At 43.3% G+C, this 208,711-nt stretch overlaps 4 protein-coding genes and 1 long non-coding RNA gene across 11 annotated transcripts in view; 2 read left to right on the forward strand and 3 right to left on the reverse strand.

Annotated features, from left to right (window-relative positions):
• Positions 1–421: 421 nt before the first annotated feature.
• PFDN1 (prefoldin subunit 1) lies at positions 422–74,341 on the forward strand. The gene is made up of 4 exons (XM_027546290.1): positions 422–527; positions 3,081–3,247; positions 41,404–41,488; positions 73,944–74,341. The coding sequence occupies exons 1-4, from the start codon at positions 495–497 to the stop codon at positions 74,025–74,027; spliced, it is 369 nt and encodes a 122-aa protein (XP_027402091.1). The 5' UTR covers positions 422–494; the 3' UTR covers positions 74,028–74,341.
• A 1,250-nt stretch (positions 74,342–75,591) lies between these two features.
• On the reverse strand, positions 75,592–146,271 carry CYSTM1 (cysteine rich transmembrane module containing 1). Of its 4 annotated transcripts, none has more exons than XM_027546287.1 (3): positions 146,122–146,271; positions 120,492–120,715; positions 75,592–76,070 (listed from the first exon to the last, which is right to left on the reverse strand). In XM_027546287.1, the coding sequence occupies exons 2-3, from the start codon at positions 120,694–120,696 to the stop codon at positions 75,964–75,966; spliced, it is 312 nt and encodes a 103-aa protein (XP_027402088.1). In that variant the 5' UTR covers positions 120,697–120,715; positions 146,122–146,271; the 3' UTR covers positions 75,592–75,963. The 4 variants fall into 4 exon arrangements, with proteins under 4 accessions (XP_027402088.1, XP_027402087.1, XP_027402090.1 ...); XM_027546286.1 differs by lacking the exon at positions 146,122–146,271 and adding an exon at positions 145,606–145,676; XM_027546289.1 differs by lacking the exons at positions 75,592–76,070; positions 146,122–146,271 and adding exons at positions 82,933–82,970; positions 145,606–145,698.
• Positions 78,745–83,761, forward strand: LOC113895286. Its single transcript, XR_003511807.1, has 2 exons — positions 78,745–79,207; positions 83,550–83,761. It is a non-coding gene; the product is annotated as an uncharacterized LOC113895286 (long non-coding RNA).
• Positions 146,272–196,139: 49,868 nt separating the features above from the next.
• On the reverse strand, positions 196,140–202,722 carry IGIP (IgA inducing protein). Its single transcript, XM_027548499.1, has 2 exons — positions 202,638–202,722; positions 196,140–196,351 (listed from the first exon to the last, which is right to left on the reverse strand). Exons 1-2 carry the CDS (start codon positions 202,720–202,722, stop codon positions 196,140–196,142), a joined length of 297 nt encoding a protein of 98 aa, XP_027404300.1.
• Positions 202,723–205,695: 2,973 nt separating this feature from the next.
• The window catches only part of PURA (purine rich element binding protein A), a 12,183-nt gene continuing 9,167 nt past the window's right edge, over positions 205,696–208,711 (reverse strand). For all 4 annotated transcript variants that reach the window (XM_027546283.1, XM_027546284.1, XM_027546281.1 and 1 more), the window contains exon 2: positions 205,696–208,711. This exon is cut by the window's right edge and continues 2,392 nt beyond it. The gene's annotated coding sequence lies outside the window, so the exon portion shown is untranslated.

The raw sequence follows: 208,711 nt of genomic DNA on the forward strand, positions 1-208,711 counted from the left end.
AAGGTCTTCTGAGAGCATTCAATAGAAATAAGTTCTTTGGGAAAACACTTCAACTACGCCTTCTGGTCTTCTCCATGCTGCCACGCCTGAAACTCAGGCTGATTTTTTCTCATCCCTCCCTGACAGCACCGGACCCACTGAAGGCATGAATGACTTTAGAGGTTTTAGCCTGATCCACACACATTTTAATTTAGCGACACAAACTAAACTATTTGTCGAAGTGCTTAAAACCACACACGAAATCTGTGCATTGTGCTGTGTTTGGAAGGACGTGGAGAATCAAGGCAGGCCTATAGGTAACGTGGGGAAGACGTACTCTGAATCGGAATCCCGGTTATTTTAGGCGTTAATAACGACGGGGAAGGTAGGAAAACCAAGCAGCCCCCTCATGCGCAGGCGCAGAAGGAAGAGGCGCTATCAACCCTTCAGGGCGCGCCCTTCCCCCACGCTCTTTCCGGGCTTCTCCCACTGCGCAGGCGCAGTAGTGAAGCAAGATGGCGGCCCCCGTGGATCTGGAGTTGAAGAAGGTAAAAAAGGGTCTTGAGCAGGCGGAAGCTTTTGTTTGGAAGCTAAGGGGACTGTGGACAAGAATATCGAATGAGTCTCTAGTGCTGCAGAAGGAAAGAGGCCCCAGGGAAATGGGGAGTGGTTTCTCAGAGTTCAAAGGCGGGACCGGGCCTCCTTAGGCTGGAGTCGAGGGCGAGCGGCTCTTTGCCGGGTAAGAGCCGGTTGGGCTGGGCCTGGTTAAGTTTGGCGAGCCTATAGCGGTTTTGTTCCCTTGTTCCGAGTTCCAGAGTCCTTTCGTTGCTCTTGGTGCCTTCAGTTCCATAGTGAGGCCTGAAGTGAGCGCTTCCAGTTGGAGCCTTTTTAGCCTGCTTGCCCAATCTGTAGCATCTGTAATTCTGTATCCTAATTTGCTTTGAAAAACTTCAAGTCCAGTCTGTTTTTAGGTCAGTTCTTTAATCCCATATCTTGTAAGGTCGCTTCATACAGTTCAGTCATGTATCCTCATAGCAATGTTCATCTTACGGCTTTGCCAACAACCCTCCCCCCCCCCCCCCCCCCCCCCCGTTTTTAAAGACTTGTCAAAGAAGAAGCAAGTCAGAGTTTTCCAGATAAAATTGGTATCAGAAGGAATTGAGTTTCTCTCTTCAAACAATTGCCTAGAAATGTGTTACACAGAAACGTTTTCACCACCTAAGAGTTGTCAGGATTCTAACACCACTACCGGCTCAAAAGCATATCCTTTTTTTTGGCGAAGGGAGGGAGAATGGGGATTGGAAAGGAGCCTAGACTTCATCTACTTTAAACCAATACTTTTCTAGAAAAGGAAACAATTTAACAGAAGATTCAGCCCAAGCTTGGTTCTAGAATACTGCATTCTCTGCCTCACTTCACACCTTTTGACCACTACTTGAGGTTAGAAGAGCAAATTTTGTTTAAGACTGTCTTGTGATCAACCTTTGCATGAGAAATAAGACAGTTGAAGTAGCTCTTCCACGTAATAGATGAAGCGGTGTATTATTGCTCTGAGGATTTGCGTGTGTGTGTATTGCGTTTTGTTTGGAACTTGTACCTTTACTCCTTACGGTGCTCTCTAGTGCTGTATTATCTCAGCTTTAACAATATACTAGCTTCCTTAGCAAACTGTGTCTTAAAGTGTTTTAAAAGTTTACCTTTTTTTTCTGTTAGAAGTTCAAATTTAAGTTAGGGTTTAGTGAGAGCTAACAATAGAATACAGCTGTGAATGGACTTACCCCTCAATATTATTTGAATCTGTTGCTGGGAAACCTATGGACAGTGAATGCAAACTAAGAAAATAATTACAGACTTAAATTGGGTAGTTTTGGCAACCAATAAAATTACAGAAGAAACTTGTTTAAAGGTCTTTTAATATGTTTATAATTTTGGGGGGAGGGGGAGGGATGGAGACTAAACTTTGGGTACCTCCTCTCCCCTTTAGATAAATCTTTTGAAACCTTACTAGTAGGTGAGAACAAAGTCAGAATAAAAGTTTAGTAGCGTTTTGCCATGTATTGCAGCCACAGGTGTTATTATTAAGTCAGAATTTGACAGCATGTGAAAATCATTCTAGGCACTTCAGAAGTATCGAAAACCTTTTGAGTTAAGAGTACTCAGAAGTCAAATTTGGCTTATTGTGTACATATGAAGATTATGATGCAGTTCTTTTATCAATGCTTTGAATTTTTTGTGTCTTTCTCTTAAGATATTCATTTTCTGAATATTACTGTGGATAGTAGAGTAGAAAGATTCAGTAACTAGCGGTCAGAAGAAGTTAAGTACTTGGTTTTTGAGCTAGTAGTTGTTCAGCCCTGTGAAGGTCATTTATATCTCTTCAAAATGTTTAGTTAATTTGTAAACTGTGCTGATGAATCTGCCATCCTTAACTCAGGATTATTGAAAAGAGAAAATGAGACATTTATTATATGTCAGTATTCTCATATTAATTTTCACATGTTAATATTTTGAACAAGTGTGGGAAAGTGCTTTAAATAATCTTGAGTAGTACAGATGTGGTGAGTTGTTACATTTATGGTTCTTGATTTGGGTCTCTGGGTTTCTGATTTTTGCCTTTAGAGCTTTTATTACTCCTTGGGTACCTTCTACTTGGTATGGTTATTATTTACCATGCCTTTGTTCAGCTTCTTCAGATAGGTTGCATCTTCTGAGGACTGGGTAAGTTCAGTACAGTTGACTCTTGAACAGCATTGGTTTAAACTGCAGGGATCCAGTTGTACACAGATTTTTAAAATAGTAAATACTAGAGTAATACATGATATGTAGTTGGGTGAATCAACAAATGTAGAACCAGGGATACAGAGGAACTGCAATATGGAGAGTCAACTATAAATTATATTTGGATTTTCAACTGCATGGAGGGTCAGTGCTTCTAATCACTGAATTGTTCAGGGCTCAAGTTTTTAGCAGACTGGCTTTGAGATGTTTGCTGTGGTAAATTTCACAGCTTTTTCTGTTTAGCAGGCTTCATTTTAATAGATTTGATTTAAACATTTACTGTAAAATATTGCACCTACTAAATCAAGGACATTTCTTTTTAGGCTTTCACAGAGCTTCAAGCCAAAGTTATTGACACTCAACAGAAGGTGAAGCTTGCAGATGTACAGATTGAACAGCTGAACAGAACGAAAAAGCATGCACATCTTACAGATACAGAGATTATGACTTTGGTAGATGAGACTAACATGTATGAAGGTGTAGGACGAATGTAAGTAAAGTATATCCTTAAGGGGGTTATCCTGAAAGAAGTTTATCTGAATTAAGTTATAGAATTTGTTCACTTTACAACTTGGATTAAAGTATCATAGTAGCTTTAAAGAACACTAGGTCAATATCTTTTTTCTTTTAAATGAGAAACTGAATTCCAGGTAGATGTGTTTAATCTTAAACTTTGAAGTATATTTTAAAAATATTTATTCCATGTTCTCTCCATACTTAGGTACTTATGTGTGTAACTTCAATGGTAAAAATATGATTTGTTGTGAAAAGATGTTTATAGTAGTTTTGTGTGTGAAGATTTTTTTTAAGTAGTTGTAGTTTTAACCTCTTCTTCCCAACCTGATTATTAATAGTCACACAAGTCATGAATCTTAGATGTCTGATCAGGTTGTAAAACAAAAATAAATATTCAGTTGTCTATTTAAATATACTCATTCTGTCAAACATGAGAAATCTAGTAAGTCAGCTTACCGTGTTCGTTCTAATTCTTATTATATGATTAACCACCTGCACTTCACTTTTTTTTTTCTTTTAAAAACTATATTGCCATTCTGAGGGAGAATACATCTGCTTCATGTTCTCTAAGCGGTAAATGGGAATGGAAAAGCCCTTAACTGCAGGTCACATTCCATTACACTGAGCTAAAAGGAGACTGATTTTTTTTTTTTTAAGTGGAGGAGGTACAAGAGAAGGGTTTTTCTGGAATTTGGTCTTTGAATATTACTTAGTAAGTGGACCATTACTTAAGTTTGGAGCTCCTTTAGTTGGAAAGGAATTTGACCTCAGTCTAGGATGATTTGTTTTGTGATTGATTTGAAGGAAGCACGGCATGTGTAACATTTACTGATGGCTTTAGAATGACATCATGAGAAATAGACTCTGCTCATGACTGGCTAATCCATATTGGTTTGAAACAGAGGTAAATTATGATAAACTGTTCATCTGATTTGCTCTCTGAGAATAAACAGCATGGATAAGTAAACAAAATCTTATTGTTGGAGTCCATTTTTTCATTTTAGCTTGTTTTAAAAGGAAGAAAATTCCAATTTGAGAGTTTGTTACTGGGACACAAAAGAATTGGGATGAAAACAAAGTAGAACCCTTGAATATGTGTCTGTGTAGCATGAAGTGCATTGTTGGCATTCACTGCAGGATAATTTTATCTTTGTTATGAATATCCTTAGGTCTTAAAACAGTAATGGTAGCTTTTATAGCATGCTTGTTAACATGTTGTGCTTCAGTTTCACATCATTACATTAGCCTTTGCTTGCTGCTGTTAAAGAATTTCTCTCTCCTGAAAAGAAAAACTCTTTGGTCTTTTGATCTATAGTGAATTTGTTTTCTTTTTAATAATTTTTTTTTTTTTTTTTTGGCTTTGCTGAGTCTTTGTTTCTACACGCTGGCGCGCTCTAGTTTTGGGGAGCAGGGGCTACTCTGGTTGCAGCGCTCTGGCTTCTTGTGGTGGTGGCTTCTCTTGTTGCAGAGCACGGGCTCTAGGGTGCACAGTCTTCCGTAGTTGTGGTTCCCGGGCTCTAGGGTACAGGCCCAATAGTTGTGGCTCACAGGCTTAGCTGCTCCATGGCGTATGGGATCTTCTGGGACCAGGGATTGAACCTGTGTCTTCTGCACTGGCGGGCGGATTCTACCAGTGAGCCACCAGAGAAGCCCAATCTATAGTGAAGTTTTAATTTTTAATAGAATAATTTCATTTACTAAACATTCTGCAGAGATGGTAGACAAGTTGCCTTTTTTTGCTTAGTGCCCAAAGTGCTACTTATTGGTTGTATTCCACTCAAAGAATTTTAGAGTTTAAAGGCTGGGATATGAATTAGTTAATGGTAGAACAGTAGTATTTCCAAAAGATTTATTTCATGTGAATTATGTTTCTTAAAAGAAATAAGTAGCTTTAAGTGTTTAGATAATGTGGAATATCTACACGGTTTTAAACTTTGGTTTTAAATTTGTCTTTTGTACTTTGTGCATCTCACTGGAGTTTGTAGGGGCATGTAAGGTAAGTTGTATTTGTTGTTTGGCTAGAGTGTTAGTGCCCTCAGGAGGAAAAGACTTGCTGAGTATTAGTCTGGTCATGAGGATGTTCTCTTTCTTGATGCTAAGCCTGAAATAGCTATTTCTGAATTTATAGTCTTGAGTAATCTTGAGTATCATTGTGAAAGAAAAGACAAATTAAGGTAAAGACTAGAGTTAAAGAAGTGAATCACAATGATACTCTTCTTTAACTCTAGTCTTTACCCTAATTTGTCTTTTCTTTTCCTTTTTGAAAATTGTTAGGGAATTCTAATTAGAATGCTAATTTTTCTCAAACTGTTGTTTTAAAACCAAGAATTATAAAATCTAAAACATTACATTTTGGTTTTAGAACCTGCAGTTTTACCATTGCTGAAATTCAGGCCTCTTGCCTGGACTAAGAAGCAATAGCTTCTGAACTGTTCTTTCTGCCCTTATTGTGTTGGTTTAAATGCTTTCTTCACACATCTGCCAGATATGATTATGTCATTATTTTTCATAAAATCTTTTGTTCATCCTTGGTTGCCCACAGGATAAAATCTAAACTTGTTAGCCTAGCATTCATAGTCATTCATAATCTGTCCTTAATTTACCCTTCTAGCCTCAAATCCTACCACTTTCTATTCCCAGGCTGAGGATAGCACATAAATTCATCTCATGGACTTACTTCTTTTCATTGGTTTTGAGTTATCTGTTGAGTTTGAGTCTCATGTGGGCTTAAACATGCTTTAATTGATCAGTGAGGTCTGTCATGGGCTGAAGGTAGAAGGGGAGTGGCTCATGTACCCAGAATTGTTACCCACCCTCGTCACATGGGCTTCCTCGCACATGCCATGTTTTTGTGTTTTCTTGGTTTTGCTCCTTCTGTCCTTCTTGGCCTGCAGTATCCCACTTTTCCTCCTGAAATTCACATCCTTTAAGACAGAGCTTATCTTCTCTGAAGAGTTTTCCATCTTCCCTGGCAGATTTACTAACACGTTCCTGTAGCTAGTAGAGCATGTGGGTGGTGGCATGAGGGTAGCGGGCAGAACCTGACTGAGTTTGAAATGGTCTGGTCTCCCCAACTAGATTGTCAAAGACCATATACATATTTATCTTTGTTTCCTCAGTCCTCAGTATAATGTCTGGCACAAAATGCGTGTTAAATGTGTGTTGGTTTGAATTGAATATAATTCTGTTGGCTAAAATAACTGCATTTTCTTTTGGTCCTTTAGAAAGGAAATGTTTAGTAAGTGTCAGAGACTTAAGAATTGAAGTTTATTATGCTTTTTAAATATATGATTCAATAAAGTAGAAAATTTTAAAGTTAACATATTTTGAGTAAGGTCAAAGGAATTGTTTCTGACCAAAATTATGTCCTCTAATCTGACAGAATTAATTCTTTATTAAATCTTTTGAGAAGATTGACTAATTCTAAATGCCAACCGGTTGCAGAGATAGTCAGCATTGACAATATAGAAAAACCCCAAGCCTTTAGGATTACGCTGAGGGCAGTATAATCCTTGGAGAGTAAAGGCTGTTCTGTGCAGAGTAATACTGGTATAATTGTATATTTTACCTTGCTTATGCTTACATAGGATGGAAGTCATATTTTTCATTTTAGGGTGTGCATTTAGTTTACAAAGTCATTTCAAGCCCAGATGCCTTTCCCAGTCATGAGTATGGAGAAAACTGGTAGTGTTAAATATCTTTTATATATGGCTATTTTCGGGTTAAAACAAAGAAAATCAAGCTACAGGGTAAGAGATAATGAATTGCTGTATACTGTAAACTCTGCATATTCGTTGCTCAAAAGTTATCGTCCATCTAGTCTCTTGGCATGTTGCCAGCACATTTTAGTTCTCTTACTTCATATTCTTTGGAGGGGCTGTTATGTAGCCTGATACTACTACCACCAATTTCTAGTTTTGCTACTTAAGCTGTTTGTGAGCTGACCTCACCATACTGCTTTGAGAACTATGATGAAAGTTACAACTGTGGAATGATGTGTCTGAATAGTTGGACGTGTTTGTCTTTTCATCTTTCTAGCATGCAAGGAAGGAATAGACACAGATCTCAAATAAATATTACATGAATGTTTCTTGTAGTTTTTTTGTGTGTGTGTGAATAAAAACCAGCTTGTAATTATTTATGGTAGTTTTCTTCCATTTTCCTTTGCATAGTAGAAATAAGAATATTTTTCAGAGTTAGTATTACATCTGAAAGTGCATATAAATGACATTTAGTCATACTAATGTTTGAAAGGACCATCATTAGAATAAAGGTCAAATTTATTTTTATTAACAATAGGTATGATCCAGACTCTGATTTGATATTAGGTCCATTATTCTAATATCTTTGTGCTTGAGCATTACATTAATAACACTTCTTCTTTCCAAAAGAGATAAATTAAGCTTTATATTTCTTTAATGAGAGGAACTTGAGTAGATTAGCCTTTGAGAAGAATGATTAGTGCCTTTGTAAAACTTGAACCTAACTAAAAATAACTTTGTACCATATTTAAACTAATTTAGAGGTATGCCACCATTCTGTGGATATTTTTTACATTTAAGGAACTAAGAATGAACAATGGTATAAATCTACCAACTAGATAAGTGTCTAGCAATGCAGAAATTGCTGTTTGGGAGCGGTGTTGCTATTTCTACTTGTTGAAGTAATTTGATGGTTGATCTCTGGTGGTTGAAAAATCCACAAGTATAAAACTTAAGATAAATGTGGCACAGGTAGAAAATGAAAACAGTAGGTATATTTCTGATGGGTAACAAAATTTTAAAAAAATCCAAATAATTGAACAGATTTTCAACTAATTATGATGTAGAAATCTGAACTGTGACAGTTTGGTTGAACTGCCCTTTGTTTAGAATGTTATGTTAGTTTTGTTTTGATTTTAATTTTTAGCTTGAATGTTGACTTGTAATTTGGATTGTAACATTTAGAAAAGTCAAGATGAAACATTTGCAGTTGCTCTTGGTTTAGATATATTAAATATTAGTCAAAAGGGATATAACCAGGCTGTCTTAAGTTTTGCAGCCGTTTTACTTTATGTAGAGTTGATATTCCAGTCAATTTGAGGTAATTTTAAAGCTGAAGATAAGTTGCATTATATTTTATTCCTAATACATTAGGAGAGAAACCACAAATCTTGGTGAATTAGACATTGTTAAGTATTATTGATATTATAGTAATAATAGTCTCACTAGAACCAAGTTTAGATATTTTATGCTTACTGTTGGAGAGAAAAAATTCAGTCTACTTTTGGTGTGAGGGTCACATTGCAAATTCAAATTTATAAGCTCCTTTATATACTGTCTTTAAAGGTGTTAGTCTGTATTTTAGAGCAGAGAAAATGAAGCAAAGATAAAATAATTTTCAGAGGTAAGAAGAAATTTAATCATTTTTTAGGTTTTAAAAGGAAGAGGAGTTTTAATGTTGAGCTGCTTTTCCTAATAGAATATGAACCACCCTTCTTGTGTTTTTAAACAGAGCTGTATAAAGTCATGGCTTTCATTTCTCAGAGTTCTAATGGGGAAAAAACAACTCTTTCTGTTGTGCAGGGGAAAATGACTTCAGTTTTGTTGATGTTGAGTATGTATATAACCCCAGCTGGGCATAGTCTCCTCTTCCACAGATGTGATACTCTAGGGAGAGGAGATTTCTGAGTCATAGTCTTAATTTTCTTAAGCTGTCAGTGATTTAAAAACTTGGTGTTCATTATAAGTCTTCTGACTGGTGTGTAGAATGACATCACTGTTTTTATGCCAGGAGAAGTTAACAAACATTTGCGTAGGAATGACATAGCTATGTTTCTTCTGCAGAAAGAGTAGTTTTAATAATTCTCTCCCTTCTTCCCCTCCCATGTCCTCCAAGATCCAAACAATCTCATTGAAACACTGGAAATTAATTTCCAAAATGTTGTGTTAATTAGGAGTTTATTGTAAAAAAAAAAAAAAGAGAGTTTGTACACTTACCTTGGGATGTACAAACATACTGAAATAAAAATTTTATTTAATGTGTCTTTGTTGTAGGGTTGGTTCATTTATGCTAGAACTTGTTGAGAAAAGGTAAATGTAATTGATTGATTTTGTTAACCGTTACTGGGAGGAGTTTGCTTCTGCCATCTCCTGACATCAAAAAGCCTGCCTTTTTTTTCCCCATCTGCTTTTGTTGCATGAAAGTAATTAATCAGCAACATGAGAGGATTGTGGTACAGTGTATTCCAGTTGGTGATTAAGCACGAAATTAATGTAGTTAACTGAGGGAAGGGTGAAAAAAATTACCTTGTTGTTCCTATGTAAATAAAAATAAAGCTAGCAGTAATCTTGAACTTTGTTACTTTGTCCTTGGGGATTTGGGTGCTGTAACTGACTTAAATCAGGTTGAATTTCTCTGAAGTAAAAAACAATCAATTTTAAGCTGTACCAAGGATTTTCTGATTTTAGCTGTCACTTATCTCATAGTGGCAAATTTAGGAACAACTTGTTATCTAATCTGTTTGAGAGAAGACTGATATGGTCAGGTCAAGGAACATAATCTGCTTAATGAAACATCCAAAAAAGAACTAGAAAAAAAAAACTGACTTAAAAGGTAAGAGCCAGTCCATATATATGAATATATAAGTAATGACTTATTGGTGTTTTTTTAATTTATTAGTTTTGTCAGGAATTGCTGTGAATTGCAAATATCTTTTGCCCAGATAGAATAATTAGGATTGCATTGTGTTGCATGCACCATTAGTGCCTGTGGTTTTGTGAAGAATGCATGCCCACTTTATTTTTAGAATTTAGGTTTGAATGGACATTCTGGGAGAACGTTATCTCGTTGTTCTGACCAGAAACGCTCATTACCAACTCTTGTTCTAAGATCAGTTACCTTGAAATGAACCAGATTACTTGGAAAACACTACCCTTTGGCTTTGAAGGGCTACCCTTTGAGGACTTGAAATATTCTTACATCAAAATTTCACAGCAGCAGGAGCACAGTATTGAAAATGTATCTTTAAATAGGTAAGAGCATAACTGGCCTAAGCAAAGCCTTTTACATTGTTTGGCTTAGGGTAAAAAGATTTGGACCACAGTATGCATCCTATATGTGTGTAACTCTTTTGTGCTTGTACCAAATTGTGTTTATGTTTCTCTGTGACTTTCTGCTTTTGCACCAATAGTCTTCTGTTTGTGTTCTTCAGTACTCATTTTTTATTATCTGGTGATTCTAGTTTATCCAGTGTTATATTTTAACCTACGAGTGAAATAAAGATCACATCTTGGAAAAATTTATAGCATAGCTCGATGCTTATGTGTGAAAATGTTTAGGTTTTGATGAGGCCAGAGTAAAAGTGGTAAACATCAGAGGTGATTATTTACCAGAATGCTTAGAATACCAAGTAGTGACCAAAAATAAGTGTCATGTTTAAAATAGATTAGCATACTACTGTTTCTAATTTTGGAGTAATACTTTGATTTAAAAATACACAGTGGTTTTTAACTAGTACAGATTGAACCTGTCAGTATATGAGTTACTCATCTAGAACAAGGAATGTTTACATGAAATTGGGTTCCTGATGGAACCATGATTTTTAAAAATAATTCCAGTGAATTCCCAATCCTCATCTTATTTAACTTATCAGTAGCATTTAGTCCAGTTTATATTTCTTTCCTTTATGTGCTTTTTTCCCATGGCTTCTAGGATACTGCCTGTTAGTTTTCCTTCAATTTCACTGGCCATTCCTTCTCAGTCTCCTTCACTGTTTCCTTTTCTTTCCCATTTCCAAATATTATTTGGGCTCATCTCAGCCTTTGGATTTTTTTTCTCTTTTCTTATATATAGTCAGTTTCTTAGTGATCTCATCCAGGCTTATCTCTTTAAATGCTTTTTTGTATTCTGACAACTCCCAGAATTTTATCTTCCCTTCCCTGAACTCCAGACTTGGATATGTCTACCTCCTTCCTTTACATTTCTTTTTGATGGGCTAATAGGCATCTCAAAACTAACTTGACTAAAATAAAAATGTTATTATTATTTAAAATTTTGTGTATTTTTGGCTGCGCTGAGTCTTCATTGCTTTTCACGGGCTTTCTCTAGTTGCGGCGAACGGGGGCTACCCTTTGTTTTGGTGTGCAGGCTTCTGATTGCAGTGGCTTCTCTTGTTGTAGAGCACAGACACTAGAGCACAGGCTCAGTAGTTGTGGCACATAGGCTCAGTTGCTCCATGGCATGTGGAATCTTCCTGCTCCAGGGATTGAACCCTTGTCACCCGCCTTCACAGGTGGATTTCTTTCCAGTGTGCCACCAGGGAAGTCCAAAATGTTGTGGCAGTCTGAATAGGGTTGACGAGTTGGAAAAGAATTTCCAGACACAGAGTATTTCAGAAAGGAGTGAATTTATTGAGAACAAAGAGCAGAGATAGTGAGGAGCATTGCAAATGCCAACTTTGTGACACACCAGGGAGAGCCCGCTGTGAGAACAACAGGCCGGCTCAGGGAGAGCTGTCGCTTTTCATGGTTTAAGTACCCAATTTTTATAGCCTCAGGACAAAGAAGAATCCTACTGGAAGGATGGCATTAGGTAATTGGTTAGGGTGCTATAGGGTGAGTACTGGAGTGGCATTTTTGCCTAATTTGGAGTCAGGAAGCTGGCTGGTAATGATCAGGGGGGCTTTTGGCAGGCAGTGGTTACAAAGGGGCTCATTCAACTTCAGCGGTGACCTTGGTTTTGGGCTCTGCATCTATGGCCTTGGTACGAGGCCTTGCTACTGTGATCTTGGGATGGGACTCCACACAAAATTCTTATTATTTACAAATTAACCAGTTCCTTCTTCAGTCTTTCTCATTTCAGCAAATGCATTTTCTTTCCTTTTAGTTCTTCTAAATCTTGGCTCATCCTTGACTCCTCTCTTTTAGTCTTAAGTTCAGTCCGTTAGCAAAGACTGTCTAAATTTTGTCTAGAATCTGCACATTACTTGTTACCAAGTTGGTCTAAACTGTCACTGGATTGCAGTTTTCTCTTAAATGGGTTTCCTGCTTCCATCCTTACCACATTATAGCTTTTCTCAACTGTGTAGCCAGAGTGATTCTTTTTTTTTTTAATTAATTTTTAGGCTGTGCTGGGTCTTTGTTGCTGCTTTCAGGCTTTCTCTAGTTGAGGCAAGCAGGGGCTACTCTCTAGTTGCAGTCTGTGGGCTTCCCATTGTGGTGGCTTCTCTAGTTGCAGAGCACGGGCTCCAGGGCACAGGGCTTCAGTAATTGTAGCACACAGGCTCAGTAGTTGTGATGCACTGGGCTTAATTGCCCTCTGGCATGTGAAGTCTTCCCCAACCAGGGATCGAACCCATGTCCCTTGCATTGGCAGGTGGAGTCTTAAGCACTGCACCATCAAGAAAGTCCGAGAGTGATTCTTTTAAAATATAGATCTTTCTTCCAGATGTCTGTATGGCTTATAACTTCCCTTCCTTCAGTCTGTACTAAGTAGGCATTGAGACCTTTTGTGACTACCCTATTTAGTTATTTATCAATATATTAAATTTTTAAAAATTGATACATAGTTAATTACAATGTTGTGTTACTTTCTGCAGTATAGCGAAGTGAATCAGTTATACATATACGTATATCCACTCTTATGACCGCCCAGTTTAAAATTGGTAATGCATACTTCACCTCCCACCTACTTGCCTTGTGTACTCTTTTTTTTAACTTGGCTTTATTTTTCTCCTGCCACTTTAAACCATCTGACATACCATAGTACTAACTGTCTATCTTTCTTAAATCAACTTTATTGAGCTATAACTTACATATAGTAAAATGCATTCATTTTAAGAGTAGAGTTGGGTGAATTTTGACAAAGTGGTGATTACACTCCAATCATGATATAGAACATTTTCATCTCTCTAAAATGTTCTTCCTTGCTTTAGTCAACGCACTCCCCTAAATCCTGCCCTGGGCAACTGATAGTCAGATTTCTATCGCTGTAGATTAGTTTTGCCTGTTTTAGAACTTTATATAGAATATATAAGTAGAATCATTATAGTATATACTCCTTTTGTGGCTTCTTTGATTAAGCTTAATACTTCTGAGATCTGTCCATATTGTGCCTATTAGTCTTCCTCAGGGACTGTATTTTGGGCTTTAGTTCCACTTTTTAAAGTATTCTTGCCTCTGCCCTCCCCGCTGTGTTTGCCAGCTTCATCTTGAGATTGGTTGCAGGAATTCCAAGGATTTCATTCAGATGTGACAACATCCAGAGTTAGAAAGTTATCGTGTTTTTTTGTGTCACTTTTTGTGAGCAAAGAAATCTTTCCTTGAAGTCATCAAAAGGACCATCTCTCATACTTCACAACAAGAGCTGAGCTACATGCTTGGCTTAAATCTTGGGGGTTGGAACTGCCATAATTAGGAAAGACCAAGATTTACTGCAGGATTCACCTCCCGGAGTCACTCAACAGTGCAGGCTACCCAGACAAAACTGGGGCTCTGTCAACAAAGAAGAACAGATATTGGATAGCCAACCAGTAGCATCTGCTAAAATCATGAACAGTAATCATTGCAGTGTCCAACAGTTCAGGGCTAGCTACATGAGAATTATGTAAAATATTTAAGAAGAATTAGGGAGTTTAATTAGGGAATATAGGTAGGAAATTCTTGAAGTAATTCAGGAGTATAGTAATAAGGGCATAATTAAGGTGGAAGAAGTGGGATGGAGAGGAAGAGGGTGAAAGAAAGTGATGAGCCTTGGAGATAAATTGGGAATATGGGGACACAGAGAATAGCTGTAGGTTTGGGACTTAGGTGAGTGGGCAAATGGTGACATTATTGATAGAGACTGCATTTGAAATGGGGAAACCTGATTGTAGGCAGTGTTGGCCTGGGTAGATAAAATGAGTTTAATTTGGGACTTGTTGAATTTGAGGAAATGTGGAAAATATAAGTGGAAGTGACCATTAGATGATAGTGCAGGTGGTAGGGATTTGTACTATTTTGAGATTCATTAGCCAAGTTTGTGGTGGTTTAGTCGTTAAAGCCATGACCAACTCTTGTGACCCCATGGACTGTAGCCTACCAGGCTCCTCTGTCCATGGGATTTCTCAGGCAAAAGTATTGATGTGGCTTGCCATTTCCTTCTCCAGGGAATCTTCCTGACCCAGGCATTAAACCTGTGTCTACTGCATTGCAGGTGGATTCTTTACTGCTAAGACAGCCAAGTTTAAGCCTTGAAAATAAGAGAGTTCTCAGAGGGACTTTGGGTGCAAATAGCTTAGCCCAGAGCTTGCATAATACTTTTAATATGGGCACTGGAAGAGAAAAGGAAAGAAGGACTTAAAGAATATAGTAGTTGGTAAGGGGAGCATGAATAGTATAGTACTAAGATGCAGCAGTATCACTCAGTGTGTATTAATTTTTGATAATATTCTGTAGGTTTTTATCAGGGGATCTCCTGTATGCTTTTAACATGTTCTCAACCTGCTTTATTTTAATTAATAGACTTTTATTTTTTAGAGCATAACTTTTAGTTTAAAAGAAAACTGAGCAGAAAGTACCAAGAGCTCTCACATTCTTCCTCCCCAGTCTCCTCCTTTTATATCTTGAATTTGTGTAGTATATTTGTTTCAGTTGAAGGAATATTGATACATTATGATTAATAAGATCCAGTGGGCTTCCTGGTGGCTTAGTCAGGAGATGTGTGTAGTATTTTAGTTCCCCAGCCAGGGATTGATCCCATATCCTCTGCATTGAAAATGGTGAGTAGCCACTGGACTGCCAGGGAAATTCCAGCTCACTTCTTTTTTTTTTTTTTTTTTATTTATTTTTGGCTGTGCTGAGTCTTTGTTGCTGTGCAGACTTTTTCTCTAGTTGCAGTGAGCAGAGACTACTCTCCAGTTGCAGTTGCTGGCTTCTCATTGCCGTGGCTTTTCTTGTTGTGGAGCATGGGCTTTAGAGCCTAAGGGCTTCAGTAGTTGCGGCTCTCGGGCTCTAGAGCACAGACTCAGCAGTGTGGTGCCCGGGCTTAGTTGTTCTGTGGTATATGGGATCTTCCCAGATCAGGGATCCAACCCATGTCTGCTGCATTGGCAGGCAGATTCTTTATCACTGAGCCAGCAGGGAAGCCTTCATTTCTTTTTTAATTTCCTTTTTTTCTCACAGTGTTTCCGTCTGTCAGTTCTGTTGTTACATCTTTGAGTGTACTTATTTATTTGTTTAAAACATTTTATTGGAGTAGAGCTGATTTATAAGGTTGTGTTAGTTTGGGTGTACAGTAAAGTCATTCAGTTATATTCATTATTTTTCAGATTCTTTTCTCGTATTGGTTATCACAGAATATTGAGTAGTTCATAATGTATACAGTAGGTTCTTGTTGATTTATCTGTCTTATAAATAATACTGCATGTATGTTAATATCAAGCTCCTAATTATCCCTCCCCACCACATTTCCCTTTTGGTAACCATATTTGTAAAATGTTTGTATATCTGGATATCTGTTTAATCAGATAATCTGTAAGTCTGTTTCTGTTTTGTAATTAAGTTCATTTCTATCATTTTTTAAAAATTACATTCCACGTATGAATGATATCATTTGATATTTGTATTTGACTTACTTGCATTAGTATGATAATCTCTAGTTCCATTCATGTTGCTGCAGATGGCATTATTTCATTCCTTTTTATGTCTGAGTAATATTCGTGTGTGTGTGTGTGTGTGTGTGTGTGTGTGTATACACCACATTTCTTTATCCATTCTTCTGTTGATGAACATTTGGGTTGCTTCCATGTCTTATAATTGCAGATAGTACTGCAGGGAACATTGGAGTGCATGTGTGTTTTCACACCATGGTTTCCTCCATATATATTCTGAGCATATTTTCATGTGCTTCCTGTTTATGCTGTGTGTTTCCTTTGGAGAATTGTCTGTTTTAGATCTTGTGTCCAGTTTTTGATTGATTTTTGAATTGAGCTGCTGGAGCTTTCTGTATATTTTGGAGATTAATCCGTCAATGGTTGCATTATTGGAAATATTTTCTCCCATTCTATGGATTGTCTTTTCATTTTGCTTATGGTTTCCTTTGCTGTGCAAAGCTGTTGAATTTATTAGGTCCCATTTGTTTGTTTTTGTTTTTATTTTCATCACTCTAGGAGGTGACTCAAAGAAGATATCACTGCGATTTATGTCATAGAGTATTCTGCCTGTGTTTTACTCTTTAGGGTTTTATAGCGTCTGGCCTTACAGTTTTGAATTTATTTTTGTGTATGGTGTTAAAAATAGTTCTATTTCATTTTTTACATGTAGCTGTCCAGTTTTCCTAGCACCACTTATTGAAGAGACACTCTTTTCTCCATTGTATATTTTTATCTCCTTTGTCATAGATTAATTGACCATAGGTGCTTGGATTTATTTCTGGGCTTTTTGTCTTGTTCACTTGATCTGTATTTCTGTTTTTGTGCCTGTATCATACTGGTTTTTTTTTTTTTTTTTAGTTTATTTTTAATTGGAGGATAATTGCTTTACAATGTTATGTTGGTTTCTTCCATACATCAACATGAATCAGCCATAGGTATACATATGTCCTCTCCCTCTCCCTCCCATGTCCCACCCCATCCCACCCTCTAGCTTGTCATAGAGCACCCAGTTGAGCTCCCTGTGTCATACAGCAAATTCCCACTGGCTGTTTTACCAGTGGTAATGCATACGTACCACTGTTTTGATGACTATAGCTTTGTGGTATAGTGTGCAGCTAGTGAGCCTGATTCCTCTGGCTCTTTTTCTTTCTCTAGATTGCTTTGGCTATTCAAGGTCTTTTGTGTTTCAATAGAAATTAAATTTTTTGATCTAGTTCTGTGAAAAATGCCATTGGTAATTTGACAGGGATTGCATTGAATCTATAGATTGCTTTGGGTAGCATATTCATTTTAATAATATTGATTATTCCAATCCAAGAACATGATATATCTTTCCATCTGTTCTGTTATCTTCAGTTTCTTTCATCAGTGTCATAGTTTTTGCAGTACAGGCCTTTTGTCTTCTTAGGTAAGTTTATTCCTAGGTATTTTACTTTTTTTTTTCTCTTTAAAAAATTATTTTTTAATTGAAGGATAATTGCTTTACAGAATTTTGTTGTTTTCTGCCAAATATCAGCATGAATCAGCCATAGGTATATATATGTCCCCTCCCTCTTGAACTTGCCTTCCATCTCCCTCCCAATCCCACCCCTGTAGGTTGTTACAGAGCCCCTGTTTGAGTTCCCTGAATCATACAGCAAATTCCCATTGGCTGTCTGGTTTGCATGTGGTAATATAAGTTCGCATGTGGTAATATAAGTTTCCATGTTACTCTCTCCATACATCTCACCTTCTTTCTCTTCCCTGTGTCCATAAGTCTGTTTTCTATGTCTGTTTCTCCATTGTGTATGTGCTTAGTCTCTCAGTCGTGTCCGACTCTTTGAGATACCATGGACTGTAGCCCACCAGGCACCTCTGTCCATGGGGATTCTCCAGGCAAGAATACTGGAGTGGGTTGCTATGCCCTCCTCCAGGGGAATCTTCCCAACAAAGGGATCAAACCCAGGTATCCTGCATTGCAGATGAATTCTTTACTGTCTGAGCCACCAGGGAAGCACAAGAATGCTGGAGTGGGTAGCCTATCCCTTCTCCAGGGGAACTTCCCAACCCAGGAATCGAACTGGGGTCTCTTGCTTTGCAAGCGGATTCTTTACCAGCTAAGCTATCAGGGAAGCCCGTTTCAGCATTGCTGCCCTGCAAATAATTTCATCAGTACCATCTTTCTAGATTCCATACATACATGTTAGTATATTTCTCTTTCTCTTTCTGACTTCACTCTGTATTTTAGGCTCTAGGTTCATCTACCTCATTAGAATTGACTCAAATGCATTCTTTTTATGACAGAGTAAGACTATTTTTGGGGCTCCAAAATCACTGCAGATGGTGATTGCAGCCATGAAATTAAAAAGACGCTTGCTCCTTGGAAGGAAAATTATGACCAACCTAGATAGCATATTCAAAAACAGAGATATTGCTTTGCCAACAAAAGTCCGTCTAGTCAAGGTATGGTTTTTCCATACCTTGGAAACACATTCCCATTCACATTCATGTATGGATGTGAGAGTTGGACTGTGAAGAAAGCTGAGCGCCGAAGAATTGATGCTTTTGAACTGTGGTGGGTTGGAGAAGACTCTTGAGAGTCCCTTGAACTGCAAGGAGATCCAACCAGTCCATCCTAAAGGAGATTAGTCCTGGGTGTTCTTTGGAAGGACTGATGCTGAAGCTGAAACTCCAATACTTAGGCCACCTCATGTGAAGAGTTGACTCATTGGAAAAGACCCTGATGCTGGGAGGGATTGGGGGCAGGAGGAGAAGGGGACTACAGAGGATGAGATGGCTGGATGGCATCACCAACTCAATGGACATAAGTTTGAGTGAGCTTGGGAGTTGGTGATGGATATGGAGGCCTGGCGTGCTGTGATTCACCGGGTTGCAAAGAGTTGGACACGACTGAATAACTGAACCATTGTATATATATACGACAGCTTCTTTATCCATTCACTTGTCATTGGACATCTGGGTTGCTTCCATGTTCTGGCTATTTTAAATAGTGCTGCAGTGAACATTGGGGTACTGTGTCTTTTTCAGTTTTGGTCTTCTCAGGGTAAATGCATACTAGTGAGATTGCTGGGTCGTGTGGTAGTTTTATTCCTAGTTTTTTAAGAAATCTCCATAGTGGCTGTTTACATTCCCACCAGTAGTACAAGAGGGTTCCCTTTTCCATACCTCTCCAGCATTTATTGTTTGTAGACTTTTTGATGATGACCATTCTGACTGGTGTGAGGTGATACCTCATTGTAGTTTTGATTTGTATTTCTCTAATAATGAGTGATGTTGAGCATCTTTTCATGTTTGTTAGCTGTCTGTATGTCTTCTTTGGCGAAATGTCTGTTTAGATCTTTCCCCACCTTTTGATTGGGTTGTTTATTTTTCTGGTATTGAGTTGTATGAGCTGCTTGTATATTTTGGAAATTAACCCTTTGTCACTTGTTTCATTTGCTATTAATTTTCTCCAATTCTGAGGTTTGTCTTTTCACCTTGTTTATAATTTCCTTTGCTTTGCAAAAGCTTTTAAGTTTAATTAGGTCCCACTTGTTTGTTTTTATTTCCATTACTCTAGAAGGTGGGTCATAGAGGATCCTACTTTATGTCAAATGTTCTGCATATGTTTACCTCTAAGAGTTTTATAGTTTTTGGTCTTACATTTACGTTTTAATCCATTTTGAGTTTATCTTTGGGTATGGTGTTAGGAATTGTTCTAATTTCATTCTTTTACACATAGCTGTCCAGTTTTCCTAGCAGTAGTAACTGGGATTGGCTCCTTAAGATCTCTTTCTGATCTTTCATTGTTAGTGTTTAAAAATGCAGCAGATTTCTGTATATTTTGTATCATGCAGCTTTACCTAATTGATTGATGAGCTCTAGTAGCTTTTGGTAGCATCCTTAGGATTGTCAAATATAGTATCACGTCATCTGCAAACAGTGACAGTTTTACTTCTTTTCCAATTGGATTCTTTTTATTTTTCTTCTCTGATTGCCATGGCTAGGACTTCCAACACTGTTTGAATATCATTGATGGGAGTGGACATCCTTGTCTCGTTGTTCCTGATCTTAGAGAAAAATGCTTTCAGCATTTCACCATTGAGTATGATGTTAGCTGTGGGTTTGTTAGATATGGCCTTTATTATATTGAGCCATGTTCCCTTAATACCCACTTTTTGGAGATTTTTTTTATCATAAATGGGTGTTGAATTTTGTGAGAAGGTTGTTCTACATCTATTGAGATGGTCATATGATGTTTATTCTTCAGTTTGTTGATGTGATATATCCCATGATTTGAAGAATCCTTGCACCTCTGGGATAAATCCCACTTGATCATGGTAAATGATCCTTTTAGTGTATTGCTGTATAGAGTTTGCTAGTTTTTGTTGATTTTTTTTTTTTTTTGCATCTATGTTCATCAGTGATATTGGCCTGTAGTTTTTCATTTTTTGTGGTATCTTTGCCTGGCTTCGGTATCAGGGTGATGGTGGTGTCATAGAATTAGCTTGGAAATGTTCTTTCCTATGCAATTTTTTGAAAGAGTTTCAGAAGGATAGATGTTAATTCTTCTCTGAATGTTTTATAGAAATCCCCTGTGAAGCTATCTGGTCTTGGACTTTTATTTATTCAGTTCAGTTTAGTCGCTCAGTTGTGTCCAGCTCTTCACGACACCATGGACTGAGCACACCAGGCCTCCCTGTCCATCACCAGTTCCCAGAGTTTACTCAGACTCATCTCCATTGAGTCAGTGATGCCATCCAGCCATCTCATCCTCTGTTGTCCCCTTCTCCTCTTGCCTTCAATCTTTCCCAGCATCAGGGTCTTTTCAAATGAGTCAGCCCTTTGCATCAGGTGGCCAAAGTATTGGAGTTTCGGCTTCAGCATCAGTCCTTGCAATGAACACTCAGGACTGATCTCCTCTTGGATGGACTGGTTGGATCTCCTTGCAGTCCAAGGGACTCTCAAGAGTCTTCTCCAACACCACAGTTCAAAAGCATCAATTCCTCGGCACTCAGCTTTCTTTATAGTCTTAACTCTCACATCCATACATGACTACTGAAAAAACCATAGCCTTGACAAGATGGACCTTTGTTGGCAAAGTAATGTCTCTGCTTTTTAATGTGCTGTCTAGGTTGGTCATAACTTTCCTTCCAAGGAGTAAGAATCTTTTAATTTCATGGCTGCAATCACTATCTGCAGTGATTTTGAAGCCCCAGAAAATAAACTCAGCTACTGTTTCCACTGTTTCTCCATCTATTTGTCATGAAGTGATGAGACCAGATGCCACGATCTTCGTTTTCTGAATGTTGAACTTTAAGCCAACTTTTTCACTCTCCTCTTTCACTTTCATCAAGAGGCTCTTTAGTTCTTCACTTTCTGCCATAAGGGTGTTGTCATCTGCATATCTGAGGTTATTGGTATTTCTCTTGGCAGTCTTGATTCCAGCTTGTGCTTCATCCAGCCCAGCGTTTCTCATGATGTACTCTGCATATAAGTTAAATAAGCAGGGTGACAATACAAGCCTTGACATACTCCTTTTCCTATTTGGAACCAGTCTGTTGTTCCATGTCCAGTTCTAACTGTTGCTTCCTGACCCGCATGTAGGTTTCTCAAGAGACAGGTCAGATGGTTTGGTATTCCCATCTCTTTAAGAATTTTCCACAGTTTATTGTGATCCACACAAAGGCTTTGGCATAGTTAATGAAGCAGAAGGAGATGTTTTTCTGGAACTCTCTTGCTTTTTTGATGATCCAGTGGATGTTGGTAATCCTCTGCTTTTCTAAAACCAGCTTGAACATATGGAAGTTCATGGTTCACGTATAGCTGAAGCCTGGCTTAGAGAATTTTGAGCATTACTTTACTAGTGTGTGAGATGAGTGCAATTGTGCAGTAGTTTGAGCATTCTTTGGCATTGCCTTTCTTTGGGATTGGAATGAAAACTGACCTTTTCCAGTCCTGTGGCCACTGCTGAGTTTTCCAAATTTGCCGGCATATTGAGTGCAGCACTTTCACAGCATCATCTTTTCGGATTTGAAATAGCTCAACTGGAGTTCCATCACCTCCACTAGCTTTGTTTGAGGTGATGTTTCCTAAGGCCCACTTGACTTCACTTTTCAGGGTGTCTGGCTCTAGGTGAGTGATCACACCATTGTGATTATCATTTTTTTATAGTTCTTCTATGTATTCTTGCCACCTCTTCTTAATGTCCTCTGCTTCTGTAAGGTCCATACCATTTCTGTCCTTTATTGAGCCCATCTTTGCATGAAATGTTCCCTTGGTATCTTACCGGGGTCCAGCCCTGGTTGGACCCAGGGATTCCTTCGGGAGGACGGCGTTGGCGATTAGAATAGCAAAGCAGAGAGATTAGAGGCTCATTATAACTGGTTTACACGGAAAATCAATGTAACCTGTGACATCAGGTTTGCTTTAACCATGGAGGCCGCAGGTGCCTTCTAGAATCGCTGAAGGTGCCCCACCTTAGGCACCTTCTCGAGTGGTTCTTAGAAGCCCAGACAAGTAAGTGGTCCCAGAGGACCCCCGCGCTCTAATTAAATGTCCTGAAGGAAGAACAGAAAAGAAAAGGAGAGAAAAAGAAACAAGAAGGAACGACCCGGGGAGACCAAGCTTTGAGCAAGGCCCGTAGCTTTATTTTCAAAGGGAGCTTATATACCTTAAATTGTGCATAGAGGATAATAGGGGGTGTGAAATCATGCGAAGTCAGCAGTCTTTGATCCTTATCAAGACCAGGCTTTCTTTTCTGCAAACTTATCGTATACAAATGGTTTAGGTGATTTACATCATCTTCTGGCCAGAAGGCCTGTTAACATTTTATGACTCTGATAAAGGTTTGTCAACCATAAGACTTATTTTCTCTAAGAGTAATTATTTTAAAGTTTGGTGCCATCCTCCGAAGGTGTTAGATAAAGTTGCATTCCTATAGGGCAGAGGTGCAGTGGGTTTACAACAAGGAAAGAATTTATTACCTTAAGGGTCTAAAGTTGTTAGCACCAAGGCCACTACTTATTTTTTCTACATACCAACTATATTAATTAATACATGTCCAAGGATACAATACAGGGCATGTGGAAACTTGGCAGCAAGCATTGGCTCAACAATGAAATCTTCTACTAGTTCTAACAATTTCTAACTCTCCAAGAGGCTCTATACTATTTGAATATCTTAAGCTTCCCTTGCCTCTCTTGGTTGGGAGACTGTAAACAATGTATGAGTAGCTGTAGGAGTCCTGGTAAACCTGTCAGGCAAGTTAGAGAGCTGTCTGAGGGGTTTGGATTGAAACACTCCTATTATGCCCAGGAGGCTAATTAGCTAGAGCTCTAAGTTGATTTCCTTCAGAGAAAAGGTGGTTGGGGATAGCCCCCCCGCCGTGACTGTCAGAGGAGTTGGTGAAAGTCATGAAGCAGTAAAACAGACAGACTCTGGTTTTGGGGTAGACGCTCAGGCAGGCCCAGAGGGCCTTGAGTTCTGGCTCGACTTGCCCACCAGAACTCTCCCACGTGACCTTGTCATGGGTGGGGACTCCCGTGCTGGCTCCCGGCAGTATCTCTAATTTTCTTGAAGAGATCTCTGGTAGTTCCCATTCTGTTGTTTTCTTCTGTTTCTTTGCATTGATCACTGAGGAAGGCTTTCCTATCTCTCCTTGCTATTCTTTGGAATTCTGCATTCAAACATGTTATCTTTTCTTTTCTCCCTTGCTTTTTGCTTTTTTTCTTTTCACGGCTATTTGTAAGGCCTCCCCAGACAGCCATTTTGCTTTTTTGCATTTTTTTTTCTCGGGGATGGTCTTGATCCCTGTCTGATGTACAATGTCACAGGAACCTGTGTTTATAGTTCTTCAGGCACTCTATCAGATCTAGTCTCATAAATCTATTTCTCACTTCCACTATATAATCATAAGGGATTTGATTTAGGTCATACCTGAATGGTCCAGTAGTTTTCCCTACTTTCTTCAAGTCTGAATTGGGCAATAAGGAGTTCATGATCTGAGCCACAGTCAGCTCCCGGTCTTGTTTTTGCTGACTGTATAGAGCTTCTCCATCTTTGGCTACAAAGAATATAATCAGTCTGATTTTGGTGTTGACCATCTGGTGATGTCCATGTATATAGTCTTCTCTTGTGTTGTTGGAAGAGGGTGTTTGCTGTGACCAGTGTATTCTCTTGGCAAAACTCTGTTAGCCTTTGCCCTGCTTCATTCTGTACTCCAAGGCCAAATTTACCTGTTACTCCAGCTGTTTCTTGATTTCCTACTTTTGCATTCCAGTCCACTGTAATGAAAAGGACATCTTTTTTTGGGTGTTAATTCTAGAAGGTCTTGTAGGTCTCCATAGAACCGTTCAACTTCAGCTTCTTCAGCATTACTGGTCAGGGCTTAGACTTGCATTACCATGATATTGAATGGTTTGCCTTGGAAACGAACAGAGATCATTCTGTCATTTTTGAGATTGCATCCAGGTACTGCATTTAGGACTCTTTTGTTGACTATGATGTTTGTTTACTGGGAGTTTTAAAATCACAGTTTCAATTTCAGTACTTGTGATTGATCTGTTTATATTTTCTTTTTCTTCCTGGTTCAGGCTTAGAATGTTGTACATTTTAAAAATTTAGAAAATTTCTTCCAAGTTGTCAGGGTTTTTTGCATATGATTGTAGTAGTCTCTCATCTTTTATATTTCTGTGGTGTCCATTGTAACTTCTCCTTTTCCATTTCTGATTTTATTTATTTGAGCCCTCTCTCTTTTTTCTTTTTTGATAAATTTAGCTAAAGCTTTAACAAATTTGTTTATCTTTTAAAGGACCAACTTTTAGTTTGATCCTTTTATTGTTTACTTCATCTCTGTTTATTTCTACTCTGATCTTTATGATTTCTTACTTCTGCTACCTTTGGCTTTTGTTTATTCCCCTTCCCCTGTTACTTTAGGTATAAGGTTAGACTGTTTCAGACTTTTCTTGTTTCCTGAGGTAAGGTTGTATTGCTGTGGACTTCCTTCTTAGCACTGATTTTGCCATATCTCAGGTTATGGATTGTATTTTCATTGTCATTTGCCTCTAGGTATTTTTTAAAAATTTCCTCTTTGATTTCATCAGTAATCTATTGGTTGTTTAGTAGCATGTTGTTTAGCTTCCACATGCTTGTGTTTTTACAGTTTTTTTCCCTCCGTAATTGATTTCTAATCTCATAAAATTGTGGTTGGAAAAGGTGCTTTATATGATTTCAGTGTTCTGAAATTTACCAAGTCTTGTTTTGTGGCCCAAGATGTGGTCTGTTCTGGAGAATGTTCCATGTGCAGTTGAGAAGAAAGTGCATTCTGCTGCTTTTGGATGTCCTATAAATATCAGTTAAGTCTGTCTGATCTAATGTTTCATTTAAAGCCTGTGTTTTTTAAAATTGATATTCTGTCTGGATGATCTGCCCATTGGTGAGAGTGGAGTGTTAAAATCCCCCACCATTAATTGTGTTAATGTCCGTCTCTCTTTCTTTGAGTGTTAGAATTTACCTTATATATTGGGGTGTTCCTTTGTTGGGTTGTTGTTGAGTCACTGTTGTATCTTGACTCTGCGACCACATGGACTGCAGCATGCTAGGCTTCCCTGTCCTTCACTGTCCTGGAGTTTGCTTAAACTCAAGTGCATTGAGTCAGTGATGCTGTTTGACTGTTTCATCCTCTGCTGCCCTCTTCTCCTTTGCCTTCAATCTTTCCCAGCGTCAGGGTCTTTTCCAGTGAATCAGCTCTTCACATCAGGTGATCTGAGTATTGGTGCTTTAGTTTCAGCATCTGTCCTTCCTATGTTGGGTACATATGTATTTTATAATTGTTACTCTTCTTGGATTGATTCCTCGTTCATTATTTAGTGTCCTTCTTTCTCTCTCGTGACATTCTTTCTTTATTTTAGTGTCTGTTTTGTCTGCTGTGAGTATTGCTGTTCTGGCTTTCTTTTGATTTGCGTTTGCATGGAATACCTTCTATCCCCTCACTTTTAGGTCTGTATGTGTCCTTAGATCTGAAGAGCGTCTGTTACAGACAGCATATATGCGAGCCTTGTTTTTGTAGCCATTCAATCTGTGTCTTTTTGTTGGAGCACTTAATCCATTTATATTAAAGGTAATTATCAATATGTATATTTCTATTGTTTTAAATTTGTTTTTGTGGGTCTTCTTCCCTTCCTCTTTTGTCTTTTTGTGATTTGATGTCTATCTTTGTGTTTGGATTGCTTTTTCTTTTTTATGTGCATATCTATTGTAGATTTTTAGTTTGTGGTTCCCATGAGGTTTTGCTATAGTAGTCTATATATAAACAAGTTTGTTTTAGTTACTGGTCTTTTAATTTCAAATGCTTTTTTAGTATTCTGCATTTGTGCTCTCTTCGCAGTATTGCTGGTTTTGATGTCATATTTGTGTGTAGATATTTACTACTTTTGCTTTATGCTTGCCTTTTCTGGTGGTTTTTGTGATTGCAGTTTTCTTATGTCTGATAGAGGCCTTTTCTATTTAGAAAAGTTCCTTTAGCGATTGTTGTAGGTTATCTTGTGGCATTGAATTGTCTTAGCTTTTGCTTGCCTGTAAAGTTTTTCTCCATCAAATCTGAATGAAAGCCTTGCTAGGTACCGTGTTCTTGGTTGTAAGTTCTTCCTTTTCATCTCTTTAAATATATTGTGCCACTGCCTTACAGTCCACAGACTGTCTGCTGAGAAATAACTGATAATCTTGTGAAAGTTTCCTTGTGTATTATTTATTGCTCTTGCCTTGTTGCTTTTAATATTTTTTTCTTTGTCTTTTTGTCAGTTTGATTGCTGTTGTCTCTTGGTGTGTTCTTCCTTGGGTTTATCCTGCCTGGGGCTCTCTGTCCTTCATGGACTTGGGTGACTCTTCTCTTTCCCATGTTAGAGAAGTTTTCAGCCATTATCTGTTCAGGTAATTTTTTATTTTATAATAAAATTTTTATTATAAAATATTTTCTCAGGTTCTTTCCTGATCTCTCTTCTCCTTTTGCTGCTGCTGCTGCTGCTGCTGCTAAGTTGCTTCAGTTGTGTCCGACTCTGTGCGACCCCATAGATGGCAGCCCACCAGGCTCCTCTGTCCCTGGGACTCTCCAGGCAAGAATACTGGAGAGGGTTGCCATTGCCTTCTGTGTCTCCTTCTGGGACTCCTGTAATACTCATGTTGGTGTGTTTAATGCTGTCCCAGAGGTCTCTGAGACTGGCCTAATTCCTTTTTCCTTTTTTCTGTTCCATGGCAGTGATTTCCACAGTTCTGTCTTCCAGCTCACTTATCCGTTTTTCAGCCTCCATTATTCTGCAATTGATTTCTTCTATTGTACTTTTCATTTCAGGTATTGTATTGTTCATCTCTGTTCATTCTTAGTTCTTCTAGGTCTTTGTTAAACATTTCTTGTATCTTCTTGATGTACCTCCATTTTTTCTCGTGAGATTCTTAAATATCTCTACTGTTATTATTCTGAATTCTTTTTTGTCTAAATTGTCTATCTCCAGTTCACATCTTCTGAGGTTTTATCCTGTTCCTTGATATGGGACATGCTCCTTTGCTATCTCCTTTTGCCTCACTTTCTGTGATTGCAGTTTCTGTTCTGCAGGCTGCAGGATTGTAGTTCTTGATTCTGCTGTCTTCTTCCCGGTCGATGAGTCTAAGAAACTTGTGCAGGTTTCCTGCTCGGAGGTACTGGTTCTTGCCCACTGGGTGGTGGAGCTGGGTCTTGTCCGTCTGGTGGGCAGGGCTGTGTCAAGGATTGTATTTATTGGGCAGCTGTATGCTTAGGAAGAATTTAAGCACTTTTCTACTAATGCATGGGGCTGTTTTCACTGTGTTGGTTTTTTGATCCAAAGTGTACCTGCACTGGAACCTACAGGTTGTTGGGTGGGGCCAGTTCTTAGGAGAAAATGGCAGCCTTTCAGAGGGCTCATGCCAGTGAGCACTCCCCAGAACTACTGCTGCCAGTGTCTTTTTCCCTGCAGTAGGCCCCAGCTGCTCTTTGCTTCCACAGGAGACTCTCCAGTTCCAGCAGGTAGATCTGGCCCAGGCGCTTCTGAGGTCATTGCTTTTTTCCCTGGGTCCTAGTGCTTTTGAGACCTTGTGTGCCCCCTCCAGGAATGGAGTTTATGTTTCCCCCAGTCCTGTGGACTTCCTGTGTTCAAACCCTGCTGACCTTCAAAGCTAGATTCTCTGGGGTCTACTCTTGTTGCCAGATCCACAGGCTGGAGGGCCTGACAGGTGGCTTAGAACTGTTGTGCAAGAACTGTGATATAGTTATTTTCTAGTTTGTGGGTTGCCCACTCAGTGGATATAGGATTTGATTTTATCATGATTGTGCTCCTTCTGTGCTGTCTTGTGGGTTTTTCTTTATCTTTGATATCTTTTTTGGTCGGTTCCAGTGTTTTTCTGTTAATGGTTCGGCAGTTGTGATTTTGGGGTTTCCATAAAGAGGTGAGCTCATATCCTTCCACTATGCCATCTTAAGTTTATAATTTACATTTAGTTGATATTTAATTCAGTAATCTCAAAATGTTCCAAAAATAATTTAATGTACTTATCACTGTAACATTGAGAATATCTGGCATACGGTTTGAAGAGACTGGTAATAAGGAAGGGGGCTTCTATGCTGTTCCACGCACAGTGAGGCTCCTGCAACATCTTCCTAGGACTGCTCCAGATCCCCCAGCTGAACCATAACTACACATCATGTGCCCCAGGCCCCCCACGCCCCAAACTTTGGAGACAGGTGGGGTCTGCATGGTCCACATAATGCTGTCCAAAGCAGGTAGCTAGCAGGGGATCGGTGTGTAAGGGTGGATTTCTTCTGCATTAACATTTTAGTTGTATAGTTCTGTATGTTTTGAGAAACATGCTGCTGTGTAATTATCACCACAGTTAAGTTATAGAATATTTACATCCCCTCAAAACATTCCTTTATATTCATTTGTAGTTAGTTGTCTCTTTATCCTCACCCCCTAACAACTGTTAATTTGCTTTTTGTTCTTGTAGTTTTGCTTTTTTAAGAATGTTTTGTAAATAGAATCATAATGTATGCAACCTTCTGCATCTGTCTTGCTTGGCTTAACATAATGGTTTTGAGACGTCTCCATGTTGCTTAGTATGTCAGTAGTTTGTTCGTTTTCATTGCTCAATAGCATACTGTTGTATAATTGTACCACAGTTCGTCCATGCAATTCTTGGTGGACATTGAGTTTCCAGTTTTTGGCAATTCTGGATAACCCAGCCGTAAATATTTGTGTACAGTCTTTGCATGGACATATGTTTTGTTTCTCTTAGGTAAATATCTAGGAGTGGGATTACTGTGTTGAAGGGTAAATGATTGCTTACATTTATAAGAAACCGCCAAACTCTTTTCCAAAGTGGCTATACCATTTTGCATGCCCACCATCTATATGTGAGAGTTCTAGTTGCTTCCATCTTCACCAACGCTTGGTATTGCCTTTTTTTGTTGTTAATTCTAGCTATTCTAATAACTGTAACAGTATCTCTTTGTGGGCTTAATTTTTATGTCTCTAAAAACTAATGATGTTGAGCATTTATTTGTCATTCTTACCTCTTCCTTGATGAAATGTCAGTTTAAGTATTTTGGCTTTTTTTTTTTTAAGGTTTTGCTTATTTATTTGACTGTGCTAGGTCTTATTTGCAGTATGTAGAATCTTTTAGTTGTGTCATGAGGGATCTTTAATCATGGCTTGCAAACTCTTAGTTGTGGCATGGAAACTCTTAGTTGCAGCATGGTGGGATCTGGTTCCCCAAACAGGAATTGAACCCAGGCCCCCTGCATTGGGAACACGAAGTCTTAGCCACCTGACCACCAAGAAAGTCCATTCTTGGCTATATTTTATTTTTTAAATATTAAAAAAAATTTACTTGGCTGCACTAGGTCTTAGTTGTGGTACACGGGATCTTCGATCTTTGTTGTGGTACTCAGCATCTTTAGTTGTGGTGTGTGAACTCTTTTGTTGTGGCGCGTGGGATTGAGTTCCCTGACCAGGATCAAACCCGGGCCCTCTGCATTGGGAGCATGGAATCTTAGCCACTGGACCAGCACGGAAGTCCCTTGGTTATTTTTTTAAAGATAAAATTAATTATAACAAAATTCACTCTTAATAGTTTTTAAGTATACAATTTAGTGTTTTTTTCAATATTTATGAAATTTTTAAAGATTTTTATATATTTTTGGCTACACTGGGTCTTTGTTGCTGTGCACAGACTTTCTCTACTTGTGGTGAGCGGGGGCTACATGAGTGGGCTTCTCAATGCAGTGACTTCTCTTAGTGTGGAGCACAGGTTCTAGGGTGTGCAGGCTTCAGTAGTTGTGGCTCAAGGTGTTTGTTGCCCCATGACACATGGGATCATCCTGGAGCAGGGTTTGAACCTGTGTCCCCTGCATTGACAGGTGGATTCTTAACCACTGGACTACTAGGGAAGTCCCCAGAAAAATATAGCCACAAAAAGTATTCTTAAACCTATTATCAGTTATTCCATAATACCCCTTTCCTCTGGCTGTGTGTGTGCGCACGCACATGCTTAGTTGTGTCTGACTCTCTGCATCCCTATAGACTGTAGCTTGCCAGACTCCTCTGTCCACGGAATTTTCCAGGCCAGAATACTGGAGTGGCTTGCCATTTCCTTCTTTAAGGGATCTCTCCAACCCAGAAATCGAACCCATGTCTCTTGTGTCTCCTGCATTGGCAGGTGGATTCTTTACCCCTGCACCACCTGGGAAGCCCTTCCCCTCGCCCTTTGCAATCACTAATCATTCTGTCTGTATAGACTTGCCCATTTTGGATATTTCACATAAATATAACCTTACAGTCATATAGCGTATGATCGTGTCTCTCTTGTCAGCATTATGTGGTAAAGGTTAATCCATGTTATAGCATGTGTCAGTACTTTGTTCCTTTTTATTGCCAAATAATATTCCTTTGTATAACTGTGCCACATTTTATTTATCCATTTATCATTTGATGCACATTTTAATTGTACTTTTTGGTTATTGTGAATAATCTACTTTGAACGCTTATAGTCAAGTTTTTGTGCATGTGTGTTTGTGTGTATTTGTTCTTTTCTCTTAGTATATTTCTAGAAGTAGAATTTGCTGAAGTGTAACTCTAACATTTTAAGGAACTGTCAGAATGTTCCACGGCAGGTATACCATTTCATGTATCCATCAGCAAAGTATGAAGGTTCCAACTTCTCCATATGCTCTTAAAAATTGTTATTATCTGTCTTTTTTGATTATTTCCATCCTTGAGGGTGTGATGGTTGTGCTTTTACTTGGAACATATCTGTGTCTTTTTATTGAAAAGGGATTTCTTGTGATTGTATGTAGTTGGGTCATGCTTTTAGATTAAATCTGGCAATCTTTGCCTTTTAATTGGGGTCTTTAGATCATTTACATTTCCAGTAATTAATGCTGTAATTGGATTTAAATCTACCACCTTGCTGCTTGCTTTGTCTTTTCCTCATCTGTTCTATATTCCTTTTTTTCTTTTTCTGCCTTCTTTTAGATTAATTGAGTATGTTTTATGATCCTGTGTTATCTTCATTTTGGCTTATTAGTCTTTAGTAAAATTTTTTTTATTTAGCTATTACCTTATTTTTATGCAATATGTCTTTAGTTTATTGTAACCTGTTGTTAAATAATATCACTTCATCTTGTTATATTTCAAATTTCTGCACTTTTTTTATTGTTATACATTTTAAGATATGTATTGAAATCCATGGTATATTGTTACTATTTTGCTTTAGATCATGGGTTAACAAGCTTTTTATTTTTTAATTGAAGAATAATTGCTTTATAGAATTTGACAAGCTTGCTTTTTAATGGGATATAAATAGTTTTGCTGACTGTATAATTCCTGTCTCAGCTCTCTTACCTGCCATTGTTGGGAGAACACAACCATAGACATTCTGTAAACAAATGAGTGTGACCAATTCAGCCTGCAAGCAGTAGTTTGTCAACCCATGTTTTAGACAGTGAACTATTTTTAAAATCATTAACAATGAGAAAAACATGTGTTTTATATTTACATCTTTTTTGTTGTTTTAATTCTAAACTTTAAACTTTTTATTTTGTCTTGGGGTATAGTTGATTTTAACAGTGTTGTGGTAGTTTCAGGTGAACAGCAAAGGGACTCAGTTATACATATACACATATCCATTCTCTCCTAAACCCCATTCCCATCCAGGCTGGCACATAACATGGAGCAGTAAATTTATCTTAATTTGTAATATTTTTAGTGCTTTTCATTTCTTTGTAAGTTGACATATGTTATCATACTCCTGCTGGAACAACTACTTATGAAATTTCTTGTTTATGTTTGCTAGAATAAGTTCTCTGAGTGTGTTAGTTTGAATTTCCCCTTCATTTTTGAAAGATATGTTCAATGTGTGTGTAATGCTGATTAATAGCTTTTGTCTTTTAGTACATTGAAAATGTCATTCCATTGTCTTCTTCCTTGCATAATTTGTGGCAAGAAATTTGATGTAACTCTTACCATTGTTTCTTTTAATGCAATGTGTCATTTTCTACCTTCAAAGTTTTCTTTCTAGTTCTCAATAGTTTGATTATGTTACATGTAATTTTGTTCTGTTGTATTTATTTTTGTCTGGCTTTCTCTGAGTGTCTTGGAACTGTGATTTGGCTTCTTTTTTTTCATTTGTTTTAGAAAATTTTTGTCCATTATTTCTTCAAATATTTCTCTAATTTTCTTCTTCTATTTTTGGGTCTCTAATTACACATATGTTGTGTGTTAGTTGCTCAGTCGTGTCCAACTCTTTGCGACTCTATGGACTGTAGCCTGCCAGGCTCCTCTGTCCGTGGGATCCTGGCAAGAATACTGGAGTGGGTTGCCATTTCCTTCTCCAACACATATGTTAGGCAGCTTAATTATTATCTCTTGCTCGCTATATCCTGTTTTTGCTTTATTGGTTTTCATGCCATTTTTTCCTCTTTGTGTTTCAGTTTGATTAATTTTTCTTAACCCATCTTCACGTTTACTAGACCTTTGCGATTTATGTGAGTAGGAACACTGTAAATTAAATTCTGTGAGTGAAATTTTCTGGACCGTATATAGTAGGTTTTTTTGTTTGTTTGTTTTAATTATTTTCGTGTTTTATTTTCGGCCACCCTGCACAGCTTATGGAATCTTAGTTCCTTGACCAGAGATTGAACCTGCATGCTTGGTAGTGAAAGTGTGGAGTCTTAACCACCGACTTCCAGGTAATTCCCTGATAGGTTGGATTTGGACCACAGCCCATGAGGAAATGAGCTTGAATTTGGACCACAACCCATGAGGAAGTCAGCTTAGGGTTACAGATTCTTAGGGGACCTTTTTTTTTTTCCATTTTACTCAATACCATGGTATGGATAGACGAGTTTCTTTTATTTTACATACTGAGAGACAAGTTTTTTTTCCCCCCTCCCTAGACTGAGGGTGGAATCCTTTAATTCAGGATTATCTTAATAACTCCTTACTTTGGATGGTGCCTAGATTTTATCTTCTGTTTTAAATCCTGTTTCTTTGACAGTTTGGATGCTCAAGGTGAAAACCAGTTTATTGCTTTCTTCTTGAGTTGTTCAGTTGCAAAGTTGTGTTCAACTCTTTGTGACCCCATGGATTGCAGCACACCAGGCTTCCCTGTCCTTCACTATCTCCTGGAGTTGGCTCAAATTCATGTCCACATTTCACTTCATTTTGGCCCTCTGTATTTCTTTTTTTATTCTGTTTTAATGAGATGTAATTGACAAAAAAGCATTGTGTATGTTTAAGGTGTACAGCTTAATGATTTGGCTTACATACATTATGAAATGTTTGTCACCTAAGTTTAGTGAACATTTATCTCATAGATACAATTAAAGAATAGAGAAAAATATTTTTTCTTTGTGATGAGAACTCTTAGGACTTACTCTACAACTTGATATATAACATACAGTAATGTTAATTATATTTACTATGTTAAACACTGCATCTCTAGTACTTACTTGTCTTAGAGGGAGTTTGTACCTTTTGACTGCCTTTATCCAATTCCCCTTCCCTCACTCCCTGCTTCTCATAACTACAAATCTGATTTCTTTTTCTATGAGTTAGTGTGTTTTTAAAGTATAATTGACCTAAAATGTTATGTTAGTTCCTGTTATACATCATAGTGATTTGATATTTCTGTACATTTCAAAATGATCACCATGGCAAATCTAGTTGTGATATGTCACCACAGAAAGATGTTGTTGAGTGTGACCCCCATGCTGTACATTTTATACCTTTGACTCATTTATTTTGCACCTGGAATTTTGTTCCTCATTATTTCCCTCACCTGTTTCTTCCCCTTGCCCCTCCTCTCTGGTGGTTGCCTGTTAGTTCTCTGTATCTATATCAGTGTTTCTTTTTTGCTAAGTTTGTTTATTTGTTTTTTAGATTCCACGTATAAGTGAAATCATAGGGTATTTGTCTTCCTTTGACTAATTTCACATATGGGAAGATTTTATTCTTCTTATGGCTGAGTAATATTTCATCATATATTTATGTATGTATATATATGTATATATCTTATGTCTTTTATCCATTCATCTATTGATGGACACTTAGGTTCCTTCCATATCCTATTACAAATAATGATGCAATGAATATATGGGTGAATATATCTTTTCTAATTTGTGTTTCCATTTTCTTCCTATAAATATTCAGGAGTGGAATTGCTGGATCATAGGATAGTTCTATATTTAATTTTTTGAGGTATCTCTATATTGTTTTCTGTAGTGACTGCACCAATTTACATCCCCACCAACAGTGCACGAGGGTTCCCTTTTCTCCACATTGTGGAATATTTGTGGTTGCTCAGCAAAATGTTAAAAAAATTTTTTTTTCTTTGTCCTGGATGTCTGCTCTACAAGATGCCAATAATAGAAGTCTTACTCAGGCTTTTACAATGTGGAGAGTTGTGAAAGGCTGAGTAATTTAATTGCATTTTTACTAAGGGATTTAGGTTGTTGTTTGTTTTTGTTTTGCTAAAAAACTATGAAATAAAAAAAATTTGCATGTAGGCCTTTGTGCACACAGGCAAAGTTATTTCATCATCATGGAATGAGACAAAGGAATAAGATACGATCATTCTTATTTAGCTTTTTCTATGCTATATAATTTGTGGATTCCTTAAATACCACTAAAATATGTTTTTATATTCTAAAAATTTCCCACCCAGACAAAATACATTATCATAAGCATATCGTTGTTTCTGAATAGTGTGTGTCCAGGTTACCATACTTTGCAAGTGTAGCCAAAAGACAGCATTGCCACTGATTCTAGGTTGTGTTTTGGCAGGGAATAACACTGTGGATACGTGCTGAATCATTAGAAAACGGAAGTTATGTACCAAACTGCATGGCAGTTCAGAACACAGCTTCTGATGTTTCTCAAATAAAACCAGACGTCATTGTAAAATTATGTTTTTCAGATGGCATAGTTACAAATAAATGAGGAAATGAAACAGCAGGCTACGCATCATTGGTAGATTACGTACATAGCCACATGGCATTGATTTCCAGTGTAGAGGCTTTTTTACAAAGCAGTGACAATTGTAGGTTATGTAATACTGAGGATTAATAAGTACATTTTGGATATATCATTTGTTATATGAAAATAAATTTTCATTTCATGCTCTATTTTTCCTTTGCAGCACATTCTGAGCTGTAGAACAGTATCTACCATTTGGCTTTCCATAAACCATCAGGCAAGATACCTATGAGAGTCTCTACTTTGAGAAGTAGTGTACATAATACTTATTATATACCACTCATCAGTTCAGTCGCTCAGTCGTGTCCGACTCTTTGCGATCCCATGAATTGCAGCACACCAGGCCTCCCTGTCCATCACCAACTCCCGGAGTTCACCCAAACTCATGTCCATCGAGTCGGTGATGTCTTCCAGCCATCTCATCCTTTGTCGTCCCCTTCTCCTCCTGCCCCCAATCCTCCCAGCATCAGAGTCTTTTCCAGTGAGTCAACTCTTCCCATGAGGTGGCCAAAGTATTGGAGTTTCAGCTTCAACATCGGTCCTTCCAAAGAACACCCAGGACTGATCTTAGAATGGACTGGTTGGATCTCCTTGCAGTCCAGGGGACTCTCAAGAGTCTTCTCCACCACCACAGTTCAAAAGCGTCAATTCTTCGGCGCTCAGCTTTCTTTATAGTCTTAACTCTCACATCCATACATGACCACTGGAAAAACCATAGCCTTGACTAGATGGACCTTTTTTGGCAAAATAATGTCTCTGCTTTTGAATATGCTATCTAGGTTGGTCATAACTTTCCTTCCAAGGAGTAAGCGTCTTTTAATTTCATGGCTGCAGTCACCATCTGCAGTGATTTTGGAGCCCCAAAACGTAAAGTCTGACACTGTTTCCACTGTTTCCCCATCTATTTCCCATGAAGTGATGGGACCAGATGCCATGATCTTAGTTTTCTGAATGTTGAGTTTTAAGCCGACTTTTTCACTCTCCTCTTTCACTTTCATCAAGAGGGCTTTTAGTTCCTCTTCACTTTCTGCCATAAGGGTGGTGTCATCTGCATATCTGAGGTTATTGATATTTCTCCCAGCAGTCTTGACTCCAGCTTGTGCTTCTTCCAGCCCAGCGTTTCTCATGATGTACTCTGCATATACGTTAAATAAGCAGGGTGACAATATACAGCCTTGACGTACTCCTTTTCCTATTTGGAACCAGTCTGTTGTTCCATGTCCAGTTCTAACTGTTGCTTCCTGATCTGCATATAGGTTTCTCAAGAGGCAGATCCGGTGGTCTGGTATTCCCATCTCTTGAAGAGTTTTCCACAGTTTATTGTGATCCACACAGTCAAAGGCTTTGGCATAGTCAATAAAGCAGAAATAGATGTTTTTCTGGAACTCTTTTGCTTTTTCGATGATCCAGCAGATGTTGGCAATTTGATCTCTGGTTCCTCTGCCTTTTCTAAAACCAGCTTGAACATCTGGAAGTTCATGGTTCACGTATTGCTGAAGCCTGGCTTGGAGAATTTTGAGCATTACTAGCATGTGAGATGAGTGCAATTGTGCGGTAGTTTGAGCATTCTTTGGCATTGCCTTTCTTTGGGATTGGAATGAAGACTGACCTCTTCCAGTCCTGTGGCCACTGCTGAGTTTTCCAAATTTGCTGGCATGTTGAGTGCAGCAGTTTCACAGCATCATCTTTTAGGATTTGAAATAGCTCAACTGGAATTCCCACCTCCACTAGCTTTGTTTGTAGTGATGCTTTCTAAGGCCCACTTGACTTCACATTCCGGGATGTCTGGCTCTAGGTGAGTGATCACACCATCGTGATTATCTGGGTCATGAAGATCTTTTTTTGTATAGTTCTTCTGTGTATTCTTGCCACCTCTTAATATCTTCTGCTTCTTTTAGGTCCATACCATTTCTGTCCTTTATCGAGCCCATCTTTGCATGAAATGTTTCCTTGGTATCTCTAATTTTCTTGAAGAGATCTCTAGTCTTTCCCATTCTGTTATTTTCCTCTATTTCTTTGAATAGCTATCTTCAAAGTAACATCTAATAACTCATTTTTTTTTTTCTTTTTGACACCAGATAAAGGTGTTTTCTAAAGACTTTCCCCAGAAATCCAAATGTTTCTGGGGACTCCTTCCAATCCTCAATACAATGTGTCTTTGGCATTTTAAAAATTGAGGACTATGAAAATGAGTATACTACCCAAAGCAATTTATAGATTCAATGCAATCCCTATCAAGCTACCAACAGTATTCTTCACAGAGCTAGAACAAATAATTTCACAATTTATATGGAAAAACCAAAAACCTCGAATAGCCAAAGCGATCTTGAGAAAGAAGAATGGAACTGGAGGAATCAACCTACCTGACTTCAGGCTCTACTACAAAGCCACAGTTATCAAGACAGTATGGTACTGGCACAAAGACAGAAATATTGATCAATGGAATAAAATAGAAAGCCCAGAGATAAATCCACGCACATATGGACACCTTATCTTTGACAAAGGAGGCAAGAATATACAATGGATTAAAGACAATCTCTTTAACAAGTGGTGCTGGGAAATCTGGTCAACCACTTGTAAAAGAATGAAACTAGACCACTTTCTAACACCATACACAAAAATAAACTCAAAATGGATTAAAGATCTAAACGTAAGACCAGAAACTATAAAACTCCTAGAGGAGAACATAGGCAAAACACTGTCCGAGATACATCACAGCAGGATCCTCTATGACCCACCTCCCAGAATATTGGAAATAAAAGCAAAAATAAACAAATGGGACCTAATTAACCTTAAAAGCTTCTGCACATCAAAGGAAACTATTAGCAAGGTGAAAAGACAGCCTTCAGAATGGGAGAAAATAATAGCAAATGAAACAACCGACAAACAACTAATCTCAAAAATATACAAGCAACTCCTACAGCTCAACTCCAGAAAAATAAACGACCCAATCAAAAAATGGGCCAAAGAACTAAATAGACATTTCTCCAAAGAAGACATACAGATGGCTAACAAACACATGAAAAGATGCTCAACATCACTCATTATCAGAGAAATGCAAATCAAAACCACTATGAGGTACCATTTCACACCAGTCAGAATGGCTGCGATCCAAAAGTCTGCAAACAATAAATGCTGGAGAGGGTGTGGAGAAAAGGGAACCCTCTTACACTGTTGGTGGGAATGCAAACTAGTACAGCCACTATGGAGAACAGTGTGGAGATTCCTTAAAAAACTGGAAATAGAACTGCCTTATGATCCAGCAATCCCACTGCTGGGCATACACACTGAGGAAACCAGAAGGGAAAGAGACACGTATACCCCAATGTTCATTGCAGCACTGTTTATAATAGCCAGGACATGGAAGTAACCTAGATGTCCTTCAGCAGATGAATGGATAAGAAAGCTGTGGTACATATACACAATGGAGTATTACTCAGCCATTAAAAAGAATACATTTGAATCAGTTCTAATGAGGTGGATGAAACTGGAGCCTATTATACAGAGTGAAGTAAGCCAGAAGGAAAAACATAAATACAGTATACTAACGCATATATATGGAATTTAGAAAGATGGTAACAATAACCCGGTGTACAAGACAGCAAAAGAGACACTGATGTATAGAACAGTCTTATGGACTCTGTGGGAGAGGGAGAGGGTGGGAAGATTTGGGAGAATGGCATTGAAACATGTAAAATATCATGTAAGAAACGAGTTGCTAGTCCAGGTTCGATGCACGATACTGGATGCTTGGGGCTAGTGCACTGGGACGACCCAGAGGGATGGTATGGGGAGGGAGGAGGGAGGAGGGTTCAGGATGGGGAACACATGTATACCTGTGGCGGATTCATTTTGATATTTGGCAAAACTAATACAATTATGTAAAGTTTAAAAATAAAATACAATTAGGAAAAAAAAAATTGAGGACTAAACCAAATTTTCTGTAATTTTTTTTTGAATTTTGTCTATGTAATTATTCTTTGAAGTAGACATTTGCATTTACTCCATACTCATCCCTGTTTAAAATTTTCAAGGCTAAGATGTCCTCAGGCTTGTAAGTAGATTGGTCAGCTTTGATGACATCTCTTTGGCCTTTGAAGTTGGCCCAGTTCAGTATAGATACCTCAGGGGTGTATGGTCATGGAAAAACATGTTTTTGTTGAGTGTTCTTGCTTTCTAGTAATTTTATTTTCTGCTCAAGGGATTTAGTATCTGTTCAGATACTTTATTTTTAAAGACCACATAAGTAATGACTTGACCTCTAATCTTAGCTTTGAAAATTTCCCAGACACTAATAAAGATAATGTCTAATGACCTATTATTTGAGAATACTACTCACTGGCTAGCAATCAGTGCTATTTAAAAATGTATATTTTACTCTGAAAATTATTTCCTTGGCCAAAAGCCTTTGTTAGTAAAATTGTGCGTATAATGACATAATTTGGTAACTCGGGCCTTGATTTGTAATACTTTTTATATGTTGTCACCAAGACTTACTACAGTTCAAAACAACTCTTTTCCTTGAATACTACACTAAATAATTAGTTCTGAGAAAAATATTCTGTAAACTGTAGTCTTATCAGAAATAGCACCTGTCTCTTGGACTAATAATATGAGTATTTTGGACACAAAGCATTACATGGTAATCCTTGTTTTGCATGAATGTGGGCTATCTTTGCAGTAAATATATGAATAAGATTTTTGCAAAGGGTCAAGTTAGTACTGAAGACTAGGATTATCAATTAAATTTCCTGGACTGTCTTTGTCAGGACACATGCTTAATAATTTGTGGAGTGAAAGAAAGAATCACACCATACTGTGTTATATGTGTGTCAGGGTGTATTCATGAAAAGAGGAAAAAAGTTTCCTCCTAGGTGTCTGGGCAAAGCTAGAGTTGTCCTTTTTTGTTTTTTTTGTCTGTGATAACAGACCCACTTAGTAAGAACCTACCTAGATACAGTGTTGTTTTTGTGAGATACGGTGTTGTTTTTGTGCCCTTGGTAGAGGAAACATTCTGTTGCTAACTTAATGTGCTTTCTTGTATGGGTTCTTAAGAGATGATGTTTAGTTTTTTGCTAAACTCTTAAGTTATATGCAAAGAGAAGAAACAGTCTGTGTAATTATTTTTTTTTTTTAATTTTTTATAACTGAGTTGGATAATTCTTAAAAGAGATTTGAGTAATTGAGATTTTCCCTTGCTTCCAGTGGAAGGGAAATATTTCAGTTTACTTACTTTAGGCTATAAAAATAGTTTGTTCTTCCTTTGCCTGCAGCAAGACTTATGAACATAAAGTCCCAAAACAGTTTTAGTATTAATTTTTAAAGGTTCCCCATATTTCTTCCCTCATCTTCTGTAACTAATGTGTCTGGATGTAAAATGGAAAAAGTTGAAAATTGCCACTGTGCTTTTTGAGCTTTTCAGAGGTATTATACACTCTGGATATAGTAAAAGATACTGGGGCTTATACAGTGCTTTTTGTGTGAGGAACTCATATAAACACTAATGCATTGATCCTAACACAGTAGTTGATTGTGACTTGAAAAGGTCATGAGTTACTGCTGTTACAGAGAAAATTTTTTAAAGATTGGAGGAAGAGCTGTGGTTTACAAATATTGTTTGAAAGATATCTAGATAAAATTTGATACAGAAAACTGAAAAATTAAAATTGGGGCGGATTTTTATTATTTGTTCAGTTTTCTTTTAGCCTGCAATAGATTTTTATCTCCCTTACTTTTTTTCTTGTCTGTGAATATCCTTGAAGCCTGATTCCCTTCTTGAAGGCAAAATTTACTTTTAAACTTTTATTCCTTCTCAGCCAAGAAGGCTTCAGCCTGAGGACGTTTCGTGAGGAAGTTGGTCATATTAACATAATAATGCATTTTATTTGTTCTGAGTTGGGAGATGATCCTTCTGGTTTTCTTCGTTTAGTATTTGTGGCATATGGTTATTGATAAACATAGTGGTCAAGTGGCTTAATCTTCAACCATTTGTGTTTTTAGGTTTATTCTTCAATCCAAGGAGGCGATTCATAATCAGCTGTTAGAGAAACAGAAGATAGCAGAAGAAAAAATTAAAGAATTGGAAGTAAGTAGGTTTTGAGTGAATAATGATAGCTGTAGTCAGTTTTTAGGCGAAAAGTAATGATCTCATTTTGTCACATGAAATGAAAATGTGTGCCTACCAAGGTCATGTCACATTGTTTTTATTTTTTCTGATTGTGCTAGAGCTAATGATGCAGTCTTTTTATGGCAGTGTATGACCAAAAAAAAAAAAAAAAAAAGACTAGTCTCTTAAAACTTTAGGGAGTTTTGGATACTTTAGGATAGGATATTGTTAACCTGAATGTGTTTCTTCCATTTCCTTTGAGTGAACATGTTTATTTTTAAAAAATAAAAGCACAGTGTGTATGTGAATACCACATATTGTGGCAGATGGGTGTGAGAGTGGGTAATGATAATAGTAGTTAAAGAATCTAGATATATGACTCTTACATGTTGTAATTCTACATAAGGACAGAGTGAGTAGTAAGCTGTAATTGGGCTTCCCTGGTGGCTCAGACAGTAAAGAATCTGCCTGCAATGCAGGAGACCTGGGTTCAGTCCCTGAATTGGGAGGATTCCCTGAAGGAGGGCATGGCAACCAAGCGAAAACTAATTATTTATCTGAAGGATAGTGCTCCAGTCAAGAAAACAATCTTTTTTTTCTTAAGGAAAAAGATGATAGGTAAGAAAAATAACTTTATAAGTGTTTGGAAAATAGGGAGTTTATTATTATCATCTTCTTACACATTAAAACCTTTGCTGTTGCTGTTTAGTTGTACGACTCCGTGTCTGACTCTTTGTGATCCCATGGACTGTAGCCTGCCCGGCTCCTCTCTCCAGGAACACTGGAGTGGGTTGCCATTTTTTTCTCCAGGAGATCTTCCCAACACAGGGATTGAACTGGGGTCTCCTGCATTGCAGGTGGATTCTTTACCAGATGAGCTTTCAGGGAAGGCACCTGGGAAGTCCTTAAAACCTTTAATGAAATAGTTTTCTTGGACTTTGGTGAATGGTCTATCCTCTGTGTAGTAAAAGTTGGATAGGACAAAAAATTGGTCATTATTTTTGGGGACCAAGATTTCCTGAGATGGGGGTGGATACAGTGACTTCATAGGTCACTTTATCTAATTTCTTTGAATACTATTTGAGGCAGTGGTTCAGAATCTGACTCAGCCTTTTACTGAATTGATGAGACATCCCTTATAGCCTTTTGGGGATTTCTCAAGGACACCAACTTGGCATGGCTTGGGCAAGGATGTGGTGTTTTAGGTTACTTAGGCTTATTTTTGTTTGACTACTGATAAAAATTTAAGCAGACTTGATAATGGCTTTGTAGCTTAGAAAATGTATTGTGAAACAAAACAAACAACAGAAAAAAGAAAACTTACCTTGTAGTAATCAGGTTTTTATTATTTCCTACTTTATCATTTTTGTCAGCCCAACTCTTCTAGGTTGAGTTTTCCAAACAAAAATACCTTAAAAAAAAAAAACTGAACAAAACTATTTCATGTAGAGTACCAAAAAAAAAAGAAAATGTGTTTTTGCAATTGTTGATAAATATATCTAAACATTGTCCTGATGAATAAGTGGCAAAGTAATATGTAAATAATTCTTTTTATGAAAACAAACAAAAGCCAAGATCTGTATATGAACATTGAGTATGATTGTTGTAAGTGTGTATTAAATTAACACTAGTTACCCTAAGGAAATTAGATGGGATGTGGCTGTAATTGTTTTTTTCTTATAACCTCTGTGTTGGATAAATTGTAACAAGTATATGTTAACTTTCATAGTTAAAAAGAAACATCAAGGTGTAAAATTGCCACAGATGATGATTTTAGCATACTATTTAGCTCTGGTGAATATCAGGAAATTCATTTTCCAAGTTTCCTTTCATGGAGTCTCTCAAATACTGGTAAGAGTATTCTGATATCTGTCAGATGATAGAATAGATTAGCTCGCTTTTTGGTATTTGAAATGCTTGTTAACAACTATAAAAAGAGTAATTCTGTCTGGGAACTTCCTCTTCTTCTTCCTACCAACTCTGTTAATCCTTAAGATCTTAGTTTAGGGCTACTTCTGAGAAGCATCTTCTGATTCCTCAGTATTCAATTAAGTGCTTTCCCCTTGTTCTAATTTTTCTAGTTTCATAGCACAATGTGAGGATTTGAGCCTATAAACTATTATCAGTTGAAGTCATTACAAATATTACTTCCTATTACTTGGGAAGCCTGATACAGATTCAGAGCTCTAAATAGTTTTTCCCAAGGTCTTCCAGTTATTACTCTGCCTTTCAAATATAGTCTCTTCTTTTGAGCATTAGTATTTCTTGCCAGTCCAACATAATTATCATTATTGTTAATAATTTTGAACCCTCAGATACCTTACTATTAAGTTGAGGAAGCATAATTTATACAATAACTCTGCAGACTAAGGCCAGGCTGCTTCGTTTAGCACCTATCATCCCTTATGAAGTAAGGTTTTTGGTTTGGGTCAAGAGTTCCAGTTTCTGACCTGGTTCGCTGGGTATGCCTCTGCATCCCCTACCAGTAGTCTATATAAATGACACTGTGGATCAGCCATGATGTAGCATAGGTGCTGGTCTGATCTGAGAGCCCACCTTCGTTAGTATTTTTTAGACTGCCTTTTCTCCACCTCCATTCTTAGTTTCTTTTTGCCCTCTCCATATTTTTTTCCCCTAGTCCTTAACTTATGAGTGCAAGGATTACCTGGAATTTGTTTAGCTTTTAATAACGCTAGTATGCTGTGCCGACATTGTCAACTAGCCTGGTATCTCACTTTCTGGCCCTTTTCCTCTTCTGAAGCAAAAGTGGGAATACTGTAATGTTGCACTCAAGTCCTTAGTTCCCCAACCAGGGATTAGACCCATGGCCCCTGCAGTGGAAGCCCAGAGTCTTACCCACTGGACCTCCAGGGGAGTCTCTGCTCTCATGTCCTCTTGATAGGGAGTTCTGTTACCTACTAGAAGGGTAGAAATAAGTACCATGTTAACCTTGGGAAGATAGGCTGTCTTTTTCTTTTTAAAATTCAGTATTTTACATTTTAATACCCCTATGTTGGTTTTTCAGGCTATAATCAGTTTCTTGGGTTAGGTTAGGAAGTGACTTCATAACAGACTCACAATGTGATAGTGTTGTATAGATTTTTACCTTTCCTTTATAAAGATGATTGATCAGGTTCTGGGAGCAAATGTCACAGTTTCATCCTCGTGGTGATTAGCAGACCAATGATGCTACTCCAATTGAAGAGAAAAAATAAAATGATGCCTTTAGTATGGTAGAGTAACCATGTTGTTTATGTCATTGAGGGAATTCATTATTTTTTTTTTAAATACTGATAACAAATAACTTTAAGGAAGCTGCCTGAGTATATAACACACAATACAGTATATGCTATTAGAAAGTATAAAATTGTACTTCTTAAAAATGACATACATATAATTGGGGTTTCTGATTAGGACTTCATGTGTCTCATCTGTCTGTATAAAAATAATTTTTGAAATATACAGCATTGCTACATAAAGAAAGTACAAGTTTTTATTTTTTTGAGATTTAAGAGTTTAATTAGACACCCTGTCATTAAACTCACAGACACTTTTGAGGTATCAGACACAAAATACAGTAGTAATGTAGTGTTGTTTGTTCAGCTGTGTCCGACTCTTTGTGACCCAATGGACTGTAGCCCGCCAGGCTCTTCTGTCTGTGGGATTTTCCAGGCAAGAATCCTGGAGTGGATTGCCATCCCCTTCTTGGGGAAAGTACAAGTTTTTAAAAGTTTTATTTTTTTTATGGCTGCTCTGGGTCTTTGTTGCTGCTTGCAGGCTTTTTTTGTTGCAGCTACTGTGTAGTTGCAGTGCGGGGCCTTCTCAGTGTGGTGGCTTGTTGGGGGTGTGGGCTCAGTAGTTGTGGTCCACAAGCTTAGTTGCCCCGCAGCATATGGCATCTTCCTGAACCAGGGATTGAACCTGCGTGCCCTGCACTGGCAGGCGGATTCCTAACCACAGGACCACCAGGGAAGACCTGAGTTGTTTTTTGTTTGTTTTTTTTTTAATTTCAGTTTTAGTTAAAGTGACCTAAAACCTTATTGATGGATTGAAGAGATATATATCTTCTAAAGAGTGAAAAATACATCCTATATTTTTGCTCACTTTTGGGGGGTAAAAAAAAAACAACAACAAAATTACTTGTGGACTTTTACAGTTGCAAAAACTTAGATTCAGCATTTAGATGAGCTAGAGCTGAATTTTTGACCCCTTTTGCCTTTGACTCTCAAGTATTTGGAATACTTGAGATAACTGTAAGCTTTCAGTGATGTGTTTGAATACATTTTGACCATCATTCTCCTGTGTTCTCTCTCATTGAATTACTGCTTCAGGCTCATCTGCCTAAAGTCTAAGATTCACCTTATATTTTAGGCACATGCAAATATTGGTTGACCACTTTCCTTCCTCTCTTTTTCTGACGTGGTTCCCACCCTTCCACCACCCAGGTTAGCTCAGCAATGACACAATAAAAATAAGAATAAGGAAATTAAGACATCTGCCCTGCATAATACCACTCTGACGCAGAATGTTTCAATCCCAGAGTTGTGAAATAGCTCTCCAGCCCATGCTATAAGTAAAATCTGAGAAACTGTGAAAGTCCTGACTCTTCCATAAAAATGGCTATTATGGTCAGATGATAGTTCCTGAAACAAGTTGAAAGACTAGTGGTAAGAAAAGTGGATAGGAGGTGCCTGTGACACTCTGCAGTTGGCTGAGTTCTGAGACTCTGATGAGAAAATGTTTTGGAGTAGTTCCCATGATTAAGGATATTTCACTCTGCCTAAGGAGGATCATTTTTTCCACAGCATGGGTGGTGACTGGTAGGCACTTGGATGGATGCCTAGTTTTTGCCCTAAATACTTCACTTTTGAGCTGGTACCTTTGTGTGTATGATGGGACACCCTCTTTGGAGGTGATGTCAGGTGGACACTACTGTATGTTAAGCACTGATTCTTACCTGTGTTTTCAATGAAGAGAGAGGGGCAGGTGAGAGCAAAGCCAGTGGCAGAATGTTTTACATATATTAAACAAGAATTATACCCAGTGGTTCATCTGCTTGCATACCTCAAAGTTTAGAATCCATTAAAAAATTCGTCATTTCTTTATTTTGTAGTGAAATACGGCATTTACAGAAATATGTATTAAAATTCATGTAGTTTAATCAGTAATGATAAAGCAGTCACCTGTAACAATCATCCAAGTCAGGAAATCAAACATTGACAGGACACCAGAGTGCCACCCGCTTCCATTCACCTGTTCTCCCCCTCCCCCAGGCAACTGTAAATTCTGGATATTTATTTTCTTTTATAAAAAGTTTTACTACCTCTGTAGGTACCCCTCAAAAGTTTTTGAACTTGATGTGAACAAAATCAATCTCCATATTTTTTGCTTTTCTTCTTTCCCTCAACATTGTGTCTGTAAACTATTCGATATGTTCATGTTGAGATTGTGATTTGTTCATTTTCATTGCTGTATGTAGTCCGTTATATAGTTGCACCACAATTTATCTTTCCAGACAGCTCATTTTTAAAATTTTTAATTGGAGAATGATAGCTTTACAGTGTTGTGTTGGTTTCTGCCATATATCAACATGAATCAGCCATTGGTATACATATGTCCCCTGCCTCTTGAACCTCCTTCCCCACATATATCCTATCCCACTGGTCTTGGTTGTTAGAAAGAACTTGGTTGAGTTCCCTGTGTCATACAGCAAATTCCCACTGGTTGTTTTACATATGGTAATGTATTTGATTCAGTGCTAACTCTGTCAGTTCATCCCACCCTCTCCTTCCCCATGTCCACAAGTCCGTTCTGTATGTCTGCATCTCTGTTGTGATCTCTGTTGTGACCCCCCAAATTGATTGATCAGTACGATTTTTCTAGATTCCATATATATATATATATATATATATATATATATGCATTAATATATGGTATTTGTCTTTTTCTTTTTGACTTAGTTCACTCTGCATAACAGGCTCTAGGTTCATCCTCAAATTTGTTCTTTTTTATGGCTAATACCCCTTTGAATATATGTACCACCATCATTCATTTGTCGACGGACATCTTAAGTTGCTTCCATGTCCTGGCTGTTTTAAGTAGTGCTGCAGTGAACGTTGGGGTACATGCAGACAGCTCATTTTTACCCTTAAGACAAGATGTTTTCATAAAATATTTGCATAGTTTATCGCTTAGCCTCTTGCTGAGGAGATCTGTTTTCCAGAGACATCTCCTACTCTATCCCAGGAGAGTTTGAGAGTCTAGAGAGAAGTGAAATATAAAATGTCTGTGCTCTAAAAGTTAGCTTGGTGAGTACCCACCTTCAGTAGGAACTAGATAGCTAAGCATGTCTGGTATCTTTAAAATTAAAAAAAGAAATAATTGCAAGTTTAGCAAATCATCTCTTTTCTATGTTGATTTGAATTTGGGAGTCTTGGGTGAAACTTCTCTTATTGTTCCATATGTTGGGATTTCAGATATGAATCAGTTCATTCATTCGGTTGTGTCTGACTCTTTGCGACCCCATGGACTGCAGCATGCTAGGCTTCCCTGTCCATCACCAATTCCCGGAGCTTGCTCAAACTCATGTTCATCGAGTTAGTGATGCCATCCAGCCATCTCATCCTCTGTCGTCCCCTTCTCTTCCTGCCTTCAGTCTTGCCCAGCATCAGGGTTTTTTCACATGGGTCAGTTCTTTGCATCGCGTGGCCAAAGTATTGGAGTTTCAGCTTCAACATCAGTCCTTCCAATGAATATTCAGGACTGATTTCCTTTAGGATAGACTGGGTGGATCTCCTTGCAGTCCAAGGGACTCTCAAGAGTCTTCTCCAACACCACAGTTCAAAAGCATCAATTCTTTGGCACTCAGCTTTCTTTATAGTCCAACTCTCACATCCATACATGACTACTGGAAAAACCATAGCTTTGACTAGATGGACCTTTGTCGACAAAGTAATGTCTCTGCTTTTTAATATGCTGTCTAGGTTGGTCATAGCTTTTCTTCCAAGGAGCAAGTGTCTTTGAATTTCATGGCTGCAGTCACCATCTGCAGTGATTTTGGAGCCCAAAAAAAGTCTGTCACTATTTCCATTGTTTCCCCATCTATTTGCCATGAAATGATGGGACTAGATGCCATGATCTTTATTTTTTTAATGTTGAGTTTTAAGCCAGCTTTTTCACTCTCCTCTTTCACTTTCATCAAGAGGCTCTTTAGTTCTTCGCTTTCTGCCATAAGGGTAGTGTCATCTGTGTATCTGATGAATACTTATCTCTTTGTAGAGCTCATTTGCATTCTCAGCATACATAAAAATGAATGTTTTTAAAATAGTTTTTAGTTACTTAAGACTCAAGTCTAAAAGGGCCTGATGGTTGGAAGGCTAGAGTTATAGTGAACTATATATATATATATATTACACGCACATACACACTGTCTCCATGTCCTGGTGTTTTAGGACATGTAGCTTAATGTAGCTATGTGATCCTCCTCTGTGGCTTTCAGAGGAGAGTGAATCTGAAAAAGCCCATGTATGGTCCTTTTTCTGGTTGAGTATTTATTGGTTATTATCAATATTATCAGTATCTTGGTCAATATATATGTGATATGATTCAAGTGCTAATATTTGCCCAAATGTAAACTGTCTGTGGTGTATTTCATTTCCTCAGCAGAAGTATTTCAGTTCTGGTAAGAACGTAGATGTAACCAGTCCAGATACATTTGCCCTTTATTGACCATTTCTTGTTTGTCTGTGAAAGTGCATATTACAGATATTTTACACACATACTCCTTTGATTTGATCTGTTCATTTCTGTGTCTTCATTTTGTGATTAAGATTTTAAAAAGGTTTTGCATTCCAGTTAGTCCAGAATTAAGCTTTTTGCATCTTGATTCAGTTATTCTTTTCTTCTAGGATACATTCCCAGGGTGGAACACTTGTCCGTAACCACACCAGACTCTTCCTTTGAATGCTTTAGAGGGTTGTTGACCTCAGCCTTTGCAGCTGTATGCTTTATATGGTCTGTACTTTTCTTTGTCTAACCATAAATGTTTGTCCTTAGCCTCCTCCCTCCCGTGCCTGAGAGTTCCTCCATTCATTTTCAGGCTGCCTAGTGAATTATTTCTTTTGATGAGTTAGAATTTGGATTTTGTTTTCTGTTATTTGTATGCCTCCTTGCTCTTGTAACTTGATGGTAAGGTGAAGTTGGTCAGTATACTTTCTTTGTACTAGATTTTTGGGACTTCCCAGGTGACAGTAGTGGTAAAGAACCGTCTTGCCAATACAGGAGACATGAGATGCAGGTTTGATCCCTGAGTTGAGAAGATCCCCGAGAGGAGGCCATGGCAACCCACTCCATTATTCTTGCCTGGAAAATCCCACAGACAAAGGAGTGTGGAAGGCTACAGTCCATCGGATTGCAGAGAGTCAGATGTGACTAAAGTGACTTTGCACACACAGCACATACTAAATTCTTACTATGATCAGTCTTTATATGGTAGGTCCCCTTTAATCTGAAGTAATAGATGCTGGCCAGAAGAAATGAGTTGTTCAATACTTAATGTGGACAGGCCACACCTGTGTTAATGAGCACACTGTATATGTTAACTCAAAAAAACAAGATCCAAACTAATATTTGAACCTGTATAAATAGAGATCTCCAAGTCAGCTAGACTTGTAGTAGAGCATTCGTTACTCTAAATTCCTAATTTAAATACTAAATTCTCATTTAAATGCCTTCTGTTGAGTTATGAGTTCTGGATTCTAGCCCTTGCTGTATTCTAACCCTCGGTGTCCTCATCTGTAAAAGAAGAAGGTTGGACTAGAAGATATCTAGGGTCACTTCTATTACATTTATTGTTAGAACCTTGTTCTTTTTTTGAATTGCCACTTTGGAAGCAAAAATGCCCCCTTAAAATGAAAAGATGAAGGGAGGCAGACCAGAACAAAAAAACCCAGTTTCCTTTCTATTCAGATCATTATCTTAATTTAAAAAAGTAAATTGTAATCATATTTTTGCAGGTAAATAAAATTAGTTGTCTGTCTATAGCTTTGCCAGCTAGAATGTAATACAAGGTGACAGCATCTCCTTTGATCTTTGTAGTAGTTGTTTAAGTTTCTGAAATCACAGAGATTGTGTGTGTGATGGCTTAAAGGTAGTTTACATTAGGTATCACCTGTTCTAGAGATACTTTTGGATAGAGCTGTGTAATAGCTTATTAACTCCACATTCATAAAGTAGCATTCTCAAGGAATGTTATTATTTGTAGTGTTTTATCTTTTAGTGATCATGTAAAATACATGATACTTAAAATAGTGGCAAAAATATTCAGAAAATGTTGAAAAATTATTAAATTCCTTGAGTGTATGTGGACATTTTTTATAAGTGGCAAATTTTATAAAATGTGTTTTAATGAATTTTAGTTAATCTGCTGATATAGATAGTTATGCTGCTTAGGACTTTAATATTTTTATTTTTACCATTTTATTCATTTTTCAAAGCATTTTTACTCCATTATTTCATTTAAAAGTAGTGTCTATGCTTGATGCTGTCTTGCTAATTATGATTAATTAGAGGATTTTCTCCCATCTCACTTTGTCGTTTCAAACAAATCTCTCACTTGCCACTAGGATAATAAAAATATTTGAATTCCATCACTGTTCATGAGGCTGTTCTTTTGGGTAGGTAATTATCTTGTGAGGAAATTTTTCCAAAATGGACACACATGCATTAAACTCCTAACTTTTGTATAAAACAGTGTCGTTCATTTTATTCTGCTTATGTTTTTAAGAAAACACATGAGGGTGGAACAGTACTTCATGTCAGGAAGCATTATCAGTTTCCACTGATGTTTTATACGTGCTCTGTTTTTATATGAGACTCTAAAAGCTCAAATGCTGTGTGATGCTATAAAGACATGGAAAATGATTCTTTCTTAGGGTTGGAGGAAGTGATGACTAGTGTTTTGCTGGTAGTATCTGATAATCCCCCCTCCCTTTAGCTATTCTAGGCATGTTTAGTTGTTGGGCGTTGTCGGACTAAATTGCTAAAAATAACAAATAAGGGGGAGGCTGTTATAAGACCAGCTCTTGCCACTGTCTGTAATCTGTTTAATTTAGTTCCTAAGGAGAAAGGGCAAAAGTAACATGGTGCCATTCTCATTGAATGGGTTTTTTGTTTGAAGTGCTGACAAGTACATGGAGCTCTGTCTTTCCACAAACCCCATAGGGCTCACATATGCACATCCACTTATAGTGGAGAGCTGGAGCTGGGGGACTCAAAGAGCATGTTCTAATCAGTGGTTATGCTTGAGATTAACCAAGTGATTGTGGTCTTTTGCATAACTTTAATGTGGTTTTTGACAGTGGAAATGTGCAGTTAGCCTGTGAGAGAGGGTGAGGTGGAGAAGATGGTGATTAGAAATGGATATTGTAAGAATAGACATCTATATAGTACTCTCTACTACACTAACTCAGTGTTCCCAGAGAGTCAGGTTGTTTAAAATTAACCACATATGTGACTTCAGTACATCTGCATGTATTGATAATTTTAACTCACATTGCCAGCATAAACCTTTCTGTGGATTTGGCTCTTGATCTTTCTTCACCTTAACTTCTTTCTAGTAATAGAAATAACTTTCTGTAAAGTGGAGATAGCAATCTAGTCAGTCAGTTCAGTTCAGTCACTCAGTTGTGTCTGACTCTTTGCAACCCCATGAACTGCAGCACACCAGGCCTCCCTGTCCATCACCAACTCCCGGAGTCCACCCAAACCCATGTCCATTGAGTCGGTGATGCCATCCAACCACCTCATCCTCTCTCATCCCCTTTTCCTCCTGCCCTCAATCTTTCCCAGCATCAGGGTCTTTTCAGTGAATCAGCTCTTCGCACCAGGTGGCCAAAGTATTGGAGTTTCAGCTTCAACATCAGTCCTACCAATGAACACCCAGAACTGATCTCCTTTAGGATGGACTGGTTGGATCTCCTTGCATTCCAAGGGACTCTCAAGAGTCTTCTCCAACACCACAGTTCAAAAGCATGCATTCTTTGGCGCTCAGTTTTCTTTATAGTCCAACTCTCACATCCATACATGACCACTGGAAAAACCATAACCTTGACTAGACGGACCTTTGTTGACAAAGTAATGTCTCTGCTTTTCAATATGCTCTCTAGGTGGGTCATAACTTTCCTTCCAAGGAGTAAGCATCTTTTAATTTCATGGCTGCAATCACCATCTGCAGTGATTTTGGAGCCCCGAAAAATGAAGTCAGCCACTGTTTCCCCATCTATTTGCCATGAAGTGATGGGACCGGATGCCGTGATCTTAGTTTTCTGAATGATGAGCTTTAAGCCAACTTTTTCACTCTCCTCTTACACTTTCATCAAGAGGCTCTTGAGTTTTTCTTCACTTTCTGCCATAAGGGTGATGTCATCCCCATATCTGAGGTTATTGATATTTGTCCTGGCAATCTTGATTTCAGCTTGTGTTTCCTCCAGCTCAGCGTTTCTCAAGATGTACTTTGCATATAAGTTAAATAAGCAGGGTGACAATATACAGCCTTGACGTACTCCTTTTCCTATTTGGAACCAGTCTGTTGTTCCATGTCCAGTTCTAACTGTTGATTCCTGACCTGCATATAGGTTTCTCAAGAGGCAGGTCAGGTGGTCTGGTATTCCCATCTCTTTCAGAATTTTCCACAGTTTATTGTGATCCACACAGTCAAAGGCTTTGGCATAGTCAATAAAGCAGAAATAGATGTTTTTCTGGAACTCTCTTGCTTTTTCGATGATCCAGTGGATGTTGGCAATTTGATCTCTGGTTCCTCTGCCTTTTCTAAAACCAGCTTGAACATCAGGAAGTTCACGGTTCACGTGTTGCTGAAGCCTGGCTTGAAGAAATTTTAAGCATTACTTTAGTAGCATGTGAGATGAGTGCAATTGTGCGGTAGTTTGAGCATTCTTTGGCGTTGCCTTTCTTTGGGATTGGAATGAAAGCAATCTAGTACTTGTTAGTAAAGCTATTGAAGATCACTGAAGTGAAAGTCGCTCATTTGTGTTTGAATCTTTGCGACCCCGTGGACTATACAGTCCATGGAATTTTTCAGGCCAGAATACTGGAGTGTGGGTAGCCTTCCTGTCCTCCAGGAGATCTTCCCAACCCAGGGATCAAACCCAGGTCTCCCACATTTCAGGTGGATTCTTTACCAGCTGAGCCACAAGGGAAGCCCAAGAATATTGGAGTTGGGTAGCCTATCCCTTTTGCAGGGGGTCTCCCCACCCAGGAATTGATGATGACTGAAGGAATGAGTTAAGTGTCTTTCCTGTCCCCTGTTATGCATTTACCAGCAGTAGAGTGTGTGAAAATTGGAAGCAAATTTGCAGTTATATTTCTGGTATTCCACATTCTTTGTTGACTCACCTGAGCATTTATTGATTTTTATATTCTGAAGTTGCTTATTGATTTTTGCATCTGAAGTCCTATCCAGAAATCCCTTTATGTAATAATTGTTTTGTTTTTTTCTGTGTGTGTTTTGTTTTGGTTTGAATCTGGCCACTTTACTGCCAAAGAAAGAATGGATTGCTTTTATTAGAGATTCTTGCTAAGGAGTATCTTGGGAAAGCCTGTTTTTAATGAAGATCCTGATATTTACCTAAAGCTTTGAAATCTGAGCGGTTGGACACTGCAAGCTTTGGGAATGCTTATTCCTTTTAGGCATTTCTTAAGTCACCAGCCTGCCTTACTGCCTAATTTAATGAAACACATAATCATTTTAACTGAACTAAAGGGTCTTAGAGAGATAATTTAGAGCACAGTCTTCAGCACTACCTGTGCTATATAGTTGATGATGAAGTCTTGTGATTCATGTGGAATGACATGTATGGCAGCACTTAAAACCTTTACAAGTAGCTCAAGATTGATATCATTTATGGCCAAGTTTAATCAGCTCTAGAAATTTGTAAAAAAAAAAAGTCACTTTGCACTTCTGGATTTTTGAGGTTCAAATTCAGATCCTTCATTAAGGCAGGCTTAGTGTCTTTATCTCTTTAGAGAAGGCATGAGAGGGAAATAAAAGGTAGATGGTGACGGAAAACATAAGAGGAAGAGGAGCTTCTGGTACTAGAGTTGATCCTTGAAATGGATCAAGTTTTGAAATTAATTGTAAAATGTCAGCTGCCTTAATTTTTAAGTGTTGATGCTTTCAGTATCAGGGTTTGAGTTTCCCACCTACAGTGGATGTTCCTTCCTTTGGGCTGTGTGTGCCCTCAGTCCTGTCCACCTCTTTGGACCCCATGGATTGTAGCCTGCCAGGTACCTCTGTCTGTGAGATTTTCTAGGCAAAAATGCTGGAGTGGGTTGTCATTTCTTCCTCCAGGGGATCTTCCAGACCCAGGGAGCAAACCTGTATCTCTTCTGTCTCCGGCATTGGCACAGATTCTTTACCACTAGTGCCAGCTGGGTGAACAATTCTAAGATTCATGAGCTAAGACTCTGGCCAATAATAAGTTGGCCAGAAGAAGAGTATGCATGTAAAAAAAAATGCATCATTAAATGTTTGCTGGGTGTCTTGATTATACAGTATACTTTGGTGTTTTGACTAACTGTGGAGGTTTTTTGTTCTTATTTTTATACATCAAGAAACCTACAGTCTATTGTAATACTGTGTGCCATGCACTATTATAGGCAAAGAAGACATAATTAGCAAAGACCCTGATGGCATGGAACTTATATTCTGGAGAATGGGAGTGAGGGGACAGATAATAAATAACTGATAAATGTTAGAAAGACAAACAACACAGGATAAAGAGAGAATGGTGAGAGATATATATGCTGTCTTACGTAGTGCTGACAGGGAGGGTTTCTCTGACAAGGTGATATTTGAGCAGAGAGACCTGAAGAGAGTAAGAGAGCAAGCTGTGAGTACATCTCGGAGAAGAGGGTTCCAAGCAGAGGGAACAGCGAGTATAAAAACGCTGGAGGTGAGAGCATATTTGATGAGTTGTGGGAACAGCAAGGAGGCCATGTCAGCTGGAGCTGAGTGAGCAAGAATAGTAGGAGATGAAATCAGAGAGGTATCAGGGAATAGATTATATAGGGCTTTGTAGGCCATATTAAGGATTTTGTATTATGGTCTGAAGTTGGGAGTTTTGGGAGGGTTTTGAACCAGAGGAATGATATTATCTGATTTACATTTACATTTTAAATTTCACCATTCTGGATGCTTTGGTGAGAATAGATTATGGAGAGTAAGTGTGGGAGCAAGGAGACTTGTCAGGAGGCTGTTGCATTAAGATTGATGGTGGCTTGGACCATGGTTGTGGCAGTGGAGATGATCAGAATCTGGATATATTCTAAGGTAGAGCCAAAACAAACTGAGTGTAGGGATGAAAGAGACTGAAAGTTTTGAACCTGTTACAAAAGAATCATACCTCCTTTCTCCCACATATATCACTCATCACCTGTTGTAGAGATCTGGATTGGGTTCATGAGAGAAGGAGGCATTTTAGCTGGGCCTTGAAGATCAATTAGAATTTTATTATTAATACATAGGATTGGTTCAGGGGGGTCAGCATTTCAAAGCAAAAAAATGCTATGACCAGAAGTCTGAAAGTAGAGGTAGAATGGAGAGTTAAAGTGAGAAACGAAGCTGGAAAGGCCTAAGGGAAAGAAGTGGAGGCTAAAATGAATGAAATCAGTATGGTGTATACTCATTTTAAGTTCTCCTTGTTCTGGGTGAGTAGTTGTTTCCAGTGCAATGCTGTTCATTCACTCTGGTTTCCACACAGCACTCCATGTATGATGGGCTTCACAGGGATTCCGTGTGTTTATGGGAACATACATGCTGTTGATAATTCATAGATCAGTATTTCTTAGTCAATTTTCAAGTTTCAAAAGTAATTTTAAAAGCAAATTGAAAGTTTGTTTTGGGCCTTGTTAACCTTTGAGATACTGTTAGACACCCAAGTAGAAATGTTGAATAGACAGTTGGAAATAGGAATCTGGAACTCCAGGCTAGTGAAATAAAATTGAGAATTGTCTATAAATTGTCAGTTTATAGGTGGCATGTAAAGTCATAGAACTGGATTAGATCAACTAAGGAGAAAGGTAGCTGCTTATAGGAGGTATAAAAAAGGTCATGTACTGAACCAAGGGCGCTGCAGCAGGATGCAAAAGCTCTGTACAGAGGTGTGGACTGTGTGCAGTGTGAATTCAGAGAACTGAGTGAGCACCCCCATGGGCAAGCCTCTGCTGTGAAGGGGCCAAGCTGCAGTGATGAGACCGGCTTCCTCCATGGTTAGGGGGCTGTGCGGGCCCCTGGTTTTGTGCTGCAGCAGTCACTGTCACCCCAGTTAGCCCTAAGTTTCTACGGCTTTGTGACCTTCTCTCATTAGCACTGACCTGGAGCTGGGCAGGCCTGGTCTGTTGAAGGACAATTTGCTTTCTCTGGGGAGACATTGCAGAATGTAGAGACCGACATCTAGTTAATCTCAGAGCTGACCGGGCTCTGGGGGCTGCACTGCAGGGAGTGGTGCAGCATAGCTCCTTTAAAGCACAGGAGATTATAACACTGCCTGTGTGTGTCTGGTTTCTTGGGTGAGACCTGATGGAGGAGTGTGCTTGCATGGGTGGAAGCAAGCATGCCTGCCAGTGCTGAAGGGTAAAAGTTCCCTAAAAGGATTTTATAATACAGTACTTTCACTGGTGTTTATATACACTCAGCACACATGCATATACAAACGTGCAGTTTCCTGCCCTCTTTCAGTGTGTATTAAGAAATACTTCAACCTTTAGAATATTTTTTGAGTTCCCCTTACAAATTCTTAGCAAGTAATTGGCACTGCTTTTCTTGGCTCTGATAAGCACAGCATAATGCCTTGACATAATTATTAAGAAGATGAACTCTGGAATCAGTAAATATGAATTTGAACTCTAACTCTCCCACATACTATCACCTTGGGTAAATTACTTAGTGTCTCTAAGCCTGAATATACTTTTCTATAAAATAGCAACAACAGCAGGGTTGATAGATAAGGACAGTAAATAACCCTCTTATTTCCTGTTTAAGTATGGAATCAACTGAAAGTTGGGCATATTGATATGAAAATTTAAAATATCAGATCAGTCGCTCAGTCGTGTCTGACTCTTTGCGACCCCATGAATTGCAGCACGCCAGGCCTCCCTGTCCATCACCAACTCCTGGAGTTCACCCAGACTCACGTCCATCAAGTCAATGATGCCATCCAGCCATCTCATCCTCTGTCATCCCCTTTTTCTCCTGCCCCCAATCCCTCCCAGCATCAGTCTTTTCCAATGAGTCAACTCTTCGCATGAGGTGGCCAAAGTACTGGAGTTTCAGCTTTAACATCATTCCTTCCAAAGAAATCCCAGGGCTGATCTCCTTCAGAATGGACTGGTTGGATCTCCTTGCAGTCCAAGGGACTCTCAAGAGTCTTCTCCAACACCACAGTTCAAAAGCATCAATTCTTCGGCGCTCAGCCTTCTTCACAGTCCAACTCTCACACCCATACATGACCACAGGAAAAACCATAGCCTTGACTAGACGGACCTTTGTTGGCAAAATAATGTCTCTGCTTTTGAATATGCTATCTAGGTTGGTCATAACTTTCCTTCCAAGGAGTAAGCGTCTTTTAATTTCATGGCTGCAGTCACCATCTGTTATTACTGGTGAAGATTAGGTTGAAGGATGTGTCTTAGGTGTGCAGCAGTAATAATGATTTCTAATACTGATCCAGAATTAAGTTACCCAGCAAATCTCTGGAAGTTTGGGACAAGCACAGGTCTCTCTCTGCAGAGGCAGGGAGAATATATCTGTTAAATTTATGAGGAAAATATGTACCTTCTGCAAGCAGGCAAATCCTGGCAAAGTGGCAGGAGCCAAGCCATAGTTCCTTTTCCTAAACACACCAGTCAGAAAAGCCAGTAGTCTTCCTGAGAGTAGATTGGGGAGACCAGGATGGATAGCTGGTGAAAACTGGAGGTGAAGAGAATCAGCATTTCTTCGTTCTTACAGGAAGTACCTACTTCATAACATGATACAGACAAATCAATTGGTGGCTGGCACCCATTAACTACTTGGTAAATGCAGGGTTTTGTTACCTGCATATGATGGGTGCTCAGTAACTACTGATGGAGCATTTTGCCACCACATGCTTATAAGATAAAAGTTTCCTTTTAATTGGGAAAAAAATAAAGGCACACAAATGTACAAAACTAACACAACAAACACCTGTGTACTCATCACCCAGAGCTAACAAATGTTAGCATACGGTAATGTTTATTTATTTTTGTTTTTTTACAAAAATAAAACCATACTAATGAAATTGAAGTCTGCTTTGTAACTTGCCTCCTGGCTATACATTCGTTTCATTCGCACTAACTAGGAGAAACTACTCTGAGCTATTAGGTATAACTTTCCAAGCCATGTTTCATAACATCCTATAGTCAACAAATGACATTATATTGTTCATGTCTTTAAGTAACTTGCCTTTTTTTTTCTTTTTTTTCTTTTTTTTAACTTGCCTTTTTTTGAGTTCTGTTCACACTAATATATGTAATTTATTCAGTTTGCTGTAGGGTATTCTATAAGAATATGTAACTTTCTGTATTTTATTCAAAGGATCCATTGTTGATAGCTTTAGTGTATACATGTAAATGTGGGCAAGGGACCCGATGACTCCTTTCACATGTAGCATAAATACAGACATGTTAAGGCTAGTCAGGGGGCTCAAGGATGTAAGTGCCAACAGGTTGGTGAGATCTCCTGCTCTCACTTCCTAATGGCCAGGGATTCTGTGGTGAAGCCATCTCCTAAACTAGCTGGGCGGGATTGAAGACGGGAGGAGAAGGGGATGACAAAGGATGAGATGGTTGGATGGCATCACCGATGCAATGGACATGAGTTTGAGTAGGTTCCAGGAGTTGGTGATGGACAGGGAAGCCTGGCGTGCTGCAGTCTTTGGGGGTTGCAAAAGTCAGACACGACTGAGTGACTGAACTGATTGAAACTAGCTGGCCTCTGCCAGTGTTTTAGAAATGGAGATCACATGTCCTTCACAGAGCCAGAATCAGAATTGATGAGAAAGAGAGGGCAGGCCTTAGTGGGAACGCAGGATTCCAGATTCTCATTTCCAACGACTTTTGCTGTGAAAGAAATGAGGATTCCTCTGCCATGGTTGGATACTTCTAGTAGCTGGGTCCTCTAATGTTAGTGGTCCTTTTCTTATAAAATTATAAATCCCTAAACACCAACTCTTTGAGTAAAGAGATAAAGTGGGTTCTAAGTGGCCTTGTGTCTGGAAATTGAAGGAAGGGCAAAAGAAAAACCACCCCTTGAATCATGTTTGCAAAGAGAAGTGTGCCAAGTGCTCTTTATTACTCCAGTGTCATTATAAATTTAATTGGTCTTATGTCAGCTACTTAGATCAGAGCTAATAGCATGTTCAATTCCATTCTGTTTGTACCAGTTCCATGGTAACATGGGTGGGTGTGGAGTTGGGACAAGTGGCAGCTGCGACGTCTGGTCTGTGGAGTGATTTCATCATGATACGAGCCCCTTTATCAGCCTGGATGGAGAAATGTCACTGGGCAATGTGACCTGACTTTCCAGTGCCCTCAGAGCAATGAGCCAAGGCCTTGGGCTGCTTGTCCGACCTAGAGGTTTAGCTCAGAGTTAGAGAGCAGTGATTTCTTGGTGACATGAACAGGTGTAACTATCAGTTTCCCTTTTCTCTTTCTGAGTAAAAAGAAAGCTGGGGTTTTTTGAAAGCTTTATAAAGTAACCCTTTGGTGTTAGAGTGAGTTTGTAGTTCTCTGGTTCTGCCCTCTGATGACCTGTACAAATCAGCAGAGGAGGTGCCCATGAGTCATGCATCTGTGCTTTTAGTGGCTTTGAGCTCTTACTTGTTTTCACTGTCTCCTGGTCCTTTTATGGGTTTCCGGTTGCCATATCTCTATTTTTTTAGTTGTATAAATATGTTACTCGATTGGAAAGTAATATTGTGATCACATAGAAGTTTCCTTGCCTTTGTTTGTCCATAGTCTCTCCCAGAGTACCTTATAAACTCATGAAATGTTAATGCTTCTGCTGATAACATTAATTTTCAGAAATTAATACATCAGTTTATTTTATCCTGCCTGGTTTGTGTATGTGTTACTGTCAGCCTCTGGGTGGAGTAAAGACTAATTTGCTCTGAAAATAATTCATTCGGAACTTAGATTGCTATGCCTGTTTTTAAACACAGCCTTATTACTTTCTAATTCTAGAACATGTTCATCACCCCCCAGAAGAAACCCGTTAATCATTAAGCATTTGCTTCCCATTTCCCCTTCCCCCAGCACCTGGTAATCATTCATCTATTTTCTGTCTTTGTATATTTGCCTGTTCTGGATATTTGTATAAATGGATCACACAGTATGTGGCTTTCTGAGTCTGGCTTCTTTCACTTAGCTTAGTGTTTTCAAAGTTCATCTGTGTTGTAACATGTATCAGTACTTCTTTCCTTTTATGGCTGAATAATATTCAGTTATATGGATATATACTACATTTAGTTTATCTGCTTATCAACTGATAGACATTTGGGTGGTTCCTACTTTTGGGCTATTATGAGTAATGCTACTAACAATCACAAGTTTCTGGTACTACACCTGTCTTCATTTTTCTTACTTGGATATATACCTAGGAGTGGAATTGCTGGGTCTGATGGTTATTTTGTCTTTTCAATTTCTTGAGTAGCTACTAAATTGTTTTCCATAGCAGCTGCATCATTTTACATTTCCCACCATCATATATGAGGGTTCTGATTTCTCTGTGTCTTCATTAACACTTATTTTCCATTTTTGATTGTAACCATATTAGTGGGTATAAAATAGTATCACATCGTGGTTTTGTTTGCATTTCCCCAGTGAATAATGATGTTGAACATCTTTTCATGTGCTTATCGGCCACTAATATATCTTCCTTGGAGAATGTCTACTTGAGGGTCCCTTGCTTGTTTTTTAACTGGGTTGTGTATCTTTTGTTGTTGAGTTGTAAGAAAATAGAAATTCTTAACTTGCTTGGAGCAAAGAGTAGAATCAGACTGACTTCTGGCTTTTGCCACACATATTTGCATGTTAGTCTTGCCACCACAGGTGAGTCAGTTACACCTCCACTTCTAAGAATGCAAGGTGTTGCCCTTACTTCCGCTCTGAGAAGGCACACCTTTGTTCACCTAACCCTTTACCATGCCTACAGGCCAAACTCCATAGTAAACACTGTTGATTTGATCCTCTTGCTCTTCTCGTAAGAGGGCAAACTAAAGACAAACTGAAATAGTAAAACTTGTTTTATTTGGTCATTTGGAAGACTTGGATAGTTTCGATAGTCCTGTTGATAGGTCAGGCTTTCTGACCCTGGAGAAGCAGAAGAAACTAATGCATATTAGAAAATTTCCTTTTGTAAAACTTGTTTTCATGAGACTTATTTATTATGTACTGTGTACATTTATTTTTCAAATATGATGAAACTTAGAATAATGTTCTAGTTGGGCTCTAAGGAATCAGAGACCCCAGGGTTGTGATATTGGTAGTTGTGTTTGCCCATCGTTTTTCTGATCTCTTTCCTGCAGGCCCTGAATCAAACACTTACCATGTTTAGCATACTGTTAGGAGATTTGTACAACACACAGTTCTCAGTTGTGGCATTACGTGATCTCTGAAGGATATTTTCTTTGTGTGTTTATTTCCTGAATATAGCAATTCGGCCCTTCTAATAATTTCCTTGGGTGTACTGATACTCTACAACTCTTGTTTTAGACCTATGTGAAGCCCAGTGTCTCCTTTGAAGTTAAGAGGTAAAATTAATTTGTCCTGACACTTAACGTACTCTTAGGGCTCATCTGTGACAATTAAAATACCAGGTGGTTTCCCTTCATGAAGTTTTAGGGTCAGGTCTCAAAGAGCTATAGACTTTGAATTTTTATTTTCAGTTTTTTTGGCTGTGCTGCTTGGCTTGTGGGATCTTAGTTCCTAGGCCAGGGATTGAATCCAGGCCCTCAGCAGTGAGAGTGAGGAGTCCTAACCACTGGACTGCCAGGAAATTTCCTGCTGCTAAGTCACTTCAGTCGTCTCTGGCTCTGTGCGACCCCGTAGACGGCAGCCCACCAGGCTCCCCTGTCCCTGGGATTCCCGGACGTTTTAAAGTTGGAAGATATTCCAGAGGCCACTTGATGGAACACTCCCCCCACTGCCCTCAACATTTCTGATGTGTTGTCGTGGTTCCTACTTGAACACATCCAGTGATTTCTCAGAGAAGGCAATGGCACCCCACTCCAGTACTCTTGCCTGGAGAGTCCCATGGACGGAGAAGCCTGGTGGGCTGCAGTCCATGGGGTCGCTAAAAGTTGGACATGACTGAGTGACTTCACTTTCACTTTTCACTTTCATGCATTGGAGAAAGCAATGGCAACCCACTCCAGTGTTCTTGCCTGGAGAATCCCAGGGACGCGGGAGCCTGGTGGGCTGCCATCTATGGGGTCGCACAGAGTTGGACACGACTGAAGTGACTTAGCAGCAATAGCAGCAGCAGCAGTGATTTCTAGTCATCTCATCCTTTTTTCCTGAACCACTCTTCTCTTGGTTTTTATGAAACAGTGCCCCTCCTCTTTAGATATTACTGGCTGGTGCCTCTTCTTCCTTTGATTCTTCCTAAACGTTGACTTCCTATAAGGCTAAGTCCTTGTATTCTGAGTTCTTTCTCAAAGAATTCCAATCATTCTCATGGCTTCAAGTACCTATATGTAAACTTGTATCTCTAGCCCAGACTTCTGTGAACTTCAGGGATGCAATCTAGTTTTCTTTTCACATCTCACTTAGATGTTTCACAAGTACCTTAAACTCGGCAAGTCTAAAATTAAACTTAGAATCTTTCCTTCCAAACCTGATCCCCTTGGGAGGTGTTCTTGACACCGCTCCCCCCTTCTGATTAATAATGAAGGTTATGGTGAAGTCCTCTGATAGCTTTTCTCTTAAATATTTCTTAAATATGTTCTTCTCTAGCTCCATTGCCATCACTAAGATACTGTCATCTCTTTCCAAGATTATTACAATGGCTTCCTAATAGGTTTCTCAGCATTCACACTTGTATTCTCTAACCACGTACTTCCCAACCCTTTTCACATCACAGCACCTAGAGAATAGTATTTGCATGGTTCACTGGGATAAGTGGACAGAGGGTGCTCAAGGTGGCAGCAACTGCCCAGGGGAGGTGGGGGGCCCTTTGGCTACTCCAGGGACTAAAGGGATCAATATCATGGATACATCTGTTACCCTTTCATTACTCACCGGGCTTTCTGCAGGAAGCCTTGCTCTAGCTCATTCTCTGTGTTGCAGCCAGAGTAGTTTTTGTTTCCAGTGGAAATTTGATTTTTGTCACTCTGTCTTAAGACCCAGTGGTTTTTCATCATCTTTAAGATCTTTAATATGGCTTTTGACCCTCTGTGATCTGACTCAACCTCACCAGCCTTATCCTTCTGTCTTATCTATCCCTCCCTCCCCCTTCAGTACTTCAGCCTCACTTGCTGTCATTTAGTTCCCAGACGTGTCTTGCTTCATTTGACCTTTGCACATGCTGCTCCATTTGCCTGGAATTGCTCTCTCCCCCTGCTAACCTCTCCACTTAATTTTCATTCATCCTTCATAGCTTATTCAAAAGTGCTTCTGTGATTTCCTTGATTATACCAGGTGTTTCCTGTGTTAACATGCTCAGACACTCAGTTGTGTCCGACTCTTTGCGACCCTTTGGACCGTAGTCCACCAAGCTCCTCGGTCCATGGGGTTTCCCAGACAAGAATACTGGAGTGGGTTACTAATTTCCTCCTTCAGGAGATCTTCCCAACCCAGGAATCAAACTCACATATCCTGCATTGCAGGCAGATTCTTCACTGCTGAGCCATCAGGGAAGCCCCTTCCTCTCTTAGACACTGTGGTTTCCCCTCAGAGCCCTTATTGCAATGGTGATTAAATGTCTGTGTGTCCAGCAACAGTGTGACCTCTGTGAATAAGTGTGTGACTTGTTCACTGCTCTAAGCCCAGTGCTCTTCGGGTGTAACATGCATTGAGTGCCCAATAAATATTGGTTAAATTATGTGTCACTTCTTGATACTGAGGATGAAGGATTAATCACATCAGAGAAGATCCCTACTTTTATGAAACTCATATTCAGATATAGACAGTGACAATATAAGCAAGAAGACAATGTAAGCAAGAAAACACGTAGTAAAGTGATGTTTTAGAGAGCTGTTGGGCAGGCCTCTCAGAAAAGATAAAATTTCAGCTGAGGTCTGCATGAGAGGAAACAGCCAGCCACTTAAAAGTATGCAAAGGAAGAACATTCTAGGTGGAGGGCACAGATGATACAAATGTCTTGTTAGAAAACATTTTGAATTGTTTAAGCAAGTGAGAAAAGGAAAGTGTTGTAATAAGGTTGGCGTGGTTAGTATGGACCAAATGATGCAGGGCCTTATTCCTGGGGTGAGGAGTTCAGATTTTATTTGAAGTGTAATGGGAAGACATTCAAGGGTTTTGAGCAGAAAGTAACCCTGATTTACTTGTTAAAATATCCATGACAAACATCCAGGCGAGGATGATAGAGGCTTGAGCTAGGATGGTAGCTGTGGTGCTGGATAGAAAGAAGAGGATGGTTTGGGGATATCTTTGGAAGTAAGTTAAGACTGATGGGTGGATGGAAGAGGGGATATTGGGTTCAAGGAAAAGAGAAGAAAAGAGTGGCTTCTGTATTTTTTTGTTTCTCTGGTTTTTAAATTGAGCAATTGAATGTATAAATCAATTGTGCTTATTTTAGACATGTTAATTTGGGGTTTGACAACCAGGAAGATACGTTTTATAAGCAATTTGATGTGTAAATCTGGAATTAAGGGGTCTGGGTTGGAGATACAGATTTGGGAATCATAATGATGTTTAAAGCTGAGAGTAGAGGGTTTCTAAGAGAGAGTGATGAAGAGAAGAGAAGTTAAGGACAGCTTCCCAGAAAATACCAACGTTTTGAAGTTGAGCAGAGAAGTAGTCAGCAAAAGAGAGCTTAGAAGGAGTAGCCAGTAGTAGGAGAAAGATAGGAGTGTGGTATCATGAAAGCTAAGAGAGGAAGTTATTTCAAGAATTGTGTTGAATGCTGTTGATGAGTAAGAATGAACAGGTTGAGTAAGAAGAGAACAGAGAGTAGCCACTGCTTTGGGTGACATAGAGATCATTGGTGACCTGGACTTCATTCAGTTCAGTAGAGTAGATGGGAAGCGTGATTGGAGAGGTTTTAAGAGATAATGCGAAGTGAGGAAGTGAAGGCAGCTGCTGAACAGTTAGTTCAGGAGGTTTTGCAAGACGGAGAGGAGAGAAAGGAGACAGTACTTACAGGGGAATGTGAGGTCAAGAAAAGTGTGGTTGTGTGTTGGGTGCGTGACTTGCCTTACCAATAGTTACCTTGCAGAGAAAGAGAAGTTGAAGATTAAGAAGAAAGAAAAAGGATAACTAGGAGTGAAAATTTTGAAAAGGGGATGGATTCAACCCCAAAGTGGAATTGTGTTTTTATAAAAACAGAGACACGTGTCCATTTTGGAGTGTCTCCAACATGGAGAAAGAAGGGAGTATATGTATAGGTGTAGGTCAGGTGATGGATTTGGTAGTGAAAAGAGATAATTCTCCTCAGATTGTTTCTGTTCTCTCTGAGCTGGGGATGAGAGAGGAAGAAAGAGTATAGGAAATTTGAGGAGATAGGAAAGCATGAAATAGTTATTTGGGAGAGCAGAGAAGTTAATATGTTAAGGAAATTTAATAGAGCTTCTGGACGCTGGGTGAGTGCTGAAATTCATGGTCTTGAATTTAGGTGAAACTGTGTAGCACAGTTCCGTGTTTTTCTCCAGCTACGTTCAGCTAGTCGGGTACAAACGTGGAGTAGATGGATGGTTGGATTAGCTTGGTTTGTTAGTATTTTGCCAGGGGAGTGCAACAGAGGGAGAGAGGGGGCAAAAGGGAGTTCAGAAGGGGAATAAATATAAATGATTGACTGTGGAAGCTGAGCTGGGTGGGAGGGGAGAAAGTCCTGGAAGCAGAGTGGATAATGAAGAATTTGTTGAGTGATGAGGTTGAAGAAGTGCTGGAGGGAGAGTTATCAGATCAAAATGACCTGGAAAAATATGAAGTGGTGGTGGTGAAATTGAAATTCTGGAGGAGGTACAGTTACTGGTGTCAGTATCTCTGGAGTATGACTATGGCCTGGGTGACTCAGGTGGGGTAAAGTAAAAATTGTGAGAGGGGAGAGAAGGTCATAGTATTAAATGGATCATCTCCACTCTTGTTGAAGTCACCTTGAGCGGTGTAGCTGTGGTGGAGAGGGAGACGGTGAGCCATTGATGAATGAGGGGCCGCACCCAGACTACTGGTAGATTGCGGCAGCAAGGAGGGGAGAAGAGGATGGCACACTGTGATGCCACAGACTTCAAGGAGGAAAAAAGAAAATGGTTTGGCAATAGGCTTGATGAATGAATGGAAGGCTGGATGGATGGAGATTTATGCTTTTATTAGGCAGCTTTCATTGAAAGTTAAAATCTCTGCTTGCTGGATTCAGTTCTACCTTGTTAAGGCTCCCTCGTTTTTTAAAGAAGAGAAGTTGGCAAACCTTGCTGGCTAGATCTGGCTTGCTTCTTGTTTTTGTGTTTTTAGAACACAGCTAGCCCATCTGTTTACACATTAAAAAATTTTTATTTTTGGCTGTTCTGGTGGGTTTTTGTTGCTGTGCTCAGACTTTCTTTAGTTGTGATAAGTGGCAGCTACTCTCTAGTTGCGGTGCGTGGGCTTCTCATTGTGGTGGCTTCTCTCATTGCGGAGCACCGGCTCTATAGAGTGTGTGGGCTTCTGTAGTTGGGGCGCACGGGCTTGGTTGCCCATCAGCATGTGGGATCTTCCCGGCCCAGGGATTCTTAACCACTGGGCCACTGGGAAGTCCTGTTTACACATTTTTTATGTTGCGTTTGCACTACAGTGGCAGAGTTGAGTAGGTGTGACAGAGGCAGTTCCACAAAGCCTAAAATATTTACTCTCTAGCCCTTCATGTATTGAAGAAGGAAATGGCAACCCACTCTAGTGTTCTTGTCTGGAGTATCCCAGGGATGGGGGAGCCTGGTGGGCTGCCGTCTATGGGGTCACACAGAGTCGGACACGACTGAAGCGACTTAGCAGCAGCAGCAGCAGCCCTTTATTGAAGGAGTTTGCTGAAGTCCATTTTTGAAGGAGGTTCTCAAACTTCAGTGTGCATCAGAATCACCTGGAGGGCTTGTGAAAAGAGATTGCCAGGCTCCATCTCTAGAGGTGCTGATTCAGTAGGTCTGGATTGGGACCTAAGAACGTGGATTTCTAATAAGTTCCCAGGTGTTGATGGTGCTGCTGGTCAGGGGACCACACTTCAAGAGCCGTTGTTTTAGATATTTAAGTTAGTGATTGGATTCCTTCTCTGCTTAATATTCTTTGAGCCAAGTTCCCTACCTCCATTAGCTATATATCTCTTTAACATGATCATTGTCTTATCTTACCCCCTTTAAGCTTGGTGCCTGTGAACATAATGATTCTTTGGCTAAAGCCTGATCTTTGCCACATGCATTGGAACAGGTGCCCGACCTTGCTCTTCACTTAACCTGTGAGCTTGTTTTCTTGTTTCTCACATTGTCTAATGTATGGGTCTTTCTCTGAGACTTAAATGAAACTGATGTGGTAGGGAGAGTAATAGTAGGTAGAGATCACACACTTTAGGTGGACTAAAATGCTAATAAATGTTATTATTTGGAGGAAATAAGACCCCTTTCCTCCCCCTGCCTCCACCCTGGTATATCTCTGCTCTAAGGAACTTGAGTTTGCTCTGCCTTGGGTAGATTGAGCCATGTGATCATAGGTGGGATATGGGAGTCTGGCCTCATATGGTAGCTGTGTTAGAATCTCTTTAGATGTTCTCTTTAAAAGAACATCTGGGAGAAAAAAAAGGTCATTGCTCAACTAATCCAAGTCTTTTGTCCCTGTCTTTCAGCAGAGGAACTTCTGAAAGGTGTCTTGAAAGCAGTTTCTAAACGATATGGAGACAGTAACCGCTTCTTAGGCTTCTTTTTATTCTCTTGCTCCATGCCTAAAATTGCTCTCTCGTTCTTTGAGCTCATCTCCCGGCCATGTGTAGCTCAGCAGTTACCTTGCAGCCTCATTGTTTCCTAATGGTGAAGTGGATAAACGCAGATGAGTTCACAGGTGGACGTGTGTCCTTGGATCACTTGTCTCTTATCTCCAGGTCCTGGTCAGGTTTGGCCTGCCCTTTCTGCCTCTGGTGCTCCTCACCCACGCAGACTCTCGTTGCACTTGCACTTTCAGAGCTCTGCCCATCCCTGTCTCATTTCCCTTTCTGACTTCTCTCATTGTGCCCTTGCATGGCCTTTGTTTTTCTCTCTTCCTCTTGTTTCCCTGCCCTCTTCACGTTTTACCCCATCTGCCAATACATGCCTTCTCAGCCTCAGATGCTGGCCTCTTGCTAAATTTCCCCATTATGGGCAACTGGCCCCCTCTGACCATTTTATAGTTCCACAAACTGAGAGAACAGGAGAATCATTGAATCTCTTGAGTTTTTAATTTGGTATTGTCTAAAGCCTCATTTGATAAGTTGGAAAATAAAAAGGGAGAGAGGAAAAAACTTCTATACCCCAAGGTAGGACAGACAGGAAAAGCATTACTTTCGAGAAAGAGAGGAAAACAATGTTCCTAAGAAAAGTCTATAGAGATAGTGTCACAAGATGCATTACCTCAGGAGTCTATTTGAGAGATTGTGTCATGTCAGAAAAGTTCTAGAGGACTTGAGCCTCTTTCCTCTGTGAGAGGATGAGAATGAACTCCAGGCCCTCAGTCTGACTCCGGAAAGAAGGACTTCACGCTGATGAGCAAGAAGGCCAACAATGTCATTTCCCTGGCTGTGCTGAGCCCCACAGGAAAGCTCAGAATTTTGCGTCAGGACAAGGCCCACAAGAATGTTGCTGCGCCCAGAGCCCTGTGGTTTGATGCCACTAGAGAATTTCCTACGGAAAGGGTTCTGAGGGAGTGCTCAGTAAGGCAGAAAGGTGCTGCAGTGAGGCCAGCAAATGCCTTCCTAGGACTCAGGATGGAAGGTGGGGGTTGAAAATGCCTCCTAGAGTTTCCACAGCAGTCATTATGCCCTTGTCACGCACAGCAGCCCTGACAGACATCACATGGAGCCCTTTCTCAAGGATTTCTGACTCTCGGATGCGGGAAATGGGGATGGTTTGTGTTATGGTTTCACAAGTTAACCAATTAAAGCATAAGGGCTTTGACCCGTACATAGGGCCTGTTCGCGGGAGCAAGGTTTTGATGTCCGTGTCAGTATCAGTGAGGTCTGAGTTTTAAACCTGTGTATTTCTTGAGGCAGAGGTTAGAGGGCAATGCCAGAAACTGAGAACCACCTTGAAAGAGAATGATCATTTTCTGCCTTTGCTTCCTCTGGTGGGTATTCCTTATTCATTCAGATTGGGAGGGAAACAAAAACCTAGTGTGCATATGAGGAAATCAGAAAGGCCTCGTTTCCCATGATAAGTGTATTATTCAGCTACTGAGTTCCTGTTATGAACCAGCCATTCTTCTAGACACTGGGACTCTGTCATGAGCAGAGTCTTGCCATCAAGGACCATTTCTTCTCATAGGGAAGACAGACAGACAAACACATACACGCCTTCAGGTGGACAGGTCCTAAGGAGGACAATCACAGAATGAGGAGAAGAGAGTATGGAGCTACACACGTGGTCATGAAGGCGTTTCCCATAGGTGACATTTGAGAAAGACCTGAAGGAACAAGTAGTGCGGATGTCTGGGGAAGAAGGGCCCTACACAGAGAGAACCAAAGGCAAAGGACAGGCAGGGGCATGGCTGGTGGATCGGTGGGACAGCTTGGAGGCCAGGGGGCTGGAGCCGAAGTGAGAGAAGGAGACGTGGGAGGGGAGGCCAGAGAGTCAGCTTAGAGCAGGACTGTACGTGGCTCTTTGAAAGGCCTTTGCCTCTTGAGAGAGACAGGAAGCTGTTGGAAGGTTTTAAATGTTGAAAGATGACTCTGGGCACTGTGAAGAAACTGAAGGGGGTGGTCAAGGATAGAAGAAAGGAGACCACTTAGGAAGCTCTTGATTAAGGTCAGAGTCTGGAGATATTTTGAGATAGCGCTAGCAGGATTTGTTGTTTGATTGGATGTCAGGTGTGAAAGAAAGAAAATTCAAGGATGACACTGAAGTTTTTGCCTTGAGTTGCGAAAATGGAGTTATTTACAGGAATGAGGAAGAGCCAGGTCCACACAGTTTCTGGTTTGACTAATGGTTTTAAACTGGAAATTCAAGGAAGAGAAGGTTTAACTTAATCATTGGTTCCTTAATTTTATCCATTCTCTCTGATGGTCTCATTTGTATTTGGGTCAATTCTACAGCAATTATTTCTGAGATACATACAACCCCAGCATTCTCACTTTCAGGGCTCCTTAACTAAGCCTCTGTGATGCGGTGTGGTGAAAGGTATGGTCCACAAGAGCCTTGGGGTGCACTCTGTCTCTGGGAGCACCCTTCACTTCAGGTGCTGTGTTGGTATCCTAGGGCCGCATAACAAGTTACCAGAAACTGGGTGGTTTAAAACAACAGAAATTGATTTTTTTTTTTTTTTTTTGCAATTCTGGAAGGTGAAAGTCCAGAATCCAGGTGTTGCAGGCTGTGCTCCGTGTGAAGGGTTTGGGGAAGATGCCTTCCTGCTGTCTGGCTAATGGTGGTTGTGGGCCACCCTCGGCCTTCCTCCTCTTGGAGGTGCACCTCCCACTCTCTGCACGGCGTCTCCCCCTTGTGTCCCTTAGTCTTTGTGTGGCCTTCTTACAAGGACAGGAGTCATTGGATATAGAGCCTGTCCTAACCTAGTGTGCCCGCATCTTAACCTGGTTACATCTGCAAAGACCCTGTTTCCGAATAAGGTCACATTGACACATACCGGGGGTCAGGACTGCCTCATGTCTTTTCGTGAGACACAGTTCAATCCATTTCATGTGCTTTGGGACAGGTTTGACTGTGAGGGTCTGCTGGGCTTGCGTGTTTGAGGATGAGACAACTGAAATACAGTTGGAAGGCAGGACTATGCTAGAGATGCCCCATCTGTTGGGATGAAAAAAATTCTTTATTGTCCAGTAAGTCTGTAAACTGAAGATTAAAAGATAGACAAGTTCATTTTACATTATTTTGAAACTTGAAGACTTTAGGATATGCAGTAGTAAAAATAATGAAAAAGTAATGAAATTGGAAGTGGAAGATTGAAGGAAGAGATGTGACAGTAAAGAATTTTAAAGTTGAGAGTTACAGCCTGGATTCGATTGGCCAGAGGCTGGGGCTGTAGGGAGAAAGGCTCTTGCTGGTGTTCAGTTTGATGGTTTTGCTCATTGGGGCAGCAAGTGGGTGGACATGAAATGCAGCAGACGTGGGTCCTGGCTGAACTGCAGGGCTAGAACCCCACTTGGCTCGCCTCACCTCTTCCTTGGATTCCTTACCGGGCTGGGACCCAAAAGGTGCCTGGATGGTGCATGGCACTCACATGGCACTCATGTGTCAGGAGTTACTAAGTATTTGCCTTTTTTACTCACAAGTAAATCTAATGATTGTTTATCAGAGGAAGTTTAAGTTCCCACTCTGATATCACAGTGATAGATAGGACTGTATCAGGTTTAGTGGTGCACAAAATTTTCTTGGCAGTAACACACTTGTGGCCATAGAATCACCATGGTCACTAGGAGTTTTTGTGGAAATCTTGTTCTTTTGTAAGGAATTGAGTGCAAGTTGAAGGGATGCGAGATGGGTAAAGAGACAGGGCTCTTCCTGGCCTTCAAGAAATTTGAAGTTCGGAGACAAACAGGAACCAGAAGTTCACATAAGAACTGTGATAAAGATTTGTGGGATTAGCAGATGCAGAGCGTTACACAGGATGGATGAATGGTGGGCCCTGCTGTGTAGAGCCGGGAAGTGTGCTCCATGTCCTGTGAGGGGCATGGTGGAGGGATATGAAAGAGAACATGCATGTGTGTACTGAGGTATTCTGCCATGCAGTGGAAATTGGCACAGCACTGTGAATCAACTATACTTAAAATTGTGGCTGCCTCAGCACACGGCACCTAAAGGAAACTGTACTTTCCAGTGTATCATTTAATAAATGTCTGGACAGAGAGTGGGAGAAGTTGGAGGCAGGGGTATGGAAAAGGGGTGCCAGAGAGGTTTCATGGTGAAGGCCCTGGGCAGTAGAAGCCCTCATTTCCATTTTTCTGCTTCAGAGGTTGGGGATCAGGTCTTTGCAAGGCCTGAGACCAGGCTGCTTACCTGCCCTCTGCCGCCGCCCTCCCCTGGCTTCCCTGGGTCATCTGGGCACCTCAGCAGTCAAAACCCTCAGCTGCTGGTGTGAGGGAGGGGCAGTGGCTGCCTCTGGGCTAGGGCTCTGCACCTCTGACTCTAGTGTGGCTCCATCCCATGGGCCCTGGCAGGGGGTTATTTTGAGCACTCCCCAAAAGGGAGACTTGCTGTCATGTCTGTTCAGTGGGCGGAGCCACAGTGTGCCCTCAGGGCAGGGGCCAGTGGTGAAGCCACGCTTCTGGGGTGGCCACGGGGCAAATAACGCACAGACATCATTTCCTTTGACTAATCTTTCGTAATCCTGGTCCAGATGTGGCTCCTGAAAGTGAAGTTCTTTGTCTAAGTCGAGATTTTTAATTTAGGACCCAGATGGGGTAGGAGGTACACTTCCAGAAGGTCTGTTTTACTCAGTGTGTCATTGTCCTGGATTCCTGGCAGGCAGTGGTTTCATTAGAAAAACAGATTTCATCCTGACTCATCTGCTTTGGTGAGCCGTGTGATACAGCTTCTCAGTCCGCGGGGCAGCCGGTCTCCTGTCGTGCTGGACAGAGCGGAGGGCACGCTGTCCGCTCTGCAGCAGCGACAGCTACAGGCGCCTGGCCTGGGCTTTGGAAAACCTTGAGAGACAGTCTGTTATGGGGCCAGAGCTTTGTCCTGGAATTTCCTGGCCTTTGTCTGTCTGGTGTAACTTCATGTACCACGACGCCTGTTTTTAGAGTCTGCTTCCTTCTGGGGGAAGAGTGCTGTTGCTTTCTACAGAGCACTTCTGCTTCCGGAACTGAGCGACACCCTCCCCGGTGCCCAGGCGTCAGGGTCGGGGAACGCTCTGGGGCAGGTGTGTACACCTGGCTGTCAGTAGACAGTAGGCTCCTGGAAGTCACTAGTCACAGAGAAGCCATAACCCTCGGGCATAAAAGCAGCATCTGTCAGCTTGGCACATTCACCCTGATCCTAACCCTTGTTTCCTTCTCATATTGCAGCAGAAAAAATCCTATCTGGAGCGGAGTGTGAAGGAAGCTGAGGACAATATCCGGGAGATGCTGATGGCGCGAAGGGCACAGTAGGCAGCCTCTCAGGAACCTCTTCCTTCTCACCCCTGCCATTCCTGGCGAGGGGCCTGTGTTGGGAAACTGCTCTGCCCAAGGGACATTTTATCTGGATGGTCTAGTAACCTTATGTTTTATGCATGGCCTGGAGTCCCTTTCAGATCTTATCCTTGTATGTTTTATCCTGGCTCTGCCTGCCACCCTTCTTCCCTGTGGTTGAATCATGAACTCCAGGGAAGGGAACAGGGGAGCCAGGACAGACAGGGGAGTTCTTCTGGGGCCTACTGCTGGTCACGCCAGTCAGACCAATAAAAGACATCTGTCCCACTCTGCTAAGTCTGCTTTTCTTGAGCTGATGGATGAGAACAGAGGACCAGAGAGGCAAAGAGTGTCTCCACGTCACTCCTCCCTGTTGCCTCTCCAGGGGATCCTTCTGCATTGAAGCCTTGCCCTCTTTTTTCTGTTTCTGTTCCTCTAGGTAAACCCCTCAACTTCTGAGCCTTCATGTATCAGTAGTATGCAGATGAGGAAAAAGGGAGAGCAGGCATAGCTGAATGTATGATCACAACAGTGGTACCTCAGTGGCAGTCTGCCTAGAGTCCTCGTGTCTGACTCTCTGCAACCCCCCATGGACTGCAGCACGCCAGGCACCTCTGTTCTCCACTGTCTCCTGGAGTTTGCTCAAATTCCACTGAGTCAGTTTAACAATAGCCGTTATTAAAAATTACATTTGTAAATTTACTATTATAATTATTAAGAACTTATCCTTTCTGAATTACTTTACTGAATTTGACCATTATCTATGTTTTTGAGGTTGACAGTCTGTTGTGTCTGGATGGTGGAAATACAACCTAGCGGTGTGAGCCTGCCCTTCTCTTCCCGACTCCATGTTCAAGATACCACGTTGGTAGCTTCAAATCAGCCATGGGGGTACCTACCGTTTACTCCACAGAAATCAGGTGATGATACAAAATCATGGCTTTTTGCTTTTAAAGAGAGAGATGGTAGTTACATATTTTTGTTTTTAAAGCAAGAGAGCTAATAGTTAAGTATTTGTCAGCAACTGTAGAGGAAAAGTGGGCAGGCGCAGTTATGCAGGGAGAGCTGTCAGCTGTGCCTCAGGATGGGCCGCTGAAGGAAAATGAGACTTGCTGCCATGGCGGCCCAGCGCCACCCTGCGGCCAAAGCTGAGATGGATGGCCTGATCGGCTAGTTTGTATTTAATATTGTGACAGCTCTCTCTTCTTGTGTGGCAATGGAGGGGGAGGTTCTGGGAGGGCATAGCAGGAAAAGACAGACTCGGGTCTGTCTGGCCCTGGGGGCAGCCATGGTTACCAGGACACCCTGCTCTAGGCTCAGGGAAAAAGCCAGCGTGGCTCCTTGGTGAGGCCGTCTCTCAGTGGGCCTGGGGAGAGAATGCTCGCTTGGCGAGGGCCCCGTGACCCGACTGAAGGACACCTGGCTTTGGACCACCCTGCCTTCCTAGGAGCTGCCAGGATGAACAGGTAAATCAGCTTCCTTGTATACTGGTCAGGGGCTGAGAAATCCAGGGCTTAGATTCTATCTGAAATAACCGAGACAGTTGAGGCTTAGACAAATTTATTGAAACATACAGGATGTGAGCAGAGAAATCATTCAGTGGTAAATTACATCAAACCTGAATATAATTCTAAAATTATAAATATATATTTTATAACTAAGCCTTTGGCCAAAAAAATAAAGAGAAAAGTCATTTAGGACATTTGTGAAAGGCCAATAAGAATGGATTTGAACATTAAAAAGATCAAGTCACTGAATTAAACAGCAGCAACCCCTGCTAATCTAGAATCCCACTGAGTTGAAGGTAGAAATGTCTGTGCAGAGCTAGTCGTTGATTTCAGCAATCAGAAGAGGCGGGGCAGGCACACCCGTGCACGGTGGTGGCAGAGCTGGCAGGACAGGAGAGCTGGGCTGGTCAGGTGAGCATGTCCCAGAGACAGCAGCAACAGAGGGCTGTCCAGCAGGCTGTGAGGCAGGTAGATGTGCCCAGGTCATCCCTTCTTTGGTCTTCTACCACGTACACTGCAGGGGGAAGGGGACAGAGGGTGAGAATGAACTCTAACAGTAACTTAACAGTAAACCCCAGGCCCTATAAAGCCAGCACCACCCAGATCAAGGGAGAGCTCCATACAGCAGCCAGAGCCACTGAGCAGACATCGTGCAGCCTGTCCACTGATGCAATCTCGGTGATGAATGCAGGAAGGGTAGCTTAGGACTGTCCCCCTTCCTGCTAAGGACAGTCATCCCCGCAGGAGGGCAAGCCCAGGGGAACCTCCACAGTGGCCTCACACCAGGCCAGCCTGAGTTAAGTAAGGAATGTCCATTGTGCTCTGGCCAGAGCCGGCTAACCCTACTGGGTTCATAAACCAGGGAGCACCCTGTTCCAAATCTTACAGGGGAACTGGGGGTGGGGGTGGGGTTTCCTCAGATATACCTAAGCCATCTCCCAAGAGCAAGAGGGTAACTATAATCTAAAGGGGCTTTAGGCTGTAAAAGATTAATCAAGAATCTTTTTTTCATACCTGACCAATGCAGAATGTGCTCCAGCCTCTAAACTTTTGCACAAAGCAATGGAAGGCAGGATGAAAACCTAGGCAAGTGGGAGGGTATGGCCGGAGCTTGGTACTCTTGTGTTTCCTCTGAATGGAGTAGGAACTTGGAGCCCTGTCAGGGCTAAGTGCTCTATTAGGAGAGATGAGTGCTAAACAATCCCCAGATCAAGAAGGACCCCCAGCCGCCCTTTACTCATCAACTGACTTGTGGCTGACATCAGCCTCACTTCCTGTTAGAATATCTGATGGTTGACTGTGGCCTGATCTGCAGACACTTTTAAGAAAATCTCAAAACAGCTACCATCATCAAACTCAAGTTATAAAGCAGTAAGGATCTTAAATTTTTTTTTTTTTTTGCAAGTTCATGAATACATGAGTCTTCTAAGTTAAACCAATCCTTGGGCAATCGTCTTTCAGTTCTATTTTTGCATATCTGTTTTTATACCTCCTCGCTTGGCAGCTCCTCTCTCTAGAGCCTGGTATATAGTAGCTAGAACATGCTGGGTAGTGTGAGCTTGTCCAAGTTCTGTTGTATCAGCTGCCCTCCACAGAGATAGCCCTTTCCCTTCTCTCACGGCACAGGTCTAAATCTCATTTGGCCCCACTCAGCAACACAGGAAAAGCTGTTCAGGGTCTGGGAGTCAAGACCCACCACCAGGGGAGCCTAGTCAAAAAGAAGAGAGCCTGATAAGGCACATGACCTATGTGGAACTATGTGGTGGATGTTCCCATTTCACAGGTAAGGAACTCGAGGCTCAGAGAGGTCAGGTCTCTTGTTGAAGCACAGAAACAGCCAGAGCAGGAATGTGAGCCCAGGCCCCAACTAAGATAGCAAAGGGATCAGGAGGAGCACAGGAGTGAATGGGCTCCAGGACAGTCTTCTCTCACCAGCCATCGCACACCCAACTTGGGTCACCAGAGCAGGAAAGCCCCAGGCAGGGCGACCTGCCATTTCTGCCCCAATGACCGACCCAGGTTCCCAGCCTCCCCTGATCCTGCATGGGTAGCGCTGGACAGGGGTTGGCTGTGGCTTCCCTTGCCTAATCTCTGGTTGCATTCTCCTTGACAGGGGACTGGCTCTGCTGCCCTGAGGACAGAAAGGCTCCCTCCCCTGCAAAGGCAGCCTGTTGGACCCAGGCCAGAGACCTAGCCCAGGGCTGGGCTCCTGTGTGCTGGGCCCTGCAGTCTCTCTCAAGCTGCCTTTACGAGGTGCTCACTATGTGCCCCAACCCATGCTGAGGGCCTTCACAGCCCCACAGGACACCTGTCTGCTCCCGGCTTCCCCACTCCCAGCCCTTCCTCCTGTCAGAACCACTGACCCACAGGTAGCTTCGTCAGGAAAACAAAGATGTCTCCGTCTTGCTTCCTCTTGTCACCTTCCTCCTCTAGTCCACATCTGTCCTAGCCAGGGCTTATTTCACATGACGTCCTCCACAGCCTGGTGCAGTGGAGAGACTCAGCTGATTACCCCCAGACAGTGGTTACAGAGGTTAGAAATAGTCAGTCTGGCTTAAAGAAAAAACAGAACTTCAAGCCCGAGGGCTGCGTCAGCCTTGATGGGGGTAGTTAGTGCTGTACCTACCTTAGAAACCCGGTCAGTTATTTCCTGGAGCACTGAGTCTTCCAAAGCCCTTATTATGTCTTTTTCCTTCGCATTAGCTGAGGACAGAACCTATCCCCCCAGACTGTAGAGAAGACGGGGGCGGGGGTGTGGAGGAGTCTGTTTGGTAAAGTAGGTCTGGAGGTAGGAGTGAAGTGATTTCCTTGCTTTCTTCCCATCACCAAAGCAGGGATGACGGGCACAGGAGAAAGCTCTGAGGAAGGCCTCACAGCACCCACTGTGGGGCCCGGAAACTGCGTATTTTATAACTGAATCTTCCTAGGTGCCCTGCCTACCTGCGCAGTCTGAGGTACTGCTCCTTCAGAGAGGCCTGCTGCACTGAGCAGCGGGTCTGGTCTGCCTCAGGCCCCACCCCACCTCGAGGCTTCTGCTCCTCACATCCTCTACTCTGCCACCCCTCCCCATCCCTGCCCTGCAGTGGTGAACCCCCGTTCCCCCCGAGAGCTCCCACACTGCCCTAGCTCAGCAGTCAGGATGCAGCCCTGCTGCCCGAGTCCTGGGCCAGGACAGCCTCCCTGGGTACCTTAAGTCAGGGCACTGTATATACACCACAGCTTCGCTGGCCGTACTGGTTCCCCAGAAGGAACTGGGGCGTAGAGGATTCTAACGCATGTGTTTCCACACCCAGGCCACATGAGCCTTTCTGGCAACTGGCCTGTACTGGCGAGCTGAGCATGGGGGGTGGGGGTGGCAGGACCATGGTTATGTAAGATGTTAAACATTAAGAGAGGCTGGATCAAAAGTACACAGCAACTGTACTATTTCTGACTCGTCTGTAAATCTACAATTATTCCAGAATTTAAAAAAAATTTTTTTTCTTTTAAAGGAAGGAACAATGGAGAGGGATCAAAAGTGCAGTGGGAGCAGTCAGTGCCCAGTGAGGGGCACTGGGTCTGGTGTGTGCAGGGGCTGCGCACACAGCGCTCCTACTGAGGGGTCCAGTGCCCCCTTGTGGCCAGCCTGGGCACCAGCTCCTGCTAACGCAGGTAGGCCTTTACAGATGGGCCCACGCACATAGCAGCCAAAAGGCTTACTGCCCCATTTGCTGTGTAGTATCTCAGGAGTCAAGGCCACCTTATTCAGCCTGTGCCCTGGTCCCAGGAAAGGGACTGAACAGACTCTCAATTTCCAGAAAACTGTGGTTGAGTTGGAGAGCAGGTCTAGAGGTTCCTTCACCAGCTTGTCTGCCTTGCCCCGACATGGCCCTTTTGTACCAACCTTCAGTGTCCTCAGCCCCATTCCAGGGGTGGGGCCAATACTCAGAGTTGCCACGTGAATGCAGGTGCAAAAGACGGCGTGAGTAGTGGTGGTGTAGGGGTTGGGGGATGTAGAGGGAAGGGGGTGTGAGCATGTGTGTGACTTGGAGGCCCAGCCTCGGTCAGAAAGGCCCAGGGGCGCTGAGCAGACTCTGGCAGAGGATCCTCATCCACTGTCTTGCCTCAGCTGGAAGCAGAGAAGACAGATGCAAGATGCCTGGAGGCACGCAGCCCCCTGGGCCCAGCTGCCTGCTCACCGAGCCCTGGGGTCTTCTCTGGGGCCACCAGCCACACCAACCAGCAGTCCCAAATTCTAGGACTACCGTAGTGTACACCCAGGGAACAGGTATTCACACGGGCTACTCAGAACCCTGGTTCTGGGCATGCAGTGGGCAAGCAGGCTCCAGGCCACACAGGGACCCGGGCAGGAAAGTGAGTGGAGACTCTTAGCCAAAGGCTCCAGTTCTCAGTCAGCCCCATCCTGGAATCTGAAACCTCAGCTTGCTCAGCTCAGACATTTTAAATGGTTAATCAAGGGCTTTGAAGTGGTAATTGAGCCTTAGCAGGCTGTTAGTCCTTGTGCCTGCATCTGTCTGCAGTCCCAGCCCAGGAAGCTAGTAAGGAGAAGCAAATACAACAGACCGGGGCCTTCCAGACAGTTCTGACATCTCGGGCCTTCTTGCTCCAGAAACGAAGGAAGCTGCACCTTGGCCTCTTGTGCAGGCTCAGACCAATGGTGGGCACCCCATGCTGCTCCTTTACTGCTGAGACCACCACAGCCCAGCGCCGCCCCGGGAGTGCCCCCGGTGGAGGTGACAGCTCTGCCAGAGGCAGGAGGCCTGTGGTCAGTGCTCAGCTGTCTTCACCCCATCTTCTAAACCAGCATCCAAAACAACATAAGGCCAGCCTTGCACGAGGTATCAGAGGATGCCGAACAGCCCTCCTCCTGCTCAGACCAAGAGGTAGGAAGAGGGAAAAATCTTAATGCATCTGAAGAATAAGTACAATCTCAAGACGGCCCCAGGACAGCTCCTGTGCCTTCCGAGCAGCCAGAGACAACACACTGCTGGCTGAGGATGCACTCGAGCTTTCCTTGGGTGTGCACGTGCGGTGGGACCATTTTTTACTCAGCACAAGGGGGCTGCACCCGGGACGGAAGCTGTCCTAAAGGCAGTACCCCTCTGCCACCTGCTCTGAAGGCCACGAGCACCAGGTAAATACGCTGGGGGAGGGCTGCCGTAGGGGATGAAGGGCAGCCAGGAGCATAGAGGCAGTCAAGGGAGTGTGGTTTTCACTGGAGCCTGGAGGTTAAGAGCAGGAGAGGTGAGGCGCAGTTTCCTCTCTCCATGGCAGGAGGGATGCGGGCTGGTGCACCGGCACAGCCTTGGTCCTCTCACGCTCTGTGACAGCACCGGCCCTCCCGGGCCTCACGCCTGCCCTGCTCCTTCTGCCACTTCAGCCATGTCTTCCACGACTGTGTCCCTCTTTTTGCTTCAGTGTCCCAAGACACCTACTCTAAGGCACGGCAGGCTGGGAGCTGGCCCACCAGTTCATCCGTCCACTCATGTGCCTACTGCCTGCCGCCCCACTGAGCAGCCAGCCAGTCCAGCATCACTGTCAGACATTGAGTGCCAAGTGTTGCTGTGGATTGGTCTGGAAAGGGTGGGATGTCTGCTGACTGTGGGTCCCTGTCCCGAGATGTCCAGAAGTGCAGCCACCACCATCCTCTGAGGAGGAGCTGCTGGACAAAACCCAGCAGCCATCACGGCCCAGCCTGCCTCAGCCAGAGCACCCAGAGGAGGGCTCAGTCGCAGGCCAGCTTGTACTTTCGCCCTGTCCAACACAGTCAGTCCTATGAATAGCAGACCTGATGGTAAAATTTTTTCATGAACTACAAAAAGGTTAAGTACATGTGGACATCTCACACCAGTCTGGTAAGTAAGACTGGATTGCCACCACCTCCTGTAACCCTATCCTTGGGTTAGACCTGCTGGGGCCACTGGGACAGAGGTGATTGTGGATACAGGGGCAGTTGAGCACATCCCGGATGCCAGAATTGCAAATGAAACTGCTTTGGAGATCATGTGGCAGTCATTTTTTTGGTAAGAAAAGGATCCTGAGCTCAGAAGGCAGGTGGTAGCCAAGGCTGCGTGGTGAGTTGATGGTAGGCCCTGGCCTGTCACCCAGCACTCCTGGCCCAGTGCTATCTGCACATCAAGGTTAAGCTCACTTAAGATCAGACGGCAGGCTGCCTGCAGGTGACCCGAAACCCAGATTGTGGAGAGGCGAAAGGCCTCTCCTCCACTGCCCCATTCTCCCTTGAAATCCAGGGTCTGTGTGCGAGCAAAATCTAGCCCTCACCCTCCCCACAGTGTGTCCCCAAAGAGAGCAGAATGGCCCTGGCCCAGCAGCAGCCAGACGGGAGACGAGTGAGTTCCAGGGTCCCTCCTGGCAGCTGTTCGGCCCAGAACAAGGCACTTCTTGGGGGCGTGCGGGGGAGGTGTACTTGGACTGTCCCCCTGAAGAAATCGACTTCAGACTTCCCCTGTGCCCCCACCACTTGAGTTACTTTATTCTCTGAGGGCAACAGCCGCGTACATGGGCTCTCTGCAGGGCACTGCACAAGTGACAGCTTGCCCATGCCCCAGCCTCTGGCTGGCGAAATGGGGAAGGGGCATAGTGCCTAAGAGCCTATGTTTTGTGACAAAAACATAAAATGTTTGGTCTGGGGCCTGTCACAGAGTGAAGCAGGGAGGACTCATAATAAATGGGAACCACAGTGTGACGGTATCCTACAGAAAGAAGATCACTGAAGTCTGTTTCCTTATTCTCAGTCTGTGTGCAGGGAGGGGCTCCTCCCACCAATCCATATTCAGGTTGGGATTCGTACTTGTAGCACTAAATCACGCGATGACGAAAGCAGAGGAACCGGCTGTCCACGTGAAGCACAGTTGCTCAGAAAAGGGAAGGAAGAGACAACCCAGGGAGAAGCAAGGGGCTGTGTGTGTGTGTCGCAGGGGCTAGGAAGGCTGAATACAAACAGCTTTAGCTGTTGAGGCCCCTCAAGAGAATAGAGAGAAATATTTAGCAACATCCCATTTCTCGAGATAAAGGGGTAACGTACACGGGCGAGCATCTGCCTGGATGTGATGCGTCTGTGGTTGTCCCTGAGACAATGCACACACTAAGGGCCGCAGGAGAACATAATACAAAAGAGAACAGTCAACAAAGCATGTACACGTTCAAAAATACTTCTGTCCACAGTTGTAAAATATTCAAGTCAAAGGACATCCTCCTCCCACCTCCCAGATGGAGATGCTGCAGAAGGCAAGGAGGTTGCTAAGGAGCCTGAACAGGGCATGTGACTGAGAACGCACGAGTGCTGTCCCTCTTCCTCCGATGGGACTCGACGCAGGGCTGGAAGCTGCCAGTCTGGGTGTACGCGGTGGAGATCCAGCCGTGCTCACTAGTCAGTAGGGCCAGGCTGTTTGTTCTACAAATGCAGAGACAGGAACTCATTGCACTTACACAACATACAAAAAAGCCTTCCTTCCTTCCCTGTAGCGACAGAAGAGGTTAAGACCAGGGCCTACAAAACTGAGCTGAGAGGCCCTGGCTCTGTTCTGCTGTAGCTGGGTGACTTCGGGTTAAGTCACTTAACATCTTGGAGCCCCTGCATCCTCCTCTATGTGAAGGAAAGACGGCAGGGGAAGCTGCTGCCTTAAGAGGACATGTGAAAATGTAATGTGGACAAAGGTGAACATCATTAAGATGGGTCAAAAAAAGAAGTATCAGTTTACAGCCAAGTTTCACCATGGGGTGAGATCATATCATTCGTGCTTAGTCATGTCTGACTCTTTGTGACTCCGGGGACTGCGGCCCCCCAGGCTCCTCTGTCCATGGGATTTCCCAGACAAGAACACTGGAGTGGGTTGCCATTTCCTTCTCCAGGAGAGCTTCATGACCCAGGGATCGAACCCGCGTCTCCTGCATTGGCAGGTGGATTCCTTACCACTGAACTTTCACACATTATCTTTCACAATTTGAAAAGCTAACTGTTTTATGTCCACAGAGCTGAAGACCTGAGGTGCCAGGAGTTCCAGTGCAGCCTCTGCAACCACGTGTGCTGCTCGGCAGTGTGCACCAAGCTTCGTCTTGACAACTTGGCCACAGTGAGCACCCCGGGCCCACATCTACAGAAATGCCCCAGGCTGACGCAAGGGCTGAACAACTTAGGGGACGGGTGCTCTATCCAAGCTTATAGAATGAAAAACCTAGATAAATCTTTTGTTTTTTATTTTTTCTAAAAATCTGAGAAGATAATCAAGAGCTACTACTTCTGCTGATGAGAAAAGAAAATAGGTGATCAAAAGGGAAACTCAAATGATTGGCTAAGGTGACGGCAAAAGACTTCAGTGAGTGACCTTATATACCCTGAGACCAAGAGACAGAACAGCTGGTGTTCTAGAATCCTGAATTCAGCCAAGAGACTAGGGAGGGGACTGAAGAACAGTGATGGGGGGAATACGCAGGTTGAGAACGCACACAGCGACCCCTCAGCACCAGCTATTCTGCTCCAAGTCTGTGTGTGCCATTGCCTCGGGTGAGAGGAACCATGGTGTGACCTAGGGAAGGTCAAAGGGAAGAGTATGAGAAATCCTGACGTCATGGCTGATGTTACTACAGCAGACAGGAAGACGCAATTCATTATATTGTGATGCATCATGAATATATTTCTAATGTGGGTTTTTAAGAAATAATTACGAGTGAGGCTGCTTTGCCAGGCAGAAGAAATTAAAGGAGAATCTAGAAAAAATTCAGATCATGCCCAGTACAGGACAGTTCTATGATCCTGTGGCTGCAGTTTAAAGACCCCAAGGCAGGGAGATTCCTTTAATGACCAGCAGGTCTTGCTCACAACCTACTCAGGAAGGAGGCAGAGATGAAGGTTGCGAATGATGGTGGCTGACCTGCCTCAGAGCATGACTTGGCCCACAAGCCCCTCAACATACTGGTCATCTTTTCATGACTGTTCCTACCCAGTTCGATGTAGACACACCTCTACCGCAAAGCTTCAAAAGACACCAATAAAATCAATCATAAGCTAGAATTATCACAACAGAGCAAATGAGGGAGCAGGCTGCCTGGCTTCATTAGAGGTTATGGCATATAAGAGGGAACAGTGAAGTGAAAGTTGCTCAGTGGTGTTCGACTCTTCACAACCCCATGGACTATAGAGTCCATGGAATTCTCTAGGCCAGAATACTGGAGTGGGTAGCCTTTCCCTTCTCCAGGGGATCTTCCTAACCCAGGGATTGAACCCAGGTCTCCTGCATTGCAGGCGGATTCTTTACCAGCTGAGCCACAAGGGAAGCCCAGGAAGGAACAAGTCATGCCACTAAATACCCACCAAGCCTCATAATCTATAGATTTAATGCAATTCTAATCATAATCCCAACCATTTTTTATAGATAAACTGATTCTAAAATATATGGAAAAAAGAGAACTAGAATAACAAAAAATACGGAAAAAGAATAAAGTTGGAGGACTTAATGCTACCTTATTTTAAGGTTAATATAAAGCTACAGGAGTCACGACAGTCAGTTCAGGAGGAGGGACTGCCAGATGACAGGAGCGGCACAGGACGGCAGCAGCGCCACAGGAACACGCCAACTGGCGTCTGACAAACGCGAGAGCGGCTCCATGCAGAAAGGACAGTCTTACCAAACGAACGACTGGCACACAAAACCCCAAGAACTTCAGCCATTTTAAGCCTCACATTTTATGTAAACATTAACCCCAAATGGCTCATAGATCTAAAACTATAAAAATTTAGAAGAAGACACAGATTCCTCATGACCCGGAGTTAGGCAACGAGTTCTCCAATCTAACAACAAAAGCATGATAGTTTGGATTTAATCAAAATTTAAACTTTTGCACTACGGAAGACACGGTTGAGATGAAAAGACAAGCTACAGACTGGGAGAAAATACATGGAAATAACATGCGGTACAAACCTTGTATCTAGAATGTAGAAACATTCTCAAAACTCCACAGTGAGAAGTCAACAGACATGTCACCAAACAGGATTTGAGAAGAACAAACACATGACAACATCATTAGCCATTTAAAGAACACAAATTAAAACTACACACCTATCAGAGTGGCTAAAATTAAAATCACTGACAATAAGTGCTGGCAAGGACACAGGGCGACTGGAACCCCCAGTCACTGCTGACGGGGATGCATAATGGTATAGCCACTCTGAAAAACAGCTTCTTAAAGTTAATACACAATCATTTAAGCCAGAAATCATACTTCTTAGAGAAATGAGAACTTAACGTTCACACAAAAACCTGTACATAAACTTATAATCACCTAAAAGTGGCAACAACCCAAATATCCTTCAATAGGTAAATGAATAGGTAAACAATAGGTAACTGTTACCTCCAGACAATGGAATACTACACCCAGATCTTCAGAAGATCCACCAGCAGTTACACACTGATTAATTCTGCTTACAAGGCAGTATCTCGGAAGGACATTCTAGGGCAGAGAAACCATTCAGCCCAAATCTCCCTTGGCCAAATGTGCTGGAAAATCCAGAACAACTAAGGTTCTCAGATGTATTCCTCAGGTCCCTGGGATTCTAGACAAGAGGCAGGTGACGGCCCCTCCTTGCCTCAACTGCAGTTCCACAGTATCTATTCCACATTGCAGTTACATGGGGAGTTTCTTATAAAACAGTTTATACTAGAAAAATCTATCAGACTGAAATGGTGGTTATGAAGGATCTATACTTGTTGCTGTTCAGAAGGACCTCCCCAGCACGGACAGTCACATGTTTGACAGTCTATGTGCTGGACCCTCCAACGGAGTCCATTTGGAGAGCAGGGTCTCTGTCCAGAGGCTCAAAACCTGCGTGACATTAACTGACTCCCTTGGTGTCTGACCCCTCTGGAACGTTTTTTGTATGGTTCTCTTCAATTTAGCAGTCTTTGAGCTTTCATGGCCCAGCTGGTTCTTTGCACTATGAGTTTGTCTGTTTCTCTCTCTGTCTCACACACGCACGCATGCACACTTGCCTTCCTTTGGACTGTGTTTTTGGTCCTAGCAATCTTGTCTCCTCCTCTGTTGGTGTCCTTCAGAGAATAGAAGCTGGAGGAAAGTTTGCCCACCCTCTGTGACAATAGTGTGGCCAAATCCAGTGCACACTTTTTGAGTTCATACCTGACTTCCCAGCAATATTTGATGCTACTGATGATTCCCCTAATACAAATTCTCTCTGCTTTCAGGGCATCCCATTCTCTTGGTTTTCCATCTTTGATTCTTTTGCAGGTTCATCATCTACAGGTACAAGTCAGTTTTCCTTAAAGCTCAGCCCTACATTGCCACCTTCTCTTTTTTCCCCTCCATATTTCTACCTGATGTGATCTCATTCATTCCCACAGTTCTGATTGCTACCAATATGCCAGTGCCTCTCACATTTCATCTCTGGCCCAACATCTCCTCCAAGCTCCAGGTGTATTTACACCTGCTTATCTGACATCTCTACTTGAATGTCTGATAAGCACCTTAACACCTCAATCTAACCCAACACATTCAGAGCCCAACATGATTTTCCTCCTCCTGAGCAAATACAGTTCCTTTCCTTTGTTTCCAGCCTCCATAAACGCCATCACCAGGCGGTTAGTTCCAGTCAGAATCTCAGGAGTCACCCCCATTTCCTGTTTCTTCAATCCCCATAGCCAGTCCCTCACCAAGTCTTGTTAATTTTACTTCCAAATATCTCAAGTACATTGATGTCTCTCCATCATCACCATGTGAGTTTGTGCCTCAAACCATTTTCTACATGGAAGCCAAAGGGAACTCTTAAAAATGCAAAGTTGACCATGTCATTCCTTGGCTTAAAATCCTTCCATGGCTTCCCACTGTGAGCAGGACAAAACCCCAAAATCCCTAAGTAGGGCTGTGGGCTCCTTGTCGTGTTCCTCCCTGTTTTTTTGTTTTTTAAATCTGTTCCCATCATCCCACTCTTCTGTGTCACACCAATTTCCTCTTCTAGTTTCTCAAATGACGCATGTTCTCTCCTCCCACTGGGCCTTTGTACATGCTTTTCCTACTGTTTTGCTTATTAACAGCTTTTCATCTTTCAGCACCTTCCCAGACTGTCCCATGTTTATATGTTTTCATGGCAATACATATCTCATAGTAGAGTGCCAGTAACGCCTGTGGGGTTATTAATGTCTGTCTGCCTCCCTCCCGAGTGTAAGCCCCACGGGGCAGGGATGGGGTCCCGTCTATGTGGCCCACCACCTGGCACACTGCAGACACTCAGGTGTCAGTCCTTGTAGACAGAAGGTGGTGCCCTGGGAATATCCTTGGGACAGACTGAAGAACTGCACCTCCCAGTTTAAAGTGCCCCCAAGGTGATGTTGTGACAAAACTGGATTGAAAATCCAATCTGTGACCCCAGTAGAGTGAAGAAATTATTTTCACCAAAAAAAGGAATAATATTGATATTTGGCAAAACTAATACAATTATGTAAAGTTTAAAAATAAAATTTAAAAAATTTTAATAAAAAAAAGAGTCCATATATAATAGCATTAAAACTGCAATGCACCTGAGAAGACATCCAATTTTAAAACCAACAAAGGATATAGGAAAGCTGTGTGAAGAAAATTACACAATTTTATCTAAGGACATAAAAGATGACCAGAAAAAAAAAAATATTTAAGAGGGGCTTTCCTGGTAGTATGGGGGATAAGAATCTGCAATCCCTGGTCTGGGAGGATCCTGCACGCTGCGGGGCAGCCAGGCTGGAGCACCGCAGCTGCTGAAGCCTGAGGGCCCCAAGCCTGTGCTCCGCAACAGGAGCGGCTACTGCGGCAAGGAGCCCACGCGCAGCAGCTAGGGCAGCCCCACGCGCCTCAACTAGGGAAAGCCTGCACACAGCAACGGAGGCCCAGCTCAGCCGTAAATAAAGTTTTCTAAAAATTAAGAGAAATCATGTGCCTGATAGGAAGACAGCACTCTAAATATGTCAGCTCTCCTCCATTTACTCTAAATCAAAGTCAGACATGGCAGCTTTCCATGACAGTGTGTCATTTTAGGATGACACACGCATCCTAAAGTCCTGATTAAACGAGTAAAAGGCCAAGAAAGTTCTAAAGAAGAAAAGGGTATGTGTGTACACATGTCTGGGGGGGGGGGGGGGAGGGGGGCAGCGAAGATGCTTATCACACCAGACTCCCCATTCTAGCCCATTTGTATGTGGGAATTTGGTGTATGACAAATCTCATTTTAAATCAATGGGGAAAGGGTGACCTAATTAATAAATGGTGTTGGAACTATCAAAACAGAAAAAACCAGAACCCTATCCTACACCGTGATCAAAAACCAATTTAGGTGGACTAAAGACTGTTAAAAAGTTTTAGAAGAAAATATAGACTTATCTTTCATCGAAGATTAAAACACACAAAGCATGAGGGAAAGATTGATAAACATAACATTTAGAAACTTTCATACTAGAAAACACACTATAAAAAGGTTAAGAGACAGGCAGAAGATATTTCCAAACCTATGAAAGTGACAAATATTAGTGTGTGGAATTTTTTAAGTTTCCCTACTAATCAGTAAGAGAAGACAAGTAGAAAAAAGGGGCTAAGACTCTTAACAAGCAAGTCACAGGATTTGTAAAGACAAGTCAAAAACATATTTATGTTCAAGGTCACTAGTAAGCAGGGAAGGTAAAATAGCAAGATACCATTTCACACCCATCCCAGACGCTAAAATGTTGAAGTCTGCAGATGAGGTAATTTTTAATGAAAGAAAAACTGTCAACTGTGCAGCACTAGTTGTTTATTCCAGTAACAGAAGGTAGCGGGCCTGGAGGGAGCACTCGGGGCGCCGCTGCTCAGTCCAGGCTTTCCAGGAGGCAGCAGCAGCAGAGAGCGGCCCAGCACGCGGCCAGGGCCGCCTGACACCCGGTGTCTTCCGTCTTCCTCTCCCGCTCCACCACGTACGCTGGGGGGCAGGGGAGGGGCGGGGAGAGAGAGACCCAGTCAGAGGCGACTGTGAGCCGCAGCGGCCCGTGCTGCTCAAGCACCTAGCGCATGTGAGGAGCCGGATTCCAGTCTCCCTCCCTCTCCAGACTGTCAGCTCCGGGAAGGGGAGCCCCGCCTATCTGCCCGCCCGCCCCCGGTGTCACTACCTGCACGTGTCAGGTAGCTTCCTGGATGTGGGAGTGAAGGTGGCATCTGCTTGAAAGTGAAAGTGAAGTCGCCCAGTCGTGTCCGACTCTGCGACCCCATGGACTGTAGCCTACCAGGCTCCTCTGTCCATGGGATTTTCCAGGCAAGAGTACTGGAGTGGATTGCCATTTCCTTCTCCAGGGGATCTTCCCGACCCAGGGATCGAACCCGGGTCTCCCGCATTGTAGATAGACGCTTTACCGTCTGAGCCACCAGGGAAGGATCACTGTTGCCTGCCACCTCCCCTTCCCCAAGCTGACCACCAAACACCACCCAGTACCTGCCTGGACAAAGTCAAACAGTTTGTGGTGAGGCTCGCCCTGCAGCCACATGTGGCAGGCACTGACTGAAAGCTTTACACATTGTCTCATTTAATCCTCACAACAGCTCTGTTACTATCATTTGTAACTCTCAAACACAGCTTGCAGGAGTGTGAATTAATAGAAGCCCTTTGAAAGAGAATGTGTGTGTGTGGTGGTGGGGGGGGGGGGGTAGGGTGCTGCATAGAATTTTGACCCAGAAAATCTGTATCTAGGGTTTTTCTATAGAAACAGTTGTTTCATTGTTCAAAAATGTGTGTACATTGTGATTGCTGCTGTATCAAAATAACCCCAAGCTACCAATAACCTTGATGTCCGTCACCTGGAGACTGACTAGGTAAGCTAATACATCCCATAGAATAGAATACTAAATAGCCATTAAGAAGAAGGAGATGGTTCTTCCATCCTGCCAATAAATTAAGCAAAGGATAAAAGCAAGGTATACAGCAGTGTGCTTGTTATGTTTGTACAATGAAAAGGATACACATACACACAGACATACAGACAGATATCTGAAAGAATATAAACAAAGGTCAGAATGTGGAGGGGGAGGGGCTTTTACTCTGCTTTTGCATTTTATGTTTTTCTCAAATCCAGGCTCGTCCAGTTCCAAAGTCAAGCTCAAAGCTGCTGCTCCTCCATGCCACTGCTGGGGTCCTGTGGGCAGGAGGGAGGGCTGTCCAGGTTCAGCACAGCTTAGACCCCCCCCCCCCTCGCCTCTGCCTCTGTGCTAGCTCTGGGGCTTTCTCTGGGGGCAGCTGGCATCGACTGATCTGGGTTCCCTGGTGGCACTGGCCTCAGTCCCAGATGTCTTCCCCAGTGTCACGATCACCTACAGACCACCCTCGGCCCAGCTCCCCTAACCTGTGGTCCCAGTGATGCTGCTCCCTCCACAGCCGGGCCTGGTGGCCCCTATGACCTGGAGTTTGACCCATCAGATTTGCCTTCAAGGCAATTCTGACTTCCCTCAGACCTTGCTGACTCAGCCCCAGGCACAAGCTAGGGTTTCTGCTGGGCCAACCTGGCAAGCAGCGGCTGGATCAGATCACCACTCCCCCCACAAGAAGCCTGGAGACCAGAGGGTCCTCACGCTGGTGCAATTCCTAAGGCTGAGCCCCATGAGCCAGAAAACCCGCCACCACGCCAGGTCCCCAACAGCCCCGCTTCCAGGGTTCCTTTTGCACTCTTCCCTCTCCAGTGACAGGAGTTGCTGGCATTTCCCAAACCAACCCCAGCCTCTTCTCTTCCACTCCGGGTTTGGGCAGGAGGGAGTCAGGAGCCCACCTGAGCCTGGTCTGGCACAAAGGGCGCTGAGGAGCAGGTAAAGTCCGTCTAGCCTTGCAAACCCCAGGGAGCCCGTGATCTGCCAGGGGCCGCCTTCAGGTCCCTCACCACCCCTCCTAGCTCCCCTCTCTCATTCACTGCTTTGAGTGCCAACATCAAGATCTTTCTGCTCCCACCACCTCAGCAGAGCCCCCACACAGACCCAGCCCCCCAGCACAGACCTGGCCGCCCCCTCCCCCGCCCCCCCGCCAGCACTGACCCGGCCCCCCAGCACAGACCCAGCCCCCCAGTACAGACCTGGTCCCTGCAGCACAGACCCAGCCCCCACCCCTGCCAGCACAGACCCAGCCCCCCAGCACAGACCCCTGTCCCCCCAAAGCAGCCCCAGAGGTTCCAATGTCTCTTCCTAGGAACCCAAGGTTGAACAGGAGTAGGGGTGGGGTAAGTAGGTAGTGAGTTCTCATCAGATTCCAGAGATGGGGAAGTTCAGAGAAGCGGGACATAAACTTCCCTATCAGATATGGCTGCCCCAATCCAGGTCTCAATTCCCAGACACTCTGCTCCAATGTAGTGAGAGACCACAATTAGAATTTCAGAACAGAGATTTTTAATAAGATGTATCAAATTGGATTTAAATATAGGCTTATCTACTCGTTGACCATGTAATGAACAGGTGACAACCTCTCTTAGCCTCAGCTTCCTGTGCTGTAAAATAAGAGTGACACCAGTAATCTGTACCCCACAGGGTTGCAGGGAAAATGAGGAGATTAGATGTGCACAGTGCCCAGCACATTGTCACCGTTCAATAAATGCTCATTGGTGTTATTCCATGTTAAAATGACTGACTCTCAGGACTGACTAAAGAGATGGCCTACACACAGGTAGAGAGAGGGGTTCGGGGGCTCACCTGGACTCAGAAATAAACCAGAGGCCAGGAGGCAGTTACAGGCTGTTCCGGGAGCCAAGGGCCTGCAAGGTCACCTAGTCCTTCACTGTGCAGAGGGTAACAGGTCCCACCCAAGGGAGGGTGTGCCCGAAGCCCGGAGGAGGGGAGTGGCGGAACACAGTCAGGCCCCCACCTCCGCGGCCCCACAGCAGGACGCAAGACTGCTGGAGGAGAGCTGCCCGCAATCCTAGGCCCTGCTCTCACCCCAACTTAGGCGCACGTGCGCGCACACACACACACTCTCTCTCTCTCTCTCATTCCCTGTCACTTTTCCTTCGGCCTCAACCAACCACAAGGCATCAGAGCCCAAGTTCAGGGTTGGGGAGGTGCGACTCTGGGAAGTTCAGAGACAGTCCAGGACAGGGAGCCTGGGACAGAAGAGGGACCTGGTTAGCAGGGGAATAAACAGGACAACAGCACAAGGTGTAACCCAAGGACCAGAGACAGACCTGCTTCCTGACTGCCAGACCCGCGGCCAGTGACAACCCACCCCGCCTGCTGAGACCCGGGCACCGACCCAGCGGGAGAGCCCACAGTGGGTGGCACAGGACCTCCCAGACCACCTGCCAGTCATCCACCTTCCCATCCAGCCTGTGACACCTGAGCAGAGATGCCAGCCCCCCTCCCAGGTCCGGCTGTGCACCCCGTGAACAGCTTCCTCTCCTCCTCTCTCTGCCAGAGAACTGCTCGCCTGCCCCAGGGCAGAGAAGTGCCCCTGTGCTCCACGTCAGCGCCAGGAATAGCGGCCTGATCCACTTGCAGGCTCCTCCCAGGGTCAGGCCAGAGATAGCGCTCAAGGTTGGGTTACTATGTGAAAGGCTCTCCCCTTCGACTCAACACACAGATCTTTCAGACGCTCTGAGAAGCATCTTATCTGCCGTTTGTTTGAAGGCAAACTCCTCCCTTCTTCCTCCAGCATCTAAAACCAGAGCCAAATAAGGCGACCCTCAGGAGACTAGAATGGCCGCCTGGTGCTGAGTGCATCTAAGGCCGCCTGCAGGACAGCACCCTGACCTGGGGCTCCCTGCGTCTCCCAGAAGCCTTTCCGACCTGGCCCAGCCTAACCCAGATCTTTCTGACTTTGATCTGCTGCTATCACCTATCAGTACAATCATTCAGAAACCTTGGTCTGAGAAATACCAAGCAGAGACAGAGACAGGCCCGAGGGCAGTCCTCAGATGAAAAGGGGAGGCTGCGTGCGCAGTGGTCAGTCCGCGTCTAGAACGCAGCCTGGGGCTAAGAGTGCGGCCTTTCCCTTTGTGGGCCAGCAGTGCTTTCTGTTTACCTGAAGCGCTGGAACAGATAAGAAAACAGGACTGCCTCAGAAATGGCTGGTTTATCCTCAGGGTTTCTGAGTGCCATAGCTATTAACAGACTATAAAGGTCCTCGAGTGCAGGGAGCAGGTCTTCTCCCAGTGCTCCCATGTCCACTTCCTAACTGGTCTGGCAAATACAGACGGGCACTGGCCAAAGAAGTCTCCTCTAGAGGTCGAGGGACCCATGACAGGACAGGTGAATCCGCTGAAGGCCTGTCATCCCTGGATGTGTCCACCTCACCAACACTGTGGGCCTCAGGCTGGTCTAAGCTGGTGCGGGGAAGACCACTTCCTGTGGCAACTCCAAATGCCAAGCTGTTTCAGAAAAGCATTTTATTTTCCTGGGGGAAAAATGACATATAATTCGAATAATGCTAAATGTTGTGTAAGAAAACCGGATCAAATAAAAACAGATGATGAGAACCAGTAGACCTGGGGGATAACACCATGCCTGCCCAAAGCTGCTGGGAGTGAAGACAAGTGACTTCAATATTCTCAGCTGGCAGGGGCTCAGGGTTTTGGGTCCCAAGACGGAGCCAGGGGTGGGGACAAGGCCAGAAGACCAGCTCAACTCAGGTGAGGAGGGGCGAAGTCAGCAAGAGCCTGCACCCCTGGAACAAGCCAGCTGTAAGGAAGTGCACTGCCGAGGGTCAATGCCCACCGCTGAGTGACAAGGGGCTGCCACAATCACAAGGGAGTCACCAGCTAAGTGTAGTCAACAAAAGCTAATACATAAAACTGGAATTTTAACATGTTGTGAAATCCTATCAAATATCAAAAGGAAGCCTGATGTTACGAGTGACCAGTGGTGGTTGCGTTATAGTCTAAAATTAGGCCATGAGTAAAGCCTCCTTTTGGCCCATAAGCCCAGCTCTCAGTGGAGAAGGGTGAGTCATCAGAAACTGACCTTCAAAGACATCCTGCTCCTGTGCTTTACAACTCCTACTCAAAAGAACTGAAAGCAGGCGCTTGGACAGGTATTTGCACACCTATGTCCACAGCAGCGTGTTTGCACTACCAAAAGGTGGAAGCCACCCAGGTATCCACCAGTGGACGAAAAGATAAACAAAACATGGTTTACACATACAATGGAATACTCTTCAGTCGAAGAAAGGAATTTTGACATATGACACAACATGGATTAAAGACATTTTGCTAAGTGAAGTAAGCCAGTCACATAAGGACAAATACTGTAAGACTCCTGCTACATGAGGTACTTAAAGGAATCAAATTCATAGAGACAGGAAGTGGGATGGTGGTTGCCAGGGGCTAGAGAGGGGATTTACTGTTTAGCAGGTAAGGAGTTCTAGTTTGGGATGATGAACCAAGTTTTGGAGACTGATGGTGGTGACGGCTGCACAACAATGTCAACAGGCTCACTGCCACCCAAACTGTACACTTAAGAGTGGTTAAAATGATAAAGCCTATACTCTCATCCTCTGCTTATTTGGGAGGGTTCCAAGCATATCAACACCTGGGGAAAGGGATATGGATCAGAGCTTTGCTTCCCAGCAGGCAAAGCTCTGTGGGCTGGTGCCCCAGGGCCGTTCCGCGCCAGCAGCTGTGGCCATTCTCCTGGGCTGGTGGTGTGGTGGATCCCACCACCCCGCAGAGGAGGGATGCTCTGCCAGTCAGGTGCCTGCCCACCCTCCGGCCCGAAGACCCCTCCAAAACGCTCCAGCCGGACCTCACAGACAGAGGATGTGCCAGAGGAGACAGAGACACTGCTCAGGGTCCCTCCCAGCCCATACGCTCACTTCTCATTTCCCTGACATGGCCAACTCTGCAGGGGAGTCTGGGAATAAAGGACACCAGGCCTGACTCAGGCGGCTCACAGACAGCCTGGATGGAAGAGCCCACGAGCCAGCTGAGGAAGCGCACTGGCACGCCACGCTGGGGGCACCAGTAATCACCAGAGAGCCTGGACAAGGCCTTTCGGTGAGCTGAGGAGACAGGAACGCCAGCCCATTACTGCCCTGTCCTCGCGTTCCTTCCTTCACAAGAAAACCTAGAGAAACGCGGGCTTTGAGCGGCTCACTTACAAACAGGTGGCATTGTAGGGTGGCCCAGCTGTGTTCCAGCCCCGACCTCTCCTGACTGGTAAGAGCCATCATGGCCTGAACTCCCAAGGAGGGAGTGGTGGTGATGGGGCCTGACCGCAGGATCTGTTATTTCACAGCCTGCTGAGCAGCAAGAAAGACGCTTAGAACCAGGCAATCGGGGGAACAAGTGATGAGAGAAAAGGTAAGAGGAGAACAGAAATAGACTCAGAACCCACAAACTTCCAACACTGCTGCCCCTGAATATAAGAAAACAACTGCCATGATTTTGGATGCTAAACAGAACTAGGAAAAATTTTTTTTTTGGTTTCAGGCACTGCTGCTGCTGCTGCTAAGTCGCTTCAGTCGTGTCCGACTGTGCGACCCCAGAGACTGCAGCCCACCGGGCTCCCCCGTCCCTGGGATTCTCCAGGCAAGAACACTGGAGTGGGTTGCCATTTCCTTCTCCAATGCATGAAAGTGAAAAGTGGAAGTGAAGTCGCTCAGTCGTGTCGGACTCTTAGCGACCTCATGGACTGCAGCCTACCAGGCTCCTCCGTCCATGGGATTTTCCAGGCAAGAGTACTGGAGTGGGGTGCCACTGCAGGAAAAAAAAGGTGAGCTCATCAGAGGGGAGCTGGCTTTTTGGACTCTCTTGTTGACTATGAGAGCTACTCCATTTTTTCTAAGGGATTCCTGCCCACAGTAGTCTTTAACTCAGAAGTTAAATTCACCCATTCCAGTCCATTTTAGTTCACTGATTCCTAAAATGTCGACGTTCACTCTTGCCATCTCCTGTTTGACCACTTCCAATTTACTTTGATTCATGGACCTAACATTCCAGGTTCCTATGCAATATTGCTCTTTACAGCATTGGACCTTGCTTCCATCACCAGTCACGTCCACAACTGGGCATTGTTTTTGCTTTGGCTCCGTCTCTTCATTCTTTCTGGAGTTATTTCTTCACTCTTCCCCAGAAGCATACTGGGCTCCTGCTGACCTGGGGAGTTCATCTTTCAGTGTCTTATCTTTTTGCCTTTGCATGGGGTTCTCAAGGCAAGATTACTGAAGTGGTTTGCCATTCCCTTCTCCAGTGGACCACATTCTGTCAGACCTCTCCACCGTGACCCACCCATCTTGGGTGGCCCCACACGGCACGGCTCATAGTTTCACTGAGTTAGACAAGGCTGTGGTCCATGTGACCAGTTTGGTTAGTTTTCTGTGATTGTGGTTTTCATTCTGTCTTCCCTCTGATGGATATGGAGAAGAGGCTTATGGAAGCTTCCTGATGGGAGAGACTGACTGTGGGGAAAACTGGGTCTTGTTCTGATGGGTGGGGCCATGTTCAGTAAGTCTTTAACGCAATTTTCTATTGAAGGGTGGGGCTGTGTCCCCTCCCTGTTATTTGACCTGAGACCAAACTATGGTGGAGGTGATGAAGATAATGGTGACCTCCTTCAAAAGGTCCCATGCACACACTGCTACACTCAGTGGCCCCGACCCTGCAGCAGGCCACTGCCAAGCCAGGCATCCACTGGAGACTCCTGGACACTCACAGGCAAGTCTAGGTCAGTCTCTTGTGGGGTTACTGCTCCCTTCTCCTGGGTCAGTACTTGGGTGCAATCTCAAAAATGACAGAATGACCTCTGTTTGTTTCCAAGGCAAACCATTCAATATCACAGTAATCCAAGTCTATGCCCCAACCAGTAATGCTGAAGAAGCTGAAGTTGAACAGTTCTATGAAGACCCACAAGACTTTCTAGAACTAACACCCAAAAAAGATGTCCTTTTCATCATAGGGGACTGGAATGCAAAAGTAGAAAGTCAAGAGATACCTGGAATAAAGGGCAAATTTGGCCTTGGAATACAAAATGAAACAGGTCAAAGGCTACTAGAATTCTGCCAAGAGAATGCACTGGTCATAGCAAACACGCTCTTCCAACAGCACAAAAGAAGACTCTACACTTGGCCATTGGCGGATGGTCAATACAGAAATCAGATTGATTATACTCTTTGCAGCCAAAGATGGAGAAGCTCTATACAGTCAGCAAAAATAAGACTGGGAGCTGACTGTGGCTCAGATCATGAACTCCTTATTGCCAAATTCAGACTTAAATTGAAGAAAGTAGGGAAAACCACTAGACCATTCAAGTATGACCTAAATCAAATCCCTTACGATTATACAGTAGAAGTGACATATAGATTCATGGGATTAGATCTGATAGACAGAGTGCCTGAAGAACTATGGACAGAGGTTTGTGACACTGTACAGGAGGCAATGATCAAGACCATCCCTAAGAAAAAGAAATGCAAAAAGGCAAAATGGTTGTCTGAGGTGGTCTTACAAATAGCTGAGAAATGAAGAGAAGCAAAAGGCAAAGGAGAAAAGGAAAGATTCAAGCATCTGAAAGCAGAGTTCCAAAGAATAGTAAGGAGAGATGAGAAAGCCTTCCTCAGCGATCAATGCAAAGAAATAGAGGAAAACAACAGAATGGGAAAGACTAGAGATCTCTTCAAGAAAATTAGAGATACCAAGGGAACATTTTATGCAAAGATGGGCACAATAAAGGACAGAAATGGTATGGACCTAACAAAAGCAAAATATATTAAGAAAAGGTGGCAAGAATACACAGAAGATCTATATAAAAAAGATATTCATGACCCAGATAACCATGATAGTGTGATGACTGGACTAGAGCCAGACATCCTGGAATGAGAAGGCAAGTGGGCCTTAGAAAGCATCATCATGAACAAAGCTAGTGGAAGTGATGGAATTTCAGTTGAGCTATTTCAAATCCGGAAAGATGATGCTGTGAAAGTGCTGAACTCAATATGCCAGCAAACTTGGAAAACTCAGCAGTGACCACAGGACTGGAAAAGGTCAGTTTTCATTCCAATCCCAAAGAAAGGCAATGCCAAAGAATGCTCAAACTACCACACAATTGCACTCATCTCACATGCTAGCAAAGTAATGCTCCAAATTCTCCAAGCCAGGCTTCAACAGTACGTAAACTGAGAACCTCCAGATGTTCAAGCTGGATTTAGAAAAGGCAGAGGAACCAGAGATCAAATTGCCAACATCCACTGGATCATGGAAAAAGCAAGACAAGAGAGTTCCAGAAAAACATCTACTTCTGTTTTATTGACTACGCCAAAGCTTTAGACTGTGTGGATCACAACAAACTGTGGAATATTCTTCAAGAAATGGGAATACCAGACCACCTGACCTGCCTCCTGAAAATCTGTATGCAGGTCAAGAAGCAACTGTCAGAACTGGACATGGAACAACAGACTGGTTCCAAGCCGGGAAAGGAGTATGTCAAGGCTGTATATTGTCACCCTGCTTCTTTAACTTATATGCAGAGTACATCATGAGAAATGCCAGGCTGGATGAAGTACAAGCTGGAATCAAGATTGCCAGGAGAAATATCAATAACCTCAGATATGCAGATGACACCACCCTTATGGCAGAAAGTGAAGAACTAAAGGGCCTCTTGGTGAAAGTGAAAGAGGAGAGTGAAAAAGTTGGCTTAAAACTCAACATTCAGAAAACTAAGATCATGGCATCCAGTTCCATCACTTCATGGCAAATAGACAGGGAAACAATGGAAACAGTGGCTGACTTTATTTTGGGGGGGGCTCCAAAATCACTGCAGATGGTGACTGCAGCCATGAAATTAAAAGACTCTTGCTCCTTGGAAGAAAAGCTATGACCAACCTAGATAGCATATTAAAAAGCAGAGACATTACTTTGACAACAAAGGGCCATCTAGTAAAAGCTATGGTTTTTCCATAAGTCATGTATGGATGTGAGAGTTGGACTGTAAAGAAAGCTGAATGACAAAGAGTTGTGATATTGGAGAAGACTCTTGAAAGTCCCTTGGACTGCAAGGAGATCCAACCAGTCAATCCTAAAGGAGATGAGTCCTTAGTGTTCACTGGAAGGACTGATGCTGAAGCTGAAACTCCAATACTTTGGCCACCTGATATGGAGAGCTGACTCACTGGAAAAGACCCTGATGCTGGGAAAGATTGAGGGCAGGAGAAGGGGACAACAAAGGATGAGATGGTTTGATGGCATCACTGACTCGATGGACATGAGTTTGAGCGAGCTCCAGGAGTTGGTGATGGACAGGGAAGCCTGGTGTGCTACAGTCCATGGGGTCGCAAAGAATCGAACACGACTGAGTGACTGAACTGAACTGGCTCTTTGGAACAGGCCCAGATGGACAGAGATCAGCATGGAGGTCACTGCTGGGCCCTTCCCATTAGTGTCCAGGCACAGATGGGCACAGGCCCCTCTGCTATCAGCAATGTTAGTCTGACTCACGTTGAGCACCGGCCTCGGGAGTCTCATTCAAATAGGTCTTGCTGCATTTTCTCACAAGGCAAACACCACCCTATTGTTTTTTATCGAACACCAAGTGTGTCTTTATCTTACGTATACAGACCACAACTGGCTTCTGCAGGTACCAGGTTCCTACGTTATTGATTAACAGTCCTAGCAGATATATTGATGCAAAATGCCCCAGGTTGATTTCTTCCTCCTTGGTCAAGCTTAATTTGGCGACAGTAAAAATAGCTGGGTTTTCACCTGAATGCACCCCAGTGCAGAGCCCTGGTACACAGTGACCTCTAGGGCAGGGCGGGACAGGATGACCACTCTCAGTGAGCATGCTGAGTGGTGATTTCAGCAAGGCAAACCTCACTTGTAATGACTGTCTCCTCCACAGGCCTCTACTCCCTGAAGCACACCGCCAGCCATTTCCCAGCAACAAAGGTCGTCCTTGTAGATTTGGAAAGAACTGTGAGGGGCGCCTGGGCTCTGCCGAGTAATCCCCAACAGTTCCTCCTGCTCTTTAACTGCCACAACCCAGCATCCACCCAGAAGTCAACCAGGAAGGGCCCCGAAAACCACCACCCAACCTGCTGAGATGTGCCCCTCGGCAAATGTGAGGCCAGAGACGTCCCTAGTGGAGAAAGGCGGGCAGAGGGGGAACCTGGCCCGTAGAAAAGCTTCTTTCCATGGTCAACTCTACTATTAATATTAATAGTTCTAGCCAGCTTGTCATTGAAGCTAGATCCAAAAAGTCTCCCAACATCGTGACCAATCACCTTTCCAGTGAAACAGGAAGAGACAGGCTAATCCTTGCCATGAAAGGCTGAGGTGGGAAGCTAGGTGAGGTTAGCCCTGGTGATGGAGCAGGTACAAAGGGAGCCCCATTGTGTCAAGAGTGACGGAGGCAGCTGACTGCTCCCCATCTGCTGAGCGGGGTTCAGTTGCCCAAAGTGGCGGGTTTACTCACAGCCCTGCCGGTCTGGAGAACGCAAGGCCTCTCAGCAAAGTCAGAAAGCCCAGCCCCCTCGGCCGAGGGCCCCCTCCTGTTGCCCAGCTGTCGTCCTGAGTCAGGATCACCCCGAGGTCACCACACAAACAGACCCTAGCCTCCTAACAGCTCACCAAGGAACCCTGTGCGGATGAGGAAAGACGGTTGTAGAGTCGGGTACCCCAGGGTCCACTCTAAGTGCCACTTTGAAGGGTGACCACCTCTCCCAGCTTTGGTTTTCTCACTTGTGAGATGGGAATAATAACAGCACCTTGTCCCTCACTGGGTCCTTTGGGGACTTAGTTAAGCCACACTAACCGCCTAGTATACAGTAGGCTCGAAGTTTTTGTCAGCTGCCATTACTACTCTCAAGACAGAGACCTGAAGGACAGAGGTGCCGAGACAGCTGGAAGCGGCCCTGGCATTATGTGAAGCTGCTAGGAGAGCCTACAGACAGCTTCTCCTTCTACCTGATGAACTGAGGTTTTTGAAGAACAACCAAGTGATGTGGAAATCGGGTAAAAGAGGTGTCTATTTCCGTTAAGTATTGCCTAGACCCCCTCCTTGTGGATGCCAGGCTGCTGGGCAATGACCCAGGAAGGCAGGGGGCACGGCCGCCTAATGAGGCACAACCACTAGGCATCCCCACGACCCCCCACCCCACCACAGCAGCAGCTGGAGCTGGCGACCCCCAAGAGTCCTCCTACCAGCCCCTCACTCTCCTGCCCCTTCCACTAGGCCCACAAAGTGGAAAGGTCCAGTCCAGGAGGAATTCCTTTAGATCTCCAAGATGAAGTCTGGTGACCCTTAGCTCCCGATTCTATGCTGCACACGCCAACGTTACTAACCACGCCCTGAGTCTACTCCACAGACCTGAGGTACAGGAGACATGGAATGAATGAGTGAATGAATGGAGGACTGAACAAAAGGTGTCTTGCACCTTTTACCTCAGCTGGAAAAGCTGTTTGTAGCTGGCCTTGCAGGCAAGCTCAGATACGGCCTCAGCTGGCTCCTCTCTGACGCAATGGCAGAGTGCAAGTAAGAAAAGATATGAATATCCTGTCAGTCTGAAGTTCTGAAGGAAGGTGCCACTCTCACTTTGGTCAATTTAAATCCTTCGAGAGATCTTGGCTCATCCTGAACTTCTCTGAAATGGTTGAGGGTATCAGGGCCATCACTCTATCCCAGAAGGAATCCATGTGACTAGGAGGATATCTTGGAATGAGTGAAGCCAGCACAAACAGCTCAGGATCCCAGGCCTGGCTGGGCTGGGGAGAGTGGGCCCCACAGCCCCAGGATTCACCTTCTCAAGAGGGGGGACCCTCCCGAGAGCCTTTCCTTCAGATCCGTAGGCCTAGGGCACTGCGCCCATAGCTGTGAGGAATTCATGGTTACCCACGGCTGCCCGGGGTGCTGGACAGGGACTGGGGTGGAGGGGGGAATACTGATCTTTTATAAACTACCCATGATACGCCTACTCTCAGAAGCAAAAATCCATTTTTATTCAAAAACAATCTGGTCCACTCTAAAATCCTCCAGGCTGACAAGGTATCCCAGGCTACCAAATGGACTTATTTCAGGGGTAAATGGAAAAGCTCAGAGGGAATCAAGACACTACCAAAAAGAAAATCTAATGGAATTCTTTTTTTCCCCTAAGGAAAATGCAATTGAAAGGCACTAGAATCTTCCCTGGACCATTTTGATTTACAGTCTTGAAGCAGGCATATCCCTGGGAAAAGACTCTGATGCCTGGGCTCCCAAGAACAAAGCTCTCCATGTCACCACATACACCCAGGGATAACCTCTAGAGGAAAAGTGTGTGCGTGTGCCTGCACTTGTACGTGTGTGTGGGGGGTGGGGTTGCCCTTCTCCAGCTTCAGAAAACCTCTCGAGTCTAAAAGGCTGAGAACGTGTAAGGGCAGCCGGAGGGAGTGAGTCACCTTTTCCATCGCACCACAGATCTAATGAGGAAAAAGCCACCAAGCCCAGCACTGGGACAAGGAGGCAAGCGGTACTGGCTTCTCGAAACTAAAAGGGTTGGCATCTACAGCCATACCACCCTGAACGCTCCTGATCTTCTCTACAAGGGTGGGCAGCCTTGACAGCACACAGCAGCAAGCTTCCTGGTTGCAAGCTGATGAGGCTTCCCAGAAGAGTGGATAGGAAAGTGCATTTCCTGGAGGAGGAAGCCACTCCCTCAAGAAGCCAAGGCCAAGTGTGGACAGCAGAAGGCCAGGGCGGGCTACTAATACTGCCACGATCCGCTCGCTGGCGGTTCTTGGTGGGTTTGAGACCAGCTCTCAGGGCAGGAGCTGGGCCCTCCTCATCCCTGTAGTGCCCCACCCCCGGCCCAATACAGCCGCTGCAGACCTGGCTTCACTGGCTCTGGGGCTAAGCCTGCCACAGCGGAAATAGCCCATTTCAATACAATGCACTTATTTCCCTTCACTTCTTTGTGGCTCATCTGAAAAATGGAGGCAATACCACCATCCACCTCTTGGGATTGTTATAAAGATTAGATGACTAACTTGAAAAGCAGCACAGTGCCAGGCACGAAGTAAGTGGATAATATACTATAAGTATTACTGTTACTGTAAAAAAATAAAGGGCTAGAAGGAAAGGCACTTCTGGAGACTGGGTGGAGGGCAGGCATGAAGTCAGCATAGTGAGACTCACATCTGCATGGAGACCTCACTGAGAACCACTGCTCACTGCTCACAAGACTCCCACATTGTATGGGGCCAAGATGCAGCTGAGGAGATACAGACTTAATGAATTTAAGAAGAAGGAAAAAAACCCAGAACACCCAACCACACTTTTATGCAGCATTTATATCAGCTACAAATAGATCTCCTGGACAGAGATGAACATAATAGTCAAATTTCAAAAGGGCTGCATCATGAAGAACTAAACACAGACCAAAAGATTTATATGAAAATGTTAACTATTGTCTCTGGATAGCAAAAGTATGGGTATATTACTTTTTATAAGGAAGAGCTATTTCTGTAAATTAAAAAGTTCTTTAAAAACAAAGCCATGTTTTTCTGTGTGAGAACCTGGTTGTCCCCAGGAGCAGCGGCCTGGGCTCTGGATAAGCGGCACTAAGTCAGGGTTTGGAGAAAGCCACTCTGGCCCCTGACCACACTGGGCTTGGTCCCCACACTCGTGTCAGCGTCTGCTGGGCAAAGCCCTCATCCACTAATGAGGCTGTCAGTCCTTACCATCTTCAATGCCAGCATTTTAGTTACAACCATCCCATGTTGCATCCCTCCTTTTAGAGAATCTCAACTCTGGGGAGCCACCATATAAACCAAATATAGATTTTTTCCTCGGTGGCTAACCACACTGACCACGGGGAAGCAGGTGCCCGTGGGCACAGGGCCACAGCAGCACGGGTGCAGGCAGAGCCTCAGGGCCTGTGCTCGGGCCTGGGCCGCCTCTCAACAAGGCTAGTCTTACTTCTGTTTGGAAGGGTTCATCCTAGGGAAAGACCCCACCACTCTAGTGGCCTCACACTCACAGGGCAGTCCCAACACCCTGGTGCTGGCTCCAAGCCCACCAGCGCCTCCCAGTTTCCCTGGATACCTTTCACCAAAAGCAGCCTTCCTCTCCTCACCCGCCAAACCAATTTCCTCATTGTTTATACCAACCTAACTGAAAAGGCTTATGTGAGATGTGAAGGAAAGGCGTCTGTCAAGTTTCAAGACTGGATGAGAGCAGTTGCTGCTAAGTCGTTTGTCCGACTCTGTGCGACCCCATAGACGGCAGCCCACCAGGCTCCATCGTCCCTGGGATTCTCCAGGCAAGAACACTGGAGTGGGTTGCCATTTCCTTCTCCAATGCATGAAAATGAAAAGTGAAAGTGAAGCTGCTCAGTCATGTCCGACCCTCAGCGAGTCCATGGACTGCAGCCCACCAGGCTCCTCCGTCCATAGGATTTTCCAGGCAAGAGTACTGGAGTGGGGTGCCATTGCCTTCTCCGGGATGAGAGCAGTATTAGAGCCGAAAACCCTGGCTGCATCTGGAGGGCGGGGGAGGCTGACGAAGCAGTGCAGCAGAGTTGTTTGGGGGCAGGAAGGACTTCAAACCCCCGCCACATGCCCCTGGCCAGCTGAGCAGACTGGACCCACAAAGAGCAGCCGCCTTTTATACTCCATTACCCCTGCGTGCTGGGCGGGCCAAGGCTTTTGAAAAAGCAAAAGTGTTTTGCATTAAGCACTTGAACAAAACAGACTGTGTCTCTAAATCCAAAAAGAATTAAAAGCCCAAGGCCATCTTTAGGAGCCTGTGGTTCTCCAGTGTCCTTGTGACCAGGCTGTCTTCATGTGATGCCAGGTCCCAGACCTTGGGCTGTCACTAGGGAATGGGGGACAGGGCATGGGGCTTCATTTAAGCGCAGGCCTACCGGAGCAGATCTGTCGAGTTAAAGCCTGAGGTCACAAACCTGGGGACTCAGAATCAAAACTGGTGCCAAGAGCCCACTCACTAAAGACTAGTCCCATCTGCTTTTGTGAAGAGTTGCAACTGAGGGTCCCAGAAAGAAGAGGTGAGCCTGCCTCTTCATTGCTGTTAACAATGTACGTTATTGTTATGAATATTATACATCTTATATTTAAACTATTATATATATTATTAATATTTTGAAGTATTTCAAGGGCATTTTCTAATGTAATGTAAATAAGCATGCAAATTAAGAATACAATTTGAAACCAGACAGACGTGGGTTCAATTCAAGGCTCAGGGAGTTACTCTCTGACTTTAGGGCAGTTAAATTCATCTCTCTGAACCTGTGTCTGCATCTCTGAAATAGGAAACCACCAGCACAGGACTGCTATATGGATTAAATAAGATAATATACACAAAACACCTGAACAAGATCTAATTAGAAACAGCAACATTTACTTAGTGCTTGGCACTAAATTACACAAGGCATTTAACAACTATTGGAGCAAGAGGTGAGATTCCAAGGGAAAGTGAAAGACAAAGTTAAAAAAAAAAAAAAAAAAACAGAAAAAAACTTTTATTCATTCATGGGAGGCCAAATGATACATGGAAGCATGTCAGGCCTTGGGTCAGATCCCCGGGGAACCATGGTCAAGCCATCACAGCCTAAGAGTCAGGTTCCCTGACTGTAAGGTCTGGGATAACTTACCCAGAAGGACTATAAAAAGAATCAAAGCCATGTCCATAGAGCTTCCAGCCCAGCATGGGGTACCTCACTAGGTGCTTAGTAGTCACAGAGGAGCACAGCTTTGGGGTTAAGACTGGTGGGTCTGAATCTCAGCCCTACAACCTCCTAGTTGTAGGACCATGGACAAGGTTCATGCTTTCTCTGCTTCAGTTCCTTCATCTATACCAGTGGTCCCCAGCTTTTAGGCACTGGGGACCAGTTTCATGGAAGACAATTATTTTTCATGGATGGGGCGAGGAGGATGGTTTTGGGACGATTCTCATATTCTCATAAGCAGTCCCCAACCCCGATCCCTTGCAGGTTCAGTTCACAGTAGGGCCTGAACTCTAATGCCACTGATCTGGCAGGAGGTGGAGCTCAGGGGGTAACGTGAACAGTGGGGAGCGGCTTTAAATACAGATGAAGCTTCACTCACTCACTCACTGCTCACCACCTGCCCTGGGGCCCAGTTCCTAACAGACCACAGACTGGCAGCAGTCTGGGGCCCGGGGCTTGGGGACCTCTGATCTGTATGATGGGGATGGTAAGAAACCTATTTCACAGGGTTGTTACAAGGACTAAAAGAGCTGACTCATAAAAATGCCTGATACACCATAACCACTTGATAACTATTCGTTCTTTTATTTAGCTTTTATTAATTATTCAACAATTAATAATTAATATTAAATGTTTAAAAACTTAGACCACTGGCCTCAAACTCTTCTTGTCCTGCTAGTTTTAATCTAGGAATTGCTTCCAGACACCCAGATTCTCCAGGCCCACCTGCAGAGAGGCTCAGAAACAAAGCTTGTCTATCCAGTAAGAAGTCATGAGTGAATTCTTTAAAGCTCCAGGTTCCTGGAGGCTTTTTCCTGGGCTGGCCACCAAAAAAAAGTCATGAATTTTTTAGCTGCTGATAAAGCTTTTCCTCCACTGGGCTCAAAAGCCCAACTTACAGCTTTCATATGAAAGACTCTATAGAAGTGGTTCTCAAAGGCAAGTGATCTGAGCCCCTCAGGAACATCTGGTAACGTCTGGACAACACTGCTGGTTGTCATAACTGAGTGGATACTACTGGCGCATAGTAGGCAGAGGCCAGGGATGCTGCTAACCACACAGTGCACAGGGCAGCTCTGTGTTCCCCCCGCCAAAACCATCCAACCCAAATATCAAGGCGCCAAGGGTGAGACACCCTGCCCTACAGGGAATCTGCTTATACAGGTAAGTGGGGTGGAGGACGGGACCGGACACACAGTGGACTCTACACGACAGTGGCCGCCAGGTGCAGACGACACATGCATCTAAGCAAGAACTGCTGGGCAAATGAGAACACAAAAACGATTTGAGATAATGGGGTATCTGGACTATGAGTGGAAAAAAATTTTTTTCTATGAGAGTTGTTACTATATTCAGTGACCAGACCACTCAGTGGAAGCAAAAATGACCCAAAGCTGCATCTCTCAGTTCTGATAATTCACACACCCGTGACTCTGAATATCCTGCTCAGAGCCCAGACCAACAAATGAATTACACGAGGGAGGGGAAAGTGGTGTAAATGATCCTTTCTGCAAATTCAAGTTTAAAGTTTAACAACTTAACAAAGCTTACTCCAGAAACTCACTCTGTCCTCTCTCCTGTGTATGTTCAAACTCCTCTTCATCTTTAATCACTCAAGTACTCACCGGGGAATCAAGGGGTCAGTCAATTTATTCAAGGTCTCTGCAATCAGGACACTTTTGGACAGCGGTGGGGACCTTAATTCTCTAACTAGAACCAAGGCTGTAAAATTACAAACCTACAGCGCGCTATGAAGGGCAGAGAGCTGACCCAGGCTACGCTGGGGAGCGAGGGTGAGGTACCACTCAGCGTCACCGATGCGACGCAAGAGTGAGATGGGAAGGATTAATAAGAGTTACTCGCACTGAGTCAAGAGAGGTATGATTTTGCAAGCCATACAGAGGAAACACCATTTGCAAAAGCCATATGGGAGGAGAGGCCTAGGGAGGTTGAGGAAGTGGAAACAGAATCTGCTAGCAAGGCTAGAACATGAAGGACCTCTCAAGGCCTTTGGAAATGTTGGTCTTTATTCTAATAATAGGAAGGGAAAAGAAATGTTTAAACCCTTAACTTTTATAGGTTCTACTCTGGCACACTCAAGGGTTAGGTGAGGAACAGCTCTCCCCAAAACCTCTTTATCCTCAGGTAAATCAAAACTTCTGGCCTATCACACAGAAACCCAGGCCAGCAGCAAAGCCTCAAACTAAATGGAAAACAAGAGACCATGACCAAAAGTAAGGAGGAGCAGTTTTCTCTCCAAAGTAAGGATGAGCAAGCTGAAAGCCCAGTGGGCTGGCCCCCCCTGCATCAGGGAGAGGGGAGGTCTGCAGTGCTGAGAGAAATAGCTGGTGCCACAGCCCTTGTCAAGAGCCACAGATCCCCGGAGGACCCCACAAGCAGCCCACCCCCTCCTGGTTGAGGGGTGAGCGTGTTCAGGCTGGCCCAGACCACAGGCAGCTGTCCCTTTTGCCCCATTCCTGTGCCTTTGTCTGGACAGGCCCTGGGATTGATGCTTTCTGTAGCTCTTTCTAGAAACCCTACTCACTACCAGCTACTGTGCCAGCTCTGGGCACCTTACTGTCTCCATCTCATACCCCTTCTTTGCTCATCCTCTTCTTCCTCCTCCCTTTCTAGAGACCTTCCTCCTTGTGGTCACTGGGTCTGTCTCAGGTCACACATGGTGTTAGAATGACTGCTTGCCACTTACTAGCTCTGACCTTGGGCAAACTCTTCTTTAATAAGACCCACCTCATGGAGCTGTCCCCTAATTAAAAGCTGAAGGATATATAGTGTTCAGCACCAGGTCTGACCCACAGCAAAAACTCAGAGCCACTCCCAGGATTCTATACAGAGAAGATGAGAAGGGAGAGGAACCCAAGGTAACGTCACAAGGAGGGTGCTGCAGAGACACCTGTGCAGGCAGAGGACCCGGGAGGGGACAGCCTGCCAGCCAACACACCCTTGGAATCAAGTAGAGAACATGATGTACAAAAGGCCCTGCCTTCAAGCAACCTACGTTCCAGCAGGAGGACGAAGGCAGCCAAGGAACCCGCAAGCAATGTGCTGGGAAGGGAAAAGAGGCGGGCAAAGTGGGGAGAGAGTGCAGGCTAGGGTGTTACGTTTGATGCGGTGGGGAGAGGGAAGGTGGGTGGAAGGCCTCTCTGACCAGGTGACAGCTGAGCAAGAATCAAGAGAACACAGGCCGGGTGGATTTCGGAGCAAAGAGAAAGGCAGAGGGGAAGGGAACTGCAAATACCACAAATACCAAGGAGCACTGGAGCAGTGCACAGCGGCAGCCTGCCCATGGAGGGCCTGGCTGGTCACCTAAGGACTGGTTTTTACTCTGAGTGACAAGGGAAGCATCTAGAGGGTCTGGGGGAGAAAGCAGACAGCAGGGGCAAGAGGAGGAGGAGGGAGATCAGTTATAAGGCGGATGACGTGACTCTGGAGTTGAGGGTCCCATGGCTGCCTCAGGCTGGTGGGGATTCTGGCGGGGAGATCCGGAATGACTCTCAGTAACTGGGATCCCCACCTTTCCCCTGACAGCTTCCTGTCTTCAGCAGCCCCATCCACCCACAAGCAAAAATTCAGAAAAGTGGTGTGGGCCAAGGGAGGGTGCTGAGTCCTCCCTGCCTGTACACTGGACAGTATATGACTTTATGTTTTGCCTCAGTCCCGCGATCACAGTATGACAGATAAGGAAGCAGAAGCTCAGGGAACTGGAGAGACTCCACCTAGATTCCTGAGCCAGCGTGGCTTTTGGTGGCTCCACACAGAGTCCTTGCTGGGACATTGTGTCATCCGACACCTGGTGAAGAAGGTACTGTGCTGGGCTTTACCCTGGAAAGGCTTCCCGGGGCAATGAAAAATGCCTCATCAGAGTTTCTGATTAAAAAAAAAAAAAAGCATAAATGGCTCAAACAAGCCAGCTGTAATTTCTTAGCAGAGATTCTGGATCATTCAATTCTTTCCTTGTTTACCCCTGCGCTGAGTGAGAGAGCAGCGTCAGACATGAAGGCGGTGCGCAGGCAAAGCAGGCTGCGCCGCCAGCCTGCACCGACTGCGGACTGGGGACAGGCCGGCTGGTTGGCCAGTGATCCGGGTAGGGCTCTCCTCCTGCAAGCACTCACCTTTGCATCTTCAAATTACAAAGAGCAAAAACAGGCACATTTTACAGGCTCAGAAACCCCGTGCAAAGGCCAATCAGCCTTCTGAACTCCATGGAGACATCCTAGGGACTCTGCTGAAGCAGAATTTTTCATTTTACATCCATACATTGCCAAATGTCAGTCCTAACCCAGAAGAACATGAATAAAACCCCAGTATCTGGACCTACAACAGTTAAATAGCAAGGGAAGAGTCTCAAAGGGAAAGGGGACCAGAAATGGAACATGAATTCACAAACATCTTTCGAACTGATGTTATTTCCATCCATTCAGCAGACATTTACTGAGCATATACCACGAGTCAGCACTGTTCTAGGTTCTGTGGAAACAGAGGCTGAGAGAAAAAGATCACCTTCCTGAAGCTTACAAGGGGAAGCAGGCACACTCAAAAATCAGAGAGGTTAAGCCATCTACCCAGGTCCTAGCACTAAGGGGATTTGAATTTAGCTTTTATTACACTTGCCACCTGTCTACTAGGAAAGTGGTTATCCCTGTTATAACTACCAGCTTTCTGTGTTTCTTTCTGTGGCTAGGGGGTGAGGGGGAGGGAGGAAACAGGTGGGGAGACAGGGGAAGAAATAGGCTGAGAAGAAGGTACTTTCCTCGGATGGGTGTCTGAGGGCTGCTGTGGAATCAGTGCTGGATTGCAGCAGCATGCAGTAAAGAGGAAATGCATTTAGCTTGGATTCAGGACTTAGGTCCTTGTCAAAACACAAGCATCCCAGCAAGTCACTAAACCTCTCTGTATTTCAGTATCTCTAAGAAAGAGGGCCTAGAGCCAGACATCCTGGAATGTGAAGGCAAGTGGGCCTTAGGAAGCTTCACTACAAACAAAGCTAGTGGAGGTGATGGAATTCCAGTTGAGCTATTTCAAATCCTAAAAGATGCTGTGGAAGTGCTGCACTCAATACGTCAGCAAAGTTGGAAAACTTAGCAGTGGCCACAGGCCTGGAAAAGGTCTGTTTTCATTTCAATCCCAAAGGCAACCCCAAAGAATGTTCAAGCTACCGCACAATTGCACTCATCTCACATGCTAGTAAAGTAATGCTCAAAATTCTCCAAGCCAGGCTTCAGCAATACATGAACCGTGAACTTCCAGATGTTCAAGCTGGTTTTGGAAAAGGCAGAGGAACCAGAGATCAAATTGCCAACATCTGTTGGATCATTGAAAAAGCAAGAGAGTTCCAGAAAAACATCTATTTCTGTTTTACTGACTATGCCAAAGCCTTTGACTGTGTGGACCACCACAAACTGGAAAATTCTTCAAGAGATGGGAATACCACACCACCTGACCTGCCTCTTGAGAAACCTGTATCCAGGTCAGGAAGCAACAGTTAGAACTGGACATAGAACAACAGACTGGTTCCAAAAAGGAAAAGGAGTATGTCAAGGCTGTATTCCTGCTTCTTTAACTTATATGCAGAGTACATCATGCGAAATGCCAGGCTGGATGAAGCACAAGCTGGAATCAAGATTGCTGGGAGAAATACCAATAACCTCAGATATGCAGATGATACCACCCTTATGGCAGAAAGTGAAGAAGAACTAAAGAGCCTCTTGAAAGTGAAAGAGGAGAATAAGAAAGTTGGCTTAAAGCTCAACATTCAGAAAACTAAGATCATGGCATCCAGTCCCATCACTGCATGGCAAACAGACGGGGAAAGAATGGAAACAGTGGCTGACTTTATTTTGGAAGGCTCCAAAATCACTGCAGATGGTGACTGCAGCCATGAAATTAAAAGATGCTTACTCCTTGGAAGGAAAGTTATGACCAACCTAGACAGTATTAAAAAGCAGAGACATTACTTTGCCAACAAAGGCCTGTCTCGTCAAGGCTACAGTTTTTCCAGTAGTCATGTATGGGTATGAGAGTTGGACTATAAAGAAAGCTGAGCGCCAAATAACTGATGCTTTTGAACGGTTGGAGAAGACTCTTGAGAGTCCCTTGGACTGCAAAGAGATCCAACCAGTCCCTCCTAAAGGAGATCAGTCCTGGGTGTTTATTGGAGGGACTGATGTTGAAGCTGAAACTCCAATACTTTGGCCACCTGATGCGAAGAGCTGACTCATTTGAAAAGACCCTGATGCTGGGAAAGATTGAGGGCAGGAGAAGAAGGGGATGACAGAGGATGAGATGGTTGGATGGCATCACCGACTCAATGTACATGAGTTTGGGTAAACTCCGGGAGTTGGTGATAGACAGTTCTTCTGAACTGAAGAAAGAGGGCACAAGGAATGGTAAATGGCCGCATCCTACCTAACAAACAATTTAAGCCTTGTTCATAGCTGCTGCCTAGGACCCTTTGGTAAGGAGACTTCTGAAGCCACATTTGGGCTGAGCAGATAGAGCTGGAATTGGTGAGTGACGTCTCCCATGAGCTTGGGAGAGTGATCAGCTGGGCAACCCAACATTTTCGATGATTTGAGGTATCCGAGTGGGAGCCATTTCAATTTTGGTGACAGAATTTAAAAACCTCTGACTTCCTGACTTTCTAACCAATTCACAGAGTTTTCCTTAAAAAGACAGATGGCCTATTTTCTGACATAAGACTGGAGATGCTGCTGTGTTTAACTGCCACCTTAAATAGTTTTGTTACTATCGCATATGCCCAAGAACCTAGAAAGACTTTTATTATTTAGAATGCTTCACTGAACATGAGCTCACCCAGCACCAGGACTTGGGGGTGCAGTTTCCTAAGATCTTCCCACTCATTTTGTATGTGGCTTTGCCACCCACCCATCAAGAGTAAAGTCTACCCACTCCTCCCACCACCACACACACACACACACACTGAAGTTTTGCTGCATAGGCCTGTGCCTTCTCTGACTGAGAGAGTGTGATGGAAGTGACATGCTGAGACTTGTGAGTCCGGGCAGTGAAAAAGCCAGGCTGATCATTACTCTAAAGTTATATAAAGTTTGGGGAAATCTGGGTGAAAGGTACACAGAACTGCTTGTACTATTTCTGCAAAGCTTTTATAAAGTCTGGAATTTTTTCAAAATTAGAAGTTAAATGAAAAGTTTTTTGTTTCTTTTCTTTTTTTTTTAAGGGAGGCCTGGGAGTTGCTACTTTTGCACTCTGATGCCAGAGGAGCCCAGACCTCTTGAGGCTGTCACACTGTGCGGCCCCAGTCAGCCTCACTGAGAGGCCATGTGGAGGCAGCTGGAGGTGGAAAGGACACCAGATGCATTTGGGGTTTTTTGTTTGTTTCGTTTTTGCATTTGAAAGAACAATTTCTTGTTATAATGAAGCAGAAGTATAAGATTTCACTGAAACTGAAACAACTGACAGAATGCTACAAAACTTAAACTTTCATGGGAAACAAAAGGGTCAGATCAAGCCAGTAGCAGTGGAAAAGCCCAAGCCTGGACTGCATACAGATGGAGAGAGTAACTTCTCAGCCTGTGCATCACCTGACCCCTCCCAGCAGTGAGACAGCCACAGTCATGCTCCTATCCCCCTCTCCCTTCCAAAGAATCTGCCAAACCAAATAGCTTCTTCCTCTGTGATACAGGTGTAAGCCAAACCAAGAATATCCCTTTAGACAGCTATAAATATGAAAGCCAAGAAGGAAAGTGTGTAAATCCCATTCAAGGGTAGAAAGCACACAGACTCAGCCCAGCCCCCTCTAGGTCATCCTCTATGCTCCAGCCCCAGTGAGCAGAGACACATCTTTCTGGCCAAGTTCTGCCAAATTATAGAATCTTTAATGGCAAGATTTAGGGTAATTTACTACATAAAGATCTGTTTAGTCAAGGCTATGGTTTTTCCAGTGGTCATGTATGGATGTGAGAGTTGGACTGTGAAGAAAGCTGAGTGCCGAAGAATTGATGCTTTTGAACTGTGGTGTTGGAGAAGACTCTTGAGAGTCCCTTGGACTGCAAGGAGATCCAACCAGTCCACTCTAAAGGAGATCAGCCCTGGGTGTTCTTTGGAAGGAATGATACTAAAGCTGAAACTCCAGTTTCAGCTCATGCTGAAGAACTGACTCTTCATGCCACCTCATGCGAAGAGTTGACTCATTGGAAAATACCCTGATGCTGGGAGGGATTGGGGGCAGGAGGAAAAGGGGACAACAGAGGATGAGATGGCTGGATGGCATCACCGACTCGATGGATGTGAGTTTGAGTGAACTCTGGGAGATGGACAGGGAGGCCTGGCGTGCTGCGATTCATGGGGTCGCAAAGAGTCGCACACGACTGAGCGACTGAACTGAACTGAACTGAACTGAATGTGTATTACTGCAGGGAGATCCAACCAGTCCATCTTAAAGGAAATCAGTCCTGAATATCCATTGGAAGGACTGATGCTGAAGCTGAAACTCCAATACTTTGGCCACCTGGTGCGAAGAGCTGACTCACTGGAAAAGACCCTGATGCTGGGAAAGATTGAAGGCAGGAGGATAAGGGGACGACAGAGGATGAGACGGTTGGATGGCATCACTGACTCAATGGACATGAGTTTGAGTACGCTCCAGGAGTTGGTAATGGACAGGGAAGCCTGGTGTGCTGCAGTCCGTGGGGTCGCAAAGAGTCGGACGAGACTGAGCGACTAAAGTGACTGACTACATAGTAACAGACACCCAAAACATACGTCAAACTTCCACCTGAGGGAAAAAGCCTTAAATTCTGGTTTGGTAAGACCTGGCTTTCCAAATGGGTCTTTGAACCCAATCCTTGGGCTGATATAGCTCCTTGCCCAAGTGCTTTTGTTTCCTGAGTTGCTTTTTATAGAGCATCCCTACTCTTATTTCAATAAGAAATCTCCTTGCATATCTAAGAATACTATAAGATTCCTCTCCTCCCTTTCTTTTTCTAGCAAGGTTTTTGCTCCCTGTGTTGCCTCTGTTCCCTCAGTGACCCTTTTTCCTGTCTTATCATTTGGGGCCTTTACTCAGGTCTCTGAAGATCCTCTGTTGTTTGTTAATATTTAAGGCTGAGATTCTATTACTTGCAGTCTTATGAGTCTTGACTAACACAAATGGTGAAGTCTAAACTAAAACAGTAAGGGCAAGGTTGACTGCAGTCAGTCATTTAAGAGGTTCTTTACGGAATATGAAACCTAACTGAATTTGCTGAGAGGAAGTGCTTTGAAAGAAGTCTGTATGGAGTGCAGCTGAAGCACCTAGGAGTGGTAAGTCTACGGAAGGTGTGGGATTCAGGAGGGAAAGTTTCATGGAGATACTGATATTCTGTTTGATCTCTCTGTAGGGTTGGGCAGAATGAGAATGAGGAGCAGGGACTGAAGGGAGCAACATGGCTGGTTACAGGCCATCCTCAGTGGTGACAGCCTTAACTCCAAGCCAGGGTAGTTAATGGATGAGACATCTGATAGTCTAATAAGGGGGTGGGTATATTTTTCACATGGGAGGGATGTGAACTGTTAAAAGCCAAGACCGGAGCGTGGTGGACCAATTGCCAAGACAGCCACAGCTCCGCTCACCCTGGATTCCCATGCTGTTTCTCCTAGTGTGTGCCTGCTCAGTCGCATTCAAATCTGCAATCCTATGGACAGTAGCCCGCCAGGTTCCTCTGTCCATGGGATTCTCCAGGCAAGAATACTGGAGTGGGTTGCCATTTCCTCCTCCAGGGGATCTTCCTGACCCAGGGATTGAACCCCTGTCTCCTGCATCTCCCACACTGCAGATTCCTTATCACACTGAGCCACCTAGGAAGCCCCTGTTCCTCCTAGTGAGATGAAGTCTGTTTTACACCAATATTTGTAACAGCCAATTATTTATTATTCATAAGATTTCAAAAGCAAATATCCATCAACTAATGAAAGGATGAATAAAATATGGTATATCCATACAATATTATCTGGCAAAGGAATGGAGCACTGATATTTGCTACAACGTGGATGAACCTTGAAAACATTACACTCAGTAAAAGAAGCCAGTCATAAAAGACTACATATTACATGATTCAAAGTTCAGCACAGACAAATCTACAGAGACAGAAAATAAATTAACGGAGGAGGAGATTTAAGGCTATGGGGAGTAACTGCCAAAGGGTCTCTTTTCAGGGTGATGAAAATGTTCTGGAATTAGTGGTGATGGTCACACAACTCTGTGACTACACCAAAACCCACTGGACTGTACACTTGAAGTAGGATAGCTATATGCTATGCGAATTGTATCTAAACCAAACTGTTACCAAAAAAGCAGAAGTGGGAGAGACAGCATCTATTTCCCCTCCTGCTGAACCTGGCCAGCCTTTGTGCAACAGGATACAGGCCTCACTATTAAAAGCCTGGCAGCTGCTACTTTCAGACTCTTGAAGGACAGGGAGATGTGCAGAGAGAGGCCTCATGGAGGTAAACGAGGTCTTAGTCATGTGAGTGAGGTCGTCTTGGACATTTCAGCTCCAGCCAGGCTGACAGCTGAATTAAGTCATGCAAGTGACCCCAGGAGAGATCTCCTAAAGCCAACACACTGGACCATGAGAAATAATAAGTCACTGTTGTTTTAAGCCACTTAGTGTCAGAGTGATATGTTATACAATAGTAACTGAGCCTCATATTCCACCACAACATGGGACTAATGCCAGAGGGTCACTGTGACAATCATGTGAAGCTAATGCCAATGCAAGAGATATTAACTATTATTATTAAAAATCATCCCCAGAGATCCTTGACATATTGAGGGTGTGCTCCCCAGGGAAGCCTCATTCTCACAAACACCTGCTCCTTCCAATCACATGGTTCCCAAAAAGCTGGTTTGCTGAGGAAAACAAAGGCTTAAAAAAATATTATATCTGAGAAAATGAAATCTGAACTATAAACAGAGTACCAAAGAAGGGTCTGCTTAGATCAGCCATCTACCCACCTTCTTGTACATTCAACACATCTTTATTAAATCCTTACTAATTACTAAACATCAATTAAGAATAGCTAAGACCCCCTCCAGCTCAGCTGGTAAAGAATCTGCCTGCAATGCGGGAGATCTGGGTTCAATCCCTGGGTTGGGAAGATCCCCTGGAGAAGGGAAAGGCTACCCACCCCAATATTCTGGCCTGGAGAATCCCATGGACTATATAGTCCATGGGATCGCAAAGAGTTAGACACGACTGAGCGACTTTCACTTTCACTAAGACCTTAGAATAATTTCCACCTAGGTGGCTGTTAACAGAATGGACTACACACTAGAACTCCAGCCGAGAGATGGCATAGGCAGCAGTAGATACATCTAAAATCATCCTGCTAGAGGGAAAAAAACCCTTTAAATTTCTGCAGAGCGCTCAAATTCTCGTGCTTAGAATACAGGCCCCAAGAATGATTCTGACTGAGAATCCCAGAAGCAACAGAGAGAAATAAATAAAACGGGTTCCCTAAAGGTGCATCTCTTAGTGAGGGGGGTCAGGGGGTCCCATTCACAGAATCTGGATCCCCCAGAACCCAGGCTGAGAGAAGGACTTCACCATCTGGCATCGCCTGCCAAGTCTGGTGCAGAATGGGTGTAGGCAATTAACAATACCCAGGCTGATGTCAGTGAGAAATCCTGTAGAGAAGGATGCTCAACAGCTTTCAACTGCATTTATGAAATCATGACAAATTGATAACACTGAACTAAAAGAACCTTTTAATCCTAAGAACAATTAAGATCCTATTTTTTCCTCAAAAATGCTGACATAATATTAACACTTAAATGACACCAAAGTTAAGAAAGAGGGCCAAACCCATGAATATTTTCTGCATGAGGGGACAAGGTCCACCGAGCCCAGGAAGCACTTATTCTAGACAAGCTCTGGAACATTCCAACCCACTGAATGCTACTTATAATCAGTACAAACAATACAGGCCCGGAAATGTTTGCAAGGCCTGTACTGCCTGTATTATTTAGGCCAGAAGGGCTCTGGGTGAAAGACACAACCTAGGGAGGCGCTGGACTGAGTCTATTGTTTAATACAAATGCTGGGCTGACTTTTTTTTTATTGACATATATACTAAAGTGCACAGATATAAAGTTTGAGGCTTGTAAAATGTTTATACCCAGATTAAGATAAAAGCATACTCCTAATACCCAGAAGGTTCCCTGTGCCCTTCCCAGTCAATAACAAACCCCACCCTAGCCCCCCACTCCACTATTTTGATCTCCAGAACCACAGGTTAGTTTGGCTTAGTCTTGAACTGCACATAAACAGAATCATACATTGTGTGGTCTTTTCAGACTGCCTTCTTTCATTCATCACAGGGTTACCTTATTTTGAAACAGAAACCTAAAAACTGAGCTTTATTTTCAGGAAATCCCCCTCTGATGTCACAAACCTGGATGCCAACTATTCTGATTATACTGGTTGTACTTCCTGAACTCCTCCAAGCACATGCTGTAACACTTTAAAGCAGAAACAGAGCCTTGGATTATAAAAGTTTTTCTTCAAAATAAACTAAATCTTTTAAAGGTGTTCAAATCTATTCAACCTTAATATAGCCTCTGACTTAATACCATAAAAGTGTAATCTTTCCCATACTGAGCCCACAACTCCTCTTAAATCTATTTTTCTTCCTTGGTATCCACCCATTCTAAAGAACCCTCAAATTCTGAAATAGAAAGAACCTTCAATTCTGTTACTACTTTCGATTAGTGAGGAGTTAAACTATAAAATTGAACCTTAGGGGTTAAACTATTAAACCTTAGGGGTTAAACTATAAATTAACCTCAGAAAATCTCTGAGGCAGCTTAAGGTTCTAAAATTCAGATGAATGTGGCAGTTCAGAAAAGAGAGGAGAGGGACAACAGCAACAAGATACAGGTACAGAGTCCACAGTTAACCTGTCAGGATTCAGATCTGGGCTCTGCCATTTCTACATGGGGGGCCTTGTGCAAGTCATTACTCCACTCTGTGCCTCAATCACTTCCCTGGAAAATGGGAATAACCTTGTAAGACTGTTGCAAGGATTAAATGTGAATGTATATAAAGCTCTTAGGAAAGCACCCAGCACATAATAAGCACTCGGTAAGAATGAGCTATATTCAAAAGCTGGAAGCTCTAAGAGAGCAACTATTCTGCACAAGGTTATAGAACAGTCACAGCAGTCACCCGGACATACACAGTGCTTCTCAAGGTGTTTCCTTCCTAACCCTTCACAGACTGCTACTTTTTGTAAAATGCAGGATTACAGGCTTCAATGTCATAGCAATGTCAAACTATTTTCAAAGTTTTTAGATGTTTACTCTAAAAATGTTTGCACTTCCTGTATTTACCTCATGGCAGCCTGATAGCTGCTCACGGACTGGCCCTTGTCTCTGGAGTAAACTTTGAGAAGCACTGTTCTCGCACACAATAAGGACCACAAGCCTGCTGACAACTCAGCCAGCAGGTTACACAGAATTATGAAAACACATCAGCAAAGAAAACCAACCTCAACAGCAGGGGCAAGAGGATGACTTGAGGGTCAACAAGCTGAGAGATAAAATAATCCCAACAGGCTAAACTTGGAAAACAAAACTGGCTGCCAGAGCAAGAATCCAACTGCTAATTTGCCCCTATTCGCTGCTTGAGGAGGTGTCCTCAGAAAACATGCCGGCCAGGAAGTGATGTGAAGGAAGGAAGGGGTCAAGAGATGTGAAGAAGGAAGCAGAACTGAGTCAACGCTCCTGAGTTAGAAGCCAATCTATGCAGTCAGCAAGCTTTGGGAATGTCAACCACAGCACACAAAGGCCAGAGTTTCTCCTCTGCTAAAGAAAACATGCAAAGCAAACATCTCCCTTGGTGACGTGGGACTGCACACATTGCACCCAGGTACACACAGTCGTCCCTCAGTGTCTGTGGGGACTTACTTGTTCTAGGACCCACATGACACCAACACCTGTGGTGCCTCGAGTGCCTTATATAGAAATATTTATATGAAAGGTATTTGCATATAACCTACACATGTCCTTCTGTATGCTTTAAATCACTTATAAATTATTTATAACACCCAACACAATGTAAACGTTGTTTAAATAGTTGTAAATACAACAGGAATGTTATGGAAGTAGTTTCTAGAGTGCAGCAAACTCAAGTTCTGCTTTTTGGAAATTTCCAGCATTTCTTTCCCCAGACATTTTCAATCTGGTGGTTGGTGAACTCGTGGGTACGGAACCCACAGACACGGAGGGCCGACTGTACACCCACCCCATTCCCATCACAGTACCTGTGGTTTTAGGAGGCTCCTGAGGTCCGCCCTGCCAGCCGTACTGTGGGTATCCTTGGTAGGGGTACCCACCCTGAGGAGGTGGGTAGGGTCCCCCTGGAGGTCCTGGAGGGTAGAACCCAGGCCCCATCGGTTGCGATGGATAAGGGGGATACGGGGCCGTCGGACCGGGGCCCGGATACGGCGGAGGGTTCCCTTGGTTCATCAGGGACTGCAGAGTACACCTAGGAGACAAATGGTGAAAGTTATTTGTTTTTAACCTGACGAAATCATTAGGAAAAAACTGTAATCACGAGACACTTTACAAATTGCCTTAGAGATTTCCTAAACCTCTTGCACACTTTGAGCTCTGCCCATTTTGTTTTCTTCTCACTACTGGCATATATCTTAAGTATCTGATTGCTTTCTGTCTGCCTGCCTCACTAGACGACAGGCCGTGACAGCAGGAATCAGGCCAGGTGGCCACGCCAGCAGTGAGTGACCAGGGACGGGGTAAGGGCTGCTCCGCCCTGGGCGCTGGGTGGCCTGGTCACTCGCCCCAGACCCAGCTCTGAGCAGCTGAGCAGTGTGCTCGGTGGCACCGCGCAAAGGGTAGAGCTATTTACAGAGGATGCCAAGCGTCTTCTCTGACCATCCAGGCTCCCAGGACTCTGGAGGGCTCACCAGGAACCCCCACTGTCTTGTAGTTCCTGTTCTGGGTGCTTTCTTCTGTGAGGGAGGCCACTTCCTCCCAGCACCCAGAGCCTTTTATCCATTTTCTTGATTAGGCCTGAAGTCTGGAAGGGGTCAGCATCTCCTTTCTATCATCTCTGTAACCCCCGAAGTGCCTGATCAAGGACTTCCTGAGTAAAAGCATTACTGCAGAATGCAAAGTCCACACACGCTGGATGAATCGGATACTGCCCTCTTGCTGCCTGGTACTGTTACCCCTCTCCTGTGCTGATATGTAACGTTTTACCTAAGTTAATAAAGGAAAGAGTCTCTTGCTCAAAATTTAATAATTTCACCATTAATTCTTTATAACATGCAATCAACAAATTCATAAATGTCTCTATAAAAAGAAGAGAACAACTTCTTATAAAGTAATAAATTACTTTTCTTACTTATAAATAAAGTAAGCCTCCCTAAAAAATATGGATTAAAATAGTGGACTTTGCTGGCTGCCCACACAACAACCATATCCCCCTTCATAAGAAGTCAGATTTCCAGTTACGGATCCATTCTTTCCTCCTGCAGTTCGTGTGCTTCATAGGAAGCTCATTCCTTACCAGCTCCAGGGTAAACCCAGTCTAACCTAGCCAATCCAGGTGACCCTTTCCTCTTTTCCATCAAGACTGATTCAAGGAATTTAGGACTAAGCCAATCACAAATGGCAACCCTTGGCCACTCGGATTATTTCTAAAGTGGTTTGATCAGTTAAAATCTTAGGGCTCTTCAAACACGCTCCCAAACGTCCTTTTGCCTTAACATAGGCAAACACATAGTCCACCAAGGACATGGGCTACAAATTGCTGACAGCCAATCTTCAGCCCTGAGGGGGTCACTGGCCTTAAGATGAAGTAGGTACTTTAGAAAGGTACAGCAGGAAGAAGGAAAGAAATGGAATTCCAGATGACTTTATCAGTTCAGTCGCTCAGTCGTGTCTGACTCTTTGTGACCTCATGAATTGCAGCACGCCAGGCCTCCCTGTCCATCAACAACTCCAGGAGTTCACTCAAACTGATGTCCATCGAGTCGGTGATGCCATCCAGCCATCTCATCCTCTGTTGTCCCCTTTTCCTCTGGTCCCTAATCCCTCCCAGCATTAGGGTATTTTCCAATGAGTCAACTCTTTGCATGAGGTGGCTAAAGTACTGGAGTTTCAGTTTTAGCATCATTTCTTCCAAAGAACACCTAGGACTGATCTCCTTTAGATGGACTGGTTGGATCTCCTTGCAGTCCAAGGGACTCTCAAGAATCTTCTCCAACACCACAGTTCAAAAGCATCAATTCCTCGGCGCTTGCTTTCTTCACAGTCCAACTCTCACATCCATACATGACTACTGGAAAAACCATAGCCTTGACTAGACGGACCTTTGTTGGCAAAATAATGTCTCTGCTTTTGAATATGCTATCTAGGTTGGTCATAATCCTGAAAGATGATGCTGTGAAAGTGCTGCACTCAATATGCCAGCAAATTTGGAAAACTCAGCAGTGGCCACAGGACTGGAAAAGGTCAGTTTTCATTCCAATCTCAAAGAATGCTCAAACTACCACACAATTGCACTCATCTCACACGCTAGTAATGTTATGTTCAAAATTCTCCAAGCCAGGCTTCAGCAATACGTGAACCATGAACTTCCAGATGTTCAAGCTGGTTTTAGAAAAGGCAGAGGAACCAGAGATCAAATTGCCAACATCTGCTGGATCATCAAAAAAGCAAGAGAGTTCCAGAAAAACATCTATTTCTGCTTTATTGACTATGCCAAAGCCTTTGACTGTGTGGATCACAATAAACTGTGGAAAATTCTTCAAGAGATGGGAATACCAGACCACCTGACCAGCCTCTTGAGAAACCTATATGCAGTCAGGAAGCAACAGTTAGAACTGGACATGGAACAACAGACTGGTTCCAAATAGGAAAAGGAGTACGTCAAGGTAGTATATTGTCACCCTGCTTATTTAACTTGTATGCAGAATACATCATGAGAAACGCTGAGCTGGAAGAAGCACAAGCTGGAATCAAGATTGCTGGGAGAAATATCAATAACCTCAGATATGCAGATGACACCACCCTTATGACAGAAAGTGAAGAGGAACTAAAAAGCCTTTTGATGAAAGTAAAAGAAGAGAGTGAAAAAGTTGGCTTAAAGCTCAACATTCAGAAAACGAAGATCATGGCATCTGGTCCCATCACTTCATGGCAAATAGATGGGGAAACAGTGGAAACAGTGTCAGACTTCATTTTTTGGGGGGTCCAAAATCACTGCAGATGGTGATTGCAGCCATGAAATTAAAATATGACTTTATAATAGCTCATAAATCAGACTGAATCCAAACCTAACCTAAGCTACTACCTCTGTAGAATTTCCAGTGCTAGGAGCCAATAGTAAGGTAAGCTAAGGAATCCCTGAGTGATGTTCAAGCAAGCAGACTTTTATGTAGTGCTGACTATGCCTGGCACTGGTCTAAGTAGTGGGGTATAGAAATGAACATGGTTCAAATCCTTCCCTGGACAATGGGTTAAAAAGAGAAACATAAGGATGGTGTTTTTTAGAAAAGGTGGTAAACAGATTACTGGGCTGGAGTAGGGGCTTAAACCCAGAAGGAGGAGGTGCGACTGAGGAGACTGTCATTTGAAGGAGGCGATAATAAACTAAAACTTTATAATATGGAGTCAGAATGGCTGGATGCTCTCTCTTTTGACCACATCTGTCTTCTGTCTCCACTCTTCTTTTTCCAGGGGCCTAACAGGGATTCAAAAAAGAATGGGAGTTCTTTTCCCTCTTTGCTATCTGGCCTATTCCAACATGGCATCATACTCTGAGCTGGGAATGACTTTCCCTTTAACCTAAGGCAAAGGCTGGTGGTGACTAACACCACAATCATCACATGAATCTGAGCATACTTAACTGCTGACTACTTCTGCATTTCCTCTCTCCTACCTGGAAGGCTGTGGTAAAGCTAGTGAGCCCTGGCTAATACAGTAATCAGTCTTATTAATCCCCTATGGCTATTCCATTAGTTACAGAACACAGCCATCATAACTATTCTTTCCTAAAATTCAGTGTGTGTGTATAGGGGGTGGGGTCAGTGGGTATCCTCTGAATTGACCTAATTCCATCAAAACTAGTTTAATAACTTCATTAATCCAACAAGACCCTGTAATAATGATTGTTCTCCCTCTAGCAAAGTCTAGACCTATATTTCTCTGAAGACACTGCCCTTCTACAAACAATGAGCAGTGAAAAGGAAAAGAGAACAAAGTATTTAGAAATATTACAACCTCATACCTCAATGTTTCATGACTTTTCTTGATTGATTTCTGTGTATGTATTCCTCACTATTCCTGGGACCCTCAAAACTCTCTCAAATAAATGTGTCTTCCCTCTTCTCCCTCAACATGTTTCCCCCTCGTTTTTGGTGCATATCTTTCTCCTGCCTGACAAATTGCTTGATGTCTGGCGTTGGGGGGAACCTCATGTGCTACTCAGAGGCACTTATAAAGAGGATAAACCAAACAGTGCTCTACTGTCACGACCCAACCCTACTGCACACTCGGTCCCTGTGTTCCCAGAACACAATCATCTTAGGGCAATAAAATCTGGATTTATTTTTAGTGTCCTCTAGGCTGGAAAAAAATTCCAAGAAGAGAACATCAAAAATCACAGAATCTCCATCTATATTGAGATCAAGGATTCCAGAGCTGGCATCTGAAAAGCAGGAGTTCACCCAGTGGGAATCAATTGTTCCCAAGTTTGCACAGAAGCAAACCCAAGTAAAGAAAGATTCCCTCACATTAACACAGTCTAGTACAAACCATTTAACATAACAAAAATATAAATGAGCTTTAAATTTAAGGTATGATACAAAACTTTAAAACATGAATTTTTCGTTATAAATTTGGTTGGGTGAAATGTAAGCACTGCTCTAGGAGTGTGTGTTATACTGAAGATCAAATATAAACAGTGGAAACTGCAGCATTAAGGACAGTTCACAGCTCCAAACGGAGAAGGCAATGGCAACCCACTCCAGTACTCTTGCCTGGAAAATCCCACGGACAGAGGAGCCTGGTAAGCTACAGTCCATGGGGTCGCTAAGAGTCGGACACGACTGAGCGACTTCCCTTTCACTTTTCCCTTTCATGCATTGGAGAAGGAAATGGCAACCCACTCCAGTGTTCTTTCCTAGAGAATCCCAGGGACGGGGGAGCCTGGTGGGCTGCTGTCTATGGGGTCGCACAGAGTCAGACACAACTGAAGCAACTTAGCAGCAGCAGCAGCAGCACAGCTCCAAAAAAGACCGTTCAAATCAAGCAGCAGCCAGGATCAATTAAGACTGCATTGAATCCATCTGAAAAAGAATTCAGAGTAATGACAGTAAATATGATCCAAGGTCTCAGAGAAAGAATGGAGGCAAAGATCAAGAAGATACAAGAACTGTTTAACAAAGAGGTAGAAAATCTAAAGAATAAACAGAGATGAACAATAACTGAAATGAAAAATACGCTAGAAAAAAATCAATAGCAGAATAAATGAGGCAGAAGGATTGGTAAGTGAGCTGGAAGACAGAACAGTGTAAATTATTGCCATGGAACCAAATGAAGAAAAAATAATGGGAAAAAAAAAAAAAAGGATGGTCTCAGAGACCTCTGGGACAACACTAAACACACAACTTGCACTATAGGGGTCCCAGAAGGAAAAAAGAAAGGACCTGAAAAAAATATCTGAAGAGATAATAGCTGAAAACTACCCTATCGTGGGAAAGCAAATAGTCATACCCAAGTCCAGGAAGCATAGAGAGTCCCAGGCAGAATAAACCCAAGGAAGAGTGTGCTGAGAGGCATAGAAATCAAACTGACAGAAAATATTAATACATTATTGACTGGGAGATTTCTGCAGAAACTAATGCCTGTGGCTGGCAATTTCTTATGTAAGTGAATACTGAAATGCTTCCAGTCAATAATGCTTGGATAACAGATATATTAATATGTCTCCAGTCATTAAGTTGTTAAAAGCAACAAGGGAAAAGCAACAAATAACACAAGGGGGAAGTTCTCTGTTGGTCCAGTGGTTAGGATATGGCACTTTCACTGCCATATCCCGAGTTCAAGAACCCTGGTAGAACTCAAATCCCATAAGCTGCACAGTGGAGAAACAAAACCAAAAATAGAAACCATATATAAGAATTCCCCTAAGGTTATCAGCTGATTTTTCAGCAGAAATTCTGCAGGCCAGAAGGGAGTGACACATTATATTTAAAGTGATGAAAGGGAAGAACCCACAACCAAGAACTCCACCCAGCTGGACTCTCATTCAAATTTGATGGAGAAATCAAAAGCTTTACAGACAAGCAAGAGCTAAGAGAATTCAGCACGAGCAGACCAACTTTCCAACAAATGCTAAAGGAGCTTCTCTAGGTGGAAAAGAAAAGGCCAAACTAGAAACAGGAAAATTATGAATGGAAAAGCTCACCAGCAAAGCAAACATATAGTAAAGGTAGGAAATCATCCACATACAAATATGATATCAAAACCTGCAATCATAAGAAGAGGAAAGCACAATGCAGGATATTGAAAATGCATTTGAAATTAAAAGACCAGCAACTTAAAACAGTTTTGTTTATATATAGACCACTGTATCAAAACTTCATGGAAACCACAAACCAAAAATCCACAATAGATGAAAAAAAAAGAAAAACCAACCCACACACAAAGAAAAGCAATCCAAAACAACACTAAAGTTAGTTATCAAATCAGAAGAGACAAGAACAAAAGAGGAAAAAAGACTTACAAAAACAAATCCAAAACAATTAACAAAATGGCAATAAGATACATACCAATAATTACCTTAAATATAAACGGATTAAATGTTCCAACAGAAGACAGAAACTGCCTGTCTTAAAAAAGACAAGACCTATTTTTCTCTCTCTACAAGAGACCCAATTCAGATCTAGGGATGCATACAGACTAAAAGTGAGGGAACAGAAATCTCCATGCAAATGGAAATCAAAAGAAACCTGGAGTGTCAATACTCATAGCAGACAAAATAGACTTTAAAATAAAGACTGTTACAAGAGACAAGGAAGGACACTACATAATGATCAAGGGATCAATTTAAGAACAAGATATAACAATTGTAAATATATCTATGCACCCAACATAGGAGCATCTCAATATTTAAGATAAATACTAACAACCATAAAACGAGGAAATGTCAGTAACACAACAATAGTGAGGGACTTTAAGACCCCACTTTCATCAAAGGACAGATCATAAAGACAGAAAATTTAAAAGGAAACACAGGTCTTAAATGACACATTAGACTACAAAGACTTAACTGATATTTACAGAACATTCCATCCCCAAATCAGATGAATACACATTCTTTTCAAGTGCACATGGAACATACTCCAAGAATGATCACATGCTGGGCCACAAAGCAAGTCTCGTAAATTTAAGAAAATTAAAATAATAGCAAACATCTTATCCAACCACAATGCTATGAGATTAGAAATCAATTATAGGGAAAAAACTGTAAAAAACACAGACACGTGGAGGCTAAACACTGTTACTAAACAACCAATGGATCACCAATGAAATCAAGGAGGAAATTAAAAAAAAAAAAAAAACCTGTAGACAAACAACAGTGAAAACACAACAACCTAAAACCTATGGGATGCAACAAAACTAGAAGTAGAGAGAGGTTTAAAGCAATATAATCTTACCTCAGGAAACAAGAAAAATATCTAACAACCTAACCTGACATCTAAAACAACTAAAGAAAGAACAAACAAAACCCAAAGTTAATAAAAGGAAATAAATCCTAAAGATTAGAGCAGAAATAAATGAAATAGACACACACATACACACACAAACCCAGAAACAATCAATGAAATTAAAAGCTGGTTCTCTGAAAAGATAAAATTGATAAACCTTTAGTCAGATTCATCATGAAAAAAGGGAGAGTGCTCAAATCAATGAAATAGAAATGAAAAAGATATTACACTGACATCACAAACATACAAACGATCATAAGAGACTGCTACAAACAACTATATGCCAATAAAATGGACAACGTAGAAGAAATGGACAAATTCTTAGAAAGGTACAACCTTGCAGAACTGAACCAAGAAGAAATAGAAAATATGAAAAGATCAATCATAAGTACTGAAACTATGATTTAAAACTCCCAACAAAGAAAAGTCCAGGACCAGATGGCTTCACAGGCAAATTCTATCAAACATTTAGAGAAAATTGTACATCTATCCTTATGAAACTATTCCCAAAAAATTTCAGAGAAAGGAACACTCCTTAATTCATTCTATGAGGCCACCATCACCCTGCTACTAAAACCTGACAAAGATGCTACAAAAATAGAAAATTAGAGGCCAGTATCACTGATGAACATAAATGCAAAAATACTCAACAAAATACTAGCAAATCAAAGTCAACAATATATTAAAGGGCTCATACATCATAATCAAGTGGAATTTATCCCAGGGATGCAAAGACTCTTTAATATACACAAACCAATCAAGGTGATACACCATCAAGAAACTGAAGAATAAATACGATCATCTCAATAGATGCAGAACAACTTTATGACAAAATTCAACATCCATTTATGATAAAACTCTCCAGAAAGTGGGCATAGAGGGAGCTTACCTCAACATAATAAAGGCCATATATGACAAACCCACAGCTATCATCACACTCAATGGTGAAAATCTGAAAGCATTTTCTCTAAGATCAGGAACAAGAAAAGGATGTCCACTCTTGCCACTGTTACTCAACATAGTGTTGGAAGTCCTAGCCATGGCAATCAGAGGAGAAAAAGAAATAAAAGGAATTCAAACTGCAGAAGAAGTAAAACTTTCACTCTTTACAGATGACATGATACTATACATAAAAAATCCTAAAGAGGCTACTGGGTAACTACTAGAGTTCATCAAGGAACTTGGTAACATTGTAGAATACAAAATTAACACACAGCAATCTGTTGCATTTCTCTACACTAACAATGAAAGAGAATTAAAGAAACAATCCCATTTCCCATTGCATCAAAAAGAATGAAATACCTAGTAATAAACCTGCCTAAGGAGACAAAAGACCTGTACTCTGAAAACTGTAAGACACTGATGAAAGAAATCAAAGATGACACAAACAGATGGAAAGAAATACCATGTTCTTGGACTGGAAGAATCAGTATTGTCAAAATGACTATAATACTCAAGGCAATCTACAGATTCAATGCAATCCCTATTAAATTACCAGTGGTATTTTTCACATAACTAGAACAAAACATTTAAAAATTTTTATGGAGACACAAAAGACCCTGAATAGTCAAAGCAATTTTCAGAAAGAAAAATGGAGTTGAAGGAGTTAGGTTCCCTGACTTCAGACTATACTACAAAGCTAGAGTCATAAAAACAATATGGTACTGGCACAAAAACAGAAATATAGACCAATGGAACAGGATAGAAAGCCCAGAAATAAATCCAAGCTACTATGGTCAATTAATCTATGACAAACGAAACAAAAATATACAATGGAGGAAACAGAGTCTCTTCAATAAGTGGTGCTGAGAAAACTGGACAGCTACATGTAAAAGAATGAAATAAATTTTTTTAAACACCATACACAGAAATAAACTCAAAATAGATTAAAATACCTAAATATAAGACCAGATACTATAAAACTTAGAGGAAAACATAGAGAATGCTCTATGACATAAAACAGAGCAATGTCTTTTTCATTTGACTCTGAAAGTAATGGAAATAAAAACAAAAATAAACAAATAGGACCTAATTAAACTCAAAAGCTTTTGCACAGCAAACTATAAACAAAGTGAAAAGACAACCCACAGAATGGGAGAAAATATTTGCCAATGATGTGACCAACAGGGATTAATCTCCAAAATATACAAACAACTCATGTACCCTAACATCAAAGAAACAACCTAATCAAAAAACAGGCAGAAGACCTAAATAGACATTTCTCCAAAGAAGACATACAGATGGCCAATAGGCACGTGAAAAGATGCTCAACATTGCTAATTATCTATCACCTCACATCAGTCAGCACGGTCATCATCCAAAAGTCTATGAACAACAGATACTGGAGAGGGTGTGAAGAAAAGGGAAGCCCTCCCCACACTGTTGGTGGGAATGTACACTGGTGCGGCCACTAAGGAGAACAGTACAAAGGTTCCTTAAAAAACTAAAAACAGAGCTACTATATGATCCAGCAATTCCACTCCTGGGCACATATCTGGAGAAAACCATGGTTTGCAAGGATTTGTTGTTTAGTTATAAACCACGTCTGATTCTTTTGCAATCCCATGTCTTAATTCATGCACCCATATGTTTACCGCAGCACTGTTTACAATAGCCAAGACATGAAAGCAACCTAAATGTCCATCAACAGATGAAAAGATAAAGAAGATGTGGTACATACGTACAATGGAATATTGCTCAGCCATAAAAACAATAATGTCATTTGCAGCAACATGGATGGACCTGGAGATGATCATAACTAAGTGAAGTAAGACAGACAGACAAAGACAAATATCATATGATAATGCTTATATGCAGAATCTTAAAAAAAGATGATACAAATGAACTTATTTATAAAACAGAAACAGACTTAGAGAACAAATTTATGGTAACTGAAGGGGAAACATGAGTTTGGGATTGACATATACACACTATATTTAAAACAGATAACTAACAAGGGCCTATTATATAGCACAGGGAACTCTACTCAATCTAAATGGGAAAAGAATCTGAAAAAGAACAGATACCTGAATATGAATAACTGAATCACTTTGCTATATACCTGAAACTAACACAACATTATAAATCAACTATAACCCAATATAAAATAAAAACTTTTTTAAAAGACTGCATTGAATAGTATCTGATGATCCCACTCAAGACATGCTTGAAGTCACAGGATTTTCAGTCATTCAACCATAAAATGAGAAGAGTAGAAACCATTCTTTCAGAAAGTGGTCCATGGAGATAACAATCAAAGACCTCAGTAAAGTAGAGATGAAGGAAAGAACAGTTTTTCAAAGTTGTTAGTTTTTAAATGACAAGATACCTGGTATCTTGGCACTGACCTTGCAGGCAGTAGGGTGGAGAATGTTCCTCTGGAAAAACTGAGCAGCCCCAAGGGGAAAAATATATTGATAATGATACTCGAGAGTCCAAAGAAATGACTCACCCAGTCATTCCATATAAAACCCATGAACAGAGAACTTCTAATCGACTTTTTATTGCCTCATAAATAAATGAATGAACAAGGATTATCAAGACATTTGCGGAAAGCCTGCAACATAAAAGAGCAAAACAAAAAAGAAAAAAGAAAGAAAACCCAAATGTCCAAAAAAACCAAAACAATAAATTATGGTATATCTATATAATAGTTTCTTTGCACTTATTTTTAATTTGCTTTCAAAGCATGATATAATATTAAGTGTAAGAAAAATGCAATAGCATGATCCTAATTTTCTTTAAAATAAATATTAATAAATGGATCAATGTTACAGAATCAAGAATCCCTACAAGAGACCCACATAGTAGTCACCTAATTTAATAGAAAGGTACCACTGCAACTCAGAAAGTAAAAATTAGTCTTTTCAATAAATAGTGCCAATTATTCTTATGGGAGAAAAAAAAATGATCTCCATCCTTATAAACCATGAATAATTCATACTACACCATGGATTTTTATATAAAAGCTAAAGCAATCATACCTTTAGAACAAAGTTTATAATATATTCATGACTCAGGCAGTATTTACCTTATGACCTAGCAACTCTTCTCTTAGGAATACACTGAAATAAAATGAGTGCATAAGCACACCAAAGATATATGCAAGAATCGTCAGTGACTTCCCTGGTGGTCCAGGGGTTAAGATTCTGCACCTCCAGTACAGGGGGTGTGGGCGCTATCTCTGGTCAGGGAACTAAAGATCCCATATGCTGTGTGATCCGGACAAAAAAAAAAAAAAAGGTCAAAGCAGCTTGATTTATTATAGCCCCAAACTGGAAACTATCCAAGTGTTCATCAACAGCACAACAGAAAGATTACAGTATAGTCTATCAAATAGAAACTGCCCACCAATAAAGAAAGAATGATTACTATCTGCAGCAACATGGATGAGTCAAACAGATAATGATCAATGAAAGAACCTGGACTTCGTATTGTTAAGATTCCATTTATACGACGTTCAAGAACAGCCAAAATGAATCTACGGATATTGACTGGAAGAGGCACTGGAGGTGACTTCTGGGATAATGGAGATGTTCCCCATCTTAAGCTGAGTCATGATTACATGAATACTCCTGGAGTTGTACATTAAGATTTTCATGCTTTAAATGTACAGTAACAGTAGACAAATAAAATTTGGCTAGATGGGAAAAAAAAAACAAACATTTATAGTGGTTTTCCCTGGGTGCTAGAATTACAGGCAATTGTTATTTATTCTGTATTTTTAAAAATTCCACAGTCAGAAAAAAATTGTTTTCTTAGTGCTTTTTGGTGTTTTCATGCTACCCACCTATTTTTTTTTTTTTAATAGCTAGAATGCCTCTGTAAACCTTCTGTCTCCTTCTAGTACTAATTTCCCTTCCTATTACTAAAAATTCTCCTTTATGGATAAACTACTTTATATCTGCTCATCACTGCTTTTTACAGTGATTTTTGTAATTGTGATTTTTTTTTTTTTGGTTATACCACGAGGCATACAGGATCTTAGTTCCCAACCAAGGATCAAATCTGTGCCGCCTGCAGTATAAGCTCAGAGTCTTAACCATTGAACAGCCAGGCAAGTCCCATGATTCTTTTCTTCACAAGACACCACAGTTCCTTAAGCTGTTTACATGTTTTCTTCTGCTTCAAACTGAGAAGTCATCTGGCTAAGTGACAAACTTGGGGTTAAAAAAAAATTTCTCTAGGTTACATACAGACTTTCCCCACCTTGGAACTATTCTTATATTCAAAGCCAGAAGTTATGCTTATCCCTCTCCCTTTACATATCCTTTTTGGGATTTTACAAAACTGCAAAGTTTGAAAACATGAAAGCTGATCTTATTCTAAAGACCTCCTCTGTGTCTTTTTTTGAACTCCCTAATTAGCTGGCCTTTTAATAGGATCTTTGTGAATAGATTATTTTGTATTCTAGGTCGCTCAGGTTTTTTTTTTTATTCTCATACCCATAATTTTGGGTATGACTGTGCTAAAAAAAAAAAAAAAGCTTTAGAATTACTAGTTCTGTGCTGCTCTACCATCTCAGGTTTATAGTTTTCGTTAATTTTGGTGTTGACATGTTTGTTTATTCTATTCACAGTCATCTGGCCATTCTAAAAAAAGCAGAGACAACAGGTCAGGGGAGTCAGAGAAGGCTTTTAAGAAGAAGCAACGATCACACCGAGAATTAGGCAGAAAGAGGAATTCAGATTACTCAAACCTCACACTCTTGTCAGAGACAACACTCAAAAACAACCTTGCTAAGAGTAAACTTTCAGGATCATTGCAGCTTCTTTTTCTATTATTTTTATAACTTTTTCTAGTTATTCTTTATATCTTTTAGTAGGATTCATGCAATTTTGTTTGCCTGACAGAAAACTATTGGCAAACCTGATCATTTGTTTATTCAACATTAAGTACTTACTACCTGACAGGCCCAGTAATGAAGATATCAGAGGAAGAACTAACTCTAGCTGGCTTGCTCTTCCTCTTCAGTACCTCTGATAATAAAAATAAAATTATCTTTTCCATTTGTTGGTTACTGCATCAGATGGAAAAATCTGGAAGTTCACCAAATTTCAAGAGTATGGTGTGGGTGGTTTGGCTAAACAGACCAGATGCTTTGCCTGGTTCAGAGGGCAGTTATTGCAAAGAGTTACTCAAGTTTACTGAAACTCATGTACAAGTAGAGAATGACCCTGCCAACAGAGGAAGTGGGCCACATACTGTGAGTCTGCTGTGGGCCAAGAAAAGAAGCAACGGCATCAAATCCAAACCCCAAAGCCACAAGAACAGGCATTCCACAGCCACAGGCCTTCATCTAGGAAGAACCTACTCCTGACATGCAAGCTTCACACTGGGGCCCTGGGGAACAGCAACAGCAAGGGTTCACTTCTACTGAATTTTTTTTTTTTTGGCCATGCTGCATGGCTTATGGGATCTTAGTTCCTGGACCAGGGATTGAACCTGTGGCCTCCTCAGTGAAAGCACAGAGTATTAACCACTGGACCACCAGGGAATTCCCAGGATTCCCTTCTAAAAGGTGGCAGTGACATTCACAATAACAGAGCAACACCAGGAGACTCTGACAGTTGATACTGTGACATAGACAAGATCTTTGTTTTTATGACTTCCTCGCAATGGGTAACACATTTGGCTATGTTACCACTTCCTAAGTTGTTTTTCTTTGGGGAACAGGCGGGAAGGAGACAACCTGCTGTTTTATTCATTACTGTCTAAATACTGATTCTGGTATCAATCTCCCAAATATTATTAACCATCCCTACTTCATTCATGATCTTTCGTTTGCCAGAGAGTTAACCGGGCCTGGAGCTGTCCTCACATAATCAATGAATGAATAAACCAGGGCATGCCTTTTGTATCAGCATTTTGGCTTGTGGCTTTAGCATAGTAGCCTCTCAGTGGAATGCACAATGACACAGAGCTCAGAAATGGGCTTTTCACTGAACAAGGGCCTCAAAATGAACAAGGGAGGCAAAAAAATAATAGTGGATCATCCACCCCCGGAGGCCCTGTCCTAGAGTAATGAAGAATTTCACAGACTGTCTTGTTTCCCCTTCTTACAAAGGCTATAAAAACTATTTATTGCTTATATAACTGAGTTACACATGAAACTAAAAAAATCTACGAATTGTTTAGTAACATGGCTTGCTAAAGCCACTCAGGTAATTGCTTTAAGCCACTATCTCCAAAATTAAACTAACACAAAGATATAAGCATTCTCCATTTGTCCTGATATATTAGATGAAGAACAATGAAGTCTGAAAAGTCATACACACGTTAATAATCCACAATAGTTCAATATTATTTGAAAACATGGCTATAGCCAATCTCATCTCCCTCCAACAATAAACTTGCAGCCTTGGAGACTGTGAGAATCCAGAGAAGTTCCCCTCAACACAGAAAACATATCATCTGCTAAAATCTCACTGCATAAAGCTTTCTATACAGAATCTCTGGCTGGATCCTAGGCCTGTCACTCTCTAAGGAATAAGATATATAACCTTTACTAAACAGCCCTCAAAAAAAAAAGCTTCCTGAATTACTCAACCATCAAAAAGAATGAAATAACATGGATGGACCTAGAGATTACCATACTAAGTGAAGCAAATCAGAAAGAGAAAGACAAATACCATATGCTATCACTTACATGTGGAATACAGAAGACAACACAAGTCAACATATCTGCGGAACATAAACAGACTCGCAGATACAGAGAACTGACTTGTGGTTGCCACTGGGGAGAGGGAGTAGGGGAGGAAAGGACTGAAGTCTGGGATTAGCACAGGCAAACTTTTATGTATGCGACGGATAACAACAAGGTCCTACTGAATAGCACAGGGAACTATATTCAATATCCTGTGACAAGTTATGAGGGAAAAGAATATGGATAGAATATACATGTATGACTGAGTCACTCTACTGTACAGCAGAAATTGACACAGCATTGTAAATCAACTATACCTCAATAAAATTTAAAAAGAGAAATGCAAATGCAAAAACAACAAAAATCGCTCTCTGAAAATATCTACCAACAACTAAAATAGTGTATGCTGAACCATCCACGCATCAGAATCCCATTCCTCTCTAATGTTTGGAGGAAACACCCTTTCTTTTTACTGAGAGTTCGTTCTTTTTCCTTATAAATTCTTCAATAAAGACTCATTTTTAAGTGAAACTTTCAAATAATAAAAAGAAGTCTATTCTATGAACGAGAAATTCCTCCTTTAGGATTTATCCTACAGGTTATAGACTAGTGCCAGTATGCCAAAAAAAAACACACCACTTACACAATTTTATACCACAAACACAAATACTTACTATAGCATTTGTTTACAACTATATAACATATTATATATAAAATACATACAAATACATATATATTTGTTTGTTGTTTAGTCACTAAGTCATGTCCAACTCTTCCTCTGTGCATGATATTTCCCAGGCAAGAATACTGGAGTGGGTTGCCATTTCCTTCTCCAGGGGATCTTCTCCACCCAGGGATAGAACCTGAATCTCCTGCATTGGCAGGCTGATTCTTTGCCACCACAAACACAAATATTTATTATAACATTTGCTTATAATAACTATATAACATATATTATATATAAAATACATACACATACATAAATGATAGTTAACATCCTAAAGGTCCACCAATATGGGGACAGTTAAATAAGCAATGGAATTTCCAAACCACAGAATTTCTATTTGACCCTTAAGAAGAATGAGGTAGAATTATATGCACTGATAATGGAAAAGTGCCAACACAGTGAAAAAAGCAAATTACAATACAAAGCATTCTTACTATCTCATTTGGGCTTAAAAATAAAGTTCTATTTCTAGACCTGAATAGGTTACAGTTATATTAGTGAATATAATTATTCATTAAACTGTACTTTTTTGTCATACACACTTTTCTACACAGTTGGCCCTCTGTATATGCAGGTTTCACAACCTTGGATTCAACCAACAGCAAATTAAAAATATTCAGAAAAAAAAAAATCCCAGAGAGTTCCAGAAAGGAAAGCTTGAATGGCAATCATTCATAAAGCATTTACAATGTGTTAGGTATTACAAGTAATCCAGAGATAATTTAAAGTATTCAGAGGATATGCATAGGTTATATGCAAATACTATGTCATTTTATCTAAGAGATTTGAACATCCACATAATTTTGGTGAGAGGGTCCTGGAACTACTGAGAGGTGACTATACATGCTAAAAAATGGAAATTATCTTTAGGTAAAGTCTATTTCATAGCTTTTAGGAGAACCCAGGTGGTGCAGTAGAAAAGAATCCACCTGTCAATACAGGAGACATAGGAGACTCAGGTTCAATCCCTGGATGGGAAAAATCCCCTGGAGGAGGGAATGTACCCACTCCAGGATCCTTGTCTGGACAGTTCCATGGACAGAGGGACCTGGCAGGCTATAGCTCATAAGGTCGTGAAGAGTCGGACACGACTGAACAGGCACACAACCTATTTCTTAACTTATTGAGCTGGAAAGCCATGCTTCTAGATGCTTCCAACAACCATCCAACTACTACTGAGAATATGTTTTGTTCCAGCTTCAGGGCAGGATCTACAGCTGTGAACAGACCCATAGATTCTAGGCAAACCTCACCAAGGGCTCCTTCTCCAGCCTTTATTAATCTTGGATGGTTCTCTGCAGAAACCACAGGACACCTGAATGCAGGGCAGACTACTGTCTTCAGCTTCTGGAAGGAATCCTCAAAGGTGGACCTCACTCAGCCCCTTGTCTGACAGACAGCTCCCCAAATGCCAGTAATTCCCCCACCTCTCAATACCTCCTTTGGAACTCCAATGTCCAGCTTCATCCGACCATAAGTTCAGGGACTCTGGTCAGTACCCCACTAATGTAGCTATCTGAAAGCCATGGGGAAGTGAAGACTGGCTCCTCCTCAGAAAGAAAGCCTGGGATCTCTGAATTACATCTAGTCACTTGGATGTACAAGATGGCATTGTCACTCTGCAACTTCAAACAGCCAGTCCTCAAAGTGACAATGGAGAGAAAATGAGTTCAGCAAGAGGGAGGGCAGAAGCGAAAGCAGCAGTGAACAGAAGGAAAAGTAAAAGGGAAGAAAGCTGTTAATAGAGAAAGTGAGTTGAGGAGATGAAAGGACAGGTTAGAGCAGGGAGAGAGAAAAAAGGGAGGAACTCTGCCCCCTGCCAACTTGAGAGGACACACTAGAAAGGCACAGGTCCGTCCCTCCTACAAGCTGACGAGGCCACTTCCCAGGCCAGGTCCCCCACCAGCACAGCCCCTGAAAGACGGGCTCTGCCTGCCCCCTCCCAGAGCATTAGACTAGGCTTTGTGGGAAAGCTGAAATCTTGATAGCTTAGAAAGAGGCCCCTACAGCTTCATGTGCTGGTAATGTAACTGAGCACTCCTGGTTCCTGCTGTCTACCAGACCGGCCCTGGCTTTGCTTCATCATTAAAGCAAGCTCTCCTGACCCTCTGCAGGAGCCACAGCTCAGTCAGCACCGCAGGGCGGCTTCAAAGGACAAGAGTGGATTTCACTGCGCACCAGCAAGTACCAGTCACACCTGCCATGTGGTCACCCCAAGGACCAGACAACCCAGGGCAGTTCATTTCTTCCTGCTTTCTTTTCTTCATTTTCTTAGAATTTTTAAAATAGGCATTACAGACAAAAAGGTTACACAAAACAGAGGCTAGATGCTAACTTCAGAGTTCTGTCATTAGTTACACCCACCAAGAGCAACTGTATGTTAATATATGGAAGCCAAGGAGATCAAAGGAGTATGGGGTGGTGATTACTTGAAACCAAAACAAAAAACACAAACTGCATCCACCCTGAGCAAAATTTTGAGTTTTCCAAGCACACACTTGCACAGAAAGAGCAATAGAACACAGCACCAATAAAGTCACATCCTTGGCAGAGGGCCTAGAATCTATTGATGATATAATATACAGGTTCAACACCACCCAGACCTCCTTCTGGCAAACCTCCTATCAAAACAGCAGTGGTTTCAACTGACTGCATGCATTTCTTTTTAGTTCCTAGACCCTTCACTCTACTGTCTTCCTGGTATCACAGAGCCACTAGGAGTGTCAAGAGGTGGGGTTCAAGGGGCCCTCTCTGAAACCTGGCTACCCTCAAACCATCCCTATCACCTGTCTACTGCCGCCCGAAAAAACTCACAGTGAGTCATATCTTTGGATGAAGGCAGTATTTTTCCAAGTGGGATACATGGCAGGTGTGGGGAATGTGGACAATTGTAACAGTTATGCTTTTTAAGATTTGCCTTCTATTTGTGTCAGGTGATAGCTGTTTCCAATTTAAGCCAATCATAGTTTTCCCCTGAAATAACTTCTGGAGGGTTTTTTTTATAAATGGCACATTTTAAAGAAAAAAATGTTAACAGTACTGACAGCAAAGAGATAAGACAAAAATCATGCAGGTGGAATACAAATAAACTGTGAGAAACAGGTAAAGCATCCACCTCCAAGCCCTTTGACTTTGCATGCAACTAGCCCTCACTGGGGCCTTCCCAGGTGGCTCAGTGGTAAAGAATCCACAGTGCACGTGGGTTCAATCCCTGGGTTGGGAAGATCCCCTGGAATAGAAAATGGCAACTCACTCCAGTATTCTTGCCTGGAAAATCCCATGGACAGAGGAGCCTGGCAGGCTACAGTCCATGGGGTTGCAAAAGAGTTGGACATGACTGAGCAACTAAATAGCAACAACAGCCATCACTGGTGTTTCTACTGCCACCATCACGTATCAAGATTTGCCAAGGTTTAGCTCCACAAAGTCAGCAGAACCAGAAGGATGCAGAAACTGCATCAGAGACTGAAGAAACAATCTTAATGAGGGTGTTGCAGAAGAAAGGCTGGGGGGTGGGGGGGAAGGAGGGACACTGGGTCTGGGGTCTATGGGAAGCTGGCAGGCAGCAGGAAAGCAGTAAAAACAAGCTTAAAGATAAGGGCTCATGAGCTAGGCACATTCCTACAGAAGTCCCCCTCTTCACATGTCTTGTACCCACATGATCCTACCCAAGGTCCCAACACTGAAAGCTGACGGGCGAAGTACTGAGGCCAGAAGCCAGGCACCACTTCCCAGGTCTTCTTCGTCCCAAAGAACTTTGCAGCTCAACAGCCCCCAACCCCTACCTTTTTGTGAACACTGGCCATGAGGTCAGATAGTTTTCAGTCGTGATCTACACTATTTTCTGAGCCAACTCTCTTGACACTAATAACTCTTTAGCACAAATCAGAGAAGTGATAAGAGGCATCCGTGAATAAGGCATTACTCTCTAATGAGTAAATTCAGGTAAATCAAACCCTCTTCTCACCATGATTACCAAGACTCCCTTATATCATTTACTTGCATCATCACAATAAACTGAATATCACAATAAAGCAACTAACACAAGTTTTTTGGCTTCCCAGTGCAGATAAAGGTTATATATTCACTATACGATAGTCTGAGGGTGCAAAAGTATTACGTCTAAAAAAAACACTGTACACACCTTAATGTACAACCTCTGATGCTGGTAAAGACTGAAAGCAGGAGAAGGGGATGACAGAGGATGAGATGGTGGGATGGCATCTTCGACTCATTGGACATGAGTTTGAGAAAGTTCTGGGAGTTGGTGATGGACAGGGAAGCTTGGCGTGCTGCAAGTCCATGGGGTCGCAAAGAATCGGACACAGCCGAGCGACTGAACTGAACGCACCTAATTTAAAAATATTTTATTGCTGAAAAATGCTAACAAACATCCAAGCCTTCAGTAAATTGTAATCTCTTTGCTGGTGGAGGTTTGAAGTATTGTGAGAATTACCAAAATGTGACACAGACACACAAAGTGAACAACTGCTGTTGAAAAATGTCATCGACAGACATAGGGTTGCCACAAACCTTCAATCCCTAATAATCGCAGTATATGCAAAGCACAATGGAGCCAAGTACAATAAAATGAGGGAGGCCTATTGAGAAATGGAGTGTTGCCTGCCCGATTAGTAAACAGGGATATCACCATCATTAGCAATTCAATTGCAGCCCTCAATCGTGAGCCTGAGCCAGGCAGCCCCAAGGGAACTCAGGAAGGAGAATGCCTGCCATCCAGCCTCCCTCAGACTCTTCCTACGGTGAGAGTAAGCCCTGATGAACTGAGGATATTCATTCACAGGATACTGGCCTGATAGCTGAGGTGTATATCAAAGGAATGATTTCAGTTAGCTCAGCCTCTCACATCTTCCACATACAGAAAATAGATATATTCCTTAACTTGGGTTATCTGGTTTTCTTTAAATAATAATAACCTTTTGATGTTCAGACTACCTGCCTTTTGTTGCAAAATTTCTATATAACCTGGCTCCCCTTCTCATCTCCTTGGAGCAATTTTCTCAGGATTACTTCAGAAGCTGTTTTCTGGGCTTAAAAGTCCTCAAAATTCCCACCAAATAACACTCAACTTTAAGTTGTGAATATTTTTTAAGTCGACACTATAATCGAAAGGTTCAGAAAAATAGACACTATCTCTTGTTTTTGGCAAAGACATAAAAGACTTGCTGCCTGCCCACAGAGACTGGATTCAAAGCATTTATCTCCCTTGCTTTAGAAGGGAGGGCCCATTCAGTTTCCCAGCTCTGATTCTGAGGCTTAAAAAAAGTACTAATATTCCACACAACCCAGTGAAAGTCGCTCAGTCGTGTCCGACTCTTTACAACCCCAAGGGCTACACAGTCCATGGAATTCTCCAGGCCAGAATACTGGAGTAGTTAGCCGTTCCCTTCTCCAGGAGATCTCCCCAACCCAGGGATTGAACCCAGGTCTCCCATATTGCAGTGGATTCTGCAGTAATATTCCACATGTGCCTCTGAAAAACTACAAAAGAAGTCATTCTCAGTTCACTTCCTTTTGAAGAGCCCTTTATATACAGTATCCAAGATGGTGTGAACTTTTTGGTCAGAGCTTGGAGGGTCAACTCATGCCCACTCCCCTTGCTTCTAAACTGCTGGGTTTTAATTACTGACTCCCATTTTACAGCCAAGTCAATTAGTAGCCTTGGTTAAGTGTGAGGAGGTTGGAGGCCTAAAATACAGCTTTCAATTCAGCATGAGAAAAACAGGAAGCCTCTCCTGTCAGCAACTTCCCTCATGTGATAACTATGCCACAAGTCTAAGAGATGGATTTTGTAGTTCTGTAGGGTCCCTGGATGCTTCAGCAAGCACCTGAATCCCTACCTGACCAAGGACTGGCAGAGTGACATAGTAGGAGAGGGGAATTTTAAAAGGTGACTATTTCACTCCTCATTCAATTTAGTGAGCATTATTGCTCACTTCAGTCTCTGAAGAGCTTAATAACTAACTCCTGGGTTGAAAGGATGCTGGGTCAAAAGCCCAAGAGGCTGCTAGGTTACTGGTTTACTCCAGACACTCTAAACCAGCTGGATAAAATGTAAAACAGTCTGAACTTATTTACATATGAAATACAAACATGAACTTACCCTTAGGCCTCCAGATCACACTATTGGTTTACTGGTGACCAAACCCAAATATACCAGGAAACAAAAACAAAAAAACCTCAGGGTGCTCAATGAAGCTTTTATAAAAATTCAGAATGTTCACCTCTTTTTTTTATTTCACGGTATCTCAAAAAAATACCATTCATCCAACAAAGCAAAATATTTGCTTTGGAGGAGCTCAAATTTCATATAAGCGTCCTATGAATACTCCTTCAGAATCTCTGTGAAGAGAGCGCTGCCCATTACCCCATTTCAAGGGTGAGGAATGTTTCCAGCCAGGAAAGGAGGGACTGCTGTTGGGTGACAAAGGCATAGGCCTAGAAGGTTCCATGGGGGTCTGGCTCATACCCCAGCCCTGCCTCTCTCTCACCTGGGCCCAGTTTCCCTTAAGGGAGGTTATTTCTGTTCTTCAACAAAACAACCAGAGAGAGGCAAAGTGACAGATGAGATTTACTAGAACAAGATGCTTGTAAGGTTTACAAGCAGGCAGGCAAGTGTTGCACTGCCCTGAGTACTCAGTGGGTTACATTTTTATAATCAGAAAAAGAGAGGGGTAGGGGAGAAGATCTTTGTCTTTCTTGAGTAGTGTCACACTTCCATGATCAGTTCTTTCCCCAGGTAGAGCAGGCAAGTTTTCTTGTCCCTATTGGATCGGGCCAGGACTGTCACAGCACTCTGGAAAAGTTATTCAGGTCTCAGTACAATGTGGGTCTTTCATTTTGAAAAGTCACCTTCCCATAAATGACTGTTTTTGTGTGCACATAGCACATCCTGAGGGTCATTAACTTGATGACGCCACTGGGTAGGTTGTGGGCCTTATTCTCTACTATTGTTTTATTGCTTGGGGGGCACTGTGCAATGAACATGTCTTAGGGGTCAAAGAGTATGTTTTAGGGGTCATTAACTCACTGAGCTCACTGAGTAGGAGGTAGGTCTCATGCCACCACTGCTTTATTGTCTGGGGGCATGTCTTGTGCTTCTGTTGCATGGTTTTGTTGCTAAGCAGGTTAGATTTGATTTTATTGTTAAGCCAACCAATCTGGCTTTGATGCTAAGTGACTTGTTTTGCTTTGTGAGTCAAGCAAGCGCACATGGTCTCAGAATCTTCCCATTATTTTCTTGAGTGATCATTAATCTTACTGTAGTCTCCCAAAGCCCCCTGAAGTTCCCTCTCTATCTACAATTCCCTAACCGGGTTTCTAAGCTAACTGTTTGCTTATCCTTGTGCTTGCTTGCGTGTGCGCTCAGTCCGACTCTTTTCGATCCCATGGATTGCAGGTCACCAGGCTCCTCTGTCCATGGAATTTTCCAGGCAGGAATACTGAAGTGAGTTGCCATTTCCTACTCCAGGGGATTATCCTACTCTATCCCTATTAGTTATCGTGTTTGGAGGGTGGGGGGACCGTTTACAAAGAAAGCATGATTAACTGGCCGTTTCAAATGTTTCCAAAGAGATTTAGAAAATTGATAACAATTTTTTAAAAATGTGGCCCAGAAATCTAATCTCCAGTGATTCTTAAAATTATGGGGCTCCTGGAGAGCCCAATAAAAAACACTAACAAACCCTACCAATGAATAAGCACACAAGGGGAAAAGCTCTCCGGCTTAGTAGAAATATGTTGTAAACACACATTGCTCAATGCTCAAATGGCCTGTCTTAAGATGTCATTTACAGAGAATGATGTTGCTGATCTGACTGGAAGTTCGCTTTGCCCAGATACCACCACTCTGGATTTGTCCTCCCTTGGGTGCTGTGCTGGTTTCTCCATTTATACACAAACCTTGCCAAGTTCTCAGCAATTCCCTCAACTGGCTTTTACTGTACAGGATCCCTGGAGGTTCAATTCTGTTTTCTGGAGTCAAGCAAATACAAAACAAGTTGGTGAGAAGTTTCAGCTATTTCACTTCCTCCAGAAAAGAGAAGTTTGTGGAAGATTCAATATAAAAGGGACAGCTGTTTTGTTTTTTGTTTTTTTAATTTTTCCCCCCCCACAGGATCAGTAAATTTCAGAGTTGGAAAAAATTGTACATCAATCATTCCTCTTCAATAATCAAAATATCTTCTTCTCACTTCTTAAGAATTTAAGACAAAAATGGCCAATTAACACTTATGCAGCGTTACCTGGAAAGCCCACACACTGAAAGTAGTAGGTAGGAAGGGGGGAATCTGTTCTACAATTAACAAAGAGCATGGAACTCCTTTCAGCTTCCCCAGTGCCCCCATATTCATGTTTTGGACACTGATTATCCTTCAAGAACTTCTGTGCCATTAAATCTCCTATCATTCACTTGGACTTTGGGTTTCACCTAGGAGAAGGCAATGGCAACCCACTCCAGTGTTCTTGTTTGGAGAATCCCAGGGACGGGGGAGCCTGGTGGGCTGCCGTCTATGGGGTCGCACAGAGTCGGACACGACTGAAGCGACTTGGCAGCAGCAAGGTATAAGAGGTGTTGTAGAACACTCTGAAACCTCTAAAGGGTTAAGTGCTGTGGACAATACAACCTCAATGCATATGGAGGAAGGCAAATCCCGTAAACAGTCATAACTGATCGGATCAAATGAGATAAGAGAAGGCAGCTGGGTGCTTCTTTTCCCTCAGAAGAAGGAATTATTTAAAAATCTAGGATAATTGGCACCTGGCTGCCTACGCCCCCATCCCTGTCTCCTACAAACATTTCCGAAGCAAGGTTTCCAGAATCCCAACAGATTAGAGTTCTAGGCGTTGTCATCTCTTTTCCAGGCTGTCACAACAGCCTCCTCAGTCTCCCCATACCAGTGTTCCCCCTACCGCAATCCAGCCGACGCTTCAATGGGCTCCACCCACAAACCCTCAGCTAAGCACTCAAAAGAGTTTTTTCAAATGGGCCCTAACCTAACTTTCCAAACTTCTCCTCCGACCCCAAAACCTCCCTAGCACTCAATCCAGTAAGTCTTTCCTTTACTTCCAGCTCAAGGTCTCTTTCCCAGAGGTCCCCGTTCCCTCCCCCTACTCTTCCAACCCCCACAGCTGCCGGAGATTAGCCCCATCCCTTGGGGCTCCGCTCAGATTTCACTCCCCCCAACAGGTCTATTCACATTTCTATCAACCGCATTCAACAGGACTGAAACATCTTTTCTGAACACCTCTGGTCCCAGCTCCCGCCGGGCCTCGCGTCCCCAGCAGGCTCGGTTCTGCGCATGGAGTGGGTCGCCCGCAGCACTCTAGAAATCGCAGCTCAAGGCGAAGAGACGCGGACGCCTCCCGCAGACGTCCCTCGAGACCGGGTGTGGCAAGCCTAGCTCTCAGTCAGCCGACTCCTCGCTACGCGGAGCCCCTAAGTCCTCGGCCCAGAGGCCCCGGCGGGCAGTGCGGGATCTTCCCAGCCTCAGCCAGCGGCGCTGCGACTGGACCCGGAGGAGCAGCCGCTAAGCGCTGGGGTGTGTATCAGGCCGGCTCCAACAGCTCCGCCGGCTCCCGGCCTCTCCCCCAGCTCTGCTCGCTTCCCGGCTCGAGTCCGCCCATAGCGCCCGGGAGCCCGTCGCTTTCCCGGCGCCCTCTGGGGAGCTCGGGGGTGCGCAAAAGCCCGGAAGGGCGCTGCCCGCGCCTAACCCCCTCCTTGGTCCCAGCTTGGCTGGGCCCGGGTCCACCGCGGGCCTCACCTCTCCTCTCTACGAATCCGCTGAGCACTGGTTCGGCCGGGACCCGCTGGAACCTGACGACACCGCACAAGTGGCGCCGCACCTGCCAAGGAGCAAGAGAGGTGACTAGGCTCGCCTGACGTCACGGCCTCCCCGAGCGCCGCGAGCGCGGAGTCACCTGATCACCCTGGCAACACGCGCGGGGCGGGGCGAGGCGGGGGGCGGCGTCACAGCGCGAGCCCCGCCCGGAGCAGCGAGGCCCGGAGGCGCCACCCAGAGAGCTCCCGAGCGGTTTACGGTAACTCGAGGTCCGGGTCCGGCCGTCCGGCTCCGGCTTCCCTGCTCTGGCCTTAAAGTAGGCATGGATAAGTGGGCATGGATACCCGAGGCTCCAAAAGGCAGTCACCTCAGGCTGGATCAGTGCTCCGAGACTCCAGACGTTATCCCCTCACCGTCAGGGCAAGTGCCTGGCCTCAGGGCCTGTGTCCTCACCGAACCCATAAGGGATTCAGTGCAAGGCATGCTGCAGGCTTCGCTTGTGGGCCGCTTCTCTCCGCGTCTTCTTCTAGATCCAACTAGGTTTGAGGGTTTGCTTCGAAAACTGTACATGAGAGGACTGGGGCTGAGTTTGGTAACTGGATTGCTCTCTGGCAACTTTACCCATAAGCCTCACAACAAGTAGTGCAGCCTTTGCTGGAGAATATAATAGTAAGACTTCATTCACTCAGGATGAAGAACAGGCTGTAGGCCAGCCCAGTCCTCCAGTCCTGCAGCCCTCCTCCTCTGCCAACAGAAAGAGAAAGCACTGAAACACCCAGAGCAAAGCTTAGCACAACTCTGAAAGTCCTAGTTGAAGTCCGATTTGTTTTCAGTTTAGAAATTGATTTTCCCTTCAGTTTCCTCCCCTAGCTCACTATGATGGTATGCCTACATCTCTGTGACTTTCCAGTCACTAGACATAGACCGTCAGTTTCAAAATGAAAATGTAAGATCCTGTGGAGGTCCTGGTTTGAGAGCCACTGCTTATTCTATCCCTTTACTTCTTTCTGAGTTCCATTTAAGTTTTACTCTCCTACACGCTGCACCACTATGGAAGTTTCATATATGTTGTCCTTCCCTCTTAGAGTATGGGATTTTAAACCAAAAAGTTACTTTATAAATAACTTCTAGTGAGCATCTTTGACTGGCAATGGGTACTTAAGGCACGATCCTTGAAGATTAAAAGTTTATGAGTGGTGCATCTCATATCCAAGTACCACCTGTACTGTTTACTTAATAGTTTTGTTTCAAGTGACACTTGTTTATTTTTATACATTTAAAAAAGAAACTAGCATATAAATGGGGTGGGGGAAAGACAGCTGTGAAAGAGAAGAATCATGGCTCCAGACAGAGTTGTACTAAAAGGAAAGAGATTTAAAACATGAGCCCAGGTCTCAAAGAGCAGAGATTAGGAGGCAGGAAGATGGTGGGAGCAGAGCAGGGGTAGCCAGACCTGGGGTGGCTGGTTGGGCTGAGGAGAGGAGCTCTAAATGCAGGTTAGGGATGCGTGGGGGAAAAGCTGCGCTGGAATGAGGTTTGAGGGATGCAGTAGAGGGGAGAAGTCTGGGAGTGGAGAGAATGGAGAGGGGATCTAGAGGAAGAAGGAACAGTGGTTTGAGGAGGGACTACTGAAAGGAAGGGTGTGCTAACAGCATTAAGGAAAGGGAGATTACAAAAATGAGGACTGCAAGGAAGGAGGAGCAGTGAGAAGAACCTGATGGAGGCCCTATGGGAAAGCTCAGAGCTTCTGAGGCTGTAATGTGGGCAGAGCAAGGTGAGATGAGAGTGGGGGCAGGGTTAACTGCCTTGGAAGAGAGGGCAGCTGGACATACAGGGCCATGCTGTGGGAGAAGAATGGTGTTTTCAGTAAGGTCCTTGGCCACTCCCATTTTACTGAGTTGTTTGGGATAATGGCAATAAGCAGTTCATGATCTGAGCCACAGTCAGCTCCTGGTCTTGTTTTTGCTGACTGTATAGAGCTTCTCCATCTTTGGCTGCAAAGAATATAATCAATCTGATTCCGGTATTGACCATCTGGTGATGTCCATGAGTAGAGTCTTCTCTTGTGTTGTTGGAAGAGGGTGTTTGCCATGAGCAGTGCGTTCTCTTGGCAAAGCTCTGTTAGCCTTTGCCTTGCTTCATTCTGTACTCCAAAGCCAAATTTGCCTGTTACTCCAGGTATTTCTTGACTTCCTACTTTTGCGTTCCAGTCCCCTATAATGAAAAGGACATCTTTTTTGGGTGTTAGTTCTAGAAGGTCTTGTAGGTTTTCATAGAACCGTTCAACTTCAGCTTCTTCAGCATTACTGGTCAGGGCATAGACTTGGATTACTGTGATATTGAATGGTTTGCCTTGGAAACAAACAGAGATCATTTTGTCATTTTTGAGATTGCATCCAAGTACTGCATTTGTTGTACTTGACTCTTGTTGACTATAATGGCTATTCCATTTCTTCTAAGGGATTCTTGCCCACAGTAGTAGATATAATGGTCATCTAAGTTAAGTTTACCCATTCCAGTCCATTTTGGTTCACAGATTCCTAAAATGTTGATGTTCACTCTTGTCATCTCCATACAGTCAGCAAAAACAAGACTGGGAGCTGACTGTGGCTTGGGTCATAAACTCCTACTGCCAAATTCAGACTTAAATTGAAGAAAGTAGGGAAAACCACTAGACCATTCAGGTATGACCTAAATCAAATCCCTTACGATTATACAATGGAAGTGACAAATAGATTCAAGGGATTAGATCTGATAGACAGAGTGCCTGAAGAACTATGGACAGAGGTTCGTAACATTGTACAGGAGGCAATGATTAAGACTGTCCCCAAGAAAAAGAAATGCAAAAAGGAAAAATGGTTGTCTGAGAGGCCTTACAATAGCTGTGAATAGAAGAGAAGCAAAAGGCAAAGGAGAAAAGGAAAGATATAAGCATCTGAATGCAGAGTTCCAAAGACTAGCAAGGAGAGATAAGAAAGCCTTCCTCGGCGATCAATGCAAAGAAATAGAGGAAAACAACAGAATGGGAAAGATGAGATCTCTTCAAGAAATTAGAGATACCAAGGGAACATTTTATGCAAAGATGGGCACAATAAAGGACAGAAATGGTATGGACCTAACAGAAGCAGAAGACATTAAGGAGAGGTGGCAAGAATACACAGAAGAACTATTAAAAAAAGATCTTCATGACCCAGATAATCACAATGGTGTGATCACTCACCTAAAGCCAGACATCCTGGAATGAGAAGGCAAGTAGACCTTAGGAAGCATCACTACGAACAAAGCTAGTGGAGGTGATGGAATTCCAGTTGAGCTGTTTCAAATCCTAAAAGATGATTCTGTGAAAGTGCTACACTCAATATGCCAGCAAATTTGGAAAACTCAGCAGTGGCCAAAGGACTAGAAAAGGTCAGTTTTCATTCCAATCCCAAAGAAAGGCAATGCTAAAGAATGCTCAAGCTATTGCACAATTTCAGTCATCTCATATGCTAGCAAAGTAATGCCCAAAATTTTCCAAGATAGGCTTCAACAATACATGAACCAAGAACTTCCAGATGTTCAAGCTGGATTTAGAAAAGGCAGAGGAACCAGAGATCAAATTGCCAACATTCACTGGATCATTGAAAAAGCAAGAGAGTTCCAGAAAAACATCTACTTCTGCTTTATTGACTACGCCAAAGCCTTTGACTGTGTGAATCACCACAAACCGTGGAATATTCTTCAAGAAATGGGAATACCAGACCACCTGACCTGCCTCCTGAGAAATCTGTATGCAGGTCAAGAAGCAACAGTTAGAACTGGACATGGAGCAACAGACTGGTTCCAAATTGGGAAAGGAATACGTCAAAGCTGTATATTGTCACCCTACTTCTTTAACTTATATGCAGAGTACATCATGAGAAATGCTGGACTGGATGAAAAACAAGCTGGAATCAAGATTGTAACCTCAGATATGCAGATGACACCACCCTTATGGCAGAAAGTGAAGAAGCCTCTTGATGTAAGTGAAAGAGGAGAGTGAAAAAGTTGGCTTAAAACTCAACATTCAGAAAACTAAGATCATGGCATCTGGTCCCATCATCACATGGCAAATAGATGGGGAAACAGTGGAAAGAGTGACAGACTATTTTGGGGGGCTCCAAAATCACTGTAGATGGTGACTGCATCCATGAAATTAAAATACGCTTGCTCCTTGGAAGACAAGCTATGACCAATCTAGACAGCATATTAAAAAGCAGAGACATTACTTTGCCCACAAAGGTCCGTCTAGCCAAAGCTATGGTTTTTCCAGTAGTCATGTATGGATGTGAGACTTGGACTATAAAGAAAGCTGAGTGCTGAAGAATTGATGCTTTTGAATTGTGGAGTTGGAGAAGACTCTTGAGAGTCCCTTGGACTGCAAGGAGATCCAACCAGTCCATTCTAAAGGAGATCAGCCCTGGGTGATGCTAAAGCTGAAACTCCAGTACTTTGGCCACCTCATGTGAAGAGTTGACTCATTGGAAAAGACTTTGATGCTGGGAGGGATTGGGGGCAGTAGGAGAAGGGGACGACAGAGGATGAGATGGTGGCTGGATGGCATCACCGACTCGATGGATGTGAGTTTGAGTGAACTCCGGGAGATGGTGATGGACAGGGAGGCCTGGCGTGCTGCGATTCATGGGGTCGAAAAGAGTTGGACACAACTGAGCGACTGAACTGAACTGAACTTGGATGTGATGGGGCATAACCATCAAAGGAAAAATAGAATGTTCCCCACCCTCATTCCCACCACTCCCTTGAGGAAGGAGCGCTATCATGAATACAAATTCAAGGAATGTTACTTGGCAGCAATCCAGAACTGAGACATGGCAAAGGAGCATGGCCATTTCTAGGATTTGACCTCCAATCCCAGAAGTGAATAGTCAGCCAGATGTAGAAGTTATTGGAGTTTCTTAAAATTTTCTTTCCTGAAAATAAAGAAAAATGCCTGTGTGAAAGGTCCTGAAACTCCAGTACTTTGGCCACCGCATGAGAAAAGTTGACTTATTGGAAAAGACTCTGATGCTAGGAGGGATTGGGGGCAGGAGGAGAAGGGGACAACAGAGGATGAGATGGCTGGATGGCATCACTGACTCGATGGACGTGAGTCTGAGTGAACTCCGGGAGTTGGTGATGGACAGGGAGGCCTGGCATGCTGCTATTCGTGGGGTCGCAAAGAGTCGGACACGACTGAACGACTGAACTGAACTAAACTGAACTGAAGGTCCTGACAACGCAAAGTTTTGTGAATGGATTAGCCACAGAAATGGCAAAGGATTTTCAACATTTGTGAACTCAGGAAAACCATCCAAGGATTGTGGAGGCAGCATAATGCAGGGGTAGGGAACATATGCTCTGTGATTTATCCATTTTGTAAAATCAGACAAGTTATCCACCTTCCTTGACCCTCAGTCTTATCTGTAAAATGGGTTTAATACCTACTTCATGAGACTGTCATTAACTCGAGGTGAATTCTAAGTCAAAGGAAAGACACAGATTCAGGTTTTCAGGAGGCCATTTTCAAACTCATTGTATTTGGGGGACTTCCCTGGTGGTCCTGTGGTTAAGAATCTGCCTTGCAATGAGCAGGATGCAGATTCAATCCTTGGTCAGGGAACTAAGAGCCCATATGCCACAGGGCAACTTAGCCCGTGCCACAACTACTGAGCCCATGGGAGCCCACTCACCACAACTAGAGAGAGTCTATGCCCCGTAACAAAAGGTAACAGATGGCGCAATGAAGATCCTGCATGCTGCAACTAAGACCTGATGTATCCAAATACATAAATATTTTTTAAAAATCACTCTATTTTCATTGGCCCCATTTGTTCACTTACCAACTGGATGAAGGAATGTCTCTTGGATGCCTAATATACACACTACACCGTGATGGATATGAAAGGGGTGAGTTCTCTGACTTGGTCCTCCAGACAGGACAGTGGGACAGTATGAGAGCTCCACAAAGACCCTGTGAAACTGAAGGCTAAACTATGTCATGCCCTTCTCTGCCCTTAGTATTCACAAAGAGGGACACCATGCTGGCTGCATTGGAAGGTGGGATGTATGAAAGACAGGGTCTGGAACACAGCCGGAAAGGCAAGATTTGGAGAAGTGGTGAGAGAAAAGAGCTTTCTTGGTCATGTCATCCAGATGACATGAACACCTGGGACAGGGGCTTAGTAAATATTTGCTGAGTGAATAAATGAATGAATGAAAGATTTGAACAAATAAGCAAAGGCCATACCATTAGGGAATGGTGGGCCCAGGCATAAGCCCAGCCTAGGTCGGCTGTGGAAACTAGAGAGTTGTGAGAAACAAGGTAGGGACAGGGAAGACTGTAAGAGGAGCTTTTGAAACAGCAGAATCTTCTGGTAGCAACACAGGGTCTGGAGCCAGGGTGACAGGGTTGCATTCGAACTCTTATCACTTATTGGCCACATGTCCTTGAGAAAGTTATTTAGCCTCTTTCTGTGTTAGTGTCCTCATTTGGAAAAAAAATATGGATTACATTGTTATCTACTTTATAGATTTTTTTCCCACCCTATCCCTATCCACAGTGTATCTAGAGTGTTATTTTGAAGATTAACTAAGATGATGTGTATGAAACCTAGACATGGAGCTTGGCACCTAGTCAGTGCTCCTACCGGAAAAGATGCTTTTGAACTGCGGTGTTGGAGAAGGCTCTTTTTATTAAAATCTAAATTTATTTATTTTAATTGGAGGCTAATTACTTTACAATATTGTATTGGTTTTGCCATACATCAACATGAATCCGCCATGGTGGAGAAGACTCTTGAGAGTCCCTTGGACTGCAAGGAGATCCAACCAGTCCCTCCTAAAGGAGATCAGTCCTGAATGTTCATTGGAAGGACTGATGTTGAAGCTGAAACTCCAATACTTTGGCCACCTGATGTGAAGAGCTGACTCATTTGAAAAGACCCTGATGCTGGGAAAGATTGAGGGCAGGAGGAGAAGGGGACCACAGAGGATGAGATGGTTGGATGGCATCACTGACTCAATGGACATGAGTTTGAGTAAACTCTGGGAGTTGGTGATGGACAGGGAAGCCAGGTATGCTGCAGTCCATGGGGTTGCAAAGAGTCGGACACGACTGAGCGACTGAACTGAAGCGCTCCTAACTGTTCACTTTTCTTTATTATTGGTATTGGTTTTATTAAGGCATGAGAAGAAGAGTATGGATTCAATACAAAAACAATAGGAATCTACTGAAGCTCCTCAGAATGGAAAGTGGGAATGGAGGCAATGTTTTTGTGTTTGTTTTTTAAGAATATATTTTTATTTATTTTAAAATTTCTATTGGAGTGTAGTTGCTTTACAATGTTGTATTAGTTTCTACTGTATGGCAAAGTGGATCAGCTATATGTATACATATATCCCCTCCTTTTGGAGGATGTAGTGTTTTGTAAAGAATTGTTTGGAAGCAGCATCCAACATGGTCAGAAGGGAGAGTAGGGGCAAAGGTGCAGCCCCAAGAGCTGAGGAAGGGCTGACCAAGGACTAGAAACCACCCCTTCTGGAGAGGAGGAGGGCTGTCTTTTGCTCACATGTGTGTGGCAGTTGGAGCCTGGCAGGTGGAGGTGCACAGAAACCCTATTAAAATGAACATCTCTACATGCTGCACAGGTGAAATAATGTCTTTCTGGAGCTCACAGGCTCAGTGGCAAACACTGTGGAACTCCTCTCAGAACAGAGTTTTAAAGCACTGGGAAATCCACTAAGAGTTGGCTTCTGGCTTTCCTCCTGTGGAAACAGACAAATGAACACATGTGAAAGGAAAGCCAGTGAATGTGGCCAGTACGTACACAAACACCAGAAAAAAAACAAATCAGATTCTTTTCATGTTTGAGGATATTAAAGAAAGGGGAAAACAGCTTCACTTCTGTTTGCTAGCTCATTGGTCTGCCTGATTGTAACAGAATTTGAGGTCCATGTGAAGGAGAAAGGTGTCAGTCTGCTTTCGGCCGTGCTTCAAGGTTTGGGGTTTCACCTGAGCAATGAGTTTCAGTTTTACACATCTTTTTTCTGATTTACATTTTCAGATTCCAATCTGCTAGTCAGGATTGTCTCCATTGCAAGGAACTAAAATGCTCTTCAAATCAGTTTAAGAGAGAGAGAGAATTTATTGGCTCTTGAAACCAGGAGTCCAGACACAAATCTGAACTTCAGGTATAGCTGGATCCAGGCACTCAAACAGTTTCACCAGGAATCACCTCTCTTGCTCTATCTCTCGGCTCTCTTTTCTGTGCATTCTCTGAGAGTGCAGCCCCTCTGAGAGTGTTAGAAGCACATTCTCAAATCAGACAAAAAGCTTTCTCTTTCCCAGAGAACTTTTTACTAAGAAAAGTTCCAGATTGGAGTCTTACTGGTTGCATCGGCTTGGGGTAAATTGCTTCTCTCTGAATGTGTGGTTGTGGCTAGGGGATGTGGCATCTTGGCTAGTTCGTGCTGTCATCTGGAACTGGGGGTAAGGCTAGCCATCTCTCAAACCCCACGTTGGAAAGTGCGGAAAGAACAGCTTCCCCAGGAAAATTGAAGTTTAGTTACCAGAATTAGGAAGAACAGATGCCTAGCAAACAAAAAACACAGCTGACCCCTACAGGCCACTGATACCAAAACCACAAGCTTATTGAAGAGTCCTGTAGGCACATGTATTCAATAATATGAAATTCCAGTATTATTCCAAAAGGGTAGCTTTGACTCTAATTGGGAGCCAACTCACCTCCGGTATTTCCAGGAAAAGTGCATCCACTGGGGGGCAAACTCCAGCACTGAGAGGTTCAGCCTTGTTGAGATCATGGTATAGAGCCCACCACTGGTTTTACCTAAGTGCACTCTCTTCTCTGGAAGGATTACTTCTGAGGAAAGTGCTTCAGAGAGTACTTCATGCTTTAAATGTGTTTGCACAGCACCTTGAGTTCTCAAGAAGCACCACATAAAGGCGTGCAATTTTAATTGTGACTTTTCAAAGCACTGATTCCTAAAGTGGCCTGGCATTTAGATAATGATCTTAGAAACCCAGCCCTGGAGGAAAACTCATTTTTCTCATAGGCTGTGACTCAAGTGAGTATGAAGTTTTCATCAACTCTTAAGAATCTCCCTGATTTCTGATATTTTGAAAATAAGGGGGAAAAAATCAGCACCTATAAATTTGAGATACTCAGCCTATATGTCTGTTTGCATTTATATTTATTGAATGAACCAATGATTCATGGAGAAGGGAGCCACAGAGGATCAGATGGGTTGATGGCATCACTGAATCAAAGGACATGAGTTTGAGCAAACTCCAAGAGACATAGTGAAGGACAGGGAAGCCAGGCATGCCGCAGTCCATGGGGTCGCCAAGAGTTGAACACAACTTAGCCACTAAACGATAACAAATGATGATTTAGCACTTGACATATGAAGAATATGAACTCAGGGAAAACATTAAATCCACATATTCATTCAGCACATGTATTAAGTACCAACCACGTGCCAGGGGCTGTTCTAAGCTCTGGAGATGTAGGAATAAGCAAAACAAAATTTTCAAAATCCTTGCTTATATCAAACTTACATTTTAGTAGCTGTGTCCATTCATATACAGCTTTGGGTCTCCTCTGTGTCACTGACAGGGATTGTCATAATCACCAGTAAACATGCAGGACAAATTCTTTGCGAGTGCTTCCTCTAAGGCAAGGCTTTTGGCCAGCGCTCTGTGTACGTTTTCTCGTTATTCTCTTCTTCCTAGGGATTAAAAACAGAATTCAGAGAGATGCACAACCTGTTTAAGAGGCCCTAGGAAGTAAGGGGTGGAGCCAAGATTGAAACTCATTTCTCCATTTCTGCCTTTTTAAAAATTATTTCATTTCTTACGGTTGTATCATCTATTTATTTGTTTTTGACCATGCCATGTGGTATGTGAGATCTTTGTTCCCCTACCAGGGATTGAACCTGAGCCCCTTGCATTAGAAACACAGAGTTTTAACCACTGGACCACAGGAAAGTCCCTTCACATCTGCCTTTTAATTTGTACCCTTTCTTCGAGTGTGGAAGGAGGATGATGCGAAGTGGTGGGATTATGGCAAACTGGAGAACAAGCTCTGTGCAAAGGGAGCCACTATCTAGCCACTTGGCACAGGGGAGTTGGCCTGGTGTAGCCAAGTCTTATGATTTTTTTTCCAGAGAAGCTAGCAAACAGAATTTTGACGTGAAAACCAGTTTTTAAAATACTAGTTAAGCTAAGTATTTTTTAAAATACTGGTGAAAGCTAAACACAATCTGTCTGAGCATTATTCAGGCCATAGGTCTGCCCTTCTATGAGAAAGCACCCCAAAACGAAAAGTGGGTTGAAAAATACAGCTCTGGGGGCTTGCATGATGTAGTTGTCAGGTTGATTTGATAAGGCTAAGTTAAACAGGTGCCCCTGTTTACCAGTAAAGCAATGTCCTTAATGAAAGTTAACAGTGAGGGAGCAGCTGGGGCGTTCCTACCCACTAGCATGGAGGAGGCTGAAGTGAGCCATCTTAGGCTGGGTTGACAGGCCATGCTTATCTGAAAGGGAAAATTTAACTTCAGGGCGGGCTCCATGTTACATCTGAGGCCCTAATAATGATGATTATGCTGTCACTGCACAAGACGCAGTTCAAAATAATTCTCTTCCTAAAAATTACATTCTGCTCGCTTCCTGGTTCTTCTTTGTCTCCTCTTGCCCCAGGACTCCCATGCTCAGCAAGCCTTTCCTCTTACCCACCCCAACGACTGGCAGTCACAGGACAGATGGTGGTCCCATCACTGGGGTGGTCTGAGACCAGAACAAGGCTGGTCACCTGTTGGTGGCAGTGCCTCTTCCTGTCCTGGCCTTTGGAGGGAGGGCAGAAGAACTTCCACATTAAAAAAAAAAAAACATTTGCACCATCAATAGGCTGAGACTCTACAAGACAATAGTTTTGCTTAAAATGAGTAAAGGAATTCCCATCTCCTGGATCTTCACAAGATCAGAAAACCTCTGTTTACTACAAGGATTGTTTCAAAAAGGAAAGTGAAATCTGGCATATGAAAAATCCCCTTTCTATCCGTTCTCAAGATAGTAACTCTGCAGACATATGCCACGTGTATTCCATCACAGCACAACAGTGCTGTCGTGCGCTGGGGACAGATTTGCTGCTGCTGCTAAGGCTGCTGCTGCCACCGCCGCCTCCACCACCTCCTTCTGTTGCCTGGAGAAAGCCGAGGCATGTGGCACTGCTGTGAGATTCTTAGAAGATCAGGCAATTGTTCCTGGCTGGGGCCCTACAACTCAGTTTGTACAGCAAGGCTCTGAATCCTACCTCTCCTGGGCCCTGGAAGCCTTGTTTTTGTTTTCTTTGGAAAACACACACAGTAAGGACTTAGACACTTTCTGAAAGGAATAGGAGAAGGAAAACTCCCCCATTCCTTACTTGAAAGATCATTTACTTCTCCCGCTCAGGGAGGCAGGGCAGTGCTATGAGTGTCCAGAGACCTGCATTCTAGCCCTGGTTCCCCTAAATCCTTGTTTTGGAACCCAGAACCATTTATTAAATCTTTTTGGGCCTCAATTTCCTCATCTGTAGAGTGGGAATAGTAATAGGCCCAGACACACAGAGCTGTCACAAGGGTTAAATGGTATGGGCAGTAGAAGCTGCTCTCTGCACAGAACAAGTTCTCCAGGTCACGGGAGCCTCCATGTATCCCCACCATTGACCGCCAGAATCCACACCCTAGGTTGCTGCTGCTACTGCTGCTAAGTCGCTTCAGTTGTGTCCGACTCTGTGCGACCCCATAGACGGCAGCCCACCAGGCTCCCCTGTCCCTGGGATTCTCCAGGCAAGAACACTGGAGTGGGTTGCCATTTCCTCCTCCAACGCGTGAAAGTGAAAAGTGAAAGTGAAGTCGCTCAGTCGTGTCTGACTCTTAGCGACCCCATGGACTGCAGCCTACCAGGCTCCTCTGTCCGTGGGATTTTCCAGGCAAGAGTACTGGAGTGGGGTGCCATTGCCTTAGGCATCTGCTTCACCTTGGCCTCACCACTAATTTTTCTGGGGCTCCTTGGTCAGGTGATCAGGAGTTATACATGATGACCAGGGTTACTCAAGTGCAGTTCTTTTTTTAAAAAAAATTTTATAGAAGTATAGTTAATTTGGGTTTTCCAGGAGGCAGGAGTGGTAAAGAACTCGCCTGCCAATTCAGGAGATGTGAGACAGGTTCGATCCCTGGGTTGGGAAGATCCCCTGGAGGAGGGCATGGCAACCCACTCCAGAATCCCATGGACAAAGGAGCATGGTGGGTTACAGTCCATAGGGTTGCAAAGAGTCGGACAAAACTGATTCGCCTTAGCATAGCATGTGTAGCACATAGTTACACACTTTACAATGTTATGTTTAATTTCTTCTGTAGAGCAAACTGACTCATTATATATTCTTTTTCACATTCTTTTTCATTATAGTTTATCACAGGATAGTGAATCCCTGCGCTGTAGAGTAGGGCCTTGTGGTTTACCTCTAGTGCAATTCTTTGGCTGCTGCAGGGGAGACCTTGGTACCAGCTACACCCGGAGCCTTATTTAAGTGTCACCTTTACCTGAATTTCTGGGCTGCTTTGGCCACAGGCCAGAGGAGAGTAAGTCTGTCTACCTCCTGCTCCAGGCCGCTCCCTGGAGAGGCCAAACTCGCAGTTCCCTGGGTGTGGAGTCCACCTGCATCAGAGAGGGAGGGGCACTGTGGCCATGCAGTTTCCTCAGCTCCAGGCTAGATCCACTGCTTCTTTTTTTTTCCCCCATATTTTAATTTTTATTGAATATATTAACATAATATTTGGACATAGGTGAAAAATATATTGTTGAAATTCATTTCACCTGAGCTTTTTACTTTTAATTAAAATTGCATGTATGATTTTCATTATATTTCTATTGGCGAGCACTATCCTAAGGTGTCCTGGACGAGCCTGTTCTGGGATTCCCTGGTGGCTCAGTAGTAGAGAATCTGCCTGCCAAGCAGGAGGTGCAGTTTCGATCCCTGGGTCAGGAAGATCTCCTGGAGAAGGAAACAGCAACTCACTCCATTATTCTTGCCTGGGAAATCCCATGGACAGAGGAGCCCGGCATGCTACAGTCCATGGAAGACTCACTGCTTCTGAATCACTGGGGCCAGGGCCTAGGCATCTTCAAGTAACAAACCCTCTGAGAGAGAACAGCCTATCAGATCAGATCAGATCAGATCAGTCCGACTCTTTGCGACCCCATGAATCGCAGCACGCCAGGCCTCCCTGTCCATCACCAACTCCCAGAGTTCACTCAGACTCATGTCACAGTTAGCATTTATGGCCCTCTGGTCCCTCAAACTCTGCAGATGTTTTCCTCAACCTATCTCTCCTCGTGTGTCCTGCTTAACTGGGTCATTGTCGTGCAGGGAAGCCACGCCTTCAAGCTACAAAGTCCCCTGAGTCTGGGATCGTCCCCATCACCTCATAGCAGAGTTTGGCCCTTCTCCCCTCCCCCTATCCTCACCCCCCAGACCTGTTCAGGCCTTCCCCTTGATTTCACACCAGAACCAGTGGTCTTGCTCTCACCTGTCTAATCTGGAGGTCTTGATCTGGAATGGACACCTGGTTCTAATATTCCCGTATTTAAAATTTTCCAGTGGTTTCCCATCCTGCAGGATCCAGTCTGAGGCAGTTAAAAGCCTTTGTCCTCAGCTTCATCTCTCTGGCCACTCCCCTAGAAGGAAAACTCCAGCTGGACTTATCTGATGCCCAGATCTTTGAATTTTCCATGGAGCTGCTTGCCTCTGGGCTACTACAGACACAGCACCCTTCACTGGAACAGTCTTCTTTGCTACTCTTCCTTCAAGTCTGAGCTGAAATGTCACCTCCTCTGGTGAGAGGTTACAAATAGAACATCTGTCACCTTCCCAGATGTTCTCAGGTAGTGCTGACTACTCCCTCCTCTTTCCCTGTACATGCCCTCAAAATATCACCCATGACTCTGTATTGCCTTTATTTGCTTGTGTGTTTCTGCCCCTCTAGACCCATGAGGGATTTCCATCTCATTAATTTCAAATTCCAAACCTTTATCAGGGTTGATAAGGTCCAGTATGATTTGGCTCACACCTACCTCTTCACCCCAACTCCTATCACTCTGCCCTACCCACTTCACCCTGTCACTCTGGCCTTCGAACTGTTTCCAAGATTACCAGACTGCTTCCTGTTCTGGGTCATTGTTCTTGAAGTGACCTTTTTCTGGAATGGCCTCCCCTAGATCTTTCATGGCTGTCTCTCTTGAATGCTCAGTCACTTTAATCGTGTCCTACTCTTTGTGACCCCATGGACTGTAACCCAGCAGGCTCCTCTGTCCATGGGGATTCTCCAGGCAAGAGTACTAGAGTGGATTGCCATGCCCTCCTCCAAGGGATCTTTCCAACTGAGGGATCAAACCCACGTCTCTTATGTCTCCTGCATTGGCAGGCGGGTTCTTTACCACTAGTGTCACCTGGGAAGCCCCTTGACCTCCAGATCTCCTCTCAAATGTCACCTCCTCAAGAATCACTTGGCCAACCAATCAAAAGTAATCTTCCCTCCTTCCATTGTCTCTTGCATACTATATTTTCTTTCCTTTATAGCACTTACCATAAGCTATAGTTAATTCATTTTAAGAATCAGCCCTATTGGAGTACAATTTACATATGGTAAAATGCACATGTTTAAGGTGTACAGTTATGTGAGTTTTGACAAATACCCAAATATTTACCACTCTACTCAAGATGTCAAATATTTCCATAATCTGTATAATTTTCCTGATACCCCCTTCCAGTCAGTACGCCCCCTCCCCAGGGCCAGCCCCAGTCAATCTCTACTCTGCTTTCTGTTCTGTTCCCATAGCTTAATGTTACTTGTTCTAGAACTGCATTTAAATGCAATCATCCAGGGAGTTCTCTGGTGGTCTAGTGGTTAGAATTCAGCACTTTCATTCCTCTGACCCAGGTTCAATCCCTGGTCAGGGAACTGAGATCCCACAAGCTGGGCAGAGGCAGCACCCCCTAAAAAGAACAGTGTAAATGTTATTATCCACCAGCATGTACTCTCCTGCCTGGCTTCTTTCACTTTGCAAAATGTTCTGGAGGTACATTCATGTTGTAGCAGTTATCAGCATCTGTTTCTTTTTATTATTGAGTAGTAAGCTATTGTATGAATATATCTATTTGCTTGTTGATGGACACCTGGGCCATTTCCATTTTCAGGCTATTACGAATAATGCTGCTTTGACTTACAGACACAGGAAACAAACTTATGGTTACCAAAGGGAAAAGGAGTTGGGGAGGGATAAATAAGGAGTTTGGGATTAGCAAATACAAACTATTACATATGAAATACATAGACAACAAGGTCCTACTGTATAGCACAGGGAACTATATTCAATATCTTGTAATAAAATATAATGGAAAAGAATCTGAAAAAGAATATATCTATATCTATCTGAATCCCTTTGCTGTATACCAGAAACTAAAACGGCATTATAAATCAAGTATACCTCAATTTTTAATTATCTAAATAAATAAATAAAGCTGCTTGGACAATTTATGACAAGTCTTTGTGTAGACATACATTTCATTTTTTTCAGCTAAATATCTGTATTAGAGATTGCTGGGCATATGGTAAGTGTATATTTTACTTTATAAGATACTGCCACATTTCTTTCCAAAGTGATTTTCCATTTCACACTCCTGCCAGCAAGATATGAGTTTCAGTTGTTCCACATCTTTGACAACACTTATTACTGGTCTTTTAAATTTTAGCCACCCTAATAGATGTATGGTGTTATCTCATTTGTATTTCCCTAACAGCTAATGACATTAGACAGCTTTTCATGTGTGTATGGAATTTGTGTCACTTCTTTTTAAAGTATTTGTTAAAATCTTTTGCCCATATTTTATTTTGGTTATCTTCTTAATATTGAGTTATATTTCTTTATGTATTTTAGATACAAATTATTTGTCAAAAATGTGATTGCAAAACTTTCTTCTAGTTGGCAACTTACCTTTTCATGTTCTTAATGCTGTCTTCCAACTCACTCCCCCTTTTATAATTAGTTCTTTCCATGATCTGAGAAATCTCTGCCTATCCCAAGGTCATGTAGATTTTCTTACGCTTTCTTCTACAAGTTTTAAAGTTTTCTTTTTAAAAAATTTAGTTCTTTGATCCATCTCAAGTATGTTGTGAAGTAGAGACTGAGAGTCATTCATTTCCATATGGATATTCAATTATTCCAGCACCATCTGCTGGAAAGTCTATCTCTTCACCTGTAGTTACTTAAATTTTAATTACTGAATTTTTCATTTAATTATTTGTCTCTCCCACTAGACTGTAAACTCCATATATTTGTTCTAACTGAATCTGGGCTGTTTTCCATCACTGCTACCCCCTTGCAGGGAGAGGAAACAGAGTAAGGTTTACTCGGCAGTTAATTTTAGACGTGACCCTGGGAACAGGAGTAGGGTGTGGGACGGGAAGGAAGGAAAGCAAGACATGTACTGTGGAGTTGGTGGCCACCGTGGAGCTCAATCCAGCAGGGGCCTGCTGAGGAGCAGCACAGACGGCACCTCAGAACTGTCCACCGAGCATCAGAGCAGCGAGCATCCACCCACCAATACCAGTCCAATGGGTCCAGGGTTACCCAGCAGGGCTAACTCACCCACACTTCCAGACCATCATGCCTGAGTCCAGATACAAGCAAGAAGGCACACGTTGTGGGGAGCAGCTAAGCCAACCTGCTCGAAGCTGGTTGCCATGGCAATGGCTGAGTAAAGGGTGGGCCAGAAGGATGGGAGAAGTGCCACAAGAGGTCTCCGACCCACACTCATTCAACAAATACTCATTGTCTCCTCTGTGCCAAGCCCTGTGTTAAGCACTGGAGACAGTCATCAAAAAGCCAACAGGAGACAGACAGTAAACAGTTTGGTAACTGAATCAACATTTTATCAAGCAAAGTACTATGAAGACAAATAAAACAGGGTAGGAGAACTGTGAGGCTGAGTAGCAGGATGGGGTTCCTTTGGACCATCAGGGAAGGCCTCTGAGAAGCTGATATTAGACAGAGAGTAAATGGGGTGAGAAACTGAGCCACCTGCATACAGAGAGCAGGAACATTCCAGACAGAAGCAGCTTAGGGTGTTAGAGAAGCAACAGGGAAGTCACTGCGACGGGAGCTCAAGGCACAAAGGCCAGGAGAGAGGGTCTGGCGGGCCTCAGAAGTGAATTTGAACTTTATTTGAGTGTGGTGTGAAACCACTGGGGGTTTTAAGAAGGGTCATGGCATAGTCTTATTTACAGTTTAAAAGTTGTGCGGGCTACCATGACACATGTATTAGAATGGCTGAAATTAAAACTGATAATACCCAGTAGTGGCAGGAATGCAGGGTGACTGCAGCTCTCATACACTGCTGGTGGGAATGCAAAGTGGTACAGCCAGTTGGCAAAAGAGTTCAGTCATTTCACATAAAGATAAACAAAGATAAACTTACATTTATCATGCAACCCAACAATCCCATTCTTAGGGATTTACCAGAGTGGAATGAAGCTTATATTCACAAACCTGTTACACAAATGTTCACAGTCATTTGTGTAACAGAAACAATTCAAATGCCCTTCAATTGGTGAAAGGCTAAAAGGTGGCAAGTCCATGTAAAAATATTCTTAGTAACAAAAAAGGATGAACTACTAATCATACATGCAACAACCTGGAAGAACCTCAAGAGCCTTATGCTTAGTGAAAAAACTCAATCTCAAAAGGTTACATATGAATGATTTCATTTAGACAACATTCTAAAAATGACAAAACTATAGAAATGGAGATCTGATTACTGGTTGCCAGGGGTCAGGGAGGAGGACCAGGGAGGCCTGGGGTGGGAGTGAGTGTCACTACAAAGAGCGAGCATGAGAGAGTTCTTCCATGATGATATAACAGTTATCCATCTCAACAGGCTGTGGTAGTTACAGGAATCTCTACTCTGGATTTAAGTGCATACAACTACATACACAGCTCCCCCCTACACAAATGAATGCGGTTAAAAACTGGTTAAAACTAGGGAATTCCCTGGTTACCCAGTGGTTAGTACTTTGTGTTGCTTTCATTGCAAGAGTGAGGGTTCAATCCCTGGTTGGGGTACTCAGATGCCATAAGCCACGTGGTGTAAGGTCTGTTGTCTAGTTAACAGTAATGTACCAATGCAAATGTCCTAGTTTTGATATTTTACTGCAGCACAATTTAAGATGTCTGAGACTCTATTATTTTTGCAGGGTCCTGTGAGTGTATATCTATTTCAAAACTAAAAGTTTAGAAATAAAACTCTAGCAAGTGCATAAAAAAACTATAAAAGGCTTTCTCTGAGATAGGGGAGATTTGCAAATGATGGAGAGTAGATGACATTTGGGAATGTATTGTCAACCCTCTTAGGTAAGATAACATATGGTCAGCACTCATTCTTTTTTGGGGCGAGTGATTTGGCCACACCTTGGGGCTTGCAGGGATCTCAGTTCCCTGACAAGGGATTGAATCCACACCCTCTGTAGTGGAAATGCAGAATCTTAACCACTGAACCACCAGGTAAGTCCCTCATCACTCATTAGGCGATATATGTTGAAGTTTTAGAAATGAACTGTTGTTCATTTCTTACTTACTTTCAAATGGTTCAACAAATACATACCTATTGTAGGTGTCACTTTAAAATACAGCAAAATGCAAACAATTATTGAACTAGGTGGTACGTTTATAGGTATTCACTCTATTATTCTTTTAAATTTGTCCTGAAAACATTCTATGATGAAAAGTTGAAAGGAGGAGAAAAGGGATGAATTGCTGATATGTGCAACAATATGGATGACTCTCAAAAGCACTGCAGTAAATGAAAGAGGCACAAGGCTGCAAATTGCAAGATTCCATTCTGCAATCAGAAAAAAAGGCAAAACTATAAGGACAAAATCAGATCACTGGTTTCCAGTGGCTGGGCTTGGGGGAGAGGTCTTATCACTAAAGAACAGAAGAAAAATTTGGTGTGGGGGTGCATATTCTATATTTTGATTGTGATGGTGGTTACACGACTGTGTTTGTTGAAATTCATAGATCTATACACTCAAAAAGGTAAAAATTAATGTGTGTAAATTATACCCTTCCAAAAGGGAAGTATCATGTGTAGAAGAACCATTAAAACACAAGCTACTGAAGATCTAAATATAAGACATAACACCATAAAAATCCTAGAAGAGAACATAGGCAAAATATCCTCTGAGATAAATCTTACCAATGTTTTCTTAGGTCAGTCTCGCAAGACAATAGCAAAAAAAATCAAATAGGACCTAATAAAACCATAAACAAAAAGACAACCTACAGACTGCGGGAAAATATTTGCAAATGATGTGACTGACAAGGGCTTAGTTTCCAAAATATACAAACAGCTCACACAGCTCAATACAAAATAACAAACAACCCAATCAAAAAAGGGCAGAGGACCTAAATAGACATTTGTGCAAAGAAGATATATAGATGGCCAATAGGCACATGAAAAGATGTTCAACATTGCTAATTATCAGAGAAATGCAAATCAAAACTACAATCAAAACTATCAGTCAGAATGGCCATCATTAAAAAGTCTACAAATAATAAATGCTGGTGAGGGTGTGGAGAAAAGGAAGCCCTCCTACACTGTTGATGGGAATGTAAACTGGTGCAGCCACTATGGAAAACAGTATGGAGGTTACTCAAAAAACTAAAAATAGAGTTGCCATATGATCTAGCAATCCCACTCCTGGGCATATACCCAGACAAGACTATAATTTAAAAAGATACAGGCACCCCTATGTTCATAGCAGCACTACTTACAATAGCCAAGACACAGAAACAACCTAAACGTCCATTGACGAGGAATGGATAAAGAAGATGGACTATTACTCAGCCATCAAAAAGAATGAGATAATGCCAGGTGCAGCACCATGGATGGACCTAAGGATTAGCATACTAAGCAAAGTAAGAAAGAGAAAGTCAAATACCACGTGGTATCACTTATATGGGGAATCTAAAGTACACAAATCAACATGTCTACAAAACAAAAACAGACTCACGGGGAGAACAGACATGTGCTTGCCACGTGGGCATGGGAGAGGAATGGACTGGGAGTTTAGGCTTAGCAGATGCAAACTATTACATATAGGGTGGATAAACAACAAGGTCCCATTGTATCACACAGGAAACTGTATTCAATATCCTGTGACATAATGGAAAAGAATATATATATATACACACACATATAACTGAGTCACTTTGCAGAACAGAAGAAATTAACACAACATTTTAAACCAACAATACTTCAGTAAAATTTAAAAAAATAAAATTACAATAAAACACAAGCTGTACTGTGCTTAGTCCCTCAGTCATGTCTGACTCTTTGCAACCCCATGGGCTGTAGGCTGTCAGGCCCGTCTGTCCACAGGAATTCTCCAGGCAAGATTACTGGAGTGGGTTGCCATGCCCTCCTCCAGGGGAACTTCCCAACCCAGGGATCAAACCCAGGTCTCCAGCATTGCAGGTGGATTCTCTACTGTCTGAGCCACCAGGGAAGCCCAAGAATACTGGAGTGGATAGCCTATCCCTTCTCCAGCGTATCTTCCCAACTCAGGAATTGAACTGGGGTCTCCTGCATCGCAGGCAGATTCTTTACCAGCTGAGCTACCAGGGAAGCCCAAAACACAAGCTACTGGGGGGCAAAGATCTTATCTAAGTCTTGTTTGTTTTCCTTATAACACACCTGGCATCTAATAAGCACTGAATAAACATTAGCTCATATGTGCAGTAAGGTTTTCCCCCAATAAAACCCCTATAGCCTGGGGAGCCTCAGCTGTGTAGGCTCTGCTCTATGGCTCTATGGCTCTATGAGTGATATGGCCTTGTCTTACTCACATAGGCTTGATGTATTTCCTGCTGTATTCTTGGGAACAGGGAGGTCCTTCAGTCTCATGTATCATGATGCTCTCTGTGGCCATCTGAGGGGCCAGCAATAACCCCAGGAAGTGGCACTGCTTCAACAGAGACCCAGGAAAAGGTGTTTACCTTATTCCTGAGACTTGTAAATCCAAACCAAGCTTCCTTCTCCATGTAGCAAAGACTAGCTCATTTTACATAGAAAAAAGAAGTTAGAAATTCTCCTTGCAAACATCAAACGCTAAACAAACATGACACTTAGTCTTCCAACATAATAACATTGATAACTACTATCCGGCTTTCTCAGTGCCAAGTTCCTTCACAGGCTCTGTGTTATCCTCATAGGGCTTGAATGTGGTGGCTATTGTTAGCAGCCCCATTGCACAAGTGGGATAACTGTGACTCAGAGAGGTGAAATGAGTTGCCCTTGGCCACACCCTGGGGTGCTCTGACAACCAACCCTATGCCTACTTACCTGCTTTACTGTTATCTTTCACGGAGCATCCCCACCCCCACCCCCTTTCAGCCACTAGCCCTTCCCCTACCCAGGGAACAGCCTTTATGCACAAGCACTGCGGGTCCAGCAACACTGCACGGGACCTTGGGACTCTTCTCCCAACACAGAATGGAATGTTCTCTCTGCAGTGGGTGAGCGGTGGCATTTGGGTCAAATATGGAAGGCAAGGGGCGGGTGGGGGCGAAGGGAGGGGAAGGGAGGGGAGAACATGCAGAAAACACCAGATGCTCTCTCTAGGTTTAAAAAAACACAGGCATTAGGGAACACAGATTTTTATCAGGCTGTTGGGAGGGAGAGGGGGAGGGGAAGAGTAGGCTGTAGAGGAAGTCAGGGCTCCCATCCAGACCTTAGAACTGGGTCTGGGGCCCAACGATAATGATAATAAGGATGGTGAGTGATGACAATAGTCACAGATGCTGTGTGCCAGGTGCTAAACTAAGTGCCCCACACGAGTGATCTCAGGTAACATTCTCAGTAACTCTTCAGACTTAACTACTATTATTTTCATTCCCATTTTTTCAGATTAGGAAACTGAGGCCTAGAGAGTACATACACGAAATCACGTATTTTCATACTTCAGGCTCGTGTACATTCATTGAATCAGGTCAGGAAGGACACACATCACCACTCTAACAGGAGCAGTTACCTGAGGTGGGGGAAGGGGGCGAGCATGACAAGGGTGCGGAGCTTTAGCTTTTTAATTGTATCGTTTCTTATTTTTTACAAGGGAATGTATATCCCTGTGTGTGTGCTGAAAGAAAAAAAAAGAAAAAAAAAAAAGGAGGGGAGGAAAAAAGAAAGAGAAAAAGGTGGGCGGTATTAAAGACTGTGTCCAGGGATCCCGCAGCTCATTCGAAGCCGGTTCTCCCAGACTGCAGATCGTAGCCCTTAACCGCTAGGCAGCACTGGTTTTCAAACAAAGTCCTGAGTTCTTGCCCCCAAACTCCTGACAGGGAGTAGCCAAAGAGGACTCGAGTTCTGAGAGACGTCGGCCCCTTGCCCCACCCGCCCGCGCTGGGATTCCCCGCGGGACAGGACCAGTCGTGCGTCTCAGCCCCCGCGGGAGCCCAGCGCTCACCGTTCAGCCCCGGGGCCCGCCCACTGTCACTGAACGGACTCCGGGCCAATCAGCCCCGGGTGATGCCACGCCGGGAGACGACAGCGGCAGGAAATCAAGGTCAAGGCCTCGGACACAATGGGGCCATTGTCGGTCTCCAGTCAGTTGACTTTCAAGCAGCAGTTCCCCATCCACCCTCGCTCCTTCCCCCCATTCCCGCCCCCTGCCAGGAAGTCACCCAAACCCACTGCCTCCTTTTCAGCCTCCGCCCGAAGGAAGCCGCATTCCGGATCCTACCCAAGACCCGGGAGGCCGGGCGGCCCCGTGCGGGGGCCTGCTCTGTCCACCAGGTGGCGATAGAGCACCGCACTTCTGAGGGCGGGCAGCCAGGCCAGGGGCCGGCGCTCAATCACCCATCAGGGCGAGGGGGCACCCAGCACTTCCTGTTTTATCCAAAAAACCAAGTCGCATTATGCTTTCCCTCACCTTTACTCTGAGGTCACCGGACCTGAAATTTCAAGGCCTCTTCTCTCAGCAAACGGCAAAATGGCCCGTAGACTGCAGCACTTTTCCTTGATGGAGAGGAAAGCCAAGTGGGAACTTCTTTACTCTGCAAATCACGGCAGGTGAAGCCTTTCCGATCTGGGTTATCAACTGGCTGGCTGATTGGTTGTTGTTGTTTAGTCGCGAAGTCGTGTCTAATTCTTTGCGACTCCATGAACTGTAGCCCGCCAGCCTCCTCTGTCCATGGGATTCTCCAGGCAAGATTACCGGAGTGGGTTGCCATTTAGTGCGTAATAATAAACATCATCTCCAAAAGGCCTTGCTGCTCCGCACCGCACCTCCCCTTGTAAATTATGTCCCCCCTGTTGTTGTGCCTTAGAGTCCGCTGTAGTTTTGCTTCTTGTCATGTATCACAACTAGTAATTGGACACGTTTGTTTGGTTCTTTTCCAAGTGGGTATATGCTCCAGGAGAGCGGGTACCAGGTCCACTTTTGTTTACCAATGCATCCTTAGTGCCTAGTACAGGATCTGGCACACAGTGTTGCCCAGTCGTGTCCAGCTCTTTGCGACTGCATGAACTGCAGCATGCCAGGCTACCCTGTCCTTCATCATCTCCCAGAGTTTGCTCAAACTCATGTCCATTGAGTCAGTGATGCCATTCAACCATCATCCTCTCCTTCCCCTCCTGCCTTCAATCTTTCCCAGCATCAGGGTCTTTTCCAATAAGTTGGCTGTTTGCATCAGGTGGCCAAAGGATTGGAGCTTCAGCTTCAGCATGAGTCCTTCCAATGAATATTCAGGATTGATTTCCTTTAGGATTGACTGGTTTGATCTCCTTGCAGTCAGAGGGACTCTCAAGAATCTTCTCCAACACCACAGTTTGAAAGCATCTATTCTCTGCACACAGTAGGTGTGCAATAAATATCTACCAACATGGGGGCTTCCCTGTGACTCAATAGTAAAGAATCTGCCTGCCAATGCAGGAGACATGGGTTCAATCCCTGGTTGGGGAAGATCTCACATGCCAAGGAGCAAGTAAGCCCCAGTGCCACAACTACTGAGCCCATGCTCCACAGCCCACCAGCTGCAGCTACTGAGTCCACATGGGGCAACTACTGCAGCCTGGGCACCCTAGAGCCTGAATTCTGCAACAAGAGAAGCCGCCTCAATGAGAAGCCCGAGCACCACAACTAGAGAGAAGCCCCCACTTGCAGCAACTAGAGAAAAGCCTGTGCAGCAACGAAGACCCAGAGCAGCCAACAATAAATAAATAAAATTACAAATATTTGTCAACATAATAAATGAGCTGGGCTCCAGCTGCCTGGCTCCACAATCTCCCTTCCACCCTGCATATGATGGGCAATTTTACATGTATCACTTAATATTTCTGAGTTTCATTTTCCTCATCAGTTGACCCAGTGGAACCTCAGGCCCTTCCTGGGCCAGGCAAGTGGTCGGATAGGAGAAGATTCAAAACAAGTGCACCCAGTACACAGGCTCCTCCTGAGACCTGCCATCCTCACTGCGTCACCGGGAGACGTGCCCACACCATACCCCAGCCCTGGAGAAGGAAGAAGAGCCTTTCAGGGAGGTGACCAGGAGAAGCCCGCTACTGACTCAGAAGGCCTAGGAAGGGGATCCTGGCAGCGTTCCAGTCCCCATTGCTATGAGGGACTCTTGCAGCCCCTCTGCAAAGTGGGCTGGGGAGTGAGCCAGAGGATCTGAGGGCCCAAACACACAAGCACCCACACTTCACACACTGGGGTAGCTGACAGCACAGACTCTGGAGGCCTACCCCAGCTCTGTGGCTTACCAGTGTTGGCAAATCATTTTCCTTAAGCCTCAGCCTCCTTGCCTATAAAATCGGGGCAATGATAATAGCGCTGAACTCCTAGGGTAGTTTTGTGGATTTACTGAGCTAACACATAAAACATCCTGCACACTGTGGGCACTTAGTAACATTAATGTTACTACCATTAAACACTCGCTCTTTAGCTCCTTTATCACAAGGTTCCGCCAGTTTGGAGATAAGGAACCTGAGGCCCAGAGAGGTAAAGTAACTTGTTCAGGGTTACAGGATTCAAACCCAGATTTGATCTCAGAGCCTGTGCTCTTGGCAGGTGAGGCAAGTGGTCCCAGGTGCCCGAAGCATGATGGGGTCAGAGCAGGCAGAAAAGGAGAGGGAAGGAACCCCCAGGGCAGGTAGGTGCTGAGGCCACCTACAGAGCCTGGCAAGCCAGCCTGAGCCACAAATCTCCTCTCACAGCACCCCCAGAAGTTTGTGGCCCCCACTCACCCATGTTGTCCCGTTGGGCTTGGGCCCCTCCTTCTCTCCTCTTCCCTCCAGAATTCAGTCATCTTGACTAACAAAAGTGACCATGGATACCCTGACACGTGTGTGACGCCTGCTGGTCAGCCCAGGCCAGTCGGTGTGCCAAGCTGAGCTCAGGCCCCCTCCCACATGCCAGGGTGCACAGGCTCTTCCACCCCAGCAGTAGAGCCATCCTGCTTCCTCCCCTGCTCTGCAAAGGTGGGCCAGGAGCTGGGGCAGAACTGAACTTGAGGAAGAAGAGATGAAAAGGGCTGTGGAGTGTAGAAGACGCTGCCCTGTGAGGCCTTGGGTTTGGGAGTGAGTGGGCATGGTGGGGAAGGGAAGAGGCAGTCCAGCTTTGCCCACTCTCCAGAGTCAATGAGACCAAGTCTGAGTCCAGACACTGTCACTTATAAACTATGTGACTTTGGGAAGCCATAACTTCTCTGAGCCTCAGTTGTCTCAGCTGTAAAATGGGTTTATTAAGCTCACCTGAGGTTTATGGGGGGGAGGAACTTCAAAAACTAATGCATTAAAAATGTGGGACCACAGGGCAGACACCTAGTCAGCTCTCCATACATGGTCTCCTTTACTGCTGCTGCTGTTACTGATGACAGCTTGGGAACACGGCCATGCAAAGAGTTTGGCCAACCTCTGGAAGAGGGTCAGCCAGGTTGAGTGGGGGAAGCTTCCTCCTTGTCTGGTCCCACTGATGACACCAGGTCCTCGGACCTGAAGGAGGAAGCTCAGAGGTCCTGGAAGGGGGAGTCCCCCTCCCCTTCTGCACCCCAGCCCCCCATCACGTGGTGTCCTGCCAGCCTGTGAGATGGCATGGGGACCTCTTATCCTGAAGCAGCCTGGTGTCTCTTCCTTTCCTCTCACTGCTTCTCTAACTGTTGCCAGTGCCAGAGTCCTGCTTCCCTGTGCGGTGGGTGGTGGGGTGGGGTAAGGTTGGGGTTGGGGGGGGCAGGAGTCGAGTGTGTAGAAGGCTGAAGGAGCTGGGGGGTGGTGAATAGAGAAGATTCTCCAGTGTATAAAGAGGATGGGGCCGCTTCTACTTTAGGCTGAAATGAGGTAATTGTCCCCATACCCTTCCATCCCCTTAGCTCTTTTCCTAAGCATGATGTTGTTGGCAAAGTAAAAGAATGGAAGCTTTAATGAAGAAGTAAAAATGACTTTTTTCCAACAACAGAATCTCCAGTCCAGGTGGCCATCTGACACCCCATTTCCAGGGCTGGGGGCTGCTGCTCCTATATCCCAGCCTGTATCCTTGCTCAACCTGAGAGCAGGCGGGGCTGGGCCTTGCAAAGGCAGCTGTGCAGGCTTGGGCTCAGGCTGGGACTGAAATCCTGCCCTTCAGACCTTTTCCTAAACATTGGCCTGAGTAGGGCCCATCGAGAGCCAGGATGGCTCTGGAGTCCCAATCCTCAGGCAGGGTCTTTCAGCCCCTCCAGTAGGTGAGCCCCACCGGCTCTATTTCCATCCTCCTAACCTCCTAACCTCCATCCCTATCCAGATCCCCCAGAATCTGGGGAGGGAAAACTCTGGGCCTCCTGCCTGCTGAGGGTCTGAATCCCTGAGGACCTGTCAGTACCCCTGGGAACTGGCCTGAGAGGACAGGTGAGCTCCCCAGGGAGACTGGCCCATGTGTGTGGAGCCTCTGGAGTTCACGATCTGATCTTTGATTAGGCTGGAATGTTCCCAGTCCGGTTCGCAGCAATGTCTAATGTCCAACAGGAGAGACTGTGGGAGGGTGTCTCTGGTTCCTCAGCTTGGAAACCCACAGGCCGTTTTCAGGGTCTGTGACTTCTGACCTGCCCACCCACCCTCTCCTCCTGCCTCTGCTCACCTCATCCCCATCCCCCTCCCCCGCCATTTCTCAGCAGCCCTCAAAGGGCTTAGGCCTCCCTGGGCGTTGCTCTTGTGGTCCCCTCTGCCCCTACCTCCAGTCATCCCTCTGTCTCCCTGATTTAATTTTTACTGTTTCATTAGGACTCCCCTCTGAAGCCTTGCTGACCCCTCCCTTCCCTGCTGACCCAGGCTGAGCTGGCTGTCCCTCCACTCTGCCATATGCTAGTTCCAGAGTACTTGCCTTGGAAAGCGTCTGTCCCCTCTCACCTGCCCCAGGACAGGGACGCTGCCATCGCTGGACCTACATGTGGAAGGGCTCAACTGGAATTGATTAATGAGTGGTGGTCACCTTTAGGCTTTAGGTCAAACACCTTATCTACAGAGAGAATGCCTCTCCCCTAATTCCTGGGGTTCAGGACCCCTTTCTCTTCTCCTAAACCCTCCCCACTGGCCCCACTCCCATCACCACCTGATAAAGGCCATGGAGATGATCCCGCCGAGGAGATGACACGGGGCTACACGGCAGCTGAAGGACCCAGGTTTCCCAGCTGGAAAAGCCCTTGACCCTAGTCCCCTCTTCTGTAAAATGGATAATAGGATGGCTTTAAGGACTGAATGTGATAATCCCCATAAGAAGCCCCTTTCCCCTAACTGGTGACTCTCTTTCCCGGAGGCCTTGATCTCCTCTGGAGAGGGGAGGGCGGCTCTGCATTCTGGCACCCATCCTGCTTGCCGCAGCTCTACACCCCTCACCCCTGCCCTGTTCCCTCCCCAGGGCCACACTTTCTCAGAGCACAGAAGCCAGGGCTGCTCTGGGACATGGAGCAAACTCTGAGGCGGGGCTTCAGTGGCAGGTTTCTGCCCACGTGTCTGTGTTTGGCTTTGGGTTCGGGGGGTACCTCTGGCTCCACAGGTGCATCCTTATTCCTAAGCCCACCTGCCTGCCAGGTGCCTGACTCTGGGAAGTCACCACCTAAGCATATCAGGGAGCACAGGCATCTGGGGAGCTCAGCCCTCAGGAACAGGTGAGCTGCCAACTTCCTGCCCTGGCATCTGGAGCCCTCACTGCCCACACTCAGGCCAGCGTCCCCAAGTCTGTGCAGGGGCAGGATGAACTTGACCGGGGTAGAGGCCAGCGTGGTGCCCACCCCTTCTCTCCAGTGCCTCTCCTTCCCCTAGCCCTGGGCTCTGGGGGATGGTCTGTAGGAGGGAAAGAAGGTGTAAACCCTGGAGGCACAGAGACCTCAGTTTTAATCCTAATTGGTTGTGTGTGAATGTGGCCAAATGACTTCATTTCTCTGGGCCTCAGTTTCCTAAGCTATAAAATGGGGGTGACAGGAGCAGTTCTTGCTGAGAAAGTCGTAAAGATGAAATAATATAACCTACGTGGTTCATGCAGCTCAGAGGGCCCCTATCAAGTGAGCAATACATAGTAATGTTACTGTTGTTATTACCTGTCCCTTGCTGTGTTCCCAGCATCTACTCAGGATACCTTAATGCTGTCCAAACTAATGGAGTTGGAATTCATTCAACATTTATAATGCCTAAGGGACTTGCCTGGTGGTCTAGTGGCTAAGACTGCGCGCTACAAATGCAGGGGGCCTGGCTTCGATCCCTGGTAGGGGAACTAGATTGCTCATGTGGCAACTGAAGATCTCGCATGCCTCAACTGAGACCCAGCACAGCCAGATAAATAAATATTTATAATACCTTAAAGAGGAGTTCAGTCAACTGAATGAGAGGAGAAAGGGGCCCACCAGCTTCTAAGGCATGGGGTGCTCTCCTTTTCTGCCCCAACTCCTGCCGGGAGCCCCAGTGACCCTGCTGCTGGCCTTAGCTCTTCCATGTCTAAAAGCTCAAGGTGCTCTTGCCTCACTTTCCTGATGTGAAAACTCAAGCAGGAGGGCTGCCGTGCTACTCGAGGCCCAAGTACCCTGGCTGGGATGCATGCCTGGCCAGGAAGTGCTAACAAGGATCATACCTCTGTTTAATGCCTGCTTCCGGCTTTCCAATGAGGACTCTAGGACTTTCCTCTCCACAGACACAACTCACGGGCAATGATACCAGCAGGGGAAGTGGCCTCTCTGTGCTGGGGTCTCAGGGGTGACAAAATCTAGCTATGGAGCTTTGTAGCCGCTGAGAAAGTAGAGTGGCCAGCAGAGGGGAGGGGGGAGGCTGAGAGCCCCACATCCCCAAAGAGGGCAGCAGGTGTGTAGAGCACTCCCCTGGTTCCCAGGTTCTGGCCTCATCCTGTGGAGCACTCAGGGGCTAATATCCAGCACATCTGTAAAGACACAAGGAAGCAAATGCAGAGGCCACAGCTGTTAGCACCTAGCTGTGGGTCTAGGCCACCTCATCCAACCCAGGCTGCTGCCCACTAACCCGTGGCAGCGGCATAGGTACTTGTGTGTCAGCTGAGGGGGCCTGGCATTCACAGCAGGCCACCCTGAGGTCTCTCTTGGTGACACCAAGAAGCCTGAGAGAGAGACTCTGCCCAAGGACTGAGGCTAGTTGGTGGAGCTCAGGAGGCTGGGACACAGTGGCTCCACAGCCTGAAACCCCGCCCTGCCACTGGCCTGGAAACTTCAGTCAGTGGCCACAAGGGGCACTGTGGCCTCCTGCCACCAACTGGCAGCAAAGGAAAAGTGCGTGGCATCCTCAGGGAGAGAGGCTGGCAGAATTCCTGGGTGTTGGGGGTGAGGTATAGGGTACAGGGAGGGGCCTTCTCAAAGCTCTGGGGTCATGTTTCAGGAGGAAGATAAGCACCATACCAGGTTCTGTGGGGGGGGGTCTGTGTCCCGGTCAGTCCCCTCCCACTTCCCCTCCCCCTCAGATTGTTTCCCTCCCCCCAACCCCTTCACAAGCATCCTGTGATTCTCTTCATCATGGCTTATAATTCTCTATTTGCCAGATGGCTTGACTAACGTCTGTATCCCTTATGGACTGTGGATCTACAAGGTGGCACTATTAGGATGGCCAGCGCTGTGCTTGTCTTCTTTGCTGTCTCCCTAGCAGTTGGCACAGGGCCTCATTCATTTGGTGAAAGAATGAGAATAAACTCCTTTATCAGACATGGTGAGCTGTCTAAGGGCAGGAATGGCTTCATTTATTTTTGTACCCCCACCCTCCGCCATGGTGCCTGGCACAAAGTAGGTACCCAGTAAACAGTGTGGGATGGAAGACCCTCTGTGACTAAAGGTAGGTCAAGGGGAGCCTTGGCAGGTGTATTCCTGTCTACCCCTTTCCACTTGCAAGGTAGTGAGGACATGGCCTTCTCCTCTGGGTAGGTCTCCTGGGAACAAAGGACTCCCTGGCAGAGCTGGGCAGGGGGAAGGGTAGTGCTGACTTGAGAAGAGGACAGGATGTGCTCTTCTGCAAGTGAATGGGGAAACTGTGGGAGGCATACGTGGCAAGCACTCCCCTCTGGGGAAGCTCAGAGAAGACAGAGTGGCAGCAGGGTAGGTGTCTGCGCCAAGGTCAGAGGCTGTGGTCAGGCAGACGGTTCACCTGACCCCATCCATCTCCAGAGCTTCCTGAGGGGGAAATGGGGGCCAGGGCTCCCATAAGTGCTGCTCTTCAGGTGTGAGGCTCTGGACTGTAGGCCCTCCTTGTCTCCATGGAGCAAGGAAGTCTCAGACACTGAATGACTGGGGGACCAGGGCTGGGATCTCACCTTGGGCACATGGTGGCTCAGGGAGCCTTAGTGCTGTGTCCTGGGAAGGTGTGGGGTCAGGGGCAGGGGCCGGGGGAGGTTCCCTCAGGGCTGCAGAATCACCAGGCTCTCTGACCATGGCTTGATTTCTGGACCCACCTTTCATGTCCAGATGAACTGAGGAGGAGGCAGAGGGTCTCTTGGGACGCAGGTCCCAGATGCTAAACAGATTTAGAGTCTGGAGTTTGCAGCCCAACCCCACATCCCAGAGCCTGAAAGCCACTTAAGACTACAGAGCCGGTCCCTCTTTGCCGACACACAGGTCAGGCCTTGTGAATTTCCAACTCTCTAGGGGAAGAGGAGCGCACTCGCTCCGGATCCCCGCCCCCAGCGGTTTGTTTCAGCGTATATCAAGCCAGCACGAATACAGCCGTATGCAGATTTGAAAACAGAGCTCATGTGCAGCTTGAGACATAATTTAACCTTTAATTCTGACTTTCAGGGTCGCAAAACCCTCGAAACTGACCAAATCAAAGCAAAATTAAGTGTGTGTGATTGACTAGCGGCGAGTAGAGAGGTACTGTTTCCAAGACTCTCGCTGAAACGAAACATAAACTTGACTTCCTTTTATTCAGTGGTAGAAATACTTACCTAGAATGGATGCAGGCTAGTGTGTGGGCACAAAGAGGATTTAAACACACACATGTTTATCACCAATTCTGTCAGGCCCGACATGTTTTGATAAAGGCTGATTTGGGTTCCAGACTGTTTTTCTACGGAAACAGCATCTCATCGAGTCGGAAGAGCCTCAGCAAAGCCAAGGCCAGGGCGCATGTCCTGAGCCGTCGGGGTCTCCACCGGCAGGCCAAGACTGACCGAAATGTGGTCCTAACTGGCTGACCCAGGAAGGAGCAGACATACGTAATTGTGAACCCATGATTTCGTTTTGTTTTCCTGAAGCCAACTGTGGCCCTTCAGTACACGCCCGGGCAGCGTGTACCACGGGCCGACTCGGGTCCGAGCGGGTGGAGGCCGGCTCCAACAGGTGCGGCACGGGTGCGCCCGGCCAACCTCGCGCGGGGTCTCTCCCTAGCACCCGCACCAGCACCGGCCCCGGGCAGGGCCAGAGCCCCAGGGCTTAGAGATCGGCCTGCGCACCGCCCGGGGCCGCTTCGCAGGGGTGGGGAGAAGGCGGGAGGCCGAGATGCGTGCTCCCTTGCCCCCTCCTTAAATTCCAGCGTCCTCCATTTGCTGCGCCCGGGGTGCGGCCTATTCAGTCGCCGGCCCCCAAATCGGGGCGGCTTCGAGAGCAGAGCCAGGGCTGCCAAGAGGGCGGAGGAGGGGCGGGAAGGGAGTCCGGCGAGTCCTCGGGGCACTGCCCTGTGCGCGCGGAGCTGAGCGCGCTGGCGGCCCTGCCACCTGTGCTGGCGCGCGGCGGCTGCGCCCCCGCCCAGGCCTGGGGCGCCCAGAAAGACCGAGCCAGCCCGAAGGCGGGGCTGGAAGTAGCGGCACGGCCCAGCTCCGCTACGGGCGGCGGGAAGCTGGGAGGTTCTGGCCGGCGCGAGTTCCCTGACCGGGCCTCTCCCGAGCGCTGCGTCGGCGCCCCGGGCGTCCCGAGAGCCTGCGGGCACCCTATTCGCCCCCTGGCGGCGCCGGGGACACGGCGGGAGCCGCCGCTACCACCGCCACCGCCGCGGAATGAGCTGTCCACAGTAGCACTGGGCGCCGCCCGAAGTCACGCAAGAATCTGTCCCAGGGCTGCGAACCGGGAGGCAGGTGGCCCTTGGGAGGGATAGGGGTGGTGAAGGGATGGAGGCAACTATGAGGTCTGGGGGTTTTCCTGGGATCCACGTCCTCTACAACCCGCGTGCGCTTCTCCACCAGCGAGGTGGCTGACACCCAGGGACCTGACTCCCGACTGGTCCTCCCTCCTTTCACCCTGGAAATAAAAGCCTCCCTCTCATCCTCACCCGTTTTAGGAAAAGTTCCTCTGTCTTCCCTCCCCAAGTGAGCTGGCAGTGGGCGCCTCGGAGGCCCAACCACACCAGGACTTGCCACTCCTCCGACCTTGTGCGGAAACCTGAGGCAGCGCTAGGTTCGAAGAGGATCAGCGTTCAGCGCGGTTGTGAGCGCTGGCCTAAGCTTTGTAGGAGGTAAAATTCCTTGCCTTCCGGGTGCTGCCAATCTCAGAGGACAAACACACTTGGGAGACTTTTGTCACAGCAAGTGACCTGGCAGCAGGAGGTTCAGGAGTGGACATCGTGGAGATGGGCTAGAGTGTGAACACTAGAGCCAGCAGAACTTGCCAAGTGGACGGGGTTTGGAAGAGCAGAGGGAGAGGGAGGGAAAGAGAGAAAGCTGTTCCGAGTCCAGTGGAGTGGTGTGGAGGGCTGGTCTGGGAGCGCTGGGGAGCCGGGAAAGGCTCTGTCAGGGTGGGCTTCTGCTGGAAGCGTCAGCTTCTGCAGTGGGACATACAGAGGGAGAAGGCAGCGCTGAGGCTAGGTGCCCTCTGGGGAGCAGCAGAGGAGGCTGCTCCGAGGTGCTGGCTGGGAAGGCTGCAACCTGCACAGTTCTGAGTGGCTTCTTCAAGAGGCTGGGTCATACATTACAAAAATGAAGTCCCGGGTCGCATTCAGAGGTTTCTGTCCAGAAGGAGGAAGCCCAGGTTATGGAAGGAAGAAGGAGCAGCTGTAGGCTAGGTCCAAAGGTGAAAAGAGGAAGAGAGAGAGGCGGGAGGGGAAGATGAAGTAGCACTGGGATAGGAAGGAAGCTTCAGGCTGCGTCCTGGGGAGGAAGCCGAAGGGTAGAAGCCCCTATGAGGGGCCAGCAGGTGGCGCAGGGGCCCCAGAACCTCAGGCCCACCAGAGCCAAAGGGTAGTTGACAGTCTGGCTTTGTCAGTTTCTGCCCTATTGCACATTCCATTTTCCTTACCAAAGTCATCTCAGGTAGTTCAGAAGAAGGCATCCCACTCAGCTTCTGGCTTTGCACTGAAGATGTGGCAAACCCAGGATGAAACCTCCAAGCCTCAGTGTGCCCTCCTTCCCAAATCTGTCTAGGTCTTAGAGCTGCTGGTATCTTGCCTCCATCTGACTTGGAAAAGCTATCTTTCTGGCAGTGGAGACAGTCACTGGGTCATATATCGGTAATGTGGTCTTCCCAGTTGGCCTCAGCATCTAGGAAAGCCAGCCTGGGGTTGGACTGCTTCATGGTAACCTCTCCTCCTCACTCTGGGGCAGGGTCCAATAGGGTCAGAGAGTCAAGCCTGGCAGACAGAGAGTGAAGAGCCCACAGACCCAGGCACTGGCTGTACCAGCACTTTCACGAGGTGGACTGAGAATGCCCAGATATTGAACTGAGAGAGTTAGGAGCACGATGCCCCAGCCACCAGCTGCAAAGAGGGCTTTGGGAATGGGCTCCCCTGAAGCCCCATAGTCAGACAGGGGCAGCCCTCGATGAGGGAGAGGGAGAGGGCCAAGCGCTGTCACCAAATTCTGCCCTTGTGATCAGGGCACTCCACCAGTGAGGGCCCAAGGAAGCACCATTTGAAAGAAAAGCCAGGGTCAAAAGTCTCCTGGTGGGACTTCCCTGGTGGTCCAGTGGTTAAGACTCTGTGCTTCCAATACAGGAGGCACAGGTTCAATACCTGGTTGAGGGACTAAGCTCCCACATGTCACTCTGCCAAAAAAAGAAAAAAAAAAGTATTCTGGATTAAGAGTGGAGGGCAGTTCTGGTGTGTGCAGAGACCAGGCGGGGTTGGGGGGCGGGGAACAGAGGAGGGGAAGGGTCCTTGCCTAGCAAGAACTGAAGAACTGCAAAGGCCAGTAGTACTCTTTTGCCCAGGACAGATTTCCTCACCTTTGCTAATAAATCACAATTAAAGGAGAGCCTCCATTTATACGTGCTCTGCTTGAATTTCTCCAGGGTCAACCACTTGCAGTTTCCCCATCTTCTAAAGGGGCCTGGTGAAAGCATGGAGAAGCATGCGCATTTCTTCATGGGCAGTATGGGGGTGGGGATGGGGGGCATGGCTGAGGGTCTGTGTCCCTGGCTACCATTACCCTGCTCTCCCTTGGAGCCACCTTTCCCTGCCAACTTGTTTTTAAAATTTACAAACACAGCCATCAATATCTAAGTCCCTACTATGTGCCAAGCACCATAGCAAACATGTTCGGTGCATGGCTTCATCTGCTCCTCTGAGTAGCTTGGGGCCCCATCATCCCTTCTTTGACTAGTTCCGGTTCCCAATACCAGCCAGGCACAAGGGGTTGAAGTCTGTTCCCTATGCTGATATAGAGGACACAGTCCAGTTTTGGCGTCACTTGCTGTGGGGTGGCTCAGTAAATATTAATTAACTTTGAGGACAAACTGCATTTTAACTTACCTTTGGCTAATTAAATAAAACTGCCATGTAAATCCGCAGAGGGGACAGAGAGACAATAGGCTATTTTGAAGAGAAATTGTGCTGGGGGATAGTAGGACTGTTGGCCTTCAAGTAGAAGTTGATCTTGGCCTGCTCTGGCTCCCTTTGCATTCTTTGAAGCTTGAGCCAGAGTCGTGGGATAAGGAATTACCCTTCTTAGAGAAAGCCTCCCCTCTGAAGTTCTGGAGAACTAGAAGGAATGAGGCAGGACGCACATGCACGCTGGGGCCCCCATGCCCACAACCACAGGAGAGTTCTGTAAGGAACAAAGCTGAACCACCCAACTCTCCCTCTCTCCTCCCATTCATCCTCATCTTGAGTTGTCATGTCCCTGCAGTCCTGGGTTGGCTGCAGGTGACCTGGGGCCTAGAAAAGACAGGCTCTGAAAGCCCCTTCCAACTGTTCCTGGCAGTTTTAGATTGTTGGGGCTGGCAGGCACCTTGCTGGGCTCTGCTTCCTTCTGCTTCTTCCTGAAGATAATGAGCCATGGCAATGGCCCAGGCCCTCTGGAGGCCCAGATCCTCCTCTGACCAACTGGAAGACCTGGGGCAGGCCATTTAACCTTACCAGGCCTGGCCCTACTCCATTAAATAGGGAAATAGTAATGTCAGGCTCACAGGGGCCTGTGCACAAAGTAAGGGCTCAGTAAGTCATAACTGCTTGATGATGATGACGACTATCTCTGGTTCCTAACAACGAACTGTATCCCTAATAATGCTGGTCTGTCTTGAGACGTAGTTGGAGTAGCTACTGTGTTTGAGCCCTAAGCTGTCACTTTGAAGATGGATATTTTTTATGTGGAAAAAGAAAGAACAGCATCTCAAAATAATGTCATGAAGTTAACATGTAAGAATAGAGTGAGATAAGGTAAGGGTGAGGGCAAGGGCAGAGTGAGTACAGAAACTGCTGAGAATGAATGTGGCGGTGTGGCAGGACACCCATGTCCCTTCCCGTCCCATGTAAGCCCCTTCCTGCAGCCACGTTGGAGCCTTTGCCCCTCAGAGCTCTCACCCCTCCTTTCTCCCTGGGATAGTGTTGCCAACTCTAGGGGCCTGTGGCTCATAGCAGGTAGACCCCCACACTGTCATCTCTTAGAGGAAGCCACACGGGTCACCATGGTGGGCCACAGGAGCCCTGCAGAGTCCCCCAGAACTGCCAAGCAGGCACAAGACAACCATTTACATTCAACACACTGGAACGGGTCAGATGTGGTTCTCAAAAAGCTCAGACTTGCAAGCTTTGGAGAAGGCCCAGGTTTGGCTTCTTTTAACTCCTAAACAAATTCTTGTGGGATGTTGCAATTACTTGTGACAATCCCTCTCCCTGCCTGGGACTTTGATTTCAGATTTAGACATGTAAAACTGGGTGGCTGGCTGGGCCTTGAGCAACTTGGGGGGTGTGGTGGGAGATGGCCAGGGAAAACTCTTTGTGTTTGGAAGCGAGATCTCTAGGAATTAGATACTGCACTTATGTTTGTGTTATAGAACTTCTCAGCCCCTGTGGCAGATTTCCTGTCCCTAAAATCAGTTCACTGTGCTGTAGTGGCTCCTTCTGTCCCTTGGAACACAAATGTCTAGAAATCATTTTCTCTAAGAGTCTTATGTGGGAGTGACTTTCCAACCACTGTGACGAATTCTGCAGTCCTTACCCTGAAATGTTATCCCCTGGATAAGCAGCAGGTGAAGATGTGTCAAGGGGATATTTTAGTGCTAACTGGTGCTGACCTGGCCCAGTGGTACCTGGAAGCAGGAGGAGGTGATGCAGAGACAGCCAAGTGGATGCAGAAACACAGGAGGAACATGGCTGGGCAAAGCGTGTCTGACAGTCGGGACTCTGTGGCCTTTCTTGATAACCAGGTGCATATGCAAACTCTGGGCAAACTGCCTAGGTCTTTGTGTTGCCATTGTACCTGCCCTTAAAGCACATTCAGCTATTCTGGGGAATGAGGTGGGGCCCTAGACCCCAGTAAGGCTCCTGTTTTCCTTCTTCCTGGCTATCACACCTGCTGTGAGAGCCCACAGAACTTTAGTTCTGGCCCTTTAGGCTTTCACACTGGCAACAAGACAGCTGGAAAAGGCTATTCCTGAAAGAGTTTTGAGCGGAAGGGCTAGGACCCCTTGCTTCACCCCTAGGCCTCTGGCAGTCAGTCGAATCTAACAACCTGCCTCTTGAAGCTGTTGCACATGACAGAAATCAGGAGTCACAAATGGCTGGGAATTTCTGGACCCTTTGTAAAGCTGAAGGTGGTGAGTAGAGTCACAGGCTGATATCTGCTGGCAAATCTGGGGAAACGGGCTCTTGCTTCTCGTGTAGGCAACAGGCACAGAATCACTAACACTGCTATACCCTCAGATACCTGTGAGCTCTCCTTCCAAGTTATCATCTTGTCTGGATGAAGCTTAGAAAGTACATGGAACAATGTGAAAAAGAGAAGGTCAGAATGAGGGGTGGTGTTTCAGGTCAACCTGATTCTTGGGGACATCTGGACTAAAGAAACCATTAATCAGTTCTACTCTAAAGAGTAGACAGCAAGACAAGAAGGGGGATTCCAGGAATGGGATATAAAGGTAGAAGAGATGGGACAATTCCCCTGAGTACTTTCAGGTCTTGGAAAGATAAAACTTGGAATTCCTGAGCAAAATTAAATATTCAACTGTTTCATTTCTCTGAGGGGAAGAGGGAATGAATAAACTAGAACCATAGTACACTGCAACACAAGGCTCTGGAGGCTCAGGGCACTAGCCAATGGCCACTGAGGGACTGTGGGGGTCAGGAGAAGAGAGAGTCTCCCCTGGAGGCCCTTAGGAACACATCTGAGACATTCTACTTCTGCATGAGAAGACTCAATATCATAAAGACATCCACTCTCTCCCAACTTAATTTGCATAATAAATAAAATCCCAACCAAAATTCCAATAGTACTTGTTAAAAGAAATCTGACAAACTGACAGGGAAGTACATTTGGAAAGAAAACATATGTAAGAATAACAAAAAGCAGTGTTTGGAAAAAGAGCAAAAGAGAAAAATACATTGTATCAAGACACACTCAAAGCTACAACTATTAAAATGGTGTACAGACTTTATTATTTTGGGGCTCCAAAATCTGCAGATGGTGACTGCAGCCATGAGAATAAAAGACGCATGCTCCTTGGAAGAAAAGTTATGACCAACCTAGACAGCATATTAAAAAGCAGAGACATTACTTTGCCCACAAAGGTCCATCTAGTCAAAGCTATGGTTTTTCCAGTAGTCATGTATGGATGTGAGAGTTGGACTATAAAGAAAGCTGAGTGCCAAAGAATTGATGCTTCTGAACTGTGGTGTTGGAGAAGACTCTTGAGAGTCCCTTGGACTGCAAGGAGATTCAACCAGTCCATCCTAAAGGAAATCAGTCCTGAATATTCATTGGAAGGACTGATGCTGAAGCTGAAGCTCCAATACTTTGGCCGCCTGATGTGAAGAACTGACTCACTGCAAAAGACCCTGATGCTGGGAAAGACTGAAGGCAGGAGAAGGAGGGGACGACAGAGGATGAGATGGTTGGATGGCATCACTGACTCAACAGACATGAATTTGAGTAAGCTCTGGGAGTTGGTGATGGACAGGGAGGCCTGGCGTGCTGTAGTCCATGGGGTCGCAAAGAGTTAGACACAACTGAGCGACTGAACTGAACTGTACAAGGAATATAAAAAGTTCAGTGCAACAAAATAGAGAATCCAGACAGTCACATGAATTCATGGGACACTTGAATATGAGAAGAGTAGTGTTTTGAGTCACTGGTGAGAAGATGGCCTACAGGATAGATAATTCTGGGCAGCATGCCAGAATTTTCCTCTGGAAAAAAAAAAGTTAGATCCCTAGCTCATACCATATATGAAAATAAATTCCACATAAAGGACTAACACAGAACTACAACTATAAAAGAAATATAAGAAAATATGAGAGAATACGTTTACTATCTGGGGATGGAGAAACCTTCTTTAAAAACCACAAAATACAAAGCCATAAAAGAAAGGATAGGTAATTTGATCAAAATAAAAAGCCTCTGTAATAACCCAAGAAACTATTATGAGGTTAGAAGGACCAGTCAGCCTGGGCCGAGGGGTAGTTCATTCTGCCTGGGAGCAGACTGTGAGACCGGATGGCCTCGGAGGCCTTTCCTTTCCCTCACAATTCCTACATGGAAGTCAGGGTTCAGGAGGAAGCAAACACTAGAGGGTAGCTGCTCCCATAGTTATCATCCTTAGAGCCCTATAATCAAGAGGCATCTGAAGTCATAGTTGTTCAGAACCGGCGCAAAACGAGTGGGTGAAGGGCATCAGGGTGCAGGAGAGGAGCAGTGAAGCAAGATGGATGGAGCAGAAACGCTTTTGCCAGCGCTGGGTGAGGAGGGGGAGGAAGCCCTGACCCTCTGTCAGGCGGCATGGTCTCCAGACAGTAGGCTCACCTTTCAAAGAGGGGAATGTGGCTCAGGCAGCTCCTCCCAGGACCTCATTTTCCCTGTATAGAGAACCTCTTTGGAAGAGCTTTTGGAGAAAATGTTGGCCTGTGTGGCCTTTAATGCCTCCATCCGAACCCTCAGCTCTGTGGGGATCACAGCAGTCCTGGGGTGATGGCCCTGCCCAGAGCTCCAGTGGCAGTGAGGATGGAAGCACCCATGTTCTTGGGGGAGCTGGAGGACCTTACACAGTCTGATGACTCCACATCAGAGGCCTATGTCTGGAGAATATTCCAAAAGCAAAGTTGAAACTTGTCTCATGGAGCTTCTGTCAGTAAATTCACCTTACAGGGACCATGCTGTGCTCTTAGGGGAGTCCAGGGAACCACTGCGTTCAGTTACTTTCAGCTCGTACTTCCTACTTGTGAACTGACTCTGAGCTCAGAGAGTGTTTGCCTGATTCAGGTAGGAAGACATCCACATCTTAGGAAACCCTTGCTGCATTCTGAGGCCATCCAGAGAGCTGGCTTGAGCACGTGGACTTGAGGTTGGAGAGGAGGGAGGAAATTCTGAGCAGGGAGAGAGATGCCATTTGTCAACAGGAACAAGTAGCTAAAACAAGGAATGATGGGTACTGAGAAGAGCAGGAGATAGTACCAGGACTGGCCAGAACTGAAATAGACTCAGTGATGGAATCATATTCCAAGAAGCAGCAGACAACCTCAAACGCCCCAAGCTGGCCTTCAGAGCCATTTTTCAGGATTTGTAGGGTAAGGGGTAAGGAGTAAATAAGCACAGCTGGGGATAAGACAGGGGCACTTGGCCTCTCATGAAAGGATGCCACAGGGGTAAGGAGAAGCCACTGGCCCCGGGGAAATTTAAAAAATGGACTATGGAACTTAGATTTATTGTCTCCAAAAGGAAGGATACAAAGACAAAGCAATGTAAAAACTGTGGCTGAGTACCAACTATGTAACAAGCTGCCAAATTAGGGCCATGTAAAGAGACCCCGTAAGGAGACCCTGCTGTTACAACCCCCAGTACACACCCAGCACAGTCACTCAACCTTGTTTCTCACCTCTGAGATAACATTGGACTAGTCCCCCCATGTGGCATAAAATACCACAGTTTAGAGTGCTTTATAATATCGCAACCAAAATTCAGGGAAACAAGGGATATTAACCTAGCTCAAAGTCCCCAACTTCCCAAATGGATAGAGCAGGCTCCAACCAGTCACCCCAGGTCCAATAAAGAGAATAACTCTCTTTCCTCCAAGCCTCAGCAACCCCACTTGCAGGAGCTTTTCATTAACAGTCCTGCTGATCAGCCAAGCTGAAGGATGCAGCCTCTTACAGACCCCCTAGAGGACGGTTCTATTTCTACTTCCAGATCAGGACCAGTGATTCTGAACCTACTTGAGCTCTGACTTCCCTTGAGAGTTTTGAAGAAAACTATGGATCCTCTTCTCAGAAAACTGTACCTTGCAAATAAAGGTATAAACTTGTGTAAAATTTCGGAAGCTTCGGTCTGGTGCTCTGTGACAACCTAGAGGGGTGGGACGGAGTGGGAGTTGGGAGGGAGGTTCAAGAAGGAACATATGTATACCTATAGCTGATTCATGTTGATGTATGGCAGAAACCAACACAACACTGTAATTATCCTCCAATTAAAAATAAATATATTTTTTTAAAACTTCAGGAGCTTTACAGACCCCCAAAAGCCCCAGTGTAAAAATGTCTGCCAAAGGCAAATGTCTCCTTTCCTTATGCAAGAGCTGTTCCCCAGGGCTGATTAACTGCTATCTTAGATGTCCAACAGGTGAATTAATATTCAGCATTGACCTCTAGTCATCCCATGCCCTTAGCAGATGGCAGATTCTCTGCTGTTGCTTGTAGCCAGAAGGAAGCAGAGCGCCTAGACAGAGACCTCATTTTGTTTTTCAAAACAGCACTCTGCTCCACCATCGCCAAAAAACCTCAGACACTCCAGGCCTGGAACAGAGATAGTGAGAGGCAAACCAAAATGCAATCTGGTCTGGTACACAACTAGGTCTGTGAAGAGGGCATCACAGACTGGATCCTCCTTGGGCTAGTAGGGAAACGAATGTAAGAAAGACCAAAGCAGAAACAGGAAGGGGTCAGAATGGGTTCCCCTCCTTTTAGCTAAATGCCGACTAGCTGATCACTCTAGAAGAGGAGTTTACTCTTTCTCTGGCTCCTCTACCTGGGAACTCAGAGGCTGTTGGAGGAAGTGCTCCTATCAACTACACAAGTTCTACATTTGTTTCCCTTTTGACCAGCAACCTCAACGAGGAAAAGGATGATGAAAGGATTTATTGATCACTACTCTGTGCTGTAATTTCTTCACATGAATTATTTCATTTAATCTTCCCAATGATCAGATGAAGCAGGCACTCTTATGCCATTTACAGATGAGGAAACTGAGACCAGGAGAGGTTAGGTAGAGTTGCTGAAGGCCACAAAGCTAGTGAGTGGCAGAGTCTGCATTTGTATCTAGATCTGATGTCAAAACTAATATTTTTAACCACCACCTCCATGCTCCTTCCTCAAAGGCCAGAACTCAGACAAAGACCCTGGAAATCCTCCAGAGTGATGGTCTGTCTCCAAGTCCTTGCTTCCCTTTCCCTGTCCTCTGCCCACCATGCAGCAGCCTGGCTCTCATCAAGGACTCACTTTACGGCAAGTTGGTTGAAAACCATCGAACTCTCTCTTCTCTCTGTATGACTTTGCTATTTGAGTCCATATTCCATAGCCCTAAATTTATCTTGGAGCCTAAATTTATTTTAAACTCAGCTGAGCTCAGGAGCCTCATTTCCTCTTCAGGTTTAGAATGAAGGAGGGAGGTTCTTTTTCACTGCTGCTCTGGAATGCTATTGGGGGAGGGGTTCATTGTCACAACTCTCATTTTAAAGACTGGGAGGACAGGACTTCCCTCATGGTCTAGTGGTTAAGAATCTGCTTTCCAATACAGGGGACCTGGGTTTGATCCCTGGTCAGGGAACTAAGATCTCACATGTCTTGGGGCAACTAAGCCTGCACTCCACAACTGGAGAGAAGCAGGAATGCTGAAACAAAGAGCCCGCGTGCTGTAACTAAGATGTTACACGGCCAATAATAAGTTAATAAGTATTTTAAAAATAAAAAATAAAGATAGGAGGGAGGGCCAAGGAACAGAGAATAGAAGAGCCAGGATTTGGTAAAATGTCACCAATCATGTTGGTGCTCTATGGAAGCCATAATTCTCTAGACACCTCCCAGCTTGTGGCACTGGGAAATAGGGAATATAACTCCTTGAAGAGCTAGTCTCCTCCACTCCCTCAGCTAGTGGATTCCAGGGAGACTGAGTTCCCAGCTCATCAAGAAGCCCAGAAGAATGCTGCCCATCAAAAGCTTAGTGGCCGAGGGCCTCCCTAAGTGCATATTGAATGGCTGGAGCCCCAAACAACAGTGCTTTGGGGGGCAGCTGGGGGCACAGTGGGCATCAAGTGATCTTTTGAGGCCAGGGTTATTGCCCTTTCCCCAGAAGCTCACCTGGAGATGAAATACCTAGGGAGAGAAGATGCTGAGGCCCATTCAGAGATGGGAGGTACATGAAGCTAGGGAGAGTTGGCAGCGTGCAGAGAAGAATCATCTCATACTCAGGGTCCCTGTCCTATGCCACCTGTGGGCCAGAGGTGAGATAAAACAGGATGACAGTACTTGCATTTAACATAGATAAGGAAGTCAGCCCCAGAAGCACTCTGGGCATCACTAAAGTCCAGCTGCTTAGCTAAGAGATGTTTACTGAGTATCTGCTGTGTGCCAGACTTATCCAGGCACTGGGAATGCCTTAGTTTTGCCCTCACAGTGTTAGCCTCCCAGAAGAAGAAAAAAACAATTTTGGACAGTGATAAGCACTAGGAAGAAAATGGAAGTGGAGCTGTGAGGGAGAGGGATTGAAAGGGGGCCTCCTTGAAAGAACATGAAGGGTGATGCCTGTTTATGAAAAAGGGCCAATGTGAGAGGATCTGTAGGGAAGCATGTTCTGGGCAGAGGGCAGAGCAAGGCCGAAGATTCTTAGGTGGCAATGGGCTTCATGCATTTAGGACATGGGAAGATGACCAGCTTAGCTTAAGAGAGGTGAACATAGAGGTGAAAGGAAGGAGACAAAACTGGGGAGTCAGGAGGGGAAGGGCCTTGTAACCACATTTATGGGTGAGCTGCTGAATGGAGAATGGACTGCAGGGGGCAAAAATGGCCACAGGGAGACCAGTGACGAGGCTGTTAGGTGAGAAAAGGGATGACCATATACGATTTGTTGTCTAAACCAAGATACTTGTACAAGCGAACAGGGGTACCACAAATAATCAAAGAGGGACAACCAGAATAACCAGGCCTTGGCACTGACAAAGCTCTAGCTGCAGTCATCTTCCCCAGCCGGGACTGTCACAGGAAGTGCCGCAGTTTTTAGCAGTTCTCTTCTGACACAGAGCTCCCAGCTCCAGGAGATGGAATCACTTTTCTGTTTGCCCAGGCCCTGGCCTGATGCCCCGTGCCTGAGCATTTGGTTTTTGTCTAGAGGCCACGGGTTACAGTTGCAGCACAAATGGGGCAGGAAGCCCTTTCCCCTGGTGTGGGGGCTGCCCACTCTCAGCAACAACCAAGAGGACAGGAATGAAAGCGCTAACAGGGAGTGCGTGGCCACCGCTTCTCAAGGCAGCGTGGAGAGGCAGGAAGCCAGAGAGGCATGGACAAGCTCTCAGTTCCAGAGCAGGGATTCTTAACTCAGACTTGAGGAGGTCTGTGAGGCAGGTGAGAGGGTCCTAACCTTTCATCAGATTCTCAAACCAAAAACGACAAAAAAGATAAAGAACCTTTGTTCTAGAGAGTAGGGGTTCTCACACTTTAGTGTGCATCAGAGTCTCCTGGAAGGCTTGCTTCAACAGGGACTGCTGATTTCAGGCAGGTTCTGATTCAGTTCTGTCTGGAGTGTGGACCAAGAATTTGCACTTCTAACAATTTCCAATGGGGTGCTAATGCTCTTGGGTGAGGGAACACACCATGAGAATCACTGCTTTAGAGGATACAAGAAACATGGGGGATTATGTGCGTCCCTTTTCAGACAAGAGTTCTAATAGATACCACAGCCCTCTAAACCAGCCCTAAGTCCCAAAGGATTTCATATTTTGTATTTGGAAGAAGCCCCTAGGAGAGTGACACTCAGGCCCTTCCCTTAGAGCTCAGGAAGCATCTGGGAAATAGCATTTTTAGAGGATGCTAAGTGCCTTCAGAAACATTACAAGCCCCAGCAAAACTCTAAGCTGAAACTACATGGCTGGCCCTAACGGACCCAATTACTGGGCCAATTATTGGCAAGTAGTGAGGTTTAGGGAATCTGGGCAGACCCAGATCCTCTCCTAGAAGCTGCCTCCTGTTCTCTTTTGAGCCTGTATCTGCAGCCAAGTGGGCCCAGATAGGAGGTCAGCCATAAGGAAGACAGAGGGTGTCTGCTGGGGGTATAACCTGGGGACAAGAAAAGAATCAACAGCTCCACTGGACAGAACTGAAGGGCTCATTCACAGGGCTCTTTGATCAGGTCATTGTCATGAAGATGAGAAGAGGCAGGAATAGTACCTAGCACTGTACTTTAAGCAAGAGCAGTGGAAAGAGGCCTGGAAGGGCCATTCGCCTCGTTTCCTCAGACCTTGTCTGAGTAAGTCACTCCCCCATGAAAGTGGAGGGGGAAATGAAAATGTAGATTCATTCATGAATCAAGCTTCAGTACAGGAAGTGTGGCTTGTGAGCTATACGGAGAAATCTTCCTTTACTTCAGGGAACGTTGGTTTTGCCCTCCAGCTGAATACATCCCGAGCTAAGGCACTGTCAGAGTCAGGGAGTCCCTAGGAGTTAGGGGAAGAGGAGGCGCTAGAGTGACTGAGACCAAGTCGCAGTCTCCTGGGCACCATCTGCCAGGATGTGTGACTTGAATTCTGACTGTGTGACTCGGGCATGTTACTTGATCTCTTTGTGTCTTAGTTTCCTCTTCTGTAAAATGGGGGTAATAATAGTGCCTGTTTCATAGGGTTGTATAAAGATTTAATGAAATAACCTAGACAAAACACTTAGCTTGCATATTTTAAGCACTCAACATTGAGCTTTTTTTTTAAGTGAGGGGCTTGGAAAAATTTAGGATGGTGGCAATACATACTCACCCTCAGTGTCACTGCCAGAGGCAGAAAGAGAGGGCTGGCCGAGCCTGGAGCTGCTGCCAGTCTCCCTGGGAGGCTGACAAACAAATTCCTGCTTCCTGGGGAAGGTCTGAGTTGTGAGCTAAGCAAGCAGGGAGAGTCAGGATTCCTAGGATGGTGGGGTTAACTGGACAACTCTGCTGGCTGTGAGGTGGGGATATCCTGCTCTTTTAAACATTGCAACATTCAGTGAGCCTTTCTGTGACATTTTCTCACTGCCAACCTAAGTGCCAAATGGCCTGATTTGAACAAATTAAAATGAATGAAAATCAAAGCTGGTAGGAAAATGGGAATGATGTTATTGGAAACACTCCAGAGATTTGCAAAAATAAGGTAAAATCCCCATTTTCAGAGGGAAAAATCAGTGGTTCCTTCTCAAGTTCCTGAAGTGTGGGGGACGATGCTGAAGTGAACCAGTAGTGCCTGTGCTGACCCTGAGGTTAGACAAAAAGAGCTCTCTCGTTCCTCTGATCCCGTAAGAGCAGAACCTCTTCCAAAACCCAGTACCCCAAATCAAAAAGTCCTGTCTGCTTAGAAAGAAACTGTTACTGGCACTAGGAACACAGTTCTAAAAAAATCATGCAAAAGAGCCAAAGTAAATGACATACTACATGGTTAAATAAAAGTTAACATCCATTGGAGGTGGGAGTGGGGAGAGATCGCCGATTTTATCGCTTTAGAAAACTGCTAAATAAAAATGGCTAACAGTTCTGTTGACCATGCTGGACCCCCTTCCTTAGGGGCTCCCAGGGCCCATAATTCTTGCCCTAGAGTTCAGTCCCATCCCAAGTCTGGGATGTTCCCCCTGCAGCCCTGCAACAGAACTTCACCTCCACCTCTCCAAAATGACCTCAGGGCATATTCCCCGAGGTCAGGGATTCCCATTTGGAATCTTTCAAAGATTAAGGCCACGGGACAGTTAGGAAGGGGCCTGGCTTCCGGCTTTTCACTCCCTTTTACCTTACCACAAATTGTGGCTGGAGTTTCTACCACAATCTCCAATACTAGAGAGTCCTCCTCTGGGACAAGCCCAGGAGTTTGTCTGACTCTACATTGAGGTGAGAGGGAGAATCTTTAGGAAGTACCCACCTGTCCCCTGCGTGCCACCTAAATCAGAGGCACTGCCACCTGCCCTACCCATGCAAAACAGAGGCCCCTCCGTTTTAAGTCTGTTATTTTTACAGAAGTTGGTGGTTGTCAAGTGTGGAAGCTGGTCCAACAGCTGGCTAGCTGTGACTAGCTGTCTTCCAATAGCTAGTCTGCTGCTCTCTACAAAGGAGAGCCATTTCAGTAAGAAAAAACCCAAACAACAACAAAGCTTTCTTGGAATTTACTCAAGGAAGCCTGAAACTGTGTTACTGTGAACATGAGATATTTCAATGACCACGCATTAGTTTTTAGAATATAACTACTGTTATACACATGTATATATGTGTAACAGTATATGACTTCCCTGGTGGCTCAGACGGTAAAGTGTCTGTCTACAATGTGGGAGACCCGGGTTCAATCCCTGGGTCGGGAAGATCCCCTGGAGAATAAAATGGCAATCCACTCTAGTACTATTGCCTGGAAAATCCCATGGACAGAGGAGTCTGGTAGGCTACGGTCCATGGGGTCGCCAAGAGTCAGACACTACTAAGCAACTTCACTTCACTTCACTGTTATACACATGTATATATGTATATTTATTTACTTGGTTGTCTCTTTTTGGCCATGCTGCACAGCATGCAGGAGCTTATTAAGTTGGTGCAAACGTAACTGCGGTTTTGCATTGTTGAAATCTGCCATTTGATATTGGAATACATTCTTAAATAAAGGTGGTTATGTTGTACATCATTTTAAGGTGAATTTCTCACTTTATTTTTTGGTAATGACTTATTAATTGCTGTTTATTTTATATATATTTGAGACTATGGAAATGGTAGACAAAAAGCAAATTTGAGCGATTTTCTTATTCGAGTTCAACATGGGTCGTAAAGCAGCAGAGACAGCTTGCAACATCAATGCATTTGGCCCAGGAACTGCTAACAAATGTATAGTGGTAGTGCAAGAAGTTTTGCAAAGGAGACGAGAGCCTTGAAGATGAGCATAGTGGATGGCCTTCAGAAGCTGACAACAACCAACTGAGAGCAATCACTGAAGCTGATCCTTTTACAACTACATGAGAAGTTGCCAAAGAACTCAATGTTGACCATTCTATGGTCGTTAAGCATTTGAAGCAAATTGGAAAGGTGAAAACGCAATGCGTGCCTCATGAGCTGACAGAAAATTTTTAAAAAATCGTTGTTTTGAAGAGCTGTCTTCTCTTATTCTATGTAACAACAACAAGCCATTTCTCTGTTGGATTGTGACAAGAAATGAAGAGTGAATTTTATATGACAACCAGCTTGGTGAATGGACCAAGAAGCTCCAAAGCACTTACCACGGCCAAACATGCACCAAAAAAGGTCAAGTCATTGTTCGGCAGTTTGCTGCCTGTCTGATCCACTACAGTTTTCTGAATCCCGGAGAAACCATTACATCTGAGAAGTATGCTCAGCAAATCGATGAGATGCACAGAAAACTGCAACGCCTCCAGCCAGCACTGGTCAACAGAAAGGGCCCAATTCTTCTCGACAACGCCTGACCACATGTTGCACAACCAATGTTTCAAAAGTTGAATGAATTGGGCTACGAAGTTTTGCCTCATCTGCCATATTCACCTGACCTTTCGCAAACCGACTACCACTTCTTCAAGAACTTGACGACGTTTTGCAGGGAAATGCTTCCACAACCAGCAGGAGGCAGAAAATGCTTTCCAGGAGTTAGTCCAATCCCTAAGCATGGATTTTTACACTACAGGAATAAACAAACTTATTTCTCATTGGCAAAAATGTGTTAATTGTAATGATTCCTATTTCGATTAATAAAGATGTGTTTGAGTCTAGTTATAATGATTTAAAATTCACACCTCAAAACCGCAATTACTTTTGTACCAACCAAAATAGCTCCCCGACCAGGGATTAAACACATGCTTCTTGCATTCGAAGCGCAAAGAAAAAATCTTTTATAGTGTGATTTTTGCAGGAACTTTGTTTCTGCAACCACTTGTTCCAAGCCTTCTCATATCCAGCCTAAAAGTAACTGAAAGCACCAGAAAAGATAAATTGAGGAGAAAGCAGAAATCCAAACTTCCAACTCCATTTCTAAAGGTTGAGGAAAATACCATACAACTGAAGCCACTGCTGGTTTTTGAGTTAGAGGCCAAAACTGAGATAGCTCTTTTTGGTCAGATAATCTAATCTTCTATGAGAAGGTCCCATTAAAACTATTCTGAAGGATCACTCCGGTGGCACATTTTTATTGGTAACTTCTTTCACTAAATAAGCAGTTTCAAAAGGATCTTATTTTCAAGCACAACTGTTACTTTCTGCAGAGGATTTTCTTCATCTTTTGTCATGACTCTTTTATAACCCAAACCAACTTCAAATTTAAACGACAAAAAACAAAAAGCTTCCAGTGGAAAAGGGGCATAGTCTATGGGAAAAGTTTTTCCTTCTCTTTAGTCGTGATGGCTTGGTTAACCATCCCACCACCAGAGAATTTTTAAAACGGACTTAAGAAGCAAGATAGGGAAGCCATTCACATAAAATCTAATTTGTTTTAAAACAGGAAAGTTTTCCAGTGTGAGACAGCACACCTAATGCCTGAAGCAAATCAATTATCAGACAAATATACCTGCTACTGAACCCTTAAAATGGTTTTTGTCTATCCAAAAAAAAAAAAAAAATCCAAGAGCAACCATAACCACCCCCACCAAAGGCACTGAAACAAAAGACTGATCTGTTTATACGGTCACATGAAAAATAAACATCTTTATTTTTTTGCCTACTTTATTTCATTTTTTTCAAATAAAATTTAAATCTGTACAAAGTATACTGTTACAGTATATATTTTTTAAGAATCAATGCCTAAAAGAATCACAATACTTCAATAAGCAGTACAGCAGACCTCGCTAGTTTCAGCTTTGATATTGAACAAACTCAAGCCGGCTGATGCACAACACATTTGCTTGGTTTCCACATGGTGAGTTCCCAGCACTGAGATGGGAGAACACAACAGCAAGTATGGTTATATTACAGCCCGACACACTGCGCTTCTTCATGTGATAATAGCTGCACAGATTTAATACAGAATGCTCAAATTTACTTTTTAAATTGCATTTGCTTACTTCTTAGTTGGCAAAATTCAGCATTCTTAATGGGGTCCCCAAACAGTGCAAATTAATGATATTCTACTGTATAATTGGCACATCTCCAATAAGGATTAACTTGTAAACTCAAAGAATATTACAACTTTGTCCTAAATTTTAACTAATATACATCTGGTCCATTTAACCAAAGTCATTTTGGAAAGATATTAAAGAACAATTCTATTTCTGAAAGGATATTGTTTTGACCATTCTTTAGAGAAGATAAATTTTTAAATTGTCATTAAAATGTTTTACTATAAAAATTTTACAAACTTGATTAGAAATTTCAAGATTATGATTCACAGCAGACAAACACAAACTGTTCATATTCCAACAATACCTACTCTTAGGCTTTCAGAGCACAACCATGTCAGCTGTGTTAACTAAAATTTTGAACAGTGTACTAAATTTATAAGTGGTGCTGGGTCTAGCAAGTGTAAATACACAGTATATTTTAATGAAAAGAATTGTCTTCTTTATACTTTATTTGTTTTCCCATAAGGAAACATTAATGTTTACATTCTTTAATAAAGTTAATCTTACATCAGAATATAACTTAATACTGTCAGCAACAGGGACCACACACAGTAAATAAGAAGCACATTTAAAATAAGTCTGAATTCACATAGATTAACATTTGTTGGTTAATAAAATATCGACAGTATTACAATCTTACAATATTTACAGTAAGAAAAATCTAGAGTAATATATACCTTTCACAGCAGGATTCCTTTTTTTTTTAATTATTATTTCTTCCAGTTTGGGATTGTGTATACACAAAAAGTTCAAATAAAGCAACTCTGCAATATAATCTTAAAATAATGGCTACTGAGGGAAATTCTATCACAACCATTGAAAATAATGGTGACTTTTCACGGAGTCTGTGGCATCTGAGAACCTAGTTAATTAACCAAAGTCTTGCTCAAACCAGCCTCAGTTACCCAGATTAAAGCTGCAGAACTCCGGCCTTCCCTGACTGCTAAAAACCCAACAGATTTTCTCAACATGCTATAAGAAAAGAGGGAAAATAGGTTTCAGTTCACACCTCATGGCTGGAAGCCTCTGACCAGTGTACATTCCCAACTTATGCTAAAAAGAGGGCCAACTTCATCCCTAAATCATCACAAGAGTTTACCCTCCAACTATAGGGCACTGTGATACCAAGCTCACTCATTCCTCAACCTTCCAGCATTAGGATAAGGCATGAATTTGGCCCATATAATACACACCAGCATCTTAAAGACTTGGGATCAGGGCAAAGAAATATACCAGTGCAGTCTGCACTGAGATCAACAGGGAAAATGGGAAGCGATGCACATTTCCAATTAGAATGGCAAGAAGACCCACATCCCTAAACTGGAATTTGGCCAGGGCATCAGAGTTAGCACCCCCTCTCTGAGTACCACAAGCGATTAGGATGTGTGCTCTGGGCCTCCTCCAAGAGAGAGCATCTACAGGAAGTAACACCATGTGGGACATTAGTTCAGTGATGACTCCCAAGAAAGCAGATACAATTCTTGAATCTGGGGCTGTCCACAGCTCCTGAGGTCACTCATCAGAGCTGTGACCTGTCCCAACCCTGCTTAACTTTAAAAGATCTGATGGGCACAGAGCACTCAGGGATACGGCTGCTGGCTACTTTGGACTCTAGATCTCACAGGTAATCAACAGGTATCTGAGATTGAATTAGCAAACTGTACCATAGCTCCTTAAACAGACACTGTCAGGTTTGAAACCATGTCAAGCATGAACCTTCACTGTCAGGTCAGAAATCAAAGTGGGAGTTTTCCCACATCAGCCAAGGTTATTTTGTCAAAACCTTAGAGGAGTTGGACAGTTTTTCATGTTGCAAGTGATTAGTTTACTTAGTCAAGCTGGATTGGCAAACCAGACTGATTTATTTAGTTAGCTTTGTTTTTTTGATTCCTATGTATGTGTTAACCCAAAGCTGTTCTATTTGGGCTAAATACACTGACAGAGAAAATTCAAACAACAAAAGTTCTCAGCAAACTTTTGTGGCATTTTCTTTTTGGATGTCATTGCAAGATCTAAAGGTATTTCTACCCAACAAAGTCTGTTTAAGTTGTTTAATGTTATTTCCTTTGTGGTCCTATACAGAATGCTATGACTTCTATATAGGTCTGAATGCTGCTCCATGTAGATTCCTTCTGTATATCTAAAAATATATACTTTTCAGTAGTTCAATACATGGTTAATCTTCCCACAGAGGAAGATTTTTGTAATCACATGTTGCAAAGTAGAAAAACATCTCCTTTCTAAGAAAGGAAATACGTATACTTTCCTATTGTACACTTTTGAATAAGCCCAAAGGCATGCACCAAAAATCATTATTAAAACTAATACATGCACTAAAATGGTATACAGTTAGACTTAAATAAGGTGCTGCTTTTTCAATTTTTCAATTTGAAGAAGACATTTTGTCAGTTTGTTGACTCAAAGATCTCTCCCCACCCACCCACCCCACTCCACGGCATCAAGAGAGAAAAATAAAAAGTATGCATAAACCTTTAAACTATTCTTTATAGGGGGAAAGGACAGATATATCAACTATCCTATTCATACACTGGATTCCCAGTTTTAAATAAAACCAATATTTACTGGTAAAAATTGTCAAAGCTAATACATCCAAACAAATGTTACTAGTAAATAAGGTTCTACACAGAGAATAATTTACTTTGGTTTTATGTACTTTCTCAAAAACAATACCGGTGTCCCATACGTCACCAAACTGATGTGTTCCAGCAAAGTTGTAAGGCAAATCTTTTTCTTCCCTAGTGACATCTTGTTTCCCAATAGACAAAACTAAAATCTTTTGGTGAGGAAGGGGTTAAGATAATGGCTTACCCCTTGGCATCCTGAGCATTGTGGTTTATCAAACTCTACCCTGCTAGAAGCTGTCAGGCACCCTGACCCCTGCCTTGAACCAGGAGTGGCTCCCATGTTTAGAGATGCCCTAACTCCTTAGAAATCGCTCTCAGAACTTTGCTGCTCTCTTCCTTCTGTCTGGTTGTTAGAATGTCTAGCAAAGCTGTCTAGAATGCTACATTTTGTGAGTAGGGGCCACCATCTAACAGTAATTCCAATCTGAAATGTTTTATGCCAATACTTAGTTCCTAATTTTATCAATTAATTGCATTAAAATTTTCTCTATGGAGTTTAGAAAAGAGATCCTTAACTTGGATTCCAGAAGATGTGTGATGCCCCTGAGGTTGTGTGCAAAATTAACTGTGTATGTGGTATTTTCTTTCTGGGGGGAGCGTCTATCACTTTCATCTGATAATCAAAGGTATCTGTGACCCCAAAAAGATGATACAGGGACTTAAGAGGGCTACCCGTAATTTGTTTTATTCTAGGATTGGGAAATGGGGTCAAAAAAACTAAAAATGTCCTCAAAAAGTAGGGGGGCATATTGTTGATCTTTTCCCATTATTCATATTTGGGAAATAAGTGCTTCAAACTAGAAAAAATAATTAAGCTGATTAAACCCTATTTAAAAATAATCAAAGCCACTTTCTAAAATTTTTTCATTTTCCATGTATGATAAATTTAGTCTCCAATAAAAAGTTTGGAGACTGAATATTTCTCTTTTCTCAAAGAAAATTCATAGATATACTACTGATCATCATCCACATTTAATCCAAGACAACATAAAACCTAAGACAACTATAATGATGTAAGCCTTTAAGTTAGTTTTGAATAAAGGATTATCTAGAGTCAAATACACATTTGTCAACATTCATTTCCCAAAATTGGTCCATATTTAGATAACTACCGGGCACATTTCCACTAGATAAACCTCAAATCTGAACAATGGAAGTTTATAACTTTCTACCTCAATTAAAAACAAAGCCACAAAGTTCCACAATAGAGTCCAGCCATACACATTCACACTATGTCATAGAGAACTTTCTCATTTCAAATACATCACTGAATTTTCAACAGAATTTGCAAACTTAAGATCCAGAATAAATAGCAAAACGTGCTGAGAAGAGCATGTTGAGAATTAAAACACCACCCCCTGCCGCACCCCTTCCATCCAGAAACACACTCAGGCATTCCAAAAATAAACCAGCTCTGAAGAGAGGCCTCTAGCTTGTTGGTTTTAAGTATGAAGCTCCTAAAAGGCTATGGGAGAGGGAGTATAAAATGAAATAATAATTTACAAAAAATAATTTCATTTAAAACACATTTCTGTTCTATTGACAAAACTGTCTTTTTTTTTTTTCTTTTTTTTGCAATTCCAAACACTGTCGCGCAATCTAAGACAAAAAATATGTTCACAGGTACGCTTTTTGTTCTCCTACTAGTTCTAGAGTACATCTTGAGGTTATAAGAATGCCTCTAGTTAAAATAAAGTCTCTTATCCCTTGCTACCCCCCTCCTCAAAAAGTGAGTCAACCTTGAATTCCAAAAAGGAATATTCATCTAATATAGTTATTTCAACACCAGTTATATCACATAGACCATAAGGAAACTCCATGAGTATTATGGAAAACTACATGAAAGAGGGAGCTGCCACTTGCCACCCACTTCACTTTCAGTTTTTTAAGCCAATGCCCAGCTAGACTCAAATCTCATTGACTTCACTGAAAACAAATTAACATCCAAAATCAGGCCATTTCAGGCTGGAAATTGGATCTCAAAGACATCACTTCATATATATATGTATGTATATATATTTTTTCTACCCTAACTTTCACTTTGTCTATTCAAATAGTTTAATAAAACTCACATTTACAAAGGATTTTATTGGCAAATAAAGGCCCATATTAAAAATTTTATCAAAACAAATTTTTCTTCTACATAGCTAACACTACGAAATATTTTCTTGGACTTATAAAGAATATTTAATTGCATATAAGTTTTGCTTTGGGTGGGATATTGAAAATGTAAGAAATTAGAAAAGACTAGAAACAAAAGTGAAAGTGACTAGTCTTAACTTTCAAAAAATCAAGTGCAAAGATAAATAGTGCAAATAATGAAAACTAGAAATTTTATAGGCAACTTTACAGTCTTTCCTGCTTTTGCACTTTTACATATTGACAACTTTATAAACCCTAACAACTGTATGCAGCATGGAAATGGGCTATCATTTATCTCCATTGACTAGACTCAAGGAAGCCTTTCAAAGACTTGTCTCACAGTTATTTAAATCACTGGTTCTTGACACAGGTTTGGGAATTCACTTCTTTTTAAACAATTCCTAAGGGAGGGGTTTAAGAAGGCTCTGCACTGACTTAAGTTATAGTATGTAACCATCATAATTTAAAATCTGACATATAATACTACTGGATGAAAATCATACTAACTGCCAACTCTACAAAATAAGTTAAAATAAAAATAATTATTATTAATGTATTTGACATTTATTTAAAAAATTACATTCCAAATACAAAATCAGAACCTCTTTTTTAAAAGTTATCTTTAAGAGGTTTTATCACTAAAATATACAGATTTGGGTAAAATGAAACATTAAAGTAATCTGTCAAAATCACTGAGATTAAGTCCATACCAAACTAGAAAACAGTTAATTCAAATATAGTTGAATTGTGTAACTTTAAAAACGAGTATTATAGCAACTTTTCATCTTATCAAAATGTTATTGGGATACTGAGAACAGAAATCTTAACACAATCAGTTTCACCCTATAAAGGACATAAGAATTTCTAAGATATACTAAATTATATTATTAATATTTGCCACCAATGAACTCTTGGGATACAATTTTAAAGTAATATAGAAAATGGAAAAATAAACAGAAACTTGAGCTTGAGGGCAGGTATGTTGCCTAATTTCAGAAATATATATTCTTGAGAGTCTCATAAGGGCCACAATGTTAAATAGTTGCTAGGACTGCAAACAGAAAACAAATAGAAAAGACACCTAAGATTTCAATTCAATGTTTTTAACTTGGTTTATTGTACTTCTAAAAATTTATGTGGAACAAAGGCTCAAGGTTCTATAAAGCAAGGCATAATATGAATCTTTGTGGACTGCAAAGCTGAATAATTTGATCTAAAGAACATTCTGAAAAGCAAATGTAAACTACATTGTAACATGAGTCCAGGAGAATAGTCTGTATGATAAAATATTTCTGATAGTTTAAAAATAAATATGAAAAAGTTTGAAACTTTTAAAATTTCTTCCCCTCAAAATAAGTCTCTAGCACCATTTGCCTTAACCAGAAAAGTTGCCATTCCACAATTGTGCTATTTATATTTGTCCAGAAAAGCAAATATCCTATACCTGAAAATAGGTTTATATACTGCATCATCATCATCATCATCATAACATAGACCAACAGCTCTCTCATAACCAACAAGGGACCCATTTTTTCTGAAAACTTCCTTAGTAAACATCAGCTTCACTGTCCTTAGCAAACAACTCTCATTTAAACTCAGTGTCTTTTCCTACCTCCAGTAAAAATTTCTCCCACTTTACCTCCAAACCGTTCCCTTGTATACCTCTCACACTTCCATTCATAAACACTTCAAACAGCTCTCCCCCTTTCTGCTCTCAAATTTCCAAACCAGTAAGTCTCAGCTCCAGGAACTTACCTAAAATACACATACTTCTTACTTTCTTCAATTCATACATATCTTAATAATGTCAATGCTCTTCAAACTGCCAACTTAAGACTATAGGGAAGACAGCAGTCAGAAAACACTGCCCAATTACCTCATAATACAGAAATCTTTCTGGGGTCAGTTAGCTATGTTCTTTTCTAAGGCAGGAGTCAGCAATTTCTTTACTTCCTTCTTGAGGAGGTAAACTGGAGTGCCACTGGCAGGCCTATGGCAAGAAGTATGCTGCTAAGTCACTTCAGTCGTGTCTGACTCTGTGCGACCCCATAGACGGCAGCCCACCAGGCTCCCCCGTCCCTGGGATTCTGCAGGCAAGAACACTGGAGTGGGTTGCCATTTCCTTCTCCAATGGATGATAGTGAAAAGTGAAAGTGAAGTTGCTCAGTTGTGTCCGACTCTTAGCGACCCCATGGACTGCAGCCTACCAGGCTCCTCTGCCATGGGATTTTCCAGGCAAGAGTACTGGAGTGGGGTGCCATTGCCTTCTCCAATGGCAAGAAGTACAAAAGAGAGCAAAACAAGGAAAAAAGAACATGGGAAAAAGAAAATTCCAGTGTATAGGGTAGGGAGGTAGGTCAAATGTCACCAACAACTATCTGCACTGGAAACTGCCAATCCACTCCAGCTCAAGAGGAGTTTGATCCATTCCCCAACATGACTATTAACTCATCAGCGGATGGCCATCACTGAGCTGGTCAATGTGAATACCTAGGTCACCTGTCCCGTAAGTTTGACTGCTACTTCATAGTAAGAACATAAGTCCTCTTAGGATTTTTCTGTATTAATCCAGTTTAGAGCAAAACACATGCTAACAAGAGTACTTCCAGGTTTCTCACAATTCTAGAATATAAAGGTTTGGTCCTTGAACTTGGAGGCTTCTTAAATTATTAAAGTGCACCCTAAATCAAAAAAATTAAACTCTTTAGCTTAAATTTTTTCTAGGAAATGTTATAAAACTTTATAAGCAAATTACTAATAACCACCAAAACAAAGTATATATTCGCAAAAATCTTGCGATTCCAAAATGAGTAAAATATTTCTGGTCCATAAGAAGTAACTTTGTTTTACACAGAGGATCACCACCATGTTTCTACCTATCAAACAAGACAATTTTCCACAAAAGTAAAGCACATCAGGAAAAAAGAAAGGAAATAAATACCAAACACAATATGGGGACAAAATAAAAATGAGTAGCTGTGAAATTCTTTTTAAAAAAAATATTTCTAACAAGTGACCTTTGCCATATTCAACCTTCCTAAAGACATAAATTGCCTAGGACCATCCAACATCAAAACTTGGTAGTCAGTTTAGCAACTGAAAGGTAACAAACTGTTGGTTTGAAACCAATCATATATTTCACTTTTTACCTGGTTCCTGCATTATGAAATTCTGCCTGACTCATGCTAATGCTAATTTAGATGATCGCCATAGTAATGAAATTTCTGCTCTAAAAGAGCCTCTCAAAGGGCCTAGGCCTTAAATTTAGGTTTTATTTTAGGAGCAAATAACTCTTCAAACATTAAAATCAGCTTTTCTTAAAAATTTATTGCAAATCCTTTATATTAATGTTGCTGGGTAAAAATAGTGATTTTAATAGCAGTGATCACTTAAGTTTCACATAATTTCATTATGAATGGTCTAAATTTGGTTAACTTTCAATTAAAATAAATATTATATGATTTAAAAGTAGATAAACTTTAACAAACAACTTTGCACAAATTACTTTAGTGAATTTATTCACTTAAGCAATTCTAATAAATTCTCTTTCCTATTCATTTCACTCTCATGGGGAAGTGTGCATATATATATGTGTGTATATATATATATATATATATATATATCTACAAATTGTTGATATCCAATTTTAGGAATCATCAACTATAAATGTTATACTCAGTTATCACCAACCTTTTTCAAACTTAAGTGGCTAAAGATTCTCTTAGCATTCTTTATATAGCAAGCAGGATCTCATTCTGATACTGAAAATGAAAAAAGTCATCAGATTTGGTATCTCATTTTTTATGGGGGAAAAAATCTTAAAAGTATGTTCACATGTAAAATAAGACAAATCAGGGAGCTACGAAAGCCACCAGAACAACCATTTCAGAAATCTCCACTCTGAAATCATATGGAAATGTGTGTATGTGTAATATGAAAAAATGAGTGGGAATACTGAAGACAGGGTGAACCATATGTGGTGGTGGTTTAGTTGGTAAGTCATGTCCAACTCTTGCAACCCCATGGACTGTAGCCCGCCAGGCTCCTCTGTCCATGGCATTCTCCATGCAAGAACACTGGAGTGGGCTGCCATTTGCTCCACCATGTGTGGGAGATAAAAATAATCATGCCCATGGTGGGGTCAATCATGGCTGGCAGATAACCCAAAATATAAAAGAAAGAAGTTTAGAGAGTTTCAACATTGCTAAATAAAAAATGTTAAAAGCACAGAAAAAAATGAATGAGACAACCCCCACAAACATCAAGTTTCATAGGAAAAAAGGTAGGAAAAAAGTGACCTATACATCTTTTTTAATATACCAAATCTTAACTGACTTAAAGATTATATAAAGTAGTTGGGTCATGGTACCCACCCATACTCTCATTATCAATGGACTTATCTTTTCCCCTCCCTTCCACCCAAATTTAGTTGTTTCCTGCAGAAAATGTACAGCATTCCTATATCAATAAGTATAAGAAATGAAAACAGTGAGTACAACTGATATAGATCCATTGACTTTTATTACAAATGTACTTGATCACTTGGCTTCAAAAAGTTTAAAATCAATACCCTATTTTCTGTATGCCAGTACAAAGCAAACTGTTTTACAAATTAAATACCTAAAAATTTGACAAAAATATTAAAATTTGATGAAAAACAATTATAAAAATCCTTAATCTCTCTCTTCAAAAAAGGAGGCAGTCTTCCCAGTCCTATTGTACAATATTAATAATATTCACCATTTTTAGAATAGGTAGCTAAATTATATTTTTTCTGTTAGCATACAAAACTCTTAGACTAATAGATTTTATTTGTATATGCTCCAGTTAAGTTTGTGAATGCCATCTGATTGCAATATAATCAACTATCTTTAATTGAGTCCTAATTTACACTTATTTAATAATTTGCATAGTTTAAAAGGGAAAAAGGTTATTCTATAACTAATTATCATAGGCTATTACAGTGCTATTTTTCAAGGCAACAAGTACTTGCTCCCAAATGAAATTATCTGTCTTCTTTAGGCAGGGGTTAAAATTACTAGCAGCTTTCTCCATCACCTGAAAAACCAAATTGCGATAGTTATCCATCTCTAGATGTGAAGACCTATAAAATACATTGATATATTTTTCACTTTGAGTCAAATTTCAACCCCTGCATGGGACAACTACAAAGTGAGACTTCCAGGTTTTTTATTTCCCTGTTGGTTTTGGTTTCTACTCTCCATGGCTTTTGAGAAGCTGGAAAAGTCTGTCTTTCTGACTCACATTGTCTTTTTTTCCATTTGGCAAATATTCATCTACCTCCAATCTGTATCTAGTGGAGGAAAAGCCAACATGGCTTTTCTTGTGAACTTCCTTTGTTGTCAAAGGCATGTATAATGATTTCTACAGTTCTGGTTAGTTAACTTTAGCTCCCTCTGTGGCTGGATGACTGCTGCTTCCAACATCAGCATGATAAATAGGAGGCACAAATAAAAAGTAGCTTAAAAAAAGATTTGGTGACTTAAAAAAAAAAAACAAAAAAACAAACAATACCAAACACACACACTTATATGGGCATTTAAAATCTGGTGGCTGATCTCTGGATTAAATTACTTGACAATGTCTCTCATTTTAAAGAATGTAATGCATTTCAAGTGTTCTTTCATACTTAGGCAAATAGTATAGTTTAACCAAGCTCTTGGACCTTAATTGTAAGACAAAGCAGATCATTAAAAATAAGGCATACTTGTCATGAATTAATTTTTGTTTACATGTTTTTGGCACATTTGATCATACTGTCTTCTATGAATAACACATATGGTCAAATATACCATTTCCTTTTTTGTTTCAGCACAAACAGGGTTTACCAACTAGTAAAATAAAAACAAGGAAAAACTCCAACATAAAACACTGAGTTATAGAACCTTGGTAAAGTACCGAGCACCTGGGGGCAAGGGTGGAAAAAGGATGAAACAGGAGAGGGGAAAAGGGAAGGTTTCGGGTACTTGGGGAGGTAAAGTGAGATGCAAAAAAAAGAGCATCTTTACAGTCATTAGTCTTTTCTATGATCACGTCTTAAGTCTTAAAAGATCTGAATGTGGATTTCTTTTAAAATCCACTGACCATAAATCAGACACTGGTTTCAAAATCTTAGTAAGATTGTGTTTAACTGTTATAGTGTAAAGATAATTGCACAATACATGTGCTTCTTGATCCGGTAGGATTCCAAGCAGAATCTGAAGTCTATAGCTATGAAAGGCTTCACTTTAGGTAACTCGGACCCTAAAGAAAACCTCATGAAAGAACTCGCATCTCAAAGAAAGGACACTTTGCCTAAGTTTGCTGTGTTTTTGTTGACTTGCACTACTTATTGCTGGCTACTATAAAACACTGATCTAGGAGTACTCCAACAACCTGTAGTACAAGGCTTAACTTTAAGAAGCTATAGTAAACAAGAGACAAAATCAAAGCAATTCTCTTTCCTAACTAATAACAGCACAGAGAATGCAGTCTTTTCCATATCACAGTTAAAGTACAGTGAACAAAACAGCTCAACAAACCTTAAGACAAAAAAGTGCAGGTTATTAATGTTTACATGCAGTTGATAAGCATTCCAAATGTCACATTATGCACTGTAAAAGCTCAACTTTACTATGTGGAAATAAGAAAAATGCACCTTGGGGGAAGGGGAAAAGCAATTTAATCATTTCCAGTGATTTTGTAAGTAAAGAAACTCCTAACTATTGTACGGTCACCTCATATTAAACATTGTATGAATATTAAAAGCAAACAATTTAATGGGAAAATGCACAGTACAATGGAAATAGCTTGTTATTCAACACATACAGTAGATCTCAAAAACAAAGACAACACACTCAACCAGGGAGCTTAAAAATACCAAATCAAAACCCAAAGAACCAGCAGAAAAAAAATCCTTCAAAAAGACAACTGTTTCACCTTCCTAGGCCAATGCTTTACAATGTGAGAAGCACTGATACCTTCCAGCTCCTACAGGTGGTGTCTTCTACATACAGCAGTTAGATCTATATGGCTGGATTTGCCAAGATAACAATTCCATCCCCAGAACTCTCTATGTCAGACAAGACCCCTTTTTTTAAAAACCAAAATACTTTCTACAGAATTCCAAACCAAAATGTACTGTTTAAGGCATCTTTTTTTTTATAACATTTTCTCTTCACTCAAAGATGATAGTCATGCAGCAGTTTAATGATAAAAATATATTAATATTTTACTATACAGCAGCAAGAAGTTAGTTGTCAATTAAAAGCACACAAACATCTTTAAATGAAAACCTGTAAAAGACTATCGTTACAAACAATTTCAGTTTGGAGGACACCAGCTTGGTAAAGTGCTCTCCTAAGCTTTGCATTTTCATACCCTACATCTTGAATATATGAGTTATAGAACATACTTTTGATAGAAGGCTTGTACACTTGGGGAACACAAATACACTTAGCATATAATGTAGCCAGTAATAACTAGCACCACAGCTACATGGAAATCCTTTACATACAC

Source organism: Bos indicus x Bos taurus, chromosome 7 (assembly GCF_003369695.1).
Source record: "Bos indicus x Bos taurus breed Angus x Brahman F1 hybrid chromosome 7, Bos_hybrid_MaternalHap_v2.0, whole genome shotgun sequence".
NCBI classification, from domain to species: Eukaryota; Metazoa; Chordata; class Mammalia; order Artiodactyla; family Bovidae; genus Bos; species Bos indicus x Bos taurus.

Coding starts and splice junctions, on each gene's coding strand:
- CYSTM1 (XM_027546285.1), bottom strand. CDS start 145,661: ATGCGCAGAACCGAGCCTGCTGGGGACGCGAGGCCCGGCGGGAGCTGG. Junction 120,716..145,605: donor GGCGGGAGCTGGGACCAGAG/GTGTTCAGAAAA, acceptor TTTGTCTCCTAG/GTGTACTCTGCAGTCCCTGA. Junction 89,505..120,491: donor GGAGCCTCCTAAAACCACAG/GTACTGTGATGG, acceptor CCTGCCCCCCAG/CGTACGTGGTGGAGCGGGAG.
- PFDN1 (XM_027546290.1), top strand. CDS start 495: ATGGCGGCCCCCGTGGATCTGGAGTTGAAGAAG. Junction 3,248..41,403: donor TATGAAGGTGTAGGACGAAT/GTAAGTAAAGTA, acceptor TTGTGTTTTTAG/GTTTATTCTTCAATCCAAGG. Junction 41,489..73,943: donor AAAAAATTAAAGAATTGGAA/GTAAGTAGGTTT, acceptor CTCATATTGCAG/CAGAAAAAATCCTATCTGGA.
- IGIP (XM_027548499.1), bottom strand. CDS start 202,722: ATGGGTCCCTTGTTGGTTATGAGAGAGCTGTTGGTCTATGTTATGATG. Junction 196,352..202,637: donor GTATATAAACCTATTTTCAG/GTATAGGATATT, acceptor TTGCCAACTAAG/AAGTAAGCAAATGCAATTTA.